The 237,835-nt window shown below is 46.7% G+C and overlaps 4 protein-coding genes and 1 pseudogene across 7 annotated transcripts; 3 read left to right on the top strand and 2 right to left on the bottom strand.

The window, feature by feature from the left end:
• Positions 1-21,299: 21,299 nt before the first annotated feature.
• TXNDC15 (thioredoxin domain containing 15) lies at positions 21,300-43,717 on the top strand. Of its 3 annotated transcripts, XM_060008814.1 has the most exons (6): positions 21,579-21,714; positions 22,183-22,314; positions 29,820-30,307; positions 38,807-38,970; positions 40,918-41,048; positions 42,974-43,717. In XM_060008814.1, exons 3-6 carry the CDS (start codon positions 29,891-29,893, stop codon positions 43,168-43,170), a joined length of 909 nt encoding a protein of 302 aa, XP_059864797.1. In that variant the 5' UTR covers positions 21,579-21,714; positions 22,183-22,314; positions 29,820-29,890; the 3' UTR covers positions 43,171-43,717. The 3 variants fall into 3 exon arrangements, with proteins under 3 accessions (XP_059864795.1, XP_059864796.1, XP_059864797.1); XM_060008812.1 differs by lacking the exon at positions 22,183-22,314 and having other exon boundaries at positions 21,300-21,671; XM_060008813.1 differs by lacking the exon at positions 22,183-22,314 and having other exon boundaries at positions 21,449-21,714.
• Positions 43,718-46,727: 3,010 nt separating this feature from the next.
• On the top strand, positions 46,728-97,122 carry PCBD2 (pterin-4 alpha-carbinolamine dehydratase 2). 2 transcript variants are annotated; one of them, XM_060008815.2, is made up of 4 exons: positions 46,743-47,389; positions 50,227-50,358; positions 95,568-95,648; positions 96,841-97,122. In XM_060008815.2, the coding sequence occupies exons 1-4, from the start codon at positions 47,306-47,308 to the stop codon at positions 96,934-96,936; spliced, it is 393 nt and encodes a 130-aa protein (XP_059864798.1). In that variant the 5' UTR covers positions 46,743-47,305; the 3' UTR covers positions 96,937-97,122. The 2 variants fall into 2 exon arrangements, with proteins under 2 accessions (XP_059864799.1, XP_059864798.1); XM_060008816.2 differs by lacking the exon at positions 50,227-50,358 and having other exon boundaries at positions 46,728-47,389.
• On the bottom strand, positions 63,168-63,578 carry LOC132421615 (small ribosomal subunit protein uS8-like; annotated as a pseudogene).
• A 5,549-nt stretch (positions 97,123-102,671) lies between the features above and the next one.
• On the top strand, positions 102,672-139,510 carry CATSPER3 (cation channel sperm associated 3). The gene is made up of 8 exons (XM_060006936.1): positions 102,672-102,772; positions 104,436-104,589; positions 124,435-124,674; positions 135,896-136,078; positions 136,776-136,916; positions 137,273-137,392; positions 138,288-138,445; positions 139,287-139,510. The coding sequence occupies exons 1-8, from the start codon at positions 102,672-102,674 to the stop codon at positions 139,390-139,392; spliced, it is 1,203 nt and encodes a 400-aa protein (XP_059862919.1). The 3' UTR covers positions 139,393-139,510.
• A 15,366-nt stretch (positions 139,511-154,876) lies between these two features.
• On the bottom strand, positions 154,877-161,556 carry PITX1 (paired like homeodomain 1). The gene is made up of 3 exons (XM_060006935.1): positions 160,990-161,556; positions 158,433-158,665; positions 154,877-156,408 (listed from the first exon to the last, which is right to left on the bottom strand). The coding sequence occupies exons 1-3, from the start codon at positions 161,156-161,158 to the stop codon at positions 155,866-155,868; spliced, it is 945 nt and encodes a 314-aa protein (XP_059862918.1). The 5' UTR covers positions 161,159-161,556; the 3' UTR covers positions 154,877-155,865.
• Between the last annotated feature and the right edge of the window lie 76,279 nt (positions 161,557-237,835).

Genomic DNA, 237,835 nt, shown 5'->3' with positions numbered 1-237,835 from the left:
AAGTGCAGAACCTTAACCCCTGGACCACCAGGGAAGTCTAGTGATGGCTTTTTTTTTCTTTTTTTTTTTTTTTAGTAATTTTATTATTTATTTATTGGCTGCATTGGGTCTTCGTTGCTGCGCACGGGCTTTCTGTCTAGTTGCGGTGAGCGGGGGCTACTCTTCATTGTGGCACGCGGGTCTCATTGCGGTGGCCTCTCTTGTTGCGGAACACAGGCTCTAGGCACACAGGCTTCAGTAGCTGTGGCATGCGGGCTCAGTAGTTGTGACTCGCGGGCTCTAGAGTGCAGGCTCAGTAGTTGAGTCTTAAACTCAGGTTTAAGTTAGGTTCCTAACTTAAAGGAAACTTGTAGCTGCTTCAAAATCAGTGTCAACTATAAATGTTATTAAAAAACAAAGTACAAAACCCCATTGGAGTGAAAGTATAAACAGGTACAGTAATAATGGCTTCTTAGTACAGTGCTTGCCATAAATAATAAATACTTTACATGATTTATTTTGTTAAACCATTGCAATTTTATTGAATGGTGTCAAAGGAGTTGGAATATGCCTTTACTGGTAAGAAAACTTGAACCCCAGAGAGGTTAAATAATTTACCCAGAGTCATGACACCCAGTAAGTGGTAAGAGTCAGCATCTGAACCCATGCAAAACTGGGGCTCTTAAGCTTCTACTCACCATTGGAAAAATTTTAAAAAGAGGTTCTGCTTTTAGTAGGTATTTTTGTGCTGGCCCTGAAATAGATAAATGTGGCCATGGAATTCTAATAATTTGTTTTGTCTCCTTGCCAGTGGCCATTCTTTTCTGAGAACCTAAGGGATCTTGAAGTAGCTTCTTTGTAAGGAGGGTGACAGAGCCTTTTTTTTAAAGTTTTCTCGGTCATTTTTCTCATTACTCTTTTAAAATCTTTAAAGGTTTTTTTTTTTTTTTTAATTTATTTCGCTGCATTGGGTCTTAGTTGTGGCACCCAGGATCTTCGTTGCGGCATACTGGATCTTTCAGTGCAGCGCGCGGGCTCTTCGCTGCAGCGTGTGGACTTCTCTCTAGTTGTAGCGCCACAGGCTCAGTAGCTGCGGTGCACGGGCTTAGTTGTTCCGCAGCATGTGGGATCTTAGTTCCCCGACCAGGGATCGTACCTGCTTCCCCTGCATTGGAAGGCGGATTCTTAACCACTGGACCACTAAGGAAGTCCCCCATAAAATCTTTGAAGTTTTTAAATCTTCAGAAATCTTTCAAAATCTTCATTCTGTTAGGCATTTATTTCCATGTGAGCAAGGCATGTTTTTAAGTACAGAATCTGCCCATTTTGTCTTTGAGCTGCCTGGTGCTGGTCTGTGACCTCTGAAGTTGGTTTGTGATCTGTTGTCTATCATTTGTCCCATTATCCTTGGGCTAGCTTTTCTTGGGATAAGAAGTTGCATGTAGAATGGCAGTTACCCTAGTTGCTGGCTTATAACTGCACATGACCTATGGGCACCACAGACACATAAGTTCTTTTTCCTTGTCTCTTTCGTATTGTTTTTAGTTTCTGATTTTGTTAATTTGCCTCAGATAACATATCAATTCTTTATATGTGTGTGTGTGTGTGTGTGTGTGTGTACACACACACACACACACACACACACACACACACTTATTTATTTATTTTTGGCTGCATTGGGTCTTTGTTGCTGCGCCCAGGCTTTCTCTAGTTGCAGTGAGTGGGGGCCACTCTTTGTGGCGGTGCACGGGCTTCTCATTGCGGTGGCTTCTCTTGTTGCAGAGCATGGGATCTAAGCACATGAGCTTCAGTAGTTGGGGCACGTGGGCTCAGTAGTTGTGGCTTGCGGGCTCTAGAGTGCAGGCTCAGTAGTTGTGGCGCACGGGCTTAGTTGCTCTGCAGCATGTGGGATCTTCCCGGACCAGGGCTCGAACCCATGTCCCCTGCATTGGCAGGCGGATTCTTAACTACTGCGCCACCAGGGAAGTCCCAACATATCAGTTCTTTCTCATTAAGGAAGATATTTTTAACTAGTTTCAAAAATTACTAGTTTCTATGTTTATATGACTCTTGGTTCGTAATCTGTTTTTGATATTGGAAATTTTAATCTTTATTTTATTAGGTCTATGTAGTTTTTCTGAAAATCTGAAGTCTCCCATTTCATCTGCCTTTCTGTATCCTGTGTATTAGGCCTTATAGTAGTTATAGTTGTAACAAAGAGACCCCAAAATATGATGGCTCTGTTAAGGCTAGCACATTTCTCACCACTTAAGTGTCCTGTGCTGTCCTCCATGCAGTCTTTCAAGGACCTGGGCTCTAACTGACTTTGCCGTTTTCAAAATATGGCTTCTGAGATTACTCAGTTGTTTTCATTTTAGTCCCTGAATTGGTGGGCTTTGGAAGTCTAAGCCGTTTTAAGTAAATAAGTTATATAACTTCTCACATTCTTTTGACAGTAGGTTGGTCACATGAATACATATAGCTGCAAGAGGCACTGGGAAGTGTAGTCTCTACTTGGGCAGCCAGGTCTAGTTATGCAAGAAGAGAATGGATTTTAGTGGCAATCTCTACCACATCTCTATAGGTAAGTAAGGGTTGTGGGCTGAAATTGGGGTAGAATGAAGAAGCAAAATCCTACAGATTATGTGAAACCAAATTGAGGGTTTTGAAGCTAATTTAAGTCATTATTAGGTGTCATTTAAAAAAAATTGTTAATTTACTGAAGATTTGCATACCATCATTGAGCCAAACACTCTTCTGTGTGCACTAGACTACTGGTTTGTAGTCTAATGGAAGATTTAGACAAGTAATCAGAAAATTATACAATATGATGAATACTGTTTCTGGGGTAAATGAGGGGGGCTATGAGAGTGCTCAAAATGACATTTAAGCTGGGAGCTGAAAGATGAGTATGGATTGGTGTGTGGAGGAGTGGGAGAGTATTAGGGACAGGAAAAACAACATACACGTATACGCAAACCTGGAAGAATTGTGTATATGAAATTGTTTAAACAAATTATTGTGTATGGTAAGTGGTGGTGGTGAACAAGGGTTGAGAAGTGGAGATGAAATGGACCAGATCATAGAAGAGCCCTGAAAAATCAATTTAAAGAGTTTCTGTTTCCTTTTGAGGGCAATGGCAAGCCATTGGAAGGTTTTAAATAAGGGAATGACACTCGCAGTTGTAGTTTAGGTTGGCTTGGAGGAGGAAAATCAGAGGCAGGCACAGTGGTAAAGTCTCATTTGAGTGAGATATTCAGATTAAGATCAGGCAGTGGGGAAGAGAGAAGTGGACAGACCGTGATCTGAAATAGGTAGTTAATAAAGCTTGGTGTCAGTAATGGAAAGAGGAGTCAATGAGTGGTGGCATAGTATTAAGTAGGCTAGGGAGCATGTGAGTGTGTGCGTGCACATGCACACATGGTAGGGGGAGTTGGTTAGATAAGAGTATATCCAAGCCAAATACATACGACAGATTAAGATGCCCCTGCCTATATCGAGGGGTTACATTTCTCCTGGTATAGCTCAAGATATCCCTTTGTAAATGAAAGTAAATATTGTTTTTATTGCTGGTGGAGGGTGTGGGGCCAAAAGGAGCTACTCTTTTTTTTAACATTAGTTTCAGGTGTACAACATAATGATTTACTATTTGTATATATTGTGAAATGATCACAGTAAGTCTAGTTAGTTAACATCCATCACCATCCATAGTTGCAGAATTCTTTTTTTCTTGTGATGAGAACTTTTAAGATCTAGCAACTTTCAAATATGCAACATAATATTAACTATGGTCACCATGCTGCACATTACATCCCCATGACTTATTTATTTTATAACTGGAAGTTGGTACCTTTTGACTCCACTCACCCCTTTAGCCCACACCCCACCCCCTACCAACCTGTCGCACACGTCTGTTCTCTGTAAGCTTGGTTTTGATTTCTGTTTCTTAGGTTCCACATAAAAGTGAGATCTTACAGTATTTGTCTTCCTCTGTCTGACTTATTTCACTCAGCTTAATACCCTAAGGGTCCATCCATGTTGTCGCAGATGGCAAGATTTTATTCTATTTTATGACTGAATAATATTTTGGTGTATAGATAAACGTGATATATAGATTTTTATTTCTATATGTCACATTTTCTTTATCCATTCTTCTGTCAATGGACTCTTAGGCTGTTTCCATATCTTGGCCATTGTAAATAATGCTGCAATGAACATGGAGTGCATATATCTTTTCGTGTTAATGTTTTCATTTTCTTTGGATAAATAGCCAGAGTAGAATTATGAGATCACATGGTAGTTCTATTTTTAATTTTTTGAGGAACTTCCATATTGTTTTCCACAGTGGCTGCAGCAGTTTACGTTCCCACTGACAGTGCACAAATGTTCCCTTTTCTCCACATCCTCTCCAATGCTTGTTATTTCTTGTCTTTTTGATAATAGCCATTCTAACAGATGTGGGAGCCACTTCTGAAAATAAAGAATTTGTTATATTTTAGGTAAAAAGAACCCATTTTAATTGGTAATTTTCCCAAGCTTTCAACTAACCTAATAAATTCAAGTTACTGACCTTAGTAACTGTTGAGCATCTCCTGTACAATGTAGCAGCTCACATACTGAACAAGACACAAGTCCCTAACCTCTAGGAACGCATACTAGAAAACAGATGCCTTAATATGTAGAACTTAAACCATGTAATGCAATTTTTATTTGTTCTGAATTGATATTTTAACATGCTTTATCTCTCAAACTAGCTAATTAATTTTAGCACAGAGCCAGTGAAACTCCAGCCCATCTGCTTAGTCCTAAGCTTTAGGCTTGTTTTTAGATGAATTTCCACAGAAAAACTGGTTACTGTGCTCATTCTCTTATAAGCTCAGAAGTATCAGATAATCCTGTAACAAACCATAATGGAAAAGAATATGAAAAAGTGTATATGTATAACTGAATCACTTTGCTATACACTAGAAACTAACACAACATTGTACATCAACTATACTTCAATAAAAAGTAAATTAAGAAAAGAAGTATCAGATAAGAGATCATTCATAAATTGTGATGATGCTGGCTTTTAGATCATGTTGGGAGCTACCTCTATGGCTGTTGTGCTCCCTCTGTCACATAAAGAAACAAATAATAACTGCAAAGTGTTATGCACCCTCAATATGCCAGGTGCAGAATGGCTGATGACTGAAACTGATCATGATTTTTTTTGAGTAACTGTAGGACTGTAACAAAAACAGCACATACAGAAGAAGTCTTTGTAAAAATTCTGTTTAATTTTGGAAATTACAAACTTTCACAAAACTTAGTAAAAATAAGAGTATAATGACCCTCCATGTGGCCATCACCAGGCTTTAGTAATTAAAAATTCAAGACCTGTCTTTTGTTTTTTAATCTATATCCCTACCCACTCTCTTTCCCCCTCAATTATTTTGAAGCAAATTCTCCAAATCATATCATGTCATCCTAAAATATTTCAATACATAAATCTAAAACTAAAGACTTTCTAAAACACATAAGCATGATACCATTATTAAACTTTTAAAAATAATAATTCCTAGATATCACCAAGTATCCAGACAGTGTTAAAATTGTCCTAATTTGGGAATTCCCTAGCGGCCCAGTGGTTAGGAGTCAGCGCTTCCACTGCCGGGGACCCCGGTTCAATTCCTGGTGAAGGAGCTAAGATCTCGCAAGCTATACGGTGTGGACAAAAACAAAAAAATGGTCCTAATTTTCCGATAATTGTAAGAAAAAATTATTTAATTGCTGTCTCTTTATTGAAGTATAATTTACATATCAAAAAATTCACCCATTGTAAGTATACAGTTCATTGTATTTTGTATGTCCAACCAATTATTCCAGCACCATAAGACTATCCTTTCCCCCACTGAATTACTTTGGCATGTTTATTGGGAATCAATTGACCATGAATGTATAAGTTTATATCTGGCCTTTCTTGTCTATCCCATTGATTTATATGCTAGTACGTATGCCAATACTACACTTCCTTGATTTATACAGTTTTAAAATAAGTTTTGAAATCAGGTAGTGTAAGTCTTCGTACTTTGTTTTTCTTCCTTAAAATTGTTTTGGCTATTTTGGTCTTTGTGTTTCCTTATAGATTTTAGGATACATTTGTCAGTTTCTACAAATCCCCATTATTTTGTTAGGGATTATATTGTATCTATAGATTAATTTGGAAAGATGTGCCATCATAACAATATCCCAACTTAAGTACATGGTATACCTCTCCCTTGGCTTAGGTGTTCCTTGATTTCTCTCAGCAGTGTTTTATAGATTTCAGGGTATAAAACTTCCACTTATTTTGTTAAATTTATTCCTAGATATTTTATTATTTTTTAAATATTTATTTATTTGGCTGCGCTGGGTCTTAGTTGCAGCATGCGTGATCCTTCGTGGTGGCATGTGGGATCCTTTTTTTTTAGTTGCAGAACGCGGGCTCTTAGTTGCAGCATGCGGGATCTAGTTCCCTGACCAGGGATCAAATCCCGGACCCCCTGCATTGGGAGCGCGGAGTCTTAACCGCTGGACCTCCAGGGAAGTCCCGATATTTTATTATTTTTGATGATATTATAAATGGAATTGTTTTCTTTGTTTCACTTTAAGTATTGTTTGTTGCTGGTCTGCAGAAATACAGTCCATTTTGTGTACTGATCTTGTATCTGGTAACCTTGCTAAACTTACATAGTATTTCTGGTAGTTTTCTGGGGAGTTTCCGTAGGATTTTCTACATACAAAATCATGCCATCTCTGAATAAGGACAGTTGTTCCTTCTTTCCAAACTCTACACCTTTAATTTCTTTTCATTGCTTACTGCACTAGCTAGAACCTTCAATACGGTGTTGAATAGAAATAGAGTGGACATCATTGCCTTATTCCTGTTAGCAGGAAAACATTCAGTCTTTCGTCATTAAGTGTAATGTTAGCTGTATGTTTATGGTAGATATCCTTTAAGAGGAAGTTCCCTTTGTTCCTAGTGTTTTGAAAGTTTTTTTTTTTTTTAAATCGTGATTGGGTGTGGAATTTTGTAAATGCTTTTTCTGCATCAATTGATCATGTGGTTTATTCTACATTATTCTACAAATAGTTCTATTTTATTCAATATGGTATATTACATTAATAGATTTTTTTGGATGTTAAACCATTTTTGTATTCCTGGGACCCATGGTTTATAATTCCTTTTATATATTGCTGGATTTTGTTTGCTAATATTTTCTTAATAATTTTTGTCACATAAGTGTTAGAACTACCATCCAAACAAGGTGCCCAGCTGCATTCAATCTCTATGTCTCTTAAGTCTCTCTTATGGATTCCATTTCTCTTTTTCTCCTCTTGTAATTTATTTGTTGAAGAAACTAGGTCATTTCCCCCCAAATTCTGAATTTTGTTGATTGCATTTTCATGGTGTTATTTATTTATTTTTAAAAATTTTATTTATTTTTTGGCTGTATTGGGTCTTCATTGCTGTGCGTGGGCTTTTTCTAGTTGCAGCGAGCGGGGACTACACATATTGCAGTGTGTGGGCTTCTCAATGCAGTGGCTTCTCTTGTTGCGGAGCATGGGCTCTAGGCATGTGGGCTTCAGTAGTTGCAGCATGTGGGCTCAGTAGTTGTGGCTCACGGGCTCAAGAGCGCAGGCTAAGTAGTTGTGGTGCATGGGCTTAGTTGCTCCACGGCATGTGGGATCTTCCTGAACCAGGGATCAAACCCGTGTCCCCTGCATTGGCAGGCGGATTCCTAACCACTGTGCCACCCAGGAAGTCCCTCCCATGGTGTTATTTGAAGTCCTCTAACTCCTGTATTTTCTGTAAATTGGTAGTGAGCTCTAGAGGTGTTATGAGATTCCGTGTTGATTTTTTGTCCATCTTAGGTAGTGTTTTGCACTTCCTATTTCATCATATTAGTTTGTCCATAATAACTGATTGTCTTTTATGGTGATATCAAAGTGTTCTTAGCCTGATTCATCCACTTAAAAATTCCTCTTCAGCTTTTCACTTAATGGTTTTAATAACTATAGATAGATAGATAGATAGATAAAGATATATTACAGGAATTGGCTCATGAGATTAAGGAGTCCAAGAAGTTCCATGATCTGCCATCTGCAAGCTAGAGAACCAGGAAGCTGGTGGTATAATTCAGTCTGATTCTAAAGGCCTGAAAACCAGGGAGCCAGTGGTTTTAGTCCCAGTCCAAAGGCTCAAGAATCAGGGGGCCAATGATGCAAGTCTCGCTCCAAGTCCAAAGACCTGAAAACCAGGAGCGCCAATGTCTGAGGACAAGAAAAAATGGTTGTCCCAGCTCGAATTAAAAAGAAAATTTGCCCTATTTCTACCACTTTCTTCTATTCAAATCCTCAACAGACTGGACGATGCCCACCTGCAATGGTGAGGGTGATCTTTTCTCAGTTTACCTAGTCAAATGCTAATCTCTTCCAGAGACACCCTTGCAACCACACCCAGAAATAATGTTTTATCTGCTATCTGGGCATCCCTTAGCCCAGGCAAGTTGACACGTAAAATTAACCATCGTAGTAGTCTTTGGTGATGGCCTAGCTTCATTATTTCATTAGGGGCTGCTAAATGGCAATTTAAAATTCTATTGTTTCTTTAATTGGCTCAAATACTTCTATACAAATAAGCTTCCCCTTGTCAAATATTTGGTTACCCTGAAATAAACTTTGTGTGGGAAGGACACATAAACACCTAATTCTTTCCTTTTACCTATCAGTTTTCAGAATAATGAGTTCTCTAGCATCTTCCAAAGGTGATTAGCTGGTTAAAATTTCTTTTTTACCAGTGGGGAGAGGGAAGGCGGGAGAGGCAAATAAGGGTATGGGGTTAAGAGATACAAACTACTATGTATAAAATAAATAAACAAGGTTATATTGTATAGCACATGGAAATATAGCCATTATTTTGTAATAACTATTTTTTAAAAATTTTTATTGGAGTATAGTTCATTTACAATGTTGTGTTAGTTTTAGGTGTACAGCAAAGTGAATCAGTTATACATATATATATATATCTCCACTCTTTTTTTTTTTTTTAGATTCTTTTCCCATATAGGCCATTACAGAGTATTGAATAGAGTTCCCTGTGCTAAACAGCAGGTTCTTTTTAGTTATCTGTTTTATATATAGTAGTGTGTATGTGTCGATCCCAGTCTCCCAATTTATCCTCCCTGCCATCCCTCCCCTTATCCCCTGGTAACCATAAGTTTGTTTTCTACATCTGTGACTCTACTTCTGTTTTGTAAATAAGTTCAGTTGTACCCTTTTCTTTTAGATTCCACATATAAGCGATATCATATGATATTTGTCTTTCTGTGACTGACTTCAGTCAGTATGACAATCTCTTAAGTCCATCACATTGCTGCAAATGGCATTATTTTGTTCTCTTTATGACTGAGTAATATTCCACTGTATATACATACCACATCTTCTTTATCCATTCCTCGGTTGATGGACATTTAGGTTGCTTCCATATCCTGGCTATTGTAAATAGTTCTGCAATGAACATTGGTGTGCATGTATTTTTTCGAATTACGGTTTTCTCCAGGTATATGCCCAGGAGTGGGATTGCTGGGTCATATGGTAGTTCTATTTTTAGTTTTTTAAGGAACCTCCATACTGTTCTCCATAGTGGCTGTACCAATTTACATTCCCACCAATAGTGTAGAAGGATTCCCTTTTCTCCACACCCTCTCCAGCATTTATTGTTTGTAGATTTTTTGATGATGGCCATTCTGACCAGTGTGAGGTGATACCTCATTGTAGTTTTGATTTGCATTTCTCTAGTAATTAGTGATGTTGAGCATCTTTCCATGTGCTTTTTGGCCATCTGTCTCTCTTCTTTGAAGAAATGTCTATTTAGATCCTCTGCCAATTTTTGGATTGGGTTGTTTGTTTGATTTTTATATTGAGCTGCATGAGCTGTTTGTGTATTTTGGAAATTAATCCCTTGTTGGTCGCTTCATTTGCAAATATTGTCTCCCATTCTGTGGGTTGTCTTTTTGTTTTGTTTATGGTTTCCTTTGCTGTGCAAAAGCTTTTACGTTTAATTAGGTCCCATTTGTTTATTTTTATTTTCATTACTCCAGGAGGTGGATCAAAAAAGATCTTGCTGTGATTTACGTCAGTGTTCTGCCTTTGTTTGTAATAACTTTATTTTTTAATTTATTTTATTTTATTTTAATTTTTTGGCTGCGCTGTGCAGCATGAGGGATTTTAGTTCCCTGACCAGGGATCGAATCTGTGCCCCCTGCAGTGAAAGCATGGAGTCCAAACCACTGGACCGCCAGGGAAGTCCTGTAATAACTTAATTAATTAATTAATTAATTAAACGTCTTTATTGGAGTATAATTGCTTTACAATGGTATGTTAGTTTCTGCTTTATAACAAAGTGAATCAGTTATTCATATGTTCCCATATATCTTCCCTCTTGAGTCTCCCTCCCTCCCACCCTCCCTATCCCACCCCTCTAGGTGGTCACAAAGCACCGAGCTGATCTCCCTGTGCCATGTGGCTGCTTCCCACTAGCTATCTGTTTTACGTTTGGTAGTGTATATATGTCCATGCCACTCTCTCACTTTGTCACAGCTTACCCTTCCCCCTCCCCATATCCTCAAGTCCATTCTCTAGTAGATCTGTGTCTTTATTCCCGTCTTACCCCTAGGTTCTTCATGACCTTTTTTTTCCCCTTAGATTCCATATATATGTGTTAGCATATGGTATTTGTCTTTCTCTTTCTGACTTACTTCACTCTGTATGACACACTCTAGGTCCATCCACCTCACTACAAATAACTCAATTTAGTTTCTTTTTATGGCTGAGTAATATTCCATTGTATATATGTGCCACATCTTCTTTATCCATTCATCCGATGATGGACACTTAGGTTGCTTCCATCTCCTGGCTATTGTAAATAGAGCTGCAATGAACATTTTGGTACTTGACTCTTTTTGAATTATGGTTTTCTCAGGGTATATGCCCAGTAGTGGGATTGCTGGGTCGTATGGTAGTTCTATTTGTAGTTTTTTAAGGAATCTGCATACTGTTTTCCATAGTGGCTGTATCAATTTACATTCCCACCAGCAGTGCGAGAGTGTTCCCTTTTCTCCACACCCTCTCCAACATTTATTGTTTCTAGATTTTTTGATGATGGCCATTCTGACTGCTGTGAGATAATATCTCATTGTAGTTTTGATTTGCATTTCTCTAATGATTAATGATGATGAGCATTCTTTCATGTGTTTGTTGGCAATCTGTATATCTTCTTTGGAGAAATTTCTATTTAGGTCTTCTGCCCATTTTTGCATTGGGGTGTTTGTTTTTTTGTTATTGAGCTGCATGAGCTGCTTGTAAATTTTGGAGATTAATCCTTTGTCAGTTGCTTCATTTGCAAATATTTTCTCCCATTCTGAGGGTTGTCTTTTGGTCTTGTTTATGGTTTCCTTTGCTGTGCAAAAGCTTTGAAGTTTCATTAGGTCCCATTTGTTTATTTTTGTTTTTATTTGCATTTCTCTAAATGGAGTATATTCTATAAAATGTTGAATCCCTATGTTGTATACCTGAAACTAACATAATATTGTAAATCAACTACACTTCAATTAAAAACAAAAAAAACAAAAAACAAACCAAAAAACCATACTCATTTGCAGATCAGTATTGACGTGTGAGCTGTGTTCCAAGCATGGATACAGGTGTTTCTCTTTAAAGGAGTTATTAAGTCCTAAAAGTTCCTTCATTCCATTTTCAGCAACAGAGAGTGAGCATGCTGTCTTCACTGGTCACTATCTCAGGGTGCTGGAGACTTCTGAGCCCCACATTCTCAGTATAGGTTGGCTGCTTTGACCTAAATGAGCCTCACTCAAGAGACAGCAGGACCTAACCTGGCTGATAGTATAGGTGAGAACACCTAGTTCATGAAATGATAGGGAAACCAGTCAAATAATCATTATTTCTCTACTTCCAAACAGAAACTGAGAATCACTGACGTACTTTTGGTTCATTGAAGGTTTAAAAAAATATTTTTCAGTATGAACTCATGGATTCTAACATATATGATATATCTCCTTCTATTGAAATTATTCATTTTTATGCTCAAATTGTTCCGTCTTTGGCTTGTAGGAGCCAGTTTGGCTCCTCAATCATTTTGGCATAGGCCTAGTATTCTTTGTCTGCTTCCTTGCATTTTGGTATGAGAAGATGTCCCAGACTCACAAAAAAGGGTCTTTTGACTTAACAAGGCAATTTAGGGAAGCAATATGCTCTACTTTGAATTTTAGGGTGTATGGGTTTTAGAAGAATTTTCTTTATTTTCTAGAATTTTGCTATTTTACAAAATATTTAAACTGTTTGAAAGAATCCTTACAATGACACTATTATCTTTAAAAAGATTTTTATAAACAAAGGATATTTAAAGAAAGGTGGGATGAGGAAGGAAAGCAAAGAGAACAAAAAGGCACTAGTTTGAAGTACAACATCTGGCCTGAGATCTGTTCCAAGTAAACTTCAGATTCTTGGGTATCCCTTTGAGCAGACTTTAGAAGTGTGAATGAAATATGGCTAAACATATTACTTTTGTTTTCAAATTATCGTCCTTCTCAGCACACGGATGTCTTACCAATGGCCAGTTTCCTGCTCTTCTAAAGCATCCTCTAAACCTTTTTCTCTCTCCCCTTCACCCCTGCCATAGCATCCCACACAGCAGCTTCCCAATGAGAGCAGAGGGATTTGAATAAAGATTTGTTCTCTTCATGGCATTTGACAAAGTAATACTTTTGTTGCAGTTAGCTTATATGAAGTTAAATATTATTGATCTGGCGTTTGTGAAAAGTTTGAACCCTGATTTGGAATAGATATATTGACTACTGGTAAAGTGTTGTTCTAGGGCACTCACTGCCTATTTCAGTAAATTATTTGTTTCATATTCCTAATTTGATATTTATAATATGTGTTACTTTTAATTTCTGTGTTTATAGCAAAACACATTGGATTTAGAGATGGACCTGGATTTGAGTCCCTGCACAGCCACTCAGTAGTTTATGACCTTTCTCAAGTTGTTGCTTAATCTAAGCCTCAGAGATAGGTTTGTAGTGAGAATTAAATGAGAATACAGTAATTCCCCTACATACGAACCTTCAAGCTGTGAACTTTCAGCGATGCAAACATGTGTTCTCATGTTGCATCACTTAAGTTAGTTCACATGTCTGGTGTACATTGTCACATGCGTGCATCCTCTACAAGTGGTTGTGTTTTTGTATACTGTACAGTACTGTATAGAGTACAGTAATACAGTATCTTTATTTCAAGCCCGGGATGTCCAGAAGCAAGCGTAAAAGCAGCGGTGATGTAGCTGGTACAGTACTAACCAGACATCACTGGATCCGTTTTTCAAGAGGGTAGACAGAATTGAATCTAGCAAGGAACTAGAACCTGTGCCATCAGCGTCAGGCGTGAGTGAAATTGCAGCTTGTCTTCTGTCTCACATTGCTGACGATCCTTCAGCTCTACCATCCCACCTCCTCTCCTTCTTCCAGTCAGTAACTCTTCTTGCCTGTTCACTCGATGCCAGGCCCTGTATGCCAGCTGTTGTACTGTACTACTGTACTTGTCAAGGTGCTGTACTGTAAGTTTAAAATTGTTTTCTGTATTTTTTGTGTTTGTTTTCTGTGTATTATTTGTGTGAAAATTATTATAAACCTATTACAGTACAGTACTACATAGCCGATTGTGTTAGTTGAGTACCTAGGCTAATTTGTTGGACTTGGAAACAAATTGGACTTACGAACGTGCTCTCGGAGTGGAACTCCTTCATATGTAGGGAACTTACTAATGCATTTGGGCAATTTGGCATACTGACAGAGTTTAGTTTCAGGTTCAAATTCAAGCTCTGCCATTTAATGTGGGGACCTTAGGCAAATTACTTAAGCTTTTATTTTCTTCATTTAAAAAATGTATATAATGTCTATGCCAGAGATATTGCAAGAATTATGTGGGATATATAACCAAACTAAAATACTTAACCCATCACCTGACATATTTTAGTATGATAATTTTAACTTTTGTTATACATTCTAAAAGGTCTTTTAACATGAAAGTATCTTAATAAAATGAAAGCAGATGCTGAATTTTCAAATTTGTAAAACATGCCCATTGATTTGGGCATTTTGTTATCTGTATTAGCAGAACATCAGGCAATATCACAAGATATTCCTTTAACCTTCACATTATCTGAAGGTTATCTGGAGTGGGGAATGGACAAGAGAAAGAAGAGGAACATCAATTGATGCACAGTTGTTCTTTTTTTTTTCCTTTGGCTGCAACTTGCGGCTTGTGGGATCTTAGTTTCCCAACCAGTGATCGAACCCGCGCCCTCAGCAGTGAAAGCGCAGAGTCCCAACCACTGGACCGCCAGGGAATTCTCTGCACAGTTATTATTATATTTTTTAATATTTATTTATTTGGCAGTGCCAGGTCTTAGTTGCGGCATGAGGGATCTGTTTTAGTTGCGACACCTGGGATCTTTTTTTTATTTTTTAATAAATTTATTTATTTTATTTTATTTATTTCTTTTTGGGTGCGTTGGGTCTTCATTGCTGCATGCGTTCTTTCTCTAGTTGTAGCGAGTGGGGGCTACTCTTTGTTGTGGTGCGTGGGCTTCTTATTGCTGTGGCTTCTCTTGTTGCGGAGCACGGGCTCGAGGCACGCAGGCTCAGTAGTTGTGGCTTGCGGGCTCTAGAGTGCAGGCTCAGTAGTTGTGGCGCGTGGGCTTAGTTGCACTGCAGCATGTGGGATCTTCCTGGACCAGGGCTCGAACCCGTGTCCCCTGCATTGTTAGGCGGATTCTTAACCACTGTGCCACCAGGGAAGTCTCTGGGATCTTTTTTAGTTGCAGTGTGCGGGATCTTTAGTTGTGGCATGCTGGATCTTAGTTGTGGCATGCTGGATCTTAGTCGTGGCATGTGCGATCTAATTCCCTGACCAGGGATTGAACCTGGGCCCCCTGCATTGGGAGCTCGGAGTCCTAGCCACTGGACCACGAGGGTAGTCCCTGCGCAGTTATTCTTGCTTGGAAGACTTGACTGTAAGGATACTTCCAAGACTTGAATGATTTTATTTGCCTTCTTAAGAATTGCATGTACTGTTTTTTTGTTTACTTGTTAAAAGATTGAGATATAGTTGACGTACAGTATTATATAAGTTACAGGTGTACAACACAGTAATTCACAATTTTTGAAGGTTATATTCCATTTATAGTTATAAAATACTGGCTCTCTTCCCTATATTGTACAATATATCCTTGTAGCTTGTTTATTTTATACATAATAGTTTGTACCTCTTAATGCCCTCCCCCTGTCGTGCCCCTCCCCCTTCCCTCTCCCCACTGATAACCACTAGTTTGTTCTCTGTATCTGTGAATCTGTTTCCTTTTTGTCATATTCACTAGTTTGTTTTATTTTTTAGATTCCACTTATAAGTGATATTATACAGCATTTGTCTTTCTCTGTATGACATATTTCACTTACCATAATACCCTCCAAGTCCATCCATGTTGTTGCAAATGGCAAAAATTCTTTTTTATGGCTGAGTAGTATTCCATTGTATACATATACACCACATCTTCTTTATCCATTTGTCTGCTGATGGACACTTAGGCTGCTTCCATATCTTGGCAACTGTAAATAATGCTGCTGTAAACATTGAGGTGCATGTATCTTTTCAAATTAGTGTTTTTGTTTTTTTCAGATATATACCCAGGAGTGGAAGTGCTGGGTCATATGGTAGTTCTGTTTTTAGTTTTCTGGGAAACATACTGTTTTCCACAGTGGTTGCTCCAGTTTACGTTCCCACCAACAGTGTATGAGAGTTCTTTTCTCCATATCCTTGCCAACATTTGTTATTTGTGGTCTCTTTGATGACAGCCATCCTGTCAGGTGTGAGGTGATATCTCATTGTAGTTTTAATTTGCAATTCTCTGATGATTAATGACACTGAGCATCTTTTCATGTGCCTATTGGTCATCAGTATGTCTTCTCTGAAATGTCTATTCATGTCTTCTGCTCATTTTTTAATTGGGTTGTTTGTTTCTTGATGTTGAGTTATATTAGCTGTTTATATATTTTGCATATTAATCCCTTATCAGTCATATCATACACAAATATTTTCTCCCATTCAGTAGGTTGTTGATGATTTCCTTTGCTCTGCAAAAGCTTTTAAGTCTGATTAGCCCCACTTGTTTATTTTGCTTTTATTTCCTTTGCTTTAAGAAATAGACCCAAAAAATATTGCTATAATTTATGTCAAAGAGTATTCTAGCATGTGCTAGAAAGCATGTTTTAGTTTTTAAAACAAAATATATTAGCCTATTGTCCTTTTGGGTTTTTTTGGCCATGCCGTGGGGCTTGTGGAATCTTATTTCCCCAACCAGGGATTGAACCCCAGGCCATGGTAGTGAAAGCCCTGAGTCCTAACCCCTGGACCACCAGGGAACTCCCTGTCCTTTTTTATAGTCACCATTTTGATGTCAGTTTTAATATTTTGAAGGTGGGATTAGTGAATCAGTATCTCCAAATGCTATGTTGGTTATACTATCAAACACAGTAAGTTGAATCATAATTTATGGATTTCTTTATTGCTTGAGCATTTGGCATTTCCTAAACAGAACTTCTCAAATCTGTTGTAAACTCAAGTACATCTCAAAAAAATCAGATGCAATGAATTGAATAGGGGAGGAAGAACATATTAGGTAAGTAGGTAATTGACCATTAGGTAATGGCTTGGATAAGTAATTTTTATGTTATTTTCTTATTATTATAACATCATCAAGTATTAATACTATTGGTATTCAAATCTTATTACTCAGTTGTGGTAAGCCAGCCCCATATGGCTCCTAGTGATGCTCACCTCCCGGTATTATGTCCTTGTGTTGTCCCCTCCTGCATGGTAAAATGTGTAGCCAATAGGATATTGCAGAAATGATGATGTGTGATTTCTTTTTTAAAATTTATTTTATTTATTTATTTTTGGCTGCGTTGGGTCTTTGTTGCTGTGTGCGGGCTTTTTCTAGTTGTGGCGCACAGGCTTCTCATTGCGGTGGCTTCTCTCGTTGCGGAGCACAGGCTCTAGGCACATGGGCTTCAGTAGTTGTGGCATGCGGGCTCAGTAGTTGTGGCTTGCGGGCTCAGTAGTTGTGGCGCACGGGATTAGTTGCTCTGTGGCATATGGGATCTTCCTGGACCAGGGATCGAACCCATGTTCCCTGCATTGGCAGGCAGATTCTTAACCACTGCACCACCAGCGAAGTCCCGATGTGTGATTTTTGAGTCTAGGACATAATGGACTGCACTTAGCATTGCTGCCTTGGATCACTTGGTCTGGGGGAAGCCATCTGTCATATCATTAGAACATAGAAACTCTCCTATGGAGGGATCCACATGGTTAAGAACTGAGCCATCCTACTAACAGTCAGTGTCAACTTGCCATCTTGGAAGCAGATCTTCCAGCCCCAGTCAAGCCTACAAATAACTGCAGCCCAAGCCAACATCTTGATTGCAATTGCATGAGAGATCCTGAGCTAGAACCACCCAGCTAAGCCATTTCTGAATTCCTTACCCACATAAATGGTGTGAGATAATAAATGATTATTACTATTTTAAGACAAAGTTTTGGGTAATTTGTTATGCAACACTAGATAATCAATATACTGATTGTACATGATTGTTAGGTTATACTAAGTACTCACGTACCTAAGGAATAACCAATTCATAAGATTTCCCTTTCAAAATGATGTTAAGACACAACTATACCAATAAGGACATTAGCAACTATCATTATCTTCAACTAACTCCCTCCTATCCCCCTGCCGCGGACTTTCCATCATGCAAGCCTGGCAAAACACTAACTCTGGGCTAATTTTGGTTCCCTTTTACTCCAGAGCTGCTAAATGCTATTGGAGAAAAATGCTTAACTGTGCCATTTGCCATGATAAATTCCTGCTTTGCAACCACAGCTAGATCCCCAACACTATCTTAGTAGTATCCTTAGTCAGCTCTCATGCCATTCTTTATTCAGGTTATTTCAGATTTCCACTCTCCACTCTCCTTAGATACTTAGATCACCACATGCTCTCTCTCAGCAGACCACCTTTCTTCTTGACAGAGAAAATAGCTTATCTGCATTCATCCTTTCCTCCTATTACAATGGAGGAAATATTCCTCTTACTGTCTCTAGTTTATCCCTCTTTGGATCCCACCGTACTTTTTCCTCAGAAATTATCCTCTCTCCTGTGTCTGAAACCTCTCTCAGTAGGATCCTTCTCATTAGCTTTTAAACACAATTTAGTTAAATCTAATATTTATTACACAAGCTATTATGAAGTATTGGTTAACAGTGTGATAACATTTGAAATGGGTTACTGGTTGTATATCAGTGTAAAAAGTTTTGAATTCAGATTGATATTCTAGCTTCAGCTGTGTCAGAAACTCCCTATGTGACACTGAGCCATTTTCTCTGGCTTTAGTTTCCTAATGAGTCAAATAAGAATGGTATCTCTGGGAGAAAGCCATCTGAGTGAAATCATAAATGCCAAAGGCTTAATACCCAGATCAGAAATGTAGAGGTCGGGGCTTCCCTGGTGGAACAGTGGTTAAGAATCTGCCTGCCAGTGCAGGGGACAGGGGTTCGAGCCCTGGTCCAGGAAGATCCCACATGCCGCGGAGCAACTAAGCCCGTGCGCCACAACTACTGAGCCTGCGCTCTAGAGCCCGTGCTCCGCAACACGAGAAGCCACCGCAATGAGAAGCCCGCGCACCGCAACGAAGAGTAGCCCCCGCTCTTCGTAACTAGAGAAAGCCCGCGCACAGCAACGAAGACCCAGTGCAGCCAAAAAAATAAAATAAATTTAAAAAAAGAGAAAACGTTAAAAAAAATAAAGAAATGCAGAGGTCTCCTTGTTTTACAGTTGAGGTTTATACTTGTGATTATACCAGGTAGCATCTCATGTACATCAAAGTAAAGCATGGTTTTGATTAGGAATGAAACTTAGGGTATGGCCTGTGATGTTTTTAGAGTTTTCTTAACTACTGTACATTGCCTGATCTACCTTGTGCTTCAGGACACAAGTCTCTTAAATATCTTGGGAGGCTACTTAATTATTGAAGGAGCTTAGTTTAATCTCCTTTTGTTATAACTGCAAAGCATATCCAGTATTGATGAAATAATAATGAGTACATTGGGTCATCTTAAGTCCATCAAAATTAAAATGATAAAGACAGGAAAGGAGCTTGGAAGGATAACTATGTGAATACATGCCCAAAGTATTGATTTATTAATTAAATATCCTCTTCAGATTAAAGGTATTACATTACAAAACAACACAATCCAGTTATCTATTCTATTTAAAAAATCACCAAAAACTTAGTGACTTAAAATAACAATTTTTTTTCAACATCTTTATTGGAGTATAATTGCTCAGCAATGGTGCGTTAGCTTCTGCTTTATAACAAAGTGAATCAGCCATACGTGTACACATATCCCCATATCCCCTTCTTTCTTGTGTCTCCCTCCCACCCCTCTAGGTGGACACAAAGCGCCGACCTGATCTCCCTGTGCTATGCGGCTGCTTCCCACTAGCTATCTATTTTACATTTGGTAGTATATATAAGTCCATGCCACTCTCTCACTTCGTCCCAGCTTACCCTTCCCCCTCCCTTTGTCCTCAAGTCCATTCTGTACGTCTGCATCTTTATTCCTGTCCTGCCCCTATGTTCTTCAGAACCATTTTTAAAATGACATTTTTAAAATTTCTGTTTCTGTGGGTCCGGAATTTGGAAACAGCTCAAGCTGTGCATCTCTGGCTATGGTCTCTCAGGCAGTAGTAGTCCAATGGTTGCCGAAGCTGCAACAGAATGGGGCCAGGCTCAGCTGGTGATGGTGGGCATCTCTCTTTTTGACGTGTCACGGCTTCCCTATGCAAGCTAGGTTTGCATACGGCCTCAGGACAGTCCATCTACTTACTTCGTGGCTCAGAACGCCTGTGCAAACCTTCCAGCAAAAAAGGATAAAGCTGTGTCGCCTCAGAAGTCATACAGGATCATTTCATACACTGCCACATTCTCTTGGTTATATGTGAATCACAGGACCACCCAGATTCAAGGGGAGGGGAATTAGATTCTACCTATTGATGGGCCAGTGGCAAAATTACGTTGCACAGCAGCATGTGGGATGGGGAATATTTTTGTGGCAAGCTTTGGAAAATACACTTTGCCACAGTGAGCTAAATGAAAGTAAATACTTGTCTGTTGAGAGAGAGGGAGAGAGAGAGACAAAGAGGTCCTCATGACTCAATAGATTAAAAAAATTTATGCAAACCGATCAGGGGAGACAAAACACCAGGAGTGCAGGTGTGTAGCTGTGAAGAACAATTCCAATTATTATCAGATTCTTGTATGAACAATCCCCGGCTGTATGGTGTTGGTGCATAGAGTTCATCTCAGCCAAAGGAAGAGGATGATGTCAACTTTTTTACCCCCTAGAAACGAAAGTAAAATCAAAGTTTCAAACCTGAATGCAATTTTCTCACTGCAAATAAGTGCATGTGCCACCTGGTGGCGAGACAGTCAAATTCGCATTCTATTCTGTTGGCTGTATTTATTGAGTTTCCATCAGAGTGTATATATAGTATTTATCGAAAGGCAACAAGTCTAACATCTGTAAGTGCATCTGTCCAAACAACCAAAACACAAACACAGAGAGGGAAAAGGACATAACAAAAAGGAAGGAATTGTAACCACAGAGCATCCACGTTGGAGTGTCCAGATGAGTCAAATCAGCCTCCTTTTCATTAAGCCTAAATCCCCTTAATCCTCTGTCCCATTGGCTTTATCATGACCTTCAAAACCAGTATGGAAGGTATGGGAGAGAATAAAGAAGAAAATATTTGCTACTACACTGTTGGGGGAGAGGGAGGTTGTTGGCCAAAAGATGAATGTGGTGATCAAGAACGTGGGCTCTTCCACGCATGTTGTCCACTGTGTCAGATCCTCCTGGAACCACTAGAAAATTTACTATAGCAAAACTACCGCAGCCCAGCCTCGGTCGGTCTCTTATAGTAAAAATTATTCGTTGTTTATGTGAAATTCAAATTTAACTGGGCATCCTGTGTTTTATCTGGCAACCTGGGAAGGATAATATGGATGAGGAAAGGGATCTGACCCTGGATGGGGCACTCCAGGAGGACGCTTCCGGGCCTTTCTGGCCCGGGAACGAAGCGCTGGGCGGGCGCAGGGCTTGCTGCCGGCCGCCCGGCCCCGATTGCCGGGTGAAGAAAGAGGGCAACGGGCCTCTGCCGGAACCCCGCCCAGGACCTGAGGGTCAGGAAACTTCGAAACGACCTGAGATGGCGGGCGCTTGGCTCCCAAACAGCCCCGAGTCCCACGGCACAGGCCAGAGACGAGAGGCGGCCGCCCGGCTTCAAGATGGCGCCCGCGGCACCTGCCAGCTGTCAAGATGGCGGCGCGGGGCCGCGCCCGCGCTCCCGAGTTCTCCTCCTCAAGCCTTCCTCCGGCAAGGAGCGCGACTCGAGTCGCTGTGCGCCGGTTGCCCTTCGGCCTGGGTGGTGCGGCTGCTGCCCGCCGCGCACCATGCGGCTCCTTGGCTGGTGGCAGGTACTGCTGTGGGTGCTGGGGCCTCCCGCCCGCGGCCAGGAGGGTGAGTGCGGGCTGGGCCGTGGGCGGCGGCGCGGGCGGCTGTGCGTGTAATGACCGGCGAGGTGGCTGTCTACCCGGGCGACGCTCTTTTACCTGCGCGAAGGCCCGCGCTGCGCGCCTCGCCTCTTCCTGGCGCTCCCTAAAGCGCGTCTCCCCGGGTTATCCCGACCTCCTTCCCCCGGTGGTTCCCGCTCGCGGTCCGGGGTAGGGGCCGGCGGGGCGGGATGCCCGGGCCATGTTCAGGCCCCTGAGCAGGTGACTCAGTTGGGAGGAACCGTGTATTAGCGCTTACTGAGGCGTACCCCCATGTGCTGAGCACTTCATTATTAATGATAATCATCATAACGAATAGCCGACCTCTATGGTGCCCTTATTAGGAGCCAGGAACTGTGCATAGTGCTATCATTATCTTATTTAGCCCTCCCACCGATCCTATGAGATAGATTCCGTGAGTATCCGTGTTTTACAGATGAAGATGCTGAGCTCAGAGAGGCTAAGTAATCTGCCTACGTTTGCGATTCTGGTAATTGGCAGAGCCTGTATCTCTGACTGCAAAGCCCACGCTTTACTTTGCACCGTGCTGGACCACTTTCGTAAGAAGGTAACTCTTGCTCAGGTGCCTGTGAAGGACAGATGAGAAAAACACAGCAGATCCCAGGGTAACTTGCTGCTTGCCAGAGCATGCTCTCAGGGTCCCTCCGTGGGGAAGGCAGCCACCTGGAGGCATGGCTGGGCCCAGGAGTGGAGGCCTTATTCCCATTGTTTCTTCGCCCTACTCCGCAGAGCCCTATTAAAGTCCAGACCCTTTGGCCTTTCTTGTCCTTCAAAACTTAACAGGAATACACAGATCTTTCCTTTCCCTGCCGTGTCCTGGAAAGAGGCAGGGCAGCCGGCTTGCTGAGTAATGAAAAGTAATGAAAACACTCATTATCTGCCAGGCAGTGTGCTTAGTGCTTTTTGAGCATCATCTTATTTAGTCTTTAAATGCTTATGAAATGTATGTTGTTATTGTCCCCATTTGATAGATGAGTAAACTGAGACTCAGCATCCCCTAAGTCTTTTACCAAGGTCCAACAGCAGAAGTTGAGACGCTACAATTCAAGCCTCTGTCTGCCTGACCTCACAGTCAAAGCTCTGTACCACACTTCTCTGTCGCTACACTTAACCACCAGCCTCAGAGAGGGGACAGCATGTGCTGGATATCTTCTGTTTGTCTCTCAGATCATTCTTCAGCCTTCTCCACCCTGCTCTGTGCCCTGAGTAGCTGTCCTGTGTGGAATAAACAACTGGCTCTTCTGTCTTCTGGCTTCTGTTGTGTTGGCATGAAGGGAGAGTGAGGTCAGGTTATTGATTCTCTCAGCTCCCTCCCTTGGGGATATCGCAGGTTGGCTGTGTCCCTCCACTGAAAGTTAGGGCTTCTAGAAGGTTGTACTCTCTGTTTCAAGGCTTCTGCCTCTGGACTCTTAAGGTCTATGAGTGGTAACTGGCTCCCCCTCTGCTGTTATTGACCCTGGGATTCCTTACCATTGCTTTTGGTTTCTCTACACCCAGCTCACATGTTGGAGGTACCTTTATTAAGTTCTCCTCCAATTGTCCAAGTTGCACGTGCTGTTTCCTGGCAGAACACTGGCTGATTCGGCAGTCAGTGTGAGCCTACCTGGCAGGGAGGGTCACGGCATACAGACCTGAGGGTAACACCAGCCATGGGGTGGGTCACTGGTCATCATGGCCAGGCCATGAATGGGATGAGGACGAGGAAGCTTCACCAGCTGGTTCCTTTTGGGGGTGGCTGAAAATCCAAGGCTTTTTTTCTGCAGAGGATACCACTGGCAAATTAGCAACTGGAGGTGGCAGTGCTGTCCAGGTGTCAAGGAACGGGTGCCAACCCTGGACTTCAACACCCCACACCTGTCTTCACTAGACAGTCAACTAGCAGATTCTGACTGAGCACCTGTCATATGCCATATGCTCTGTTAGGCACTCTGGGTGCAGTGGAGAGCAAGTAGAGAAATACGCCCACCCTCCTGTCTGATGGGGAAGGCAGGCATTAAATGACCACAAATAATTAAGTAAATTTTCCACAAGAGTGGAAAATGCTTCAAGGAGAGCCCCAGGGCATTATGGAATGCTGTAATGGGAGACCCTTCTGGTATGAGGGTCTAGGAGGGTGAAGTTCACCTTACAGAGGTGAAGTTTAGGGTGAGATCTGAAGGATGTGTCAGATTAGCCAGAAGAAGAGAGGGAGTGGAGGGAGGGCTCTTGGCAGAGAAACAACCCTCAGGACAGTTCTGAGGTAGGGGGAGGAGGGTGTGAGTGATCAGGGACCAGAAATGTCTAGTGGCACCTGTTGGGAGTATGGACAGAGGCCTTATCACCTGGGCCCTGGTAGTCATGCTACAGAGCATGGATTCATTCACAGCATAGGGGGAAGCCATTGAAAGGGTTTGAGCAGGGGAGTGACATGATCACGTTTGCCTTTGACTTTCAGTTTCACTTGGATGCTGTGAGGAGAAGGGTTTGGAGAGAGGGTAGAGGGCCAACCAGGAAGACCATTTTGGTGGTTGCAGCAGTTGTCCAAGTGAGAGATGACTGTGGCCTGGGCTGAGGGGTGTGAGTGCGTTGGGAGAAGTGGATGGATCCAGAGTGTATTTAGCAGAGGAATTAATAGGACCTAGTTGTGGTTCCCGTCCATCTCTTTGAATTGTAAGCATCAGTCATAACCATTATCATCATCATCATCATCACCATCACTGTAGCCATTTATGGAGTGCTTACCATGTGCCAGGGACCATATACGTCTTTTCTCATTTAATCTGCATGGTAGCCCTATGAATGTCTGCATTTCAGTGGTATTTTCTCCATTTGTTAGATGCACACACTGAAAATTTCCTATGGAAAGTACGGGTTGCTGCCCCTCTAACCCCCAGCTGTTTTTGGTCCTCCCCAGTTGGCTCCCCTGACACAGAAGCCATTATGAAAAAAAACCTGTGGCTGGTAGAGAGTCTTTTGAGAACAACTGGAAGGGTATGAAGGAGCTCACCCAGGCTAGGGCTCCTTGGCAGAGTTGGAGTGGTGCCCTCGCCCCTGTTCTCCAAACATATTCCTTGCTGCCAATAGTGCAGTCATTTCCACTTTATTCATGGCTCAAACTATAATCAGATTATTGACATTGAGAAGCAATCTTTTTTAAAAGGCGCATTACCATGGGAGGGTTCAATGGCTCTCACATGGTAGGTCATTCCTTGGAGTGGAATAATTCAATGTTTCCTTTCTTCCCAATGCTTAAATGAAAAAAATGGTACCTGAAGGTGTGAGAATTTTTGTTTTGTTCCTAACTTGTCCTCTCTACTTAAATATCTTCACAGGAGGGAAAAACAACACTCCTGACTCAAAATTCTAGCTCTCTGCATCACTCAGACTTCCTTTTGATTTTCTGTAAGGGACATCTATCCAGTTTTACATAAAGGTGATCAGAAGAACCAGATTCTATTTTGTGCCCTGATTTTTTTCTCTTGAGATATTGGCATTCTCCATTTACTTTAGAGGACCTAGAATGTTGATTAGGTTCAGAGAGAGAAGATCTCTGCAGAGCTGGTGCATTTGGGAGTATAGTTGGTTCCCAAATCTGGCACCCTTTGTTCTTCTCCAGACTTTTAGCCTCTTTGGCTTCATTTTCTGCTCTGTCTTGAGGACGATCTAGTAAATATGTTTGTTTGTTTTTACTTATGATTATACAAGTAGTACATGTTTATCAACCAAAGGCTACAGAAGGACTGCCATCCGCACCCCATTGACAGAGCTCCTTGCCCAGGCATCCAGCCCCTTTTCTAGGTCATAGGCAAAGAAGTGCTTGACCCTGTTCTGTCAAGGACCTATCTTGCTTCTCAAGCCCTGTACTCTGCCCTCTCTAACCTGTATTGTCACCTCTCCCTGCTTACTCACTTTCCCATGAGCTTTATATATCCTTAAATTTCTCCTGTGTCCTAAAAACCAAAACGAAAATTTCCCTTAGCCCCCTGCCTACCCATAACAACTACCGGGTCTTTCTTTTCCCCTTCAGAGCTAGACATTCAGAAAGAATTGTATATATTTATTTACGTAGTTACCATTTCTGGTGCTCTTCATTCTTTTGTGTGGATCCACATTTCCACCTGGTATCATTTTTCTATTGCCTGAAGAAGTTCATTTCAGATTCTTGTCATGTAGGTCTGCTGGTTATGAACTGTTTCAGCTTTTGTATGTCTGAAAACGTATTTATTTTGCCTTTGATTTTGAAAGATATTTTTGCTGGGTATAGAATTCTAGGTTTATAGTTTTTTTTCCTTTCAGTCCCTTAAAGATGCTGTTCTTCTTGCTTGCATTGTTTCCAATGAGAAATCTGCTGTCATCCTTATCTTTGTTCCTCTATACATAGCACATCTTTTTTCTCCTTCTGCTTTTAAGATTTTTTTCTTTGTCACTGGTTTTGATCAGTTTGATTATGATGTATCTTGGTGTAGTTTGTTGAGCTTCTTGGATCTATGGATTTATAGTTTTCATCAGGTTTGTAAAGTTTTCGGTGATTGTTTCTTCAATTACTTTTTGTGTTTTCCCCCATTTACTTCTCTCTTTTGGGTACTCCAATTATCTGTACATGAGACCACTTGAAATTGTCCCACAGCTCACTGTCACTCTTAATTTGGGGGGGGATTCGTTTTTTCATTGTGTGTTTCATTTTGTATGGGTTCTATTGCTATGCCTTAAGTTAACTACTCTTTTCTTCTGTGATGTCTAATCTACTATGAATCCCATCCAGTGCAGTTTTCATCTCTGACCTTGTAATTTTCATTGCTAGAAGTATAATTTGGGTCTTTTAAAAAATTATTATTGAGATATAATTGATATAACATTATAGTAGTTTCAGTTGTATAACATAATCATCTGATATATATATATATTGTAAAATGATCACCACAATAAGTCTGGTTAAAATCCATCATCACACACAGTTATAAAATTTTTTTCTTTGGATGAGACCTTTTAAGGTTTACTACCCTCTTAGCAACTTTCAGATATACAATACAGTATAATTAACTAGAGTTACCATGCTGTGCATTATATCCCCATGACTTACTTATTTTATAACTGGAAGTTTGTACTTTTTGACCATCTTCACCCATTTTGCCCACCCCCTACCCACCACCTCTGTCAACCACCAAACTGTTTTCTGTATGAGCTTGTGGAGTTTTTTGTTGTTGTTGTTGTTTTTTGCGGTACGCAGGCCTCTCACTGTTGTGGCCTCTCCCGTTGCGGAGCGCAGGCTCAGCGGCCATGGCTCACGGGCCTAGCTGCTCCGCGGCATGTGGGATGTTCCCAGACCGGGGCACGAACCCGTGTCCCCTGCATCGACAGGCGGACTCTCAACCACTGCGCCACCAGGGAAGCCCTGTTTGTTTGTTTTTAGATTCCACATTTAAGTGAGATATTACAGTATTTGTCTTTCTCTGATTTATTTCACTTAGCATAATGCCCTCAAGGTCTGTCCATGTTGTCGTAAATGGCAAGATTTCCTGTTTTTAAATGGCTGAATGATACTTTTTATATATATATACAAATATATACACATATACATATATATACATATATATATACACACGTATACATATACAAATATATGTATATATATCTCACATTTTCTTTATCTATGCATCCATCAATTGCTTCCATGTCTTGGCTTATGTAAATAATGCTGCAGTGAACATGGGGGTGCATGTACCTTTTCAAGTGAGTGTTTTCATTTTCTTTGGATAAATGCCCAGAAGTGGAATTGCTGGATCATATGGTAGTTCTATTTTTTATTCTTTGAGGAACTTCCGTACTGTTTTCCTTAGTGGCTGCACCAATTTACATTTTCACTGATAGTGCACAAGGGTTCCCCTTTGTCTGCATGCATACCAACATTTGTCATTTCTTGTCTTTTTGATAATAGCCATTCTAATATGTGTGAGGTGATATCTCATTGTGGTTTTGATTTGCATTTTGATTTGGGTCTTTTTTTATATCTTATGTTCTCTATATCTACTTAACTTTTTAAACATATGTGATGCAGTTATTGCTGTTTTGACAGCCTCATCTAATAATTCTGAAATCTGCAAGTTCTGGGTCAGGTTTGGTTGCTTATTCTCATTATGGATAATGAGGGGAATTTCCCTGCTTTTTTGCATGCCTGGTAATCTTCGACTGGATGCCAGAAGTAAATTTTACCTGGTCGAGTGCTAGATATTTTAGTATTCCCATAAATATTCTTGAGTTTTGTTCTGGGATACAGTTAAGTTACTTGAACACAGTGTGATTCTCACTTTTAAGGATTGCTAGATGGAAGCAGAGCTGTATTTACTTTAGGGTTAATTGGGCCCCACTGCTGAGGCAAGTCCCTTTCGCGTACTCTCCCCAGTACCCTGTGACTTAGGAGGTTTCCCAGGCTAGTGGGTGGGGACAGGTACTATTCCCAGCTTTCTGTGGCTGTTGGGTACTGTTACCTCTAATCCCTTTGAGTGGTTCTTTCCCTGGCTTGGGGTAGTTCACTTACAGGCATATGCTGACCAGTATACTCAAGGCGGGGCCCCCTCCACAGATCTCCAGAGTCCTCTTTCTGCAGCTCTCCCATCTCCAGTATTCTGTCCTGCAAACTCTAGCTTCTTGGTCTTTCTGGACCCTCAGTTCCATCTCGACTGGAGAAGTCAGCCGGGCCCTCCCTGAGACAGGGCAGGAACTCTCTCAGGCAGTAAGCTAGAGCGTTTGTAGGGCTCTTCTCATCTGCTTCCTGTCCACTGTCCTTCGTTGTCTCATTGCTAGTCTCCCGAAACTGTTGTTTCACATATTTGGCTGATTTTTGGGTTGTTTCAGGAGGGAGAATAAATCTGGTTCCTGTTATGCCACTTAGCCTGAAGCAAATTCCCAGAGAGTGTTTTTGAATTGCTGAATGAATCTGCAAACATCTGTGGAGATATTCTTTGAGACGTTATACAAACGTGCATACCTTAGGAAGTTCCCAGATCCCTCCCCGGCTTTGAAGCCAGTTGGTCATTCACACTCTGCTAGACACACTGTTTGCATGCAGAGCTCATTATACAGCTGGTGGCTCCCCAGCCATGTGGTGGGCTTGTCTGAGTGCAGCTGGGCCCATTCGTTTCCCCTGGTCAGTGCCTGGCCCGGAGTCTGGCGGCTGTCGTTGAGGTCATGAGAGGTGGAGGGCAGGAGTCATTGTACAGAGGTGAGTGGAGCTTGCTGGATGGATGTTTGAGACTGCCCAGGACTCTCCCCTTACCGGAACCTTTGGCCCAAGCCGCATCTAGTGGCTCCAAAGTGAGAGAAAAACCCTCCTCCTCTTCTCCCTGCTGCTGCCCCTGCTCTGCTTGGTGCACCTTTAGCACTGCTGAGGGCAGTAGCCCAAGGGCAGCAGGCAGGAGAGCAGAGGCCAGCTGTAGAGGCCACCCCGGGAAGGAGCTGGCTCTAGTAGCATTCTTCGGGCAGTGTTGCCCAGCAGCCCTCCGAGGTATCATGTGGGGAGGGTAAGGCCCGCTCTGGAGTAGCAGTCAGTAGACTTCGCTCTTAGACGTGGCTCTACTGCTTACTGGCTGTGTGCCATTGGGCATTACACTGAACCTCCCTGTACCTCATCTATTAAGTCGGGATGATAACCCTTGTGCTGCCCATCTCACAGAGCTGTTATAATGGGTGCAAAGATGCTTTGCCATGGTAGAATATTCCATAAAGCCATCATCATTTTCTTGGATAGTCTCATCAAAGAAACTAAATTGTTAAAGTGTTTGTATTATATTTTCCTAATTGGATGTCTGCAGTGGAATGTTTTTGCTTGTAATCCGCATGGCAAGCAGCAGGTTTTGCATGAGGCTATGTGTTTGTCCACTTCCTGGCATTCATTAATCTAGTATCTCCTTGTGATCTTCTTCATGACCTGGAGAATGATGGGTGGCTCTGTGATAGCTTAATGGGAAGGTAACTTTTTACCCTGGAGGGGAAAATTTCATATTTGAGAACTGTAATTCTTTGGGATTCATTTATTTTGAAGTTAGATGTGACTGTGAACATAGTGGCATGTTTTAGTTGCAGAGAAAAGAGGTCACTTATGGTCAGAGGAGCAGCCTGCTTACCCATTCCAGGTGGGGGCTGGGTACATGAGTGAGGAGGTGCCTTCCCGTGACCCAGTGGGCCAGGACCTGGCTGCTGAAGAGGCCGAGGCAGTGCTGGGGCTGGACGCTGATGGTGAACACATGGTAATGTTGTCTGTGATTCCTGGGGAAGCCGAGGACAAACTGAGCCCAGAGCCCAGCAGTGGCACCTGCAGGGCTGGAGGGGAGGAGGACTCGAGGTGCAACCCCCGGGAGAGCCTCTTCTCTCTGGACAGCGCTGGAGCCAGCTTCCCGGAGAGAGAAGAGGAGTACTACGCAGAGCCCGAAGTGGTGGAATCTGACCCCCCGCCGACAGAGGATGCCAACACCACCGAAAGTCTGAAATCCCCGAAGGTGAACTGCGAGGAGAGAAATGTGACGGGATTAGAAAATTTCACTCTGAAAATTTTAAATATGTCACAGGTAAGACAAAAGTATTTAGTGCTTTTCTCCTTTTCCGCACATTTCATTTTACGATTTAATACTCTATCAACTTTCAAATGAGGAGTCATAATCTTTATCATATTGTAAGTGGGATAGCATTTAATGGCTGCATCAGTGAAAATTCATCTGGCTTTCTGTGATGTTTGTAGGAAAAGGAGGAGATATAACTAGTGTCGAATATGCTTTTTAGGAGGCCTAAACCTAGTCAGCCTTGGGTTAATCTCACCACCAAGTCTCATGATAAAAATCCCAGTGGACAGATAGGTGCTTGGTATCAGAATCATAGCATTCTTCTTCTTCTAAATGAGATATTTGTTATGGAGGCATAAAAATAAAATATCTGAATTACTAAAATTGTAATTTAGCATTGTTTAGACTAGTCATGTCCCTGAGAAGTATGTTTTATACATATATATATATATATATTTTAACATCTTTACTGGAGTATAGTTGCTTTACAATGTTGTGTTAGTTTCTGCTGTATAACAAAGTGAATCAGCTATACATATATATATATCCTCATATCCCCTCCCTCTTGCGTATCCCTCCCACCCTCCCTATCCTACCCATCTAGGTGGTCACAAAGCACCGAGCTGATCTCCCTGTGCTATGCGGCTGCTTCCCACTAGCTATCTATTTTACATTTGGTAGTGTATATATGTCAGTGCTGTTCTCACTTCGTCCCAGCTTACCCTTCCCCCTCCCGTGTCCTCAAGTCCATTCTCTACGTCTGTGTCTTTATTCCTGTCCTGCCCCTAGGTTCTTCAGAACCATTTTTTTTTTAGATTCCATATATATGAGTTAGCATATGATATTTGTTTTTCCCTTTCTGACTTACTTCACTCTGTATGACAGATTCTAGGTCCATCCACCTCACTACAAATAACTCAATTTCGTTTCTTTTTATGGCTGAATAATATTGCATTGTATATATGTGCCACATCTTATTTATCCATTCATCTGTCGATGGACACTTAGGTTGCAAAGTATGTTTTTTGTTTGTTTGTTTATTTTATTCTAATTTTTTTATACAGCATCTTCTTATTAGTCATCAGTTTTATACACATCAGTGTATACATGTCAATCCCAATCCACATCTCAACAAATGACCCAATTTCATTCCTTTTCATGGCTGAGTAATATTCCATTGTATATATGTACCACATCTTCTTTATCCATTCGTCTGTCGATGGGCATTTAGGTTGCTTCCATGACCTGGCTGTTGTAAATAGTGCTGCAATGAACATTGGAGTGCATGTGTCTTTTTGAATTATGATTTTCTCTGGGTATATGCCCAGTAGTGGGATTGCTGGATCATATGGTAATTCTGTTTTTAGTTTTTTAAGGAACCTCCATACTGTTCTCCATAGTGGCTGTATCAATTTACATTCCCACCAACAGTGCAAGAAGGTTCCCCTTTCTCCACACCCTCTCCAGCATTTGTTGTTTGTAGATTTTCTGATGATGCCCATTCTAACTGGTGTGAGGTGATACCTCACTGTAGTTTTGATTTGCATTTTTCTAATAATTAGTGATGTTGAGCAGCTTTTCATGTGCTTCTTGGCCATCTGTATGTCTTCTTTGGAGAAATGTCTATTTAGGTCTTCTGCCCATTTTTGTTTGTTTGTTTGTTTGTTTGTTTTTGCAGTACGCGGGCCTCTCACTGCTGTGGCCTCTCCCGTCGCGGAGCACAGGCTCCGGACGCGCAGGCTCAGCGGCCATGGCTCACGGGCCCAGCCGCTTCGCGGCACGTGGGATCTTCCCAGACCGGGGCACGAACCTGTGTCCCCTGCATCGGCAGGCGGACTCTCAACCACTGTGCCACCAGGGAAGCCCCCTTCTGCCCATTTTTGGATTCGGTTGTTTGTTTTTTTAATATTGAGCTGCATGAGCTGTTTATATATTTTGGAGATTAATCCTGTGAACGTTGATTCATTTGCAAATATTTTCCCCCATTCTGAGGGTTGTCTTTTCATCTTGTTTATGGTTTCCTTTGCTGTGCAAAAGCTTTGAAGTTTCATTAGGTCCCATTTGTTTATTTTTGTTTTTATTTCCACTACTCTAGGAGGTGGATCAAAAAAGACCTTGCTGTGATTTATGTCAAAGAGTGTTCTTCCTATGTTTTCCTCTAAGAGTTTTGTAGTGTCCGGTCTTACATTTAGGTCTCTAATCCATTTTGAGTTTATTTTTGTGTATGGTGTTAGGGAGTGTTCTAATTTCATTCTTTTACATGTAACTGTCCAGTTTTCCCAGCACCACTTATTGAAGAGACCGTCTTTCTCCATTGTATATCCTTGCCTCCTTTGTCATAGATTAGTTGACCATAGGTGTATGGGTTTATCTCTGTGCTTTCTATCATATTCCATTGATCTTTGTTTCTCTTTTTGTGCCAGTACCATATTGTCTAGATTACTGTAGCTTTGTAGTATAGTCTGAAGTCAGAGAGTCTGATTCCTCCAGCTCGGTTTTTTCCCCTCAAGGCTGCTTTGGCTATTTGGGGTCTTTTGTGTCTCCATACAGATTTTAAGATTTTTTGTTCTAGTTCCATAAAAAATGCCATTGGTAATTTGATAGGGATTGCATTGAATCTGTAGATTGCTTTGGGTAGTATAGTCATTTTCACAATATTGATTCTTCCAATCCAAGAACATGGTATATCTCTCCATCTGTTGGTATCATTAATTTCTTTCATCAGTGTCTTACAGTTTTCTGCATACAGGTCTTTTGTCTCCTTAGGTAGGTTTATTCCTAGGTATTTTATTCTTTTTGTTGCAGTGGTAAATGGGAGTGTTTCCTTAATTTCTCCTTAAGATTTTTCATCATTAGTGTATAGGAATGCAAGAGACTTCTGTGCATTAATTTTGTATCCTGCAACTTTACCAAATTCACTGATTAGCCCTAGTAGTTTTCTGGTGGCATCTTTAGGATTTTCTATGTATAGTATCATGTCATCTGCAAACAGTGACAGTTTTACTTCTTCTTTTCCAATTTGTATTCCTTTTACTTCTTTTTCTTCTCTGATTGCCGTGGCTAGGACTTCCAAAACTATGTTGAATAATAGTGGTGAGATAGGACATCCTTCTCTTTTCCTAATCTTAGAGGAAATGCTTTCAGTTTTTCACCACTGAGAATGATGTTTGCTGTGGGTTTGTCATATATGGCCTTTATGATGTTGAGGTAGGTTCCCTCTATACTCATTTTCTGGAGAGTTTTTATCATAAATGGGTGTTGAATTTTATTGAAAGCTTCTTCTGCATCTATTGAGATGATCATATGGTTTTTCTCCTTCAGTTTGTTAATATGGTGTATCACATTGATTGATTTGTGTATCTTGAAGAATCCTTGCATCCCTGGGATAAATCCCACTTGATCATGCTGTATGATCCTTTTAATGTGTTGTTGGATTCTGTTTGCTAGTATTTTGTTGAGGATTTTTGCATCTATGTTCATCAGTGATATTGGTCTGTAATTTTCTTTTTTTGTATATCTTTGTCTGGTTTTGGTGTCAGGGTGATTGTGGCCTCATAGAATGAGTTTGGGAGTGTTCCTTCCTCTGCAGTTTTTTGGAAGAGTTTGAGAAGGATGGGTGTTAGCTGTTCTCTAAATGTTTGATAAAATTCACCTGTGAAGTCCTGGACTTTTGTTTGTTGGAAGATTTTTAATCAGTTTCAATTTCATTACTTGTGATTGGTCTGTTCATATTTTCTATTTCTTCCTGGTTCAGTCTTGGAGGGTTATACCTTTCTAAGAATTTGTCCATTTCTTCCAAGTTGTCCATTTTATTGGCATAGAGTTGCTTGTAGTAGTCTCTTAGGATGCTTTGTATTTCTGTGGTGTCTGTTGTAACTTCTCCCTTTTCATTTCTAACTTTATTGATTTGAGTCCTCTCCCTCTTTTTCTTGATGAGTCTGGCTAATGGTTTATCAATTTTGTTTATCTTCTCAAAGAACCAGCTTTTAGTTTTATTGATTTTGCTATTGTTTTGTTTGTTTCTATTTCATTTATTTTTGCTCTGATCTTTATGATTTCTTTCCTTTTGCTAACTTTGGGTTTTGTTTGTTCTTCTTTCTCTAGTTCCTTTTTTTTTTTTCTGTACGCGGTCCTCTCACTGTTGTGGCCTCTCCCGCTGCGGAGCACAGGCTCCGGACACGCAGGCTCAGCGGCCATGGCTCACGGGCCCAGCTGCTCCGCGGCACGTGGGATCTTCCCGGACCGGGGCACGAACCCGTGTCCCCTGCATCGGCAGGCGGACTCTCAACCACTGCGCCACCAGGGAAGCCCTTGGGTTTGTTTTTGTAGGTCCTTTTCTTCTCTTGTGTTTCCCACTTAGAGAAGTTCCTTTAGCATTTGCTGTAGTGCTGGTTTGGTAGTGCTGAATTCTCTTAGCTTTTGCTTGTCTGTAAAGCTTTTGATTTCTCCATCAGTCTGAATGAGATCCTTGCTGGGTAGAGTAATCTTGGCTGTAGGTTCTTCCCTTTCATCACTTTAAGTATATCATGCCACTCCCTTCTGGCTTGTAGAGTTTCTGCTGAGAAATCAGCTGTTAACCTTATGGGAGTTCCTTTGTATGTTATTTGTCGTTTTTCCCTTGCTGCTTTCAATAATTTTTCTTTGTCTTTAATTTTTGCCAATTTGATTACTATGTGTCTCGGCATGTTTCTTCTTGGGTTTATCCTGTGTGGGACTCTCTGCGCTTCCTGGACTTGGGTGGCTATTTCCTTTCCCATGTTAGGGAAGTTTTTGACTATAATCTCTTCAAATATTTTCTTGGGTCCTTTCTCTCTCTCTTCTCCTTCTGGGACCCCTATAATGCGAATGTTGTTGCATTTAATGTTGTCCCAGAGGTCTGTTAGGCTGTCTTCATTTCTTTTCATTCTTTTTTCTTTATTCTTTTCCACAGCAGTGAATTCCACCATTCTGTCTTCCAGGTCACTTATCCGTTCTTCTGTCTCAGTTATTCTGCTATTGATTCCTTCTAGTGTAGTTTTCATTTCAGTTATTGTATTGTTTATCTCTGTTTGTTCTTTAATTCTTCTAGGTCTTTGTTAAACATTTCTTGCATCTTCTCGATCTTTGCTTCCATTCTTTTTTCAAGGTCCTGGATCTCCTTCACTATCATTATTCTGAATTCTTTTTCTGGAAGGTTGCCTATCTCCACTTCACTTAGTTGTTTTTCTGGGGTTTTATCTTGTTCCTTCATCTGGTACATATCCCTCTGCCTTTTCATATTGTCTATCTTTCTGTGAATGTGGTTTTTGTTCCACAGACTGCAGGATTGCAGTTCCTCTTGCTTTTGCCATCTGCCCTCCGGTGGATGAGGCTATCTAAGAGGCTTGAGCAACTTTCCTGATGGGAGGGCCTGGTGGTGGGTAGAGCTGGGTGTTGCTCTGGTGGGCAGAGCTCAGTAACACTTTAATCCGCTTGTCTGCTGATGGGTGGGGCTGGGTTCCCGCCCTGTTGGTTGTTTGGTCTGAGGTGACCCAACACTGGAGCCTACCCTGCTCTTTGGTGGGGCTAATGGCGGATTCTGGGAAGGCTCATGCCAAGGAGTACTTTCCAGAACTTCTGTTGCCAGTGTCCTTGTCCCCATGGTGAGCCACAGCCACCCCCCGCCTCTGCCCAAGACCCTCCAGCACTAGCAGGTAGGTCTGGTTCAGTCTCCCCTGGGGTCACTGCTCCTTCCCCTGGGTCCTGATGCGCACACTACTTTGTGTGTGCCCTCCAAGAGTGGAGTCTCTGTTTCCCCCAGTCCTGTCAAAGTCCTGCAATCAAATCCCACTAGCCATCAAAGCCTGATTCTCTAGGAATTCCTCCTCCCACTGCTGGACCCCTAGGTTGGGAAGCCTGACGTGGGGCTCAGAACCTTCACTCCAGTGGGTGGACTTCTGTGGTATAAGTGTTCTGCAGTTTGTGCGTCACCCACCCAGCAGTTATGGGATTTGATTTTACTGTGGTTGGTGCCCCTCCTACCGTCTCATTGTGGCTTCTCCTTTGTCTTTGGATGTGGGGTATCTTTTTTGGTGAGTTCCAATGTCTTCCTGTCGATGATTGTTCAGCAGTTAGTTGTGATTCTGGTGTTCTCACAAGAGGGAGTGAGATCACATCCTTGTACTCCACCATCTTGGTTCTATACCTCCGTCAAGTATGTTACATTGATGAAAAGTTTTTTTCCTTCAAAGAGTGTGAATCTAGTGTTTACTCTGGACTGAGAGCTGACCAATTTGTCCAGCCCAGCCATGCTTTTCCAGCTAGTTGGCTAAATGGTGATTCTAAAGAGAATACTGGGATACTGACTGACATTTTCTGTAAGATTGTTAAAGCCAGAGAGCAGAATGAATTCAGGCTGCTTATGTAAGAGAGGAATCCTAGCTCTGAGAGGTGTGATTGCTTATTTCAAATGAGGGTACATATGGTATGTTGAGCTCCCCTCCGAGGCAGTTGTCAGCACTGGCCTTGCACCCTCCCCTCAGTGCCTGGTGAATGCTGTGCCTCAGCTCTGTGGCCTTTTGATGGGTGTCACACACATGACCAGGAGCAAGCAGTTTGAGCAGTCTGAGTTTTGGTGGTGGCAGGGATGGTGCACCCTCAAACTGAACTAACCTTTGGTCAAACACATGGATCTGACTGCTTAGTACAGACTTGGAGCTGCTGAGATGATAGTTTGGGCCTGAGACCACAGTGCTTTAATAATGTTGTTAGATTGTATGAGATGCAGAATTCCAAAGTTGGGACCGTGGCCTGTACCCTGTGAGTACTTAGTATATGAATTGATGAATTATGAAAAATATTAAAATTGCTCTATAGTAATATTAAGAAAGCTTAGAGGAGGACCCCTCCTACACTCTTGGTGGGAATGTAAATTGGTGCAGCCACTATGGAGACAGTATGGACGTTCCTCAAAAACCTAAAAATAGAACTACCATATGACCCAGCAATCCCACTACTGGGCATATACCCTGAGAAAACCATAACTCAAAAAGAGTCATGTACCAAAGTGTTCATTGCAGCTCTATTTACAATAGCCCGGAGATGGAAACAACCTAAGTGTCCATCATCGGATGAATGGATAAAGAAGATGTGGCACATATATACAAGGGAATATTACTCAGCGATTAAAAGAAACGAAATTGAGCTATTTGTAATGAGGTGGATGGACCTAGAGTCTGTCATACAGAGTGAAGTAAGTCAGAAAGAGAGAGACAAATACCGTATGCTAACACATATATATGGAATTTAAGAAAAAAAAATGTCATGAAGAACCTAGGGGTAAGACAGGAATAAAGACACAGACCTACTAGAGAATGGACTTGAGGATATGGGGAGGGGGAAGGGTAAGCTGTGACAAAGCGAGAGAGAGGCATGAACATATATACACTACCAAACATAAGGTAGATAGCTAGTGGGAAGCAGGGAGATCAGCTTGGTGCTCTGTGACCGCCTGGAGGGGTGGGATAGGGAGGGTGGGAGGGAGGGAGACGCAAGAGGGAAGCGATATGGGAACATATGTGTATGTATAACTGATTCACTTTGTTATAAAGCAGAAACTAACTCACCATATGTAAAAAACAAACAAAAAAAAAACATGCTGGGACTTCCCTGGAAGTCCAGTGGTTAAGACTCCGCGCCTCCACTGCAGGGGGCACAGGTTCAATTCATGGTCAGGGAACTAAGATCCTGCATGCCGCACAGTGCAGCCAAAAAAAAAAAGAACATACATGCACCCCTATGTTCATAGCACCACTATTTACAATAGCCAAGACATGGAAACAGCCTAAATGTCCACTGACAGAGGAATGGATAAAGAAGATGTGGTACACATATACAATGGAATATTACTCAGCCATAAAAAATAATGAAATAATGCCATTTGCAGCAATATAGATGGACCTAGAGATGATTATACTAAGTGAAGTAAGTCAGAAAGAGAAAGACAAATAGCATATGATATCACTTATGTGTTGAATCTCAAATACGACACAAATGAACCTATCCAGGAAACAGAAACAGACTCACAGACATAGAGGACAGACTTGTGGTTGCCAAGGAAGAAGGGGGTGGGGAAGGGATAGACTGGGAGTTTGTGATTAGCAGACACAAACTATCACATAGAGAGTGGATAAACAACAATGTCCTGCTGTATAGCACAGGAAACTGTATTTAATATCCTCTGATAAACCATAATGGAAAAGAAATTAACACAACATTGTAAGTCAACTATATACTTCAATTAAAAGAAAAAAAGAAACCTTGGAGGAAAGTTTATAACATGTCATTTGATAGTACTTTTCTGCTGACCCATGGATCCCTATGGTTCCAATCCAGATGGTTCTTCGGGAGCTGCACTACTGTCTCCCTCCCGTCCCTGCCCCTACCTCCTCTCCCTTGACGGCAGCAGTGGTTCCTGTTTTTTGTGTATCCTTCCAGAAAAAGTGTACATCCTGTACTGCTGACTTTAACACTTTGTTTCTTTTGCCACAGGACCTTATGGATTTTCTCAACCCAAACGGTAGTGACTGCACTCTAGTCCTGTTTTACACCCCTTGGTGCCGGTTTTCTGCCAGTTTGGCCCCTCATTTTAACTCTCTGCCCCGGGCGTTTCCAGCTCTTCACTTTTTGGCACTGGATGCATCTCAGCACAGCAGGTATCTTCCCTTAGTATCTTCCCTTGGTGGCGTTTCTGCCTCATCTTGTTGGGTGATGGTTGCAGTTACTTGGAGGTCGTAATCAGTTAAGTTAGGAGCAGAGGAGGTAGGTTTGAGCTTGAGCTTTGAAATGGAACTGAGGGAGGGAGAAACAAGTGTGACTAGTGAGGACTGTCACATTCCTGAGGGAGACTTTCTGGAGGCCCCTTGAGAAAGAAAGACTGTTCTCTGCGTGGTGGAATTCAGTGATGGCTCTGCCTGATGGCAGGGGTGGGGGCAGAGGACGTTTTAGGGTCCGGGCCAGACTGAATTAGCAAAATTAGCATCCTAAGTAGGGTGTTCCTTTGTGACTTTCATCTGCAGCTTAGGTTCCCACCCTGGCAGCCTAACTCTGGGCACCCGTTTTATGTCTACTAAGGATTTCTTTCTTTCCTTTTTAGTTTTTTCTTTCCTTCTTTCCCTCCTTCCTTTTCTTTCTTCATGCTCACATGTATTCTTGCATGCGTGTTCTTAGGAGACATTCAATAAATTTGACGAATTATTTTAGGCCTTTGAAATACATTTACCCTTGCTAAATTTATGTTCTTTCATATTGTTCAGTGGGGTTTTGTCTTTTCTGAATGTTCAGTAAGGTAAATTACAAAGAACTTTGTGCAGATGTTGTATATTTCCCCTGTGACTGTGCCTGGGGTTATAAACTGTGTACTCCCCTCCTCCTCTAAGTCAGATGCTGCTTATTAGCAGGTCACAAGGAGGTTGTGTGTGAATAAATTTGGAAAGTCTGGAAGATAGTCAAGTTGGTGGTGAAAATGAGGCACTGATTGTCAGGGTGGGTAATGGAACTGCCAGTGTTTACCTGAAATTGTTCATGAATAAAGAAATTGCCCAACAAATTCCCACAAAGCCTTCAGGGAGAGATCTCAGTGGCCAGGCTCAAGGTTACAGACTGATTGGAAGGACATTCAAGGTCATTGTCCAGCTTTGACTGGGCTCTCCACTGCCCCCAATCCAGCAGGGCTGGCTCCAAGCACCTGCTTAGTGCTGTTTGGTTATGGGTCTGATACTAACCCCCATGCTGCCCCCCAATCCCTGCAGGCTTTTATCATCTCCTCTGTTCCTTCTTCATCACCATGCATCCTTCTCAGTGCCTGGTATGGTGCCTCAATTACGGAGAATAGAGGATACTCGCTCTTACTGTATGGCGTGGGACATGTGTTTGCCTCATATGTTAATATTTATGTTACAGCATGTTTACAGAAGAAAAATCCTGATCATACAATATTACCATTTTACTTCTGGGGGTAACTGAGGCTTAAAAAGGTTAAATAATCTGCCCAAAGGTCACACAGCTGGTTCAGTGGCAGAACTGAGGCTTGAACCCTGAGCATTTTGACTCTGGAGCTTATACCACTACTCTGTATTCTGTAAAAGTGAAACAGTACTGCTCAGGTCCTATTACTTCTGAATTGTCCTGCCTTAATTGTGAACTTCCTGGTGTGTTTGTTAGGTTGTAGATTCCTTTGCACCGACTCACTAACCTAAATGCTTAAGTTGAATCTTTTATGAGGGTTGGAGATGGGCATTCTGCAGAGTCGGAAATTTCTTCTGTTAGGTAAATTGACATAGTGTGCTTCGTTCATAAATTAGAATTTTCTGGTCTGATCTGTTTTGGCTGTTAAAAACAGAACTAGTGGAATAATTGTGTCATGGGCAGCTCCATGTTGTAACAGAAAGCAACTCAGAGAACAGAACACGAATGCCCCCAACCATGACCCACGAGGAAAGCTGTCAGGAGCAACTACAAGCCTGTTGTTTCAGTATCAGGAGCCTCCATAGGTCACAGGAAACTGAGCCTTCCTCATTTATTTCCATCCATTCTGATATGGTAATTGTGTGAGGAAGCCCACTGTTAATTCGGGTTTTCTGACTGACTTCTCTCTCTTGTAGCCTTTCTACGAGGTTTGGCACTGTAGCTGTTCCTAACATCTTGTTATTTCAAGGGGCTAAACCAATGGCTAGATTTAATCATACAGACCGAACATTGGAAACGCTGAAAATCTTCATTTTTAATCAGACAGGTATGTAGAACACTGTAGAAGAAGACATTTTATTGCTGGAGGAATGTGCCTTCTGTGGGTTCGGATCTGCTACAGTATTATCCTTAAGTGAAGGATTCAAGATTGGCTTTAGGATATAAAACTTCTTTTCTAATGAAATGTTAAGATCCTGTTAAATGTCTCCTGGTCAGTGGCAAGCTTAACATGAATAGGTAATACTAATATGATTATAGATACCTTTAAAAATGTAACAGCTTTATTGAGATAAAATTTACATACTATATACCTCTAGATACTGTTTTACATACATTATTCATTTAAGTATAATATTTACACAAAAATATGCATCAATCACCAGTGTACGTGGCACCGAATTTTCACAGAGTGAACACCCTGAGTAACCAGTACGCAGAAAGAGAACATCACCAGTCCCCTTTTAGCACTCTCACTCCTGTCCTCCCCAAGGATAACCACCATCTTCACTCGTAACACCATAGTGTACTGTTCCTTGTTTTTTTGTTTGTTTTTGTTTTATTTTGCGATACACGGGCCTCTCACTGTTGTGGCCTCTCCCGTTGCGGAGCACAGGCTCCGGACGCGCAGGCTCAGTGGCCATGGCTCACGGGCCCAGCCGCTCCGCGGCATGTGGGATCCTCCCGGACCGGGGCACGAACCTGTGTCCCCTGCATTGGCAGGCGGACTCTCAACCACTGCGCCACCAGGCAAGCCCCAGTGTTCCTTGTTTTTGACTTTTATATTAATGGAGATGTACAGTGTGGATCCTTCCACGCCTGGCTGATTTCACTGACCATTATGTTTATGGGATTCATCTGCATTGTTGTGTATGGTTGTGTTTTATTCATGTTTGTTGCTGTATAGAGTTCTATTTATTAATTCATTTGTAGATGCTATTTTAATTCCTTAATATTTGCCAAAACATAGGGCCTTATTTTTATCCTGTAAAAATTTGAGCACTGTACATCGATGAAATTTCCTTTGTTGGAAAATTCATTCCTCAAAAGCTTTAATGCCTCAGTTATGAGCACCCCTCTTCTTCCTGAAATATATTCACTGGAAGTAAATAAAAATTATAACATACCTTCCATATACTCTTAGCTGCATGTAATGACTTATATCTAACACAGAAGAACAAAGAACTGAGTTACCTCATAGGAGTAAAAGGCTTCTTACCAGGTAGTTAGTTATTCCAAGTCTTGTCCTGGTCCCCTGGTTGTCATTTAGATTGATATGGACAGGGGGAGCCATTTTGCTCAGTGCTCCCCGAAAACTTAGAACCAAATGAAATCTAGGAATCACAGCATCTTTGGTAATCACTGATCCCAGTGGTGGTGAGTTGTTCTAAAAATTCTTCTTTTTTTTTTTTTTTTTTAAATGAGCTCAGCTTGACTCTTTTTTTTTTTTTTTTGGCCGTGCCACATGGCATGCAGGATCTTAGTTCCCTGACCAGGGAATGAACCCACACCCTGCAGTGGAAGTGTGGAGTCTTAATCACTGGCCTGCCAGGGAAGTCCCCTAACAATTCTTTCAGTAAATTATTTAAAAACATTTTGAATTTAGCATTACTTACCCTGTGAAAACATTCTGTAGAGTCCTGAGAATAGCTTTACTAGTTGTTGAACATTGGTCTTGAAAGAGAACAAAAGACAACTCACACAGTGCACTGACTAAGACCTTTCTGGTGAGTTCATTGAAATTCTGGTGTTTTAGCTTTGAACAGCTGAATGAATTCCTGCTCCTTTGATGTGGTGGGGAGAAGGGCAAGTTACAGAATACACTGACAGGCAAGTGAAACCCATCCCAGATATACTAGCTGTCGTGTTTATTTTAAGACTGCATATCATTTTGCATACCATGCAGAATACTTAAGAAAATTTTGTAGCGGGTATGTTTTCTGTCTCATTTGAAACAACTGCTTTCTCTTTCAGGTATAGAAGCCAAGAAAAACGTGGTGGTAACTCAAGCTGACCAAATAGGTCCTCTTCCCAGCACTTTGATAAAAAATGTAGACTGGTTGCTTGTATTTTCCTTATTCTTTTTAATTAGTTTTATTATGTATGCTACCGTTCGAACTGAGAGTATTCGATGGCTAATTCCAGGACAAGAGCAGGAACATGCGGAGTAGTGATAGACTCAAAGGAGAGTTGGAAAGAAGAATTTCAATCCTTCATTTCAGAAATTAACGCTGCAATTTCATACATTTTCTCCAGCGAAGCGCTGACTTACAACTTCAGTCAGATTGAAAGAATCATGTGTTTGTTGAACTGTTGAATGTGTAAAAAATTATAAACTGGTGTTTCTAACTAGTATTGTAATAAGCAAATGCAAAAATAGTCCATAACATTCAGTAAAAATTCTTGTTTTTACTACTTGAACATTACCCAGTACTTAAGGGAGTAATCCAGTTTGACATGTGAAGATGTATTTTGGTGGAATAGTGAGTAGAATGACAGTATGCTTACTATATAGAGGCAGAAATAGGACTTTCAGGTTATAGTTTTAGAAAACTCTTGATTTCTTGTATATGTCTGAGAAAGTTGGTTTTCTGTTCATTTGCCATTTCTCTCCCACAGTAAGCAGGAAAGTGTTCTTTTATGGGAAGAATAATTAGGATCGATAAGTGTGCCCTTTCAAGTAGCAACCAATGGGAAAATAAAGTCAAATACCTTGGTGTTCATGATCTCTGATTTCACTGAAAGCATCTGAAGGGGTTTAAGAAGTTGTTTCTGGGTAAGGCAGATATTAATCAGCATGTACTAATTAAACCTTAAAATGTTCTTGGAATTGTGCTAGGTTTAATGAGAGTCAAAAGAAATATAAAGTACTGTTGTTGCCCACAAGTTGATTCTAGTCTAGCTTAGGATACGTGTAGAGATAACATGTAATTTACATAAACTTTTTGAAAAGCTGTTTCTAAAAGATCCCTTACATTCAGATATGACAGCTGACTGCATAATGATAAACTACTTTTATACTGATCATTTCCAGAGCTTTAGATAGAATAGTTCATAAGGCGTCCTAAATTCTATGAAAATAGAACCTTGGATGAGTCTCCTTCTGAGTGTAACACTGGTTGAGAGTTTACAATGTTATGTGTCAATGTTATGTGTCATGCTGTGGACAGCTCTGGCTGGGGTAGTCACTGGCAGGAGGGGACCATAGCTCAGAACAGTACCATTATTACTTCCATTTTACAAATGAGCAAACGGGCATATTGAGGTTAAATAAGTTACCTAGGTTACATACACAGTACATTGATGAAGCTGGGATTTGAACCTTCACGTGTATGTTTATCTGTACGTATAAGAAAAGAAACCTCTAGTTATTCCATCTCTTATAATAATAACCAACATTTGAATATTACTGCGTGTGCCAGCTACTGTTTGAGGTGCTTGACATACACCCTTTCATTTATCTGTACAATAGCCCTCTGAGATTGACACCACTCTAAAATGAGTAAATGAGGCCCTAAATAACTTGCTCTTGGTTATACAGCTTCCAGTGGTGGAACCCAGCTTCAAACCTAGGCATTCTGACTCCAGAGCCTGCCTCTCTGCCATGGCTCAGGCAACCATCGTATGCCTATCACTCCGGTCTTTCTCTTATGTGTGTTTCCCATACTTGTAGTCATGATATAGCGTTTTTCTTCTTTTGCTTAACAAATATTTCTCTGTTGGTAATAGTTTTCCTAACCGTGGCTACATAATAGGCCTTTGAATAGATTCAGCATTACTTATCTAACCTGTGCTCTTTTGCTGGATTTATGGTTGTGTATATAGTCTTACTTCCTTGGGGGCAGATTCCAAGAGTGGGCGTTATCCTATCAAGGATACAGGAATTTTCATATTGTTTGATATGTAACGGGGTCCTATTCTAGTCTGGAGGGTGAGGAAAGGCTCCCAGGATGACCAACAGATCCATGGCTTTGCTTCTGACACTTAGCTCAAATAAGCTACAGAGCTTCCCCTGGAGGGAAATGTGGAGCAGGGCTGCTCCCTGGAGGGGAGGTGCAAGTGTGGAGGGTCAGCTGGAAGCACTGGTGTTGAGGGACAGGGAAGCAGATGGGGGGAAGGAAGTGGTCCAAGACCAGCTAAACCACCCCAAGCCAAACATGTCTGTCGAGAACACCATGTACCAGGAACCAATGCCAGAAGGGGACTGCAACTACATGGAGGATAGCAAGGATCATCACAATGCCAGCCACCAGGGATATAAGTCCAAACACCTGTCCATGACTTCTTGGTATCAGAGTTGCCAATGAAAACAACATGGTCAAGCACTGGATGGAAGTGTTTTTATTCACTTAGAGACAGCAAGATCAGTCACAGTAGTGTGCAGAGTGGCTCATGGGTGTCCCTCACCCCCAGCCTATGGCTAAAGAGCACCCCTCTAGTGCCATAGCATTGTGTGCCCCAAGGTCATTGACATCCATGCTTAAGCAGAACAAAGGAGCACACATTCAGTCTGAAACAGGGAAGGATACCTTCACAGGCTGATAAGCCTGGCACAGTGTGTGTGGGCTCTTTTTTGGTAAGGAAGTGTCCCAGGTCCAAGGCCTATTCTTATGTGAAAGATTGTGAGCAGGAGACTGCTTTTCTCAACAGTGTTCATTACAGACGATGTGCCCAGTAAATCTTTGCTGAGGGACTTAAATCCTGCTAAGAGACCTACATGTGAGGGCCGGGCATTCACAGCCCCTACTGGTGGACATCACTTCCCCTGGGCCCTAACTAGCACTAGCATTCTGCTGCTGCTTTCATGACTAGAGCTGACATGCCACAGTCTCCTACAGTGGTGTTAGGGAAGGAAAATGATGAAAGCAAACTACTGAAAATGATAGGGGTCTCCAACTTGTTACCTCACAACTACCAGTTCATTTCTCAGTTCTCACTTTAATGAGCAAGTTTCTATAGCATTTTTCATGATCCTAAAAACCCAAAGTAAATATTGGAAATACAATTTTTAATTCCAACCCCTGCCTCTGTCCACCTAAGGCATCAGGCAAAGGAAACTAGAATGTCTTAGATAGATGCCTTGAGATCACTGACATCTGATGAAGGTCTACAGCAAGATTGCTCTGCTGAGTTTTCATCAAGTGGGCAAAAGGGAAGAAGATGGGCTGGGCCATGAGTCTGAATTTTAGACTATTTTGGGTAAAAAGGCTTTATATTTTCCAAGTCCACATGAGAAATAAAGCCAAATGCTAGCAACTGCTAAGTTGAACTTAAAATTGACTCGTTTTAAAAAAATATTCGAGTGTATTGCTATGTCCTCTGCAAAACTGCTTATATTATTAATTTGCTTAAACTATTTAGTAAAAAAAGATACAAGTGCATATACTAAAAACCACTGAATTGTACACTTTAAAGGGTGAATTTTATGGTATGTGAATTACACCTCAAAAAGAAAAAAAGGCAAAAAAAGGAGGAATGATGATAAGAGAATAAAATACTAATACAAATATAAAAAAGACTACTTCTTTTATCGAAAACTAAATATATAAAAAAAATATCTAAATCTGTCCACATGTATCTCCGAGGTGCCTGTGTACCGTGCCTGTGCTACCTTCTAGAGAGCACTATGAGCCAGATTTCCAAATTATTTTATCTAGGCAAAGACAGATGAGCCAGCTTGCCCACAGCATTGGCAGCTAAGTAATAACAGAGCAGAGCTCACTTTCCAACCGGCGGTCCCCTGCCTTATAAGGCCCTTATGCGGATCACTATGGTTCACTCAACCGCGAGCAGAGGGGAGTGGTCCCCAATCACCCCCCGCCCCTCTGCAGCTCATCTGTTCCTGCCCCTGCCCGCGACGTCCTCCCGCCTGCGCGGACTGTTCGCCCCACCGCCCAGAAGAGCCCAGTGCGGTCAGACGGTCGGCGACAACCCGAGGCCCGGACCCCGAAGAGCGAGGCTGAGGTCCATCCTCATCGCCTCGCCAGCACGCCTACCGCTATCGCACAGGCGGGAAACCCGGCACCGGGCAGGGATGACGAGGACGGGCCGCAGAGCCGGGGTTGACAGCATCTGGGCCTGCGGAGGCCTGCCGGGGGCCTGCCGCGCGTCCGCCTACATGCCAGCAGCGTCGCCGGCCATTGTAGCATCTGGGGGCCTTCCGGGGCAGGTCCGCGTCTGGGCCTGCGCGGCGCGGGGCCGGGTTGTGCGGGAAGTCCTGGGCCGTGGCTGGGAGCTGCCGGCTCGGCCCCTGACTTCGGGCAGGGGCGGTCAGGCAGCGCGCCGGGCAGCCCTCGGCCAGAGATTATGGCTGCGGCGCTGGGGGCGCGAGGGGCGACGCGGCGTTGGTTCGCGGCGCTGCGGGGCAGGAGCCAGAGCCTCGCGGCCATGGTGAGTGCCGAGGGCTCGCGGTGCGGGAGGAGGGCGAGGCCCCGCCGTGCCGGCCGAGGGGCGGAGGGACCGGCGCAGGCCCCGAAGTGGGCCGGGCCTTCGGGCTGGGACTTTGGGTAGGCACGTTTGGGCACCTGGCACCTGCCCGACGCGCTGGTCTGAGACAAGGGTGGCCGCAGCATCTGACAGTTTTCCCTTGGCCTAGAATTCCGTCGTAGCCAACGAAATTGCCAACCGGAAAACAAACCAGGACGACTTTCGTTAAAAAAAAAAAAAGTGAATACGAAAAGTAGTTGTGAAAATATTTCACGGTTAGGGACTCTATGTGATTAAGGTGGCGTTGGGTCCTCTAGATTGTGCGCTCGGTGAGAGCAGGCACCGTCTCCGTCTCGGCTCTGAACGGGGCACTGAATGTTGAATTAACTCATTTGCCTTGGTGTTAATTGTTTTGAGGAATTACCAATAAATTTTTTTTTTGGTTGCACATTGATTCTTTCCTCTTCCGAGGGGCGTCCCGTCCGTTTCCCCGCTTTAGAAGTTAACATATTGGGGGGTAAGTTAACTTGAGGGAAAGTTTTAACTTGCAGCACCACCTAGTGGGAAAATACTGCATTAAACTCACCATTTCATTTTCTTAGATTGCTTGCCAGAGCCCATTTGGCAGTTTGAAATTCTTTAATAGAAGAAATGTAAAATAACTCGATGACGGAGAAGATGAGCACTCTGTTTTGTGGCCATTAAGGTGAGAACGCAAGATGAGTGCTTACTGTCACCTAGGCGTGTCCCAAGGCATACCTGTGTCTAGGGTGCTGGTGATCAAGTAAAATTGTGGGGTTTGGGGAGGGATGAATAAACAGCCGCGATTGGAGTGGCTGCCACATGCCAGACTCTCTGCTGGGTGCCTTCACACTTAAGATCTCTTTAAACCTTTAAAAAAATCTGGGCAGGTGGATACTGTAACATCTCCACTGTAGAACGCTGCTACTCAGTGAGAGGCTAAGTGATTTATTCAGCACCCACAGCTGAAAGTAACAAAGCTAGGCTTCGAATCAAGGTTGCTCTCCAAATCCTGTGCTTTCCCCTGTCGCTCCCCACACCTCCCACAGGAAAAAAAAAGAAAGTCCACCACAAAGGGTTCTGCAGAGGGTATGTCCCCAAGGGGACCATTTGTGTTATGTAAGTGAAGTGACTTCATTTCACAGTCCTGAACACGGTCCCTATTCCTCGGCAGACATCTGTGGTGAGCACACATTGACCTCACTGGGGATGTGGATGGTGGAGAGGGTGGAGGAAAACAGCTCAGAGTGTGCTCCACAGACTCCAGGTGACTGCTGCATTGCCCACAACATGGTTAATAGTTTTCTTTGCAGCTACTCAGTGATTCCAAAATAGTTTGAGTTGAGTTAAAATATTTATTTAATAAAAATTTTAGCTTGTTTCCTGTAGCAGGTCTTTATGTGAACTTTTTCAGAGCTGTCATTGTAAAGCTAATCGATACATTGGTTCTTAATAGTAAATGGTTTTTTGATAACAAGCCTTTAAATGTTTTTATTTAATTAAGAGGTATTCTCACTTTCTCTTTTGTTAGTTGTAGGGAAGGGTAGCTGGCCTAGCAAGGAAGAGAAACTAGAAAATTGACTCATTAGCATCCTTTTGTCCTCCTCGTAGAATAAGTTGTCTTTAAGGTTACTTACTTTGCCTTCTTAATTACATTGATGTCAATGATAAAGGGTTGTAGGATTTCTGAAGTGGGAATGAGTTGAAGTTTCATGGCAGAGGATACAGCTCAGCCCCCGGTTGCCCTTTGATAAGGAGCCCTCACATTAGTTCAGTCTTTCTGGGTGCCAGTCCCTCCCTCATCTGAGACGATAGTAACCCTGCACGTAGGGAAGACAGGAGGTACTGGTGGGCACTTATGCCAGAGCGAGAGCATAGCTCTTCTGACTTCTCCTAGAGTGTCCTTATCTTCTGTCTGACATGCTGCTTAGAGTTCTTTCAGTTAAAAAACTAATAGCATGGAAAGTGTGGACCTGTTAACCAATAGAATTCCGGATTTGGGAACGTCATCACCAGGATGAGTAGGAACAAAGTGGACAGTTGTGCACAAGTGCTTCTGACTGGGCAGCGCTCTGGCCAGACAGTTGAGGGAGTTTGTCTTACCGGTGTTTCTGAGAAAACTCGTTCCACTAAAGCAGGGGCTTTTTACCTGTAGTCCAGAGGGTCTGTGGACACCCAGAAGTTATTATACAAAATCCCCTGTAAATGTGCATTTGATTTTTCCTCTTTGAGGATTGGTTTTCATTACAATTGAAAGGGGATGGTGAACCCAGATAGTTGAGACTCATGTGAGTAAGGACTGAGGGCTACTAAGGTGCTGTGGGACCATCCAAAGAGCAGTAGACCAGGAGTTTAGAGCCCTGGGTTCCAATCCTGGTTCTGACGATGGCCTTGCAGGGTTTCCTTGGGTGGGTGTGTTTGCCGCAGTTTCCCAAGTCCTGGAGTGCTGGCCTTTGGTGATGATCTTTGGTAAGATGGAGAAATGGTTGATCTCAGCTGTGTCTGTAATAAACCAGAGAAGCTGAATTGTAAAGTTTGAGGCATATGTAAGGGGTGATAAACCCACATACAATGGAGACAGCTGATGCTGTTCAGAGCTAGCCTTGTTTTTGTCTGTTTTTTGAGAATTGTGTATTTTGAGAACAAAGTAATCAAAGATGGTTAGAAGTTGTTGCCCTTAAGACTTTTTTCCACCTCTCTACATAAGGTAAAGAGCAGTAAATTTATTTGAATTTAACCAAACCTCTACATTTCAGGTATTAAATGTGTTCTTTTCATAGTCAGCAGATGCTCACTGGTTGACAGCAGAGGAGAGGAACCAAGTTATACTTGACCTTAAAGCAGCAGGATGGTTGGAATTAAGTGAGAGAGATGCCATCTACAAAGAGTTCTCTTTCAAAAATTTTAATCAGGTAATTATTACATATTCCTGCTTGTGCCATGGTCTATTTTTGTCACCTTAGGCTGTAACTCTTTTAATACTACTGGTTGCCCGGTGCCCTGTGGGTCCAAGATCCAAATCCTTTTTTCCTTAAGAATTCAGTGATAGTTACTCCTTCCTTGTTGACAGCTGCTACCACCCAACTGGGTGAATCTCAGCTCTAGGGGAAGAGGGTGATTTGTGTGATTTGGAAAATCAGATTCTGAAACCACTATTGCTCTGATTTGGTGTTGGTTAGGAGATTTAATTTCCTTTCAAATCTTGAATAACATTAACAGAGAGTGTGAGCTTTTTATACTGATCAGAAGGGGACATGAGTAAAAGCGGTTGAGAAACATACACCTGCTTGACTGATTTCCCCTACTTTTCTTGGATGGTTGTCAAGTTTTCTTTCTCCTTATAGTTGCATTTCTGTCTCTAAATCATCTCCCAAGCTGCACCCTCTTCTCAGATTGGCTCATTTTCTGCAAGCCCAATAGCCAGCCCTTGAAGCTTTTCTTTCTTTCTTTTTTCTTTTTAATAAATTTATTTATTTATTTATTTATTTATTTGTTTATGGCTGTGTTGGGTCTTCGTTGCGGTGCGCGGGCTTCTCATTGCATGGCTTCTTTTGTTGCGGAGCATGGGCTCTAGGCGCATGGGCTTCAGTAGTTGTGGCTCACGGGCTCTAGAGCGCAGGCTCAGTAGTTGTGGTGCATGGGCTTAGTTACTCCGCAGCCTGTGGGATCTTTCCGGACCAGGGCTCGAACCTATGTCCCCTGCATTGGCAGGCGGATTCTTAACCACTGCGCCACCAGGGAAGTCCTGAAGCTTTTCTTAAAAGCTGGTCCCTGCCTTTGTGATTCAGCCTTAACAGGGAAACTGTTCCATTAGGGCCCCACCCTGTTTAGAGAGTCATCTCCCATCAGTTCTTACTCCATTGCATTTATATAAGGTCAGTGCTTTAGACTATTCCATGTTTGTTCAGTTAGTTTGATAATCCTCTGGACAGATTTATTGTTTTTATTTATATTAGGTGTCAGCATCTAGAAGGCAGAGATCCTGTTGGCTTAAATAACTGTCTATTGTACATAACACAGTTCTGGGTACAAACAAGCATTTGATAAATGCAGACATTGATTACAGTGTTTGCTTGTTTCTGGAAGGGTGTCTGAGGACCAGATTTCCACCAAAGAAACCTTGACATGTTTTCCTAGTAAATGCTGTTGGCTCCACTGTGCCGCATGCCCTATTCTGGTCTCCATCCATCTGGCTACCAGCCTTCTGCTGTGTCTCCAGCTCCTGAGGAAACCTGGACCAAGCCGACTCCTTGTCCCTGCTGCCCCACATGCTTGATGGCTCTTGTCAGGGGCTTAGCACTCTGTGGCTGGTGGCAGGGAATCCCATTGGTACAGTAAGCTTGTGCATAAGCTCTAGGTAGCATTTTCCAAGCTTATTAAAATTCCTACATGTGTACAGCCTGACTTCTTTAAGCCTGGGCTAATTTATTGGGCTTGAACATGTGGCTTAAAGTACTTGAGTAGTGTTGCCTCAGACTCTGCCCATGAGTCAGTCATCCAGCCCCACTCTAACCTCGTGCTCAGGGTACTTTCGGAAATGGTGGGGGGAAGGGAAGCTGTGCAGGGTGTCCTTGATTAATTGTAACATTATTCACCAGGACACTTAATTTTCTTGGCTTTCCCCCCCCACCCCCTTCACTCACCTTTTAGGAGAAAGAGGCAGACGACAAGAAAATCAGCTGATGTCAGGGAACGTATTCAGAGAACCAGCACTGATATTATATCCTGCGGTTGGTTTTCTAGCCAGGCTCCTATGACTTCTGCATGTAATGGCCTGTAGTGGCAACTGATGTCATGACAAGTGTCAGTGCCCACCAGCCAAAGACCACCAGGAACATACCAATAGCTGAACAAGTTAGGCTTATTGCTTGTTGCGGTGAGGAATAGTGCACGCCATAGGGAACCGTGGGGCATCTCAGGAAGACGGTGTTGGAAAGACTTACTACCGGATTTGGGCTGGTGTTGGTGATTTTGGAGTCTTTAAGGATCAGAGCTTTGCTCTGGGTTGGATGCTGTCTGCAAATGTGCTCTTCTATGATTCACTATTTTAATAAATCTTACCTAGAGGGAGAATGGACTAAAGTGGGGCCAAAGCTGAAACTGGTAAAGAAGCAGCAGTCACTCATTAGCCAGGAGAGGCGGGTGCTTGGTGTTTTGTGATTTGGACAATGTTCACATTTTGTTTGTGTTGAGATATCATTGCAGAGTGATATCTGTGATACTCCGCATTACATTATTGTCATGATTACAATAATCATTACAAGAGTGGTTATATTTTTGTCCTAATCCTTCATGGTCACAGAGTGGCCTTGTCTGATGTTGCTGTTGCTGTTCAGCACCAAGGCCTAGGTTTGGGTTTGGCTCCTAGCAACTTGGAGGCCTAGGTGGCAGTCCAGGCCAGCTCCCAGGTGTCAGGGCTGCTTTTCCCTTTTTTGCAACTAATGTTTAGAGTGATGACCCTCTGGCATTGATGGATCCTCACTTATCTTTCATTTATTTTTCAATACAGAAAAGGTATTTTTTAAAATTATAAAGCAATGATATAAAACATTAAAATACGATGGGAAATAAAAATAAAAATTTTCCCATTGCAACTACTTCCATCTTTTTACCTATTCTCTTCTAGTCTTTCTCCATATGTATAGTTTATTCACAATGTGGCAATTGTGCACGCAGTTAAATTTTTTTAAAGTAGTTTAATTTTTTATTGTAAAAGCAATATTCATTACCAGATATTTATTAAGCCCCTTCTCTGTGCCAGGCACTATTCTAAGCTCATGTAGCTCCCTTTCTAGCAGAGAAGATAGACAATAAACAAATGAACAAATAATATAGTTTCATGTAGTGATGAAGTCATGAGGGAGAATAAAGTAGGATATTGGGATGGGGGTGACGGAGGGGTGAGCACACTATTTAAGGTGGAGGGGGCTGGAAAGGCCTCTCTGGGGAGGGGACATCTGAGGCCTGAGTAATGTGAGGGAGCTGAGCATGTGAAGACCGAAGGAAGAGCATTTCTGGTGGAGAGACAGCAAGTACCAAATTCCTGGAGCAGGAGTGATCTTGGTGTGATTGAGGAAGAGCCAGGGGGCCCGTTTCTGGAGCGGACAGAAAGGAGAAGAGGCTGAAGGGAGGGAGGGGCCAGAGCACTGGAGCCCTGTTGCCGTGCAGGGAGTTTGGATTTTATTCTGTGAAGGAAAAAGCCCTTGGAGGGTTTCAGGCAGAGAAGTGCCATGATGCAGTTTATGTTCTAAAAAGATCACCCTGGCTGTTCTGCTGTGAACAGATGGTAGAAGGGCAAGAGTGACAGCAGGCAGAATGTATGCGTTGCCATGTGATAGGCTAGGCAAGAGATGGTGAGAGACTATGGGGGAAGCAGTGGTATGTGGAGAGAAACGCAGGATTTCTCATTTATTTTAAAGATAGAACAGTCCAGACTTGCTGTTAGATTGGATGTGGGGGAAGGAGAGGGTCAAGGATGATCCCAAGGTTTTGGTGGTGCCACCGGTACCATTTACTTGGCTGGGGAAAGTGGAGTGGAGAGCAGGGTAGGGAATTAAGAATTCCATTTTGGACATGTCAGGTTTGAGATACTTACTAGTCACCCCAGTGGCAATATTGGATCAGCAGTTGGTGATATGAGGTCAGAGTTCAGGCTGGGGATAACAGTTTGAGAGCCGTCAGAGGGGATAATTGTCCTGGATCGGCAAAAGAGGGCAGGTGGAGGTGCAGGCGTGGTACCTCCATGGTGATAGGAAGGAAGGCTGAGTGTGTGTGTACAGATGCAGGTAGGTTGCCACGTTCGCCTTGGGAAGAAGAGGTAGTTTTCTCTTCTGATTGCTTCTATTTTTTTAGTGAAGTCATCAGTTGAGAATGAGTCGGAGTGGGAGGGAGGAGTGTTGGAGATCTGGAAAAATAGGAAAAGGCATGAAATAGTCCTCTTAGAGACTAAGACAGTGAAGGAACTGTGAAATGTGGTCAGTTGCTGGGCAGTTCTCAGTGTCACTGGAGATTTATGGGCAAACATTTAAGGTGAGGATCTTGTGTGTTTTGTCCAGCCATGTTCAGCTGCTTGGGCACAGGCTTGGAGTACGTGCAGGGTTGGGCTTAACAAGGGCTGAACTTTTTTTGTTTTTTAATTTATTTTATTGAAGTGTAGTTGATTTACAATGTTGTGTTAATTTCTGCTGTATGGTGGTTCAGCTATATACACGCATGCATGTGCACACACACACACATATTCTTTTTCATGTTCTTTTCTATTATGGTTTATCACAGGATATCCGTGTGCTGTACAGTAGGACCTTGTTGTTTATCCACTCTCTATGTAATAGTTTGTGTCTACTAAACATAAACTCCCAGTCTATCCCTCCCCCACCCCCTTCTTCCTTGGCAACCACAAGTCTGTCCTCTATGTCTGAGTCTTTTTCTGTTTCGTCGATAGGTTCATTTATGTTGTATTTTAGATTCCACATATAAGTGATAGCATATGATATTTGTCTTTCTCTTTCTGACTTACTTCACTTAGTATAATAATCTCCAGGTCTACCCATGTTGCTGCAAATGGCATTATTTCATTCTTTCTTATGGCTGAGTAATATTCCATTGTATATATGTACCACATCTTCTTTATCCATTCATCTGTCAGTGGACATTTACGTTGTTTCCATGTCTTGGCTATTGTAAATAGTGCTGCAGTGAACATCGGGGGATGCATGTATCTTTTTGAATTATAGTTTTGTCCTGATACACGCTCAGGAGTGGGATTGCTGGATCATATGGAACTCTATTTTTAGTTTTTTAAGGAACCTCCAAACTGTTTTCCATAGTGGCTGCACCAATTTACGTTCCCACTAACAGTGTAGGAAGGTTTCGTTTTCTCCACACCCTCTCCAGCATTTGTTATTTGTAGGTTTCATGGTGGCCATTCTTAACTGGTGTGAGGTGGTACCTCACTGTAGTTTTGATTTGCATTTCTCTAATAATTAGTGATGTTGAGCATCTTTTCATGTGCCTGTTGGCCATCTGTATGTCTTCTTTGGAGAAAGGTCTATTTAGGTCTTCAGCCCAGGTTTTGAATGGGTTGTTTGTTTTTTTTGTTATTGAGTTGTATGAGCTGTTAACAAGGGCTGAACTTTTGGCAGATGAATGCAGTGGAGGAACAGGGGGCAAGGAAACTGAGGATGTGTGCAAGGGAGGGTCAAAACATTGGACTTCGGAGTCTAAGCTGGTGAGGAGGGAAGTGCAGTTGTGATGTGGGAGATGGAAAGTGAAGAGGTCGGAGTGTCAAGTAATATAACCTTTTTGGAGAGCAATTGGGTGATGTATGTCAACTTTTAAAATACCCATTGTCCAACAATACCCATCGTACGAATCTAGAAATTTATCTTCTAGGTACAGTCCCCCGTGTATGCCAGATGGGTATGAGAGGATGTCCGCTCTAGCCTGTGGACCTGTAACTTTTTATTGTGAGCAGGCATTTCCACATGCGTGTGTATGCCTTGCTAAGACCATGTCTCCCTCACTGCAGCCCTGCCCTTAGCAGGAGTTAGGGGAGGCCCACTGTGCTGCATGTGACAGCACCTCTCCTGGCCTCAGCTTTACACACTGGAGGGAGCCATGGTCAGAGCTGATGACCCCCATCTCCCCTAAGAGACTTCACACTGGGTATTAGCATGTATTTTTTTTTAGTCTTTGCTGAATATATAGGTAAAAAATGTTCTGTTTTTTTGCTCAATAGGGTATGAACATTTTCCAGTTCTTTTTTTTCTTTCTTTTTTTGGTACGGGGGCCTCTCACTGTTGTGGCCTCTACCGTTGCGGAGCACAGGCTCCGGACGCGCAGGCTCAGCGGCCATGGCTCACGGGCCCAGCCGCTCCGCGGCATGTGGGATCTTCCTGGACCGGGGCATGAACCTGTGTCCCCTGCATTGGCAGGCGGACTCTCAACCACTGCGCCACCAGGGAAGCCCTCATTTTCCAGTTCTTTACACAGTCTTGTCTTTTTACTTACAATAAATCTTCAGGAGTAAGATTACACTTGTTGGGTGTTACTTTTTTTTTTTTTTTGGCCGTGCCTCGCAGCGTGTGGGATATTAGTTCCCGACCAGGGATGGAACCCGTGCCCCCTGCAGTGGAAGCGTGGAATCTCAACCACTGGACCACCAGGGAAGTCCCGGGTGTTACAGTTTTTAAGTGGTTTGCTTATGTAGCGTGTGTGAAATGGTATTATAAGTTTGCTTTAGAATCCATTTCTTTTATTACTATAGAAATTGAACCATACATTTTAGAAACCTTTTCATTGACCCTGGATGGAAAAGCTACTTCTCAAAGCTTTGGGTTATTCTAGGTTTTACCATAAGAAGTAGCTAGTAAAATATATTTGGACTTTATTCCTCTTAGAGGTTTTATTCCAAGATATGGTTAGTTCCAAAGAGTCCACATGCATTTCATAGCTCAGATCGGCACAAATACTTAGCGAATATAAATGTGAAAATTCCCGAGGGATCCTAATGGTGTAGGTGGATGAAGTGGCCGTGGGTTTTGGTTGCTGTTAGCCCACTGTCTTTCCTCGGTGGTGGTGCAAAGGTAATGGTGAGACTCTATGGGTGTTCCGAGCATGATGTTGCCAGGGCCGAGGCAGGAAGTTTCGACACTTGGAGTACTTGGACTTAGGGTGGGGTTGGCATTTGTAAAGGAGTTTTGCTTTTTTTTCTGTTCATGTAGACATAAGGAGGGAGAGGTCTCTGAGTGACATGTAAACGTATTCTTAGGTGTTTGGCAACTGCAGGGTGATAGTGTTGAAAGAACAAAATGTCAGTTAGAAACGTGGGTGTGAGCCTTCCATAAAGATACATTTTGTTAGACATTGTCATGTAGGGACAAGTGGGAAGCTTGCAAAATCAGAAGAAATGGGTTTCCATGGTGGCACAGTGGTTAAGAATCCACCTGCCAATGCAGGGGACACGGGTTCGAGCCCTGGTCCAGGAAGATCCCACATTGCTGCAGAGCAACTAAGCCCGTGCACCACAACTACTGAGCCTGCGCTCTAGAGCCCGCGAGCCACAACTACTGAAGCCCGTGAGCCACAGCTACTGAGCCTGCGAGCCACAACTACTGAAGCCCGTGCTCCTAGAGCCCGTGCTCTGCAACAAGAGAAGCCACTGTAATGAGAAGTCCGCTCACTGCAATAGAGTAGCCCCCACTCGCCGCAACTAGAGAAAGCCCATGTGGCAACGAAGACCCAACGCAGCCAAAAAAAAAAAAAAAAAAAAAAATCAGAGGAAATTTTATGCTTTGGAAGCAGGTTTAGAAGATGAGGCTTTGAACCCGGGCAACAGCTACTCCAGATGCCAGCAGGTGGAGCCCTTCAGGGCAGGAGCCCAGGTGGGCCAGGTGGCATCACAGCCCCCTGGGAAGGCTGTCCCCAGTCTCTCCTTCTTGGATACTGGACCACCCCTGTTCAGTGCAGAAACAAACTTAGTATCAGGAATAGGTAAGAGTGAGGGTGCGTCAGCTGACCTAGTTTGGTACCTTTTGGGTGAGTGAAGAGTTCTGGCTGGAGGAGATAAGGATTTTCCACTTGGTAATGGAGAGCAGGTTTGATTCATGAGAGAGGGACTGAGCTTTGTGAAAAAGAACTGTAATTCTCTGCGTTTCAGGAGGAGCTCCTGTACCTTATCTGTGCTTTATTAGGTGGGCCTGCCTGCAGGGTATTTGATTTTGTTAGATGGAATCTTACGAACTGGCTGATATTCAGCCAGATTTGACCTACAAAAATGGCTCTTTTGCATGGTTCAGTCTAATAGCTTGTCCAAGTTGAATATCTCTCACAGGGCAGGGTCCAAGCTCTATTTGTGCTTTGTCTTGTTCATCACATTTTGGTTAATGTAACTGCTGCTGTTAAAAGATTTCTGGCACTGGAGTAGGGAGGGGGCTTCTGAATGGCCTCGGCAGTGGTGGCGATGGTGGAGGAGTGGGGTTCTGTGTGTCTAGCAGCAGTAACACCCACCATATGTGAGTTTGGGGTTTGTAAAATGGTTTCTATTCCTGTCCTGGAGCTCCTGCTGTAGAGCAGTTGAAAGTTACTGTTGCTGACTTACTCTGTAAAGATGTTTTATTGAGGAATTTGATAATAGGCTTATGGTTAACATTCTGAAACACTTAGTGAAGTCAAAGGCTTGTTGATACCAGGAGACAGACAACTGTTAATGAAAATCTTAACGATCCTGGCAGGACATGGGTGGAGGTCTCAGGCACTCTCCTTGTGAACGAATTAGTTCAGTTTTTATTGTTCATTAAGTTATGAGTCAGTAATTCAGTAATATAAATGTCACATCTGAGTACTCTTGAAAGTGGATATTCACTGCCTGGTGAGGGTAAAGAAACACTCTCAGTGAGGATGTTCTTAAGGCTTCGGCATCATATAGGTTAGAAAGTGTCATTTTGCTTTTAAAGTTTAGGCTATTATCTGTGTGTCTGGGAGCCAGGGAAAGTGAAAACCTGTCTGATTATCACACCAGTTGCTTGCTCTTAACATGTGCCCACTGATGGGCTTTTTTTTTTTTTTTTTTTTTTTGCGTTATGTGGGCCTCTCACTGTCGTGGCCTCCCTCGTTGTGGAGCACAGGCTCCGGACGTGCTGGCTCGGCGGCCATGGCTTATGGGCCTAGCCGCTCCGCGGCATGTGGGATCTTCCCGGACCGGGGCACGAACCCGTGTCCCCTGCATCGGCAGGTGGACTCTCAACCCCTGCGCCACCAGGGAAGCCCCTGATGGGCTTTTTTAGCCAACTAGAAACCTGAGAAAGTGTTCACAGTTGTCATTGGAGTAGAGAGTAGAGATGCTACCTTTTAGTAAACTTTACCTAAAATTTGGGAAGCTGGTAAGAATATCTGCGTGGTGTTTTCATGTTGGTTTTCACTTTGAAGTTATTCCTGGAGTCCCGGGGAGTCCCAGGCAGGACACGCTGATGTGTCAGGTGGTGGCTGGGACGTTGGTTTGGTGTCCACCAGGGTAGGGAAATTAGAGCCTAAAATGTTATCATTTGGAGTCTTGCTTCTGCTGTTTATGTCATAGAAGAGGTTTAGAGCTGATGTGTATCTGTAAAAACACATGTGATAGATAGACGGAGGGAAATGTAAAACAGGTGTAAAAAATGCAGATATGACACCACACTGCAGTGTGAAAATGTTGTGGTGATTACACCGTCCTTTAATAAAAATGGACTTTCAACTGCATCGTTTTTTCTTAGTAGTATAGTAAACCTTCTGTTTACACAACTTCGCCTGAGTATTTTGTAAAAGTCAAACAGCCAAGAAATATAATTTCCTCAAAAGTCTTTGTCTTGCCCTTTTACAGATGGCGTAAAATCAGGTGTGTAAAAAATAAAACGCAGTTTGAGCTGACGTGAAAGGTATTTCAGATTTATGCTTTGCAGATGATATTGGTATGATTAATGCATTCATTACTTTTTTTTATTGCTTTTCACAGATAATGTACATGATGCATGGAAAATGTTGTGGGTTTAAATCTTTGCCAGGTTTAGACTGTGACTATCAACAGATGTTATCATATAAGTACTATAATTATTATAAAATAAAAAATTTGTCATGAAATGCATTGACATAAATTTCATTTATGTAAATTGCTTTCATTAGTATAAAACCTTAGCGTAGCTGTTAGGGTTTGTGAAGCACTTTAGATGAGATTAACTTGGTATAATGTGGTCACAAATGGGCTGCTTTAAATTTAACTGACAAGAAAATAACACTCAAAAGTTAGGAAATTACTGAGGCATTTGTTTTCAGCCTGTGTTGCTGGTACCGCTTAAATAGGCTGAATATGAATTAATAACAATGGACTGCTGGCTCGATAATTACGGAAAATAATTTAAAGGAGACCTTAAGTAATCACTTAAAAGTATTTTGGTCGTGTTTTCTGCTCTGTTTCTGTTTTTCTTTGGTATGCCACTCCATTGTTTCAGTACGGCCATTATCAATAGTGTTTAGGTTTGCACACCAAGAGTTTTGTCAACAGAGTTTTGGTGCATTAGGGCCATGATATAGAAACTTGCACTCAGCTGTTTTGAAATACGGACCTTGGGTGCCTGATGAAGAGGCTTTATCAACTCTTTATCAGCTCTTCCGAGCAGTAACTACAACGCTGCAGTCATGTTCCTGTGGCCAGGTGGTGACCAGTGGCTTTCTCACCTCAGGAGGCACGTGGCCTACCAGAGCTCACCTTGGCTCTGAGCTCTCTGTGTTGCTCTTTTCTCTACATCCTTTTAAGCAAAACAAAGCAATGCATCCTCTTCCCTGTGTTGCAGATAATTTACCATCATATTGCCCTTCTGATCCAGGCTGGAATGGGCCATTCTAACTAGTTCACTAAAATTAGTCCTCTGAATTTTACGGAAGGCCACTGAACCAGACTGTGATCATGGACTTGCTGTGGTCACACAGGGTCATGTCACAGTTAGTAGGCGCCAGACTCATCTCTGGTTCCCACAGCAACATTTTTAGATCCTACTGTGATATAGAAAGGTGTTTTGTGTTTACTTTTTTATTTCTTCTGGGAGATATCTTGCTTTCCAAGGACTGCTTGTTGGATTACTTTTCTGCCTTAGATGGGTTTGACAATACTTCCCTGAGAAAGGGGCTGTTCACCAGCTAGGACAAACAGAGCTGTGCTTGTGTGGGAGCAACCCAGGTATCACTGTTGAGCAATCAGACATCATTTAATTGTATCATTAAAATCAGTCTTATCAAAACAGCAAACGCCACTAATGAATCAGTTTGCTCCTGTGCTCTCAGCCAGTAAGGCAGGATTGTGGCCTTCTACCATATCATTCATCAAACTGACTTCAAATGCCCTGTCCTTGCCACTGTAGCACTGACCATGGACACGCACCAGGTGCCTGGAGCAGACCCAGTTGGGGCTGGGCTGGGAGCCACATGGTCTCCCCACTGAGAGCCAGAGGGCCTGGCTCTGTCAGGATCAGAGAGCGTAGCGAGGTCCTTGAGCCGGCAACCACTGAGGGGCTGGCACTGCTCTGGGCCCAAGGCGTGGAAGGAGGAAGATGCAAAAGAAGAAACTGATTCCGTTCCTGCCCAGAAGAATTCCCAGTTTTGTTGGGGAGGTGGAACATCTGCCTTGCATAAAATACTGATAGTTGATTTTTAAAAATATTTATTTATTTATTTATTTATTTCGGTTGTGCCGGGTCTTAGTGGCGGCATGCGGGATCTTTACTTGTGGCACGCGGACTTCTTAGTTGCGGCATGCATGCGGGATCTAGTTCCCTGACCAGGGATCAAAGCCGGGCCCCCTGAATTGGGAGCACGGAGTCTTACCCACTGGACCACCAGGGAAGTCCTGATAGTTGATTTTTAAAATTGTCATGCTAACTGGGCGCTAAAATCTGAAATACTAAGAAGCTGAAAGGTGTAATCCAGGAAGTCTGCCTGGAGAAGGGGGAGTTTTGATAGGTCTGATAGTTTTTTTGAAGGAAGGAGCTACGGGGGAGGGGTTGGCAGGTGGCACAGGTCAGGGACAGGGAGAAAGAGGGCACATCTTATTTGTAATGTGTGGGGCAAGTGAGGGCCCTAAGGTTGGTTTAGTGAGCTGGGCTGAAGACTGGCATGGAGGATCCTTGTGCTGCTCTCTCCCTCGTTCAGTGTTGCCTCAGGTTTAAGGTATCTGAAAGCAAACTCTTATTGTCTTTCTGTCTTTCCTACAAGAAAGTTTCCTAAAAGAAACTTGTTTGTTTGTCTCAGGACCACCATTCTCTCAAGCACCCAGACATGAAACTGAAGAATTATCTTGGTGATCAGTCACCAGGAACTGGTCAGTGACTGTGCTTGGTCTGGGTGCACGTCTCCTCCCCCTAGCGCTCCGGAAGGAGCTTCCTCATGGCTTTTTACCTCTAGGCCCTCTCTGCCTTCATTGGCCTGCATGCTGTTTTATTGTGACCAAGTTGGTATCTGCTCAGAAAATCCCAGTTCCTTTCTGTTACATCTTACAAGACATCATCTTCTCAGAGGTTTTCAAAGCTGCCCACAGTCTCTAACCTTACCTCTCATTACTTCTCTGTAAGAGGCCTCTTTAGTCTGTTAGAGATTAGAACTGTAAGGTACCCGAGAGGTCGCCTAGTCATCCCTTTCACTGAAGAAGTGGGGAAGCCAAGGACAGGGGGGCAAAAAACATTAGTGGCCATACTGGAACTGGAGCTAACACTTACAGTATAGTAGGGGAGGGAGAGCATAAACAAAGAAAATAACGCATGTATAATTGCCACTTATGGTAAGTGCCATGAAGAAACATCCTAATAGCTAATGCTTGATGAACACTCCAACTTTGGGCCAGGCACTATGTTGTAAGGACTTTACATGTATTTGTTCATTTAATCCTCACAAAACCCTGTCTTCCAGAGAATATTTACCTCATTTTACAGATAAGGGTACCAGAGTTTAGATTAAGTGATTTACCCAGGGCCCCACAGTGGAGTTGGGATTTGACCCAGGCAATCCCTTCCATTTGCCAGTGTGGATACTGCCTCTCCAGCAGAAGAGATGGTTAAGAGAGAGAAAATGGGAAAACTGAATTCAGTTGGAGGAGAGCTGTCAGGGAAGACCTCTCCAAGGAACTGATAAGCTGATGCATTTTCTTTTTCTTTTATTTCCTTTGTCCATTGAGACATTTCATTTGCACGTGTGTACTACATCCCTAGGAAAAGAATCCCAGGATTTTCTTTCCTGTGTTTTGTTTTGCTGCTTCTTTGTCCATGATGCCAGCTGAAGTTGTCAGTATAATGAAACCAAATGGGCAATCTGCCATTTTTTTAGATCTTTGAGTTGCACATCAAATCTGGGACTGATCACTACACACTTGTTTAACTTGCCCATGAGGTTCACAACAATTTTCCCAGCTCTGTGGTCATCAGTGATTTCAAATTCGCCAATGTAACCATTCTTCGTTATTACTGTTAGAAACTGGATGACGACTTTGGAGCACAGTCTAGTAAGAACCTGGTGTTTGCATCTCTTTGGCATCATTGATGTTCTTGAGAGCATCAGCCAGGACATTCACATGCACAAATATGGCGGCCCAGAAAGGTGACAGGAAGAGGACAGGAGGGGTGAGGACATGGTGTTATGGGAAGTGGGCAGGCTGTCTGAGGACTTAGAGGATGAAGTGGAGGCGGGAGGGGGCAAAAAATTACATGAGGAGAATAGTAAGGAGGCTGTTGCATTCATCCAGGTGAGACATCATTACTAGGTGGACACAGCAGGAGATTCTGGACTGGATAGTGACAAAGGGGAAGCAGAGAGGTATAGAGGTTGGAGCTGCTTTTAGTAGTTTACATGAGCAGGAACCAATGATGCCACACATAACACTTACAGGGAATAAAAATATCAAGAGAAAACCCAAGTTTCTCTACAAGGGAGGAGTGGTGATGGGTGGTGAGGAAGAAGAGCAGGAAGTGTTAAGTATGACTTTCAGGTTTAGGACCCAAGGAACTGGGTGGTTGGGAGTGACACTTACTGAGCTGGGGAAGTGTGGGAAAGGAACAGGATTGGTGTGCAGGGATCAAGGTTTCTGGTGTGGATATTGTTAAATGTGTGTTGCTACGAGACATCCCAGTGTCAACCCTAAGAAGGTAGTTTTGTGTCTGGGTTGTAGATAACTGGGGAGACATAGATGTGTATGGAACCAAGCCAATGTAATAGATGAGGTTACCCAGGCAGAAATTATAGTGTGAGAAGAGAAGAGGGCTCAGAACTCGGTCCATTTAGGGGTAGGATAGAAGAGGAGGTGTTGGCAGAAGACTGAGAAAGACTTTATAGTGAAATAGGAAGAAAATCAGGCCAGTGTTGTACACAGAATCCAGAAGAAGATGATGTTTTAAAAGGGAGAGAGGGGGCTTTCCTGGTGGCGCAGTGGTTAAGAATCCGCCTACTAATGCAAGGGACGTGGGTTCGAGCCTTGGTCTGGGAAGATCCCGCATGTCGCGGAGCAACTAAGCCCATACATCACAACTACTGAGCCTGTGCTCTAGAGCCCATGAGCCACAATTACTGAGCCCATGAGCCACAACTACTGAGCCCACGTGCCACAACTACTGAAGCATGTGAGCCTAGAGCCCGTGTTCTGCAACAAGAGAAGCCACTGCCATGAGAAGCCCGCACACTGCAACGAAAGGGTAGCCCCCGCTCGCTGCAACTAGAGAAAGCCTGTGCGCAGCAACAAAAATCCAATGCAGCCAAAAATAAATAAATTAAATAAATAATTTTTTTTAAAAAAGGGAGAGAGGAATCAGTTCTGCTGACAGTCCAAGTAAGATGAGTACCAAAAGATGATCACGCATTAAGCAACATGGAGGTCATCAGTGGCCGTAGGAAGGATCGTTTGTGTGGGATGGGGGTGCAGGGCAGACTGGAGAGGAAGTGGAGCTCATGTGCCTTACATAGATCTTTGTAGCCACAGACATTAGCCTCTTGTCTGTTCTTTCTGTTTGTAATTCAGCCCTTGCATTATCCTATTTGTTAGTGGTTTTCTTTCAGCCTTGTTTTGATATTAAACCTGTGAACATTAGTGCTAGGACGGATGAGGCTATTGAGGCCCTGTGGTGAAGTTGACAGTGAACCAGTGGTGGGATTAGGATGTGAGTAAGTGCAGCTTAAATCATGCAACAGAGGAATGTGACCACTTACTTTTGTCTCTCTGCATCTAACATATAAGTGCCTTGAGGGTGAAGACTTGGGTTGTGCTTGTGTACCTCTCCCACAGTGCCCTCCCAGCGTTACCTAGGTATTTTGAATACATGAAGCCCCTTGATTGGGCTCACATAGGTGATCCTAGTCAGTGCCCTTAGCCCCAGGGGAACATAGTGCTTTTGTCTCCTACAGGTTACTACCTAAAACCCTTTCTCACCAGGGACTTCTCCTTTCTCTCGTTTCCTTACTCCTAAACACAGATGTTTCCTAACAGTGACCAACTTACTTGGCTGCTAAGTTGGTATGTATGATGGGATGGTCTTTAGGGCCGTGGCACCCTTCCCAGAAGAACCGCATTGATCGTGCCTCTGTTCTGCAGGCAGTTTTGGAGTGTCGGAGAAAGAAAGGGGCCACTTGTGGCATCTCTAGTAAATCACCTCCACCGAGGAGAGGCTGAGGTTGGCACTTACTCGATGTTGTGGCTCCGCGGCTTCAGCCACCCACACCCAGTCTTTTGTAAATCTTGGTGTCCTGAGGGACCACGGCAGGTTCTGCCAGGACTCCACAGAGCATCACACTGCTGCAGGCCTTCTACCTGTTATCCATTAGGCACTCATTTTCGTTTCATGACAGTTCTTTTAATGTCAGATTCCTTTCCTTTTCTGTGACCACTGGTCCAGCCCTCTTGGCTGATTTGCTTTTCTTTTCTTTCTCTTTTTAAAATCATAACTTGGTGGCGTTCCAGATAGAAAAGTTTTAAAAGTTTGTTTGATACATTTTTTTAGGAATTATTTAAAAAGTTTTTGTTGTAAAAATGTTGCCTTAAGGTCACTCTGTAATACAGGTTTTTAAGGTCATACCTGTAATACAGGTAACTCTTTAATGTTGCATTATTTACCAGAAATGCAGCCAAGTCAGTTTTCTTTCTGACAGTTTGGAGAGTCACGAAGTATTTTATGAACTATTGAGTGTTTTCCAGGCGTTAGTAGCTCATTGTTGGGTGACCTGGGAAATAATGTAGGTGGTTTCATCGAAGCTTTCCAGCAGCCTTGCGGGGTTGGGTATTAGGAAGCCCAGGTTACTAATGGTAAGAAGGAACCTGCTCAAACGTACAGACGAAGCAGTGAGGCGCCGTCCTTCCAAGGCCAGGCTTCCCACTTATTCTGAGGCCACAGCTCTTCTCTAACCCAAGTCTATATTTTGAAGGGTTGTGGGGTAATTCAGGATATGGAATGCTGTTCTATTTAGGAATGTCCTAGACCTTTGAATGAACAACTCTGCTGTTCAAAATTGAGTCTTTCTTTGTTCTGTTTAGGAAACAGTGTTTATTTTGGAGGGCTTAAAAGAGGCAATGTGTTCTTTGCATATTTTGAAGAAAAGGGTAGCCAGCTACTGATAGGAATTTGACCTGTAAATTGCTACATGGTTCCCATGCCCTGCCCTGAAAGCATTAGTTTATAATACTTGATTGATCAGTTATTTGTCCTAAGTCAGCTACAGATTAGAGGTCAACTTCTACCTGGAGGGGGAAGTCTCTTCCAGATAGAAGGTCTGCAAAGAGCAGCTAAAAACTTAACTTGGCAAATTAGAACTCGGTGTAGAGAAGATAAACTTCTACACTGAGAGACCCCAGCTTTCTGAGCCATTGACCATACAATTGTGGACACAGGTGTGTAGAAGAGAGGGCCATTGTAATTCTAAATGTCTTAAACTGTGATTCTGTTACATAAGCTTGAGAATGAGTCTCTTTCCATCTTCCTATTTGTTTAAAACTGCAAGGTTTAAATAGAAGGGTTTAACATTTATGGATCACTCATACCCCACAGAGGTCAGCCTGGCCTCTCTCTCTTCTGGGAATGATAGCACCCTGTTTCATTTGTGTGGTCTGTTTAGCTTGTTAATAGATACATTTTTTTTCCTGACTGCATAGTATGTTTTATAATTAGGAAGACACAGAAAAGTACAAAGAAGAAAAATATACCTTCTGCCCACTTAAAAAGCAGTATGTGTGAATGTGTGTTTTGTGAGTATGTACGTATGTACATATATTTGGAGTCATATTGTAGATGCTTTTTTGCTCAGTTGCATCTTCTCACTTTATGTATGGTGACCATTTTTCGCTGTCAGTAAAGTATTTTACTTCATGGTTTTTAATGGTGGGATATATAGAGGATTCCACTGAAAGGAAAGGCCATGTTTAATTTAACCAGTGCCTTTCTATCATAACTAACCACAGATGAGACTTTGTGAGCCTACCTTTCCTAAATGCTCCATATAAATGCTGTCCATTGATCACAAAAGTATCCGGGAATCATACCAGGTTCTTCTTGCTAAAGACACTCAGGATCTTGATGCCCATTGAGATCAGGCATAGATCCAGTTACTTGTTAAAGTAAATAGAAATCATCATCTAGATTGAATTGATCTGTTGAAGCTAAAAAATCAAGCCCTTCCAGTTACTTGAGAAGGTCAGAAGGAAAATGTTATGTTATAGGGCTTTGTAGCTACCGTTCTTACAGCGTAGGGCAATGGTGTAGGGAATATTTTCATAGAAATATTTCTCTTTTAGAGATTTTTTTCAGATAACGAAGGCTTGTTTAATTTGGGAAGAGTTATTTCATAGGAAATTCAATCTTTGTAAATCCTCTATCACATTTCCACACTTGCCAGTTCTCTAGCAAATGATGGGTTTTGAGTGGTTCAGAAAGGGTTTCTTTTTTTTTTTTTGTGGTATGCGGGCCTCTCACTGCAGTGGCCTCTCCCCTTGCGGAGCACAGGCTCCGGACGCGCAGGCTCAGCGGCCGTGGCTCACGGGCCCAGCTGCTCCGCGGCATGTGGGATCTTCCCGGACCGGGGCACGAACCCGTGTCCCCTGCATCGGCAGGCGGACTCTCAACCACTGCGCCACCAGGGAAGCCCAGAAAGGGTTTCTTAAAAGGAAACAAGTGTATATTTTATACATATTCTTCTTTTTATTTTTGAATTGGGTAAGTAAGAGAAACTTGTGTTTTCTCTTTGTATTTGTCTGTGGTGATATTGCTGGTTCTCAGACTTAGAATGGTGATTACTTGTAATGATTTTGTAAAAATTTCACCTTATGAGAATGTTTTCTTGGGCGTGATGAATGGCTCCAAAGAACTTTAAAAACCCAACCAGTGATGTTGGCCTGGCGCTGGAGAGTTGCTGCTTAGAGATCAGTAATGGTTACGTCTTGGTTTGGTATGCTTGGTGGTATCTAATCATGTTTTGTGCTTGGGAACCATGAAAGAATTTTCTTTTCAAGTCTTAGTGCATCATTTTTCCTGACGTTGATCAAAGGATGGAAAACTAGTATTATATACGTAGCCAGGGTATTCATAACTGACTTACATTCTTAATCTTTTGGCTGTTTGGTTGAAGTATATCTACGCCTCTTAAATATTGAAAGCATAATATCTTTTAACCTACAACTGCAGAGTTAAAATGAATTTTATGTGAAATATTTAGTTGTGGACCACATCTTCAGCTTTTTATATGCCACAGTGGTCTTGATTTTTCCCTTCCATTGTCTGATAGTGAGGTCATTTTCAGTCCTCTGAGAAATTCTATTCCCAGCCAGATGTGGCTCATATATTAAAAGTAGCACCTGTGGCTAATATCACAGCAGCTTACCATAAATTTACATGGTAACTAGGATTATATCTGTCAAGACTGTTAAAAAACATCTAGATTTAATTTGATTTCCAGTATTGTAGAAGCTATCCAACATTTTGCTTCATAACTATATTTTAAAAGTTAAAAATCACTCCATTGTTAAGTTTTATAGCACTCCTAGTGCCCATTAAGTTGATTTGTTCAATAGAGGTCAGAGTAAAGCAACTTGGCTACATTAAGATCGGAAACCAACCCATTTGTGACAAATTTAGTCCTTTCGTGTGAATCTTCTCAACGTCTCCGCACTGATTGGACTCAGGTGTAGCTTATGTCAGTAGCATTTAACCTCAAAAGAATGAGCAGTGTGATTGGGTTGTTGTAAATTATGGAGCATTTTGCCTTTGCTTGTTTAAATGTAACTGTTGACTCTGCTGCCCATGCCTGACTGCTGGACTGCGTCTGCCTCTAAACGAGTAGTTTGGTTTTAAAGTAGAGATTTGGAAAGTTGCCGTATGTGCCCTCGCTCCTTTCCCTTCTTTATGTGACCCTTCCTAAACTGTTTTATTCCCCATTATCCTTTGAGTCATCTCCCACATGTTATGATTTGCACACCTGCAGTTATAAAATTATTTTGGGGTGTCATTATATCATGTTGTTCACCAACTCTTCAGCATTTATGAATACAATAATGATTCACCGTAAATCAAAATAATTTACAGGTTACAGAGAATCTGCTCCTACAAATAAGAATTCAATGATGAATTTCTTAGGTGTCCTCCCATTTGAACATGGGTCCTTAAAAAGAAACTGGTAACAACATATTTCTTTGTATTTGTGAAAACTTAGCTCACAGTCCAGAACTGAATTAAAGTATAAGTTCAACCTTCTGGACATCTGTTTTTAAGACATGTAAACAAATATAAACCAATTAAGAAATAGCAGCATCTCTTTCGTGATCAGTAGTTGTAATTGCCTTAGCAATAATCTTGCTCCTGAGTGAGAGAATCCTAAGTGTTGGCACTGAGCGTGGGGCACATGCATCTCAGCACAGGGTCCCTAACCCTGAGTGGGCATGCCCATTTTAAGTTGGAACTCAGTGTGGGGCACTTCCCACTCTGTCGGTAATCTTTCTGGAGGGAAGTTCGTAAGCTTCTTTGAGCCTGAGCCTCACGAAGGAAGTGGAATGGTGGCCAAGAATTATTATGCTGAAAAGGTTGTGGTGATGGAAAAAACGATTAGGAGTGAAGCTAAAATTATAGACACTTAGTGTTACCAGGTGTAATCAGTCACTTAGCAGTATAAGAAAATACCTTACTGACCAATTTGGAACCTTCTAAAATATTTTTTGGGTGAATTACACATCTCTTCTTTACTCATGTACCTAGGATAAATTTAGCTCCTATGGGAAATCAGGTGCTCTACTGGTGAATCTGGATTGCTATTGCATCTGTGGAGAAGAGGGGTGAAAATATAAGATGGATATGCCCAGCACCACTTGCGCACACAGCCTCTCTTGCTTGCTTCCTCTCTACCTCCTTTACTTCTTGCCAGGTCTTCATGGCTGATTATCTGCCCTCTCCTACCACACTGTAAGCTCCTTGAAGGTCAGGGGCTGTGTCCTAGGGCTTAGAGACCAGGAAGGTGGTTGGTAAATGTGTACATTCCATACTTTCAGAAGCAGACTGTTAGGGAGATTCTGAATCTTCCAAATATGCTGAAGGTTTTGTTTTCAGATCCTGTATGGAAAGCAGAAACATAAGAAATTGGTAACTTGTTTTGCCGACCTTGATTCTTTTTTCTCCTCAGCCTTGCATTGCAGTTAGTAGCACATGTGTGATTTTGTTTCTACAGGTGTCAGTAGATATTCTGAAGGGGATAGGAATCATGAGATTGCTGGCAATGAGGCTACCCTTGCCATGTAGCCACCTTCAAGATTTCTGTATTTAGCCTGCGAAGGGCCCAGGAGCTACATCTGCCCAGTGGCCAGAGATACAACCTTAGAAAGCTGATTTTGAGAATAGAAGTAAAACTTATTGTAGAAGATCTGCTTATTTTCAGAGAGAAGTATTATTTCCCCTCAACTCAGAAATGAGTTAAATCCTGAAATAATCATGGAGGTGCACAGTGCCAGCTTTTATCACTCATTAATGCCATATTACCTCAAGTGGTTTAGATATGGGAGAAATGACTTATTTAAAGCCAGATGAACCAATTTTATAGCACTAAATTTGTATAAAGCACTTTTGCATGCATTGGCTTATAAGGCAATATTTAGGTTGGTTCTTTCATAAGTTTCATTGAAAAATGAAAGCTGGTATTAACTGCATTTTTATTTAGAATTTTGTTTTAAGCCATGCAAAATAGTATTGTGTAATTAGTTTTTCATATTATAATATGTGAGTAAATTATACATTTCTTGTAATGAAATTCTCATTTGGCAAATTTTGGCTTTTATAATACAGTTGCTATTGGTGAACAAATGTATTCATTTTACATGAAAAAGTTTTTCATTCATTATATCAACAAACATTTTTAAAATACACGTAACTTTTCCTGCACTAAATTATTAAAAATAAGTTTCATTTCAAAAACAAGGACTTTCTTATAATGAGGCCGTGTTATAAATCTAACATTGTAATATTCTGGAACTCTAATTAAGAATGGGCTCTGCTGGTAAATGTTGGGAAGAGGCAAGGAAGAAAGTTACAATACATTGCCTATTTACAAATTAACCATTACCTGCCAAAAGCACATCAGACCCACACAGCGGACATCCGCTAATCCAGTGGTTAGCCGTTCCGGGCTCTAATGCACACTGTTTTACACGTTAACGGTTTTGAAGTTCCAGGCCAAAGCTGACCTTTCACATGTGCTTCGTTCACAGTAGGAATCTCCACTCACTGCTTCCTGTCAAAATGGATTATGGTGACACAGCCCAGGGCTCACTTTGGCTGCAATTAAGTTTTTGATCAGAATTATTTCGTTCACAAACAATCACATTTGTTAAAATGTTACATCTGCCCTGAAAACCACTGGCAGCCTCTCAGTTTATCAGTGTGATGTGAGTGTAATTCTTCATTTGTTTTTCATAAAATGGCAAGCCATCTTATATATGTTATTTAATGTTTTTTTTTTTTTCGTTTGCTGGTTTCTGCCTTTCATTTCATTGGGTTTGGAAGGAAACTATGTCTTTAAATTAGTACGAATCTGCTCATAGGCTTTGGGAATTTGAATGGAATTGGTTTTGGTGCAGAACAAAATTATCCAGTTGAGCCAAGATTCAAATATTATTGCCAAAAATTGTTAGTGGTAGTTCTCTTCCTCACATGAGGAAACATTTTAGCCCTGTGAGTGTGGGGTTCGAGGTTTTGATTCTGGTCTGCAGTTCCTGGAGTCTTCATGCCTATGATGTTGCTACCTTTCAGTGTTGATTGTCACGCATGTTTCGGGATCCATCACTGCTGCCATAGACTCTGGGTGCCAGAAGTGAAACCAGCAGTGGCTCTGTTAGCCTTACCTCTCATGGTTCTTTGACTAACTTTTAAAAGTCATTTTCTCCCTAAGAAATGGCAGTAGAGATATACTGAAGTAGTTTTTTCGCTGACTAACCATTTTATGTCTATAGTATGGTGTGGGTATCAGTGGAATTTTTGAGTTTTATAGTTGATTTTCACTATTTGTCGAGTGTTGTCACCCTTTTACGAACTTCCCACTTTGGAGAAGACTGCGTGGTAGTTTTGTGTGTTGGGTGGGGTACTTTGGGAGCACAGGATTAGAGTTTGGATTAGAGTTTGATTTAGAATGGAAATTAACCTTTGACTTACTTCTGTGTGAGAGTGGAGGCTGGGAAGTGGTGCTGAGCTGAGGTAGTGTGGGGTGGAGGGGGGGAAGGAATAGAGTTAGGAGGTTGTCAAGTTAGGAATGCTTGAATTCTGTCTGAAATTCAGACATTATGTTTGGAAATTTTAATTACTTTAAAATATATATATTTAGAGTGCTGTAAAGGAGCTTATTACGAGCTCTTAAAAAATTGCATCAAAACCCAAACCATTTCCCATTTGTTTTGATGTAACCAAAGTCATTTATTACTAACTCATAAAATTATAAGTGGCAAAAGAAAGGTGTTGCACCAAAAAGAAGAAAAAAATCTCTTTATTTAGCGTTAATTTTTGAAAATTTTAAAATAAAATAGAGCCTGTCTCTACTTCTAAAATCAAAAAACTTTATTTAAATGGAATGATATAAATGCTGGCTATAATAATTTAACCTTCATTTTCTCTATTGTCGGATTTGTGAGCAGATTTTTCTTAAATCCATTATTATAAGTATGCTTTTAGTCTTTAAAAAAATCTTATTTGGAATATACCTGACCATATTTGATGTTTAAAGGAAATATATTGGAAGAAAATACTGAATAGTATTGAATTTTGAGAGAAAACACCAACCTTGAACCTTCTAAAAAGGCATATGTGTGTCTGTTAGTTGTCATTATTCAGTATGGCCCTGCCTTCTTAGAAAGTGGTACACAATAAGAAGGTGGCCAGATAGAATTTCTAACTTTATTACATGCTTATATTAATGTAGTCATGATTTTCTTATATTCAGGTTTTGGATTTTGTTTCTGTTTGTTTTTTGAGATTCTGGAATTTTTAGAACCTTGTATCCCTAACCTGTTAATGACTGTGTGTAATATGTAAGGGGTATCTTCTGGGTCATAGGAACCTTCATCATTTTTGACGGGGGTTTTTCCAAAATCTGAGGCAGTCAGGAGAAAGGGTGATGCAGAGTGCCCCAGTCTATGCCAAAACGCAGAGACCACTTAAATCCTGTGCAGCGTCTATCATGTGAAGACACAATCTCTAGGCCTAAAACCTCTGATGCATCTAAAGAAGGAAACAAACGCATAAGAAAAACACATAAGGTGGTTCACAAGTGCTCTCTGTGAAAGACTGAGGCAGACATTTGTGACTTGGGGTGTGCTCTCACAATATGTGAAACTGAAAGATAAATTGGACACTTAACTACCTTAAAGTTCTACTGGAGCTTGTAAAAACACTTCTGAGGTCCCAAATAGGTCATTTATGCCAGACAGAGAACTCTAGGTTCTTTCCTAACTACCATGAAGAAACAAACTCTCACTTCCTAAACAATATGGTTGCCGGCTTAGGAAAACCCCAGTCCGTGCAATAAGAAGAATCTTTTTTGTTTTTTTTTTAATCACCAGAGAACACAGCACTTATCTCCTTCTGCTGGTCGTCAGGTCACACAGTGGGAGGAGCCCTGCCATCACTGGAATACCCCCTGAGGCCAGGGCTGAGAGGGAGGAGTAACTATCCAAGGTGGGAGTTCTCACTTTCCCTTCTGGGTCTTTCTGTATCACAGGACTTTTTGGGCACTTTTCCATATCATACTGCATGAGTCCAGAGAGATTTAAAGTTAAAGCAGCACACCTTTTTTTGTAAAGAAAACAAATTCAAACTAAAAATCGTAAGGCATGCTTTTCTGAGCCTTGGGGATTTGGGCTACAGTCCCCGCCAGTTCCGATCCTGTTGGTCTCGTGAAACATGGCTCTCTGGATTGTGCATTTCTTTCAGAACCACCCCCAATTTATTTCTGACCTCATGCCCACTCCCCATATTTACAGATCAGCATATTTTTTGTTTTATTATAACCCGGGATTTGCAGCTGGCCATAACTCTCAAGGTTTAAATGAAGAATACATCTCAGAAACCAGGGTAGGCATGGCCTCAAGTTTTCAGTGGGTGCTTGAGGGAGATTAGGCAAACCAAGAGGGTAATGGAGACTTTGACTTCATTATGAAACTCTGCCAATATCATAATTTTGAAAACTTAAGATGCAGATGATTTCAGAGCAGTACTCTGTTCTCTAAGCATTAAAGACGAAAACAGAGCTCTTTTGTATCCTGACTCCTGGGCCTTCTCTCTGCCCCTCAGTGAGTAGTCCTCTCCTGGGCAAATTGGGGAGCTCAGTGTGAAAGTCGGGTGGTGGGAATTTCCCACCAGCAGATAGTCCAGCAGGTAGTGCTCCGCGCTGTCACTGCCGAGGGCCCGGGTTCAATCCCTGGTTGGGGAACTAGGATCTTATAAGCCACGTGGCGTGCCAAAAAAAGGAAAAAAAGAAAGTTGGGTGGTGTGCCCACAGTCACATGTGGCTGGGAGAGATATTTGAGGATAAGAACTCAGGTCCCAGAGAAGGCTACTCTGGGGATCTTTCCACAGGGCACACTGCCTGCACACTGGAGGATTTGATGACCCTGCCATTCCCAGTTTGGTGGGTGGAGTATTTGTTCTAACAGTTTCAGTTGTCATGGTTTTGGCACAGCAGACAGTTAATACCTGAACTAATCGGTTGCTTTAATAAGCGCTCAGTTAAAGAAGACTTTATTATGCAGTCTAATGTTCTCACTGGACTTTGAAAAAAAGGATTTAAAAAAAAGGCTTCTCATTTGTTCCATAAACCCCCAGTTATACAGTTGTTCCTCAGTTTTACCTCTGAAATTCCACAATGTGCATTGGTAGAGAATTCAAAGAATCTTTTCAATATCTTGTAATAACCTATAATGGAAAAGAATCTGAAAAAGAATATATATATACACACACAAGTGAATCACTTTGCTGTACACGTGAAACATAAATAAACTACTTCAGTTAAAAAAAAGAATCTGTGTTCAGAAGGCTTGGCTTAAAAAGACATATTTGTATACATGTCTCTCTTCTACATGATTGAACTATTTACGTGAAATAGTTTCTATAAGAGAAAGTTATCCATTCTATGCAGCTTCGAAAAATAAGTAAAGAAGACCATGGAGCCGCATGGAAAATGGGTAGGATGTTTTAATGTAATAAGACGGTTAAGGATCCACAGTAAAAGAATATTATCATGACAGTTGTGGGAAAAAGGGCACAGGGAAAAAATAAAAACAAAATATATAATAGTTTTTTACTTCTTTCTCTAAACCTTCTATAATGCTTTATTTTTCTCTTGTAATTAAGTTTTTAGAAGAAAAATTACAGGAAACTTAGTTTTGCTATAATTAGCTTTTAGGTAAAAGGAAGAAATGGAAAAAGTATAATCTGACATGAGAGATTTGTCCTGAACCCACACGGAGGCTTTGGAGTTGGGCATACTTGAATTCGAATCCCAGCCTCACTTTTTGTTAGGTGGTTGACTCCTCTTGGAGCCTCAGTTCTCTCCTCTGCAAAACAGGAAGGGTCAGCCTGATGGCGGGGTTGTGTGAATGCCTGGCCTGGAGTGGTGGTTTTTTTAAATGCCTTTTGGGTTTTCCCCTTTCCTTCTTTATCCAGAATGGAACAGTGAGAGTCAGTGATATTTCAGCCCCTGAGATAGACTATGATCCATACATAGTCAGCAAGAATTAATTCTGTTCAGAGGGTGCTACTTAATCAGAAAGGAGTCTACTCAGGTGTATCCAAGTAAATGATAAAACAATTTATGGTTAATGCTGAAATAATCAGGAAGTAATCAGAGGCAAATTGTTCCTTGTGTCTATTAGGTGGTGCTATTATTGTTATCATTTAAAAATTTATTGAAGTATAGTTGTTTACATTGTTGTGTTAATTTTGGCTATACAGCAAAGTGATTCAGTTATGCATATATGTGTACTCTTTTTCATATTTTTTTCCATTATGGTTTATCACAGGATATTGAATATAGTTCCCTGTGCTATACAGTAGGACCTTGTTGTGTATCCATTCTCTATATAATAGTTTACATCTGCTCACTCCAAACTCCCATTCCATCCTTCCCCCACCCACCTTCCTCGGTGGCGAGCACAAGTCTGTTCTTTATGTCTGTGACTCTGTTTCTGTTTCGTAGATAAGTTCCTTTGTGACATATTTTATTTTATTATTATTTGTGTCATATTTTAGATTCCACATATAAGTGATAGCATATGGTATTTGTTTTTCTCTTTCTGACTTACTTCACTTAGTATGATAATCTCTAGGTCCATCCATGTTGTTGCTGCACATGGCATTATTTCATTATTTTTTATGGCTGTGTAGTCATTCCATTGTATGCTGCTACTATTCTTATTAGCTAATATTCTTTTTCATTGAACTTTACTGTGTGTGTGAGGGCGCTGTGCTATGCAGTTGGTACACATCATCTCCCTATGCCCAGATGGGAATCTCAACCTAGCCAAGACAAATGTAGCTTGCTCAAGGACCCAGGTTTTGGATTCTTGGACTGATAGTCTTTTTTTTTTTTGCGGTACGCAGGCCTCTCACTGTTGTGGCCTCTCTCCCGCTGCGGAGCACAGGCTCCGGATGCACAGGCTCAGCGGCCATGGCTCACGGGCCCAGCCACTCCGCGGCATGTGGGATCTTCCCGGACCGGGGCACGAACCCATGTCCCCTGCTCCGGCAGGCGGACTCTCAACCACTGCGCCACCAGGGCAGCCCTGGACTGATAGTCTTTACATCTCATTGTATGCTTCTGTTACAGTACATGTCTTCTGTTTTTTTTTAATTTTTTTAGTTTTTAAAATTTTTTAATTTATTTTTTTCGATGTGTTTTTTAAATGTTCTTTTCCTCTGCAAATCAATTTAAAAATTAAATGTTACCCACAGTTGATCTATTTCCCTATTGATGGATATTTGTTCTTTCTGATGTTCATTACTACAGTAAGTTTTGTAACATGCGTCCTTATATTTCCTTGTGGACAGGTGTGAGAGTGTCCTTAAGGTATAGATCTAAAAATGGAATTGCTGGGATAACCTTCTGGTATACAGATTAATAAACAAGGTTCAGGATTGTGCAAAGGTCAGGGCTTGGGGACAGTCACATAGTAGCCCAGTGACAAGGCTCTTTGTCCTTAGAGAACCCCTGTCCATGCATGAAACCAGTGAAACCCATGGTGACCTAAGCCCTTGTGACTTCAGAGCAGCGTGAGCTGATTTTGAAGTGGTTCTGGAAATCTGCGAGGGTTTCATAAGGTGCAAAGATGGAGTGCAAGTGGGGCCTCAGTCCAGGTAGTGAGTACTTTAGGGCACTTTAGTGAGTACTTTTTACCACAATTCACTGTTGATAGCACTTACTTGGAATGTCACCCATGATACTGCAGATTTGTAATTTATTACCTTAAATTTTTATAAATGTGCAATAGTGTTCAGACCTAAGTTATTTTATGTCTATTGCCTGAAAAAGGATATTCCAAAGTGGTATTTTCCCTTTAATTTCCCAAATCAAAAAAACTCCAGATTGTGATAGAAATGTAACTACTTGCTGTCTCCTTTCCTCTGCAGATACGGGTGAGACTGAAAAATGGTGCTAGTCAAGTTGGCTTAGCTTCTGTGCATTCAGGGACTGGTGGACTTGAGTTAGGATGTTGTAGTGTGGACTTCAGTAGAGCTGGGGTTGGGATGCAGTTGCCTAGTATCTGCTAGTTCTGTCTCATCCACTTGTGTTTAAGTAATCTCATTGCTTTCAGTGGAGGAATCCTATTTTACACTGGTCTTCATGGGCAAAGATAATTAAATATATTTGCCTGGGTAAGCAAATCGATAAACTTGTAATAAAGTGTATCAGACCGTTTCTTTGGCTGGACCAACCAGAACAGCTTGTGAAGCAGAGCTGTTTCCAATGGAGCATGAAAAGCTTTGAAAATTCTCAGTAATAGCAGAAAGCAATATTTGAAACCACCCTTATACAATTGTTTGTTTTCCTCTTCCCCAACCAAGTTTATAAAAATTTGGTCAGACAGGCATTTTGTTTTGATTTAAAATATTTTCAGTGAATTGTTATCTGCTGAATGCACATGTGTTCCTGCACTTTTTCTTTCACGACTGAAACTTTAAACCTTCCCTTAAGTCCCCCTGAAAACTTCCCTCTGCCCAGTAAGGTTTGCACATGGGAGGAGGGCGAAGGGATTTGGGCCCTGGATAAAGCCCACAAGTTGAAATCTGCCTGTGCAGTCGTGCACCAGAAATGGCCATGGTTAGTGCCCTATGGGTTCTTTGTCTTTCTCGTCTACCAAGTTTCCTCACCCCCAAAATACGTTGGTTAATTTGGGCATTTCAGTTTGGTTAATCAGATCATGAGTGCCTGTGAGCATGGCAAGAGGCATGATTGAAGCATTTATAAAAATTTGGCTCATAGTAAGCCCCATAATTTGTTTTAAGGAATTACCTCTTCAGTGACATTATAAAAAAATAAAAGCCCAAAGATTGTGGTTTATAACACCACACCTGGTCCGGATTGTACTGGATGAATCCATATTTGCTTCACTGTAAATGATTTTGAGGGTGGAATTCTTGGATTGTTTTCTGTCTTGTAAGCCCTTGACATTGTACTGGTACCTGTGTGCGCACAAACCTCCTGACATGGGAAAGGCCAGCTCAGCCTCCCACTGAAATGCAGGTTGGCTGCATTTATTCTGCATGTTCCTAGAATGAGGAAATGATATGACAATAAACAGAAATGCCCTTGCTGAAGAGAGAAGGGAAGCTGGTGTTTATCTGGTCAGGTGGTTTAGATTAGCCATGATGCGGCTCTGTATTATGTTACTTTAAATCATTGTGTCCCAACAGGACATAAATTATGAAGATTGTTACAGTATGTTTCATCCTATGTAAGATCAACAAATTGGAATAATTTTTTTATAGGAAAATCACAGTGCTTTTGGCAAGGCTATTGAAGCCTTTAATTTGACTTGAGTATTTCTCAAATATTATTGCCTAATATATAAAGTATGATTTGCATAGGTATGAAATAATAAACTTATAAAAACAAAAGGGAAGAATTTCTCTTTAGCAGTTGCATCAAATGGCAAAGCCCTCTCACTCCATCAGGCTCTGTATGCTTTCTTTGTCCTGGGGCTTTAGAGCTAGCTGTGTTCTTTTCCTCTGATGAGATTGTAAGTGAGCTGTGCAGGTCTTGGTGCGGAGACGGAGCTTTGCTGTGTGCTGCCTGCCCGTCAGCCCTCACCTGCACAGAGAAGGCAACTGCTCTGTGGTGGAACCGTATGGGAGCCTGCTCTAAGGAGGAGAAAAACTTTCCCATTTACATACGCCCAGGAAAACAAACCGTTTTTTTTTTTTTTTCAGGATTTTGTGAGTTATTTTAAAAAAAGCAAAAAACCCAAACCCCAAAACCCTACTTGATCAACAGCTGAAGTTAAGGTAATTTATGTAAGAATATTACAAAAAGAATTGATTTAAGTAACCATTTATTCTTTTAAATGTTTCCTCTATTCATTACTGTCTTCTGAGTTACTAGAGTTATTTGTGGATTTTAAACACAGAGAGTTTTTCATTTGTATTCAGGATGCATCTACATTTATTTGGCTACACAGAGCAAATTTTCTAGATTAAAAAAATGGAGTAAAATTACTTTGTGTAGGATTCAAGCAAATTGGAACCTTTTCAGTGTTCCACAGTAGCACATTTTTTGTGCAAGGCACAAAAATGCACGTTCTTATGAGACCTCCGTACACTTACAGTGAACTTAAGAAGTAGTAGAGCCTCCGATTTACAAAGGCTGGGAGAAGTGAGACATTTAGGATTTGCTTAAGTCCATAGAATGAGGCAGAGCTGGGATTAGAACTTTTCGGGATACGATGACATCCCCCACCAGACCTTGTGATCTTTTGATACCAAAAATAGGGTAAGTGCTGAGCTTTTTTTACTTTCTTTGTGCCTCAAGCCCTGATATTTTTCTTTTAATTCTTTAGTAATACTGTTTAGAACACAAGACCAAAAAAGTACCTAGTTTCAATCAGTAAGGGTAGGAAGAGAGCTCTCCTTAAGCCTCATCATAACAGATTGAGGATAAATTCAGAATATATTTGTGGTTTGCTTCAGCTCAGTGTCTGAAGACTGACAGGTTCAGGGACCTTTCCAAGTTCATAGCCTGTGTGTGCACTTTGAAACAAATAAATACAGACGACTTATGGGATGGTGTGTTTCCACACCGGGCTTCTTCTGGATTGGCATCGTTTTCTGAGAAGCGGGTCTGGCAGGCTGTTTTCTTCCAGTGATGCATTGCAGCCGTCTATCACTGGATGTCCTCTGTGGAATGATCAGGATGTCTGATGGGGCTTGAATATTTGGGTGATGTATTTTTCCTACAGAAAATATTGGCAAATGTTGCTAAAACTGTACCTAAAAACTCTTACAAGGAGACTTGATTCTTGTTTAAAAATAAGTAAAAGAAAGGATAAGTATGAATTCACCAATGTGCAGACCTTTTTATACCATCGGATACTTTGTGAAGTGGAATGAGACTGTTTTACAAAATGTGTCCTGCTTGTAGAAAGTGTATTTACTGTACCATTAAGCCAGACCAGATACTGCTTTGTTTCTTTAAAATGCTTTTTGAGTGTCCCCACACCCAGATGGTAGGGGAGTGGGTGTTCTTTTTGCCCTGAGCCCTTGTTTTCTTCCTCCACCCTTTTGGTTATTGTTACCGGATCTTGACTTTCAGTTTAATATAACACATCCCAGTTTGGGCAGAAAGAAACCATTTTGTCTTTTCTCTCTTTCTCTTTTTAAAATTAGGTGCATATACAACCTTATATATATAATAAGGCAAGGCCGTTTCCCGTCAGATATAAACTGGAATTATATAGTGTACGTACTAGTTGCATCTCTTAAAAGGAACCAGTTGATTATAAAGAAGAAAAGATAGGGAGTAGACTGCCATTTTGATATTATTCCATTTTTTTATTCCATTTTTAAAAATGTATTTGGCCGTATACTCCATATATCGTAGTGGTTTGGATGCATGAAGTTGAAGCCTAGGGATATTTTTCTATATAAATTTGAATTTTTATAAACCTCATAATGATCACAATATGAAGGAGTGTAAATTGTAATTCTTACAGGGTGGCTAAAACAGAACAAACCAAAAACCTTGGTAGTCTTTGCCATACCTCTCCCCCGCAAGACTCTTGAAAGCTAACAAATACGGATTATCAGCAGGTTAGGAAAGAAAACCTCCAACAGGACTTTTCTGAGGCAACCGACTGGCAATAATGAATAGCAGCAGTGAACAGCGAGGCATCAGAAGTTATTCTGACATTAGGGAAATCGGCATTAATGGCTTCTCTGGTGGATTCCTCTCGGGTGATTTTGAAACCGTTGTTTTGGTCTGCTTTAGGGGGAAAGGATGGATAGAAAGCTGGTGAAATGTGCTGATTCCAAGAGAGCAAAACTAAAGGATTGTGAGAAATTCTAGAAAGAGCTAATCAGATTTAGCTGTTGGTCTGCCCAGTAGTAGCTGATGATGATATGGGGAAATGTAATTTAAATACATGTGTAGAGGAATTCGGAAATGAGTGGTAAAGGTGTTCTCAGCTTGTGATCATCCTGGTCGGACCTTCTTTTTGGCACAGAAAGCTGTGTGAAACTTAGCTAGTTAGAGAACTTTCACTGCAAATGGAACAAAAACGAAGGACTCTTAGGTAAAATTGTGTGTACAGGTGTTTATGTTGCTTAACTCTGCTGCCTTGAGAAGAGTGGATTCATAGTAGCAGACCTTTATCAAACAGTAGTCTCCCTAGGAATTCAGGAGGAGTTTACTAATGTAATTATAAATCCTGATTCTGCAAAGAAAACTCTTTTGCACCTTGCTTTTTCATTTAACAGTATACATTGAAGGTAGTACCATGTAACTAGCTAAAAGAGCTGCCTTATTTTTCGAAATGGCCTAATTAGGATATTATGATTATTGCAAAAAAAATGGTGACTTAGGAACTTCTTTTAACGGCTCTAAAATATTATGGTTCTGTGCGTACAGCTTTTGAAAGTAATGTTTAGAAGTGAGCGTGCTATCTCACAGGTGGTGTACTTATTGCCACAACTGTGGGGGCACTAATTCAGCCTAAGGCACAGCAGAGCGGGCTGTTCTTTCAGTAGGTTGTGGACATTGTCTCAAGTGCCTGGGGAAGCCAGTTTTAGCTTCAGAGTTGGGTATTCTTGGCCTGAGTTGTTGGAAATGTTGGGCTCTGCAGTAGAGCACGTAGAAGGCAGGTAGCCTAGGGCCCCTGGATCGGCTGGGGTTGTCTGCCCAGACACACACACACACACACTGGACTGCCTAGGGGATGGTCTGCAGGCAAGGCCTTTAGTTTGGCTTCTCAGGGAGATGTGAGTCACCTGTTTGGTTAAGAAGCTCACTGACAGATTGCCAGTTCCACTGGAAATCTTCTGAGGATACATCGAGAAACCGTTCTAAATATGTTTATGGTTTTCTCAGCCTTGCATAGGTGGATTTCTTTGGCCTTCCTATTGTTTTTGTACTAGGTTTGGAAAGGAATTCTTCCTTTCCAGGCCATAGACACTGTAATGTTAAAGTGTTGATGATGATAATAAACAGTAGCATTAACTGAGTGCCTAATAGAATGCCTGTCGTACTGTAAAGTTTGTTACATGAATTATCCCCTTTAAACATATGAGGAAACTGAGACTCATTTCATATGTTAAGTAATTTCTTTGAGGTCACATAGCTAGTGAATAGCAGAGCCAGGACTTGAACCTAGGTCTCTGACCCTAAAGTCTCTGCGATTGACCACTGTGTCAAAATACCAGTGACAGTTTGGAGGAAAAAAAGCATGATCAAATACATCTTTGGTTGGATCTGCTCCTCACATTTCTCGTGTTGCAAGTTGAGAATATGCGTCTGTTGCCTGCAGATTAAGATCTGATGTTCCCTTTGCAGTGGCTAGAACAGTTGAGTGTTTTTCAGAGAAAGCCATCGTGAGACATGTAATCATATTCTGGGGGCAAAGAATGCCTTTCCTTGGTGCACCAAGCAATGTTTATGTGATGGATCAGTCACCAACACCAAGGGAAGGTCCTGTCCTGTGACATGTGCGTGCTTGGCAATGATCTTGCTGTGCATTTTGCTTAATAATTTTCATTATTTTTAATTAAAGTTGAAGAAGTGCAGACTCTAGCTGAAATTAAGGTAGGTTGTGTTGCCGGAATTTGGTAATTACTTTAATTGATCACAAGATAGTTTCCTTGATCACCAATTAGACTAAATTGCCGATCATGTTTCAAGACGTGAAGAAATGCCCAAACTGATTTATGTAATAGTGTTTTCATTTCTAATCAGACATAAATATCGTTTCCTTCCATAGCAATTGTATTTTATAAAAGAAGGGTTATAGGCCTACAAACATAAAGGTGATTCATAAACAATAGAGTTCTAATTCATTGAATTAGTAAAGGAAGTATTTAGAGGCTTAATGGAGATTGTACTGGGGAAATTACTTTGGAGTTGCTGGTGCTCATTTTCTTAGTGGGAGATATGTTCTTTTTTAGTGCATAATTAAAATAGTCTATAATCAAAATATAAAAGGCAGCTGATTTAAAGAACATATCAAAGAGAATTGCTCTGAGTAATGACAGATTCATATTGTAAATATGTGCTAGAAGTTAAGTCTTAGAACTTTAATAAATCATGTTATTTGGACTGAAGCTGCGTTTTAAATTCAGGGTGCTGTTAAACATTTCACAGATCAATACAGGATTTTTGTTTCGGTTTTGTGCATCTGATAGTCTTTCATATTTTCATGGAATAAACTGAAACAAAAGGAACTTTAAGAAAATTAAAGTTCCCAAAGAATACTTGATTTGGGGTTCATGGAAAAATCTTTTAATTGCTGATGGTTTGGAGATTTCCAAATGACAAACTTCATTGGCCCAATTTACTGTGATTGTAATGCTTACATTCCATAAAATGGCAGAGTGACTTAAAAAGTCATACTTCATCATGCATTCATGGACTTGTTCATAAAACGTTTGTAATTTGCAATAGAGGAAAGACTGAAACCATTATCAGCCATTATATGCTATTTGTTGGACATATGTTTGTTTGAAATGGCCGTGGCTCAACAGAACATGGCTCATAGACAAACTATGCTATAAATTGGCACTAAAAACCCACCTAAACAGGTAGGCATATGTTAAGAAGTTAATGTGAGCCAAAATATTTTAATATGAACCAGGTTACATACATCACAGGAGGATCCCAGCTCCCTTTACAGTGAGACCTTCATTTGCATGGCTTCTTCATTTTTTCCCAAGCTAACTGACTTTTAAAGTAGATCATATATATATTGGTTCAAAAGTCAAAAGGTACCAAGGAGTATAGTAAGCCTCTTCCTGTTCCTGATTCTCAACCACCCAGTTCTCCCTTTCCACCCCCCCATCATTCACTATTCCCAGATCCTTATATATCATTCCAGAGATATTAATGCACATACTTTCTTTTCTTTTCTTTTTATACAATTTATAGACTATTGTTATGCATTTTTTCCCATTTAGTAATATATGTTGGAGGTATTTCTAGTCAGAGGATAAAGAGTTTTCTCCTTCTTCTTAATGGCTACATAGTATTCCAGTGAATAAATGTACCATAATACATTTTAATCAGCTCTCTATTAATGGACATTTGGCTCTTTCAAGCCTGTCGCTGTTACAGGCTGTGCTGCAGTGACCATTCTTGTAATTTATGTGTGAGTATGTCTGCAGGACAAATTCCTAGAAGTGGAATTGCTTGGCCGAAAGACGTAATCATATTTTTTCCTAAGGGCATAGGCATTTTTAATTTTGATAAATGTTGTTGTATTCTCTTCCATAGTGATTATTGTTTGTTTTGTTTTTGTTTTTTTGTTTTTCTGTTTTTTCGGTACGCGGGCCTCCCACTGCTGTAGCCTCTCCCCCTGCGGAGCACAGGCTCCGGACGCGCAGGCTTAGCAGCCATGGCTCACGGGCCCAGCCGCTCCACGGCATGTGGGATCTTCCCGGACCGGGGCACGAACCCGTGTCCCCTGCATCAGCAGGCGGACTCTCAGCCACTGCGCCACCAGGGAAGCCCCCATAGTGATTATTATATCAATTTATTTTCACCAAAAATATGAGAGTGCCTTTTCTCCTGTATCTTCACTAACAGAATATTATCAAACTTTTTGATCTTTGCCAAACTGATAGGTTTAACTTAGTTCCCCCCACCCCGATTTATTGAGATAAAATTGACATATAACTTAGTTTTAATTTGTACTCCTCTTATGTATGAGATGGAGCAGTTTTTACGTTTAAGAACCATTTGATTTCTTTTCTCTGTTATCTATTATGTCCTTTGCCCACTTAAAAAAATTGGGTGTTTGGTCTTTCTCTTATTAATTTATATAAGATCTCTTGATATGCTAAGGAAATGTGTACTGCAAATACAGTTTGTTTTCTTTTAATTTGTTGACTTTTATTGTCATACAGAAAAAAATTTAGTAAGATTTATCTATTTTTAAAAAATTTATTTATTTATTTTTATTTTTGGCTGCATTAGGTCTTCATTGCTGCACGCGGGCTTTCTCTAGTTGTGGTGAGCGGGGGCTACCCTTCGTTGCGGTGCGCGGGCTTCTCATTGTGGTGGCTTTTCTTGTTGTGGAGCATGGGCTCCAGGCGCACGGGCTTTAGTAGTTGTGGCACGTGGGCTCAGTAGTTGTGGCTCACGGGCTCTAGAGCGCAGACTCAGTAGTTGTGGTGCACAGGCTTAGTTGCTCCATGGCATGTGGGATCTTCCCGGACCAGGGCTCAAACCCATGTCCCCTACAATGGCAGGCGGAATCTTAACCACAATTCCACCATCTGTTTTTTAGTAGTGGTTTAAAGTTTTTTGTATGTAGAATTTATGCATTTCTTATTAAAGTTACTCCTAGATAATTTTTGGTGCCATTTTAGATGGGAACTTTTCTTCCAGTGTATTTTCTAATTCATTGTGTTTATAAGAAGCCTATTGACATGTTTTTGGCTTCTTTTATTCTTGACTTCAATGGGAATTCTTCCAGTCTTTCCCCATTAAGAAAGGTGTTGCCTACAGGCTCCGGACGCGCAGGCTTGGCGGCCATGGCTCACGGGCCTAGCTGCTCCGCGGCATGTGGGATCTTCCCGGACCAGGGCACGAACCCGTGTCCCCTGCATCGGCAGGCAGACTCTCAACCACTGTGCCACCAGGGAAGCCCTTTCTGTTTGTTTTTACAGGAAGCAACCAATTTTCTATTATATATTTCTTCCAGATACAGCTTCTGGATTCAGTAGTTATACCATTTTTTTCTCTTTCCTAATTAATTTACATTTGCTTTTCCTTTTATTTATATTCATTCCTGCTCTCCTCCCTAAATTTATTTTCTTATTATTTATCTACTTTCTTGATTGGATATTTAATTAATTTATTTTAATTCTTTAAAGTTCATTAATTTAAGATAATTTAAGTATTTAAAGATGTTTATTCTGATTATTGCTTTAGATGTATCCATATGTAATGCTTACATTATTAATTTCTATTAATTAATATAAATAATAATTAATAATTATTATTTTCTCTTTAGTATTGATTTCATTTTTGATCCGAGTTTTTCTATTTTTGTTTTTTTGTTTTGTTTTGTTTCGTTTTTCTGATTTTTTTCAGCTACTTTAATTTAAAAAAAAATTTTTTTTTTTTACATCTTTATTGGAGTATATTGGAGTATATATTGCTTTACAATGGTGTGTTAGTTTCTGCTTTATAACAAAGTGAATCAGTTATACATATGTTCCCATATCTCTTCCCTCTTGTGTCTCCCTCCCTCCCACCCTTCCTATCCCATGCCTCTAGGTGGTCACAAAGCACCGAGCTGATCTCCCTGTGCTATGCGGCTGCTTCCCACTATCTGTGTATTTTACGTTTGGTAGTGTATATATGTTCATGCCACTCTCTCGCTTTGTCCCAGCTTACCCTTCCCCCTCCCCATATCCTCAAGTCCATTCTCTAGTAGATCTGTGTCTTTATTCCTGTCTTACCCCTAGGTTCTTCATGACATTTTTTTCCTTAAATTCCATACATATGTGTTAGCATACAGTATTTGTCTTTCTCTTTCTGACTTACTTCACTCTGTATGACAGACTCTAGGTCCATCCACCTCATTACAAATAGCTCAATTTCGTTTCTTTTTATGGCTGAGTAATATTCCATTGTATATATGTGCCACATCTTCTTTATCCATTCATCCGATGATGGACACTTAGGTTGTTTCCATCTCTGGGCTATTGTAAATAGAGCTGCAATGAGCACTTTGGTACATGACTCTTTTTGAATTATGGTTTTCTCAGGGTATATGCCCAGTAGTGGGATTGCTGGGTCATATGGTAGTTCTATTTTTGGTTTTTTAAGGAACCTCCATACTGTTCTCCATAGTGGCTGTACCAATTCACATTCCCACCAGCAGTGCAAGAGTGTTCCCTTTTCTTCACACCCTCTCCAGCATTTATTGTTTCTAGATTTTTTGATGATGGCCATTCTGACCGGTGTGAGATGATATCTCATTGTAGTTTTGATTTGCATTTCACTAATGGTTAATGATGTTGAGCATTCTTTCATGTGTTTGTTGGCAGTCTGTATATCTTCTTTGGAGAAATGTCTATTTAGGTCTTCTGCCCATTTTTGGATTGGGTTGTTTGTTTTTTGCTATTGAGCTGCATGAGCTACTTATAAATTTTGGAGATTAATCCTTTGTCAGTTGTTTCATTTGCAAATATTTTCTCCCATTCTGAGGGTTGTCTTTTGGTCTTGTTTATGGTTTCCTTTGCTGTGCAAAAACTTTGAAGTTTCATTAGGTCCCATTTGTTTATTTTTGTTTTTATTTCCATTTCTCTAGGACGTGGGTCAAAAAGGATCTTGCTGTGATTTATGTCATAGAGTGTTCTGCCTATGTTTTCCTCTAAGAGTTTGATAGTGTCTGGCCTTACATTTAGGTCTTCAATCCATTTTGAGCTTATTTTTGTGTATGGTGTTAGGGAGTGATCTAATCTCATACTTTTACAGGTATCTGTCCAGTTTTCCCAGCACCACTTATTGAAGAGGCTGTCCTTTCTCCACTGTACATTCCTGCCTCCTTTATCAAAGATAAGGTGACCATATGTGCGTGGGTTTATCTCTGTGCTTTCTATCTTATTCCATTGATCTTTGTTTCTCTTTTTGTGCCAGTACCATACTGTCTTGATTACTGTAGCTTTGTAGTATAGTCTGAAGTCAGGGAGCCTGATTCCTCCAGCTCTGTTTTTCGTTCTCAAGATTGCTTTGGCTATTCGGGGTCTTTTGTGTTTCCATATAAATTGTGAAATTTTTTGTTCTAGTTCTGTGAAAAATCTTTATTGGAGTATAATTGCTTCACAGTCCCATGTTAGTTTCTGTTGCACAACAAAGTGAATCAGCCATATGCATACACATGCCGCATATCCCGTCCCTCTTGAGCCTCCCTCCCATCCTCCCTATCCCACCCCTCTAGGTCATCACAAAGCACAGAGCCGATCTCCCTGTGCTTTGCTGCTGCTTCCCACCAGCCAACTATTTTACATTCGGTAGTGTATATATGTCGATGCTACTCTCACTTCGCCCCAGCTTCACCCTCCCACCCCATGTCCTCAAGTCCATTCTCTATGTCTGCCTCTTTATTCCCTACCCTGCAACTAGGTTCATCAGTACCATTTTTTTTAGATTCCATATGTATGCGTTAGCATATAGTATATATTTTTCTCTTTCTGACTTACTTCACTCTGTATGACAGACTCTAGGTCCATCCACCTCACTACAAATAACTCAGTTTTGCTTCTTTTTATGGCTGAGTAGTATTCCATTGTATATATGTGCCACATCTTCTTTATCCATTCATCTGTTGATGGATATTTAGGTTGTTTCCATGTCCTGGCTATTGTAAATAGTGCTGCAATGAACATTGACCCAAGAGTTTTAAAAGAAGAATTTAAAATTTTTTCAGGTAGTACTTTTTGCTACATTAGTGTCCTGATTTTGTTTTTAATTTTATTGGAGAATGTTATCAGTACTCTTTCTACTTTTTGATTTTTGAGATTTTCTTTGTGGGGTAGTATATATTCGGTTTCTGTGCATGTTCCAAATATATTTTAAAAGCTATATTCTCAAGTTTTAGAGTTTAAAATACATCGATTACATCTACCTTTTAAATTATGTTTTTAAGTAGTCCATATCCTTACTTTTATTCACTTAATCTGCCATGGCTCAAGAGATGTGAATTAAAGTCTCCAACTACAAATATTTCTCTTTGGCCCATGAGCCCTGTCATTTCTGTCTCATTGATTTTGATGCTATGTTATTGCAATATAGATATTCACAGTTACTCAGTCTTCAGCCTCATTGTGGATATACTTTATAATTTAAATTACCCTTATGATTTCTTAAAAGAAGTTACATTTGCCTATGTCCTTTTATTTCTAGTGGTTGAGTTTTGCTTTGTGATCCATTGTAACATTCTCTCTTCTTAATTTTAACTGGTTGGATTTAGGCTCTATACATTTATTGATTGGAAAGGTGTTTGGTCTTATAAAACCTGACAGAACCAATATACTCTTTTCTCCCTTATCTTAAATCATTATATGGATTGTAGGATTTTTTTGTTGCATTTTAATTGTGTTTTCCTTTACTTAATTGTGAATTAAGTTGTTTTGTTTTCTTCTAAATTTCGTTCTTCTTGTGGATACTATTAAATCTATAGTTTTACATAGCAAATGTAATCCTCCATTTCTTTAGATAGCATTTAGCTAGCTTTTCTTTAGATAGTGGTCTCCCCACTAAGCAACATCAAAATTACACTTCTACTTTTTCCTACTTTCCTTTTAGGAACTAAAATTTTAGTTCATATTGTTTTTTAGTTCTAGTGCTTATGTTTTATACTTTTAAATATATCTTTAACACTTGATCTTTCAGCTTTTAAAGATTTTTTTAAAACTTTCATCTACCTTCCCTATTTTTATTATCTTCAACCCTTTTAATAGTTTATAACATTTACATTTTATTCTGTAACTATAATCCCCACAGTTGTTTAAAATGTATTTCTAGAGCTGAATGAATTTATTACTCACTGTCAATACCTTTGGTATAGTTTCCGCATTCATCTCTTAGTTACTTATATTTCATCCTTTAATAAAAATTTCCTCAAAAATGGTGAATGGAAATTATTCCCTGAGTTACTGCATTTAAAAAACATATGTCTCTTGCATTAATTTTGAACAACGGTTTAGCTGGGTATAAAATTCTTTTTTATTTTTTAAATGATTTATTTATTTTTGGCTGCGTTGGGTCTTCGTTGCTATGTGTGGGCTTTCTCTAGTTGCGGCAAGCGGGGGCTACTCTTCGTTGCGGTGCGCAGGCTTCTCAGTGCGGTGGCTTCTCTTGTTGCAGAGCACTGGCTGTAGGCACACGGGCTTCAGTAATTGTGGCACGTGGACTCAGTAGTTGTGGCTCACGGGCTCTAGAGTGCAGGCTCAGTAGTTCTGGCGCATGGGCCTAGTTGCTCCACTGCATGTGGGATCTTCCTGGACCAGAGCTCGAATCTGTGTCCCCTGCACTGGCAGGCGTATTCTTAACCACTGAACCACCAGGGAAGCCTATGGGTATAAAATTCTTCACGTTTTCATTTCCTAAAGTCTTTATAGGCATTGCTCCTCTAACTTATATGTTGAATGTTGATATGTGGAAGTTTGAAGTCAGCCAGATTCTTTTCAACATTATAGGTGAGCTGATTTTATTTGACTAGGTGCCAAAAGAATTTTTTTATCTTCATAGTTCACTGACTTCACTAGAATGTGTAGACATGGCTGAATTCTTACAATCTATAGACTTAAAACTTTTGTTTCTGGAAATTTTTCTTGAATTACATGTCCAGTTTTTTTCTTTCTTCTGTTTTTTTTTTTTTAAAGTTGTTGTTCTCTTATTGGCAACGGTTATCTATATGTTAGATGTATTTTGTTTTCTGTATTTATTATTTTCTAATTATTTTAAACTCGTGTTGATTTCTACTTCATTTGTCCATTTTCTCAGTCCTGTTCTCTAAGCTTCTTACTGGGTTGCTGGTATCTATTTTGCCTTGGGCTGTTAGCAGATTTCTTTGATGGAATGGTTTAGAAAGCCTGTACTTTTAGCTAGCTCAAGGCTTTTAGATTCCAACTGGCATCCTGGTAACAAGTAGCTAGGGCTATAAAAATAAATCTTTGAAAGAAGGGACAGATGTTTTTCACTGTCTGCCAAGTTTGCTGTTTAGTCATATTCCTTCTTTATTGTATTCCATATAATCAAAATTCCCCTTTGAGGTTTTGCTTTTTCCCTCTCCTACCTACTCATCTAACTTCCTTGCAGAAGTTCTTTTACTTTAATTTGAATGTGTATTGTTATGGATGTTGTTAATTTGTGGATTTAGAAATAAATGTTTGGGGCTTCCCGGGTGGTGCAGTGGTTAAGAATTTGCCTGCCAATGCAGGGGACACAGGTTCGAGCCCTGGTCTGGGAAGATCCCACATGCCGCGGAGCACCTAAGCCCGTGTGCCACAACTACTGAGCCTGTGCTCTAGAGCATGCAAGACACAATTACCGAGCCTGTATGCCACAACTACTGAAGGACGTGCACCTAGCCAACTACTGAGCGTGCATGCCACAACTACTGAAGCCTGCGCACCTAGAGCCTGTGCTCCGCAACAAGAGAAGCCACCTCAATGAGAAGCCCGCGTGCAGCAACAAAGGGTAGCCCCCTCTCGCCTCAACTAGAGAGAGCCTGCGCGCAGCAATGAAGAAACAACACAGCCAAAAAATAATAAAATAAATTAAATAAATAAATTTATTTAAAAAATTAAATGTTTGGAGGATTAATTTGTTCTGTTATATGGAAGAAGGATTTGGAATTATCTTTTTGCTCCCATAACAGATAGAGTGTTCTTTCCCTAAGGAAGAATTAGGATCCTGTGTAAATTGTTTATCAGGCTTTTCGATATTTTATTAAATGTAAATATTAGGTGACAGTTGAAGGGAAATATGCAAAACTGAGGAAAATACAAATTTGGAGGGTGTTTGGATGTACTTTTTTTTTTTAACATTGTATGTAGATAGGGTAGATGCTTTTTCTTTGATCAATGTACCTCTTAGGATATGGGTGTTCTCTTTTAAGTCATATTTGTGATGGAATAGATTTTACTACTACGCTGATAGCATGCTGGTGGTCAGAGATTTGAGGAGCACTTCTGATCATGTTCAGATCATCCATTCAGTAGATCCATTTGGCTCTTGGGCAATGTTAAAGGATTCTAAGCATCACTTTGGACCTTTTAGGATAGCTTGGTTCAAAGAAATTGTGGCTACAGGGCTTAAGAACTTAGACAGTGACTGTGCCCACCTGATTTCTTGTTATTCAGCTGTTTTCCCCAGTCAGTCTGCATCAAAGTGTTATTCCACCGTATATTATCTTTGTCTAGTATATGTGTGTCAGTCTCTGTTTATCGCACATGGGAAAAGGAGAGAGCCATTCTTCTGAGACAAAGCAACTGGAATCTTAGATTCTCAAGTCTGTGGGAGGGCTTTTCATTTACCATTATGTTTTGTGAGGTTAACGGTATGTCGTTTGGCCAGAAGCAGTAGTGGTAGCAATGTGTGCATTCTGTGCCAGGTGCTGTGCTAAGTGTTTTTATATCCCCATCTCTCTCTCTTTTTTTTTTTTTTAACATCTTTATTGGGGTATAATTGCTTTACAATGGTGTGTTAGTTTCTGCTTTATAACAAAGTGAATCAGTTATACATATACATATGTTCCCGTATCTCTTCCCTCTTGCGTCTCCCTCCCTCCCACCCTCTCTCTTTTTTTTTAATAAAAATAATTACATGACCGTTTTATTATTATCATCATTTTACTGATAAGAAAATTGAGGCTCAGAGTTAGATCACATGACAGTTGAGTAGTAGAATTGGGATTTGAATCCCTGGCTCAGAAATCCATGTCCTTGGGACTTCCCTGGTGGTCCAGTGGTTAAAACTCCACAGTCCCAGGGCTTCCCTGGTGGCACAGTCGTTGAGAGTCCGCCTGCCGATGCAGGGGACACGGGTTCGTGCCCCGGTCTGGGAGGATCCCACATGCCGCAGAGCGGCTGGGACCGTGAGCCATGGCCGCTGAGCCTGCACGTCCGGAGCCTGTGCTCCGCAATGGGAGAGGCCACAACAGTGATAGGCCTGTGTACCACAAAAAAACCAAAAAACAAACAAACAAAAATAAACTCCACACTCCCAATGCAGGGAGCCTGGGTTCAATCTGTGGTCAGGGAACTAGAACATGCATGCTGCAACTAAGAGCCCGCATGCCACAACTAAAGATTCCACGTGCTGCAACTAAAGATACTGCATGCCACAACTAAAAGATCCTGCGTGCTGCAACTAAAGATCCCGCATGTTGCAACTAAAGACCCTGTGCAGCCAAATAAATAAATATTTTTTTTAAAAAAAGAAAGAAATCCATGTCTTTAATGTCTCTCGGGGTGGTGATGAAATTGTAAATCTTCTAAAGCTAAATGAGAATAAGGCATTATAGGCAAACAGGGTAAAAATTCTCATAATAATTTAATACAGGTTAACTCTGTGTTTGAATTATTAAAACAAACTTTCTCATTTGACTTGTTCCTTCCCCTCACATAGAAAATCAAATTGTGAAATGAGAAGGGGTGGGAGAGTGAATATTGTTTTCCTACTGATAATTCCATACATAGTTAAATGGATTTTTCTTGAACTTCCTTCCTTTTCCTAATAGGGAAGACTCTTCTTCAGGCATTAAGTGTCAAAATGGAAATCTTTATCCTGAATAAAATCGATTCTGAGATAGGAACCATTATGAATGACAGAATTGTTTGAAAATGGCATCTTCCATATTTCTGTTAATTTGGAAATGCTCTCTTATGTCATTTGGTGATCCAAAAAACATAGCGCAACTAACATCAGATTGTTTTTTCTGGATAGGGGTAAAGAAGTTAAATATTTATTTATGTGGCTGTAATGGGTAATGCCTGTGAATTCCACTGTAACTTTGTAATTAATGTACCACTTCCTTAGAGTCTTACCAAGTATTTCTGCCTTATGGACACGGAAGAGACAAACTCTTCTACTGTTTGCAATTACCCTCATAAAAATTTGAAAGCAAGCAAAAAAATGGTTTTTTTCCTCTCAGGACAAGTTTGCCTTCTGCTTAACAAAATTAGGTTTGCACTTTCCCTGTGGTATGAAGACAGTGCCCTACAGGCCCCCACTTATGCCTGTGGCTGGCTCTGCAGCCTTCTGCCCCAAGGCGGAGTGCTTTCTCCTCGAAATGGCAGTGCTGGGCAGTAGCAAGAAGACCCTGAGTGGGCAAGCCCATCTTTTCTGTTCCACTCTGGGTGTCAATGAAAACAGTCTCTCATCCCCTTCTGTCCTGCCTGGCGGATGGGATGGTTGTTCATTTCTACCGGAGCTTTGGCTTAAGACACACTCACAAGACATTTTCCCATAGTCTTTGTGGTCGATGCCTTAGTTAGCAACCCAGTCACTAAAAACAAAAGGAGCAGTGCTGCAAGAAAAGTGACTTCTAAGATTTGGGGCCAGGTAGTGAGATCCAGGACACTGAATTAAAGGGAAATTATTCCTTCTTTTGGAGAGTCTCGTCCTGAGGAAAATTAAACAGCCCAGACAGGTCACTGGGTGAGACCAATTTCCCGGTTTGTTTATTTGAGCCTGATTGTTTTTCACCATCCAGCAGCAGGTCACAGTCCTGCTACACTGCTTCCCCAGCTCTGTGGAGAGCATTCGCTTTCATATTTGATTCTCCAGGCTTCCCTGAGGATTCTAGCCATGTTTTTTCTGGTCGGGTTGCTCTGGTATCTCTCTCAGATCCAGGGCAGGGGGCACTGTCAGTCATCACTTTCGACTTCATCTTATGCAGGCGTTTGGCTTTATGTCCCGAGTTGCCCTACAAGCAGAGAAGATGAATCATCACCCGGAGTGGTTCAATGTGTACAACAAGGTAACTGAATTGCCTGATTTTGGAATCACCATAATTATGGAGTTTAAGAAACTTCTTCCTTCCTTTCTTGCTTGTCATCCTGTGCAGCTAAGTGTCATTGTGCTTAGGAAAATATTCTCTTATTCTTTCTCTCAGAATCCCTGTGTATTACTGCAAATTAGTAAAAAAATGTTCAGATCTACTCAAGACAACAGTGACTGAGTTCTTTATTTTCATGCTTATCTTCTACAGACACTAGTATGGAAAAGTTGGGCCAAATTAGACTCCTGAATTAAACTTGAATATCTGTCATGTAGATAAATTTTTAAACCCTCTTAAGGTAAATTATTGAAAGAGATGGTAGCAAATAAGAAAGATACGGCCTTATTTAATAAATTTGCTCAAGAACTATTTATTAAATTCTCTATTCTCAGTGGGAACTGACCTTCCTAAGAGAGAGAGCAGACTGAAAAGACTTCATCAAGGAGTTTTAAGGGGGCACAGTGAGAAGAATAACACTTGCCCAAAAAGTGTCCTTGCCTTGGTGATCATGCCATGTGGAATTTCTTATCATCTAGATTTCTGTGAGATTTCTATTATCTCTTTGAAAGTCCTCTTTGAAAAAAGAAGATTTCACATTTTTGTGATTTAATTGCAATAATTCAGAGCATACAGGTACCAGCATAAACTTTTATTTCCTAGTTGCCTCTCTTTGCCCGTAATTTTGTTTTTGCTTTTTAATTGATTTGTCAAGAGGCAACAGTCTGTTCCTCCACCCCACCTCCACTTCCCTAATTTGGAAATGGGCTTTTTTTTAACATGGTTGCTAAGATATTACATTTGATAGCTTAGTTTTTCTCAGTGGCTTGAAAATAGTTGGTGTAATTAAAGTAATGGGAGTTAAAGTGGTACCTCAGTGTCTCTCTCTCTCTTTTTTTTTTTTTTCCTGAAGAGTCAAGATTTGAGATTCTGGTAGCTCATTTGCCCTTCTTATGAGAGAAGCTTTTTATCCCTAGGAGGCTGCTGGGCCCAGCCTGGAGTTTACTGGGTTTTAGAAATGCATTGCTTATTCATAATGTAGTATTTTCTAAATCATTTAATCTCCTCAATTCTCAAAGGTAAATATTGAGTAATAGATTGATTTCTGAACTACCAAAGGAGAGCATCATGAATTGCAACTCAGGGTTTTCAAAGCTGCTTCTCTCTTTCTTAGGTTCAGATAACTCTCACATCACATGACTGTGGAGGACTGACCAAAAGAGATGTGAAACTGGCCAAGTTTATTGAAAAAGCAGCTGCTTCTGTGTGATTTCTTCCAAAACGATGTAAAATCTTATATACACATCTAGCTCCAATGTCTTATGTACACATCTAGCTCCAATGTATTTTGAAGGCAATTTATCAACACATGAACATTAAGCCGTAAATTTAGTTCACCTTTTGAACGATCACATTTTGTAAAATCAGTGCTTAAATAAAAATGATTTAAACTTGAGCCTGAGGTATTTTTCATTATATCTAATCACATATATAAGGTAAATCAACCCAGGTAATTCTATTAATAATATTAAAAAAGAGAAATAACATTTTTAAAGACCAGAAATGGGTATGGGGGAGCATTCACACATTTTTATAACCCAGAAATTCAAGTGATTATGGTGACTTTACAAATGCATTGTGTTGGAGAGCAATTGTAAGGTAGAAAAAGAATGATGAACTCTATAGGTAAAGGGTTTAACTGTATGTAACGATTCTTATGATGCTAAAGTTGATTTGGATTTTAGCTGTTGTTACTACTTAAGTAGTTACTTAATTTACAGAGATCTCAAAAATTGGGTGAGCTGTCTAGTGTTTTATCCTTCCTTTTCAGACAGGGAGAAAGAAGAAGACAAGTGTCTTGTGCAAGGCTTCCAGCAAGGTGAGGCAATAAAAGGATTCACTGTCACAGTGACCAACTTGCCAGGTCATTATTTGACATACTGAGGGGAGGAGGAACCAAGGGTCATTTTTTCCCATCATTTGCATGTTGTGACCCCTGAACTGAGGGTATGTAGCCACTGAGCTAGAAGCTACTTGGGTATTATCCAGTAATGAGCTCTGTTTACTCCATGTGTCACTGACATGAGTAAAATGGAATATAAAGTAAGCTATTATTTAAAAGTTGCAGTAACTGTTCTTTGAGGGAACTCAGGAATGTAGTTATTAATGAGATTAAAAGGTAGATTAAAAGAATGTGTATGTATCTATCCAAGGAACATGCCTTATAGTAGTAGGATTTAACAAGGATCATCTTTATACCCTGCCTTACATCAGAAGCCAGAAAAATCACTCTGTGTTACAATAAGCAAAGCTTCTCATCCCCCCCACTCCCCACCAACCCTGGCCCCTAGTCTGAGAAGTCATATGGGAATATGATAAGGAGGCTGAGCTCTCTGAAGCCAGTTTTCGGCTGGTTCTGTTGGCCTGGCAGGTATAGTCATTTTGCCCTGCGGGTGTGGAGTATACACGGTGGGGTGGGGGAAAGAGAGAGAAGAGTCACCCCAGACTCTGTGGCTGCTGGGAGATCCAGAGCCTGGACACTAGAACTTGTACTTCTTTGAAATTTTTAATAGGGAAAGGCAGGAAATTTTTAACAGGGAAACGCAGTGGTTAAGAATCTACCTGCCGGGCTTCCCTGGTGGCGCAGTGGTTGAGAGTCCGCCTGCCAATGCAGGGGACGCGGGTTTGTGCCCCGGTCCGGGAAGATCCCACATGCCGCGGAGCAACTAAGCCCATGCACCACAACTACTGAGCCTGTGCTCTAGAGCCCGCGTGCTGCAACTACTGAGCCCACGCGCTGCAACTACTGAAGCCCACGCGACTAGAGCCTGTGCTCTGCAATGGGAAAGCCATCGCAATGAGAAGCCCGTGGACTGCAACAAAGAGTCGCCCCTGCTCACTGCAACTAGAGAAAGCCCACGCGCAGCAATGAAGACCCGACGCAGCCAAAAGTAAATAAGTAAATAAATAAATTAATTAATTAATTAAAATTTTTTTAAAACAGAGGAAAAAGCAAAGCCATGTGTTTTTATAAACTTTTTCCCATATTATAGATTTGGGAGTTTTTATACATTTTATTACCAAAGATTTCTAGCTCAGTGCTTCAAAGTTTTCTACATGAATTTTTAAACATGAAAAAGTGTAGACATATTTTAAAATAGAGTAAAATAGGGCATTCAACCCTTATGTACTGATCACCCAGATTTAACAGTTACCAAGATCTTGCCAGTTACATCATATAATCTCCCATTTCCTTTTTCTTTGCTAAAGTATTTAAAAGCAAATCCCAGATAGCATGTCATTTTGCCCCTACATCCTCCAGTAAACACCTCTAGAAAATATGGTCATTTTCTTGTAGAAACCAAAATGCCATTATCACACCAAACAAAATAAACTATGATTTCTTGGTGTCACCTAATACCAAATCAAATTGTTCTGAAGGTCAAGAATGTCTGTGGACAGTAATTTTGTTCTAATCAGTGATTCACATGAAGTTCACCCATCACATCTGGTTGTTGTGTCTCTTTCAGCTTTCAGTCTAGAGTGAGCAAGCCTCCTGCCCTCATTCCCTCTTTCTCTCCATATCAGTGACTTACTGTAAAAACCGAGTCCTGTAGAATATTCCACCTTCTGGATTTGTTTGTTTGCTCCCTTGTGGTGTTACTTAAATTGTTTCATTGTACCTTGAATGGAAACCTTTCCCTCTATTTTGAATGTAAGTCTGAGAGGCTTAAAAACTATTAACCTGTACTGTGTATGGCACCGTGGAGAGAGCAGGGTACAGCGAATAATTGCAGTTGTCAGGACCTGAGAATGTAGCTACTAATTAGCATCTATGTGAGGATTTGACATAAGGTCCATGTTAAGGAGTGTCGCATCTGCTGGAACTCATGAACTTTAGAGAATCAAAGATCCCATATCAGAAGTCTGTGGTAATACTCCTTGTGGTAAATTCCAACAGAATGAATCCCCAGACTTGCTCTAAGTAACTGACATTTCAACTTAAAAGAGACATTGCCAAAGTTGGAGGCCCCAACTTTCCTTCTGTTCCAAATCTTTGTGATGACAGTGGTTTCTCTGATGTGGCAAGCTTTGGTTTCCCTCTATTTTCCTTTTAAATGATCACTGGAGTAGAGGGGGTTTAAATAGCTATGACCTTTGACCCTTTGCATGACCTCTATAGATAATAAATCAGGGCAGCACATTTGACAGTGTCCTTTTCTAAAATGAAGTTAGTGAAAGTTCTGAAAATTGTGGTTACTCTCTGACGATAGAATTTAGGACATCTTTAGATAAATAGAATAAGCATGATTCTTTATGTTTTTGCTTGAGACAAAAAGCAGCAGCACGTATGTTGCATATGGACACACACCTGACCTTCGGCAGTGTGCTGAGGTATTGGACTACTAGTGTTAATGTGGAGCAGTCTGTATACGTTCTAATCCAGAGTTTAAAAATATACTAGTTGAACTCTATAACTTTCAGTTTTGTAAAATTTCTGCAAAACAGCAAGAGGTGTAATAGGGTTTGGATATAATGTGTGAACTTTGTGTTTCAATTCTAGTTACATGTAACTAGGAATGACTCCTGGTCAGAAGACTAGAGTCACCAAGCTGCCGTGCCTACTGACTGTGTGCGGCGGCTAGGGTGGTGCTGCTCAAGTCAGGGAGAGTGTAAGTTGCTGCTAAAAGGGCAGAAGAGGTGGCCCTTTAGCTTCTCATCCAGGGTGCTTGTCCCGCCCACCTATCCACAAGAAGATACGGGTGATTTCAGTAGGCCTGGATAAGCTGGTTACTTCTGAGTCCACTCATCAGCTGGAGTTCCAGTCCCAGACTAGATTTCTTCATCAGTGACTTCAGAAAACACATTCAGGGACTTCCCTGGTGGCGCAGTGGTTAAGAATCTGCCTGCCAATGCAGGGCACATGGGTTCGAGCCCTGGTCTGGGAGGATCCCACATGCTGCAGAGCAGCTAAGCCCGTGCACCACAACTACTGAGCCTGTGCTCTAGAGCCTGTGAACCACAACTGCTGAGCCCATGAGCTACAACTACTGAGCCCCATGCCACAACTACTGAAGCCCGCACACCTAGAGCCCGTGCTCCACAACAAGAGAAGCCACTGCAATGAGAAGCCTGCGCATTGCAACGAAGAGTAGCCCCTGCTCACCACAACTAGCGAAAGCCCGCCTGCATCAACGAAGACCCAACGCAGCCAAAAATAAATAAACAAACAAATAAAAAGAAAACACATTCAGCTGTGGTTGGCTGTGCTGATACTGTACACCAAGAACAGCTGGTCTCTTCTTGACTGCTTCCAGCTAGCCATCTTTCCTCACCCCTCCAAGCATCGTGAAAGAATTTTTTACATTCTTAATCTCTTCTTCATTTCTCCCCAGAAGTGTGCTTTGGAGCTTAAGGAGCGGAAGCATAGTAGTGTATCCTTGGGATTCCTGGAAATAGAATCCCACTAGGCTCAGCTACTTGAGTGAGCGTAAGGATCCCTGAGGTACATTCACATAGCACAGATTTACCGAGGGCCTCCTATATGGCCCGGCGGGATTAGGCACATTGTTGAATTGGGGCGGGTGGAAACAGAGATGGGGAACTGATTCAGGCTCTCTCTGAGCAGCTGCTCCAGGAGGCCACTGTCAGGGTGTGGGCAGGAGCCCAGAAGGCGTCAGGGGGCATATGACCAAAGGAGGCAGTAGGAGGAGCTTGATCCCTGAGGGAAAGAATATAGACTAAGACGGTGAGGCCAAGGTTTGAAGCCTGGGGACATTAATCAAAGTGTTTCTTAAAGCTTTGCTGTTGATGATTTTAAGTGGAGAGATTGGTAAGATGTTATTTCCCAGTTCAGTATACCGCTTGCCTACAAGAGTATTTTTCTTTGTGAGATGGTCGTGTTCACTTGTTTCAGAATGCCTGGGGCAGTGGAGGTGGTGACGTGGTCACCTCCTTTTATTATGGCCCAAGGAATTAAGGTTCCAGGAATTTGACCAATTTGGCCAACTAAACATTTAATTCAACACAGGGCTACCCAGAAGCCTCTGTCTTGATTTGCCTTGGAAGCCAAAGGGGCTAGGAGAAGGAGAACGAGAGAATATATTAATCCCAAGAATTGAACAGAGCAAAAATCCCTATTGCTCTTGTACCTAAAACATCTCTACCCCAAGGCCCGTCCCTTACATTCTCAGGTGGTTTGTATGTGCACATTCTGTGTCCCCAGTTAGCCAGTGCTGGGCATGGATAACTTCTTTTTTTGTTTTTTTTTTTTTTTTGCGGTACGCGGGCCTCTCACTGTTGTGGCCTCTCCCGTTGCGGAGCACAGGCTCCAGACGCGCAGGCTCAGCGGCCATGGCTCATGGGCCCAGCCGCTCCGCGGCATGTGGGATCCTCCCGGACCGGGGCACGAACCCGCGTCCCCTGCATCGGCAGGCGGACTCCCAACCACTGCGCCACCAGGGAAGCCCCAGGCATGGATAACTTCTGCTCTTCCTGTTTCTTGGGTTCTAGCCCCAAAGCCATCAAAATCTTTCCTTGTCCTTCCAGGTGTCTCCAGTGCTGTGCCCTGGCTGTGTGCTCTTGCTCTTAGAAGCCCAGAGAATTTTGCTTTCCCCTCTTCTATGACCCTTAACCTATTTTAACACATTATTAAGGGCCTCTGTCTGTCAGTTGGGGGCGCTTCCTGAAGGAGGGGCTTTTGTCTGGCCTGTCTCTCAGCTTTAGCCCAGAGCATCACAATTGCAGGGTGCTTGTGACTCTTTTGCTGAACAGAGGTGCTCGGTCTCCTTGGGAAGAGAGGATCTGTGGGTAGACCAATGGGGAGCTCTCCCCTCCAGGGGCCTGCCGGCTAGTAACATACTGGAATGTCCAAGAGTGACTTCATAAAGCAACGATGCCCTCTGTGGACACTCCTCTGACTGAGGCCTCTTGGAATCTAGATGCTGAGGAGATTCCTAAGCAGAGATTTTCTGTTGGATGGAATAAAAATTGAAAATTTGGAAAATGTCTCAACACTTTTATCACCAGAACCACACAAGAGTCCGTCCTAGCTCACTGTTTGAGGATGTGTCGCCGCTGTTCTATGAGACGTTATGGAAATCTCAGTAAATACTCTTTATTTCTCTTTCTTGTTAAGAAGTGTGCAAATGGCAGTGTTGGGTCTCGTAGCCTCTTCCCACAGGCACTCATCCACTTCGCAGACTGAGGGGCTCGTCCTGGATAATCTGATTTCTCCAACTGGTGAGGCTGGTGAAGTCTCAGCCAAACAGTTGTTTCCTCGGCTTTCCTGTCACAATTGGCTGTTAATCAAGCGTTCAGTCGCACCCTTATTTGACCTGTAGACTGAATGACCAGTTTGACTCCATTTTGTCCTTTTTTATTCCCTACTATGTTAGATAATTTGAAGCCTTTTTTTTGGGTAATAGACCTGATTTCAAATCAGATAATGAAAATTATATATCTTGTTTTTAATAGGTTATAAAAGTATATAAATCTATATTTTTTTACTGTGTGAGACTGGGTTCACTTGTTACATATAATGGGGAAAAAGTAATACATACTTTCTGAGAAAAATTGGAAAGCACAGATGAACATAAATAAATAGGAAAAAGGATTACCTATAACCTCACTATCCGTAGGTAGACAATATCAACATTTTGGCATACTTCATGCCGAATTTTTTTCTACCTATTTTGCACAGTTGAGATAATTTTGAGTAGAGAATTCTTATCTTGCTTTCTTTCTGTTTTGCTATCCAGTGGCTCATAAACATTTTTCTAAATCATGAAAAAGGCATAGACATGTTGTAGTGTCTGTATAATATTCCATGAAATGGATATGCCATGATTTGCTTAACCTGTCTTTTTTTGGTTAGACTTTTAAATTGTTTCCAAATTCTCACAGCAAATATTGCTGGGATAAACATGTTTGACTAAAGTCACTGTTTGCATTTCAGATTGTATTCTCTTGGGGTAGATTCCTTGGGTCTGAGGATACAAACAGAACTAAGGCTTTTCAGAAAAGTTGGTCAGTTTACATTCCCCTGGCAGTTTATGAGACTGCTCCGTTGCACCACACTCTTGCCAGCACTAAATGTTATCACATTTAAGCCTTTGCTAATTTTATAAGCAAAATTACTGGTTTTACTTAATTTGTACCTCCCCAATTAGTAGTGCTACTGAACATTTTGGAGGGAACTTCATGCCATTGTATTTCTTTAATGAGTTGACTGTGTGTTTGCCCATTTTTTCTTAGGGTGGTCAGTTTTTTAGGATTGATTTGTAAGCACTTGTATGGCTGATTATTTGATTAGCAGTTTTCCCTACTAGACTGACAATATTTAGTTTTGCTTACCTGTATCCCAAGTGCCTACTGTATTGCCTGGCATGTAGTAGTCATTCAATAAAAACTTGTTGAATGAATAAATGAGTGAGTTGAACAGTAGTTACTTAATAAAAATTTGTTGAACGAGTAAATGAAGATGGTGCTTTGTTTTGCTTGAGGTGGAGTGGTAACCATTCTTTTTCACAGGTCTAGAGAGGAGGAACTGAGCAACTGAGTGGGGACAGACCCACCCAGTAATCGTCATACATATTTCAGTGGTCATTAAGTCAGCATTGCATTGCAATTTTAAAGTATATATATATGTAGATTTATATTCACAGAAGGGCGAAAGCAGACCTTTGTCCCTAAAAAAAAGTGTGCATTATGCATTACCTTACAACAGAGCTATAAGATAATCATACCTCTTATTCAAATTTTTGACAGGAGGAAAGATACTCAGTGTCAGGCATTTGTGAAGAGAGTTATAATGAGTCGTCTCTTTAAGATAATTATGATTAGCACCGTCTCAACGAATGCCTTTTTTATGGTCTTGTGGACTGATTATAAAACAAGATACAACTTGTTCAGACTTTTTGAGGTAAGCAGACAAAATGGGTCCATTTTCTTCTGTTTTACCTGTTTTATTTCTGAAAATGTTATAAGATTTTTAAGGCATTTTGTTCAAAAATTTTTTCTGTAGAAGATTCTAAGGACTATTAAAATATACTCTAATATCTGGGAAGATGGTGGCAGCAGTAGTAGCAGTGACATGGTTTTTTAATCTCCCTGAATCCCCTCTTAAAAAAACAGAGCAACTAGATAGCAAAACCAAAAACCCATGGACAGGATTTATATCAAAACTAGTTAACAAGAGATCCTTACCAAGAGCCACACTGCATAGTATTAGCATCTGTAGGAGAGGAAGCAGAGGGAAGTCAGTAAGTATTCATTGGAAAGTATGATGGGCTGATGTGAGAACAGCAGTTGATATTAGGAAGGGTGTTACCTAATCAAATACTGGGATAGCACAAGAGGTTCCCGAAATTTATGAAGGGGCTAGAATAGTCCAGACCCAATAAACTTTTAAAACTGACTCTCCATAGCTCCTTTCAAGGACAGTGCTCCACACTTAGGAGAAGTATTGGGAGTGGAATGAAAATTGAACAGGTTAGAGACCCAAAGATGAAGGAAGAGAGGTTCTGATAAAATTGGAAGAGGGGAACAGCACCAGGAAACCTTAAAAATCAAGCAACCACATTTTAAATCAAGAGGGAATATTTGAAGTTAGAATCACATTTTCTCAAAGTCCAAGAAAATTAATTTCACATAAAAAAGTGCAATAGGAAAAGATTGAGGTAAAATCCCATACAAAATTATTATAAGAAAAAAGAGAGTAAAGTGGAAAATAATATCATTGTAGATAATGAAAGCCCGCCACAAAGACATGTTCACAAAACAGATAAAAACTGTACCGTATTATTTCAGAAGAAAGTAAATGTTTAAGAAAATGATGTTAGATAGGAAAGAAAAGAGTGAGGTGACAAAAGTCAGAAAATAATTAGAAATAAAAGGAACTCATTTCAAAAATGAAGACTGAATTAGACTAAGAACAATTAGATATAGCAGATAATAGCTTAAGAGAAATTAAGAGAAATATAAGATAAAGTGGGGGAAATTCTTAAACATCAGTAAGAAATGAAGAGATAAGGATTCAAGAGAAAATGATGAAAATTGAAGATTGGGGAAAAATGATCCAACTTAAGGATAATAGGAGTCCCTGAATTTGAAACAGAAACAGAAACAAAAACAAAGTAAAGGAACAGAATAAACACTAAAATCTAGGGACTTCCCTGGTGGTCCAGTGGTAAAGAATCCACCTTCCAATGCAGGGGACGTGGGTTTGATCCCTGGTCAGGGAACTAAGATCCCACATGCCACAGCACAACTAAGCCTGCGCACCACATCTACTGAGCTCGTGCACCTCAATGGGAGAGCCTGCATGCCGCAAACTACAGAACCCATGTGCCCTGGAGCCCGCATATCACACTAGAGAGAAAGCCCACATGCCGCACTAAGACCAACATAGCCACAAAAAAAAAAATCTAAAATCTAAGAAAAGTTACCTGAAATAAAAGAATTGAAACTATATTTTGAAAGTTGCATATTGAGAATATGGACTTATACAACAAACACCAGAACATATTCTACTAAAATTATTGGACTTTAAAGGAAAGAGGTGTGGGGGAAATTACAAGCATCTAGGCAAAGTGGCTTATAAGGAAAAGAAAATTAATTATTATCAGACTTTGCTATAGTAATGCTTTATGCTAAAAGAAAATAGAGTAAAACATTTAAGATACTTCAGGAAAGAAAATGTGAACCAAGAATTCTAGATCCAGCAAAACTGACTTTCAAGTATAAAGGACATAGACAAACTGTCATCAATGTTAAAAAGCTTCGCTAATATTGTTCCCATGAGCCCTTCCTTACGAATCTAGTAAAGAATAAGTTTCAGCCAACCAAAATGACTAAAGAAGTATCAACATTAGGACTGGCAATGGACATTAAAAATATGATTATTTATAGAACTAATCATAATTATGGGTGAACAAGGAGATAATGTAGCACCTAATGAATATATCCTCTGACAGTGAAGATATAGTATTGATTAAAAATGGGTAAGAATGGGGAGAGTCAATGCAAAAACAATTTTTAGCCATTTTCGGAAATCAGCTTTGTAGTGATGCTATTAGTAGTATTATTCTGAGACTGCTGTGTGTGTAACACAAGGATAAAGCAGATGGGTCATTATGGGACAGTTTAATTCCATTATCCTCTGTGTTCTTGAGAACCAGGTTACTCATGGAAGAAAGGAGATATGGATGTAATATAGACAAAGTTAAGTGAAAGCCCTGTAGTTCTGCATTTAAATTGGAAGTATCAATATAAACTACTGAAATATTTTACCTTTATCCATTGAAAAATCTAGAACAATGATCAACTTAGCAATTATGCATCCTTAGTGACCATAATGTGATCGTTTTTTAAATTAATTAATTTTTGGCTGCGTTGGGTTTTCGTTGCTGCATGCGGGCTTTCTGTAGTTGTGTCGAGTGGGGGCTACTCTTCTTTGAGGTATGCGGGCTTCTCATTGCGGTGGTTTCTCTTACTGCAGAGCACGGGCTCCAGGTGCGTGGGCTTCAGTGGTTGCGGAGCATGGGCTCGGTAGTGGCGCACGGGCTTAGTTGCTCCGTGGCATGTGGGATCTTTCTGGACTAGGGATCGAACCTGTGTCCCCTGCATTGGCAGGCAGATTCTTAACCACCACGCCACCATGGAAGTCCCATAATATGATGTTGAAATACCATTTCTCACTAAAAGAAACTAGGAATTCTTAGAGAAATGGCTGATTGTAGAAAATACACCAGATGAGCTAGGAACATCTTGTTGTACACATAGCAAGGAAGCTATCAAAGATTACTGGGGTCATGTCAAAAGGGCTCAGGGGACAACTTGAAGAGGCTCCTACTGGCCAAAGATGGGAAACTTTGAGCTCAGTAAGGATAATAATTACAGTGGATTTTGAAATTCATCAAATAATCTGTAAACTTATAATTATACTAAAAAAGCTAACAGGTCACTTTTGGTTGGTGACAAGGACCTAATACTTTATCTCAAAAATTGTTGAATTAAGGGAAAAAATCAAGTATTACTGACCTTTCTTATATGAACTGTATTACTGAGTAACCACATAGTAGGTAAGGGGAAACATGTCTTTATAGAAGTATCCTAGTTAATAAGTGAAAATGAAATGATAGAATATCACAATTTTTCAACCCCCAATGAATTATAGGACTTAAGCATTTTGACCATTAGTGACTGCTTCCCTCATAAAAAGAGACAACGAGACATTATATGCCTCCTATGAAAGAACAGAACCTATAATCTTTTTTTTAATTTTTTATTTTATTTTTGGCTTTGTTGGGTCTTCATTGGTGCACACGGGCTTTCTCTAGTTGCGGCGAGTAGGGGCTACTCTTCGTTGCGGTGCACGGGCTTCTCAGTGCGGTGGCTTCTCTTGTTGCGGAGCACAGGCTCTAGGCATGCAGGCTTCAATTGTTGCAGCACGTGGGCTCAGTAGTGTGGCGCGCGGGCTCTAGAGCGCAGGCTCAGTAGTTGTGGCGCATGGGCTTAGTCACTCTGCAGCATGTGGGATCTTCCCAGACCAGGGCTCAAACCCATGTCCCCTGCATTGGCAGGCGGATTCTTAACCACTGTGCCACCAGGGAAGTCCCAGAACCTATAATCTTGCCAAAAAGATCAAACGTGAATCTGATCAAGGCTTTTCATCCAGCTGCCTATTTTCAGGCAATAGAGGACAGAGGAACATGAGTGTGCAGTCAACACGATCCAGACTGGGAAATTCTGCAAGTCAAGAAAAGTTTCTATTGATAGCTTTTTTTCTTGTGTAAAGACCATACATTCTTGTTTCTCTGCATGTCTCATGATTTCTTTTTTTGAGGGTTGAAAATTGGACACTTTAAATCATATAAGATTGGAAACTCTGGAAACCAGATACTCCCCCCTCCCTAGGGTTTTATTGTTGTTGCCATTCCTTTTTTTTTTTTTAAAGTGACTTTCCTGAACTATTTCGATAAAGTGTATATTCTTTGTCATGCGTGGCCACCAAAGTCTCTGCTCAGTTAGCTTAATGGTCTGCTAATGATTGAACAGAGTATTCCTTAAATGCCTGGAACAAATAAGTTTCCCAGCCTTTGCCAAGGCATGTATTTAATGCCTCAGCAGTTTACAAGTCTGCCTTAGCCTTCATTCGCTGCTTGCAAAGAATCTTAAGATTAGTTAGAGGTGACAGATCAGGGCCTTCTCAGTACTTTCCTGGTACCTTCATTGGGATCCCTAAGAGTCTTAATAACTTCTCAGTTTTATAGTTAGCCAGGGGCTTTCATACATGTTATTTTCAATGATCTCAACAGCCACCCTGGAAGGTGTGTGTTAATAACACTATTTTACAAATGTTGTAAGGAAGCCCATCTGGTGGACTTAGGATTTCAAAAAAAAAAAAAAAAAACCCAAATCTAAAGAACTAAAGGAAAGTATGAGAGCAGTGTCTCACCAAATAGAGAATATGAGTAAAGAGAAATTATTAAAAAGAACCAAACAGAAATCCTGTAGTTGAAAAGTACAATAATTGAAGTGAATTCACGAGACGGGGCTTCCCTGGTGGAGCAGTGGTTGAGAGTTTGCCTGCCGATGCAGGGGACACGGGTTTGTGCCCCAGTCCGGGAGGATCCCACATGCCACGGAGCGGCTGGGCCCGTGAGCCATGGCCGCTGAGCCTGCATGTCCGGAGCCTGTGCTCCACAACGGGAGAGGCCACAGCAGTGACAGGCCCATGTACTGCAAAAAAAAAAAAAGAATTCATGAGAGGACTTCAACAGCAGATTTGAGCTAGTGGAAGAAAGAATTAAAGAAAAGAAAGATAGGTCAACTGAGATTTCCAGTGTGAGGAACAGAAAGTAAAATGAATAAATAAAAATAAGCAGAGACCCATGAAACACCATCAAACATACAAACATGCATGCAATAGGTGTCACAGAAGGAGAGGAGAGAAAAGGTAGAAAGAATATGTGAAGAAGTAATGGCCAAAAACTCCCCGAGTTTTATGAAAAACATTAATCTGCACATGCAAGAAGATCAACAAACTCCTAGTAGGATAAACCCAGAGATCCACCTAGACACACTATAAACAATTTGTTGAAAGACAAAGACCAAGGGAGAATTTGAGACCATCAATAGAGAAGTGATTCATTACATAAAAAGGATCCTCAATAAAATGAATAGCTGATTTCTCATCCGAAGCCACAGGGGCCAGAAGGCAAGCAATGTCATATTCAAAGTGCTGAAAGAAAGACTGTCCAACAAGAATTCAATACCTAGAAAAAACTGTCCTTCAGAAATGGAGAGGAGAAAAAGAAAACTGGAGAGGAGTAATGTCAGTGAAAATGCAGAGTAGGTAGCTCCAAGAGGCCACCTGTCCACAGAAACACCTAAAAAGAGGGCAAAACAGTCAGAACTCTGGAAAATAGCCAAAGGTTTATAGTAACTGAGTGAACACTGAATCAAGAAAGGGGCAACTTAAAAAAGGTAGGAAAACTTTGTAGCATTTTTACTTGTCTTTGGCCCACACCCCTCCTCAGCATGGTGATGGTTCTGAAGGTGGCAGCCTGTGTTCCCCACGTGGGACCCTAGTCCCTGGGTCCAGAAACAACAGAGAAGATTTTGTTCTTAAAGAATTGTTTGTCTGTTTTGACCTATCTGAGGGGGCTGCCTGAAGGACTGATCCAAAGCTATTCTCTTTGTTTTGGATAATCTGGAACTTTCTCAGGACAAAAAGGTGGCTATGCAGAGGGCATTTCTCAAAACCACTGAAAAGCAAATGAATGACCCACTGCCACCTGGAGCAAAAAAATAACACTTGAGGCAAACAATAGATACGCTGAAAGCCTGAGAGGACAATCCAGGGAGAGAGATTCTTTGGAAAGATAGGACATTGAAAAACTCCCATGTATGCCATACATTCACAGGACAAGACGCATGCTTAGGAAATAACTGAGAACATCCCACGCTTTCACTGTGACTGATCTTTAGGCTCAGCAGAAGCCCAAAGTGAATGCTAATGTACAGCTGTACGTGGCCTGGCTCAGCATTGAAGGAGTTCCTCAACACAGAGCCCATCTGCAAAGACTAAGAGAGTTTTTCTTCTCCCTCCCTTCCTCTCTCCTTTTCTCTTCCTTCCTTCTTTCCTTCCTTACTTTCTTTCTCTCTGTCTTCTTTCTCCTTCCCTCCCTTCCCTCTTTTTGCCTGAGGCATTTAAGAAAATCTCTGTTTACTAGCTGACCAGAAACTACAGAGGAAGAGACTTCAGAGACCATACATTACAAAGAATACAGTCTTTACAAAAATTGTTTAGACAAGTCACTAAACAAACAGCTACTACCCACAAAAAGCAACAAAAACAAACCCTGAGGAGAGGGAAGAATTTGATTTCCAGAGTTACCACATTGTACAACTTAAAATGTCCAGTTTTCAAAAAAAAGTATGAAGCATGCAAAGCAACAAGAAAGGATGGCTTTTACACAGGAGAAATGGACAGAAACTAGTAATGGGAATTACTAGACAGAGACTTAAAGTCAACTATGTAAAATATGCTCAGAGACCTAAAGGAAACCACAGGCAAAGACCTAAAGGTAACCAGGAGAACAGTGTTTCAGGAAATAGAATATATCAGTAAATAGAAATTATAAAAAGGAATGAAACAAATTCTGGAGCTGAAAATATAATAATTAAAAAATTCACTAGAGGGTTCAAGAGCAGATTTGAGCACCCAGAAGAAATAATCAGTGAACTTGAAGGCAAATCACTTGGACTTATTCAGCCTGAGGAGCAGAAAGAAAAAAGAATGATGAAAATGAACAGAGTCTAAGAAACTTGAGGGGCACCATCAAGCATATTAACATACACACGCATTCCAGAAGGAGAGGAGAGAGAGAAAGAGGAAGAACGAATATTTGATGAAATAATCGCCCAAAACCTTGCAAATTTGATAAAGAATATATACATCCAAGAAGCTCAGTGAATTCCAAGAAGGAGAAACAAAGAGATCCACATTATAATCAAGCTATCAAAAGTCAAAGACAGAATCCTGAAAGCAGCAAGAGAGAAGCAACTTGTTACATATAAGGAATCCTCCATAAGATTAACAGCTGATTTCTCCTCAGAAACTATGAGGACAGTGGCAGTGAAATGACATATTTAAAGTACTGAAAGAAAAATATTGTCAACCAAGAATTCTATATCTAGCAAAACTATCCTTCAAAAAATGACGAAGAAATTAAGATATTTCCAGATAAACAGAAGCTGAGGGAGTTTGCTTCTGGTAGACCTGTGCTACAAGAAATGCTAAAGATAGTCCTTTAGGTGGAAATGAAACTAGATAGTACCTTAAGCCCTATGACAAAATAAAGAACACTGATAAATGTAACTACATAGGTGAATATAAAAGCCAGTATTGTATTTTGGGTTCGTAGCTCCTTTCTTTGTCTGTATGGTTTAAAATATGAATGCACAAAACAATAATTATATAGTTAATGGGCACTCAGTGTATTCAGATGTATTTTGTGACAACAGAAACATGAAGAGGGGGATGGAGCTGTGTAGGAACAGAATTGTTAATATACTATTGAAGCTAAGGTGGTATTAGTTAAAAATGGATTGTTGTACATTTAAGAGGTTGATTGTAATCTCAAGGGTAACCACCAAGAAAATAACTTTAAAAATGCAGAAAAAGAAATGAGAAAAGAATCAAAATGGTACACTACAAAAAAACCCCTAAAACACCAAAGAAAGCAGTAATGGAGGAACTGAGGAACAAAAAAGATGTGACATATATTAAACAAACAGCAAAATGGCAGGAGTAGTTTCTTCCTTATCAGTAATTACTTTAAATATAAATGAATTAAACTGTCCAATTAAGACAGAATTGATTCTTTAAAAAATCCAAATATATGCTGTCTACAAGAGATTCACTTGAGATCCAGATACAAATAGGTTGAAAGTGAAAAATGCAAGAAGGTATTCCATGCAAATAGAAACCAAAAGAGAGCTGGGTTGGGTATACTCATATCAGACAAAATAGACATTAAAGTAAAATGTTACAAGAGACAAAGAAGGACATTATGTATTGACAATAGGGTCAGTTCATCAATAAGATATAATAGTTTTTCTCAAGTACCTATGGAGCATTCTACAGGATAGACCATATGTTAGACAACAAAACAAGTCTCAGTAAATTAAAAACTATTGAAATCATACAGAGTATTTTTCTGACAACTATGGAGTAAAACTAAAAATCAGCAACAGCAGGAAAACTGGAAAATTTCCAAATATATGGAAATTAAACAACACATTCTTAAATAACCAATAGGTCAAAGAAAGAATCACAAAGGAATTTAGAAAATACTTTAAGACAAATGAACATGAAAATACAACATAATGAAACTTATAGGTTGCAACAGAAGCAGTGCTCAGAGTGATATTTATACTTGTAAGTGCCTGCATTAGAAAAGAAGAAAGATCTCAAATTAATAACCTAATTTTACACCTTAAGGAACTAGAAAAAGAGGAACAAACTATACCCAAAACTAGCAGAAGAAAGGAAACGAAAAAGATTAGAGTGAGAAACAAAATAGAGAAATAATAGAGAAAAGTCAATAAAATAAAAATTCAGTTCTTTGAAAAGATCAACAAAATTCATAAGCCTTTAGTTAGATTGACTAAGAAAAAGAAGACTTAAATTACTAATAACAGAAATGAAAGTTGGGACATTACAAATGACCTTATAGAAAAGAAAAGTTTTATAGCAGAATACTGTGAACACTTTGTACACCAACAAATTAGATAACCTAGATGAAACGGACAAAATCCTGGAAGCATACCAACTACCAACCTGACTCAAGAAGAAATAGAAAACAGACATACTGAAACAGACCTGTAAATAAAGAGATAGAATCACTAATCAAAAAACCTCCCAACAAAGCAATGCACAGGACCACATGCTTCACTAGTTAATTTTACCCTGCATTTTAAAAAGATTGAATGCCAATCCTTCTCAAACTCTTCCAAAAATAGAAAAGGAGGGAATATTTCTGAATTCATTCTGTGAGGCCAACATTACCCTGAGACCAAAGCCAAAGACATCACAAGAAAGCTAGAGACCAACATCCCTTATGAATATAGGTGCAATAATAGTTGAGATACTTACATCTGAACCCAGCAGCATGCTTAAAAAGATTATACACCATGACCAAGTGGGATTTATCCCAGGAATGCAAGGGTGGTTCAACATAGAAAAAATCAACAAATGTAATACATCAATAGAATGAAGGAAACAATTGATATAATTATCTCAGTAGATGCTGAAAAAGCATTTGGCAAAATCCAACACCCTTTCATGATTAAAAAACCAAACAAACAATTTGAACTAGAAATAGAAGGAAAATTTCTTGACTTGATAATGGGTAATTATGAAGAAATCCACAACTAACATCATACCCAGTGGTGAAAGACTGAAAATCTTTCCCCTAAGATAAGGAATAAGACAGATGCCTGCTTTCACCATTATTCAACATTGTACTGGAAGTTCTAGCCAGAGCATTTAGGCAAGAAAAAGAGTTAAAATTTATCCAAATTGGAAAGGAAGAACCGAAATTATCTTTATTTGTAGATGACTTGATCTTATGACTTGATCTTAGAAAATCCTAAAGAATACACACATATACAAACTCAACTATTAGAGCTATTAAATGAATTCGGCACAGTTGCAGGATACAAGATTAACAACAAAAATTAATTGTATTTCTATACACTAATATGAACAATCTGAAAAGGAAATTAAGAAAATTCCATTTATAGTAGCATTCAAAATAATAAAATACCTAGGAATAAATTTAGCCAAGGAGATGAGAGATGTGTATACTGAAAATTATACAACTTTGCTGAAAGAAATTAAATAAGACCTAAATAAATGTAAAGACATCCTATATTCATGGATTACAAAACTTAAGAGGACTATCCAAAGTGATCTACAAATTCAATTCAATCCCTATCAAAATTTCAACAGCCTTTACAAAAAAGAAATTGAAAAGCACATCCTTAAATTCATATGAATGTGAATAGCCAAGACAACATTGAAAATGAAGAACAAAGTTGGAGGACTTGCACTTTCTGACTTCAAAACTTACTACAAAGATACAATAATGAAAAGAGTGTGGTACTCACATAAGGACAGACATAGACCTATGGAATAGAATTGAGATTCTAGAAATAAATCCAAATATCTATGGCCAATTGACTTTTGACAAGGGTGCCAAGACTTTTCAGGGGGAGAAAAATAATCTTTTCATCAAATGGTGGTAGGACAACTTGATATCCACATGCAAAAGAGTGAAGTTAGACGCCTGCCTCACACCATATATAAAAATTAACTTTGGACTTTCCTGGTGGTGCAGTGGTTAAGAATCTGTCTACCAATGCAGGGGACACAGGTTCAATCCCTGGTCCAGGAAGATCCCACGTGCCGTGGAGCAAGTAAACCCGTGCACCACAACTACAGAGCCTGCTCTCTAGAGCCCGCAAGCCACAACTACTGAGCCCAGGTGCCACATCTACTGAAGCCTGTGTGCCTGGAGCCCGTGCTCCGCAACAAGAGAAGCCACTGCAATGAGAAGCCCTCAAACTGCAACGAAGAGTAGCCCCCATTTGCCACACCTAGAGAAAGCCCATGTGCAGCAACGAAGACCCAACGCAGCCACACCCACACAAAAATTAACTGAAAATGGATCAAAATCCAAAATATATAAACTAGAAGAAACTCTTAGAAGAAAACATAGGGGTAAATCTTTATGACCTTGGATGTGGCAATGGATTCTTAGATATGACATTAAAAGCACAGGAAACAAGAGAAAAAATAGATAAATTGGACTTCATCAAAATTAAAAACATTTGTGAATCTAAGGATACAATCAAGAGAGTAAACATATGACCCACAGAATAGGAGAAAATATTTGCAAATTATATATCTGGTAAGGGATTAATATCTAGAACATATAAAGAATTTCCACAACTCAACAACAACAACAACAAAAACCCAATTCAAAAACAGGCAAAGGACTTGAATAGACATTTCTCCAAAGCAGACATACAAATGACCAGTAAGCGCATAAAAAGACGTTCAGCATCACTAGTCATCAGAATGCAAAATGCAAATCAAAACCACAATGAGATACAACTTCACACCCATTAGGACAGCTAGTATAAAAACAAACAAAACCCCTCTCCCCATAAAATGGAAAATAGGGCTTCCCAGGTGGCGCAGTGGTTGAGAGTCCGCCTGCTGATGCAGGGGACGTGGGTTCGTGCCCCGGTCCGGGAAGATCCCACATACCACGGGATGGCTGGGCCCGTGAGCCATGGCTGCTGAGCCTGCGTGTCCGGAGCCTGTGCTCCGCGACGGGAGAGGGCACAACAGTGAGAGGCCCGCATACCGCAAAAGAAAAAAAAAAAAAAGGAAAATAACAGGTGTTGATGAGGATGTGGAGAAATTAGAACCCTTGTGCATTGCTGATTGGAATGTGAAGTCATGCAGCCACTATAGAAAATATTTTGGTATTTCCTCAAAAAGTTAATCATAGAATTACCATATGATCCAGCAATTCCACTTCCAGGTGTATACCCCCAAAAATCGAAAACAGGGACTCATACAGATAGTCACACAGCAATGTTCATAGCAGCATTATTCTCAATAGCCAAAAGGTGGGAGCAACCCATGTATCCATCAACCAGTGAATGGATAAAGAAGATTTGGTATATTCATAAAATGGAATATTATTCAGTCCTAAAAAGTAACGGAATTGTGATACATGCTACAATGGGGGTGAACCTTGAAAGCATCATGCTGAGTGATATATAAACCAGACACACAAAAGGCAAAAATTATATGGTTGCACTTATATGAAGTACCTAGAATAGGCAAATTCATACAGAAAGTAGAATAGAGTTTACTATGAGATGGCTAGAGAGGAGGATGGGAATTATTGTTTATTAGATACAGAGTTTTTGTTTAGGATAGTGAAATAGTTCTTGGAGTGGATAGTGGGGATAATTGTGTAATAATGTGAATACTTAATACTACTGAATTAATTGTATACCTAAAAATGCTTTAAAATGATCAATTTCATGGCGTGTATATTTTACCACAATCAAAACCTAAAGATAATAAATACTCAAAATGAACCCCCTCCCTACTGAATTCTACACTTTAAAATGATGAATTTTATGGTACATGAATTATACCTCAATTTTAAAAATTATTGAGCTGACCTGTTGGAAAAGAGCAACAGAATAAAATCCAAAGGGAGAAAAAGGAAGGAAAAGTAAAGGAAAAAAAAAAAAAGGAAAGTAGAAACAACCTAAGAGTCCGTCATCGGATGAATGGATAAAGAAGATGTGGCACATATATACAATGGAATATTACTCAGCCATAAAAAGAAACGAAATTGAGCTATTTGTAATGAGGTGGATAGACCTAGAGTCTGTCATACAGAGTGAAGTAAGTCAGAAAGAGAGAGACAAATACTGTATGCTAACACATATATATGGAATTTAAGAAAAAAAAAATGTCATGGAAAACCTAGGGGTGAAACAGGAATAAAGACACAGACTTACTAGAGAATGGACTTGAGGCTATGGGGAGGGGTAAGGGTAAACTGTGACAAAGCGAGAGAGAGGCATGGACATATATACACTACCAAACGTAAGGTAGATAGTTAGTGGGAAGCAGCCGCATAGCACAGGGAGATCAGCTCAGTGCTTTGTGACCGCCTGGAGGGGTGGGATAGGGAGGGTGGGAGGGAGGGAGACGCAAGCGGGAAGAGATATGGGAACATATGTATATATATAACTGATTCATTTTGTTGTGAAGCTGAAACTAACATACCATTGTAAAGCAATTATACCCCAATAAAGATGTTAAAATGAAAAAAAAAAAAAGGAAATAGGTAAGAGCAAAAATTAATGAAATGGAAAACAAAGATTCAACACAAAGGGATCAACAAAGCCAAAAGTTAGATCTTAGAAAATAATTATAAAATAACTTTCTTGATGAGGCAATCATGATAAGTTGTCAGTGAAGCCCTGAATCATGTTAGGGATTAAAAAGAGAAATTGCATTTACCACTATTTACAATAGATGTCAGAAATCTAATAATTTTATGGCAATAAATTTGAAAACCTAGCTGAAATAAGATAATTTTCTAGAAAAAAATTACAAAACTCTCAATAAAAAAGGAAATACTTGAAAAAATATGTGTTCATATATGTCCTTTAGTTTTTATAAAACATTGGATTAGTAGTGAAAATTTTCCATCTCCTAAAACAAAAAAAAAGTAACTTGAACCAGATGGTTTTACATTCATGGAAGATATAATTCCAAACATATAAAACGCTATTAGTGATTAGATAAATGAGCATATCTGCCCCGCCCACAGACAGTTCATTTCGTTAAGCCAGTACCGTTGGCCCTGTGTATCGTGGTTTCCAAATCCATGGATTCAACCAACCAGGGATCAAAAGTATTCTAAGAAAAAAAATTACAGAAAATTTCAAAAAGCAAAATTTGAATTTGCTGCTTGCCTGGCAACTATTTACATAGAATTTACATTGTATTTACCACTATTTAGATAGCATTTATGTTGTATTAGTATTAGATTATTATATATAATCTAGATCGCTTCTCGGCCTTTTGGCTAAGGTCAAGTATAGTACTATAAGTAATCTAGAGATGATTTAAAGTATGTGGGGAGGATGTACATAGGTTATATACAAATACTATGCCTTTTTATATAAGGGACTTGAGCATCCTTGGATTTTGGTATCCATGGGGGGTGAGGTCCTGGAACCAATCCCCTGGGAATACCAAGGGACAACTGTATATCCGTCATGCCAAAACAAAACTAGACAATGACCATATGAAAAAGGAAAATTACACCCAGTATCATGAGCTTGGACATAAAAATCCCAAACAGAATATTAGGAAACTGAATTTTAAAAAATATATGAAGAAGGTAATATAGCATTGCCAAGTTGGGGTTTTCCAGGAATGTGAATATTAGAAAAATCTAGAAATTTTATTAACCAGCTTAAAATATTAAATGAGTAAAAAACCCCAATAAAATCACTTTAAGAGATGTAGAAAAAAGTTTATCATGAATATCTTTCATGATAAAAATTTAGCAAACTAGGAGTAGAAAGGATTTGTTTTAAGTGATTAAGAGTACCGATGAAAAACCTACATCAGAATTCACACTCAGTGGTGAAACTGTAACAGTGTTCCCTTTAAAGGTGTAGGCCAGTTATTATTGACAAGATTTGTATTAGCGTCTTAGCCAATGTATAATACAAGGAAAAGGAATAAAAAACATTAAGGATTAGAAAGAAAGTTTTAAAAGGCCGTCATTATTCACAGGTGTTATGATTCCTGTATAGAAATCCCAAAAGAATCTGGAAGAATTATTAATTAATGATGTTAATACAATTAATAAAGTTAATAAATAATAAAGTCCAGCAAACGTGATTAATAAATAAAATATATTTAATATGTCAGCAAAAATGATAGCACTTCTAATAAAATACAAAAAGTACTTAGAGGCAAAGCTAATAAAATCTTGGGTGATTTTTAAGGAGGAAAAAATCTATAAAGGTCATTAAAGAAGACAAAGAAATGGAAGGGTATATCAGATCATGCATAGAAAGACTTAGTTTCTTCAAGATGCAATCTTCCCTAATTAAGCTATTATATCAATGAAATTCCAATAAGAAGTCTGGCAGGATTTTTTTATGGGTTGCCAAAAGCTGATGCTAAAATTTAGATAAAAGAATGAAATATAAAAACCAAGATGGTTTTGAAAGTGAAAAGGGGAGAAGTCTTGACTTACCAGGTAATAAGACTTCCTATAATGCTGCAGTAATTAAAGCAGGGTGATGATGCGTGGATAGACAGATAGACCAATGGAACAGGATAGAGGGCTCAGAAACAGACCTGGCTTGTATGAAAACCTGGCCCCTGTCAGATGGCACTGCAAATGAGTGGTGGAAGATAAATTCTTCATTAAACAGTATGTGGAAAGAAAAAACACAATTGGATCTCTACCTTCCAGCATACACAGCTAAAGACCTAACTTGAAAAGTGAAACTTTCAATTTTTAGAAGAAAATATAGATTTATATGATCTCAGAAGGGAAAGGTATCTTAAGGTATGAAATAAATAAGCCATGGAGAAAAAGTTTGCTTAATTTGATTCCATTAAAACTTTAAATTTCTATTCATCAAAAGATCATTAAAGAGGTGAAAAGATAAGTCACTGTAGGAGATGCTATTTGAAACACATATAACAGGTAAAGGCTTAGGATTCAAAGTATGTGATATATTGTCTTCCAAATCAATAAGAAAAAGACAAAACAATCTAGCAGAAAATTTGGCAACAGATTAGGAACAGGCAATTTACAATTTAAACATATAAAAAGATGCCCAACTTCATTAATAATTAGAGAAATGACAAACTGAAAAATAAGATACCATTTCATATTCATCAGATTGACAAAAATTAAGAAGTCCAACAGTAGGAAGTATTGGTAAGGATGTTAAAAAAAAAAAAAAAGCATTGTTCAGAAGTAAGTCAGAAAGAGAAAAACAAATATCGTATAATATCGCTTACATGTGGAATCTAGAAAAATGGTACAAATGAACTTATTTGCAAAGCAGAAATAGAGACACAGATGTAGAGAACAAACTTATGGATACCAAGGCGGGGAGGGTGGTGGTGGAATGAATTGGGAGATTGGGATAGACATATATATATACTACTATGTATAAAATAGGTAACTAATGAGAATCTACTGTATAGCACAGGGAACTCTACTCAATGCTCTGGTGACCTAAATGGGAAGGAAATCTAAAAAAGAGGGGCTACATGTATACATATAACATTCACTGTGCTGTACAGCAGAAACTAACATAACATTGTGAAACAACTATACTCCAATAGAAATTAAAAAGAAAGGAGCATCATTGATATTAAAGTAAATTAGTACAATAGCTTCAGAAAACAATTTGGCAAAATCCAGTGAAGCTGAAGATGCTCATATTCTACAATCAGGTAATTCCACTCCTAGGTATGTAACAGAGAAAAACTACACCTGTGTACAGTAAAACATGGGGCTACGAGCTGGTTGGGAGTGTTGTAAGCGCAGAGAGTTATTTCGATGGAGGTGTTATTTGCAGGTTTCAGAGAGAAATGAAGGGAGTTCAACTACAGCTGGCAATCTGCAGGGTTAGTGGGGCAGCTGTGTCTGCTGCCGCAAGGGGAAGGTAACGTGGGCATCATAGCCACGTAGGCACCCAGCGATTAGACCCAGTACTCCTGTGATGATTTTGGAGTGGTTTCTTCTCTCAACAAGGACAACGGTTGAGGTGATCAGGTAGAGGATGACCACTGTGTGGGTTTGGAAGAAATCACTCCAAGGCCAGTTGATAGCCTATATCTCGGTGTGCAGGTAACACACATAGATGATAAAGAATATAGCAGCAAAGATCATCTCAATCAGCAGTCAAGGCAGGTCAGAATCACCAGGCACAATAGCATCTTAGCAAACAGGAGAATTCCCTTTCGGGTGCTCCAGAAGTTGGTGCTGGCGGCCCAGCAGCTGGGAGCCCAAGGGGTGCTCAGAATCTGCTGTGGCAGGGGCTGGGGTCCCTAGGGGCACGGAGGAACTGCTCATGGGTTTGAGGATGCTGCACACCCAGCCATCTTGCCCACGATCTGGCTGGGGAGAGGGCCCAGGGGCAAAGGACCTTAAGTCCACTTTTTAAATGGCCCCGCAACCTGACTCAAACTTTTTGTACTCTTTGCAGTAGTAAAAAATTACAAAGAAGCTAAATATCACTCAATGGGTAACTGGATAAAGAAATTATAGTATTTTCATAAGTGGAATTGCTAAATAGTGGTGAAACACTAAACTAGGTTTACGTATATCAACATGGATGAATCTTATAATTTTAAATGAAAAAAAATCGCCCAAAGAATACTGTAATGTATATGCAATTTATGTAGTGTATAAAAAATGCAAAACCATACTATGTACTTTTAGGGATACATATGTGGTAAAAGTATAAAACACACGAGCAAGACATACTCCAGATTTAAAACAGGATTACTTTTGTGGGAAGGGAAGGGGATCTGATGGATGTGAGGCTCTGCCTGTAATGGTAATATTTTATTTCTTAAGCTGGGTGGTGGTATATGGTTGTTCATTATATTATTCTTTATACCTTTTTGTGTATATTAAATGTTTCATTGTAGTTAACAAACATAAAAGTGTATGTAAATGGTTGCCATGTGGTGACCACAGATATGAGTATACAGGACAAATAACACCACCAGCTGCCCTCATGTTTTCCAAAGGGATAGTTGTGGCTTGAGTTACAATTTCCAGTGACAGCATCTGACATATTTAAAAGGTGGTGTATCTCAAAACCTTTTCTATTTCCCTCTAGAAATGGAAATAGAAACTCTCTCTAGCCCCCCTTCACCCCACCCCAAACTCATCTCAGTTAAAGGTATCGGCGTTTACCCAGTTGCTCTGTGTGAAGCACTAGAGTCCTCCTTGCCTTCTCTCTACCCTGTGCACCCCTGAGTCCATCAGCAAGTCCTGTCATCACTGCCCACAAAATACTTCCGGAATCTGTCCTCTTCTCTTCAGCTCCACACTGTCCCCCACTCCAATACAATCTAACCTCGTCTCTTGCCTGGATGATGGTTCTTCTACTATCTAGCGCCTCCTCCCTAACTTGCCTCCCAGTTGCTACTCCTGCCAGTTCCGCCACGGTCTCTTTTCCACGGAGATCTCTTTAAAATGTAAATCAGTTCACATCACTCCCTTGCTCAAACTCCTCCAAGGCCGAGGTTAAAGTTAGCCCTCACCAGGCCTACAAGGCCCTCCCTACATGGCCCGCCCCTCCAACTGCATCTCCTGCTCTGCTCACCCCTTTCTGGCTTTGCTGTTCCTTGCTCCCCTTAAGGCCCTTGTACTCGCCATTGGGGAGTAGTCTCCCAGTTTTTATTATGGCTCCATCCCTGGCTTTAGCAAGGCCTCCACTCAGCACCTTTTCTAAAGTAGCTGCCATGCCTGCCCCTCCCCACCCTGGCCAGCCCCTCTCTCCCCTTTGGCTGTTTCACTTTCCTTCCTGTCTGATGTTACGTATGTATTTGTCTAAACATTCATTTCCGTCTCCCCTACTAGACCGTCAGCTTCCTGGGCATGCTGTGGTGATCTATCCTGCAGACCCTCATTCTCGTAGCCACTGGCGTCGGGCAGATGCGACATCCCAAGAGCTTCTTGGAAGCCAAGAAGCTGGTGTAGCCGTCCCAGGCTTCCCAGGCCATCCTTCCTCCCTGGCTGGGGAAGCAAGGGCCTCCTGGACTCATTTCTCTCTGGCAGGAGGCCTGGTCCCCAGCCGTGGGTGTCTACAGGGGAGAGGGGCCACAGCACAAGCTGAGGGCAGCAGCTTGGCTGGCTAATACTGAACAGGTGGCAGGGTAAATGCCTGCCCCCTCCCCTGGGCCCTTTGCAGTAATCTGGTGAAGCCACTGGGAGCCCTACTGACACCTCAGAATCACAGTGTTACTGATCAGGGATGTGAGCCTGTTGTCTGGGGGGACTGAGGGGAGGGGAGTGGGTGGGCAAGCCAGTCTCCCTTCTGTCTTCCTTTCCTAACTTGGGATTTTGACCAGGTTGGGGTGGGATTCCCTGCCACCCAGGAAACCTCACTATTCCCTCCTTGGGCCTAGACCCAGCCTGCTGATCCAGGCTGTGTGTGTCAGTTGAGGGTGGGGTAGAGGGAGTTGCAGTGTGTGCCCTGAGGTTGACCCCAGGTTCTTCACATGGTTGTTCATTTGGGGACGAGAGAAACTGGGGTTAGGCCAAACAGAGGCCTTGGTGCTGGTTGGGGATGGGGCCTGCAGAGTCTTAGTTACTGATTTCATTTTCAATAAGTTTAGGTTTGTTACCTTGGTTTCCCAATAAAAAAAATTAACTTCTAAAAAAAAAAAAGAGACTGTCTCATTGTTTCATTTCCCTGTGCCTGAAACAGTGCTTGCTTGGCATGTGGTAGATGCTTAATCAAAGCTTCCTCAATGAATGAATTCATTGATGATAAGGAAAAACTCAGATGACTCAAAAGGTACCTTTTGGTAAAATCAAAGCCACTGGAGTTGTAGATGCATGAGAAGAATTTGAATGAGATTGTTTCATAAAGTATAAAAGTGGGAAAAAAAAGCAGAATGTTCTTCAGAAGCAGATTAATTAACTGATTTTAAGTATGTGTGATAATAGAGTAAATAAAGTAGATGTGTGAGTAGTTCATCTCCTTTCCCAAAAGTCTGGGTATTCAGGTTGGCCAGAAGGCTCTTGGGATCTTCTCTTTGGAAATCCGGGTTGCCTGACACGCACCTCCCACCAGGCCTCAATAGTCATTCTGTCCATCGGTCAGTCAGTCATTCCCAAGCTATCTGGGTCAAACCCAGCCCTAAGCTCGGGGCCACAGGGTAGGCAAGACACAGAAAGAGAAGGGAATCAGGCACATTGTGTCCACTGTATGCCAGGGACTCTGCCTGGCTTTCTCTGTCTTGTGGCTGACTTAGGAGCACCCGCTCCCACCCTCGCCCCGCCAACACACACACCTGATGGGGTGGCCCAGGCAGGGGTGAGGTCTGCAGCTTGGTCTGACCCTCCTACCCTTACCACCCCTGTAGGTCTCAGAGCTCATCTTTGTGTCCATCTATAGCTCCGAGTTCTGCATGAAGCTCTACGTGGACCCCATCAACTACTGGAAGGATGGCTACAACCTGCTAGATGTGATCATTATCATCATCATCTTCATCCCCTACAGTCTCCGCAAGATCAAGGGCAAGCACTACCCCTACCTCAACATCGCCGATGGCGTACAGTCCCTGCGCATTCTCAAGCTTATCCCCTATAGCCGCGGCATCCGGGTGAGTGGCGGGATGCCATGGTTCTGGGAGTGCAGGTGATAGGGCCCGTCTGCCCATCAGCTCCTGATGAAATGATAATTCTGCTACTCTCATGGAGTGACTGAGTCCTCTTGTGTGACATGTTGATGTTTACCTGTGTTCTCTCATTTAATCTTAAAACGATTCTAGGAAAGGTATTAGCTCCATTTTACAGATGAAGAAATTGAGACCCAAGGTCACTCAGCAGTTAGATGCTGGAGCTGAGCTTCAAAAGGTGTGTCTGACTCAAGACCATCTGATCTTTTCCTCTCTCCCATGTTGCAAAGTGACTGATTTTCTTATGGTCCAGACCCTTTGGACTACATGCCCAGGAGTCTCCAGCTTTTTGGTGGCTTCAGCCACTCACTGCTTTCCCCGAACGATTGAAAAATCTGCTGCTTCTCTTGATGGGAATGGTCTCATGACTTGTTCAGGCAGCTCTGGAAGTGCTGCTCCTGCTGAGAGGGCAGAGGGTGGCCAGTCTTTACTTGGCTCGGAGGTTTCAGAACAAACCTCAGAGGTGCCCCAAACGTGCCCTCAGGTGTCCATCCTGGACATGGTGTGTTTGCCCTGGCTCTGGTCAGTACCCGTGCTTCTCCAGGAAGGGGCTGGTTTGGACCTATTTGACAAGTTAGGGTGTGTCAGCCTGTTCTGCTGAGAGGTTGCCCCTAGGCCAGCCTGGTGTCTGTCTGTCTAGGGCTTAGGTCCGACACTCAGGGAGCCCAAGGGAGCCCCAGGCCTGAGTGGAGAATAGGTGCATGTTAAAGAGCTCCCCCTCCTGCAGACCCCATGCATTCAGGTCTTGCTCTCACGTGGTCACATACCCATGTGTGTCCCCTCCCAGGATGGGAGCATGGTCCCATCCTCCTGCTTCTCTTCACGGCAAGGCTCCTGGAAGGGGTGTCTGTTCTCCCAGTCCCTCTTCCTTACCTGTCATTTGTGTCCGGGCTTCCTCCCTCCTCTCCCCTGTAACTAGCCCCTCTGAGGTTGCCAGCAGCTTCCTGTCACCGCTTTCTCCTGGTTTCCCTCCAGCCTCTTAGGCATAACTTCTCAGGTGCGTGTTTTCTTTGCCTTGCCCAGGACTGTGTCCTGAGCTCTCTTCTCTTCTCACTCTGTATTCTCTTTGGGTGACCTTTTGCACTTGTCAGGGGTCTTCACCTGCCCACGCCACTTTCTTTGAACTTCAGACCTAACTGCTTCCTGGATAGCTCACATACTCCTCAAACTCAACGTGTCTAAACCGGAAGTCTTCACTCTCCTCCCACCCCCACCCTCCAATCCCAAGACCTGGCTCCTCCCCCTGTATTTTGTCTGTTGGGGATGGGTGCCTCCTGTCAAGTCAACTGCCAAGTCATAAGTTTGAGTGTCGGCTTTGAGCTCTCTCACTCAGAGTCCTATAGCCTGGCCTCCTAGATAGTTCTCGGCTTGTTCACACCTTTTCACTCCAACAGCCATCATTTTTTCTCCATCACCATTCACCTTTCCATGGGTTCCTGCAGTGGCTTCCCACACTACTGAGAGCCCTGGAGCAGAAATGCCTCAGCAGCTGGAGGAATCTCTAAAGTGCACCTCAAGTCATGGCACTACTCCTTTTACACTTGGGAGTGACTCCCCTTGTTCGTGGGCTAGAGGCAGACCCTATAATGTGTCCTAGAAGTGGGGAAGGGAGTGTCTGAGGTGCTGGCCTATGGAGTCTGTGTCAGGGAGGGATGAGAGTAAGGTAGGTGGACAGGAAAGAAGACTGGAGCTCTTTGGGAGGTGAGTGCCAGGTGGCGGGCACCTCGGAGTGAGGGAGTAATCAGACAGTGGGGGCTGTGCCCATTTTTTGGGGTATGGGGCACCAAGGGAGCAGGGGCCTAAAGTGATTCAAGGGTCGCTGGAGATGAGGAAGTCAAGGGACGAAGAGGCCTGGGGCTTGGTGGATGTCCACAGAGATTCTGAAGGCCCCCAGGATGAGAGCAGGGTGGGGTGGAGCCATTCCAAGATGCAACAGGGTGTGGGAAGGTGGAAGGTTGGCCCTGCCCAGAGGCAGGGGCTTTGCCCATGGAGGCTGGGGCTCCAAGGATAAAGTAGGGGATGGCCTCCTGAATCAGGTGGGTGGGGGATGAGCAGCCTCCCTCTAGAGGGCTGCCGGGGAGCGATGTCCTCAGGCAAGAGAGGGTTTACAGGGAAGGCCAGGAGAGAGATCACTGTGGAATGAAGGTGCCAGAGACCTGCGGGAGTCATGAGAGGAAGGTGGTGATGGTGGTGGGCTGAGGGAAAGGAAGTCCAGGGCTGTGCAGGGAGGAGGAAGCAGAAAGGACTGGTGGCAGGAGGGGCTTCCATCTTGGGGAGTGGAGGGAGGGGCAGTGACCCAGATTGTCCCTTGTGAGGCTGAGGGCACGAGCCACCTGCTGACTGCATTGTGTTGTGGCAGCCTGGTCAGCGGGGAAGGCCTGGAGGTGCCAGGGTCTTGGTGCCCGGCAGGGATAGCCCAGGGATCCAGTGAAGGGCACACAGCCCTCCCCACTGGCCAAGGCCTATCCCAGAGCTCAGCCTGGCTTGCTTGGTGACCGAAGGCCTCTGCGTGGCCTTTGGTCCATGTGGTCACGCAGACACCCAAGGGCACGCAAACACAGCATGTTCATATGCATACAGTCCATGTTTGACCCCAAGGTCTTTCTGTCATTAAGCAGAGCCTTGTATGCAAAAGTTGTTCCCTGGGGAACCATCAGACCCCCTGGTTGTAGCTCTTCTATGGGTTTGGGGATGTCCCTGGACCCCCAGAGTGACTCTGGATTACATGCCCTCTGTACACCAGCCTGGCCAGCTGGCCAGGGGAGCTGGAGGTGCCAACGGTGGAGCCTTGCACCTCTGTGCTGATTTATATTCACTGAGGTCTAGATGAGGCTCTAACAGAGCTGCAGCTCAGTGCCCAGAGCTGGCACTCCGGCACATTCTTGACTCCTGTTCCCTGATGAATTAAGATGACATTCTGCTTTCCACCTCATGGCAATAAACCTGCACCATGAAGAAATAGTTTCTTGCTGTTTTGCACACAGAGAAGCTCTGTTAGCTGGGCAACCAAGGGCCACACTGTCCTTGTTCACCTGCATTTCAGCCTGAAGAACCACCTGCAGACACTGGGCTGCAAGTGAGAGCATCAGCCTCGCCTCCCTCCCTGCCTGCTCCTCTTTGGGGTGCATCACTTGCCACCCATCAGAGCGGCAGGGCCCGAGTACCTGCCCTGACAAGAGGTCCTCTCCATGCCCAGAATGCCCCAAGGCCAGGAGGGCAGCCCTAGCGTGATTCAGAGCCCAGGACAGCTGAACTGGGGGCTAGGAGTTGCTTCCCCAAAGAATTTGGGAATTCAGAATCAGGCACCTACTGGGGGCCAGGCTGTAGGTCTAGAAAGTGCAGGACTTCCTCAGGGAAGGAGGTACCAGCCTATGGGGATCTGGGTAAACATCCATGGGACTAGATTCCTTTTTTTTTTTTAATACATCTTTATTAGAGTATAACTGCTTTACAATGTTGTGTTAGTTTCTGCTGTACAACAAAGCGAATCAGCTATATGAATACATATATCCCCATATCCCCTCCCTCTTGTGCCTCCCTCCCACCCTCCCTACCCCAACCCTTTAGGTGGTCACAAAGCACCGAGCTGATCTCCCTGTTCTATGCAGCTGCTTCCCACTAGCTATCTGTTATACATTTGGTAGTGTATATATGTCCATGCTACTCTCTCACTACATCCCAGCCTCCCTTTCCCCCACTGTGTCCTCAAGTCCGTTCTCTACATCTGCATCTTTATTCCTGCCCTGCCACTAGGTTCATCAGTATGATTTTTCTAGATTCCAAATATATGCTTTAGCATACGGTATTTGTTTTACTCTTTTTGAGTTACTTCACTCTGTATGACAGTCTCTAGGTCCATCCACCTCACTACAAATAACTCAATTTCATTCCTTTTTATGGCTGAGTAATATTCCATTGTATATATGTGCCACATCTTCTTTATCCATTCATCTGTCAATGGACATTTAGGTTGCTTCCATGTCCTGGCTATTGTAAATAGTGCTGCAATGAACATTGGGGTGCATGTGTCTTTTTGAATTATGGTTTTCTCAGGGTATATGCCCAGTAGTGGGATTGCTGGGTCATATGGTAGTTCTATTTTTAGTTTTTTAAGGCACCTCCATACTGTTCTCCATAGTGGCTGTACCAATTTACGTTCTCACCAACAATGCAAGAGGGTTCCCTTTTCTCCACACCCTCTCCAGCATTTGTTGTTCATAGATTTTCTAATGGTGCCTGTTCTGACCACTGTGAGGTGATACCTCATTGTAGTTTTGATTTGCATTTCTCTAATAATTAGTGATGTTGAGCAGCTTTTCATGTGCCTCTTGGCCATGTGTATGTCTTCTTTGGAGAGATGTCTATTTAGGTCTTCTGCCCACTTTTTGATTGGGTTGTTTGTTTTTTTAATATTGAGCTGCATGAGCTGTTTATATATTTTGGAGATTAATCTTTTGTCTGTTGATTCATTTGCAAATATTTTCTCCCATTCTGAGGGTTGTCTTTTCATCCTGTCTATAGTTTCCTTTGCTGTGCAAAAGCTTTGAAGTTTCATTAGGTCCCATTTGTTTACTTTCGTTTTTATTTCCATTACTCTAGATCTTGTTGTGATTTATGTCAAAGAGTGTTCTTCCTATGTTTTCCTCTAAGAGTTTTATAATGTCCAGTCTTACATTTAGGTCTTTAATCCATTTTGAGTTTATTATGTGCATGGTGTTAGGGAGTGTTCTAATTTCATTCTTTTACATGTAGCTGTCCAGTTTTCCCAGCACCACTTATTGAAGAGACTGTCTTTTCTCCATTGTATATCCTTTCCTCCTTGTTGTAGATTAGTTGACCATAGGTATGTGAGTTTATCTCTGGGCCTTCTATTCTGTTCCGTTGATCTATATTCCTGTTTTTGTGCCTTGTTGTCTTGATTACTGTAGCTTTGTAGTATAGTCTGAAATCAGGGAGTCTGATTCTTCCAGCTCCATTTTTTTTTCCCTCAAGATTGCTTTGGCCATTCGGGATGTTCTGTGTCTCCCTACAAATTTTTTTTTTTTTTTTTGCGATACGCGGGCCTCTCTCTGTTGTGGCCTCTTCCATTGTGGAGCACAGGCTCCGGACTGCACAGGCTCAGCGGCCATGGCTCACGGGCCCAGCCCCTCCGTGGCACGTGGGATCTTCCCGGACCAGGGCACGAACCCGTGTCCCCTGCATTGGCAGGTGGACTCTCAACCGCTGCGCCACCAGGGAAGCCCTCCATACAAATTTTACGATTTTTTTTCTAGTTCTGTAAAAAATGCCGTGGGTAATTTGATAGGGATTGCATTAATCTGTAGATTGCTTTGGACATTATAGTCATTTTCACAATATTGATTCTTCCAATCTAAGAACATGGTATATCTCTCCATCTGTTTGTGTCATTTTTGATTTCTTTCATCAGTGTCTTATAGGTTTCTGAGTACAAGTCTTTTACCTCCTTAGGTAGGTTTTTTCCTAGGTATTTTATTCTTTTTGTTGCAATGGTGAATGGGTTGTTTCCTTAATTTCTCTTTCTGATCTTTCGTTGTCAGTGTATAGGAATGCAGGAGGTTTCTGTGCATTAATTTTGTTTCCTGCAACTTCACCAAATTCATTGATTAGCTCTAGTAGTTTTCTGGTGTCATCGTTAGGATTCTCTATGTATCGTATCATATCATCTGCAAACAGTGACAGTTTTACTCCTTCTTTTCTGATTTGTATTCCTTTTATTTCTTTTTCTTCTCCTATTGCCTTGGCCATTACTTCCAAACCTATGTTGAATAATAGTGGTGAGAGTGGACATCCTTGTCTTGTTCTTGATCTTATAGGAAATGCTTTCAGTTTCTCACCATTGAGAATGATGTTTGCTGTGGGTTTGTCGTATGTGACCTTTATTATGTTGAGATAGGTTCCCTCTATGCCCACTTTCTGGAGAGTTTTTGTCATAAATCAGTGTTGAATTTTGTCAAAAGCTTTTTTCTGCATCTATTGAGATGATCATATGGTTTTTATTCTTCAGTTTGTTAATATGGTGTATCACATTGATTGACTTGCATATATTGAAGAATCCTTGTATCTCTGGGATAAATCCCACTTGATCATGGTGTATGATCCTTTTAATGTATTGTTGGATTCTGTTTGCTAGTATTTTGTTGAGGATTTTTGCATCTATATTCATCAGTGATATTGGTCTTTAATTTTCTTTTTTTTGTAGTGTCTCTGTCTGGTTTGGGTATCAGGGTGATGGTGGCCTCACAGAATGAGTTTGGGAGTATTTTGGAAGAGTTTTAGAAGGATACATGTTAGCTCTTCTCTAAATGCTTGATAGAATTCACCTGTGAAGCCATCTGGCCCTGGGCTTTTGTTTGTTGGAGGATTTTTTTTTTTTGTGGTACGTGGGCCTCTCACTGTTGTGGCCTCTCCCATTGCGGAGCACAGGCTCCGGACGCGCAGGCTCAGTGGCCATGGCTCATGGGCCCAGCTGCTCCGCGGCACGTGGGATCTTCCCGGACCGGAGCACGAACCTGCGTCCCCTGCATTGGCAGGCGGACTCTCAATCACTGCGCCACCAGGGAAGCCCTGTTGGAGGATTTTTAATCACAGTTTCAATTTCAGTGCTCCTGATTGGTCTGTTCATATTTTGTATTTCTTCCTGATTCAGTCTTGGAAGGTTGTACTTTTCTAAGAATTTGTCCATTTCTTCCAGGTTGTCCATTTTACTGGCATATAGTTGCTTATAGTAGTCTCTCACAATCCTTTGTATTTCTGCAGTGTCAGTTGTTACTTCTCCGTTTTCATTTCTAATTATTTTGATTTGAGTCTTCTCTCTTTTTTTCCTGATGAGTCTGGCTAATGGTTTATCCATTTTGTTTATCTTCCAAAGAACCAGCTTTTAGTTTTATTAATCTTTGCTATTGTTTCCTTCATTTCTTTTTGATTTATTTCTGATCTGATTTATGATTTCTTTCTTTCTGCTAGCTTTGGGGTTTTTTTTTGTTCTTTCTCTAACTGCTTTAGGTGTAAGGTTATGTTGTTTATTTGAGATTTTTCTTGTTTCTTTTTCTTTCCTTTTTTTTTTTGGCTGTTTTGGGTCTTCGTTCCTGCATGTGGGCTTTCTGTAGTTGCAGCGAGCAGGGGCTACTCTTCATTGCAGTGCACGGGCTTCTCATGGCAGTGGCTTCTCTTGTTGTGGAGCATGGGCTGTATCTAGGCGCACGGGCTTCAGTAGTTGTGGCTTGCGTAGCACAGGGGCTTAGTTGCTCCGTGGCATGTGGGATCTTCCCGGACCAGGGATCAAACTCGTGTCCCCTGCATTGGCAGGTGGATTCTTAACCACTGTTTCACCAGGGAAGACCCTCTTATTTCTTGAGGTAGGATTGTATTGCTGTCAACTTCCCTCTTAGAACTGCTTTTGCTGCATCCCATAAGTTTTGCGTCATTGTGTTTTCATTGTCATTTGTTTCTAGGTAGTTTTTGATTTCCTGTTTGATTTCTTCAGTGATCTCTTGGTTATTTAGTAGCATGCTGTTTAACCTCCATGTGTTTGTATTTTTTACCATTTTTTTCCCTGTAATTGATATCTAGTCTCATAGCGTTGTGGTCGGAAAAGATGCTTGATACGATTTCAATTTTCTTAAATTTACCAAGGCTTGATTTGTGACCCAAGATGTGATCTATCCTGGAGAACGTTCCATGTGCACTTGAGAAGAAAGTGTATTCTATTGTTTCTAGATGGAATGTCCTATAAATATCAATTAAGTCCATCTGATCTAATGTATCATTTAAAGCTTGTGTTTCCTTATCTATTTTCTGTTTGGATGATCTGTCTATTGGTATAAGTGAGGTGTTAAAGTCCCCTGCTATTATTGTGTTACTATCGATTTCCACTTTTATGGCTCTTAGCATTTGCCTTATGTATTGAGGTGCTCCTATGTTGGGTGCATAAAGATTTACAATTGTTATATCTTCTTCTTGGATTGATCCCTTGATCATTATGTAGCATCCTTCCTTGTCTCTTGTAATAATGTTTATTTTAAAGTCTCTTTTGTCTGATATGAGTATTGCTACTCCAGCTTTCTTTTGATTTCCATTTGCATGGAATATCTTTTTCCATCCCCTCACTTTCAGTCTGTATGTGTCCCTTGGTCTGAAGTGGGTCTTTTGTAGACAGCGTATAAACGGGTCTTGTTTTTGTATCCATTCAGCCAGTGTATGTCTTTTGGTGGGGGCATTTAATCCATTTACATTTAAGGTAGTTATTGCTATGTATGTTCCTATTATCATTTTCTTAATTGTTTTGGGTTTGTTATTGTACGTCTTTTCCTTCTCTTGTGTTTCCTGCCTAGAGAAGTTCCTTTAGCATTTGTTGTAGAGCTGGTTTGGTGGTGCTTAGTTTTCTTAACTTTTGCTTGTCTGTAAATGTTTTAATTTCTCCTTCAAATCTGAATGAGATCCTTGCTGGGTAGAGTAATCTTGGTTGTAGGTTCTTCCCTTTCATCATTTTAAATATGTCCTGCCACTCCCTTCTGGCTTGCAGAGTTTCTGCTAAAAGATCAGCTGTTAACCTCATGTGAATTCCCTTGTATGTTATTTGTTGCTTTTCCCTTGCTGCTTTTAATATTTTTTCTTTGTATTTAATTTTTGACAGTTTGATTAATGTGTGTCTTGGCGTGTTTCTCCTTGGGTTTATCCTGTAAGGGACTCTCTGCGCTTCCTGGATTTGATTGACTATTTCCTTTCCCATGTTGTGGAAGTTTTCGACTGTAATCTCTTCAAGTATTTTCTTAGACCCTTTCTTTCTCTCTTCTTCTTCTTGGACCCCTATACTTCGAATGTTGGTGCGTTTAATGTTGTCCCTGAGGTCTCTGAGACTGTCCTCAGTTCTTTTCATTCTTTTTTCTTTATTCTGCTCTGCATTAGTTATTTCCACTATTTTATCTTCCAGGTCACTCATCCGTTCTTCTGTCTCAGTTATTCTGCTATTGATTCCTTCTAGAGTATTTTTAATTTCAATTACTGCATTGTTCATCACTGTTTGTTTGCTCTTTAGTTCTAGCTCCTTGTTAAACGTTTCTTGTGTTTTCTCCATTCTATTTCCAAGACTTTGGATCATCTTTACTATCATTACTCTGAATTCTTTTTCAGGTAGACTGCCTGTCTCCTCTTCATTTGTTAGGTCTGATGGGTTTTTACCTTGCTCCTCATCTGATGCATATTTCTCTGTCTTCTTATTTTGTTTAACTTACTGTGTTTGGGGTCTCCTTTATGCAGGCTGCAGGATCGTAGTTCCTCTTACTTCTGTTGTCTGCCCCCAGTGGGTGAGGTTGGTCCAGTGGCTTGTGTAGGCTTCCTGGTGGGGGTGACTAGTGCTTGTGTTCTGGTGGGTGGGGCTGTATCTTGCCCCTCTGATGGGCAGTGCTGCATCTGGTGGTGTGTTTTGGGGTGTCTGTGAACTTAGTATGACTTTAGGCAGCCTGACTGCTAGTGGGTGGGGTTGTGTTCCTGTCTTGCCAGTTGTTTGGCATGAGGCGTCCAGCATTGGAGCTTGCTGGCCCTTGGGTGGAGTCGGGTCGTAGTGTTGGGGTGGAGACCTCTGGGAGAGCTCTCACCGATTAATATTCCATGGGGCTGGGAGTTCTCTGGTGGTCCAACATCCTGGACTCAGCTCTCCCACCTTGGAGGCTCATTCCCGGGACTAGATTTCTGAACCTTCTAGACTGCAGAATAATGGAGCCTGTCTGGATAGTGCTTGAAGAACGTGGCCAAGACCAGCGGTCAGGAGTCAGTCCCACACAGGCTTCCGGAGAGCGTGACTTTTGCTGCACGGCTGTTCTCGAGGCTGCTTGGCTTTGACCTCGGGTGGCACTGGGCCTGTGCACTAGCCTGGAAGTGGGAGACCCAACCGGGGCCTCTCCCTCATCCTTCCAAGGTACCTCAGGTTCTTCCACGTGGCCCTGCCCCTCCGCACCCTGAAGATGTCACCTGCAGACTGTGTCCCATTGCAGCCTTTTTCATGAGTTCTTACCTCTTCAGTCTTAGCAGTCTTGGGAAAGAAGTTCTGTCTCTCTTGCAGGATTGGAGGCAATTTTTTTACAGCTCAGTTCTTTTGGAATTAATCCCTTAACACTGATTTTTCTTCCCTCAAGGAGGGGAGGGGGGCGTCGGGTATGCATTCACCCTTGCAGGTAGCTGCCAAAGTGGTCCACATACAGGGCAACCAGCCCCAGTGCTCCTGGGTTGTCTCTCTGTTTTGCACTTTACCCCAGACTGTCAAAACTTCACTGTCCTGTGTCCCAGCTCCACCAGTACCTCCCTTCCTACTGCTAAGTCAATAAATAGTATCTTGGCTTAGAAAGAGGTGCTTTTGTGGTTGACTGTGGTGGCGCAAGGCAAGGGGCTGGAGAATGTGTTCCCGCTCTGCCGTTCTAGCAGAGTGTGACTGTGACCAAGGCATTTTGCTTCTTTGAGCCTCTGATCCTGCATCTTGAAATGGGAACATCTTCCTACCTTGACATGGTATCTGTGACAGTATCAAGGTAGCTGAACACGTATATGCAAGACTCCAGGGCATGGAGAAGGAACGATGAGGCATGGGAGATAAGACAAACACCCATCTCATGGGGGAAGACTGAGGTCCCAAGGTGGAGACCTGCCTGTGAAATGGGGCCCAGAAGAATTGAGAAATCCTATTCCTCTCAGCCTTCTTCATTCCCACTCCCAGGGTAGCTCCCATACTCCTCCTTGGCCTGGAAGAGCATTCAGGGCTGGCGCCCAGCTGAGGGGTGGGAGCAGGGCACCTTAGGATGACCACAGAGGCAGGCTGGGGTTCAAGTGGAGTGCTTAGTGGTGCTGATGGGGAGACTGCACGAGACCTGGGACACCATGGGTGATCCACCCGTGGGCAACTGAGCGTGGATGCCAGGCACTGATGAACCACTCTTAGGTTGGTCCAGCCCTCAGTCTGGGCACAGTTCCCATTCATTCACTCATTCATTCATCCAGCCATTTATGGAGCATCTGCCATGTGCCAGGCAAGGCACTGGATTCTGGGGCAGCTGGTGTCGGGACGGGCTGGACCCCTGTCCTCTGAGTCCAACCCAGCCTTGCAGCCTGTCCTAGTCCCAGTGCCTGTGCCTTGCAGACACTCATCAGCGCCATGGGGCAGACAGCCTGCACCGTGGCCTCCGTGCTCGTCCTGCTCTTCGTCCTGATGTACGTCTTCGCTGTCCTGGGCTTCTGCTTATTTGGAGTTCCAGAGAGTGCTGACCTGAAAAACTGGGGGAACCTGGCTCTGGCCTTCTTTACCCTCTTCAGCTTGGCCACGGTACCGTGTTTGGGAGCCGCGGTAGGGGCAGGGGACTTGAGAAGGGACTGGCAGCTGGTGTGGGCGTGTGGACATGCTGGGCCTCACTTGGGGGCCTTTCCCATGTTCAGACACTTAGCTGGTCTGGGGAAGCTGGGGGCTGGCCTCCTAGGACTAAGGATAGGCCAGTGCCCTGGCCACAAGATTATCTCTAATCTTGTGACTCCCTAGAGCATCCTTATTTGTCCCACAGGGGTGTATAACTTTCAAAAAGTTTTCAAAAGACAATTCATTCAGATTAAGTTGAATTTAGAAGGGAAACCCATGTCACAGAGCCTTTTTGGGAACAGGCTGTCACAAAGCCACCCAGAAGAAGCCTGCAAAGCCCAAGTCTCAGAGTCTAGATTCTGTTGGACTCTGGAAGGATCGGGGTCTCTCCAAAGGAGGGCAGAGAGGCATTGTCCTTTGGGGAGGGATGGAAGGCCTTTTGGAGGAGAGCCCTTAGGGCGCCTTGATCAGCAGCGTGCCCACCCAGTGGTGCCGTGCAGCCCCAGGCCAGCACGTGTGCCCTGGAGTCAGAGCGTGAGGGGCTGTCGCAGGGCTGCTGTGGAAGGAAGCCGGCCTGCTCCTCGGCGGGGCTGGGGCTCCCCACGGTGGGTGAGAGGAGGCCTGCCGCTCTGGGCCTAGGCGCTCAGCGTACCCTGCCTTGCCTGAGCAGGTCGATGGCTGGACAGACCTGCAGCAGCAGCTGGACGCCCGGAATTTTACTCTGAGCCGTTCATTCACCATCATCTTCATCTTGCTTGCCTCCTTCGTCTTCCTCAGCATGTTCGTGGGTGTGATGATCATTCACACGGAGGTGAGGTGGTGCTTGTAAGGATGGGGGAGTGGTAAGTGTGGCAGGCAGATGGGCCAAGTCTCAAGGGAGGACACTGAGCAATCTCCCTCCTGAAGTGGAGGGGGGGTGACCAGGCTCTACCGCAGCCTGACTCTTTTCCCTGAGCCCTGCATTTTCCCTCCCTCAGGATGGTGGCCTGCAGGGTAGGTGCTTAGGAAGTCACTGCAGCTACAGTTGGCAGCTTGAGCTGGGGGCTGGCCTGTGAGGGGATCCTCCTGCTGAGGGGCTGGAGCAGCAGTGGAAGACTGGGGAAGAAGGAAGACGGGAGTGGTACGCACTGAGAGCCCATATCTTACCTCCATCCTCCCACCCTCTAGGACTCTGTCAAAAAGTTTGAGCGGGAGCTGATGCTAGAGAGACACATGACACTCATGGAAGAAAAGCATGTGATTTTGAAGTGGCAGCAGGAGGAGGTCAGCAAGCTGATGCAGACGCAGGTAGGTGGTCTCCATGGGCCGGCGGACAAGCAGAGGGACAGTCAGGGCTGAAGGAACGGCCAGGAAGATGGGCCTGGGGGCCTGCGTGGAGGGCGGGTGGCCTTAGGCATCTGTGGCACTTGGTAAGTCAGCTACTCACCCCCCCTGTACTTTTCAGAGTCTGACGTTATTCTCTGTATTTTTATGTTCCTCTGGACCTCTTCAAGTGTTGAGTGTTGCGATTATCATATTTCCCTCCTTCATGGGCAAAACTCCATTGCTGGGCCCCTTGCCTGGAGCACTCTTGTTCCTGAGGACTCGCTGGGTGCCAAGCAGGCTTCGTCCCCGTCCGCTGAGTGGGCGAGGCCACGGAGGCCCCGACAGGTGTTACTAACCTCAGTTTTTCTAAACTGGAACAAGAGTGAGCACAGTGGGCTGGAGATTTTCTCTCAAGCATGATACAACTGTGAGGGGCTGGAGGAGCGTCCTCTCTTTTCGGCCGAAGTGCTCTGAGCTGCCGGGGTGCTCGGCCGGGTCGTGAACAGCATGCTGCCCCTTTCTCCGCCAAGTGGCTGGTGCCTTCCTCCTCAGCCTCCTCTCTGAGGTGGAGATGCCCGCCTGTCTCGGTGTGCCCAAGGTTTGTCCAGAACAGGGTGAAATGCTGAGCCACGCTCAGGCTCTCACCGATTCCTTCCCGTGTCACCTGTCCTCACGTCAGGGATGGTGGCTCACCAGGTGACCTCAGTCAGGGGGGTCCAGGCCCAGAAGGGGTTGGGGTGAACTGTGATTGGACTCAGGACTCATCCTGGGGCCAGGGTCAGGCCTCTGCCTGGCCCCCACATGGAGGGGCCCCAGGTCTCTGTGCAGCCCGGTCACTACCTCCTCATCCTTGCTCTCTTTATGCTTCCCTCTCTAGAAGAATGTTGACCACAAAAGTTCCACTGAGCTGGTGGAGAAGTTTAAGAAGACCCTGCGGCACACTGACCCCATGGTCTTGGATGATTTTGGCACTAGCCTACCCTTCATTGATGTCTACTTGTCCACTCTGGACAACCAGGATGCTACCATCTACAAGTCAGTCCCAGCTCCGCTGACCTGGCCCCAGGCCCAGGGGGGCAATGGCTGATGTGCAGGGCGGGTCGGGCGAGGCCCTTCCTGGCGGTGTGCAGGGGCTGGGCTGCTGTGCGGACGGGCCTGTGGCTGGGGGAGACTCCACCCACTGGCCTCCCCAGCCCACCCTGACCTGTTTTTAAATATTGGCTCCTCTGACTCTCCAAGACCCTCCTCACCAAGCACTTTTCAGAGGGCCGAGAGAACGCTGCTGGCTGGCAAGTCAGAAGCTGAAGCCCCTGGCTTGGTGCTGTGTGACTCTGGCAAAGTCTTTGTCCCTTTCCTACCCGGCACAGGAGGGGCTGACTATGGAAGCAATGTGTGTGAAGCTCTGAGCTTGGCCTGGCCCAGGGCTATGCTCAGTGTGAGTTAGCTGGGGTCCTTCTGGCCATTACTTGCAGGAAGGGGAGGTGCACGATTAGCCTGGTTTCTCAACAAAAGCTGCCTTGAGGGCTTCGCAGACAGGAGGAACTAAAAGGAGGGGATCTAGGGATGACCAGTGTTGGCCCAGGCGTGGACCAGGCAGCGTCTGGGCACCTCCACGGGCTCACCTCGCTCCGAGCCCAGGAGTCTGTTGCCTCCCACCTGACACATGCGGTGAAACGACTTTACTCCTGGGGCCACAGGTAGAGGGGCACAGCCGGGCTCCCAGCCCAGCCCTATGTGGCTCTGAAGTCCTCGCTCTTCCGTGACCCCACACCTACCAGGAGTGGTGAACGTGCGGGTGCGAGAGTGCCGTGGGCAGGGCCAGGGCGGCATGGAGCCCACTTGTGAGCTCAGGCCTCCTCTCCTCCTCCATTTCCAGGCTTCAGGAGCTGTACTACGAGATCGTGCACGTGCTGAGCCTGATGCTTGAAGACTTGCCCCAGAGGAAGCAGTCCCAGTCCTTGGAGAAGGTCGAGGAGAAGTAGTGGGTGTGGGCACCCAGGCACCGAGGGCCTCCCAGGCTGTGACACCCTGTCCCGCCAACTAAACACAGGTTTTCTGAGTTGGCCTCTTCACGGTTGCTGTGATCATGGCATTTCTCCACCTTTGGGAATTGGGCCTGAGTAGATGCCCATGAAGTCTGATTCCTCCCTCACATGACACAGCCAGACCTTGGGAGTAGGGAGTGGGGAGAGGGAGGCTCAAGGCCCCCCCTGACCAGAAGACACACCTAGAGTCCACACTGGCTCTCTCCTCCTTTGACCCCAGCATCAAGGACCCACCGGGTTCCTGGGAAAGCCACCTGAGGACCCCGGACCGAGAAGGGCTTCCAGCCGCCCCATAAGAGTGCATGGCTCCTTTGAGCTGGTGTGGCCCTACTGATCCTGGAAGCTCTGCTGCCCTCATCTTTGTGTGTGTGCCCACACCTGGCAGAGCTACAGCTCTCTCTGTGCACCCAGAGCCCTGGAGGCCCCTCTTTGGGGTTCTACTCTGCTTCTCCCAGGCTCACAGTGATGGTGGTGCCCCAGGGGTGCAGCCGTGACTGGAAGGATACTGTTGTGTGGCGTGCAGTTCAGGGGGGCACCTCATGCAGGGGCCAGAGGAGTGGCAGTATCGGGCGCTTTGGGCTGCTCCCTCCCCTTTAGTTAGAACTCTTTACTCGAAAGGTGGCATTTTTCTGTGTCGTCCCTGGCCACATGACTGCCACAGCTGGCAAGGTCCTGGCGCCATCCCGGCCCAGCCACCACGGAGCCATCTGAAGGCCCAGGTGGGGCAGGGTGGCTGGTACCCCTTGCTCCCGACTGGCCAGACCAGAGGCCCGGCAGTGCCCCCTCTGCTCCCATTTCTGGGGAGTGTTCTTGAGGCCTGTCACCTTGGCGGTGCCCTATTCTTAGAGGAGACATGAGTTCTGGGTTGAGCTGTGGGTGGGAAGCCAGCATCTGTAGCTGGGTGCCCAGGCCCACCCTGGGGAGTCAGGTCAGTAGAAAACATGTAGAATTGAGAATGGCTGGACAAGGGTCCCATGGGGGTCCCGTGGGCTCCAGGCCTGGATGACGGCACCCCTGAAGCCAGAGGACAAGGGCTGGTGGAAGCCTTTACTCGTGGTTTCATTCACCCGACTACTATTTCCTGAGCTGTGCAGGGTGCTGGGGGTTCTGTGACGAGAAAGCCACAGTCTCGTCCTGGCCCTCTTGGTGCCCACGGTTATCTAGGGGAGACAGTCATCCGGCCAGAACGGATGAGAGAAAATTTCCCTGAGGAAGTGATAATAATTGTGTGAATGCAGAGAGCATGTGTCTTCTAAGATACTCAGATCATTTCCATTTGCAAATGATCGCACTCAGGACCAAACTGAGAACTGTGTGAAACGGTGCCAAGAAGGATCGCTCTGGAGCGTGAGACCCATCGCCGTGCAGTGGGGGAGCCCTGTGAGGGCAGGGCGTCTGGCCTCGCTCCTTCCTCGGGTGGAGAGAACTTCGTGCCAGTGCCCTGGGAGGTGGCCCTGAAGTAAGCGGGGTGTGCACCCAGTACCTAACTGTGAAGGGGGCGACTCTTGGCTGGGGGCTTCTGGGGGGGCTCTGGTGGGTGCAGCCCAGTCAGCCCAGGATGCAGGCCTCAGGCAGTGGCTCCGATTCAGGACTGGGATAAAGCAGACGTTGCCAACTGCCCACACTGGATGTGCCAGTGTTGCATGGGGGAATGTGGAAACATCTCCGCCTGCTGTCACTAGGAATCGTGGGAGTTGCCCTAGGCCTCTGGGAGTGAACAAAAGATTTAAAAACTTCTGCAGGGAGGCAAGTTAGTGAGTACCATGGTTTTAGAGTCAGGAAACTTGGATTCCTTAATCAGGCGACCTCGGGCAAGGTGTCTGGTCTTTTGAAACCTCAGCTATTTCGTCTGAGAAATGGGCTGATAAAACTGTTCAGCTATAAAGATCAAATAAAATACATGTGACAGTGTAAAAAAAAAAAGAGACACAGTCAACTATGGTTCGTGCTTCCTGGCTGTCAGCTCTGCCTCTGCTGTGAGGCCAGCTGCCGTGGGCTTTCCTGATCAGGGGCTGAGAGGGACTGGGCCAATGACGAGGTGGCTGGGGCGGGGGGGTGGGAGTGGTGAAAGCGTGGAGCTGAGAGCAGGAAGCAGAGATCAGGAACCTGGGGCTGGGTAGGGGGGAATGCGTGTCCAGGTGGAGCTGGTATGGGATGGCCGGTTGCACCTGCAGGGCCCGGTCCCAGCAGGGAAGCCCAGGCACGGGCTGTGGGGCTGTGGTGTGGGAGGGCAAGCTTCCTTTAAGGGCACAAGCAGAAGGCTTTCACAGAGCAGGGAGCTGGGAGAGGGTGATGTGCAGACGGCTGGCTCAGCACTGCTGGCAGAACAAGCCACTGGATATTTGGTGTAAAGTCCCAGAGCAGCATTTCTGTTTGGCTCTCTTTGCCTGCAGAGCAAACACTGGCAGATTGGAATTCCCACTTGGGCTCTCACCAACTCAAACAGGCTTGGCCAAGGCTTTCAATTGATTTGCTTGGGGCAGAAGTGGCTCTGCTTGCCCAGGCCTGGCTGTGGAAAGCAGGACCCTCCTCCTCCTTCCCCCAGCGTCGGGATCCAGCAGAGCTGTCCCCAAATGGCTCGCCCACCTCCATCCTGCCAGCTGGGTGGTTTGGGGCTGCAGTGGGATACCCGGGACCTGGGTCTGAGTCTTCTGGTCACACCCAGGCCCTCCCCCAGCTCTTGTAAGAAGGATATGGAATCCAAGTCTAGAGGTGTTTGGAAGGTGGCTGGATTTTGGGGTTTTTTTTTAAACTGCTTGTTGATTCCACCAGCAGGAAGCAGTCTCTATAATATGGAAATCCAGGCAGGACTGAGACTATAAGTGCTCCTCTTCAGTCCAACAGCCCCTAAAAATCCAATAGTGAGACGCTGGAAACTGCACATCTTGATGTTTTCCCCAAATGTGGGTGAGACAGGACACCTTGTACAATGAACCGCCCTTCCCCAGGTCAGGAGGAGACGGCTCTGAATTCCTAACTAGGCTACTCAGAAAGGAGAGGTAATTGTTGCTGATTCTAGTCACAGGGGTTGGGAAATTAGGAGAAAGGAGCTCAGTGTGATGGGGTGAGAGTTACCAACACACGAGCACCCTACTCTTCCCCACACCCTGCACCAAGAATTTCGTCTGTGCTTGGTCCGCCACATGCCGCACCTTCCCCGAGTTCTAGCTCTGATTTCACTTAAGGCTTGGTGTGATGCAGCCCTAGGGGGATGGGGGAGGCAGGGCTGGAGAGCTGAAGGAAAGGGGAGCATCTGTGCTTTCTCGGTTGGCTCCTGGCTTCTCCTTCACTGTGGAGAAGCAGGGTAATGGGCAAGGCTCATCGGACCTACACGATAGGAGCCGGGACATGGAGGAGGAAGGAAGTAAAAGCCAAGGCTGGGAGTCAGAGACTTTGGACAGAGGCTCCGACCCAGCTGGAGGGTGAGAATGGAAAGGGGACAAATGGAGACAGCAAGTATCCTTGTAGGGTGACAGCTGGATCCCCACTGATGTTCCTTGAGAGAGGCAAATAATGATGGAAATTATTTAGGGATGATTTTTGGTTGCTGAACTGTGTCTTTTATTTATTTATTTGTTTTTATTTTTAAAAATTAATTAATTTATTTATTTTTGGCTGCGTTGGGTCTTTGTTGCTGCGCAAGGGCTCTCTCTAGTTGCGGCGAGCGGAGGCTAATCTTCATTGTGGTGCACGGGCTTCTCATTGCAGTGGCTCCTCTTGTTGCGGAGCACAGGCTCTAGGCATGCAGGCTTCAGTTGTTGTGGCACACGGGCTCAGTAGTTGTGGTGCACGGGCTTAGTTGCTCCGCGGCATGTGGGATCTTCCCAGACCAGGGCTCGAACCCGTATCCCCTGCATTGGCAGACGGATTCTTAACCACTGCGCCACCAGGGAAGCCCTGAACTGTGTCTTTTAAAAATGGAGCCCTATGAAGAGATTCAACCACTTGGGGTCTGCATGATGTTTGGGTGACGTAAAGGGGGCGGTGTGTAATAAGGACCTCTTAGGCTAAAATTGGGATATGTTTAGAGGGCTTTAAGAACCACTGACTGAGCTCCCAGCTGTGATCTGAGGCCTCTAGGTGAAGTACCCCTGAGGGTGGTGGCACCAAATGTGACTGGCATTTTGCAAAATGAAACTGAGGTCTCAAAAGGAAGGGTGGCAGAGGCCATAGGGGGATGAAGAGTCTGCTCTAAAACTCTGAGGAAACTGGAGGTTGACCCCAACTTTTGTAAACTGGTGATGGGGCAATGACCTTTCACAGCAGAGGCACCCCACTGCCCAGAGCTCAGTGTCCTGAGAGCACAGCTGCCCCTTGACTCCCTTCTTCCCCACTGGGGCCTTGATGCCTGGGATTGGGGCATGAGATGAAAAGACTCTTCAAAACATGCTGCTGGGCCAGCAAAGGAGGAGTCCAAGCAGAGGTCAGGCCGAGGCTCCAAAGGTATGGCCTGTTCTGTTTGGCTGTGGAAAATACCACCTTCTGTTTTATCAGTAGTTCTGTTTAAGACACTTTGACATACATGATTTGAATCTCATAACAACACTTAGGTACTTTCATTATCCCCATTAAACAGGTGGCAAAACTGAGGTTCAAAGAGGCAATTAACCTACCCAAGGCTGTATAACTAAGGGGGAAGAACCAAGCGTGTCTGGCTCTAACTGCTGCTATAATATGGTGCAACGTCCTCTAGGGAATTGTTATCCTCATCTTATAGGTGGGCAAGCAGCGCTCAGAGAGACTGTTACTTGGCAAGATCATCACTGGGGGGCAGAGTTAGTATCTGAACGCAGACCACACATGTACCCCTCTGCTCTACTGTCTCACAGCAGCCTTGTTTTTTCTTATCAAAGCTATTTTTTGAACCTTAAGAATCAAGCCCTAATTCCCTCCTGAGCAGGGCCTGCCTCTGGGCGGAGGGAAGGTGGTCTCTCAGACGGGTCTCATTTAGCCAGTTTCCTGGCACCTTCTTGCTGCCTGGTGGAAGCTCTGAAGTCTGCTGGTCCAGCGGCTCCTGGCTCGGGAGCCCTGGGAGCTCCAGAGATGGAAAGGGCAGCAGGAAGCAATCAGTGTGCGGCACCTAATCAGGAAATTATAGCTTGGGCAGAAGAGGGGTTTGGCTTAGAAGTCACCCTTCCCTGGGTTTCAGTCAAGCAGGCCCACAGGCAGGCTTGGCCGGCCGATGGGATGTGCTGAGCAGGCGTGAGCTCAGCAGGCAGGATAAGCCAGCCTCGTCATTGCTGCCCAGGAGGCTGGCTTCCTAGGTGGGGATGATGTATTCCAACCTTTCTGGCCCCCTGCCTGTGCCTGTACCCACTGATACCTCATCAGCAAGGGGAGAAGCTGTGGGCATCAGAGGGGGTACTTTGGGAGGTTCTTGACCTGAGTCGGTGACTTTTTACCTGATTCTTGAATAAGCAAGTGGAAAAGGTGTGAAAGAAGTGTCAGGTGGAAAAAGCCAGGTGCAGAACTGTACATACGTGACACCATTTGTATTTTAAAAAAAAGAAAGTGAGAAAGAAATAAAACCACCCACACAGTGGCAGTGAGATACTCTTTCAGGTGGCAAGGATGATAGACGAAACCTAGTATTGGCCAGGGCATGGAGGTGGCACCCCCGTTCACTTTGGCAGTGCAGATAGGTGTGGCTTTTTCAGAAGGCAATGTGGTTTAGATTTTATGCGTGTGTTCCTATGGCCCAACAGTTCTGCTTATGAAATTATCCTGAAGAGCCAAATGACAAATGCACAGAGATGCAGGGATAAGGACGTTTACCGTGGCCTGTTGTGATAGAAACACAGCAAAAGAAATCAAGGAATTACTTAATGCCCATTGGTGAGCTGACTGGTTGAATTAGTATGAGTCCATACATGGGGCCCCTAAAATAGTGATTTGTTGATAAGAGTAGGTGTTCTTGATATTATGTGATTGAAAAAGTGGCTTCTAAAGCAGCATGTGATCTGCCGTCCTTTATGTAACACCGAGTGAGTGAGTGTATGTAGCCTATGTGTCCATGCACGTGTGTGTGCTGAGTGATGTCTGGAAGGATCATCATATTAGTAGTGGTTTGGTGGTCTTGACTTTGTCCTCACACTTTTCTGAACTTTCTGAATTTTAAGAATCAATATGTAGTTTACAATCAGGAGAAACAATACAATTTTCATCTTGAAAAAAATGCTGGGAATTCCCTGGCGGGTCAGTGGTTAGAACTCCGCGCTTTCACTACCGGGGCCTGCATTCGATCCCTGGTCGGGAACTAAGATCCTGCATGCTACACGGTGTGGCCAAAAAAAAGTTAAGCAGTGTGCGTGGGTGTGTGTGCGTGTGCGTGCATGCATGTGCATGCACGGCTGTGCCTGTGGTAGGTGGAAGGGCATTCCAGGCAGAAGGAACCACAGGCACAAAAGAAAAGAGGGTGGGAGCTGCGAAGCTGGTGTGGCCACAGCCTGCAGTATGGGCGAGGTGGTGGGGAGATTGGGGAAGTACATTGAGTATGATCCTGAGTACCACAGCTTGGCAATTTGGAAGCAGGGCAGTGACCTGGCCAGATTTGATTCTTGCTTCCTCTCTGAGAATGACCTGCTCCCCCTCACCTGGCATTTAAGACTTCTCTATTCTGTCTCCCCCTTCCTCTCCCCATAGCTTCCAGGGCTCCCCTTTGCCCAGCTCATTCTCACCTCCACTCCTGCGTACCCATTCCCATCTGCCTGTCCTTCAAGACTCAGCATTAGGCCCCCTCTAACAGGAAGCCTTCCCAGATTGCTCCGGTTAGCCTTGATATCTCCTTTTTCATACTTTCACCCTTGAACTTTCATAACTGACCTTAAATCAGACCATAATTCCTCAAGAACCAGGACGAGGGCCGTGGACTGAGAGGTTATGCTGTAATACCTGGATGCCAGTGATGGATAGACTGACATCTGCCAGCATTAGAGTCCTGATGGGGGAGGGAGAAAGCAGGCAGCAGAGGCCCAGGAGTTATTTTGAGCCTATCATGTCACAGGCACAGTGCCAAACACTGCACATAGCTTTTCACATTTATCCCCATTGTACAGATGAGGAAACTGAGGCTTAGAGAGGTTATGTGGCAGTAAGTGGTACGGCTCTGAGTAGAACCCAGGCTCTGTCTAACTCTAGAGCCCACACTCTTAACCTCTGTGACCTACTTGTCTCTGGTTCTCATCCCCCCAGAGGTTGGCAGGGCTGGGCCTGTCGTGGGGCCTTCTTGTGCCTTGCTGCCCCAGTCCCAGTGGAGATGGATTTCAGGGTGGGAGGGTGATGCCATCTCACTCAAGTGGTAGCTCCTGACCCAGTGGAGGATCTGGGGCAGTGCAGCATCCCTGCTGAGGCCTTGGGAGTGCCACTGTCCCCAGTGACATAAAGTGAGATATTTCCCTGTGGGCCAGCTGGCAGGAGCATTGTGGGGGAATCTGGAGGGGAGGAGGCTGGGCATGTTGACCAAGGAAGAGCTTTCCCACTCAGAGATTCTCCAGTAGCAGGAGGTCAGTGAGATGATAAAGGACAATTTTGTGCCTCTGAAGCAACAGCACACCTGAAAGCCTTACATACTGTTTGCGTCCATGGTCTCTTCAAACCCTGACAGCAAACCCCAAGAGGCAAGCAGGCAGACCCAGTGCCCACTGACAGAAGAGGAAACTCGGGCTCCGGGAAGGGACAGCCAGGCCCCGGGGAGGAGCCCAGCCCAGGGGCTAGAATCCAGAGGAGCCCTGGCCTCTCCCGGGCACCTCCCCCAGCCAAGGCTCAGTGGGTATCCTTGCCTTGATGGGCTGGGCCAGTCTCTGTGAGCCTGGGGGGCTGCCCGGGGGTGGCCTCAGTGGAGACTGAGGAAGAAGCAAGAAGCTTTGGAGGCGTGGGCACCAAGCTCGGGAGAAGCCATGAACTGTGTGTGCCTGTCCTCAGGACCAGCTTCCGAGACTCAGCAGGAGTGCTGGTTTGGGAGATGGAGGGAGGGTCCTTGGCCACACTGTCTTGTGTGAGTGTGTGTGTGTGTGTGTGTGTGTGTGTGTGTGTGTTTTGTCCAAATATAGCCTTTATTAGATCATGTCTACTCAGAGGAAGAGAGGTGTGTGCATGAAAAGGCTGGAGTAAGGGTGGGGATCAGCGTCCATTCCAGTGTGTCCTGGAAAGTTCCCAGCGAGGCCACAGCGGGAACGGTTTGGGGAAACCCTTGCTGGCCCCGCCACCGCCTGGCAAACGGCAAAGTGGCCGGCTGCTTTGTGGCTGCAGTGTCTTGGAGGGTTTGCCAAGCACTTTCCGTGAAGTCACTGGGGCGTTAAGCCCTTTGTTCAATTAAATGGGTTAATGTGCTTTGTCTGATTCTGATGAATACTAATAATATAATGTGATAATGGCGGTAATGGTGCTCTCAGCCCCGATTATCACACGTGCCGCACTGTCCCAGGCACAGAGGGAGGTGCAGCTCACATTCCCGCACACTCAGGCCTCATTTTCCACTCATAAAACCCCATTCTTCAAAGCTTTTCCAGCCCAACTCCCTATATCCATTTTCGGGACAAATTACCAACACTTAAAAAAAATTGGTCCATTTTGCGTAAAAGCCAAGTCCAAATTACTGTTACTTTCCCCTCTATGTTTTGAAATTTCAAAAAGAGAAGGGTGGGAGCTGAGGGGGACACAGGGGATGGAGAGAGGAGGCAGAAAGGGAAAGAGGGAGAAAACTGTATGAACAGGGAAGGAAAAATCAAGCTTTCTTTTTTCAGTAAAAACGTATTTCTGGAATGATGTTTCAGTTTACTCAGGCAGAAAAATCAGAAATGGTGTGCTTATTAAACAGGCTAAGTAAGCGTGACTATTTTTAGTAGTGCAGTAAAACCTTGGTCATTTGGACCTCTTTAATAAAGATTCCATGATCACGCTGGCTGGCGGGCACACACAGTGTGTGTGTGCACGCGTGTGGGTGCACGTGTGTGTGTGAAAGCAAGGTAAGAGTGTAAATAGGTTGCTGAGTTGGAGGATTAGGAGGGCGGGGCTGGGGGATGCAGCGAGGGGACAAAGGGGACAGGGATGGGCACCCTTACTGCTTACGAGAGCAGTTTTTAAACTGAGTCCTCTCTGCTTTGCAATATACAAGAGCATTACAAATTCTTCTTCTCTCTGAACACTCCTCTTGGCACCTACTAATTTGGCATCTGTTTAAAGAAGAAAGTATTTGAAAACAAAAATTTCACTTCTATAAAAATCTGTAAAGGTTTACTTGACACCACCTGTCACACTGGCCTGCCCCCAGCACGAGGCTGAATCCTGGGGGTTGACACATCATCCCAGGGAGGTGATGAATGACCCCTCTGGGGTGAGGACAGGGACCTGTAGGCAGAAGGCCACTCCCTGTCCTGCAGATCACAGTTCTTTGCATTTTTAAAATAATATTTGATGTTTCATTCCATCATGACAAAAGTAATACATGCTTAGTGCAAAAAACTTGGAAAGGAAAAATGAAAAAAAAAAAAATCCCTTATTTCCCACCACCCAGAGGTAGCTGGTGTTAACACTTTGTTAACACATCCAGAAATTTCTCTGTATATGTGTAAAAATAAAAATGGTACCGTGCTTATATAATGTTCTGTAGCTTGCCTTGTTTAGTGTTTTGACAAAGAAACTCAGTTTTTTAAAAAAGGCAATGGCAAACCTATTATTTAATTTTATGCTAAACTTATAGAGAAGTCATCGGCCCCATTTACTTTCTCTTGGCCATATAGTAGACACTCAGTAGGGGATGTGTCCTTAATGGGGTCCCACTGCTATGCTGCACAGAGGGATGGAGGATGGGGTGAGGGCCACAAGGGGATTCAGCTGTAACTGGGGCCTCAAAGGGTACCAGTTGAAGAGGGCGGCAAGGAAAGGTTTTCCAGTAAGCACCACCCCAGCTCTGGCAGTGGGTTCAGCCCCCAGGAGTCCTGGGCACCAGTCTCTGAATGCCTCTCTGGATAAGGTAGAGGCATAGACACAGATATACATTTTTTTTAAGTGTGATAAAAGGCACATAACATGAAATTTACCATTTTAACCTTTTTAAAGTGCACAGTTCAGTGACATTAAGCACATTCATATTGTTGTGCAACCATCACCACCATCCATTTCCAGAACGTTTTCATCATCCCAAAATGAAGCTCTGTACCCATTAAACACTAGCTCCCCAGTCCCCTCTCCTCCCTGCCCCTGGCAACCACCATCCTACTTTCTGTCTGTATGAGCTTGCCTATTCCAGGTACCTCATATAAGTGCAATCATACAATGTTTGTTCTTTTGTGTCTGGCCAATTTCATGTAGCATAATGTCTTCAAGGTTCATCCATGTAGTAGGGTCTGTCAGAATCTCCTTCTGTTTCAAGGCTGAATGTACATACCACATTTTGTTTATTCATCTGTTGATGGGCATGGGTTGCTCCTACCTTTAGGCTATTGTCAATGATGCTGCTATGAACATGGGTGTACAAATATGTGTTTGAGTCCCTGCTTTTGTTTCTTTTCGGTATGTACCCAGAAGTGGAATTTCTGGATAATATAATAATTCTGTTTATATTTTTTTAGGGAATCACCATACTGTTTTCCACAGCGGCACCATTTTACATTCCTACCAGCAATGCACAAGGGTTCTAATTTCTCCACATCCTTACCAACACTTGTTATTTTCTGCTCTTTTGGTAAGAGCCGTCGTAATGGATGTGTAGTGGTATCTCATTGTGGTTTTGATTTGCATTTCCCTAACGACTAGTGATGTTGAGCATCTTTTCGTGTGTTTATTGGCCATTTGTCTTCTTTGGGGAAATGTCTGTTCAAAGTCCTTTGCCCATTTTTGAATTTTTGTTGTTGTTGTTCAGGTACACTTTTAAAATCAGCGCCAGGAGCTGCCAGTGCTGAGAGGGGGGAGGGAGTGAGTGAGAGGAGGAGGGAAAGAAGCAAGAGAAGAGAGACAGGAGCAGGGAGAGGGAGGAAGGCCAGGGTATGTCTTGTGGAGTAAGGTATAAAGGGAGGCAGCCCTTCACTTCATTTATTCAGCAGATCGTTACTGAGCACCGACTGTGTGCAGACACTCTCCACACATTGCTGTCCACACCTGTTTGCCGCTACATCCTGGCTCTCGGGAGCTGCAGTGACCTTCCTGCGGGAGGCCATGCCCACAGAAGTTAAGCCACAGGCTCTGCCTGCAGTCAGACAGGCTGGGATCCAAGGCTCTAAAGCTGCATGCCTTTGGACAGGTCACATGACACCCCCAGCCTTAGCTTCCTCATCTAGAAAACACGCACAGCGCACAGCAGGGGAAGGCGCATAGTGAGGCGTGCGGCCACGTGACCCGATCACCCAGAGAAGCTTTCATCCATCCTGCCCTCTGCCTCCACCCTGCTCCAAATGCAGCTTCCTGCACCCTGACCTGCTCCTCGGCAGCATCCTGATTTATGGGATCACAGGCTCCCCAACCTGGCTGAGCGCTGGCACTGTGTCTCCTGGGTGCCCTGCAGCCTCTCGATCAGTGGGCACCGGCTCTGGGTTACACAGCCAGCTGGGAGGCAAGGAAGGCCCAGGGCCCTGCGAAGGCAACACAGGAGTGTGAAGACTGGGGTTCCCTGGGGAGAGGGGCAAGGAGGCAGATTGGCAAGGGCTGAGAGAAAGCCTGGGAGGCAGATTGGAAGCGCCCATCTAGGAAACGAGAAGCTCGTAACACTGAACAAGACAGGAGTTTGGATTTCATGGTTGATATTCCAGGGCCCTGCCTTCACCAGGAAACTTCTCTGTGTCCCCGCCTGCCCACCTCATTCTGCTGCCCACACCGAGGGCTTCCTCAGTCCCAGCTGTCACCTGTGTCCTCCGCTCCTCTCCCACCTAGCCACATGAGCTTGGCAAAGGCAAATCCCGGGGCCTGGGGCCTTTTTCCTCTCTCCCAGAGCGCAGCTGAGTCCAGCCTCTGGACACGAATTACAGTTATCTCCCCCGCCACCCCCACTCCCTAGCCCAACACCAATGTGATTCCCATCAGGAGAGTTACAGGGGGCCCAAGTTTGGGTTACCGGGGGCCCAAGTCTAGGATGGTTCCAGGGCTGGGATGGAGTGGGGAAGGTAAGGCAGGTAGGGAAATCAGCAGGACTGTCAATCGTGACTCACATTCATGGCACCCAGCAAAGCTGGAGGGAAATCCAAGGTGGGCCCCAAATGACATTTTCAGAAATGACCTGTTGAGAATCTTAAGAGATGCCCTATTAATGTGGAAAGTGGGGGACAGGGCCCTCAGGAGGAGAGGCAGGACATCTCACTTTAATAATAATAACATTAACAGTAACAATTCCAACATCAGTAACAATTTATTGAGCACTTACTATATGCCAGCACTTTATGTGCGTTATCTCATTTAATCCTTTAGACAGCTGTGTGAAGTGATTGTCGTCATTCCCTTTTACTGAAGAACAGGCCCAGAGACCTTAGTGAAGCCTCTTGTCCAGGGCAACTCAGGGGGAGTGCCAGAACTCAAACTCTCGCTCTCCAAGACCACAGCAAAAGTTCCTGTGGATGCCAGAGCCAAGTAACTGGCCCAGGAGATGGGGAGGTCCCTGGGCAGAAAACCACCCTCACTCTCATTTCCCAGACTGGCCCTCTTGGTGACTGAGGTCCCACTGCTATTTCCTGGGGCAGCAGCAGGCTGAGGCATGTGGAGCTGAAGGGCCACCCAGAGCCACCTCTAGGGCTTGGACTCCCCAGGCCATGCCCCTCTGCGAGGCAGCTTTTCCAGCTGTGATTTCCCCCTCCCCCTCCAGGTGACTCTGGTGGCCCAGAGGGAGGGCCATAAAGCTAGGGGAGGTGACTCGGCTCCTCTCCCTCAATGACCAGGCACTACAGGGGTTGCACACAGTGGCTCACCCCATCCTCCTTTGGTGCCCACAGTGCCTGCAAACCAGTGCTGGGCACCAGCCTCTTGCCCTCTTGTCCCTAATTCATGGCCCCTCTAAATCTGCAGCGGCCCTTTGGGGGTCACTTTGTCAGTACCAAGTAAGAACAAATCTGCTTTTCTATTTCCTGCGGGCCAGTCCTGTGTGGCCAGCAGAAATTATGATCTCTTCAAGGTCAGACACCCTCCCCTGCCATGTTGCCCACGATGCTTGGCATGGGGCAGCCCAGTGCGGAAGGTAGAGGGTGACTGGGTTTGAATCCATCCCATCACTTCCTGCTGTGTGGCTTCTTTAAGCCTCAGGGGCCTCATCAGGGAAAGGGGATAATGAGGATCAACTCATAGGGCTGCGTGCAGGTAAAAGGGGCTCACCTATGAGACGCGTGCACTTAGCAGAGGGCCCTGGACCCTGAATGGGCTCAGTGTATGATACCGCTTGCCACTGGAGGCGGAGATGGCGCCGCCTCCTCCCGAACAGCCTTGCCTGCAAGCCCATCCTGTTTGAAGCAGGACTTTCATTCTTTCTTACTCACAGCACCATGTTTTCTTCAAAAGCACTCAGCCCAGTTTGTAATTATACGTGTTTGTTTACTTGTCCATGAGAGCAGGGACTGTGTCTGTTTCCCGCTTCTCCATCCCCAGCACCAAGGGCAGAAGCACAGTAAATGAAGCCTCCCTAGTCTTCTTCAGGCAGAGCAGGACCAGGACTTTCTGCCTTTTCTCAGAGCACTTGCCTTTCAGAACCCCGTGTGTTCCTCATCCCCCCTCCAGAGATGACCCTGCAGGTGGTGTAGCTGGGGAGGGCTGGGTACTACCTGCAGGCACAGAATGGATGGGGGGGCCCAAGGCTGGGTCTGCAGTTGGTGTAGCTGGGGAGGGCTGGGTACTATCTGCAGGCACAGAATAGATGGGAGGGCCCAAGGCTGGGTCCTGCACTCACCTTGGTGGCCGTGGTCCCTGATGGACGATGGGGTCATCCTGGACTGCTGCTGCCTTTCCTCCTGGCTGCAGCTGTTCGGCCTGTGGCCCCGCCTCCACACTAAGTCTCTACCAGAGCTCTTCTTCGGCCCTCCTCTCACCTGAGACGGGGCCTGACTTTCAGAGAGGCCTCTCTGCCTCCCTCTTCTCTCCAGTCCCACCTCCTTCTAGGTCTCTCCTGCCTCCTGCTCTCAGCTGAGACCAGGGCCCCCTGGCCTTGGCAGATGTGTGAGGCTGGGGGAGGCACTCTGAGTCCAGATGTGATTGTGTTTATGTTTCCAGAGAGTGAGGGGTCGGAGCTCTGGACTCCAGCTGTTGGGGGAGGGGTGGTCGGGCTCCAGCCCCCTGCCCCAACCTTCCCTCCCCCCTCCTCCCTCCTCCAGCCTGTGTATCTGGCCCGGTCCTTCTCAGAACCCTTCACTCCAAGTCCTACAGCATCAGGCTGAGCCATCCTCCAGCAAGGACCCCTCCTCACTCCTCATCTGAAGGTGAGAAGACCGGTGGAAGGATGCCTGGCTTTGGAATCCGTGTGACCTTGGCCCAGTGCATAGTGTGATGGAGCCTTGGTTCCATCATCTGTATAATAGGGACAGCACTCCTGACCTCAGAGGCAGTGTTGACCTGGTTTAGGAATGTGTGCACAGGGCTCTCCAGCTATTAGCTCATGACTAAGCCCATGGCTGTGCCCCACTCCCATCTAGCGCTTGCCTGGGTCCAGCTCCAGGGCAGTGACAATCACAAGGTGATTCTAAAGCAGAATACCACCCCCTCCTTCCTCCCCTGCTACAGCTGCAGACATTTTGTTTTGCCATTAGAAGAGACTTACTTAAGGGAAGCAGAATTTTACAGGCAGTTTACAGGCTGGTCTTGTTCAGTAGTTTCCAAAAGTAGGGGGAGGTGGCGGCGGGAGCGACCGATAACTTGGGATGTAAGGTAAGTGAGAAGTGAGTTCTGTGAGATGGATGGACACTTTCACCGGAACAGCCATATGCCCCTGCGTGGGATTTCGATGTGGAGGCCCTGGCTCGACTCTGGCGGATCCAGCACCCTCGGTCCTCCTGGAACAACCAGAGCAGGGCTCAAGGTGGGGGCACCGGGCCTATTGGAGAACAGGCAACCCCAGGTCTAAAGAGGCTCTCAGCGGCTCCCACCGCCAAGCTCCCAGCAGACAAAGGCCGCGAAGCACCCTAAAAGCCTGGAGCGTCACTGCAGACCCAGTCTGGGAAGAGCCTGCAGAATCCGGCGGTCGGGTAGGGCGGGTGGTCCAGGCTAGAGCGGCCCGCGCGCGGCGCCGGGAGGCTGAGCCGCACCGCCGATGAGTATCGGGCGCGCGCCGGCGCGCGCGGAAAGGGAGCTCGGAGCGCTGGGCTGCGCCCTCAAGGGAGCCGGGTTGAACTGGTCTGGAATGGTGGTGGGGAAGTGGGCGTAGGGTCCTCTGGCAGGGTCGGCTTCGGCTCTTTTCTCCTACTCGCAGGGCCCACGGGGGTGCAGTTCCCTTTCTACCCGCCTTCCCTCCAAGACCGAATGAAGCAGTCAGGGCTCGGCAGTGGTTAGCACGCTCGTACTATGGTTTTAATGGATGTACATGGACAAGTCGATATAGACAGATTTATAATTCTATACAGTCAGTCCGACATACACAAGGACGCTGTAAACTGGGGCGCGGGCCGGAGAGCGGGTGTGCAAAGTGGGCACGGCGTGGGGCCCTGGCCGCTCCCCGAGCTCTCCCGGCTCGACTCTTGCACGGCGGGCGGTGAGGAGGCGGCTCCTCGCCGGACAGGCGGGCCACCTTCTAGCCGGGAGCTGAGGGGAGGGCCTGGGCTTGCTGCGAAGCTTGGGGGCTGGGATGCTCTGAGACGAGCGCTCCGCATGCTCCCGCCTCGTCCGCACCGCCAGCTGCGGCTCGTTGGCCTTAAAGTAATCCTGCGGGGCAGGCAAGGGCTCTTCGAGGCGCGCCGGGGCCATTAGTACGGCTCCACGGCGAGATCCCGACCCTGGACTGGGTACCGTCATCCCTGGCCCAGCGCCCCTCCAACTTGGATCCGGATCGAGCTAAGGTATGCTTGGCCGGGCCTAGCTCGGAGGGGGCGTCTTGGTTCGCACCTGGCCGGGGTCCAGGCTTGCCGGCGGTCCGCGCTCCAGTTCGCAGGCGGGAACGCGGGCTACGGGGCGTCTCCTCCGGGCCGCCGGCCTCGGCGCTCGCCTCCCGCGCCGCGTCCCCTCCGCAGAGTGGCCCACCGGGCCCCGAGCGAGCGAGCGAGCACGCACCACCCGCGCCATCCCGAGGAAAATTGCAACTCATCCGTTTCTTCGCGGCACTTTTCTCCGACGTCTTTTTGCTTTGTCTCGTTTTGGAGGGCAGAGTGGGGTCCAGGAAAGCAAACACAAAACCAAGCCGGAGGTGGGGAGGTGGGGAGCAGGGGGCCGCGCAGGCGCCAGGTCCTCCGCGCCCGCACCCGACCCGGTCCCGGCCCCGGCGCTGTGCCGGCCGCCGGCCCGCGTGGCCCGGCTGGGCGGTCAGCTGTTGTACTGGCACGCATTGAGGCCCGAGGCCGGGCCCTGCAGGCCGCCGTAGCCGAACGACGAGTGCTGCTTGGACTTGAGCCGCAGGCTGGCTAGGCTCGAGTTGCACGTGTCCCGGTAGACGCTGTAGGGCGAGGCGGGTGTGCCGTACGGGCAGCCGCCCGGTGACATGGCCGAGTTAAGCGAGGAGCCGGTGAGGTTGTTGATGTTGTTGAGGCCCGAGTTGGGCATGCCGGGCACAGCGCCCGGGCCCATGCTCGACGGCATGGTCATGGAGGAGATGGAGCTGGGGGCCGAGAACATGGACTGCGACGACAGCGGGCTCATGGAGTTGAAGAAGGTGAAGCTCTTGGTGGAGAGCGGCGCTGGTGCCAGGCTCTTAGCGGCCCAGTTGTTGTAGGAGTAGCCAGCGGCGTACACGTCCTCGTAGGGCTGCACCAAGCCGCTGAACTGCGGCACGTAGCCGCCCTTGCACAGGTCCAGCTGCTGGTTACGCTCGCGCTTCCGCCACTTGGCTCGCCGGTTCTTGAACCAGACCTAGGGGAGGGGGACAGGAGAAAGGTCAGGGCTGCCGAGGGCGGGAAGACGCCTCCACCTCCCCCGCCCCACCCGAGGCCTCCGCCCGCTTCCTTCTCTCCGAATACCGTTTCTTTCTTCGATATTTCCACCCCTGCCTTCTCTCCATAATGGTTCCCTTCCTGTCTCCAGAAAATATTAGTCTTTTCCTTTTTCTGATCTTTATCCTCTTCCCCCAATTAAATCCTGTTTCTTCTCCTAATACGGATCCTCTTTTTTTTTTTTTTTTAACAAATATTTGTTTTCTTTCTTCCTCTCTCAACCAGGTCATCTTCTGCCTTCTCCCGCAAACGGTTCCCCATGTACCTCCTAAATACTCCATCCATTTTCTTCTTCCTCGAATACAAAAGGTAGTTTTCTTTCCTGAAATATACGACCTTGCGACTCCTCTCATTCTTCAGTCTATTTTTCATTCCTCAGATAGTCTGTTTCCATCTTTATTGGTAATATTTGATATTATCATTTCTGCCTCAAATGTTTATTTTCGTTCCGTCCACCCCACTATCTGAACCACTTTCTTCTCCCTCAAACAGTCCATTTTTCTTCGTTATCCCCCATTTTTGATCCTTTTGATTCTTCTGCAAATATTTAGTTTGTTTTTTTCTTTCCAAATATCTGACCTTCACTGTTTCTCTTAAATGGTTGATTCTTTAGTCTTCTCAAATACTTGATCCTTTTGCTTCTCCCTTAAATACTTAATTTCTTTTCTGCTACCTAAATATACGCCAAATATGTTTTTCTGCAAATATTTAATTTCCTTTCACTTCTTACTAGTTTCTCTCTACTCTCCCCCTCCACTTTTCCTCACAAAATTCCGTTAGAACCTCTTCTTTCCCAACTCCCAGTGCTTGCCGATCCTCATCTAGTCCCAGTCCTTTGCCCTCCGCAGCCCTCGACCAGCCCCGGGCTGTATCCCGACCTCTCTTGCCGGACCCCTGCATCTCAGCCTTCTCCATCCCCAGCACTAACGTTGCCTGATTCCACCCCCACTCCACCCCACCCGTACCACCGTAAACCCCAGGCAGGCTTAGTGAGTTCAGGATTACCGAATGCTGTCTTCACTCTATCCCACTGGGCTGGCCAGCCTGACTGGGGAGGGGTGAGAGCTGGGGTTATAGCAGGGAGTCTGTGGCCCAGGTGGGACTTTGGTTTAGCTTGGAACGTGCTCCCAATATCTGATTAAATATTTGCAGTACCCAGAGAAGAAGTGATTCTCTTGCTGCTCTGGCAGGACAGCCATGTTTTCACTGGGAACCAAGGGGTGAGAAGAGGGAGGGTGAAGTCCTGTCTTGAGTTGGAGACCTTACATCTCCAAAGGGATTCGGCCTGAGGCTCACTCATCCACCAGAGCTGCCCCCTCCTCACCTGAACCCAGCCCTACGGGAAAGGGCATTAGGGAAAGGGTTCAGCTAAGACTGGCCGAATGGCTGAGAAAGAGTCCGGTGGAGAATATCCTGAGATTTTGGAGAAGCAGCGTACGGGTGGGACCACTGCCCTAGGAAGTTTTGAGACCCCCCCCAAGCCTGCACTCTTATCAGGCCTCTCCCAGGCTGCCAGGCAGGATCTGCCTTTCCCTTTCGTTTTCGCGGGAAGGTGCCAGCGGCTCGGAGGTCCCCAGCAGCGGGGAATCCTCTGCTCAGTCTAGGGGGTAACAGCCGAGCGGGTTCTGGGCTCTGCAGGGCAGGGGAACATCCCTTGGGGACACAGGTCTTTGGGCGGGGGCTGCAGTAGAGCCCGAGGGTCAGATGGGATGCGGGTCAGAGGGATCCGAGGCGGCAGCAGCCGAGGGGGGCTAGCACCAAACGGCTCTGCAGCAGCTGGGTAGACCGGGGCCTAAGGTGGAATCACCTCCGGTGGAGGGAGGGAGCCGGTCTGAGTGTGCGAAAGAGTGATAGTCTGAGCGCGGGTCTAAGCTTTCAAGGGCTGCGCTGGGCCGGCTGGCAGCCTTCTGCGCGGGTCCCCTTAGGCGCGCACCCCACGCTCACCCTCACGCGTGGCTCGGTGAGGTTGGTCCACACGGCGATCTCCTCCCGCATGCTCATGTCCGGGTAGCGGTTCCTCTGGAACGTGGCCTCCAGCTCTTGCAATTGCTGGCTTGTGAAGTGCGTGCGTTGCCGCCGCTGCTTCTTCTTCTTGGCGGGGTCCTCCACACCGCCGCAGCCTGCGCCGCCCGCACTGCTGTCCTCGGGCCCCTTGGGTTCCCCGCTGCGCTCCTTCTCTGAAGCAGGCAGGACAGGGCGCCAGTCACCTCGGGCTTATGCCCTTTTGCACCCCATCCCGGCTCCACCGAAGCGCTCGTGGTCAGCCCTGGTGGGGCCCGCTCTCCCGCCAGGGCCCCTGGAATTGTACCCATTGGAAAGAGCCCGCCTGTGCCGGGTAGGGTAGGCAGTAGTCACCTCTGATCAGGCTCGTCTGGGAGAAGAGCCCAGGAGTCGGAGACGTGGGCCTAGGTTCCTAGCTGCGCAGGGCCTGCTCTCACAGCTCGGCTCATGCTGGGGCTCTGCTGTTGATGTCACCCGAAAATGTACATTTTTTAGGGCTCTTGGGGTTCTAAATCAGAGGGGGTCTCTGCTTTTCTGAACTAGGATCAAATCTTTCTAGCCTGAAGCTGGGGGGGGGGGTGGAGCAAGAGCCAGGCAGTGGCCTGCAGCCCCTCCAATTTCTTCTCCCCAGGGCCGTGTGGGAGCCCCACCGGGCAGGCACAACACAGCCGGGTTCTCGGCCTTAGCTCCAGGCCTCAAGTCTCAAGGCACAGAAAATCCCTCTGGCAGCAGCCAGGCAGCCCAGACTCACAGACTCTGTCTAGGTGACCTGGGGGCTCTAGCCTCTCTCTCTTTGAAGCTACACAAACAACATGCAGTTATAGAAACATTGAAACATAAAGAAAAAGAATTTAAAAACAAAACACAGAAGCCCAGAAAAGCTCACAGCTCTATGCCTAAAAACATAGAAAGGGTCACAAATTCTTAAAAATAGGCAGGTAGAAACACAGCAAATGCAGATTAAGAAGCCAGAAACCTCCGTGCAAACACACCCCTAACTAAATACAGTGCTGTTAAGTGTATAAACTCCAGGCAGACACAGGCATTTATTTATCTGGGATTTAAAAAAAATCAATGTACTGTTGTAGATAGATTTTTTTAACCCCTTCCTGATAATGCCCTTCTAGAAATAATTTTTAAATCCCAGGGAAATACAACACTATAGTTAGATAACTTAAATTCCCCAAATAACATCACTGTAAACGGATTTTGAGAAAATCCCGGAGAAAAGCGCCATTTTGGATTGACTTTTTAAAATCTCCCGAAGAATAATGTTGCATGTAGATATTTTAAATTCCAGAGAAATATATCTAGTATAGCAATTCTTTCTATAACGAAAAATACAGTTAATTTAAAAAATTTATTCTCACAGACTTGGCTTTTTAAAGCAATCTATGACTATGTATTTCTCTGGGTTTTAAAAATAAAAACCAACCAAAGGCCACGGTTAAAACTTTTGAAAACAGAAGTACCGTCCAGCGTTGATTGTTTTTTTAACCAAGCAAACAGAACCTCTCAGGGAAAGTCACTTAGGGATGCAAAACAGAAATAAATAGAGATTAAAAACTCGTAGAGAAACACTCAGCGGTGGATTAAGAAATGAACGCAGAAGAGGCGCCCACGGCCGGGGGAGTGGGAAGTTCGGCGGCGGCGCTGAACTAGGACCTCGAGCGCGGGAGCCGTTCGGAGACCCTGGAGCCCGGGCAGGGCCGGGTATTGGCCTCATCACTGCCCGCGCCGCCCACCCGCCGGCCCAGTAGCTGGCGTGGGGGAAAAAGCTTGAGCTCGGGCAGAAAGGCAGCGCGGAAGGAGACTTGGCCGAGCAGAGTCGGAGCCCTGGACCCGCGGCCTGGCGGCTCCGGGCTCTGGCGGAGCACGTGGGGCACGGATCCCTCTTTTAGGCGGTTCTGACTGGTGCCGGGTCGCCCCTCTTGGCCCACTCGCCCTCGCTGTCCTCTCTTTTCCCTTTACTTAAGGTTGTTTTTCTTCCCCCCCAGTTTGCTTTTCCGACTTTTCCCGCCACCTTCTCTTAGGTCTCTCCCTCTCAGTCAGTCGCCCACAGTCTGTCGGGGTGTCTGTACTCTCTCTCTCTGGGCACTTTCTCTCGCCCGCCGCCCATTCCTTTCTGATCTGCTCCTCTCCTTCGGTCCAAGCGGCCCTTCGACAACCATTTGCGCAAGCCTAACTGTTCTCCCCGTTCTATTTGCTCCCGATCAAGAGGGGCTATCATTCCGACCCTTCGGTTGTAGGTTCGTGCATTTGCAGGTCACTTGGCGCGTGGGCACCGCGTGGAAGTGCCTTCGAAAAGCACTAAATTTCCGCTTCATAAAGCGCCTACTTGTCCGTGTTCAGCGTCAGGTGGAGAATGGGAAAAGTAAAGGTCCTGAGGCCTCCTGGGGCGTAGAGCGAGCGTGACTGTGCGGAGCGGGCGCCAGGCCCTGCTCCCGGCTCCCTGCACTCGGGTAGGCTCCATGCGCGCCTCGCGGGGAGCCGAGCTTACCTGGCAGCTCCGTGTCGGACGACTCGCTGGCGGAGTTCTCGAGCGGCTCGCGGGGGTCGGCGGCGCGGGCTAGGTGGAAGGCGGGCCCCATGTCGTGCGGCTGCGGCGGCGGCGGCCGGAGCCCCTCCGGCAGCCGCTCCAGGCTCATGCCCCCCTTGAAGGCGTCCATGGAGGCGGGGACCGCGGCGGGCGCTCCAGGGGCCGGAGCTGCGCGCGCCCGGCAGCCCTGGCTGCGACCTGTGAGGACAAGAGCGCAGCGCCTAAGCGGCCGCCCCCCAGGGCTGCCCGCGCCCGAAACGACGCCGCGCCCGCCCCATGGACCGCCCGGGGCTGCGGGGCCAGGCGGGCGGCGGCGGCAGCGGTTTCCCGCGACCGGGAGCCCGGCTTCGCGCTCCGCGCTGCCCTCCCGCCGCTCGGGCCTCAGCCGCCCGCCCGGCCCCGGTTCCGGCTCCCGATCCGGGGCCGGTTTCTAAGGCTCCGGACGGCGCCGGCAGAGTCTGTCTTAAAGCGACAGCGCGCACGCCAGGTTCCAGCAGTCCCTGCGCCAGGGGTGGTGGGTGGGGTGGGCCTGGGTGGGAGGGGGCTGGGAGGGAAGGAGGGAGCGAACGAGCGAGCGAGGGAGCGCGGGCGGAATCCAGCCGCGAGCCGCCCGCGCAGCCGCGCCCTCTCTGCCGCCCTCCCTCCTTCCCTCCCTCACTGCCTCGCCCGCGCCCTCCCCCTCCGCAGCCACCTTCCCGCCGCCTCCCCCCTCCCGCGGCCTCGCCGCGCCTCACCCTCCTTCCCCGGTGACACACTGAGTTCTCCCGCGGCCGCACAAAAGAAACGCATCTGGCCTGCAAGTCCCGCGCGGCTCGTGCCCACCTCAAGCCCCAAATGACTTGTTTCGCTCAGAATCAACTCCTGTCTGGGCCGCCTCGAAGTCCCGAGCCCCCGGCAAGAACAGCCCAGGATGAGTGAATGTTCACCAAGGAGGATCGCACCGACCGGGCGCCTGCGAGCCAGCGCCAGGGTGGGGGCAGAGCCCGGGGCTCGTTCTGGCAGCTCCCAGCGGCGTCCTCGTCGAGGGGCCGCGGCCCCTCCTTACCCGGCCTCGTCTCCCGGGACCTGAGCCAGGCTGAGTGACAGCAGCCTGCGCTCTAATGGGCCCCCGGATGCTGCCTCCTAATTAGCTTGGACCCTCTCCCCCAAGGCTTCTTCTCAGGCCTCCCCCTCTGCACCGCAGTCAATTTTCCGGGATTGGGATAGAACTGATGGCTTCTAATCAGATGAAGCGTTTCTGTTGGCTCCAGGCCGCTGGCGAGTGCAGCAGGAGACCCCAAAAGCCCTGCCAGGCCCCAGAGCCTCTTCAGTAGGGCTGTCTCCCCTTGTTTTGCACCTTCAATGGTCTGACCAAATCCGCCAGGCCCCGGCCTCGGTTGCCACACGATGGGGCTCTGCCCTCTTCAGGGCACGTTTGCAGGGCCTGGGGCCTCACTTTGGCTTCCCAGAGCTTCAGGCACAGGCCTGGCAGGCTAGGTGACTGCAGTTTTCAAGCCTAGGCCAGCAGCCCAGGAAGCCTAGGACCGTCTTTGAGCTTCTCTCCCACACAGTGGTAGCTAAGCTGCAGCACCAGTGGGCACTCTACGAGCACAGGCAAAGACATTCCCCTTCCCACCCCTAAGAATGAGTCCCTCGTTGAATCCTCCTACTTCAGTAAAGTTTGTTGAAGGATTTTGCTTAACTGGTCTTGAGACATCAGAGTCCTGAGCAAATAGGTGACAGCTCGGGTGGTAGGGTGTGACCCTGACCTGTTCCTCTAGCCACAGCTGGACCCCAGGCTGCCCTCTGCCCCTCATCTGTCTGCTCCACCAGACAGAAGTGGCACTGGGCGGGACAGCGGCCTTGGGGGGAAGCACTGTGGTAATCTCCAGGCCCAGTACCTCACCCTGGGGCCTCGTGCATCCTCATGTCCTCCTGGGGTCTCTGCTTGGGACTGACTGTGCAGGCTGTCAGGGTCTGGGACCCTCTTCAGTCCCTGCCCTCACCTGGCTCCCTATCAGAGGAAGGCACCCGCGCCCCAGGCTGAGCTCCTTGGTAAGGATTATGAGGGCAGGGGCTTGGGCAGGGTGGAACCAGGCCTGCCTCTTGCTCCCTTGGCCTCAGCCCAAGGCCCCCAGCTTTGGTCCCTGGGGAAAAGGCACAGTTCCTTAGGGCTGGCCCACTCTCACTGGGTGCCTGAGGCCACAGGGGCCAAGGTCTGAGGCTGGGGCCAGAGGGAGGATGCATCCCAGGAGTCTGGGTTGGGGGAGGGCCTCAGTAACTCCAGCCTTTTCCTCCCAAAGGGAAGTTTCTCCAAGTTGAGACCCCCAGGGTGAAAACAGACTTGGTGTGTACGGGGATGGTGGGAGGGGAACACGGGGGGTATGATTTGCTAGCATTTGCCCTCAGCCCCATCTTTTACCACATTTTTTAGCTGAATCTCCTGAAGCAGCAGATACCTCCTTTCAAGGAGGTATTCAGGTGCTGCAGCATGCCAGGGAGTGCCCCTTCACACGCCATCTTCCGTTTAGCTGCCTTACCCCGACTGGACAGTGTGCCACCCACGCTGCCTGGATACAGACAGGTCACAGAAGCATGCATGTACTCATACGTACTGCATACCCATATAGGTGTGCTGTGCACACACAGACACACACATACTATGCCCACACAGGGGACTGCGGAGTACAGTCACATATGTGTACACACAGCCAGGCCTCTGGGTCCCAGAACACTGATGCTGTTTGGTGCAAAATCTGGCTGACAGGGGTGTGTTCTAAGCCCACCAAGTGTTGGGCCAAGGTGGGAAACACAGTGCCCCTCTGGATGGGGGCATGGAATGAATGGTCTGCCTACGGGCATCCAGAGGCTGAGGGTCACAGGCCCCCACTCCCCAAAGGGGCTGGAGTCAGGCGTTGCATGGACGGGGACTGTTTTGTGACTCTGCAGCTCTAGCTATTCAGTCTGAGGGGCTTGTATCTCACTGTGGATGCATTTAATGCAGTGATTGAGCACCTGCTGTGTGCCCCTCTGGATCCAAGCCTCTGGCAGTGCTCCAGGCAGTCACCATAATCCCTATGTTTGGAAATCTTAATGCCTGCTGTGTGGATAGAAAGGTGCTCAGACTATTGCCGGTGAAGCTCCATATCCCAGGGGCCCTGAGCCCTAGAGAGGGGCTGAGACTAGTGGGGGCTGCCCAGGGGAGTCTTTTCTGCTAGACCTGGACAGGGCTGAATGAGCAGGGGTGAGGAAGTGATTGATCTAGAGGAGGCCCTGGCCTGATTCTGGGTGTTGGCTGGAGACGGGACCTGGGCGCTTTCTTTTCTTCCTCAGCCACTCGCTCCGCTGGCTGCTATCCCAGGCAGAGTAGGGGCTTCTTGCACACTCATATCACACCACACACACACACACACACACACACACACAGAGACACACACACAGACACACACACACATGCACACACACGAGACAGGAGGCAGCTGTCTTTCAGGAGTAAGAGCAGGGGTTCAGCGTTCCCCTGGCTTTGCTGTCTGACCTTAGACAAGGCTTGACCTGCACTGTGTGCGAGTTCCCATGTATGACGTGGGACACAGCGATCCCTGACTGCTGCTTCAGCCTCCACCTCACCTGATGATGTGACATGAAGAGAGAAGGGAAGGGGGCTTCCTGGAGCTGGAACCATGTGCCCCATCCCTCCAGGACACACAGAGCTAGCAATGATTCTGTGACTTTCAGGAAATTTGGGGCTTAGAGTCCTGGCTGGGCTCAGCAGAGAAGCCTGGGCTGTTGTCGGGTTGAAATAATCACCACAGGGGCTCTTCCTGAGACTGGGCTTACAGAAAACAGACTCTGTGCCCAAGAATGGCTTAGTAATTTTATTTGGGAAGGGTGGTTGGAGGGTCCTCATGGAGGGCATCCTTCCACCCGCTCACAGAGGTACCTTGTCCTAATCTTTGCACGAGAATCAAGGGATTTTAGGAGAAGGAAAGGAATGTGCCATGGCTTGCCCCAGGGACCATCCATGACTCTCCGGGACATTCCAGCCCTAAGCCTCTTAGGCCGTGGAGAAGTTCAAACTAGAAAACCCAGTTTTGGGAGTGCAGCCCGGACCACCTACCTCCTCTGCCGGATCTAACACCCCCTCCCCAATAAAAACTCTTGTTTCTTTGACTGCAAGCAATCTCTGAGTGATGGGGAAAGGGGTGCTCAGGTAGGGGCTGGGAATGATCTCACTGGATCCTTTAGGCTTTTAGGTCCCCAGCCTGTGACTTCCTTTCAGTCGGGGTTCCCCAGCCTGTCCTGGTGGGAAGAGCTGAGATGTATTCAGGCAGTATGGCTCAGTGGGGTGCTGATGGGAGCATGAAACTCAGAACTCTCCGTAAGCAGCTGGTAGGGCCCATCGCTCTCCAGGCTCATGGCTCACCGGAGCCCACTGGTCGCTGTATAGTTCCTGAGAATGGCTGAGCCAGGGGAAGAGAAGGCTAGGAAAGTGGCAACGGCTGGTCACACAACTGGGAAGCAGAGGGTCAGCTTCTGCTGTACACAGCCTCCTCTTTCCAGCAGCTGCTTTCCTGATAGAAGGGCACCCTGAACCTGGCCTGAAGGTCAGCAAAAGCCACCTCTACACCCTAGCGTCCAGGCAGCCGGGTCTGTATGCTCCAGTGCACTTCTTTTCCTTTTCTGAGCAGAGGTGAGGAGTTCGAAAGCAGTCTGAGGAAAAGGCAGGAGGCCAGCAAGTCCGCCTCCTGTGCTGCCCCTGCTGCCCGTAGCTTTTGTCATCACCCTAGACCTGTAGCCTCTGCCAAGTGGACAGCAACCTGAGGTTGCCTCCCTCTGGCCCTGGTGGCTGTCAGAGGCCACTGGGCTGCCAAGAGGATGCCTGAGCCTTGGTTTCTCAGAAAAGTGGATTCAAATATTTTGATTAAGGGAGTTCCTAAACCGGAAAACCTTGGAACCTGGATTCCGGCCTGGGGTTCCCATTGCTGCGATCCCGGCCACGGGGCCCTCGCTTAACCACGGTGGAATCGGCCGAGATTTAGGAGGCTGGTCAATTTCAGAATTCTGAGACCCGGTTCTAGAGAAGCGGCTGTGTGCTCCGGAACCCAGAGTCAACCACCAAACCCTGGAGAAGCTGCGGGAATGTCTTTATTGGATTTTGCGAAGAGCATTTGGGGTTTCTCTCAGGGTAAGGAAAAGCCTGACCGGTGGCGGCTCCGGCAGGCCGCTTTGGGCTGGGGGCGCCTCCAAGCACTGCGGCGGGACGTCGGGGTGCGCGGCGAAGACAGCCGGGGCTCCGGCCGACGTCTGTTGCTTTCCTGCGGCACAGCTGCCCGAACAAACGAACGAACGAACGAATGAAGCGGTTTCGTTTAGGAAAAATACCCTCTTGACGCGAAGCTTAGGCCGAAGTCCCCGCGCGTGCAGAGGGGCCAGCGCTTCCGCTCGTTCTGGGGCCCCCATTCCTGGGTGCTGCGGGGAGCGGCGGGCGGCCCTCTCGCTTGCCCTTTCTCCCAGAGGTCCCCAGCGGTCCGCACCACCACGAGGGGCTGCGTCCAGGGCTGTGCCCTTCGCAGGGCTGGGGCCCGCACCCCCGAAACTCTTGCCCTCTTAGGGCGCTCAGGGCTAAAGCATGGCGTGGGTCCGCCGGTTAGGTGAGGTAGCGCCTGACGATGGCAGTTGTGATTGTGCGCTGGGCGCAGGAATGAACTCCTGGAGCTGCCTTGATGGCGCCTGGCCTTCGCGATGTGCTCAGTCCCGCGCCACCGGCTGGACCCCACCTACTCCCGGAGCAAACAGCGCGCAACTCGGCCACCACCTCCTTGCGCCCCAACACTGCGGGGACCCAGCGCCCCTAGCCCACAGACTCTTACCTGACCCGGACTGCGCGGCGCGTGCGGCTCCTCGGCTCCGGGCTCGCTCGCCACGGACTCTGGCTTAGGTTTGGACTCTGGCTAGGGCCCCGGATCCAGCTGCGTCTCCGGCTCTGCGCGCAGCTTCGGCCCCTTCTGGTTCGCTACATCCCAGCGTGCAAGGACGCGGCTGCCGCTGCTCGGCCCGCTCCTCCCGCTGCCCCGGCGCCGCCGCCCGTCGCCCGCGGGGAAGGCGGGGACACTAGCTGGGGAGGCGGGAAGGGGGGAGGGGAAGCGAGGCTCTCGCAGGGACCAGCGCGGAGGAGACGGCGCGCAGTCCCGCCGGCTAGGGGTCCCGGCCTCCCTCGGGGCGCAGGCAGGGGTCTGCGCGGCTCGTGGCCCGGGCCCTAGGCCGTTGAGCGCGCCCCGGGACTGCGTGCGCGGAGGCGGGGCCTGGCCGCATGCGGACGAAGTCTCTGCGAGTCCCGGCCTGGCCCCCGCAGGCTTTCTCTCCCCGGGCTCAGTTTCCCACCTGACACGTGAGGGGCTGAGCCCGATCTCGGTTTAGTCGGGGTCTGGTCGGAGTTTCCCCACGTCCCGCTAGGTGACGGTTGAGCCGGGGTTGTGAGAGTCGACCTTTCCCCCTTTCTGCTCAGCCTGCGGGAGGGAGCTGCTCTTGCATATTGACAGGGGGAGTCCGCTGCGCAGAGCTTGGCAACCAAGGGAAGTTGAGGACAGACTCTAGAGTTTCTCTGTGTATGGGGGGGGGGTTACTAGGGAGGGACAACCTCCCGATCTGCTCTGCTTGGAGGATTCTCCCCCCACCCCTTCCTCCTCAGGGGTTGGGCTGTTGAGGAAAGGAGAGACCAACCCCACAAGGACAGACTTCTGAGGCCCCTTGTCCAGCCCCTTGCCTGCACACCCTCCAGCAGTCGTCCTGCTTGGCCTTTCCACAGGGGAGGACTCAACCTATGTGGCCTGGTTGGTGGCTATCCCTGGCTGGTGGCTCCTGGGAGATGGACCGGACTGAGGGGAACTGGGTTCCAACCGCAGACGACTGGGTTCTTCACCCATGGCCAGATATCCCGCGTGAAGCCTTGTGCCGGAAACCAATTGGACAAACAGGCTCCCGCTTCCCCCAAGTGCCCAGTCTGAGCCTGCTGCCACGGGATGGGGTACAGCGTCGGGCGGGCAGTCGGTCTGGGACTACCCCGGGGGACAGGAGCACCTGAGCCTGCCCCCGACGGCCAAGGGACTCAGGGCTGCCGCTTTGGCTCAAGGTGCCGGGAGATGGCAGTGCGGCGGCCGGGCATCAATGTTTCATGAGGTGCCGTCACCGGCGGCGCCTCCCTGCCTGGTTCTCTCTGACAGCTGCTGCGGGAGAGGCCACGGCCCCCTGCGCCCGCCCTGGCACCCTCTGGTCCTCGCTTCCAAGGCTACCCGGCCGGCAACGCGGAGACCCCGGACGCCCTCCTAACACCCAAAGCCGGAAGCCTGCGGGACCAAGGCTCGCAGAGGCCGCGGCACTCGGGCCCTCAAGGCGGCCCCTGCACCCTGTCCTGCTGTTGCGGGAATCCACAGTCTCCCCTCGACCCTCAACAGCGGGAGCACCTCTTTGGTGGGTGTGTGGGGCTCGGTGCACACAGGATCGTAAGGGTGAAGGCTGAGTCCCTGACACCCCCGATTTCAGACTTGGAACGCAGTCTCTAGGCTTGGACCCTGCCCTTCAGGAATTCCAGCTTCTGCTTCTCCCGCTGCCACGAGTTTGTCTGTTTTATGTGTGAAACTGGTTTGTTGGCCAGTCTGGGCCCGTGGGCTGCTAACCTGAGATGCTACCGACCTTGTCTCAGGCAGCCTCCTTCCACACCCTGGGCGCCTGGGCATCTTTGGGCATAAATGTAACCGCTGGGCCCTTACTACGTATGGAGGGCCAGACATTTGTCTAGCTGCGGTGGCATTCACTCTGGTGCTTGCGCTGGGAAATCAAACCTTTCTCCTCCTGCACAGCAGTGATTTTCTGCGTTTTGTTCCCAGTGGCGATTGGGCCCATGAATGTGATTCTCTGTAAGTCCTTGTTCCCAGGCGGAGCCTGTGGTGTCAAAAAGCTGCCTCTGAGACCCGATGGTCAGAGTTGGAGTCTTGTCTGTCTTTTACTGACTGTGTGGCCTTGGGCAAATCACATAACATCTCCCGGCTTCAGCTTCCCTACCTGTGAAATGGGAGAATAATAAGAGTTTTCACTTCGTCGATAAATCTAGGAGATGGTGGAGTTGAGGGGTGTGGCCTGGTGTAAGGGTGGACAGCAGGCTCAGAGTGGTGATACCTGCCGGGTAGCTTTGCTCTTTAAAAGAGTTTGCTCTCATTTTTGTTTCCTTCTTTCCCCAGGGTGGTCACGTTGGTTGAATCAGGCAAGAGGAGGTTCATTCTCTGACTTAGCAGACCTGCTTCTCATCCCCTGCTTAGCTGCTTGGAAGTTTTGGATCAGGGAAGCTGAGCAGGCAGGTCAGGTGGGGTGGAGTGGGATCAGGGCCTGAAAGCCCAGAAGTTCTTGGTGAACTGGAGTAGGTTAAAAATGCTTTTTATGATCATATTTTCACTTCTTCCAAAAAGAATTTTTCACATTTTCCCTTTAGATTTTGACATCTTGGGGGCATACATATTTCTACTTTAAAGGCAGAGGAATCAGGCATCAGAGAGAGGAAGGTTAGAGCTGGATCCACCAGGAACAGAAGTGACACAATCCTTGTATCTTAGTATCAGTTTAGCTTTAAGCTTCCGGGTACCTAACCAAAAAAGGTCAACAGAATTGTCTGATGCATTTGCTTTGTCTTTCCTTCCAAACTGACATGCTGCTTCTAGTCCAAAGTTTTTCTCCGTAGTACAAAACTCTGAGCTGAATTTGTCACATGAATTCACACTAAACATAATGGGCAAATGTCTTCTGCCACAGTTATGCAGAAAGGCATAACGATTCTTCAAGCAGTATTTCTTATTTCAATATCTAGTAAAAGCAGGGAGAATGTCCTTTCCCTTCATAGCTCTTATTTCAATAGTATTGAAATCAGTATTTATGTAATGATTGGTTAAAACGTATTGCCCCTACCACCTGTAAGCTCCTCGAGAGCAGGGCTGAGCCTCTCTTGCCAACCACAGGACCCTCCCTGGGGGGGGGGGGGCAAAGGAATTTGGCTATGCTGATTGGCTGGGTGCAGCTTGCAAGCCCACTGCTGAACCAATCAATTTGTGGAGAAGAGTGGCTCAGGGCTGTGTCTGGCCAGGCTAGGGTCACAGGCTGCACCCCAGAAGGATGGGACAGGGTGCACCACCATGTTAGGGACTACTCATCATACTCCCTCCAAAATACTGGCTGCTGCCCTGCAACAAGTCCTCTGAGGTGCAAGTGGAGGGGAATGGGTTAGTTCCCAAAGAAGTCCCTGCCCTGTGAAGGTTCTCAGAGGGCTGCTGATGGTGTTGGTAAGAAGTTCACTCCACTGTAGTGGGGAGGCACTGGCTTTGTTGAGAGTCTGAAGTCCATCAAGATTGTTCCTGCATTCATCTATGGGAAGAGGTAGAGGGCTACCAGAAAGTCTGAGGGCAGGCTCAGAGTCTACTGACTCACATATAGGGATGGATCATTAGATCAAGGAAGGGCATCTATTTGTACTCCCTTTTTCATCTGTGAGGAGGGAATTAGAGGCTCTAAAGGTAGAGAGGAACCCCTAGGATCAGGTAAGAGATTAATTACTTTGAGCGTTATTATATTGCACTTTGAGCTTCCTGGCAGCCAAAGCAAAAATAGAAACCATTTGGGCATCTCAAGTATTTTTTTCATTGCAGACCTATCTGCATTTATATGGAATAATGGAAAGAGCCCTGGTCTGGAACCTTCCTGGACAGGCATCTGTTAAGTCAGCAGAAGTTTAGAGAACACATATTCTGTGCCTGTGATTGCACACACACAAAGACTGATATCTCCTGCTCATTTGGGTTGAGCCAACGAGGCAGACACAGCCACCCATAACCATATTTGGAGCACAGTGCTGGAGAGGAAATCTGCCTGGTGTTGAAGGGCCCTGAATGACATACAGGCTTTGAGTTTGCCTGGAACAGTTCTCCCCCTCTCCCCTCCTACTGTGGAATAGCACTGGAACAGGTGATAAGGCATAGAATGGGGGAAGAGGAAGTTGGAGGATTAAGTGGGAAGCAGATACCACAGGGCTTCACAATCCTTGTTAGGAGGATGGGATGTTCTCCTGAAGGCAAACAGGAGCAGGTGAAGAGTTTAAACAGTGAGAGATCTGGTCAGATTTATATTAGAAAGATCACTCCCTCTGGGTAGTGAAGGATGGATCTGAGGAGGTGATATAGGAGCAGAATACTGCAATAGCATTCACTCGGCCACTTCATCCGTCTCTTTCTTGGTCCATCAGTCTATCCATCTGCCTGGAGCACAGGAGGCTACAGCTTGGCTTGGGAAATACGAAGGTGAGAAGTTGAGGCCCCTGCTTTTGGAGCTGCCCTTTAGAGGGCCTCAGTTTACCCTTCTGTAGGCCTGGTCTGTGTCTCTCATCCTCACAGGCTCTGTGGCTTGTGCTCCAGGAGCCTTCCAGGTGTCTGCTGCTGCTGGGGAGACAGGGCGTTCAGGGCCCGAAGGGGCACAGCCACTGCCACAAACAGACCATCTGGGGAGCCAGCGCGGTGAGCAGCTCTGTCGGAAGCTTTTAAAATAATTACCCCTGCCTCCTCTGGCTGACTGGCTGAGGGCAGCCTATTAGCCCTGAGTTGGAAATTCTGAATTGTTTCATGACGATTGAAAACACGATTGGAGGCCAGGAGGGAGCTGCCCATGAAATATTGATGCTCCCTCAGTGTTGCGGGGCTGCCCCCCTCAGATGGGAACCTCGGATGCATAGAGCTGGTGGCTGCAAAGTGACTGCCATTTCCCCTGGGCTCCTCAGGCTGACTGCCCCGTGGGGAGATGGGAGTGTGTTTTGGTGCAGAGTCACCTGCACCTCTAATTCTTCTCTCTAAGCTATGCCCCCCAGCACTCTAGCCCCACTTCCAGGGCTGAGTGGGTTAGAACCTGGGGACTTGAGCTATCCTGTGTGTTCACTTTTGGCCCAGGTTCTCCCCGGCACTCAAGGCTCATCTGGAGGCAGAGTGGGTGGGAATCCCAGTTCTGCCCCCTTATCACTGTGAGCCTCACTTTCTCAGCTGCTCAATGGGAGATGCCTAGCAGGGCTGTGATGCATAGGGATGGCCATATGTGCAAGGCCTGGCCTCAGCCACAGGCTCGTGAGCTCATCAGGAGCAGCCCTTGGTAGGTCCTGGAGTCAGCTCAGGGCTGGCTACAGGAGCCCCTGCTGGATCCCCAGGGCTTTGTGGTCCCTTCTCCCCTGGGGAATGCTTTGAAGCATTTTGTGTTTCCCCCCTCTGCAAAGCCTATGTAAATACTAGTGCTGAGAAGGTGTGTGCTGGCCTGGCAGGCACCTCTAACGGGTGAGGTGCCCTGAGGTCTTGGTAAGGGACCCCGCATGGCCAGCCCAGGCCTCTGTTCATTGAGGTGAACCTCTGCCATGGCAGAGGAACCTGGTGATAATGCCTGGCTGCCTGCCCTTAGAACTGCCCAGGGCAGCAGAAGAAAGACCTCTGCTGTTTGAGACCTTGACTTGCCAGTCATTATTCTCATTGTGGGAGGTGGTATTCACCCATTTTACAGATTAGGACAGTGGAGGCTGTACGCCATTCCATTTGTCAACAGGCAATTCATCAGGCAATTTCAATAGCACCCACTCCATGTGCTGGCACTGTTTGGGGTGCTGGGGACTCAGGGGTCATAGACAGTCTTGGTGCAATCCTTCATGAGGGATTGGATCTAAAGATGAATGCATCTTTAGAAGTGGGGCAGGTTAGGGGCTGTGGGAGGCAGAACAGGGGCAGCAAACCTAACCTAGGGGTCAGGGCAGGCTTCCTGGAGAAAGTGAACTTCCCCCTGAGGTGTGGGTGTAGCAGGAGTTTGCCCTGGAGCTGGGGTAGGGGCAGGGACGTGACAAAGCTAGCGAAGGGCAGGCTCAGCCTGGATGTTCTTATCCACCTGAGGAAGGGGCACAGCCCCCTGTATCCCTCTTGCCCCACCTGCCATGAGGAGCGGCATAAAGAGCTACCAAAAGGGCCTCCACAGCTCCAAAGTGCTGGGTTCCTGGCCCCTTGGGACTCTCTGGGCTTTATTTTCTTCATGTGAAAAACAAGAAGTTGAATTACTTCTAGCAGAAGGGTGCATTTTTCAGATGAAACTTTACCAGGACTCCTAAGTAGATGAATGCAGTGCTGCTCTGATTGCGGGTACGTGTAGAAGTGGGCTCATCTGCCCTCCCCCCACATTCCTTTCTGGCCCTACAGGCACCCCGAGGAGCCCCAGGGCTCCCTGGACCACAGTTTGCAAGCTGCAGAGTAAGGAGCCTCACCACGAGGCTGTCCAGCCCGTCTCCGAGGGTCCTGGACCCTGGGGGGTCCATCCTGATGGAAGAACCTCCATGGGTCAGCTGTTCCTCGCTCCTTTAAAATTTCCTGTTAGCTGTTTGTGAGTCAAGTCAGCAAGCACCAGTTAAATACCTACTGGGTCCACGTAGAGGGCACGCTGCTTTTTTAACACCAGCAGGATGCTAGGCCTGTGTGGGGCTTTTTGTATCAGGGCCTTTCCTCATCACAACCAGCTGTCAGCCCGCTTTATAGATGAGGGAGAGGAGAACTTGGAAGAGGCTCAGCGACTTGCCCAAGATGGCGAGTGATAGTAACAATAACACCAGCTCCCGTGGATTAAGGCCCAGGTGTGGGCCGGGGCTTTGCCAACATCTTTCTGTGCGTGAGCTCCTTTTGTTCTCAGAGCAAATCTGTAAAGCAGGCACTGTTTCCATCCCCAGGAATCAAACAAGTGCAGGACTAGAGAGGTGAAGGTTGTGGGCCTGGGCCCTGGACTCTCTGTCCCCCGGGCCTCCCGCTCTGTCCTGCCCTGCGCCGTGGGGTCTGAGGTAGCTTCCTGTGTGGCTCCAGGCTGATGAGCTCTCTCCCTCGGGGTTCCCACTGTGCGTATAGGGAAACTGAGGCCTAGAGACTCAGTCTGCTCAGAACATCTCAGCCCTCTGGGCCCTCCATCTGGCACAGGCCTCCATCTGTCTGCTCCCTGGCACTGACTATGAAATCTGAGGCTGGCATCTCTGCAGAGTACCTGCCTTTTTGGAGGCTGCCTGCCCAGCTGGCGGCTTTGATCAGGGCACACTGACCTCGGCTGGCTGGGTGGTACCATCTTGAGTTCAGGACACGTGGAGGTGGTAAGCCGGTGGCAGCTGCTGCCGCCTCTCCTTCCCTCTCCTTGTGTTGGGCTCTGGCTCACACTCAGCCCCCTCAACGCAAACCTTGAGTCCTCACAGGCTCCCCCTCCCGCCCTCTCCCAGACACCTCAAACTCACTGCCACTAGGTGTGACTGTCTGACTGACAGGGCCCACGTGCGGTTCCTGCCCTGGGGGGCACGCATGAGACTGAGGATGGGGTGGCATTTCAGGCAGGGTGGCACGAGGCTGGACTTTCGGTGGACGGAGAGACTCCATCCCGGTACGCCTGCAGCTGGGGCCTCGGGGCTGCAGAACGTGGGGACCCCTGCCGAGCCCCAGGGGTGACGCTTGTCTGCGCACAGAGCCCAGATCCCCGCCACGGAGACAAACACAAAGTGAGGGACGAGTCCTGACAAATGTTTACCAAGTCCCTGGCTGACTTGGAAGTCAGGAGTGAGCTTGTTTGGCAGAACAAAGGGGAAAGCAGCCTCCAGAGGGCCATAAATAGGAAGGAGGAGCAGTGCAGCCTGAAGGCTCCACGGGACCTTGTCCCGGCTGTGTTCTCTGCCGACGGAGACCTCCATTCTCGCACGCTTTGGACCGGTTGGCCAGGGCCTGGACCGTGCTGGTGGCAGCCTTCTTGCCCCCTGAGCTGCGTCTCCCTGGGAACCCCTAGGTGCTGGGTCATCTGAGAGGGCCTGGGTAGGCTGGGAGGTCAGTGTGACTGGCACATCTCAAGGTCCCCCTTCCTCTAGGAACCAGGAAGTTTGGCTATAGTCAACAGTGGTAAGGCTTCCAAGGAGGCAGAGCTGGTCTGGCACTAGACTCTGGGAGCTTGTGGTACTTGGATATACCCAGGCTGGAGGGGGTCCAGCCCCCTCCCCGCCTCCAGGAGCGTGCAAGGTGACCTCCCTCTCTCTGCCCACAGTCTTCAAAGGAGGAGGGCAGAAGCAAAGAGGTACAGGGCGGCCAGGCAAGACACTTCCCCTACTTGGGCCTCAGGTTCCTCAGCTTACTGTGGGATCCTTATACTTGGCCAGCCCCGCACCCCTGGGTCACTGTGGCCGACAGGTGAAGTAGAGTGGGCCTGCGGATCACAGAAGGCTCTCTAGAGCAGCTAATTTTTGTACTGGCTCTTGAGACGTGGGCAAGATTTCCTCCAGAGCAGATGGGGAAGCTGTATGGGCAAGTGGACAGGATAGGTGAACACACGCAGGCAGGGGATGTGGGGAGCGTTTGGGAAGCTGTAAATTTGGTTTAGTTGAGGGTGGCCGAGCCTGAGTGCTTATGGGGCTGTGATGGGAGCTGGGCTGCAGAGGGCAGCTGAGCTCTGAATGCCAGCACAAGGGATCCCCCAGGGGAAGGGGGTGCCCCTGAGGGTGACTGAGCTGGGAAGAGGCCAGAGCAGGGCTCTGCTCTAGTATGGTGGGCAGGGGGCAAGAGACAGTTGAGTGAGGTCTGAGTGAGGGGTGGGAGATGGACTACAGAGGGCCCTGGGTTTCTCCTCTGGGCTGGGGAAGGAGGTGCTGGAATTGGGGTGTGGGGGAGGCCAAATCCCTGCCTTCACTCCAGTGATCTGGCTGACTTCACAGTACTGATTTCCTTTCTGAGTGGAGGCAGCTCTGGATCCCTGGGCCCTGGATCCCTGGACCCTGGATCCCTGGGTTCTGGATCCCTGGGCTCTGGATCCCTGGGCCCTGGATCCCTGGACCCTGGATCCCTGGACCCTGGATCCCTGGACTCTGGCTACCTGGACCCTGGATCCCTGGGCCCTGAATCCCTGGACCCTGGATCCCTGGACCCTGGATCCCTGGGCTCTGGGTCCCTGGGCCCTGGATCCCTGGACCCTGGATCTCTGGGCCCTGGATCCCTGGACCCTGGATCCCTGGGCTCTGGATCCCTGGACCCTGGATCCCTGGGCCCTGGATCACTGGGCTCTGGATCCCTGGGCCCTGAATCCCTGGACCCTGGATCCCTGGACCCTGGATCCCTGGGCTCTGGATCCCTGGGCCCTGGATCCCTGGACCCTGGATCCCTGGGCTCTGGATCCCTGGGCCCTGGATCCCTGGACCCTGGATCCCTGGGCTCTGGATCCCTGGGCCCTGGATCCCTGGACCCTGGATCCCTGGGCTCTGGATCCCTGGGCCCTGGATCCCTGGGCCCTGGATCCCTGGGCTCTGGATCCCTGGATCCCTGGACCCTGGATCCCTGGACTCTGGCTACCTGGACCCTGGATCCCTGGGCCCTGGATCCCTGGACTCTGGATTCCTGGACCCTGGATCCCTGGGCTCTGGATCCCTGGACCCTGGATCCCTGGACCCTGGATCTCTGGGCCCTGGATCCCTGGACCCTGGATCCCTGGGCCCTGGATCACTGGGCTCTGGATCACTGGACCCTGGCTCCCTGGGCCCTGGATCCCTGGGCCCTGGATCCCTGGGCCCTGGATCCCTGGACACTGGATCCCTGGACTCTGGCTACCTGGACCCTAGATCCCTGGGCCCTGGATCCCTGGACTCTGGATCCCTGGACACTGGATCCCTGGACCCTGGATCCCTGGGCCCTGGATCCCTGGACCCTGGATCCCTGGGCCCTGGAACCCTGGACCCTGGATCACTGGGCTCTGGATCACTGGACCCTGGCTACCTGGACCCTGGATCCCTGGACTCTGGCTCCCTGGGCCCCACACCAGAGGGCTGGCCTGAGCTCCCAGTGCCTCCCTCTGTCTCTCCACGCCCATTGAGTCTGTAGCCCCTGTACCCAACATTCTCCAAGGAGCCCGCACCAGGGGCCCTCAGGAAGGGGAGAGGTGGCCAGGAGGCCTGGTGGATGAAGTCTAGCTGCTGACCGCCTTCCTGGGCCCTTTCACAGGCCCACCCAGAGTTATCATCCAAACTGCCCTGGCTGTGCTTCTACCTTCCTTTGGGGTTGGGGCCGGGGGCCTCAGGGCCTAAGAGGGGCCTGAGTCATATATGCTCCTTCATTCAGCAACCTGTGGGGCCCCCACCTGGCTAGGGGTCCCTCTGTGGCAATGGTGAGGCAATGGAGAAGCCCCCTTCAGCCTTCAAGGAGGGGAAGAAGGGACTTGGGTGGTAGCTGGGCTGCAGTGGGTAGGGGAGCTGCCTTGGTTCACTGAAGGCTGTTGGCTCACCCTGTTGGGGGCATGGAGAAATGCAGGGCCCTGGCCTTTCTGGATTGGGGCTCTGGGTCCACGTGTCTGGGTTCCTCGCTGCCCTCTCACACTTCTGTTTCTCCCTCCACTCTCTGGCGGCCCTGGGGCAGGGCCATGTGGCAGGAGAGTGGGAAGAGGGAAACAAGGTTCCTTTTACCCCACCTGCCTCTTTGCTCCAGTGTGGACTGTTTGACTCGTGCGTCTGTTGCTAAATCTCTTGACTTCAGTCTCCATTCCCCACCCTGATTTGGTTTTTTAAAAAAGTTTTATCGTATGTATTTTAAATTAAAAAAAAAAAAGGCGGTCTCAAAGATTGGGCTGATGGAACGGTTCAGTATCTTGATTTTGGTGGTGATTTCATGAATCTACACATGTGAGAAAATGAGAACTACACATGCTTTATAGCAGTGTTAGTTTCCTAGTGTTGGTGTTGTACTATAGTAATGTAAGATGCAACCATGGGGGAAACGGGGAGGGGCTCACAGGCCTGTCTGTACTATCTGGGCAACTTCCAGTGAATCTGTATTATTCCAAAATATAATGTTTTACTAAAAGAAGCCGGGTTGGGGTTCTCCTTGGGGGTGGATGGAGGGTATGTCCCCGCAGAGCACACAGCTGTTGGGGGACCCTTGGAATGGATGGAGGGCGAGGGTCCAGGGCGTTGGAAGGGGAGATAAGAGTTGCTGGGCCAGGAAACTAGGAGTGCACTCTGAACCATGCTGGAGCCCATGCAGGGCTGTGGCTGATGGACCCACAGGCTTCCGGTGGCTGCAAGCACGGTTTTAGGGGAGCCTGGTGCAGCTGGGCTGAGCTGGGAGCAGGGAGGAAAAAGCATGTAGTTTTGCCTCCAAAGTACCTCGGAAGCAAGGGCCTGGGTGTCGTCTGAGAAGAGGAGAGGCACATATGGGGTGTCTGTGCTGTGAGGTGCCTGGGTTGCCCAGCAGTGGGTGACTGCCTCCAGGCCCGGGGTGGCTGTGGCACCAGTGGGGCTCTGGAGATGCCAGGGCTGCATTCGGGCACCTGGTTCTGATCTCTTGGATGCCTTTGAGAAGCAGGTCTGCGGTGGGCACAGTGGTCTGGCCACGTGGATCTGCTGGAGGGCAGGCTCTCTGGTTCCACGGGGGCAGCTCTGAGTGCGCCAGATTCTTGGGCATTCAGCCTGCTGTGCCCTCATCACCTGCTTTCTTGTTCAGTCTCCTCCAAGACCCTATTCTCCCTGTCGTCCTCTGCTGTGACCCAAGAGCAGTTCCCCCAAAGCAGTCTAAACTGATGTTGTTACCTGGCCCACACCCTTTACCTGCCCTGGGCCGCACCCTTGGCACCTTTAGCACTAGGCTGGGGCTGCCCAGCCGCCATTCAAGGCTTTTCTAAGTGGAGGCTGGTCCACTGTTTCCTCTCACCCTCTGCTGCCTGGGCCCGGCTGTCCTTGCCTCCCCTCCGTGGGGCTCACCTGCTACAAATTACCAGCCATTAATTGACTAGGGAATGGTTTCCTTCTCCTTCTCTTTCTCTTGGCAAACTCCTTCTCACTTCTTCAGGCCCAGCCCAGAGACCCATCTTCTGAGTAGCTCCTCCAGCCCCGCTCCCCGACCATGCCTGTATCTACTGTCCTGCTCCCTTGGCACCATCTCCGAGTTTTGCACTTCACATATCCTGAATCTGTAGGCTTGTTTCTGGCCACAGACTGTGGACTCCCTGGGTGTCAGGAGTATATCTTTTTCCATTTCTGTAACACTGTCCCCTAGCCCCAAGCACAGTGGCTCATGTTAGGAGCCCAGTAAGGTTTGCCATACATATGGGGCCGGGGCTTGGGCCACCATCATTCAGGTGAGGCTGACATGAAGGTTTCAGGCTTCCAGAGCATGGCCGGTCTAGGGAAATGAGCCGTGAACACTGGCATCTTGACTACTTTTGCTGCTGGGACGTCCAGACACCCAATTTGAAGACTGTTCCTATCTGCTGCGCTCCTTCTACGTGTCCCGTCCTGCAAGTTTAGGGACTGATTGCACCGGCCATTTAACGGATGAGAAAACCAAGGCCCAGAGGGAGTTACTGCCCCAGGTAGCAAGGAGAGGAGCTGGAATTCAGAACTGGTTGCTTGACGGAAGAGTCTTTCTCTACCCCATATTTTTAACCATTACATAATGCTGGAAAGTTCGGGGGATGAGAATGGTAGATCCCTAGCCTCAACCTGGGTGTGAGTCTGGGAAGCTGTCCTAGCCCCAGGCCCAGCAGGAAGCACCAGGTTATGCTGGGGGAGGAACCCCAAGACACCCCTCCTGATGTCAGTGGGTTTTGGGATAAGGGATCCAGAGTGTCCTGATGGGGCTACCTAGTGGTCTCAGGAGAAGCCCAGTCCTAGCACTGTTGTCGTGGGGCTGCAGCACAGTCAGGGCTGCCCAAGGGCCTGGCTCTTCAAATTTACTGCCGTGCTCAGGAATTCCTTGTCCACCCCAGATCTGGGCGTCTGGGGCACAGCTGCCTGGACTGGGAGGCACACTGGGGTTATCTTGATCTCCAGAGGAGGTGGGATCTGCTCGTGGAGTTGCCAGGGAAGGCTTTTCGTCTTGCCTGCTCTCTCCTTCCGGCCCCTGATAAAGGGTCCCAAACACAGGGCCGTAAAGGTAGCCATAAAAGCAGAAGAAATGCTGGCGCAGCTGGCTTATCAAAGCTCATCTCAGACACCAGCCAGGTTTCCCTACTTCAAGTTTATTTCTCCTCCTCTGCTTTCTCTCAGAAGGTGTCTCGTAAACAGCTAAGAGGGTCATTTATAAAAGTCTCCTGCCTTCCCCGCTCGGCACAGACGCTGCCGCTTTGCCCTTTCTATTCCTCCAGGTGGTAAAGGGATGGTCCTGGCACTCCCTTCTCCCAGGGGCCGGCAGAGATGAGAAGTGGAAACCTGAGGGATCCCCGCATCCCCGGATAGGGGTTAGGCTCCCAAAGGTGAGTGATGGTGACGTCTTTGACCCTGGTTCTGCCAACACCTCCTCTGCGATTCCCATCAAATTGATGGGGGAGGGGTCGAGCTGACCTCTGGGAAGGGGCACCTTGCCGTGGGCTGGCCTCGGTAGTCGACCCCCATCACGGAATCCATCCTATGGCATCAGAGCTGAAGGGACTTTAGAGACTGCCTTGTGTAAGTCCCTCCCGATTCCAGTGAGGCCCAGGGAGGGGCGGCACTTCCCTGGGGTCTCAGAGCAGTTAGAGGTGGAGCCAGGGGCGGGATGTGGATCTCTGCCTCCTGGTCGATGTAGGGGAAGCACAGCCTTCTAACCACAGCAGCCATCATCCCTTCTGCTTGTGGACGTGTTTCAAGACGTGGAAGGCTTCGACGGCCCCCACTTTGTCTGATCGTGGCAGTGACTCTTTGGGCAGAGAGCATAATTCCCATTTTACAGATCGGTGCTGGGTCTCAGGGCTATGAAGCTGGGGGCTTGCCTGGAGCTCTGTTAACCACAACACAGCTGTGTTCTCTCTTTGCCCCTTCCATTTCACACAGGGGTTTCCTTGTTGAGTTTCTTCTCATTCATTTCCCAGAGAGGTTCATGGTCATTAAAACACAGCCCTTAACACCCCAGTCCTCCCATCCTAACCTCCTGTCAAGCCCCCAGCTTCATAGCCCTGAGACGAAGCAGAGGTAGTCTCCTAAGCCTTTTCCCCTTCCTCACTGGGGGTGTTTGGGTTCCTGCCAGCTGGGGGGCTTGCGAGTGGGCTTGGGTGAAGCCCCCCAGATGGTGAAAGGCACTGAAGACCCTGGGTCATGGCTGAGAGGCCCCCAGCTGTTGAAGGTAGGTAGGTAGGTGGGTGGGTAGTTAGGTAGGTGGGGGTGGTCCGAAGGGGTGTGATAGGAGCCTTGGCGGTGGGAGCACGAATCTCGTCTGAGTTCCTGTCTCCCTGGCGGCAGCGCAGGGCTTGGCATGCGGCAGGCTAATTGCACAAATTAGCCCAGCCTCAGGTGGCCAGGGTAACTGCACCCGTCTTGGCCAGAGCTGGGCTGTCTCTGTGCTGTATCCTTTTTTTTTTAAAGGATTTTTTTAAAATGCAATTTTATTAATTAATTTGTTTATTTATTTTTGGCTGCATTGGGTCTTTGTTGCTGCACGCGGGCTTTCTCTAATTGTGACGAATGGGGGCCACTCTTCATTGCGGTGCCCGGGCTTCTCATTGTGGTGGCCTCTCTTGTTGCGGAGCACGGGCTCTAGGAGCACGGGCTTCAGTAGTTGTGGCACGTGGGCTCAGTAGTTGTGGCTCACGGGCTCTAGAACACAGGCTCAGTAGTTGTGGCACACAGGCTTAGTTGCTCCGCGGCATGTGGGATCTTCCCGGACCAGGGTTCGAACCCGTGCCCCCTGCACTGGCAGGCAGATTCCCAACCACTGCGCCACCAGGGAAGCCCTGTGCTGTATCCCTTTCTGTGAAAAGGTAGCGGTGTATTATGTCATATCTGTTTGGAGCCCACCCCGGCCCCAGTCAGGTCAGGGTGTCTCCACGTTGGTTGCTCCTCAACACAGCAGCACTTGGAGGGTTTTGCTCTCTGCTCATCCATTTCTTGTACGGCACTGGGAGCTGATTCTGCATTTCTGCTCTTCCTGGGTTATCACTGTCCAGAGCTGATTCCTTCACGTGGCCTGATGTGATACATGAGCAGTCCTCTGAAAATAGGGACTCCATGTTTCAGGAGACTAGGTACTTCCTTCGTTCAGGAGAAGACAGAGGCTTCCCGTGCTTGGGTGACTTTGCTGGGGTGGCCCAGAGGGCTGGCAGCAGTGCCAGGGTTCTAATCCTGGCCTCAGTGTCTCTTCTTTCCCCTTGTTTCTTGTTCTTTCCTGGTAAGACTTGCTGAGTGTTGAGGGGAATGGGCAGCATGCAGGCTGCCACGGTGGAGACCCTTGTGAGGCCTGGGGGAGGCCCGGGAGCAGAGGTAGGGGCCCTTGTGTCTGCCTGGTGCCTGTAATATATTTGAATTATCTCCGCAGATGAGCCCTGATTTAGCAAACAGCCTAGAGTAAACCTCAGCTGGAAGACAAATACAATTGACACTGGGTTTGAGTGGTTCAAAGGTTATTGACACAAAACTGTCGGTTTTGTTTAGCCAAGGGACTGTATTTATGACGGGTGATACGGCAGTGCCATCTATACCTTGCCAGCAGTGAGGCTGACGTCGGACCAGAGACAGCCTATTTACACTGAGCCTGGAGTTTAGTTTCCCTGCTGGGAAATATAAAGGCACTTTGATTCTCGGCCAAGTTGCTTTATGGGTTGCCGTCTTAGGTCTGGTGTCATAATTTGGGTTATCAGTTAACCTTGTTGGGGATGGACAGCATCACTGAAGAGAATTGTTTCCTGGGTGTGTGCAGCTGGGTGAGCTGGGGTAGGAGAGGTCGCTGGGGCTCTTTGGAAGGACCAGATCAACGGGTTCCACTTTGACCCCTAATTTAAGGCCCACATACACAGGAGTAGCTACTCTGAGTCCCTGGGTCCTCGATTACTTCCTGCGTCTCCTGGATGCTGTGGTTAGTTTAGGAAAAAGGAACTGCCGCTCAGTGTTGCACTGAACAGACGCTTTTGTCTGCAGTGTTAGACAAGCAAGCGTTACAGACACAAACTTCCTTGAAGAGAAATGATCCCAGAAATGAGCAAACTGTGGAAGGAAAGAGCCGTGGCCCGAGCTGGCAGAGGAATGTGTGGGGAGGCTTTTTGGAAAGGAGGAGGCAGTCTGTATCAAGAGCCTGAACATATGCTTCTCTTGTGACCCATTCATTCCACTGCTGGCAATCCATCCTGAGGAGATCAGCATAGATGTGGACAAACATTCATGTGCCTAGGTGTTTACTGCAGTGTTTTTTTATAACAGCGCAAAAGGGGAAATAACTTCAACAATAGGGAATTTCTTTGGCATATTAATAAAATGGAATACTGTACATTGATTCAAATGGATGCGTGTAAAGAATTTTTAATGATTTGTCAAAATGATTCTAGGTAGAGGAAGGGAACATTTTATAAGTTGTAAAGCGTGTTTTCTGTTGTGTAAAACAGTCTGCAAAGAAGGAGGGAGATATATTAGAATAAGTGGAAGTTAGCTCAGGGGATGGGATTGTGGTTTTCACATTCTCATCTCTTCATGGAATATATTTTAAATTTCTACTAGGGGTATGTATTACTTTTCATCCTCAAGGACAATTCCTAAAGGAATAAACAAAACTCTAAGTTCTCAGCTCTTCAGTGATTCCTGCTCTTCTCCAGGCCTCAGTTTCCCCGGGTGTGAAAGGACACTGGGCCGCTCTTGTTCTGCCCTGCCTCGGGTCCTGGGCTGGGAGGAGTGACCCTCTGGGCAGCTTTGGTAGCCTGCCTGTGATCACCATGTCCTGGGTCTGACGGGTCACCTAATTTTAGTGCCTGCTGGGGCAGCTGCCTAAGTGTGGCCCCAGCCTCCGGGCAGATGGTCAGGATGGTGTTGGCAGTGTTGGCAGCATCTCTGCCAGGCTGGTGAGGTAGGAGCACAGCTTGATCCATGGAGGGTTCTCAAGTGTCCGTGACGCGGAACATCACAACCTGCATTTAGGAAGAAATGTGCTAGCCAGGATAAGCTGGGCTGAGTGGAAAGGAAGGGGGCACCTAGGATGGGGGAGGGAGAAGTAAGAGCCACAGGCCCTAAGTGCTGAAAAGTCAGTTCCCTGGAATTCCAGAAGCCAGCCTGCCATAGGTTTTTCCAATGTATGGAAACATTGTCTCTCAGCCAGTTCCGTCTGTCAGCTGGGGACTTCCATGGAGATGTGAACGTTCCCCCAAAAGGTCGTGGCTGAGGGCCCCTTCTGATAGCAGGCAGCTGTGGGCACCATGTCCTTAACCAGAATAGCTGGGAGTGTGGGGTCTCTAGGGGTGTGAACTTGAGAACATCTCTACCAGGAAGAAAGTTCAAGGGCAAGTGGAGAGCAGGGCTCAGTTGATGAGTGAAGACAGGGCTGCCATGACCTCCTCCCTGGTCTGCTGTCTTCAGTCTTGTGTCACCTGCTTTGCAAATCAAGCCATTTTTCTAAACCCACCTCTGATTTGTCACTTCTCCTCTGACATGGCCCTGTAGAGCCTGGAATAAAGCCAAGACCCCTGAGTATGGCATTCAAGACCTTTCCCCAGCTTGGCCTCAACTTATTTTTCTGCTTGTAAACTTCCTGCTCTGGCTAAACTATGTCCTGTCACTTCTCTATCCTTGAACACACTGTAAATCCTCAGTTCCCTTGGGCTGGAATGCCCTTCACCTACTCTGCCTCATTTAAGTGCTAGCTATTTATGGAACACCTGTTTCGGACAGGGTAAGATTCAACTGATAAACTCCTATTCAGCCCTCAAAGCCCAAATGTCTTATTGTCTGATATACCTGCACCAGCATGATTTCCCAGATCACTCTTTCTCCACTGATGATGATGTCTTGTGTTTCATATCCTTAGAGTGTTGTATCTGCTTTTCCCACTGGGCCTTGGTAGCTTTCCTTTGTATTCCTGGCACAAGGCTTAATTCTCTGTACATAGCTGTTGAGTATTGTCATACAGAGAAAAGCCATTAGTGAATGCCAGCAAAGCAAGTGGGAGGATCTATTCCCTGGAGTTGCAAGGATATGGAATAATGAAAGCAAACAGTGTCAGCTTATACTTACCAAGCACGTACCATGTACCAGGCACTGTACTGAGTGCTTACCATGTATTAGCCCATTGAATCCTCCCACAATCTAAGAGATAGGTGTGGTTACCCCTTCCTCTTACAGGGGAGGAAACTGAGGCACGGGAAAGGTAAATCACTCGTTCAGGGTCATACAGCCAGTGAGCAGCCGAGCTAGGATTTGAACCTATGCGGACAGGCTCTCAAGCTCTACATGCTTGCTTCCTGCCTGGCCTCCCAGCCCCGAGAAGGCCTCTTGGGAGAGGCAATATGATCAAAGATGACTGAGGGGGTGGGAAGCTTTTCCTCTTAGAATTGTAAACGGCATCTGTGGAGGAATCCTTTTAAGGGATGAAAGCAGTTTTTAAAAAGACATTAATCTCCTCACTCACTTCCTTCTGATGGCTGGAGATGAGTGACAAGCCTCGTAATTGAAGATGGTCGTGCTGATAATTCAGCGGTAGCCTGGGGAGGGATGTCTCCGGCTGTGAATCACTGCACACTACACAGATCCGAGTGTCTCTCTGATGGTATCTCCCAGGACCTTGGAGCCTCTTGCTGGCACATAAAGACACACATGCATGTGAAGGCTTGAGTTGAGCTGGTTGTCAGGATGCCCAGATGCAGCTTCCTGGCCCAGGGAAGTTTTCTGGGGAGCAACTGCTGCAGCAGGCAGGAGAATTGAGTGCCTACTGTGCATGGGCACTGTGCCGGGGGCTGGACAGAGAATGCCTGGTGCATAGTAGGTGTTTGACAGATGTCTGTTGAATGGGAGCATGGAAAGATGAGGGTAGGAGCCTCAGACACTTAGAACAAACCCACACGAGCCCCCCACCTCTGCCCAGTGCTTTCCTCATTGCCCCTCACGGTGGCTTAGAGGGTGCAAGCAGCTCTGAGCTCATGGGGGATCCTTTGCCCAGGATGGTGCTGGGGGGGTGTGGGGACCCAGGGGAGACCTTTCTGTTGTAAATGCCCGTGGCCCCATGCTTGTGCTACTGTATTTGGATCCCCTACCCTGAGCTGAAGCTGTGGGCTGAAAGAGAATGCTTTGACAGCAGTCAGATAGGCAGGCAGCAGAGAACAGAGAGGAAGCTGAGGACGGGCTTACAGACACACAGACACTGGGGTGCCCCTGACCTGCACCCCACCCCATTCATTGCCTTTGGTGGCCGATGCCTGGTAGGTGTTGCTAGCACCTCGGACAGGTCCAGCCCTGAGCTGGGCAGGATCTGAGCAGAGGAGATGAGTGAGAGCCTCTTCACTCCACTCCTCCCCAAGCACTTCCAGTGTGGGTGTCGAGGGGCCCTAGAAAGTGTGGATCTCAGAGGTGTGCTATGGGCAGTGTGCTGAGAGGCTAAGGAGGTGATCTGGGGCTACTCTGTGTGTGTGTGTGTGTGTGTGTGTGTGTGTGTGTAGGTAGGTAGGAAGTATTCAGTCATTCAATTATCCATTCAAAAGTGCCGGTCACCATGTTTGATTCTGGGGTTCCGAGGTGGGAACAAAACTGACATGATCCCTGCTGTCATGGAGCTCACAGCCTATAGAGGGGGACAGATGTGATTCCCACAACCACACCGATAGATGCAAAAGTACTGATGCTGCTGGGGGAGGTGAGGCATGAGGGGAGGGGACTCTATGCTGAGTTTTGTCACTGGTTTGTGACTTTTTCCTGCATGCCACCATATTTACACTTCTTCTCTATATGAAGACCCCTTTGTTGAAGTGACTCTTGCTTGTACACGACTGTAGAGCAGCCGGGGACCTTTCTGATCCCCATTCACCTGCTCTTCAGGCCGTCCCCAACCCCCTCCCCAGGGGCCTCAGAGTTCTGGGAAACAGTTTGTATGTCACTGCTCTAGGCCTTGGGGAGCTAGAGAAAGTCTTGCAGCAGGGCAGTGAGGTGTTGAAATTGCTGTTTCAGGAAGGTACACGTGGCAGGGTGATCTGAGATGAACTGTGCCCATGATGAGAGGCTGGGTGATCCAGACCCCTGTGGAAGGATGACTGGGCCCGGGCCCATGCCAGATATGAGGAGACTGAGCTGGCTGATGGGAGAAGGTTCTGCTGTGGAGCATGGGCCTGTCGGGGCCCCTGGGGAAGGGGTGGGAGGCCGGGGCTACCTGTGGGCTTGGACTGCTCTAAGCATAGGCTGAGGTGCTTACTCAGAGAGCAGGCTGCAGCAGCCACAGAGCTGAGCTCTTTCAGTGGCTTCTCATGGGGAGGCCCTGCTGTCGACAAACATGAGGAGGTGGAAGGGCAGGGCGGCTGAGGGCTCTGGGGCAGTATTAGTTTTCTATTGTTGCTGTAATATATTACGACAGATTCAGGGGCTTAAAGCAACACAAGTTTATCATCTTACAGTTCTGTAAATCAGAGGCTGACAAGGTCTCACTGTGTTAAGATCAAGGTGTTGGCAGGGCTGTGCTCCATCTGGAGGCTCTAGGGGATAGTCTGTGTTCCTGCCTTTTCCAGCTTCCAGAGGCTGCTTGCATTTCTTGGCTGGTGGCCCCTTCCTCCACCTTCAAAGCCAGCAACGCTGCGTTTCTCTGACAGTCCTTTCATCATCACTGTTCTCTCTCACCACAGCTGGGAGATGCTCCCCACTGTTAAGGACTGATGTCATTAGATTGGGTCCCACTAGGCAATCCAGGATAATTTCCCCATTTCAAGACCGTTGAACTTAATCACATTTGCACAAGCCCCCCTTTGCCATGTAATTTACATAACAGAAGGTTCTGGGGATTAGGATATGGGCATCTTTGGGGCAGGTGGCGGGGTCGGGGGTGGGTGTTCATCACTGTGCCCACCACAGAGTCCCAGGGATCTCCATAGCCAGAAACAAAGGAGTGTGGGTTTCTCTTTGGCTTCCAAGGTGGAGGTCCCCACAAGACTTGCAGCCATGGAAACTCTGCTAACCAGAAACGGGTGTGGAGAAGCCTCTTCTCAGGTGGCCACCTTACTATGCCATACCTGCCTTCCCCATGTCCGGACCCTGGTACCTGCAGTTCCCTAAACGTGCCGGGCTCCCTCTTGGTTCTGGAAGCCCCTCTCCTTTCCATCCTACCCTCACCCCAAACTGGTGAAAACCTGCTTGTCCCCGGTTAAGCCCCTGGAAGGCCTCCCTGCCCCCCTGCCTGCCCTCCCCACTGCTTCTGGCCGGGTTAGGTGGCTCTCCCTTCCCCCCTTGCTGTGGCCTCAAGGCCTGAGCTTGCCTTCGCCTCCTTGCATCTGACTGTGAGCTTCTGAAGATGGAGCAGGACTGTTCCATCTCTGAGGCCAGCCTGGGGTCTAGCCCTGAGACTGTGAACATGACCCTTCTGAAAGAAATGAGTAAGAGAATGATTCAGCTGAGGGGAAAGAAAGGCCTGGAATGAGGCCAGGGTGTCCGGAATGACGATGGGGAAATGTGGGTGGGTCCCCCCAGCTGCCCAGGTCAGGACCAATGGCTGGTTCATGAGTGGTCCTTCCACATGCGTGAGGCTGGGCACCCATATGTGAGTGGGGGAGAAGCATAGGTGCTCCAAGGTACATCTTCTCCTTATCCCACCCCTGGATACTGATAGGCTCCACTGACCTCTGAATACTTCTTTCTCCAGGAAGACCCTCAGGGATGGATGATGACCTTCTCTGTGAGTCCTCTCGGGGAGACATTGCTAAGGGGTGACGGAGATTCCTCCAGTGCAGAGGATGGGCTGGGGAAGCCACCTCCCACCCCCCACCCCCGACAACCCCGGTCCAAGTGGCCTTCTTAGCAATGCCGTGTCGAACCATATTGGAACCTAAGGCAAAGGGAAAATCAGCAGTACTGATCTCGTATTTACTTAGAATATTCGTATTATATTCATCGTGGATTTTGGCCTTAATTTATTTTTACTTGACCTTGATTCTGATTTTTAAAAATATTGCGTGGAGGAGGTTGATTCAAGACGGTGGAGTAGAGGGACGTGCGCTCACTCCCTCTTACGAGAGCACTGGAATCACGGCTAACTGCTAAACAATCATCAACAGGAAGACACTGGAACTCACCAAAAAAGATACCCCACATCCAAAGACACAGGAGGAACCACAATGAGATGGTAGGAGGGGCGCAATCACAGTAAAATCAAATTCCGTAACTGCTGGGTGGGTGACTCACAGACTGGAGAACACTTATACCCCAGAAGTCCACCCACTAGAGTGAAGGTTCTGAGTCCCACGTCAGGCTTCCCAACCTTCCCAGCCTGACGGGGGTCCAGCAATGGGAGGAGGGATTCCTAGAGAATCAGACTTTGATGGCTAGTGGGATTTGATTACAGGACTTTGACAGGACTGGGGGAAACAGAGACTCCACTCTTGGAGGGCACACACAAAGTAGTGTGCGCATCAGGACCCAGAGGAAGGAGCAGTGACCCCAGGGGAAACTGAACCAGACCTTCCTGCTAGTGTTGGAGGGTCTCCTGCAGAGGCAGGGGGGCAGATGAGGCTCACCATGGGGACAAGGGACACTGGCAGCAGAAGTTCTGGGAAGTACTCCTTGGTGTGAGCCCTCCCGGAATCCGCCATTAGCCCGACCGAAGACCCAGGTAGGCGCCAGTGCTGGGTTGCCGTAGGCCAAACAACCAACAGGGAGGGAACCCAGCCCCACCCATTAGCAGACAAGCGGATTAAAGTGTTACTGAGCTCTGCCCACCAGAGCAACACCCAGCTCTACCCACCACCAGTCCCTCCCATCAGGAAGCTTGCACAAGCCTCTTAGATAGCCTCATCCACCAGAGGGCAGACAGCAGAAGCAAGAACTACAGTTCTGCAGCCTGTGGAACGAAAACCACATTCACAGAAAGACAGACAAAATGAAAAGGCAGAGGACTATGTACCAGATGAAGGAACAAGATAAAGCCCCAGAAAAACAGCTAAATGAAAAGTATTGCATGGAAACATTGTTAATCTTGATTGCTGAGTTTTTTTGGGGCCCGCTTACATTTTGTGCCCCTAAAAGTTTGGGCCTCACTCACCTCCCTAGTCCTGGCCCTGCTTCTAGGACAGGGCCCTGGGGTTCTCCCTGTCCCCGGGAGCTCACTCTGGCCTCTAGTCCTCTCTTCTGAGGAAGAAGGGGAGAGTGAGCTGGGTGCTCAGGCGAGAAGGGGCTGGTGCCGTGGCCATCTTGGGTTTTTAGGACCTGCCGCAGCTACCAGAAGGTGCGAGTACAGGCTAAGCTGAGGAGGCCCTGCCGGCAGGGCTCTCTCCTGGGTCTGCCCCAGCCCAGCCCTGAGCAAACCCTCCCCCCACCTCGTGGGGTTGGAGGCCCAGCCCCTGGCATGTCCAGCTGCCCAGACTAAAGATGTCGTCCTCCTGGGATGTGTGAGAGGCCCAGGGGCATGGACTGCTGCGGCTGAGGACAGGAGAGGAGGGTCTCGGAGGCTGGGTCCCCGGCAGCCAGCCCCGGCAGCCGGGTGTGTATCTTGGTGGCGGAGGAACCGTGTCACGCAGGCTGTCTGACTGTAAGCCGTGTTGGCAGGGCCTGGGCTCCCAGACCTGCTTCTCAGCGTGCTGTCAGCACTCAGCAAATAATAAATAATAATAATATCTCCAGCATGTGGGGAGAGCTGAAGGAGAGAAGGAACACAGGAAACATGTGTTCTCTCTCATGGCAGGGGCTGGGAAGCCAAAGTCTGTTCAGTGCCTCTCTTCGAGCGGGATCTGGGGGGAACCATCCTCACGTCCCCCACGGCTTAGCATGGGTGGAGGGTGAGCAAGCAGCTGGGGCCTGCGCTGGGACCTGGGAGCTCAGGGAGACTTCTCTGGGGGGTCTCCCTGAATTGCCCTTTGTAAAGAGCCCAGACTGTCCTCAGATGTCCTCTGGGATTTAGAGATGATCAGACTTGGGTTTAAATCCTGCATCTACCACTTCAGGATTTTCTCACTTGGTTTGCTCACTTGTAAAATGGGACGGTGACAGCAACTGTTAGGTGGGGATCACGGGAGCGAGAGTGGCTACAAAGTGCTTACGTGGGGACGGCAACGGATCAGTGGGGAGCGTGGCTGGTGTTCTAGGTCAGTCGGCCGTGTCTCTGGTCCTCAGCGTGAGGCCTGAGTTTGGTCCCATGGGGGGAGACCTGGGCACCCTGGGAATTGCGGGGCTGAGTGGGGGGTGTGGAGGACGCTCTGGACCCTGTGTCTGCGGCAGGTTGCTCCAGTGCGCGAGCACCCGTTACTGTTTGTTGGCACGTTGTGAGCTTTTGTGGGGCAGGGGCTGGAGGTCGAGTGCTTGGTGTTGCAGCCTGCCAGGGCCTGGGTGGCAGGGATGCAGTCCCCGCAGCAGCTCCTGCACGTGGGGCTCAATGCCGACGTCTTGAGTTGCAGCTCCCCGGGGTGTGGGAAAGCTGAGTTGGGCTGAGTCAGTGGGGCTGGAGAAGGCCCTGGGCACAGACCCCCACGACCCCCGTTGTCGCCGTGGCCTGCTTCCTCGGGAGGTGGGGAGGCGCTGGAGGCTCGCCGTAGGAGTGGGAGGAAGAGGGCTGCTGCGTCTCTCCACCTGCTCAGCCCTCTCCCAGAGGGTGCCTCGCCGCGCCGCGCATCTGCCGTCCGGCTGCTGCACCGGATGAGGGAGTCTCAGGGGAGCAGACATCCAGTGACCCGCCCAGCCTCCCCCTCTCCAGGGCCCTTGTGGGACCTCTTCTCCCAAACAGGACGTTGCCCTCCTTACCGCAGCCTCCTGCCTCCTGCCCTGAGTGAGGGCTCCTTCCAGGCGGCCCCGCGAGGCCCAGCCCCGTCCCCCTTGGCCTGGCTCAGTGTGGTGCTGCAGGGGGCGGGCCACTCGTCAAACGCTCTTGTTTAATTTCTCTCGCTCAGAATCTGCTTGTTCCAACACCCTGCAATGACACGGGTGTTCACCGAACACCGGGGACTATAATTATAGGGGTTGAGAGACAAGAATCTCCTGTTGGTGTAGCTGCTGCAGACGGGAGCACCGCCTGACCTGTCCCTGGGGAGGAGCTGCTCCCACCTGACTTGTGTTCGCGGCCTTCACCCTCCAGCTTGTCTGTCTGTGGCCCCGCGGGGATTCCTCCCCCATAGGTCCCCACGGCCTCGCGGTGGGGCCGACGCGTGTATGTTATTGGGTCGAGTGTGGCTGGGAGTGTCTGAGTGGGGCCGGGCGGCTTGTGTGGCCTCGTTGATGGGCCGGTGAGGCTGCTGGGCTGGGAAGGGGCAGCGCTCGACCACATGTGTGCTGAGGAGGCCGGGTGGGCACCCTGGGGCCACAGCTAGCGAGCAGGGCTTTACCTGGGATAAGTGCGAAGTGCAGTTTTTGAATTCTGTCCGCCGCGGGACGTACTAGGCTCCGCAGCAGAGATTCTGGCTACAAAGCTGGTGTCAACTTGTGTCACATTTTATGGTTGCTTAATCAACATCTCTGAAGGCCACCTCTAAACGCGTGAATAGACGTTTAGCGTCCTGATTGGTTGAGGGGACAGCGGGTCCTCCCGGGGGCTGTGCCTCATTGTAAGAGGCCTGGGCAGCCTGGTGCCGTGAGGAGATGGGCACCTTGCTGTATGGGGATGCTCTGGGATCTGGGGAAAGGGTACTTACCTGTGTTCAGGTGTGCGAAGGGCACACGTGCGGTGGAAGCAGCAGCATTCATTGTGGTGACCCAGGATGCAGAGGGTTGGATTGTCAGGGATGGAGTCTGCATTCGTCGGGGTCCCTGGTAGGCAGAGGTAGGGCGGCTGCTGTTGACGTGTGGAGAGAACAGCTCCTGCCTGGGGAGGGCAGAGCCTCAGGCTGAGTCGCATTCCCTGACCACAGGGTCTCTAGCCCTGAGGCTAAGCTTTGCTCTGCCACCAACTGGTACCCACCCTCTGGGTTTGTTTCTTCCCTTCTCTGTGCCTCTGTGCTCCTGCCTGGGACAGAAGCAAGGTCCTGCTTCCCCTTGGCTTTGTCCTGTGCATGGTGTCAGGGGGATGTGGGCAGTGGGGTGCTGACGGGGGCACTGGGAGCTTTCGTGGGCACACTGGGCCAGAGTGCCGCAGAGCCATGGAGGTCAGGGTTTGTGGATGGAACACTTTCTCCTAAGACTTGTGGTTCCCCAGTGAGACCTCGGGATGCTGTGGCCTTGGGAACACGGTGGTCCATCATGAGTCTGTACCGTCGGGGCTGGCGTCGGGACCCAGGACCGGGAGAGCTGTCAGAGGCCACGGAGTCGGGGAGGAGGAAGCCCTCATCAGGTCTCCTCTTGGCCAAGACCCCATGAGCGCTGGTGTTGGCCGGGCGCATAGTAGGCCCTTTCTTGCTTTGCCTGTTCAGTGGGCTCTACCAGTGGCATAGCCTTCTCTGCTGACAGGTGAGCCTAACTTCTGGGAGCCGGAGATGGGTTTGCTGAGCGTCCCCGGGCTTCTGGGCTTGCTCCGGGGTCAGAGGATGGGGTCTGGGGAGGAAGGAGAAGCTGGAGCTCCCAGGGAGCATCAAAGGGCTGTTGTGAGGTTTATTGGGGCCTTTGCTGTCCTAGTTTTCATTATTTACACCCTGTTGATTCTCGGAGTTCCCATTAAACATATAATAAATATAAAAATATTTTACAGGCCAGTGAAAACTCCACAGCAAAAATAACTCTATAAAGGGGGATTTTGCCCTGCTCTGCCCATTGCCGAATTCTGTGTGGCATTCCTCCGAGCCTGTTGGCTGGCAGCAGGGCGATGAGGTGGCTGGGGTTCCTGGTCCTGGGGGCTGGGGGCGTGGGCCGGGTGTTTAATTATCCCCTTTACCAGCCTGTGAATGAAGTCACTCCTCCCTGGGCTGAGCCTGCCAGCTCCCAGGTGGTGGTGGGTGAGAGTGGGCTGGAGTGGAGCCTGGGTCCTAGGTTGGGCCGTGGCAGTCTGGAGAGCCGAGGGGAGGAGGAAGGGAGCCAGTTAAAGCTGTTCTCCTGGCGCCTCCCTGCCCTCCTAGACAGTTTGAGATGTAGCCAAGGGGATAGGTGGAAAGGGTGGGGCTGAGAAGGCAGTGTAGAGCAGCGATTAGGAGCAAGGGTTCTGGGGTCAGACTGCCTGGGTTCCAATCCCATTTCTACCACCTAGTAGCTGTGTGAGCTTGGGCAGATGACTTGCCTTCTCTGTGCCTCAGTTTTCTCCTTTGTAAAATCCTATCTCACATGATTATTGTGAGGCACGTGCCTGGTCATAGGAAGGACCCAATAAAAGACCATAATTAGTATCCTTATGCTCGATAATTATAATTATTTTTAATAAAGAGCAAGGCATTCACATTTTTTTTTTTTTTTTTTTGCGGTACTCGGGCCTCTCACTGTTGTGGCCTCTCCTGTTGCGGAGCACAGCCTCCGGACGCGCGGGCTCAGCGGCCATGGCTCACGGGCCCAGCCGCTCCGCGGCATGTGGGATCCTCCTGGACCGGGGCACGAACCCGCGTCCCTTGCATCGGCAGGCGGACTCTCAACCACTGCGCCACCAGGGAAGCCCAGGCATTCACAGTTTTAAACTTGGAAAATCAGGTGTAAGGAGGAGGATGCCTGCTGCTTCTGTCAGACCAGCGCTACTGTTCAGTAGCCACTAGCCACCTGATGGCCACTGAGCGCTTGAGATGTAGCTGGTCCAGGTTGAGATGTACAGTGAGATATACCCAGACTTCCAAATACTTGGTGTGAAACGAAGGCTCTAAAATATCTCATTAATAATTTAAAAATATTGATTATATGTTGACTTGGTATGCCCTGTATCTCGGGTTCAATGAGATCTATTATTAAATTTAATTTCACAAGTTTCTTTTTACTTTTTTTTTTTAAACGTGGCTAGTAGGAAATGTGAAATTACATATGTGGCTTGTATTGGTGGCCTGTGTTGTATTTCAGCTGGACAGCTCTGCCTTTCTCTGGGCTGGGCAGGCCTGAAGCCCTTGGACTCTCATGTCCTATCCCAGTACAGCCACCCTTGTTCTAGAAAGGAAGCCACAAGCTACAGAGGGCAGTGACGTCCCTGAAGTCACCACTGTTTGGGGTCAAAGCTGCTTCACAACTCAAGACGCTTTGGAAGACAGCTATGCTCGGAGCTGTGCTCACCCCTGTGCTACCAACGCGCACAGCTCAAGACACTCTGGATCTCGGAGAGATGGTGATTGTTTGCCTCGCTCCTTCCTTCTTCTGCTTGTTGGGAAAATTAGATCCAGGGAGTTCTGACAAATGTGTGTTTGCAGCTTTGTTAAATGACGTCTGTGGTGTTTGGTGAATTCCAGGCATGTTTAGGGGCACACAGCTGCACGATGCGGACTGAGAGAAAGATGCAGGTGGCTCGTTGGCCTGATGGGGTGCAGATGGACTGGTGCTGCCTCCTGGAGGTGCCCCGCCTCCCCGAGAGCCCACTGCTGCTTGGGTACGAGGCAGGGTCGTCGGAGAGAAGTTTCTGAGTAGTGGTAAGACCCCACATTTACTGCACACTGACACATGCTAGGCCTGTAAGGTTTCCTAAACCTCACAGCAGCCCCACAAGAGCTTGGGACGAGAGCATCTCTACTTTAGAGAGGAGGAAACGGAGAGCTAGTAGGCGGCGGACTTAAAATTTAGGTCTCAATCTGTTTAGTTTTAAGGCTTGTGCTTGGATCTCAGCTTGTGCTAACCTACCGTCTGTCTCGCCCACTCACCTGCTGAGGGCCCCTTGCCCTTCTGGGCCTCATGGCTACAGTGAGGGAAGTGCTGGCCTAGGCGGTCCAGGTGGCCTTGGTGGCCTCGGTACAGACTCTGGAGTCAGGGCGTTGCCGCTTCTTGGCTGTGTGACTCAGGGTAACTCACTTCACCTCTCTGAGCCTTGTCTTCTTTCTTTGTAAAATGGGGGTGATACTAATACCTGCCTTCTAGTGCTAGCTAAATGAGATGATGTGCTCCTGGCACACAGCGAGCACTTAATAAATAGTTGTGGGCCAGCGATGATGTTGATGTCAGCAATTTGGCGAGGCCCACATAGCATGGACATCCTCTTAAAAGATGGTCTTCAGGGTGGAAGCAGATTAGAATTTTCTTTGAATTCACTTTAGAAGTGTGTCTCACGTTTGCTCTTGGCCCATCAGGTGGAGGGACCACGTGGTCCAGAGCCATCCTCAAGAGGCTGGCCAGTGGGGCCTGAGGGCTGTTTCTGAGCACGGCTGTGGCCTCACCATCATTCCCAGTGCTTGCTGAGCCTTGGCTCTGAATGGCTGGTCACTCTTCTTGTCTCCCCAGTTTCTCTGCTGGGCTCCTGCGTCCATTCTGCGCTGCTTGAAGAGCTGGGGCAGGACTGGAGCCTTCACTCCTGCAGCTCTGCTCAGGGGGCCTGGCCTCAGTTGGTGCCCAGGCCACCAGTGGCTGCAGAGAAATGGCCCTGTAGTCGGGATGCTGACCGGGTGGGTCTCAAGGTCTTTGCTACTTGTCACCTCCTTTGATATGATCTACTGCCCTGGGGGAGGGGATAAAGAGTGGCTGTTGCCCCATTTTGTAGATGAGGAAACTGAGGCCTGGGGTAGGACTGTTTCTGGGGTCTGTTTAGGGTAGAGTCTTCAGCTGGGGAGCTCAGGACCTTTCCTTTAGGACAGCTGCTTCCTGGCTGGGCAGAGGGACTCAGGGACATTCTTGGGTGCTGCTCTAACTCGGGACAACCCTACCTTGGGACTGTGGATTCTTTTCCCACCGGCCTTGGCCCCTTCTGTTGAAGTCCCCAGAACCCTGGACCTGCTACTATTTGGACAGGGACAATTCTAGGACTCTCACAGGTGACTGGGTTTCGTCCCTGTTTTCTCTGACTTCCCTGTCTCTGCCCGTCCTAACCCTCAAAAGAGCCCTGTGCGGGGATTGGTTAGGATTGGGGGTGGAGTAGTGAAGAGTGGAGACAGTGCCTTCAACCCTGCCTGACAGTGGGGCTACGCCCCTAGGCCCAGGGGTGGGGTGGAAAGAGGACTACAGAGTGCCAGCCTCCCTGTGGCCACCCCGTGAAGGCTGGCTGTCCCAGCACAGGCCCTTCTGTGGGTAGAGTAGGGATGCTGGGATAGGGAGGCTGTGTGACCGCCAGCATGCACTGGGCTGGGCATGAGCCAGGCTCTATGCCACAGCCTTTGCACACCCTCCCTTTACACACATACAACTCAGAGAGGCAGGTGCTATTGTGATTCCCATTTTAGAGATGTGAACATTGAGGCAGGGAGGTTTGGTAACTTGTAGCGGGGAAGCTGTGGGACTGAAATTTGAAGCCAGGTGGTCTGAACCTAGACCAGGCTCCTTATCACAGGGCTGCTTGCCCATCTGCTGGTGAGGTGGAGGCTGCCCCACACCCGGAAGTGCAGCTTCAGGGCTGTTTTCCCCGGTGCTCTGCCTTTCCCAGGAGTGCCCAAGCCTCCCACCATCCCTACTCCTCTAATGCTCTACCTTTTCCTTGCCACCCAGGAAAGCAAATTGGAAAGCCAGTGATGAAAGGGATGTTATAGGAGCTTCCTTAACTCTGCTCTAAATCTACAGAAACAGTCAGTTGTTCCCAAATTTGGGTACTTAATCGTAGCCACAGGCTGGACACACATCCATGAGAATCAGAGCCTACTCATAAGAAGAAGCCCCAGAGGGAGAGCCGCACGTGTATTCTGAGCAGTGTGCTCTCACTCCCCTGCACTGTCTCTTCCTTTCCCTTTGAGGTGGGGGTTATAGCTGTGACCATTTCACAGGTGAGGAAACTGAGGCCCTGAGGACGTTATTTTATTGCTGTTGTTACAACAGATGGAATGATGCTTTGCCATGCTCGCCAACGGATGGAGCTAATTTGGTGTTTCTGGTGTTTCCTTGGCTCTCAGCGTGGCCTGGACCCCAGGCAACAGGTTGCCAGCCCAGAGCTCCTCTCCCTGCTGCGGTGTCCACCAGCAGGGCTAGCTGTGCAGACACTGGGGCGGTGAGAAGTGCTGGCTGTGTAGTCCTGGCGAGTCTCTGCCCCTTGGGCTTGGTGTGCCCCTCACAGCCTGAGGGGGTCTGGCTGGGGGCACCTACCAGGCACTGACTACTGGGACAGACGGTACAGGTGCAGTGCTGGGACCTCAGCAGGACCAGGAACGCAGAGGGTCTCAGGGCTGGTGTGTTGGCGGGTACATCAAAGGCGGCATGGCGAGGGCCTCAAGTAGGGCTTAGGGGCTGAGGGGTCTTGGCCCCCTCAACATGGGGGTGCTCCCCTGCCACTGGTCCAGAGGCCCCTTGCTCAAGTCTGCAGTCTAGGCTGTGCTGCTGTCCATCCTTGAGGCCGGTGGGTGTGCAGGCCCTCCAGGTTTGTAGGGGCTGCAGGACAGGGTGGATGGGGTGTGTGTCAGACCCTGCATCTTCCTGGCCTAATCTGCTTCTTCACGGCAGGGCAGGGGCAAAGCTGGGAGACCCTTCCCCTTGGCAGACCCTTCCTTGACTCGTCCTGTTCTGCTCCCTCCCCTCTGCTAGCCCACGCCTTCGGAACCACCCATTTCAGTCAGAGAAACTGTGCTTCTAGTGTTGTGAATCTTAGCCATGAATCTTTTTTTTTTTTTTTAACATCTTTATTGGGGTATATTGCTTTACGATGGTGTGTTAGTTTCTGCTTTATAACAAAGTGAATCAGTTATCCATATGTTCCCATATCTCTTCCCTCTTGCAATCTTAACTCCCAAAGTAGGCCAGATCCTGGGAAGCTGGGACCCCTGTCTTTCCCTCTACGCACGTGGGCTGGGGTTGGGGGGCACTCTAGAACACTGGGCTGAAATTGCCCAAGCGGAATACCTGGTCCATAGTAACAATAGCCTTTGCCAGCTCCCCTTCCCCGGGGCCGGCGCACACCTTAGCAGAAGCAGTTCTGGGGCTTGCCCTGGGATTCTCTGAGGCTCGCTGCCCAGTATCTTTAGGAGGTGATCATGGGTTTTTCCTGATGTGGTTTGGGAGGGCCATGACAGGGGCGGGGGTGGGGATGATTGGCTTTAGGGTGAGAGGCACCCCCATCAGGTTGTGGTCTCAGGCAGAGGCGCAGATGAGACCCCTTTGGTTCACCACTCCTGGCTCTGCCTCTGCCGTCTCAGCCAGGTGGCTCACTCTGCCCAGGTGAGCAGGCCTTTGCTGCAGAGAAGATGGTAACGTGAGGTGTGTGACTGCCTCCTGGGACGGTGGCCACCGTGTAAGAAGGCTTGAGTAGGCAAGAAGATGGCAGGTGCTGGGACCGTCTGGAGGTCCGGCTTCTTCTTGGTACTAGATGGACTTCCTCGTTGCAAGGCGCTGTGCAGTAGACTCAGAATTTCTCGCAGGTCCGGGCTGCCGAGTACCTGGCCACCTCTTCTCGCGGGGGGCCTCTGGAGGAGCGCTCCTCCCGGCCCTGGGTGTGGCTTGTGGCGGCCTCCACTTTCAGGACGCAGACTTGGCCTCGCTGGCCTGTGTCAGGCAGTCTTTAATCCCTCTTTTGTGTAGTCACAGGCTGACATGAGAGTTCACAAGAGAAGAGAGTATCTGGGCTATGTAATTAAGTTGCACACTTGGCACGGAGACCCAGTTTTAATGCACGTATCCCATTTGCTGGCTTTTCCAGTCCTTTGTCCCTGGCCCAGGCCCACGGACTAATTACAAGGTGTGGGCTCTGGGACGATTCAGTGGCCTGGCCGGCCGTGCTGAGTCGTGCCCGCTCCTGGGCGCTGCGCTGGCTGTGCTGGGAGGGGCCGTGGCCCACCTGCTGGGGGCGACCTCCATGATGGACGTGTGGATCTGCCCTGGGGCGGGGGGTGTGGGAGCCCAGGTTGGGGGGTCATCGCTGGGGGAGATGTATGAATTCTCCCACGCACGAGCTGGTCGGGCTGGCCTGTGGGGTGGGCTGCAGCCGTCCAAGGGGAAGAAGGAGGGCAGAGCAGGGGCAGAGCCCCTGCCAGGGCACTGGGGATGTGAGGAAGTGCATCCTGGGGAGGCGGGCTCGCCGGTGGCCATGGGGTGGTTCCCAGAAGTGACCCTGCCCTGGCTGAGCCTCTCTGTTTGGGGCTTTGTGGAGGGGACTCCCTTCTTCCCAGAGGCAGGCGCAGAGGGGGTAGAGCCCATCCAGCCCCTGTCATGGTGAATCCCTGGAGTCGATCAAACACAGGGAGCCTGGGTACTGTGAACGCACGGGGCCCCAAGAACAGCTCCCCCGGCTCCTGGACTTGGTTCTGAATCAATACTAGTTGTCACGTGCATTCTACTCCACATTCCCTACTGTCTTACTTGCCTTAGATTTTAGAATAGACTTGAGGGATGGTCTGCCTGGCTCAAGTCTCAAATAAAGTGTCCATAACATTTGAATGAAATGTTTTCCTCCCAGAGCTACCCCACCAATAAGCGAGACACGTTCATGGTCGTCTCTATTGGTTCCTGAGTGTGCCTGGAGTGGGGGCAGATAAGCAGTGCTGCTTGGGGGGCCCATGACATTCTCCACTGGCATTTCGCCCCCTGAGAAGTACTGGAGTAATAACAGCTAACACCACTGAGAGCCAGACTGTGCCAGGACCTCCTGGGTTCTCGACGTTCCTTATTTTAATCCTCAGACAACATCTTGAGGTAGGATCAGGCGAGGCGGCTAGGGCCAGAGAGGGTAAGTGACGTGCCTCAGATCACACAGTAAGGAAATAGTGGTCCAGGACTGGGAGGTGGGCTGTCAGTTGCCAGATGGTCTCCACAAGGCGGGGCTGAGCAACATCCTTACCTAGCTTATCCTGGTTCCCCGAGCTCCACGGAAGCGAGCTCCAGGATGGCTGTCGGCGGCCCCACCGACAAAGGCCCAAGCAGAGACCCTTGCACGGTCTCTACACCTCTGTGCCCTGAGATCCTCGAGTAACCAGGCCCAGCTCTCCTGTCCTGTCCCCTGGCTGCCTGCGTCTTACAAAACCAGGTGCAGGAGGACAGTTCACCTATCCTGAGAAAGGCTTTAGACTAGAAACGGACTGTGCTTTAGAAGTATGCATGCGAACCTCGATCCAACAGAGAGCAGCTGGACCCTTACAGGTGCAGCGGGTATTCCTGATTGTGATGCAGCCGGCCCCTGGGCCAGGCAACACAGCCACAGTGGGCAGCTGCATGTGTGGCAGGGAAGAGCTGTCCAGGCAGAGGGCCGGCCCCACCAGGGAGCCCCCTGAGCTCTGGGCCCGCAGCTGTGAACACCTTGGCTGAAGCAGGTAGGCTCTGCCCGAGTCCTGTGGTCAGGGTGGGGACCCTGCGATTCCTGAGCCAGGCAGAGGATCTAATTCAGTTTGTGTGCCCCATGGGACCCAGCCCAGAGCTGCCTTGGGCCTCAGTAAGCACTTGTTTCTAGATGTTTATTTTGGTTTTTTTTTTAAAATTTTTTTAAAAGATTTTTTTTGATGTGGACCATTTTTTAAATTAATTAATTAATTTATATTTATTTTTGGCTGTGTTGGGTCTTCGTTTCTGTGCGAGGGCTTTCTTCAGTTGCGGCGAGCGGGGGCCACTCTTCATCGTGGTGCGCGGGCCTCTCACTGTTGCGGCCTCTCCCGTTGAGGAGCACAGGCTCCAGACACGCAGGCTCAGTAGTTGTGGCTCACGGGCTTAGTTGCTCCGCGGCATGTGGGATCTTCCCAGACCAGGGCTCGAACTCGTGTCCTCTGCATTGGCAGGCAGATTCTTAACCACTGCGCCACCAGGGAAGCCCTATTTCGGGGTTTAATGAAAAGCAAACTAGATAATCCCTGCACTTGTATAGGGGCCAAGTTCTCAGTGCCCTTTGGTGGGCAGATCGTCTTCATCCTCACAGGGGTCCAGCGAGAGTGCCTCAACTTACATGCCCCTCACCAGCTCCTCAGACCTCTGCACCTTTGCACATGCCATTCCCTCTGCCTGGACTGCCTTCCCATCCCCGCTTCTTGACCTGGGCTGTTTATCACCTACCTGGCCTTCAGGTCTCAACTGGGGTGTCTCTTCCTCCCAGGGCTTTCTCTGATCCCACTAAGTCTGGATCGGGCCCCTCCCCTGGGCTCTCAAGGACCCAGTGCTCACACTGTGCAAAGCCTAAGTGGGCGGTTCCCCCCCTAGGTGACAAGGACTGTCTCATCTTCACTTTTGGATCCCGAGTTTGTCGTGTGATTGTAAGAACAAGTGACAGTTGCAACAATAACACACTCCATAACACTCCATAAACGTCAGCTCTGTGCCAGGCACTTTTCTCAGCGTTTGACAGATGTTTACTTCTCACATCACCCCCAGGAGGCAGGTACTCTTCTTATCTCCATTTGGCACATAAGGAAACAGGCGTGAAGTCTCTAACTTGCCCACGGTGGTACAGCTAGTAAGGACTGGAGCTGGGATCCAAACCCATGACTACTGTCCTCTTAACCACGTGCCAGGCTGCCTCCCATTGGTGACATCTGGAGACATTTGATCAGTATCTCATCATTCAACGGAATAGTTCTGTCCACCTCTCCAGATAAGGGCAGAGGCTCAGGGTGAAGGGGCTTGGCTAAGATCATGTTACTGGCAGTGAACAGCAGGGTAACTCCAGCCCACCCTAGACCACAAGCTCCTGAGGGCAGGAACTCAGACCACTTTCTCCTTCTATGTGTTACCAGCTCTGGCGTGGAGCCTGGGGCATAGAAGGGGCTCATCTCTAGGGACGACAACCTGTCAGTTACAGCTGTACTCCCAGCACTGGGAAGTGGGCCTCCCGATCGGGAGCCCCTGCAAAGAGGTGTTTTGGGTCAAAGGCTGTCGGATGAATGGCCTTGGCCTTGGCAGGCAGGCAGGCAGGGGCCACGGTGCAGGGGTTTGAGGTGGAGGGAAGACCCACGCTCCTGCTTCCAGCTTTGTGCGGGGCTTTCCTTCTGGCGGGACCTGAGTTCACCTTTGTCCGAGAGCATCGCCATCTGGGAATGCCTGCAGGGATCTGGGGCTGGAGACTTTCTTAGCAGCCCCCAGCAGGAAAGGAGGTGCCTGTCTCAGAAGGTAAGGTTTTGTTTTCCGAGTAGCCTGGAGTGAAGAGACATTTGTGAGCCTGGAGGCCCCTCCCGCTGGCGGTGAGCAAACACGGGCGCTGCAGGTAGACGCGCGGTGGTGCGGTCTTTTGTTGGGCACACCTGGCTCAAACATCTCACGGGATGGGAGTGACTCTGTCAGTCCCTCTGCCCTGCATAGCAGCACGGAGTCAGTTCAGACATTCTCGTCTGGGCTTTGACAGCTGTGTCAGCTTCTGGCCTCACTCAGAGGTGAAAGGCACATTGAAAATGAGGTTTCAACCTGCAGCCTGCAGCCTTCCTGCCTGTCCGAGTCCTGCCGCCCCGGCCCCTGCCGCATGTCTGTCCTCTCTGCTTGCCTTAGCACCGGTGTCCAAGGCCCAGCCCATCACATGTTCCTTGATAGGCCCCAAAGAATAACCTCGTGTGTCATGCACTCTTCTCTCCAGAGAAGTCCAGAGCCCTCTTTAAACAGGAATTGAAAAGTTAGTGTCACCAGGTTAAATCGTTATACCAAATGCCCTGCAAGGGACACTGACCACAGTCAGGTTGGATTTCCTCATCATGCATGCCGAGGTCAGCAGCAAGCCAGGAAAAGGGCAGATCAATTGTTGTTCTCGCACGCCCCTGAGCCGAGAATTGAGAAATCTGTAATTAGGCTGTTCAATAAAATCATTTTTGATAGTTCTCTTTTGTACTCATAAGCCACGTCACCTGCCGAAAACTCAAGCTTTGCTCACCTTAGGCTTATTATTATAATAATAACTGGAGGGATCTCCTCCTCTTTGTAAACTAGCAGCACAATGGCTGTTAAATCAAAAAGAGAGCTGTAATTTACTTTAAGATTCAGGGATTTTGTATGTGCAAGTAGGCTGCAATTATGAAACAAATACTATAATTATAACCGCTCTAGAAAAGTGAATGAGGCAGTGACTAGCTGAGATGTATTCTTTGGTTAGGAAATACATTATCTCAGTTCTGAGCAAACTCTGCTGGGCCTCCTGTCCCTGGGTTCTTGGGAGCTGAATCCAAGAACGATTAAAAGCCTGAAAAGCTCCATCTCCGCCTGGTTTTCTGAGGCAGCAAGAGGCTGACACTTTCACGGATGAGCAGGGATGTTCCCTGGAAGTCAGGCAGGTGAGGGGCTGAAAGACGGAGCCAAAGCCAGCAGGGAGGCAGTTACCTGCTCTGCCCTCCAATTGCCTCTCCTCCACCTGCGCCCCACAGGAGGGCCAGGTGTGTAGCCTGCCCCCATCCCTGCTGAACTGGTGGAGTTTTGTCCTTGAGTGTCAGAGCTGCCCTGCATTTGGAGCCTCCACTGGGCTCTCCCAGATCAGATCTCCTGCTGCTGACACATGCCCAGGAGAGCATGGCACTCCTTTCTTGTTTCCCCTTTTGGAATATACTCTAGGACCCACAATTAGAGCCCACAAAATGACTTATCTTTATCCAGGGATGTGTTTTTCTAAGAGACAGTTTCAACTCCTGGTACAACTTTTTTGAGGGCATCACCGAAACATCTCAGGACTTGCTAGCTGTTTTGGGACCTCTCTGGATTCCTGGTCGGTGGTCTGACACTCAAAGTTTTCCCACGGCTGGCTGGTAGGAATTCAGAAATGTTGAACGTAGACTGACATCTGATCTGCCTGGGGTAACACAGAGACAGAAGATAGGACCCGGTGTTAGAATTCGTGGGTCCCTTTTCTCATTATAGAACCAAATTCAGGATCATGTGGCTTTTTAAATAGATAGATTGATTGGAACCAAGGTTTAAGTATTTGAGAAAAATCAGACTGTTGACAAAAGTGTGACGTTGAAAGGACTTTGCCACCTTGATTAAGAAACGAATCAGCAAAAGCAAAATTCCTTATTAGAATGTGAGCTCTGTGAGGTTAAGGACGTGCCTGTTCTCTCTGTTCACTGCTGCTTCTCCAGCCCTTGGAACAGTATTTAGATCGTATAAACGCTTAATAAATAAGAATGAACATCCTTAAGAATAACTGGGCTTACTTTAAGTCTTCCCTGTCAGAATGAGACGTGCAGCATGGATACATATTTGTGGTTAGGGTCCAAGGTCCCGTGGAAAATACTTCCTTTGGAGGGAAAGAGAAAGGACCGAAGTGCCTGTGCTCACCAAGTGGACCTTCCAGGCCTTGTTGCCCAGGAACGGCAGACGCAACAGCTGTTGACTTTGAAGGGTGCTGCTTTAGAGAGAACCACGCTGCAGATTTTTGTTTAACCCTTCCCAGCCTCTTTGGGTAGCATTAGTATCAGTTGTCTTACGTTAACCTCAGCCAGAGTTTGTACCGTAGTCATGTATGTCTAAATACGTCTGTATTTATTTATGTACATAGATAGCAAAGATCAATATAGGCTGAGAATTGAAAGCATGAATTTTATAAGTTTCATAGTAGATTGTGTTGTACTGTCTGCTCATCTGAGCTCATGTCAAATACGTAACTGAGTAAATATAACTCGTTTTCAGGGATGCACATGGGGCTTGCCTGTTGGTTGTTGCTCTGTAAGGCCAAGGCATCGGATCACATACCTGTAAATCATACCCTTGAATCCAGGCTACGGTGTGCGTGTGCAGTTGCACCCTTCTTGCCCCACGGGACTTGCGCTCTGAGGCTGCAAATGAATATGTGTGTATTTCTCTTTTTTAAATGGACTTCTAGAGAAGAATTTCTGTTTGAGGGTTCAGTAAATGACTTGGCATTGATCGGGACAGACTAGGTCTTCTGTGGGTGTGGTTGACCCTAGGTGTGGACCTGGGAGTCTCTGAGAGGCTTTGAGCCAGCCTCCCCGTTCCTCACATTCACCCGGGGGGCGGCTTGAAGCTAGCTGGGAGCTGCTGACCCTGGTTTCTTAGGGTCTCGCTACCCCATGTACCCACGGAGCAGAGTTAAGGCCCCCAGCCTTCTCCCACTTTGAGGTTCTTGCTCTGGACTGGCATGGGTGCTTCCTGCAAGGCTATCTCAAGACCCCTGGCTCTCTTCTCTCCAGGGCAGACATGCTGGCAGAGGATTGGTTTCTGAACCCCCAGGCTTTGGTTGGGCCGATTGATCAGAATAAACACCCAACACATCCTATCAGTCAGTGGGACCCTTTTCCTCTCCCTCTGAATGCTAAGGATTTCACCTGCATTAATATGGCGATTGTGGGCCTGATAAATGGGAAGGAGGCACCAGCAGGCTGAAAGGTCTCGTGGTGACAGAAGCTGCCTGCAGGATACACAGCTTGGGTGGAGTGTACACAGTGAGGGTTCGGGCCCAGGTGAATCAGCGCCAGCCCGGGAAACGCAGCGGCATTGATGGATGGCCAGGGTTCTCGGATGCACCCCTGACACTATTTGCGCAAACAGGGAACTCAGATGAATGGGGTTTTCACGAGCTTATATAAGTCAGTTGGCAACGCACAGTGCCCCAGCTGTGTGGCGTGACAGGACAGGGCCTTGCGTTCCTGTTCAGAGACAGGTGACTTTAAGAACCAGTTTGCCTGTGTCAGGACTTGAAATGGTTTGCTCTGCCCTACTGTTGTCATAACCCCCCTTTTCTCTTTGCCTTTCTCTTTGTCAAAACTTTCTTTGCAAAGGGATTCTTATAACTGGGACAGTAGGGCTACTGTTGCTTCCAGCAGCTACCCAAGAGGTTTGCTTTTCTCTGGGACACTGGCTTCCTTGAAAGACGTGTCAGGGAGGGGACAGCAGGTGTGTGTAGCTGAGTGCTCTGAGAGGTGGTGGTGGGGGATGGGTGCAGGGTGGGGCTGGGCTGGAAACCCACCTCCGTGCATTCCTGGGATCATCTCCAGCTGTCTGTCTTGGCTCCGTGAGTCGGGCGTGGAATCCACAGGGAATAAACTCATGCTCACACAACACTCCCCCAGTGCCTGGCACGTGGTAGGCCTCTCGTATGCTCCTTCCGTCAGCCTATTGTAAGGTAGGCAGGGCAGGAGTTATTGTCACGCGTAAAGATAACAGAGTCGGAGAGGGGATGTGACCCTCGCAAGTTCCCCCGGCCTGCCAGAGCAGGACTGGCCTGGAATCCTGGTCCAGGGCATTTCAGGGCCATGCCCCTGCTGCCACCTTCCTGGCCTGGCACGTGGCCCTCTGCCCTACTGGCCTCCTGGAGACCCAGGGACAGAGAGAGAGGGACTCCTGAGATGTGGAGCCTGTTATTTTGAGAACACATCCATGTGTGGGCAAGCCCCTTTGTCAAAGCTAGGGCATCATCCCGTCCCTCGGTGCTTTGGAACACGCTTATAGTAATTCAGATCTGACTGCATTCCACAACTGAGTCTTTTTTTTAATAAATCCATGCTATATTATTGCTTTATTTTACCTTGTTCAGGAAATTCCTTAAGCTGTCTTAGTTCAGAAGCAGACTGAGTGATTTATACAGCCTCAGGTTTTTGTTAGATAACAATAAGCATCTTACAGACAGGCAAATTCAGTATTATTTATTTATTTTCATTTTTTTATTTTTGGCTGTGTCGGGTCTTCATTGCAGCATGTGGGATCTTTCGTTGCAGTGCGTGGGCTTCTCTCTAGTTGTGGCGTGTGGGTTTTCTCTTCTCTAGTGTGGCGAGGGCTCCAGAGCGCATGGGCTCTGTAGTTTGCCGCACGCGGGCTCTAGTTGAGGCGCGAGCTCAGTAGTTGTGGCGCACAGGCTTAGTTGCCCCGCAGCATGTGGGGTCTTAGTTCCCTGACCAGGGATCGAACCTGCATCCCCTGCATTGGAAGGCTGATTCTTAACCACTGGACCACCAGGGCAGTCCCATGACTGAGTCTTTTTATCACTACGGAGATTACGGAAACCATTAGTTTTATACAGAGGCAAGCATCTCATCCAAGCCTTTGTACGAAATTTATCATTTATGTGTAAGAAAAAACTGATTTTCTCCTTGTTAAAAAGCAGTAGATGATTATTGTGGAAAGTCAGAAAATTCAGAGGGAGAAAAATTTTTAGTGATCGCACCACCTTGGTATATAAGATGAGATCATGCTAACTACGTGACATTTTGTAACGTGGATTTTCCTCTTATTTAATTGTGAATGTTTGTGACTGCCATGGATAGTCCTGAACATCCTCTCTAGGGCTGCAGACCATCCTCTCATTGGCTGGAACCGTATTTTGTGGATGGATACGTATAGGCTGCTTTTACGTTTGTGCTGTCAACATGAGCGAACATCCTTATGGCCAAGGATGTTCCGCTTACGTTTATTATTCAACAAATATTTGTTGAGTGCAAGGCACATTTTTTTTGTTGTTGAGATAAATTCTTAGAAGTGGGTTTTCTGGATTAAATCATATAAGTGCTTTTATTTATTTATTTTTATTTATTTATTTATATTTATTTTTTTATGAGTGAAAAGTTTAAAGAGTGCAAGAAGGAACAGAGTAAAAACTTGAAGCCCCTCAACCTCTGCTCTCTAAAAATAACTACTGTTAATAGTTTCTAGGTATCTTTGTGTGTGTGTGTGATATCCTTTTTAATATAAATTGATTAATTACTTTTATAACAGCATGAAGAGTGATTGTTCTACTTAATAATGTGTCCTGGGCCACTTCACAGCACGACATCAGCACGGCAGCTTCACGGCATAGCTGTATCAGTCTCTTATCAATGGACTTTTTTTTTTTTTTAATTACAGAGCATGCCTCAGTGAACATCCTTATGTCTTGGTTTAGTTGTGCAAGTATAACTGTAGGAGAAATGCTAGAAGTAGAATTGCTGCGTTGCAGAGCTATGCCTATTTATAATTTTTATAGCTGTTGCTAAATCAATGCGCGTGTTTGAAATTGTCACATGTATTGCTAATCATTTTCCGGAAAGGCTCTATCTGTTTACACTCTCACCAGCAGAGTCTAAGAATGTCTGTTTCCCAACATCTTTCACTAACTGTGGATTATCGATTTAAAAAATGTCTATTTATTTGGTAAAAAAGAAGGGATTTAATATTAGTACATTGATTTGTATTCCTCCGTTATTAGCATGATGTCTTCCTTATAGCTGAGATAGTGCTTCAGGGCAAACTTTTTTTTTTTTTTTTAAAGGCTAAATTCATTTGCTAACTGGGTAGCTTGGGGCAAATTACACTGAACGTCAGTTTCCTTACCTGCACAATGGGGATAATGATATCTACCTCTCAGGGTCACGGAGCAAACATCTTGTGAATGCTTCGTCCTGCCTTCCTGCCAGGAAGGGTCACCTTGTGCAGTCCAAGGAATGGTCCCCACTTCTACATGTAAGCCTGTGGTTTGCCTCTGCCTTTGGGAGGTCATCCTGGTAAGAGCCCTGTGCCTTTCTGGTGAGGTACCTTCTGGTGTAGTGTTTTTACCCGACGTTGTCATTCTTTCAAGTTGTCAGCTCCTCCAATCACCTCCACACCCTCCCCGGCCTCCCCCCTCCCCAGGTGCCTGAGGCCCCAGGATCACTTTAGCTTTGGCTCATTTCGAAGGGAGGTGGGGACATGAGCTACCTTGTGGTGGGCAAGTCTTAGGACCCCTTTCTGAAAACAGGATAGGGCTTTGCTGAGCGCCTACCAGGCACTGGGCGCTGTGCTGGCTACTTAATGTGGCTTATTCCAATGACTCCACTGGAAGGCCTGCCATGAGGACGTTATTATCTTCGTTCACAGAGGTTTAGAGTGGTCACGGACTTTCCCAGAGTCACACAGCTAGTTGGCAGCGGAGCCCAGAGCCTGTGCTCCTTCAGTCACTGCACGCTGCTGAGGACCGGTCGGTCCCCAGCTTATGCCTGTTAGGAGTCCGGAGCCCCACCACCAGGGGAGCTCTGTTAGTCAAGACTGGAAGAATGCTTGGGCCTCATGCAGGCTGCAAAGGACAGGTCCCAGGCAAGGGACAGAACTCCCCCACTTAACTGCAGTGGTGACCATCACCCTGGCCTCACTAGGGGATCTCACTAGGTCCCTCTCTAGGTCCCAGCCAAGGGTTCCAAAGTGGGCCTCTGGGGTGCAGTCACGTGGTGCCAGGGAGATAGAGTCCTGCTCCCAACGGGACAGACACTTCAGGGCCAGCACAGCCTGCCAGCGACTGTGGCCAAGGCTCCCAGCTCAGGAAGCAGGGAGAGGGATCCACTCACAGGCTCCCAGCTTTCTGGAGTGGTCCCTCCCTAGCCCGTGTTGACTGGGCCACACACTTCTATATTCTCTGGATGATATTTTATTTCTAAAAATGAAAACAAGTTTGAATGAATTATTTTAGTATTTATTTTTTCTTATTTCTAAATCTTTGTTTTTATCTGCTGATACTCAGTATAAAAAGCCCAAACAATAGAGTACATAACATATTTAGGTGTTCAATAAATACTTGAAGAACAAATGAATGTAATATAGAAAGTGTAAGTTGCCTTGATCTCTCTCCCAGAAACAACCATTGTCAGTAGCTGGTTGAATAAAGTTCAACCTTTTTTCTAGGATATATTATACATACTTGTTATTGACACAGAATGGACTCATATGACACATATTGTTCCCCATTCATTTGGTAACATCTTGGGCATCTTTCTACATCATCTGCACACAAAACTCCGCCTCCTTGCAGATATCTGCTTTGTGTTTCGCTGTGTGGATGGCTTACAATTTATTTAAGTCCTTTATTGATGAACTTAGGGATGTTTCCAACTTTTCATTTTTTCAAACAATGTTGCAAATGGTATAATATTTTGAACGGTCTCCAAAATGAATAGAAAAATTCTGGAGCATGTTAACTCTCTACTAGAAATGATCGATCACCTGCTTTTCAGTAGCCTTTGCTGAGCCAGCCACTCAGAATTCAGTCCCTTTCTCCTGGGTCCCACTGCCCATGACTTGCTTCTTTACCCTCTACTTGTTCCACAGCCTGGCATGGCTAGGCGTCTGAGCTGTCAACAGTGGCAAGCTCGCTGCTTTCTCTATCTTTCTTTTCCTTTTTTAGTGGTGGTGGTGGAATTTGTTTTTGCTTTTTAAATTTAGTTTTCATTTGTTACTGAAGTTCAACATGAATTAAATACTTACACAACACTTGTTATGAAAAAGAAGCTCCCCTTACCCTACATACTCATCTGTCCTCATTTCCACTTCCTAGGGACAACCAATTTCAACCTTTTACCTGATTTTTTTGGATGTTGACTTCCGTAACTCTACCAAACATGTTTGTATTGCTACTTTAACGTTTTTCAGCTTTAAGCTTTGTCTATTGACTTCTCACCGTGGAAGGCAAGCATTTATACTGCTTGTTTACTTGTCACACGCATGTCCTCTCATAGTGCCCCACGTGCTCCCAGGAGAGTTACATTGTATGTTTGCTAGATCAGCATTCAGTGCTTACACTATTTGGCCTACGTCATATGAAACCATGAGCATTTTCCTTTGGCTGCACAATGTTTTGTGTTTCACCACAATTAATAATTGTTGTTGTTATTTGTGTAATTTTCTATGCATTCATCACTATTTTGTCTGTACACTCTACCCTAGTTACGTAAATCTCCTTAGTATTTCAGACACGTGAGTATTTTACGAGGTTCCTCTCCCTGAGAAAGTTTCCCCTGGAGCCTTCTGACTTGCTGTGGTCTGGACTGTCTCTCCTCTGTGTTTGGTATACATCCTGAGCTTTTCCTTCACCATCAGCATGGGAATTGATTGCACTTCTTCTAAGTAGGATTTCCTGTCTCTCGTATCCCATGCCTTTGGCAGAGCAGAGTCTCTGTGGCTTCCTGGTAAAGGGTGTGGTGGAGGTAAGTTTTTTAAACCTTGTACATGTTACAAACTCTTTATTTTCCCTTCACACTTAGCTTGATAGTTTGGCTGGGTATAGAACTCTAATTTGGAAATAACTTTCCTTAAGAATTTTGAAGCCTTTGTCCATTGCCTTTTAGCTTCTGAGGTTGCTGTTGAAAATTCTGATGCCATTTTGGTGCTCCACATCTTTCGTGTGAAACCTGTTGCTATTTCCTCTCTAGATGCTTCTAGGAACTTTTTTTTTTTAATAAATAAATAAATTTATTTATTTATTTATGGCTGCATTGGGTCTTTGTTGCTGTGCGTGGGCTTTCTCTAGTTGCAGCGAGTGGGGGCTACTCTTTGTTGCAGTGCGTGGGCTTCTCACTGTGGTGGCTTCTCTTGTTGCAGAGCACGGGCTCTAGATGTGCAGTCTTCAGTAGTTGTGGCATGTGGCATGTGAGCTCAGTAGTTGTGGCTTGTGGACTCTAGAGTCAGGCTCAGCAGTTGTGGTGCACAGGCTTAGCTGCTCCACGGCATGTGGGATCTTCCCGGACCAGGGCTCGAACCTGTGTCCCCTGCATTGGCAGGCGGATTCTTAACCACTGTGCTACCAGGGAAGTCCCAGAACTTTTTTTTTTTTAAAGTTATTTATTTATTTACTTGGTGTTGGGTCTTCGTTGCGGCACATGGGATCTTCGTTGCTGCGTGTGGGATCTGCATTGTGGCATCCGGGATCTTTAGTTGTGGCATATGGGATCTTTTTTTTTTAGTTGTGGCATGTGGGATCTTTAGTTGAGGCATGCAGGGTCTTTAGTTGCGGCATGTGGGATCTAGTTCCCTGACCAGGGATTGAACCCAGGCCTCCTGCATTGGGAGTGTGGAGTCTTAGCCATTGGACCAACAGGGGAGTCCCTAGGAACTTTTGGTTCCCAGTGATTTGAAATTGATATTTGTGGTGAGTTTTGGTATGCTTCTATTTCCTTTCATCTGCTGGATGCTCAGTGGGCTATTCAATCTAGAAACTTTTGTCCTTTACTTTTAGGAAATTTATGAGAATTATTTATTTTATGATATCTTCCTGTCCTTTCTATTTTCTGATTCTTTTTTTTTTTTTTGATGTCTTATGTGGTCAGTTGCAGAAATAGCTTCTTCCTTGTATCCATGTCCCTTGCCATGTAACTTTGTGGTTCTTGCTTCTCTGATTCTGGGCTGAGACATATGGCTTACTTTGGGCCAGTGGGATGATGGTAATCATGATACAGGCAAAGGACTGAAAGCCATTTGTGGGATTGAGATTGCTTGCTTTTGCTTGCTGCCATCACCATGGGAAGAACACACCCAGGTTAGCCACTGGTTCCAGGAGGAGGATGAGAGACATGTGGAGCAGAGCCAACCCTCAGCTAACATCAGCAACCATCCCAGATGCATGAGCAATAAATGCTTATTCTTGTGTGCTACTGAGGTATCACAGTTGTTTATTATTGAGCGTTGTTGTGGTAATAACTGATACATCTGATTATTTAGATGCTGAACCTCTTAGTGTAGCCCTTTACTTTTCTTTTTACTGTTCTTTCTGGGAGATTCTCTCAACAATATCTGTCATCCCTTCTACTGAGTTTTTCATTTCTGCTGTCATATTTTTAATTTCCAGGAGCTCTTTGGTTCTCTGCATGCTGTTGCTTTGTTGCATCCTATTCTGGTTTCATGGACGCATCATTTCTTATTGCATTAACTCTTATTCTTTAAAGTTTTACTCTCCTTGCATTGTCTCTTTCCTCCAAGTTGCTTTTTTATTCTGTTTATTTCATCCTCTATCTTTTCTTTTAAAATAAATCTATTTATTTATGTATTTATTTTTGGCTGCGTTGGGTCTTCGTTGCTGCGTGCGGGCTTTCTCTAGTTGTGGCGAGAGAGAGCTACTCTTCGTTGTGGTGCACAGGCTTCTCATTGCGGTGGCTTCCCTTGTTGTGGAACTCTAGGGCTCTAGGTGCGTGGACTTCAGTAGTTGTGGTGTGCGGGCTCAATAGTTGTGGCTCGTGCGGTCTGGAGCGCAGGCTCAGTAGTTGTGGCGCACGGGCTTAGTTGATCCGCGGCATGTGGGATCTTCCCGGACCAGGGCTCGAACCTGTGTCCCCTGCATTGGCAGGCGGATTCTTAACCACTACACCACCAGGGAAGTCCCTGTCCTCTATCTTTGATAGCAGAGAATTTCCTCTGATGTCTCATAATCCTTGCTTGTCCACTCATATTCACTAAAAAGCGGGTTGGAAGCTGTGTACATGTGTTGTTCACAGAACAGCAGTCCTTTTGTAGAACTTCTGACTCTTTTCACTAGAGCTAGAGGGATGACTCAGGGAAGCCACCTCCATTCTGCAGCTTGGCGGATGTCTGCCAGGCTCCCAGCATTCTGGGAATCTGATGGGGGAAGAAGGGTCTCAACATTCAGAGTGTAAACTGTCACTAAATTCCTGTTTTTGGTATGGTACCTCTGCTCTCACCCGTGCTTGGTGTCCCTAAGCCAGAGTCCCTGTGCTAAACCCTTCACAGAAAAGAATCCCCCCGTCTTCTGCCAGCAAGGAGAGTGCAGTCACCTGGCTGCAGGGAGTTGGAGGGGGGATCTGTACACCCAAAAGCAGGTTATAAGGACTTTCAGCCAACCATCCTGCTCTCAGCCCTACCTTTCACAGGCCCCTGGTGCCTCTAATTCCTAAGGCTTTGTATAATTCTAGGGTGAACATCAGTTAGCTTTTTGGCTTTCTTCACTGCTAACGTAGGATTTACTTTACTTAGGTCTGTGAAGTCAGTTCCCCTCATCCATGTGCTTTCTAGTTTCCAAAATTTTGTTGCTGTCGTTTCTTCTCTTGTTCTTCCTGTCCACGGGGATGTAGGCCTGTTTTTTCTTACATAGTGCTTTATTGGAATGGGATATCGTTATTACCTCTTTGATAATACATAATTGTTATAAAAATTTAAAGCAATCCAAAGTCAGCGAAACTCCCTCATAGTCTGCCTTCTCCATCCATAGCTGCTCAAGCATTTATCCTTCCCATAGTTTTGCCTATTATTATGCCTAGAATTACGCGTGTGTGTGTGCCAAAATACTACACGTATAAACACACACACACGCACTTCACATATACGGGAAACCATGCTATACTGTACTGTTCTGTGACCCGTCCTTCCCCCCTTACTAGATCCTGGACATCTTTCACTCATAAATTAGGAGCTACTGCTTTCTCTCTACCAAGCTGCATCGTGTCTGTTATACTATAACTTATAAATCCAGGCCCTTATTAATGGACGGTTAGGATGTTTCCAGTTTTTTGTTACTGTAAAGAGAGCTGCTCTGAATGTCAGTGTACCCAAATCTTTGCCTGTCTTTTTGTCTCCTTAGGTATTTCCTTGAAATGAACGCGCCAAATGGACGCGCACTGATAAGATACGGGCAGGTAGTGCCAGATTGCCCTCCAGAGGCATGTGCAATTTATACTCCGCTCCTAGATAAGTGAGGGACTTTTTTCCTTGCCTCTTTACCTGCCCCTGTCTTATCACCCTTTAATTGTTGCCGGTAGGTTGGGTGAAAAGGGGTATCTTATTGCTGCTCTGATTTGCATTTCTTTGAAGAGTAAGGCTGAGCCTTTCTGTGTGTCTGTGGCCATTGTGAGAACTGCTTGCTTTCTGGTGGTGTTCTATTTTCTCTTCTGAAGGAAGTCCTCAGGGCCCAGTTCATCTCCAGTTTTGCTACCTGGACGTCGTGGGTTCCCGGGGTCCAGAGGCTGGCAGGCTGTGTGGTGGTGGTCCAGAGAGCAGTGTGCCCTCCCCAGGTTCTCCCCTCTCCCCCCACAAAAGCACTTAATTGGAGATGGGCACAGCCTTGTCCCCCACCAGCACAGGCCTGCCGCTGACACGTCCCAGGGGCAGCGTGACCCTCTGGGCTGCTTGACTCATGGGGCTGCTCTGCACAGGGCCCGGTTAGCAGCCGAATCCTGGGTGGTGATTCTGGTACCGGTCTGAGGTTTGGCATTCGCCAGGGTTTACATTCCACAAAGACGGTTACCTTCTCTTTTCTTTTTTTAACCTTTAAGACATTGTGAAATGCAACATATATAGAAAATATTCAGTTTAACAGATTATTGTAAAGCAAACAGCCGTGTACACCTCCCTGGGAGACAGTTGACTTTTAACAACACTGTGGTAACCGGAGCTGGCACCTTGCCCCTCGGCTGTTGGGCTGTCCGTTCCCCTCCGGCCCACCGCAGGTCTCGGGGCCAGGGCGGGGCTGCCCCTGGTCGTCGGAGGACCACTCAGGTGTGGCAGCTCCCGAGTAGGGTGCTGGAGTCTGGCCGGTGCGGGGAGGATGCGTCTGTGACTTGTGTTTCCTCTCTCAGCTCCCCATCACTGACCTGTGTCCTGACAGACTCAGGGAACATTCAGACCTCAGGAATTTGGGTGGAACCCACGGAGCAAGGGGAGTCCAGAGATCCAGAGTGTGAAGCCCTGGGCAGGCCTGAAGGCCAGGTCTGACTGGCTCGGTGTTGGGGGTCTAGCCACGAAGCATTGACCCTCTGCGGGGGAGCCTGGCCCTGCTGCCTAGCCTGACAGGGAGAAAGGCCGGGTAGTGTGGGTGTAGCCTCCCTCTCACTGGGGAGGCTTTGGAGGGGACTGCCCTCCATGTGAGAGATTGTCCTCCTGGGTTGGACTGGGAGGGGAGATTGGCACTGTGTGCTGGGTACTCTGGGGTGGGCCAGCAGAAGAACATTCCTGTCCCTGGTGGCCGCCTTCCCTTGGCTGTACCAGCCCTGTGGTTCTTCTCTAGATGGGATGTCTTCCCCCGTTGGCCAGCCCCCAAGTGGAAGGCCCACGTCTATTGAAGCGCAGCCCTTCCACACGGGAGATGGGCCTCGGCCCACTTGCCTGCCTCTACTTCTTTCCCTCTCGGCCGCCCCCTCACCTGTTCAGCCCACGTGGAGCTTCCCACTGTCTTCCAGGCACCGGGTGACAGTGAGGGGCAGGACAGACTCCGTCCCTGCCCTTGTGGGGCTAATGGTCCAGTGCAGCGCTGTCCAGTAGACTTGTCTGTGATGGAGTGCTCCCTCTGGCGCTGGGTGCTGCAGAGAGGAGATGGAGAGAAGGAAATGGGAACCTCAGGGCTGTTGGGGGCACAGGGCTTGGCGTGGAGCAGTGCTGGCCGAGGAAGGCTTCCTGCACAAACTAGTCCTGATGGCAAGCCCAGCAGAGGGGCCAGGAAGTGAGATCAAGTTGGCGGGAACGGCACGTGCAAAGGTGTGGTGAGCAGGGGTGGTCCACACTGCTGAATGGAAGGAAGGGCAGCACTGCTGGGGGTGGGGGGTGCGAGGGAGGGCCCAGGAGAGGGGTGGCGATGGGCGCTGGGAGAGGTGGGCAGGGGGAGAACTGGTGAGTCACACAGAGGGCTTTACCTGCACGGGCATTTGGTTACGGACCTGGCAGGGGCAGATCTGCATTTTAAGAAGAGCGCACTGGCTGCTGTGGGGAAGGAGAAAGGTGTGGAAGGAGGGACCAGTTAGGAAGCTGCTGTGGTCATGCTGGCGGGAGGCAGTGGCAGCAGTGGGAGGGACAGAACTGGAGGCGGAATCGGCAGGACTTGCTGATGGAGTGGATGCTGGGGGTGCGGTGGGGAAGGAGGGGACCTGAGCTTGACTCCCTCAAGCTTCTTGCTTGACAACATGGATGAGGAGGAACCACCCCTGGAGCTGGCAAGTCCTGCTGGAGGGGCAGGTGTGGAGGGGAAAATGTTGAGCTCCATTTGGGTGGGCTGGGCTTGAGCTTCCTGAGGGCCACCCGGTAGGCCTCTGGATGGAGGAGTCTGGGGCTAGTGGAGACTTCTGGGCTGGGGACAGAACTGAGAGCATCACCGGCCTGGGTTCCACCATCATGGGTCTGCTCATCTCTGGTTCTGCCCCCTGAGCTGTCGCTCTCAAGGTGCCCTGGACCACCCCAGCCTGGTGAAAGTGTGGTCCTGACCAGGGTGCGGCCATAGCTCGCTGATGTCCACGTGGGATGCGTCTGTGTGGGCGCCTGTGTGTACCTGTGTGTAGTGGGGGCTTTTGCATACAAATTAGGGTGAAGGGGGCTGGGGGTAGAGGAGGGAGGAGCAAGGAGGTGCAACGTGCAGCTTGTCGCAGAAAGATGAATTTTGCTGTGCTGGGTTAGGCTCCCCTCACGGATGCCGGCCGATCCTGGAGGCTCTGGGCGTTGGCTGATGGGAGGAGACTGTGTCAGCCCCTACACTTCACCTCCTGACCGGATTGTGTGACAGACTCCTTTTCTTGGGGATCATGCTCTGACCACCAGCCCGTGGGTTGCCTAATTATACCAGTGTCCCTGGGGACCAGGACCTTGGCATACAAACTGAAATTCAGTACATGCCAAACCCAATTTGAGCTATTTAGGTGTGGATGGTGTTCTTGGGCCCTATAGGGTGTGTTCCAACCTAGCTATCCCCCACTGCCAGCCCCTCCTCCTTGCCAATCTGTGGGCAGTCTGGACTTGGCTCCTGCTTTTGGTAGGGGATGCATGCATTTGGTATTCAGAGGTACAGAAACTGGCCATGTGATAGCAGGCTAGCATGTCCTACTGAGTCTCTTGGATGGGACTCTGGGCTAAGATTTTAGACTCATTTTGTCCTGATCTTTAGCAGTGACAGCTGGAGAGTCCACACGGATGGTGAGAACCCAGCCTGCAGGGGGGGCTGTAGGGGGATCAATAATCTTGGTCCGTGGCCTTATGCTGGGCAACCCGCCAGGGCCCCTGACTTGGCCGGGTACATAGTGGAGTCAGATGCATGAGCACGGCTGCCTCAGGAAATCTAGCCCCAGGGTCAGGTTTGCTTAGGATGCTTGTGGTTTCCTCTCTCTGCATCCATAACCCAGGTCTATAGACTCTGCTTCTATACTTTCTCCCAGATGTGTCTACTTCTCTCCCCCTGAGCCGCTGCCACTGCTCTAGTTCAAGCCTTCATCATCTCTCACAAATCTCTACTTTCTCTGATCTGGCTGAAGCTCCTGGGCAGCTGGACCTGATCCTGTGACTCTTATCGTGGACCTCTCTGGAGATTCTGTTTCTTTTACCTAGAATGTTCCCATCCCTCTACCTCACTCCTCTCTGCATGGCCAATTTCTGGGCATTCAATGCCTGGCATGTATTGGTTATTCGTATGTTTCTCAAATGAATAAATAAAATTAATGTGAATTGAATTAGTTTGCTCTTGACTGTCATTTCATAAGGAAGTCTTCTCTTACTCCCCTTCTTATTTTATGGTGCACCCACACTCTGTGTTAGTAAGTGTAAATATGTGTTCACTTGGCCAGACTCTGTATCCCGGGGTTGTGGGGAACAGCATCGGTCACGTGCTGTATATCGGCAAATACTGTTGAATTAAGTTGAGTAACGTTATCTTTCCATACTGAGAAAAACAGGTGAACCTCTATTAGAGCCTTCTTATCAGACACGCTTCCTGATTTTTGGATTCTTCTGATGGTGAGATTTTGTGTTTTGATTTTCAGTCTCTGGTTTCATGGAGAAGGTGGCTCGTGAACCTAGAGGATGGGAAGGTTTGATCCTGAGGAGATAAAGTGGAGAAGGTCATTTCAGGCAGAGAGAAAGTCTTGAGCTAATGTGAGAAGGTGAGATGTATTCTTCTTCAACTCAGCCCATAAGTCATCATCCCAGGATCCAATTTGATGGCTCTAAACTGACAGTAGTCTGACTTCAAACTTCTTTCTTGAGCTTAGGTCCCTCTGAATGTAACCTGGCTCCCCACGTTCATTTTCTGCTACTCCTTGCCTCCGACTTTGCTTGGATTGCTGCCCTTGCCCAGGGAGCTGTTTGTCAGGGCACATGTCTTGAAAGCCTGAACCTTTCCACCTTCCACTGGGATCGTGATTTTTAGCACCTGCACATTTTGCATCTTTCGTACTGTTCCTCAGCTGCGTGTATCTTGCAGTTCAAGCAACTTCATGCTCCATCCGTCCACACAATGTCCTTTAGTTGTTTGTTTATTTATGAGTCTAACAAACAACGAAAGTCCTTGTTGCTGCCAGGGTCTATGGAGGAGTCGAGTACATAAGACCTGGTCTCTGACCTCGTAAGGTTCATGGTCTACCTGAGGAGTGGAGACGTGGGAGGAATGGCTCCTCATGCTATTATACAGGTCAGAAAGGGAGCAACTGACCATGGCTTCTAGCTGGGATCATCGGGCAGGGCTTCATGGAGGGGGGAGCCTATGGGTTGAGTCATGGCATATGAGGAAGGGATTTGGTCTTATAAAGTTGGGGTAGAGAAGACTTCCAGGTGGGACAGTCTTGAGCAAATTTAACAAGACAGGAGAGAAGGGGTGTGTAGAGGGAGTGTGGGTGTTCAGCTGACGCATGGAAGTGAGATATGTCTGGAGAAGTAGTCAGGGTCTGGGTCTTGAGGGAATGGAAGAACTCCCTCTGGGGCTGGAGAACACTTGCTGGTATTGAGCAGTGAGGTGTGTTGCTAATTTTGATAAGTCAACATAAAAAAGTTAAAGAAAGGTGATCAGGCACCATAAGGAAGATAGTTTGGGGTGGAGAGAAGTGACAGTGGGGGGCCAGGCAGAGATGTTTTGGTGTTGAGGAGAGTGGCACTGAGGGCCCCCAGCACCTGGTGACCCCTGCCTGGGTCTCAGGAATCACAGATGGAATGAAATCGTGGGAGCTGTACCCAGTGACTTCAAAGGAACCAGCAGAGTGTTGCAGACTATGGGGTCTCCCGAGAAGAGGAGAGGGTGTCACCCCATCTACCCAGGCTGGGATCAGGCTTCCCTGTTTTACTTTAGACACTTTTGTATCATTTGAAATTTTTACAAAAAATACATACCTACCAATTAAAATGATGAACACTTTGTTCTAACTCAAAGCAAGAAAGGACAGGATGCCTGAAGTAATCTGAGTGGTGATGGGATCCAGGGAGCTGACCTCTATGAAATAGTTTTGAACTGTAGTGGGTCAAGGGTATCTGGTTGCAGGGTGAGATGAGGTGTCTTTAGAAAACCACTGCACCCGGTCAGTGCCTGGTTGGAAAAGGGGTGTCAGGTTATGATACAAGACAAACTGTCATCATGGATTAAAACACTTCTGCAATCCAAGAGTAACAGTCATTTCTTGGAACATTTGCTAATCTTTAAAAAATTTTACCAATGCGAAACAGATCAACTGCTTGAGACTGGCTTCTTAAAGGTTAGGTATTCATTTGTGTATTCACTTAACTGATACTTAATTGATTCATTGAACTGATCTACCGATAGTAACCCCCGCAGAACCAGGAGGCAAGGTAGAGAAGGTGGGTCCCCAAGAAAGTGGGAGCTAAAAAGTTTCACTTTTTAACCCATGTGGATTAAGATGCTGTAGCTCCTGGGAGTTTGAAAAGCATCTTGAAGTGCAGGCTTATTCTTATGTTTATTATTGTCAGATTAATGTGAAAAACACTAAAAAAATGCCACTTAGGGAAGCAGCCGCATGGCACAGGGATATCGGCTCGGTGCTTTGTGACTGCCTGGAGGGGTGGGATAGGGAGGGCGGGAGGGAGGGAGACGCAAGAGGGAAGACATATGGGAACGTATGTTTATGTATGACTGATTCACTTTGTTATAAAGCAGAAACTAACACACCATTGTAAAGCAATTATACCCCAATAAAGATGTTAAAAAAAAATGCCACCTATAAAGGAAAAGTCACAGTTGTGTGGCTTTTTATGGGAACCCCCACACTTTACGGGGGCTGCATGTCCTGGGCTCACGTATACAGAGGAGGAAGAGGCGGGAGGTGGGACCAAAGATGTGAGGTGGGAGGGGCAGGGGAGAAACCAGCAGGCATTGTCCTCCGACAGTGATGCCATTGTAAAATCCGGGGTGCTGGTGAAGCACGCAGGTTGGATGCCCACCTCCAGAGATTCACATCTGGAAACCTGGTCTGGAGCCCCGCAGCCCACAGGTTTAACCAGTTGTCCACCCAGGAGGTTTTAAGGAGGAGCTGTGACCCAGAGAAGGCAGCCCCGGTCTTGCACTTTCCAAAGATGCCTAGTGGGGCATGAGTCTCTTCTGTTTCAGGGCCACACCGGATTCGTCCACTTGGGAGGATGGGGCTCTCAGACCCCACCATCCAATCCCACAGTAGAACATTCAGCTTTGTGTGTTCTAGCTGTCAAATTCCAGAGGCCTGGGAGTCAAAGGCAGGCTTGTGAGGGCCAGACAGCAGGCCGTGGACATGCTGCGGGCTCTGCAGGGCAGAATGGCTCCTGGAGGGGGAGGCCTTGAAGGGCTGGGCAAATCCTGGGGGCCAAGAGGCACTGAGCAGGGAGGAGTGAGACTGTTCTCAGTTCCAGATGGGCGGCAGAGGTCCCATGCTGCTCCACACTGCTGCCTCAGGACTCTGCAGGGGGCTGTGGCTCCACGCACCCGTTACCCTTTGTCTGTTCCGGACCTTGACCAACGGGTACGTTGGAAGGTTCTGATACCCTGTAACAGAACAAGTGCTGATGTGAGAGTTGGAGGGGGTTAAGAAATCGTTTTATCAGCCATCTCAGGTACAGAGGGGTAAACCAAAGCCTAGAGAGGAGAGATGACCCATGGGGAACTGAAAGGAAAATGGGCTATGAAATCAGACAGAAACGGGTCCTTCTCCACCTCTGCCATCCCAGCTGGATGACCTTGAACAGATTATGTGGCCTCTCTGTGCCGCACTCCGCTCCTCTGTGCCGCACTCCGCTCCTCTGTATGACGGAATAATAATGCTCACACCTTAGGCTTTGTTATCGGGGCTCAGCATGACTTTTCTCAGAGCTTGGCACCCAGTAGGCGTTACTGTTGTTGATGCCCAGAGCCTGGGTCAGTGGTGGCTACACTGGAACAGGCTCCCCGACCCCCAGTCCAGTGTTCTGGTCTGCGGCCTGCTGCTGCTGGGGCCCCCTGATGCTCTCAGCCTGGTCAGGCCCTTGCTCCAGTGACGACAGTTGGGGTTGGGATGTGAGTGAGCGGGCTCTGTTTGCTAACTTTGTATATTGCTTAATAAGGAAAACATGGCTTGTCCTGGCAATCCGTGGATCCGGCCATATATGGGGAAAAGGAGTAACTTGGATGTGGTCAAGGACGCAATTCTGAGTTCTTATTTAAAACAAAATCAAAGACAATATGGAATTGCCACTCTTCTTTTTCCTGTTCGGTTATGGAGTGATTTCTGCTTATAAACAGGCAACATCTTGCAGGGTGAGCTTTAGAAGTAGCTGCGAACTGTTTGGGGAGCAAATCCTTTCCATACTTGAAAGAACTTGGCATAGAGCAAGAGTCCGCATGCATGGAGAGAAAGCACTGTTTTTCAGGCATGCAGAGCGGATTGAGGCCTTCTGTGGCCCAGCCATCCCCGGACTGAACACCAGGCCCTGTGGGCTGGGCTGGGCTGTGGTGACAGCTTCTCATCCGTTCTAAATCTGGGGCCCTTCTGGCCTCTCTGCAGTGGGGCATCCACTCTGTTTCCTGCAACTGTCTGCTTCTTGGTGTCTGCATCACCTCCATTCCTCAGGCATCACTTACTCATTCGTTCATTGACTCACTCAAGCACCTACTGAGTGCTCACCCTGCCAGGCAGTGCCCCTGACTCCCTCCTCTGCTCCTTTTTCTCCTCTCTGGTGGCTTTGCTCTCCTGGCTGCTTCTGGTTCATGGCTATCGCCCTGGGCTCTGTCCTTGGTCCTTTTCTTTTCTCCCTCTGTGCACTCTCCTGTCTCCTCTTGGCCTATTTTCACAGCGTTGTGGTTAAGAGGGACCAGTCTGCCTGGGGCCAGTCCTGGCTCTAAACTTTCCAAGCTGTGTGACCTTTAACAAGTCACTCAACTTCTCTGAGACATAGTTTCCTCACCTGTAAACTTGGGATGATAATGGTGCTTTCTTCTAGGGTGGTTATGAGGACCGACTGAGTTAATCTCTATAAAGCTCCTTGAACACTGCCCAACAGCAGGTCAGTGCTCAGAAAGCTTAGGCACTGCCACTGTTTGCGGATGACACCCAGTTCTCTCACTAGATGCCGTCTTTGCCCTGACCACCATTCCTGACAGGAACGAGTCAGGCTGAGCTCCTCCTGTGGGCCTTCACTTGCTTGGCACTCAGCAGGGGAGGTGGCATTGAGGAAGATGTAGTCCAGGACATGACCAGCCACTGCAGTGTGTGTCCTGCCAGGCAGCTGGTGCCCCCCAACCGCACACTCAGGCTGACGGTCTTTATTCACACCCTCTTTCCAGGTCTGCTGCCTCTTCCATGGACAGTACCCTCATGGGGGTTCATTAGGCCAAGGGCGTGAGAAAGAGACAAGAAACGTCCAGGTTTCCAGCCTGGGTGGAGGATGCAGCCACCCTTTCTGCTTCTGAAGTATTTCCTGATTCTTTATCTCCTCTCCATGGCCACGGCCCCTGCCTGGGTCTGGCCTCACCACGGTTCCTCTACCCCTGTGATCTCTCTGTAAAGCCTCTTCCACTTCCTCTAACTCATCCTCTGGCCTCACCTGGTCAAAGTCAGGCCAGGCCTGGGTAAAGCTCTTCAGAGGTTTCCCATCACCTGCGGCCAGGTCTTACTGTGCTCCTGCAGCCTCATCCTCCTCTGCCTTGGGGATGGCCCCAAGCGCGAGCCCTGTGACTGCTGACCTCCTTTCCTCCTGCTTGCCGAGAGCCCAGCCCCACAGGATCCTAGAGTACCTGGTGCTGCCTCCTGGGGAGGGAAGGCTGGAGGGTGCAGAGGCTGCCACGGGATGTGGGCTGACTGACCCACCGTGTTCCAGCCCTGGCTTTCACCAGGCAGAGCAAAATTACTAGATGATTCTCTCCTTAAGTTCTTGGCGGCCCCCCAGGTCTGTCCCTGCTCCCTCACACACTCTTTCCATCACTGCTCATGTTCTGGCCGGAACAGACTCAGACACCTCTTGGCAGGGACCCCTTCTTGGGCTTGTCCTATGGGTGTTTCTCCTCTGGATTCCAAGGTTGACTTTACCTGTTTCCCAGATTGGACGTTCAGACCTTCCTGAACTGGCTGCAGCCCCCGTCCCAGGCGCCACTCGGACCTTCAGCTGGCCGATGTGAGTGCCTGCCCCTCTGACCTGCCGCTGTGGAGTCCCTTCTCCCCACCTGGCCGTGTGCTTCTGGAGGGCAGGACTCTCTCTCCTCCTCATCTCCTCTCAGAGAGGAGCAAGCACAGAGCTGGCACACAGCCCTCGGCCCCTGAGCCTTCCTGCCCGTGCAGCTGCCTCCTTAGGGGTGGGCATGTGTCTCTTCTACCTGGGGTTCCATTTTTTTTTTTTTTTTTTTTTTTTTGCGGAACGCGGGCCTCTCACTGTTGTGGCCTCTCCCGTTGCGGAGCACAGGCTCCGGACACGCAGGCTCAGCGGCCATGGCTCACAGGCCCAGCCGCTCCGTGACATGTGGGATCTTCCTGGACCGGGGCACGAACCTGTGTCCCCTGCATCGGCAGGCAGACTCTCAACCACTGCGCCACCAGGGAAGCCCCTGGGGTTCCATTTTAACCTTTGTTTGAGCAGAGATTTCTATGCTAAGACCTTCTTCAGGGAAGACCTGAGAACCTCTGGGCTAGTTGATCTGATCTCTCAAATTGCCTTATCAGATTCTCCTATGCCCTGGGTACTTCTTGCCCTTCCTTCTCCCTGACCTGCATGTGGCCCCTAGTTTTGATGCCTCGTGACCCATGTCCATGTGCACATCGGGGGTGGATTCTGAACCGAAGCCTGGACTCTAGATCTTAGGTACGGCCAATCTACCAGGTGGACCCTGCATGTGTTGGGACCAGGGTGTGGGTCCTGGACGGAGAACTCTGCCCAGGGGTTGGCCTGGCTCCTGAGCTATCATATCTCCACCCAGATGCTGGGGCCTCCATGCCCACCTGTTAACACGGGGGGCCTTCCTGCCCGAGATGTTGGAGGAAATCACAGTATAGCCACCCTCTCCCCTCCCCACCCTGTGGAGGGGAGGTGGCCAGGGTGTGAGTCACAAGCCCCCTGCCCTCCATCCCAGAGCATGAAGGTCATCTCTTCTGGATGTGTGCAGCCTCTTCTGTGGATTGGTCCTCGGGACCCCAGCCATATCATCCCGTCCCTCACACAGTGGGCAAGGTGGAGCCATTCCATTGTTTTCCAAGGGCCGTGCTCAACCGCATCCGCACCTCCCAGATGGCATCTTGCTGCCACTCTTGTGACATTTGCTGATGGAGCCTTGAGCTTTCCAGCTCTCTGGCTGGTTTACATAGTTACAGAGTGTTCTGTGACTATCATAACTTATGTGGCTAGTCTTCCCTTCATGTATATTTAGGTTGCCGTTTCCAATTTTTCTTTATTATAAACAAACTTCAAGGAACATCTTTGTAGGTCTATGTCTTTGTAGGGCCAAAGGGTATGCAATTTATTTATTTATTATTTATATTTATTTTTTATTTTTTTTTGCGGTACGCGGGCCTCTCACTGTTGTGGCCTCTCCTGCTGTGGAGCACAGGCTCCGGACGCGCAGGCTCAGCGGCCGTGGCTCACGGGTCCAGCCGCGCATGTGGGATCTTCCAGGACTGGGGCACGAACCCGTGTCCCCCGCATCGGCAGCCGGACTCGCAACCACTGCGCCACCAGGGAAGCCCTATGCACATTTATTATGTTGATACATGATGCCAAATTGTCCCTCTCAAAGGACACTCATACTGCATGAGAATGTGTTTCCCGACACCCCAGACAACCTCAGTTTTGTTCGTGTTTTCATTTGTTGCCTATATGGAAGTAGAAAAATTATACATTGTGCCTGTTTGCATTTATTTGATTCTTAGTGGCTGTTTTGTATTTCTTTCTTTTTTAAAAAAATTTAGCTGTAGTTGCTTTACAATATTGTGTTAGTTCAGGTGTACAGCTTCAGATTCTTTTCCATTATAGGTTATTACAAGATACTGAATATAGTTCAATATTCAACCACTTGATATTACACTTCAATATTACAAGATATTGAATATAGTTCAATATTCAACTATATAGTAAATCCTTACTGGTTATCTATTTTATATATAGTAGTGTGTATCTGCGAATCTCATACTCCTAATTTATCCCGTCCCCTCCCCTTTCCCCTTTGGTAACCATAAGTTTGTTTTCTCTGTCTGTGAGTCTGTTTCTGTTTTGTAAATAAGTTGGTTTGTATTCTATTTTTAGATTCCACATATAAGTGACATCATGTAATATTTGTCTGACTTACTTCACTTCGTATGATAGTCTCTAGGTCCATCCGTGTTGCTGCAGATGGCAATATTGCATTCTCTTTTATGGCTTCTTTTACAAATGGCTTTTTCATGTCCTTTGCTCATATTTCTACTGGAGGCTCATTTTAAAGAACTGAATGGTGAGAGCTCTTTGTTAGAAATGCAGCAACTGGTACTCAGTAGACGAGTTCATCAAAGTTTGTTGACAAGTAACTCTTTGTTGTATATCTTGAAAACATCTTATTTAACCATACATTTTTTTTTAATTGGAAGTTTTAGGTTTTTATGTGGTTGAACTTTTCTCCTTTATGACTTTTAATTTTTCACATAACATGCTTAGAAAGCATCCCTCCCCCTTGCAAGATTTAAAAACTATTCACCCATGTTTTCTTCTAGAACTTATAAGATTTTATCATTGACATCTGAATCTATGTTTCATCTAGAATTTGTTATAGTTTAGGGAGAAAGGTATGGATTTGACTCTTCCTTCCCTTGCCACCAACAAAAATTAGCAATCAGTCGTCCTGACACCGTTTACTGAATAATCCATTTCAACTCGACTACGTGGCAATGCTACCTGTATCATATAGTAAATTTCCATATGTGCTTGTGTCTGTTTATGGAGTTTTCTCCTGTTCCATTGGTCTGCTTGTGTTCCTGGTTTTAAAAGTGCTTTTGATAATAACTACCAATCATTGAGTTCCTGCTATGTTTCAGGTACTTGACATACTTGATCTCCAATCTCTCCCAACACCCTGCAGAGTGCAGGTACGATGTTCCTGGTGTAGCCAAGGCTTGCAGGATAAATGAGCCACACAAGGTGAACAAGGTAGTAAGTGGCTCAGCCAGGAATCAGACCGAGGAATGCTCGCCTCTAAGCCTGGCCCTTCCCACCATCCTGTCCTGCCCCAGGTGACCCTACTCCCCACCCTTCGGGGCATGTGGGAGAGGCAGCTTAGAGAATAGCAGCTGGAAGGTCACTGCCCTCACTTCGTATCACTGAAAATGGAGGCCGTGGGGAGTGGAGGCTCGTCCCAAACCCAGGGCTGGTTAGAGGGAGCCGGGTCTGGGACTCTCAGCTCACTGACCTTGTATCCCCAAACCAGTGTCATAACAGAGCTGACCTGTTGGCATGGTCATGGGATTCTCTGTGCCCGTGCCCCACCCCGCTGCAAGCTGTTAAACACAAGATTCCACTGCAGACACAGCTGGTGGGCGGTCTCCCTTGTAGAAGTGAGTGGGTCAGGCGGTGCTCACGGGAACTCCGGCACAATGCTGAACAGATGGGAATTACGTGGTTCCTTTGCATCTTAGAGTTGTAGACTAGAGGGGTCCTAAGAAGTCACACAGTCCACCCCTGCCATGTTTAGATCAAGAAACTGAGGCCCAGAGAAGGGACAGAACTTGCCCAAAGTCCCCATGCATGAACATCTTGGGCACATTCCGAAATCCGCACCCTGTGATGAGGCCTGGTGAGGAAGAACTGCAGCTGCAACAGCTCTTGGCTCTCAGGGACAGTGGTAGGAAGCTGTCAAGTGAAACCCCAGCCTCATCTCCTGGAAGCCTGGGATGGCCCTGAAGACAGGCCTCGGTAAACCCTGTAGAAGTGTTGCAGGGCGGTGTGCGGGGGCCCCAGGCAGGCCTTCCCTGATCCTATGGTCTTCAAGGCTGACGCCAGGGGAGTTGTACAAGAGCATGGTAAGCATCGCTGCTGAGATTGGCACCTCCTGGTAGTGCTTTCCATGCCCTAAGTATTGCCTGCTGGCTGCTTCCCGTGGGAGGAGTTGCCCAGCTTCAGATTTGCATAATCACCTTGGCCAGAGATGCAGTGTGTGCATGGGCACACACACACACACACACACACACACACACACACTCACACACATATACAAATACGTACACAGAGATGTTAGTCTTTGGAATGATTGTGTCCCCACAGTGCTGTCTGGGCCAAATCACAGTGTCCCTTGTCCAGGATCTGTGGGTGCAATTTTCCATCAGAGTCCTGGGCAGTCCTCTCTTTCGTGCTTTGGCCTTGGCCCCTCTGCCCAGCTGTACTGATGTCTCCTTTTCATCCACGTACCAAAACTCTGGTTGGGCTTTAGGGCTCAGCTCCGATCTTTCTCTGGCTCTTCTGTGAAGTCTTCCCTCCCCAGCCTCGTCCACAGTTCTGGCACTTTCCCTCTTCTGAATGCTGGCAGCGTTCTTCTGTGTCACTCACATGGCACTGGAGCACTGACTGCTCTGGGACACCGCTTCTCTAGAACTTTTCCTTACAGCTTGTGTTGTTATAAGTTTTCATGAGATGAAATCTTGTTGACCCAATGAGGCAGTAATCTTGTATTAACACCATTTTGTATTCTCATCAGTGTCTGGCACATAGTGGGCCCTCAGGAAAGGTTGGTTGCCTGGTGGGTCGGGAATGAGCCCATATGTAAACGCAAATGGAGATGCTTTCAGGCCTCGGTGGGTGTTAGGTACTTACCCGCACTTGCTGGCTGCCAGTCGAAGGAGTGAAACGGGCTCGTTCAGTCCTGCGGGAGGTTGTAATCCAACAGAGAGCTGTGGTGAGAGATGTGCTGAGATCTACTGGTTAGGGTGATAATACAGATCTGTTGTTAAAAGTCTGGCAGTGCTTTAGTCTCCTGTGAAGTGGGAAAAGGGTCTTTGGGCAGCAGGTGAGAGGGGAGGGTGTGGGAGTGCACCTCAGTCAGAGCATAGTCAGGAGAACCTAACTGCTCTCTACCTGGTAGGCTCCTAGCGGAGGTGGGTGAGGAGTTTGGAATGCGGTGGTGGGATGTAGTTCATTCTCAAACACTCCCTTTGGGCCCAAATCTTCCTCCTGGCCAGTCCTGGGGGCTCTCAGAAGACTGTCCTGAGTGCAGGAGAATATTTCCCCTTAGATCCTAAAGGGATACTAACTGCTAGTTGAGAGCACGTGTTTTGAGAGCGAAGTATAATGTATTTGCCATTCATTCATTCATTCATGTGTTATTGAATGAATGTATTATTCATTCAATAATACATTCATTATTGTATTGTAACAAAAACAATAATGTGTTTATTCATTTTGTGCTGAGCCTGATGATGTGATGCTGATCTGGTAAGAAGTCTGAGTGGGGCTCCCCTGCTTACAACGCTGAAGCAGCTGGTGACTGTCTCCTGCATGGGGGAGAAGTTAAGGTCATGCTCTCTGTCATCCAGGATAACACCCGGGCTCCTCAGGCTGGCATGTCGTGGCCTCCTTACCCAGCTCCGCAGACTGCTCTGGCTCTTGGCTCTATGTTCTCTAGAACTTTCTTCAGCCCTGCTGCCCTCTCCCAATTCCCAGACACACTGGCTGCCTCACGCCACCGTGCTTCTGCTCGTGCTGATTCCTCTGCTTGGACCCTCCAGGCCTCCTCCACCGTCAGTATGAATGAGCCCCGGGCACCCTAAACAGAGCCCTGAGTAGAAGCCTGTAGGGGAAAGAGCTTGGGCTTTGGAGTCAGCTAGAGGTGGATTCAAATCCTGCCTTCACCTTCCTGGCTCTGCATGTTACTTCCCTGGGCCTGTTTACTATATGCTTAATAGCACTGAACTCACAGCATTGCTGGGAGGGCTAAATCAAGGGAGGATGTGCCTGCCCTTTCTTCTCTCCCTGCTTCTCCCACCATTCTCAGTGCCTGGCCTGTAGATGCCTCGTCCCCCTGGTTGTTGGTCTCAGTAAAGCCCTTTTATTCAACAAATAGCTACTGAACACCACTGTGGGCCAAGTGCGGGGTACTTGGAGTAATTTTTGTTTGGTCATCTGCTACCAAGGAGTTGTGAGAGCCCATACTGAGTTCCCCGGGGGAAATGACATTTGATCTGAATGCTGGAGGCTAAGGGAGAGGTAACTTGGAGGAGACAGGAGGGAAGAGAGTTCTAGGCAGAGGGAGGCAACAGGGTGAGTGGGACCCAATTAGTCATGAGCTGTGCGAGGTATTTATCATAAGAGTAGTAGGAAGGATTCTACGCCAAACTGGGACTTGGTCACTTTTGCATCCCCCAGAGCAAAAGATGGACAGAGGAGGACCAGAGAGGAAGCTGGGAGACCAGTGAGGATGGGCAAGGGAGAGACGTGGCTGGTTGGGGTGGAGGCCGTGGCCATGGAGATATTCTGGAGGTCAGGTTAGTAGGTGTGGCATTGGGTGGGACATGGGTGGCGAGGGAGGGGAGGAAACAGTGACTCCCACGTTTCTGGCTCTTCTGACTGGATGTGTGTATGTATGGAGAGTAGGTTGGTGGCCAAGGGAAGATCAGCCCTCAGCTTGTTTCCCCCCAGATGTGTAAGCTCCCTGCAGCAGGGATGGGCCCTCGGACTCTAGGTCTCTCCCACGGCTCCTTAGTGCCCAAGAAGATTTCAGAAGACTTGTTCCTGGTCGGGGTTAGAAAATTAGCCCCTAACCACCATCGGTCAGCAGACTTGACCATGGTCACATCCCCTTGGACTCCAAGGCTCTCTGTGCTGAGGAGTCGGCCCTGGCCTCATCTGCTGGAGGGGGCCCAGATCCTCCTGGGGGCTCCATGCTAGGGCTGGTGTGCCTGGCCTCCTTGCTCTCAGCAGGGCCAGCTGCGGTGGGTCTCCCATCGCCTCACTGAGGCAGGCCTGGGTTTGGCCGCCCTCCTGGTTGTGTTATATCCAGTGGGAAACATTTAGAATATGTGAATGTAAGTGGCTGCTGGAGAGAAATCTACAGTTTCTCCTGTTATTGGGAAAGAGCTAGGCTACCAGAGGCTACCAGATGTTCTGTGTCATGTAATGTATGTTTTATGGCCAATGAAGATATATATAAAATCTGTATCCAGAGAGTTCCCTACTTGCCGAAAGGGGGCTGGAGCCTTTTTACTCTTAACCTTTTCAAATTTTAGGCAAGAATTCCCTTCCGGGCAATGAACTTATCTGCCAAGTTAGGGCCCAGAGGGAACCCTTATGGGGGACTCGTAAACCCCGTCTTTTGAGGAAATCTTAGGGCTGAGGCCACATTCAGGCCCACGTGTTTACACAATACTCTCAGCTCTGAGGGGCCATTAGGGTTAATTGGGTGAATAACCGTGTTTAAAAAGTCCCCAAAGGGCTTCCCTGGTGGCTCAGTGGTTGAGAATCTGCCTGCTAATGCAGGGGACACGGGGTTGAGCCCTGGTCTGGGAGGATCCCACGTGCCGCGGAGCAACTAGGCCCATGAGCCACAACTACTGAGGCTGCGCGTCTGGAGCCTGTGCTCCGCAACAAGAGAGGCCGCGATAATGAGAGGCCCGTGCACCGCGATGAAGAGTGGCCCCCACTTGCTGCAACTAGAGAAAGCCCTCGCACGGAAACGAAGACCCAACAGAGCGAAAATAAATTAATTAATTAATAAACTCCTACCCCCAACATCTTCTTTAAAAAAAAAAAAAAAGTCCCCAAATTTGTATTTACATAATCCACTTTTTTTGCCCAAGCCTGATCAAGCCTATTTGTGGGATCTGGAGTGAATCTGGGCTGAGGGTCTTCCTCCTGTGCTTCTGGAGCAGCTTCTCCTGTTGGTGACCATCCTTTAGTGAGGACGGGGACAGGCAGGCTTCCCTTCCGCCTGATGTCATGGCGGGACCCGTTAGCACGGGGTCTTCCTGAGCCTTTGCCAAACACGTGTTGTGGATTGCTGGTCCTGAGAGGTACTATATGGGGAAGAGTTTCCAGGGTCTAATAAGTTTGGGAAGGACTGCTTCTTATCCCTTCTCTTGGAGATGCCCTATGCTCATTATTCCACTGAGACTCCAAGAAGTCCTACAGTAAAGAGACAGTTTTAGCTTTGTCTAATCCAGCTTCCTTCAGATGTATCTGATCTAAGCACCTCTGTCCCTAATCCTGATGAATAGCCCAAAGAACTAGAATTCTGTAGAAGCACGTTGGGAAACAGCAATTTCACTCCCTTTTTTTTTTTTTTCAGGGGGCAGTTCGGGTTTTGGCCACCCACCTAGACATCGTGTGTGCTGCTTTTGGTCGAGGCCCCTGTGTACAGTCATGTTGGCTGTGTACACACAACCCCCGAGAATGCTTTTCACATGACCACAGCCTTGCTGGTTCTTGGAGCAGGAAAGAGCCCAGGCATTAGAGGCAGGCATGGGGGGACTGCAAGGAGACACGGCATTCCGGGTTGGGGAGCCCTTACAGCCTGCCCAGTCCCGTGCCCCATTTGCTGCTGGAATCCCTTCTGGAACATGGTCTCTGTGGGTCACTCCGGCCACAGGAATTCTCTGGGCCGGGAACTTCCGGCATCAGGAAGGATGCATTCAAATGTGGTCTGAGGCCAAGGCTGCTTGGAACAAGAGCTGAGCACTCACACTTTGTGCTCAGCTGCTACTTTGAGTAGCCCTGCTTATCAGTCCTCACTGGTTCTCAATCCTGCCTGCACACGAGAATCACCTGGAGAGATTGAAAAACATTCGGATGCTGAGTCAGCACCCTGAATTTGTTAAATCAGAATCTTGGGTGGAGACGAGACCTGGCTTCAATAGATGGTCAAGCTCCGCAGGTGATTCCAATGTGCCGCCACCACGGAGGTGGAGAGCAGCCACGCTGGAGCCTCGTCAGGAGAGCTGGTGGGGTAGGAAGAGAGGTAGGAGTTCACGGCCCTACTCTGGGCTCAACCACGACTGCGCCAAGAACCAGACGGCCACCCAGTCCTGCGCAGGCAGCCCTTAGCAGTGTGGCGAGTGCCTGGGTGAGGAAGAGGAAGCATCCCGTTGTGTTTACATCAGAGACGGCTTTGTCCGGTGGGCGATGAGGAGGATATCGCCAACATTACAGAGCATCTGCTGTGGGCCAGGTACTGTACCGTGCGTTGCCTCAGTTAGCCGTCACTCTCCCCACGAGCTACCATTGCTATTTATAGATGTGGAAACGAAGGCACAGAGTGGTTATGAGAGGCACCCACACTCACACGGGTGTGCTGAAGCGATGGAGCAGGGATTTGTATCATCCGAGGTGCAGAGTCCTTGGTGTGGCGCTGGTGAAAAGCCTTCTTTAGTTCACTCAGGCAGGAGCAGTGAGAGGGGTGGTATGACTGGAGCTGGGCGAAGAGGCTGTGTGTGTGTGTGTGTGTTCACTGAATTCAGGGTTGGAAGTGTTTTCCCTTGGGCTGAGGGGAAAGGGATGAGCCTGTGGAGGAGCTGAATCAGCGGGGTGCTGGAGCCAGCTCGCACAAGCCTCACAGCCGGCTGTGCTGACTTCCGCCCAACTGAGTTCAGTGACATCCCGTTGGAAGCTTAAAATCAGCCAGTGTGAGTATTTACACCATAGAAATTGACAAACACTACAAATCAGGTTTTTATTTATTTATTTGCTGGGAGAGCTGGCTGTTATACATTTGCCAGCTCCTCACTGGATAGAACCCAACTTCTTAAACCCAGCGCCATTGGATTAAGGATAAAGGTAGAAGCTAGAGGCTTAGATTAAGGCTGAGGGAGAAGCTAGAGGCCAGGGAGGGAGAAGTGGAGGCGAAGCTGTTTGTGCAATGGAGTAAGTAGTTCCGTCAAGGGAAATGAAACGACAGAGGCAAACGTGCTTCCCTCACTTAGGGCAACGCGGTGGAGAAGCATGGTGAGTGCTGAGTCAATGTTAATTTCTCTTAAAATTGGGATTCTTATTATTTTTTTTTGGCTGCGCCACGGGGCATGTGGGATCTTATTTCCCCGACCAGGGATTGAACCCACACTCCCTGCAGTGGAAGTGCGGAGTCTTTTTTTTTTTTTTTTTTTTTTCAGTACGCGGGCCTCTCACTGTTGTGGCCTCTCCCGTTGCGGAGCACAGGCTCCGGACGCGCAGGCTCAGCGGCCATGGCTCACGGGCCCAGCCGCTCCGCGGCACGTGGGATCTTCCCAGACCGGGGCACGAACCCGTCCGTGTCCCCTGCATCGGCAGGCGGACTCTCAACCACTGCGCCACCAGGGAAGCCGGGAGGTGCGGAGTCTTAACCACTAACCCACCAGGGAAGTCACCTAAAATTGGGATTATTGGAAAAAAAAAAAATAGCACAGACTGAGATGGAGAAGAGAGAAGGGCACGGACCATTCTTGAAATGTCTGCAGACGGATTGGGAAGTTTTGACCCACCATGCTGGTGATGAGCTCAGAGAACCGAGGTGCAGCCTGCAGTGCTGGGCCGGACCGTGTCGTTTCCTGAGTCTGCCATTGGGAGGGGGCAGACAGGGGCTCCAGCGGTGAGACGGTTAAATCAGAATAACAAGGGGTGATTTCTCTCACAGCCCCCACACTCCCTTGCTCACTGCTCCTGCTGGCCCTGCTAATGCTCCTGAGTTGCAAATCTACCTATTTGTCAAGTCCCTCTCCACAGCCTGGCTGTCTTTGGCCGCTTGCGTGCTTTATTAAAGAGGCGTTTGCTACCTGTCATCTTAAACGGCCTCCTTTATCCAAAACAGAATAATAGAGATATCTCCCTCCAGGGACGCGGGATGCAAATGCCTGAGGACAGGTTGCCAATTTGCTGCGTGTATTAGGGGAAGGAAGCTGTCAAGGGAAACGGCCGGGATCCAGGCTCTTCTAACAAGCTCATTTCTGGGTTGAGGGGAGACCTGGGCCGCTCGAGTTTAGATTACTTGGGCACGTGCCTCCGCTTTCCTATGGACAGCTGTCAGCAGCAATCGGTTCTCCCCGGGAAACAAAATTGGCCTTTCTTCCTGCTTCCCCTCCCCCACCTCGTCCTCCGGTAGCGGGGACCCTGCCAATAACTGTCAAGAAGCTGTCCAGCGGTGGAGCTGTACCCACACAAGTGGAGCTGTGGGCAGCGCGCCTGCTCTGTGGCAGGTTGGCCCCGCTTTGCAGGCTGGGGAAGTCGGTCCTGGCTGGTGCAACTGTGTTTGCTGTGACCCAGGAGAGAGGGGTCATTGCCTCCCCAAAGGGAATTTAGTCAAAGTGGGAAGCTGTCTTGGGGGCACGGGGTAGAGGTGATTCCCCACCCCAGCCCTCATCCTAGAGAGAGCCATGGGTCTCCTTCCTGCCCAGGAATCTCCCCACACTTGGCTCCCACCGTTAGGGATCCCATAAGGGTCTTTGGTTTGACTCTTGTTTACCCTACAAAGGGGAACTGCCCTCGCTCTGGGACCATTCAGTGTGACACTCGGTGTCCTGGGGCTTTCTGCCCCCCGGGAAGACTCTAGGCGGTAAGAGGACTCGAGTGCAGAAGGGACCCCACCAGAAGCTCCCTTCAGCTCCTCATTCCTCTGAGCGCCCTTCCCTCCAACTTCACAGGTGAGGAAGCTGTGGCCCAGGGCCTCCCTGACAGCTGGCCAGTGCCAGACTTTGAACTTGAACCTGGGACAAGACTGTGGCATTTCCTGCATGGCTCAGCTTGGGACCATGCCGGGTAGAGGGTTCACAGGCAGGGAGAGGTAGCTTTCATCTCCTCTGGGCTGTTCCCCAGCGTCACAGCCCTGTGGACCCAGGCTGTCGAGCCACCTCGAGGGGCCTGCCCTGACTCCTGACCGGGGTGTGGGAGTCTTACTTGGGTGTGTATGTGAGGCTGCCAGGTCCCCACGAGTTCTCGTGATCGGCAGGATCCCTGTTCCCCACCGTGTCCTCACCTCCACTCTACCCCCAACGCTGCCTCAAGACTGTGGGACCCCAGAGCAGGGCCTGGAGTGCACAGAAGTGTCCCACGAGGGTGGTGGCAGGCGTTTGTCCTTGAGCTGGGCAGAGGTGACTCCGGTACATGGAGACACCTGCTGGACCTCTGCTATGGCCTGGAGGCCAGAACTGGCCAAGGAGGGCAGAGGTCAAGGGCCTTCCTTGACTGGGAGCAAGATCATGCCTTGGGGTCTTGGAAATAAACCTCAGGGTAGGAGTCAAGGCCCTGCGGGGACAGGTTGGGCAACTGTCTGCGGCAGGGAGGCCCCGCTGAGCTGGGGGTGCCGCGGGGCTGGACGTTGCTTTTTGCATGTTTTGGTGGCTGCCCTGTCCTCTCACATGTGTTGGGTGGGTGCTCGATTCAAGCTTGCCGGTAGGCTGCCCCGCACCTTTCTGTTCCCCGGCGTCATCCTCACCCCTTCGGGACCGCTCTTAGACACCTACCGATGCTGATGGGGCACCGGGTGTGTGCCAGTACCATGCCTCGCCGGCAGGTCCAGCCCTCCACGTGCTTGGCCCCTATTTCCTTCCTCGCCCGTTGCAGTCAGCTCCTCGCTGGGTCTGTTTGGCTGACTCAGCCCTGCCTGCCCCATTAGTATCCTCATTTTACAAGCGAGGAAACTGACTCTCAGAGAGGTTAAGGGCAGAGCAGGATTTGCACCCGGGCATTCTGACTCCAAAGTCAGTGTTTGTACTCTTGGAAGGGCTGCGTGTTGGTGGTGGCAGAAGTCTGGGCTCAGAGGTCTTGCCAAACTCGGGAGTCCGCGTCACTCAGCTGCTCTGGGTGTGGACTCTTCTGTGAAGAGGGTCTAAGATGCCTCATCTGGCCACGGCTCAGAGCTGCCTGGGGATGGGGTGCGAGGACAGACAGGAGGAGGAGGAGGGCCTTCAGAGCAGGGGTGTGGGGGCTCCCATCTTTTGAGGGGGCGGGACTTGCTGCTCTTGCCTCAGCCTGTAGGGATGCTGGGCTGGGGCTGGGTTTGCCCGCTGACGGGGTCCCAGGCTGTGGCTATGAGCCGGCCTATGGAGCCACCGGTGCCTAATATGCAATGCCCTGCAGGGGCTGCGCCACCGTTTCCGGCCCAGCTGCACATCAGGGAAACCTGCTGCGGGTCCGTCTGTGCTGCGTGGCAGGATAGCATCCCCTCTGCCGGCCCAGATGCAGCCGGCCATGGAGGCCAGCTGAGGCCAGAAAGCTGGAGTTCCTTGTACGTAATCCATGCTTCCTAGAACACACCATCAAAAAGGCAGCCTCTATGGTGAGGGG

Source organism: Delphinus delphis, chromosome 3 (assembly GCF_949987515.2).
Source record: "Delphinus delphis chromosome 3, mDelDel1.2, whole genome shotgun sequence".
In the NCBI taxonomy this organism is placed as follows: Eukaryota; Metazoa; Chordata; class Mammalia; order Artiodactyla; family Delphinidae; genus Delphinus; species Delphinus delphis.
This window is presented reverse-complemented; position numbering and strand designations above follow the sequence as displayed.

Bases quoted from the DNA above. Each gene is read 5' to 3' on its own strand.
- TXNDC15 (XM_060008812.1), top strand. From the start codon at position 21,404: ATGGCGGGCGCTTGGCTCCCAAACAGCCCCGAGTCCCACGGCACAGGC. The intron at 30,308-38,806 runs GTAAGACAAAAG...CTTTTGCCACAG, and splicing joins AAATTTTAAATATGTCACAG to GACCTTATGGATTTTCTCAA. The intron at 38,971-40,917 runs GTATCTTCCCTT...TCTCTCTTGTAG, and splicing joins GATGCATCTCAGCACAGCAG to CCTTTCTACGAGGTTTGGCA.
- PCBD2 (XM_060008815.2), top strand. From the start codon at position 47,306: ATGGCTGCGGCGCTGGGGGCGCGAGGGGCGACGCGGCGTTGGTTCGCG. The intron at 47,390-50,226 runs GTGAGTGCCGAG...TTCTTTTCATAG, and splicing joins GCCAGAGCCTCGCGGCCATG to TCAGCAGATGCTCACTGGTT. The intron at 95,649-96,840 runs GTAACTGAATTG...TCTCTTTCTTAG, and splicing joins GGTTCAATGTGTACAACAAG to GTTCAGATAACTCTCACATC.
- CATSPER3 (XM_060006936.1), top strand. From the start codon at position 102,672: ATGTCTCAACACTTTTATCACCAGAACCACACAAGAGTCCGTCCTAGC. The intron at 102,773-104,435 runs GTAAATACTCTT...AATTTTTGACAG, and splicing joins GAGACGTTATGGAAATCTCA to GAGGAAAGATACTCAGTGTC. The intron at 104,590-124,434 runs GTAAGCAGACAA...CCACCCCTGTAG, and splicing joins ACTTGTTCAGACTTTTTGAG to GTCTCAGAGCTCATCTTTGT.
- PITX1 (XM_060006935.1), bottom strand. From the start codon at position 161,158: ATGGACGCCTTCAAGGGGGGCATGAGCCTGGAGCGGCTGCCGGAGGGG. The intron at 158,666-160,989 runs GTAAGCTCGGCT...TGCCTGCTTCAG, and splicing joins GTCCGACACGGAGCTGCCAG to AGAAGGAGCGCAGCGGGGAA. The intron at 156,409-158,432 runs GTGAGCGTGGGG...CCCCTCCCCTAG, and splicing joins TCACCGAGCCACGCGTGAGG to GTCTGGTTCAAGAACCGGCG.